Source organism: Hemitrygon akajei, chromosome 20, assembly GCF_048418815.1.
Source record: "Hemitrygon akajei chromosome 20, sHemAka1.3, whole genome shotgun sequence".
NCBI lineage: Eukaryota > Metazoa > Chordata > Chondrichthyes > Myliobatiformes > Dasyatidae > Hemitrygon > Hemitrygon akajei.
In genome coordinates this window covers 53,422,935-53,675,907 of record NC_133143.1, presented here as the reverse complement: position 1 = coordinate 53,675,907, position 252,973 = coordinate 53,422,935, and the positions used below count along the sequence as shown (strand labels likewise).

Here is a 252,973-nt window from a genome sequence, read left to right as displayed (position 1 = left end):
TGGAGAAGATGTTTCCTGTAGTAGGGGAGTCTAGAATCAGAGGGTGGTGAATCTGTGGAATTCATTGCCACAAATGGCAGTGGAAGCCAAGTTATTGAGTATATTAAAAACAGTTTGATAGGTTCTTGATTAGTAAGGGCTTGAAACTTTGCAGGAGAAATGGGTTGAGAGGGATGATAAATTGACCATGATGGAATGGCAGAGCAGACTCAATATGCTGAAGCACCTAATTTTGCTTCCATGTCTTACTGTCTTATGCTGCTAGAATCAAATGGGTGTCATTCTTTAAAGATGCTCTCCTCATGGCGGCTAAATATCAGCAACAAATATGATTGCCGTGGAAGATCTAGGAGGCTGCAGTGGTGACACAGAGAAGCAAGAATTACAGCAAAGGACATTAGAACTGGTAAATGGGGCGCGTGATTGATCCTGTATGCTGGGAGTACCGAGGAGCCTCAAAAGATGTGGCTATTCATGCAATGGAGCAATGATACAAGAAATTTGATGGCCTTTCAAGATGTCAAGGTGAGTCACAGTCCACTAAACTTCTTATTTACATACTACCACTTTTCTGTGTTCAGAAAGATTGATACCGACACCACAAATTCTCCCAAACCAAATCCAACTTTTAGTCCCAGCAGCCTCCTCCACAATTCAAACCTCCAAAATTTGGATATAAATGGGGATTCAGTACTTTTCCTTTCCATTTCGGGTAAAATGGCAAAGAGTGGGAAGGAGGTCACCAGAGCGGGAGGTGTCACTCTTGAGAACAATGCCTCACCAGAATGGTGGAGACAGTCCACCACTTTTCCTGGATGGAGGAGGCAGCGAGCAACAAACCTTCTTTGGAGTTGAGATGGTATCAAATCTTAGAACTGTGCTCTTTAAAAATGTATTTTTTAAAGCTTTTTCAAGAAATACCTTGTTATTTTCTAAAGTAAACCTTTGAGAAAGTGGTCTGTTTTGATATCCTATTTGGGCAATCTAATATTAGGTTGGCATGTAACAATATGTGCATTTCACTGAGGCTACTGCATATAGGTATAAAAAATAGTTGAGTCGCCTTTTTTCCCTTTGTATGGGTCACCTAAGTGTCCAGTGTTGTCAGCAAATGCTAACAAAGTGTATTTAACTCGTCTTTGTAATAACATTAATTGTTATGCTGTGGAGGATCACCCTGTTTCAGAATTGAATTGGTAAATCCTTCATGACTTTAAGTCACTGAGTGTGAACATAAATAAATGTTACTAGTAAAATTATTTGGTCACATGGTGACCAAATAATTATGGCAATTGGCTTTAGGCCCACTGAATCAAAGGTCTTGGCAGAGTCTGAAAAAACAACTACCTGATTGTTCTTCCTTTCAGGACCTTTAGTTATATCACTTAGTCAGGTCATGTTTTTAATACAACCCTTTGCCTTTGGTTCAAAATAATTGTTATAGATAATCTCCTTGGCAATAATTTTATTGTATATTTTCACAAAGATAAGCTAGCCATCTTATATTCCTCTGCACTGCACAATTTTGTCTGATAGCTCACTTTAATACTCTAAATTTCCAGACAGTAATAATGAGTTGGGGACAATGTTTGGGAATCATATTTACTAATATTTTATCTGGGAGTGAGAACATTTAAAAAAAAAATCCACCAAAGCCTTCCCTAATTCTGGCTATCAATAGTTTAAGCATCTCCTGATTGCTTACTTGCGAGCAGTTGCAAAGACCTGGGAGTGCACCTCTTGTACAAACTCGCACATCCCACACGATCAGGAACGCTCACCAATGCCTCTACTTTCTGAGAAAGTATACATCAATACTCACATCATTCTACAGATGCACAGGAGAGAACATTCTAACAAGCTGCACCACTGAAACTGCACTGCAGTGGACAGAGAATGCTCTGCAACGGGTAGTCAGAAGCAGCAAATGCTTCACTGGCACGATCAAGGGCTTGTATACAGAAAGGTGCTGGAAAAGGGCCAGTAACATCATGGATCCCACCAACCCTGCTCCTGGAGGCTGCATAGCATCGTCACAAGGACCACCAGACTCAAACAGTTACTTTCCCCAAGCAGTCAGGCCGATCAACCACTCACTAACCCACCCCTCCACACCCCCAACCAACACTACTTTTAACATTTCAGGTTCAGTCACCTCGTGTACAGGCACTCCTATTGCTTGTCTCACTTTATGGACATTAAATCAATATATATGTATAAGCTAAAGTATGTATTTACATTGTTTTTAAAAAGTTATCGTGTTTTTCTGTGCCACTTTGGATCCAGAGTAACAATTATTATTTCCTTTGCTCTTGTGTACTGGAAATGACATTAAATACTCTTGAACTGTAAATGAGAACTAAGTATATTAATACGCATTTGAATTATTATCACTTTATAATAGTGCTCAAGTTGTCAAATAGAGAATGGATGAACCAAGCTTTGCTTTCCTGCCCTCAACCGTTGATACTTTTATGAGATTTGCACTGCCCTTTATTGCCTTATTTTTGCGCAAGTACATTTAGGCCCTTGAATTAAAACTAATTCTGTACATTTTCTTGTTCTCTTTGTTTTAAATGGTTGAATATCCACCATTGGTGCTGAACAAGTTGAAGTTTACAAGCTTTTCATAAACATGAGAGATTCTGTAGCAGCTGGAAATCTTAGTTGCACCACAGAAATTGCATTTTCTGTGGTGACTGTAGAGCTTTAAGCCAAGTGGCTTTCATCAGCAAATACTGAGATGCTGAAATAACAGGAATGTGTTGTAAGTAATGCCACAACTGTACCACCTGTAGAGGCAACACCCGATAGAGCGCTCTCTCATCTGGGTGCCCTTGGCTAGATAAGAGGGCAGTAATGTGGAGTGGTTACCGGTAGTTTAAATTGTTCTGCAAGAAGGCAGTGATTGTGGAAAATGTTCAGAGATTCACATATCTCTAAGTAAATCCTCCTTCAGCCATCCGGGCATAGCCTCCTCATGCTCTCTTTGCATGAGATGATAAAACATTTGTTGTGCAAGGATATTCCTGTTGAGATGCCATCATAGAACAGCACAGTACAGGCGTTTCAGCCTGTGATGTTATTGTTAACATGTCAACCTAGTCTAAGATCAATCTGACCCTCCCTCCTACAGAGCCCTCCATCTTTCTATCATCCGTGTCCCCATCAAAGAGTTTCTTCAATGTCCTCAAGTGTATCTAGGTCTTTCAACATTCATTAGGTAGAACAAACAAAACAATCTTAGATAGAGTGAATATGGAGAGGATGTTTCGTATAGTGGGAGAGTCTAGGACCAGAGGGGCACAGCCTCTGAATTAAGGGGTGGCCATTTAGAACAGAGATGAGGAGAAAGTTCTTTAGCCAGAGGGTGGTGAATCTATGGAATTCATTGCCACAGACTAGTTTATTGGGTTGATAGGTTCCTGACTACTCAGGGCATCAAAGGTTACCAGGCGTAGGCAGGAGAATGGAGTTGAGAGAAATAATAAATCAGCCATGATGGAATGGCGGAGCAGGCACGATGGGCCGAATGGCCTAATTCTGATCCTATGTTATTTGATCTTGTATATCTGCCTCTACCACCACCCCGGGACAGTATTCCACACACTCACCACTCTGTTTTTAAAAAAAAACTTATCTTTGACATTCCCAGCCCACCCCACAGATTTATCCTTGTCCTTTGGCAGGCCTTCTGGTTTGTAGCCCTGATGATGCAGGTCAGCTAGCTTCTCTTTCCCATATGAGGACTGTTGTCTCCTGCTGAACACATTATGCAGCAGACTACAGTAGAATCTCCAGAGTAATTTGCATTCTGACCTGATGCAAACATTGAGTCTCGTTTTCAGAAGACAGATGGCATTTTCCTTTGTCATTTTTTTGTACTTGGACTTTAATTTGTTGGGGGACTTGGCTGGTGTTATGAGAATAGAAAGGATGTGGAATGTGTGTTCTTTCAGCAGTTCAGAACAATAATGAGCACCCCTGCCTTGTATGGGAAAGTGTTTCAAAAGACTGCAGTCAGACATGCAAGGTGCCTTTCGAACTGTGGTTAAAAACAAACATTGTACTGTTAGTTCTCCTGCCCACAGTTTTCTTTAAATGGTAGTTTTCTAGAGCTTTGAGCTCTTGTTTACCTCAGAGGATGGAAGTGTGAATGTATGATGATTGGTTTCATTAGGTGTGCAGCTGATGCTGATAGAAAGGCAAAGTCACTAATGTGGATCACAACTGGAAGCCCCTAGTCAATTTCCAAACCAATTAAGACCAGCTAAAAATCAATTTTGAATTACACGGAGCTGTGGGAGAAACAGATGATCCAATTTCTATTTGTTCCATTTCCTATAGTCGTTTAACATTTTAATGTGAAACACCCTGGTTTCCTTGGCTGTGTAAGTCTAGGGAAGACACTCTCAAGTCCCACCAAACTCGTGAGATTGAGTCAGCTTGTCCCACCTCAAACCCCGGTTTGTGTGGATGCTGTGTAATTTGCTACCCTGTTACACATTAGTGCTATGAAATAACAGACAGTACACTGCATACGATTAAAGGAATTATATTTGTTAATCTTAACTAAAGGGTTAGTACAGAATAGCAAAAAGAGCCCATTCTAATTAGAGTCAAATGTGCACAAATTGGAGCTCAACTTGAACTTCTCTGCCACTCATGCGCTGGGCCCTAAGTCAAGGTGAAAGCAGACACCACCTTCCGAATGTCTCTCACCATCCACCTCAAACAAACGGGTCTCCTACCGATCGTATGCTACGACCGGTTCTCCCCAGCATCTTCTCTCTCCATCTCTCGTTGAACACAAGCCCAAGACCAACCTTACTGACCTTCACCAAGAAAACCTCCCGCTAATTGGATGGCACACATTCCACATCGTCCCTTGTCTTCAACGGTAACCCAAACACGCTGAAAGCGGAACAGACAGGTCTCACAGAGCTGCTAAATGAAATACCTGCAGCATAACAGTAAAGGTATGAACCTGAGCATTACAAATGTTTACTTAGCTATTTTACTTGCACATCTCCATTGATCAGAATCAGATTCAGTATCACTGGCGTATGTCATGAAACTTGTTAACTTTATGGCAGCAGTACAATGAAATGCGTAAATAAACTGAGCTGCAATAAGTGTATATATTATGTAGAGAATATATATATGTCTATTAAATAGTTAAGTTAAAATAAGTAGTGCAAAAGAACAGAAATACAAAAAGTGGTGAGGTAGAGTTCATGGGTTCAATGTCCAATGGCAGAGGGAAAGAAGCTATTCCAGAATCACTGAGTGTGTGCCTTCAGTTTCTGCACCTCCTTCCCAATGGTAATAGTGTGAGGAAGGCATATCCTGGGTGGTGGGGTCCTTAGTGATGAATGCCACTTTCCCAAGGCACCACTCCTTGAAGATTCCTTGGATACTATGGAGAGTGGTACCCATGATTGAGTGGACTAACTTAACAAGTTTCTGCAACTTGGATCTTGTGCAGTGCCCCCCCCGCCCCCCCACACACACCAGATGGTGGTGAAGCCAGTCAGAATGCTCTCCAAGGTACACTTGTAGATCTTTTCAAGTGTTTAGTTAAATCTCCTCAAGCTCCTAATGAAACGTTGCCACTGTCTTACCTTCTTTAGAGCTGCATCAATATGTTGCGTCCAGGTCAGGTTCTCAGAAATATTGACATCCAAGAATTTGAATTTGCTCACTCTCTCCACTTCTGATCCCTCTATGAGGATTGGTTTCTGTTCCCTCAACTTACTCTTCCTGGTCCACAATCAGCTCTTTGGTCTTGCTGACGTTGAGTGCAAGGTTGCTGCTGCAACACCGCTCATCTAGCTGGTGTATCTCGCTACAGTATGTCCTTTCATCACCATCTGAAATTCTGCCAATGGTGGTTGCATCACCAGCAAATTTATAGAAGATGTTTGAATTATGCCTAGCCACACAGTCTCGGGTGTAGAGAGAGTAGAGCAGTGGGCTAAGCCCATGTCCCTATGGAGCGCCAAGGTTAATTGTCAGCGAGGTGGAAATGTTATTTCTAATCCACACAGATGGTGGTCTTCTGGTTAGGAGGTTGAGAACCCAGTTGCAGTGGGAGGTACAGAGGCCCAGGTTCTGTAACTTTTCAAAAAGGACTGTAGGAATGGTGTTAAATGTTGAGCGACATAGTCAATAAAACAGGATCCTGACTTAGGTATTTGCATTGTCCAGGTGACCCAAGGCTGCGTAGAGAGGCTTTGAGCTTACGTCGGCTCTAGATCTATTTTGATGATAAGCAAATTGCAGTGTGTCCAGGTTCTTCCTGAGACAGGCGTTGATTATAACAATGGTCAACCTCTCAAAGCATTTCATCAATGTAGATCTGAGTGCTACTGGACAATAGTTGTTGAGGCTGCTCGCGCTGCTCTTATTGGGCACTGGTATAATTGTTGCCCTTTTGAAGCAGGTGGGAACTTCCAACCATACAATGAGAGATTGAAAGCACCTTTGAATACTCCTGCCAGTTTTCAGAGCCTTACCAGGTACTCCATCGGGTCCTGCTGCCTTGTGAGGATTCACTGTCAAGAGACAGCCTGACGTCAGCCTCCGAGATGGAGGTCACAGGGTCACCGGGCGCAGCAGGAATCCTCTTAGCTGTGATTTTATTCAGCCTTTCAAAGCGAGCATAAAAGGCATTGCATTCCTCTGGTAGTGAAGCATCACTGCCACTCATGACATTGGGTTTTGCAATTGCATGCAAACTCTGACAGAGTCGACAGGGTTCAAGGTCATCTTTCTGTATTGGTTAGAAGCTTTTTGAAGAAATAGCTTGTTATTTTCTAAAGTAAACCTTTGAGAAAGCGGTCTGTTTTGATATCCTATTTGGGCAATCTAATATTATGTTGGCATGTACAATAGGTGAATTTTACTGAGAGGGTATTGCATATACTGTAGATGTCTTCCATAAACTTTAACATTTGTTTCTGCAGTTTTATTCGCTGAAGTTATTCAGGTTCCTAAGTTAATCCTTTGATCTTCAGAGATCTATGAAGGGTATTTAACAAAGTTAGACAATAAATTTAAAAGATTGTCTACAATCATGGCTGAAGGACTGAAAACAGTTTGTTGGGATATTGCTCATGAAGGGATGTACAGAATGGGGTGCTATAAGGGTATGATGCTGAGTACACAGTTGTCTATTGTGTCTGAGTAAGTCAGTCAAAACAAGAAGACGATTAGGGAAACAGAAATATGAATAACACAACATATTGCTCAAAGGACAATGTTTACCCTAAGAATGCATTAATAACCACAGTAAGTCTCGCTGGTAAACTTTACTTACATTTGAAAGGTAGTTATCTTTCAATAACAGGGGAAATATTAATTAGGAAAGGTTCAACTGGTAAATTTTCTACCCTTGAACATTAAAAATTTCCTATAGCTTCTCATAGACAATGTTAAATTTACTTATTTATACATTGCTGTGAATCTACTGGTTAAATTTAGATGCTCTTTAGTCATCAGGAAATGTAAAGGGGAGAAGAATAAATGGTGTGGTCAGTTTGTACAGACTGGAGAAAACATACAGATTGCATCTAAACTTAATTACTGCAATCTGTGTTTTAAATTGGAAGAGAAAAAAATTGTTTCCTTTCCAATAGAGAATGTGCCTCTTCCATTTACAAGTAGCTGATAATTCATGCATGTTGTTCTGGTTTAATTCATTACCTGTACTTCAGCTTTATCTGTTCTTTTGGTAAATGTATCATGTTAAGAGCAGTGATTGTCTCAGCAGCTGGATGTACTTTGGAATCACTGAACTTCGCTAAATGAGGCTGGGAAGTTTCTTGAAGTAGTTTCCTAATTTATGTCGTGATTTGCCTCTCACTGCTCCATTTTCCTTTGACTAGACTGCAAACCTGGTTTCAGGTTGAGCTGCATCACTTAAAGATTGGTACAATGTTCTATCATTAATACTGTCACTCTTTACACTGTCTGTTTACAAGATTAATAATCCCTACTTACTGTCGGGACCAATTCTTATGTTATATGTCAGTGATTTGGATGATGGAATTGATAGTTTTGTTGCAAAGTTTGCAGACAATATGAAGATCGGTGGAGGGACAGGTAGCTTTGAAGAAGTAGGACTTGGATTAGCAGAATGGGCAAAGAAGTGGCAGATGGAATATAGTGTCGAGAAGTGTATGGTTAGGTACTTCGATAGAGGAAATGAAAGAGTTGACTATTTTCTAAATGCAGGGAAAATACAAAAAATTGAGGCACGAAGAGACATGGCAGTCCTCGTGCAGGATTCCCTAAAGGTGGATTTGCAGGTCGAGTCTGTGGTGAGGAAGCCAAATGCAGTGTTCACTGGTGAGGCATCCACGTGGAGAATGGTGAGCAGTTTTGGGTCCCTTTTCTTAGAAAGGACATTCTGAAACTGGAGAGGGTTCAAAAGAAGTTCATGAAAATGTTTCCAAGATTGAATGATTTGTCATTATGAAGAACGTTTGATGGCTCTAGGCCTGTATTTATTAAAATGCAGAAGATTGATGGATGACCTCATTGAAACCTATCAAATACTGACAGGCCTCTATAGAGTAGATGCGGAGAGGATGTTTCCTTTGGTGTGAGAGTCTAAGACCAGAGGACACGGCCTCAGAATAGAGGGGTGTCCTTTTACAATGGAAATGAGGAACTTCTTTAGCCAGAGCGGGGTGGATCTGTTGAATTTGTTGCTACAGGCAGCTGTGGAGGCCAAGGTTGACAGATTCTTGATTGGGCAGGACATGAAGGGATAAATGGAGAAGTCAGCTGATTGGGGCTGACAGGAAAAATGGATCAGCCACGATGAAATGACCGAGTAGATGCGATGGGCCAAATGGCCTAATTCTGCTCTTAAATCTTATGGTCTTGTGGTTTTACTCATTTAAGATTAGCTTTATTTGTCACTTGTACATTGAAATATACAATAAAATGCATCACTTTGCATCAATGACCAATGTGAGGATTATACTGGGGACAGCCCAGTGTCACCATGCTTCCAGTGCCAACATGACATGTCCACAGCTCACTAACCCTAGCTTGTACATATTTGGATTTTGGGAGGAAACTGGAGCACCTGAAGGAAACACTTGCGGTCAAGGGAAGAACATACAGACGTCTTACAGACAGTGGTGGGAATCGAATTCCAATTGGTGAGTGCTGTAAAGCGATTGTGCTGCTACACGATTGCTTCACTCCTTTAATTTCAGAGTTGGCAGCTGCCTAATCAATTCCTCTAAGTACTAATCCAGGAAAGCATCTTGTATACACGTCAGGAAATTATCCTGCCCGTTGTTTTCAGTAATTTGATTTACTGATTCTACATGTAAACAATCTGTACAGTATTTCCATTTCTTTACACATTTCCTTATTTTACTGTGCCCTCCATTGTAACCACAATTTTGAAACTTACAAACAACTTCAACTCGTGTTTCCTGTCCTTTGCTGCTGAACCCCACCCAAACCAAAGCTAATTCTCTGCCAACCCAAGTGTTTTTTGTAATCTTGATGATACATGCAATAACATAGTTTAATTGAACTTCTTAGCCTCAGGCTTTTTAACTGTTTCAGTCCTCAAAGTTAGATGGAATATTTTTAATAATTTCACTGACCCGTGGGCAAAGTCGCAGCAATCAACGATTGGTGCAATCGCCTATTATTGTTACTAAACTTACGTTTTTTCTAACAGGAAAATTGTCCTTATTTTTTGAGAATTTAATTAATGTGATGATTATAATACAAAACTGTCCAACAACCAGGACTATTTTGGGCCATGACAGATGTTCCTCTGGTATTCAGCCATTGCCAGATATAAAGGGCCCTGGCCTGGACAGACCAGACTGCAGTATAGGACATGCTGAGTAATTTACATGTCGGCACATCTATCAGTCAACACTGTCACGGGATTTCTAAGTGGAATCCAGAATTGGAGTTTGGTTCTGTTAAGGTTACCCAGCAGAATGCTAAGGAAATAAGATCCAGCACTGTGTTCAGATAGATCAGTATAGGAGCAGAAACATTCATTTCAAAGGGGATACACATCTTTGCAGATTAGTTGAGATGATTAAACGTCTCTCCACAAAGCCTTCCAGTTTTGACTGGAGGCAAGACTCTGCCCACGGCCTTTGAGAGGTCATGTTTTTGGTACAGAACAACATTTGGTACACTGGTTGAGGCTTATTAGTCTCTTGGGTCCAGATGGTCAGCTTTCTCAATCCTCCCTGTTCAACCTAGCGGAACACAGGTGTGGACTACAACAGTGGGCGGAATTCAACTCAATTGGCCCCTTTTCTCCCCCAGTTGTTTAACTTCTACCCTTAAATCTCTCCTCTGATCCCTATTATAGGCATCTCATTAATGGTTTTCAACCTGAAACAGCAACTGTTTCTAATTCCACTGACGAAGCCTGACCTATTCAGTTCCCTGCATTTTCTGCTTCCATTTCTGATTTCAAGCATTTGCATTTTGTAATTGCTGCAATTTGTTTTAAATTGTCCACTGGAAAACTGCTGAAGAGTCCCAAGAGAGAAAGTAGGAATCCAGATAAGTCCTAATAGGTTGAGGGCAATGCTATTGTAATCATAATACAGAACAAGACAAAATGAATTGAAGCAACTGCCATTTTTTTTGCATCTGGTGCTCTGGTTTTGTAAATAATTGTATTTAATCGATATTATAGTTTTAATCATTTTAACCATCATTTATTTATTGAGATACAGCGTGCAGTAGACGCTTTGAGCCACGCTGCACAACAACCTAAATTTATCCCTAGCCTAATCACGGAACAATTTACAAGGACCAACCGGTAGGTCTTTGGACTGTGAGAAAAAAACTGGAGCACGCGGAGGAAATCCATGCAGTCATGGGGAGAACGTTCGAACTCTTTATAGGCAGTGTCGGGAATTGAACCTGAGTAAAGCATTGTGCCAACCACTCCACTACCGGGCCATTATAGTTGCACATGGAAAAAAGTGTTTGTTATAGGTGTTGCTTCTTGCCATTTATTTCTCAAACAATTATGTTATTGGTAAAATTGGCCAGGTTTTACCTTTAGGGATTTTGTTCTTGCTGTCTCATGTAGCATATTCTGATTTTGGAGGATGTGGAACTGAATTTTAAATCTTGGATATACCATTTTATAAATATCAAAGTGTTTCATACAGCACTATGAAAACAATGAACATGAGGAAAAAATTTAATTAAATAGCCAACAGAATACGCACCAAAATCATAACTCCAAAATAATGGATTCAAATCTAATTAATACCATGGAAAAATATACATACATTATATATAGAAAGAAAGAAAACATTCTATATTTGGTATATTAAAATTACACTGTTATATTAAATAGAGCATATGTGGCACTTTAAATTAATGGAAATTTAATTCTGATTAAACGTTTCACTGCTTAATGAAATTTAAAGCATATTACAGAACCAATTTGGCTATTAAAGAGAACAGGTTTTCACTCATTTACACATAACATTCATAACTTCTTTTTACACAAAATACTTCATCTAACAATTTAGCAACAGTAATGCTGAGAGTCATGTCAAAATAATTTCAAAGAACATGATTACCTGGGGTCATTTTTTCTTTAAGATTCAATAGAAGAGTATTGTGACCATGAGTGTTTCAAACTCTTAGTACATCATGGCCAGATGTTGCAGAAATTCAAGAATTTGGTTATATTTCCCTGGCCAAATCACTGCTCTCATTAAGGTGTTTTACACATTCGAATAATAGTTGAATCACTCAGCAGATATTTTGGGTAAAATGTAAATGTATCTACCCAAATTATGTCAACTTCTACTTTCAAGAGTTTATTACATGCACGCAAAGAAATGCATTGGTTTATGAAAGAATCATTGATATATCCCTTTTTCGCAAAGCTTTGCTCTTCAATAATCTGCTGAAATTTTGGATTTTTTTTTACAACCAATCATTGCTATATCATTGAACACTCAGTTCAAAATTATTCTGCACCAACAGTGCACTTTTTTCTTTACCTCAGCTCCAAAGGACTGCCATTGGGGTCCTCAAAGAAAGTTTCATTTCAAAGACAATTACTTGATGTGGCTTCAACAGGCCTTGCAACTGCTCAACTAATATTGAGAACTTCAAACAAATATCGATTATGTGTAGTAAATAACAGCCTATCAGGCTTGTTTACTGCTGAGCAGATTTAAAGCCAGGCTCCCACAGCTCCTAAAATAAATAGAGGAAAGAAACACCATTTAAACATTGAAGTAGTGTTTGTAGAGTTACAGACAACTCTGAGCTGGTGCCACACTTCCAAAGAAGCCACCACACATGACCCTGCAACATTACTTGCTATGCATGTTTGTAAGAAATAGCCATTCCTTGACATGTAAACCTTTGCTCTAACAAGCTGCAAAGAAAGAAATGTAAAATTAATTTGAATCATTTGATTCCCACTTTACGATATACAATGCACAGTTCACATATTGGGTGTGAGTACCAAACTTGTGTACTTAGTTGTTAAATTTCACACCCACTTTTAAAATATTTTTCAAGTATTGACCTTGTACCTTTTTAAACATTACTAGATTAGGAAATTCAAGTCAAGTCTGTTTTTAGTATTAATTTCTCTACTTTTTAGCATTTTACTTGCATCACCACCACACACGCACCATTATCCTCAAATACTGTTATCAAACACTTTTTGGTATTAAAAAAATAATCTTGATATGTTTTCAACCTTTTCACTAAGTTGTGTACTTTGTGGCTATGGTGCCTTGAACTCCACCTTGAGCAGCAACATTATGGCAGTAAAGCACACAGGCCACTAGAGAATCTAATTGCAAACAAACATTCGAAGAAAAGTAATACTTAATTAAATTAAAAAAATATATACACCCTGTTGTACATTTACATCTACAGTATACAAAGATACACCGTAGATGGAAAACAGGACAGCAGGAAAGCCAAGAAGAGGTGAGAGATGCTTTGGTTGTAGATGTGTTGTTAATACCAATGGGAAGAAGGATGTCAGCCAAGCCAAAGCTGGAAGACTTGATGGATGTTTTCTTTTGAAGTTGTTTTCCTCCACGTATTAGCAGAAATGGAACAGCACTATGCACAAGGAGATCCTTCTCTTGTCTCAAACTGTCTGATGGTGCACAGTTTAGAAGTTGTCTTTGGCAATAGACACTTCTAGGAAAAATAAAATGGAAGAGGGAGAAGAAATGGAGGGCCTAACGTTGTACCAGAGTGACTGCTACAGTACATAAATCTGGTTCACTCATCTTCATCCAATTCCACAACCTCGGACATCTCCTCAGTGACAGCTGTGTAATTCATTGCTGAGTCCTCCCCTTCAGCTGCTGTTGTATCCAGTGTTCTCTTCTTTTTCTGTAACAACAACACCATTTTAATGTTTTACAATCTTTTAAACAGTCCAACAAGATACTTAATTCTTTTAACTTCTGTGATTTCTTGGTGTCTCGTCTAATCCATTCCGTTCTATGATACAGGGTTGAGAAGTGGGCTTGGTAACCTGTTGGACAGAAATACTGAGGGTCAGAATAATCAAGATGGAGAAGACAATGGGCTTTTCTTGCTATCTGTCGAATGCACAGGGAACACAAGTTGCTTTGAGCTATGCTCCTTTTACTGAAGAGTGCATTGTATTTTTTTTCATCAGTCAGGACATTCCGTGATCCATTTGTCCAATCAGCTTAAGAGGTTTACACACAATTCTTTCCTGGGTGGTGGTGGTGGGGGGGGGGGGGGGTGGGTAGAGAGATGATTGTTGTGCAGTTTGAACCTGTCTTGCAATTGGATTGGGGTCAAAGCTCAGACACCAAAGGAGACTGGGGATATGAGAATCAGAACTGCACTTGGAGATTCAAGAGTTAGCTCACATCTGAGAGTGTGTCAAAAGTCGGTATTCTTTTGACTTTTAGTAACGGTTGGCAGTCCAACTTAAGGGTGCATTACTGCCACCAACTGGACTGGAGTGTGATGTAGAGTTGGGAAATAAAATCCCTACTAGTTCTTTATCAAATGAAAACTAACTTACCCCAAAAAGCCAAGATAATATTGTGATTTAAAATTACTTCCATAACTTAATAAAGTTTTAAAATGAAAAATGTCAACCCCCAAAGATAGTAGTAAAACCTGCATTTGCTTTCATTCAACCTTATATGCTTCACATTGTAAAATAATGTGTTCAACTGGTTCATAATGATGACAAAATTTACACACTCGAGTGATGTTTTTCAACAAGATAAAAGGAATAGTTAAATATAGTGTGCCCAATTTGAAGTCAAGTAAATATAATTCCTTCCCTTCCTGTTTTACCCTCTTCTCCCATCAATCCAACAGTTTCATGTAATCTGTAAAGGTATCTTCCCTTATGCCCATTATCCCACGTCTTGCCATAAGACCCTTATTCTTAGCCCCACCAACCCCTTAGTTTCTGATTTGCTAATCTATTTACAAAGATGAATTATTTTTTTTTACAGATTTTTGGCCAAACAATCAACCTGCTTGCTTATTCCCCTTAATACCTCTATGTGCAGGGACCCACAAGAACAGACAAGCAAACCAATTCTTTGAACATGAAATAAAGTTTGAAGAGCTTCCAGCAGCAAATCTGACCTACTGCTAGAATGGCCTGTTTTAAGACTAGTCAAAACCGAAAAGGAATCTGAACAAATTACAATTTTGCAAGGACAAATTTCTTCCACCCACTGTAAGCCAAAAATGATGGCAATCAATTCTGCTCTATATCCTGACAAATGGTTAGTAAGACATTTCTTTATTGTTACCTGTAACTGAGGCACAAACACAGCCACACCAACACTCCCAGTTAAAAATATCAAACACAAGGAAATCTGCAGATGCTGGAAATTCAAACAACACACACAAAATGCTGGTGGAACGCAGCAGGCCAGGCTGCATTTTGTGTGGTCAGTTAAAAATATCCTTTGATTCATCAGTAAAAGTGGTAAACATATCACAATCATTTTCCTTAACATATTGGTGAACCAACAAACTCTCAGGCATATCAGAATCCTTGGACTTCATTAAATCATCAACCTAAAATCAGCTAAATTCATTAGAAAAAAATCAAGGTGAAGTTACCGAAAAAGCTACAGTCTTCCAACACACTCTTAACAGGGTGATCATTTCTCGGCTCCTTCAAATTAATCCAGTACATTAACATCAACTTCAACTTCTTCAACTGTAAGGATAATTGTCCCATTTCAACCAGTAAAACCTAAACAGATGACCTTACTGCACCACAATACAATCTTAAAGCCTGTGCTTGTATCACATCCAAACCTTTTCATTTTTAAGAGGATATCCATGTACAGATCCAACTAAGCAAATCTAAATGGTCAGAGAGTTTACGTGTAGCACCGCAAGAATATCCGCACAGATACCCAAAGATATTTAATGCTCCTTTGCATTTATCACTGATAATGGTGCTTCCATGTCAGCTTATACTAGGTTCAAATGTGATCAGAATGGTCGGGACTGACAAGGGTATTCACTGAGCTGATGAATTGGACTCATGATCAGATTTAAATTTAAATTCAAGACACAGCACAGTAACAGACCCCTCCAGCCCAATGACGCCGGATTGCCCAATTACACCCATGTGACCTACTAACATGAATGTTTTTGGACTGTGAGAGGAAACCAGAGCACCCGGAGGGAACTATGCAGTCATGGGGAGAATGTACAAACTCCTTACACACAGTGGTGGGAATCGAACCCAGTTCGCTGGTGCTGTAAAGTGATGCACTAGCACAACTTACAATACCATGCCGCTCAAGATGAAAGGAGCATGGAGATGAGGTTGAGAGGACAATCTTGCAGATGGAAAAGCGTCACAACAGCTGGGCTAATGGTTTGAGAAGAGATTCAGGGGATTAGAGGGTGCTAGTGAGGGTTGGTCCCATGTCAGGCAGTGAAGTATCGTTCTCTACCAGGCAATCAAGCTCACTGGGTTGAATATTAGCTCTGAAGTTGTGTTGGAGCAAATGTTAAACTTGCATGCAGGTAACACACAGGCTTGTGACTAGGGGTAACAAGGATGGTCAATATCAGGTTGGAACTCAATTGGGTTGATGTAAGGTCATTGGACTCTCAAACTGGATAGGTTGACGATTTGCTGATTCCACCAGAGTTGCCATTGGTTTGGGGTGAAGGGCGAATGTGTTCAGCTTATGTTTGATTTTGGCAATACACTTGGGATTGAATTTCAAGAGATATTCTTGGATGGAGTGTGGGGGAAGGATAGGTGCTGGTCTCGTATTGTGTGTGGGCTGTTGTTGCAATGTGCCTTTGAGAGTGGGGTTGGGGTCTGAATTTGCAGTGTCAAATACCAAACTTGTACTTAAGTTGGAGATGAGCATCATGTGTGCCATTCAGGTGGTTGATGAGATTTACCCTCGAGAGGGGACAGTCAAAAGTCAGAATGATGACCAGATGATGAAGATTAACTCTATGTCAAGCTCATAATCTTGTTGGCCATGACTGTTGATCAATATTGAGAACAATAATCATATTCTAAGGGTCCATCTGTTAATAGGTATGGAAGAGGGAATGTTTTGGGTCAGGAATTAGTATCTGCATTCAAGATAGTGATCTTGGAAACTGGGTCAGGAGTTAAGGAACTTGTGATTGCTTTTGATGGTGACCAGGTAATTGGCCTGGGGCTGAGAAGGGTCATTTGGGGTGAGCGAGGCCTTGGGATATGAGTTGAGCATCAGGCTTTGTAAATGATGATAGATCAGGGGCATGGGAGCTGGGCATGCAGGCTGGTTGAGGGTTGAACCTGTTTAAGGAAGGGCCAATAATTGATTCTCAAATGGAGAAGTGAGAATCAGTTCTCCATAATGGCTTTTCAGTTATGATATCAGAGATGCGAGACTTCCACCTGAGGTCACTGCTAGTTAGTTTAGTGGAGGTACTCTGAAACTCCTTTCCAGAGAATGGCGAATCTCTGAAATTATCTACTCTGGAGTGTTGCAGAGGTGATTTCATTTTAAGTATTTAAGGTGGATGCAGAAAAATACTTGAAAGGTTATGGAATTGAGGGCTATGGGGGCCTGGGAAAGGAGAAGGAATAAACCAACCAGGTGAAATATTCCTGTTCCTAAAGTTCTTTTCTTTGAAGGTGAGGTCAACAGTTCCCTAATTTCAAGATCCATAGAGTAGTTGGGTAGGGTGAGCCTCTGCCTATTGGTTAGCTTGAGACCACTGTTGTAATGGCAATATTGAAGTAGCATGCTGTTGGTGGCATAGAGGGAGAACCACTTTGAAGAGTAAGGAAACATACAAGCTTATCGTAAAATGTTTCTGCCATGCCTCACCAACGATGTAATTAAATGCAGAGTAAAGGTTGTTCAAGCAAAATCAGTAAGTATTAACACAGTGTAAAATTGAAAAGCAAAGCATTATGGTCAATGAAATCATAAATAACTAAAGACTGTGCCAAAGCATAATTGCTTAGAGCTTAAAGACTCTGAACATTAGACATAAATCACAACTACAATAATCAAGAATAGAATAAGTACAGTAAATCTATCTGAAACTCGCTAACAAAATGGTAGGGCACAAGGTGTTTTAGGCACAGACACCAAGGAGAGGGTGAAACATCCAAACAATAGTTTCAATTAAACTAAAGATGCTTGTAATAGATTGTGAAGCAACATGAAGTCCTGGCCAGGAGTGAGCTTAAGAGTAACACGTACAAAATGCTGGAGGAACGGAGGAGTTGATTATTTCATGATGAAGGGCCTCCGCCCGAAAGATCAACTCTTCATTCATTTCCATAGACACTGGCTGACTTGCTGAGTTCCTCCAGCACTTTGTAAGTGTTAACTCTGGATTTCCAGCATCTTTAGAATCTCTTGTGTTTGTGAGCAAACACAGGTGAGGAAAAGCTCATCAAAGAAACACAACACACCCATTACCATGTAGAATTAAAGGGGAGAACATGCATAAAAGATTAATCTGAAACAGGAAATGCGTCCACAAGATCAGCATTCTGGATTCAGGGAAAAGAATGTGATTATCATCTTTGCTAATAAGTAATACTAAAAATTAAATATAATTTGATTAATCTGTTACTTTTATAACCAATAAACAAATAACTAAAGTGGTTTGTTTTAGTCTTGCCTTGGATTAAATTAAAAATCTTTAAAGTAAGAAAACCTAGACTCAATATTCGCTCTTTTTTTTACAGCTGCGTGAACTAACCATCAGTCTGAGCAGGAAAGTTTTACATGGCCTGAAAACTGTGTGGCACACTTTTTTTTTGTGACATGACATGCATACTATTGATATTGACTAGATAGTGCAGCATTCAGTGGGCCAACTGTTTAACAATGATCTACCAACTTAAATTCTCTGTTTATTATTCCAATTTGGAACAGTGTTGCAACTTGAAACACTGACTATATAAATACATTGAAGCTCTGAAATGCTTCAAAACTAAAGGTGGTGGGTGAGTCCTGACGAAGGGTCTCGGCCCGAAACGTCGACAGCGCTTCTCCCTATAGATGCTGCCTGGCCTGCTGTGTTCCACCAGCATTTTGTGTGGTGGTGGTGGTTTATTTATTACTTAGAAAATCTCTGGATTATATTAGCATAATTAATTACAAGGTATTTCACAATTATATTAACATGGATTTCAAAACTATATGAGCACAATTTCAAAATTATATTAACATTATATAAAAGAAAGTTCCAGCTGCTCAGCAGAAAGGCTATGTGTGCGAGAACACTTCAGTTGCTGTGCACACACATAGCATAGAGGGAACAGTGCCCACACTTAAACTTTACACAATAACCCATTCCGTTTTGATGTTATAAACACACTAAGTTTATTCTCCACTACAACCTCTGCCAATTAAGGCATATACAACCAATAGGTTAACATATTGATATCTTAGCGTTTCATACCAGTGCTTTGAATGTGTGCTCCAAATCCCATTCAGTTAGAAAGTGGGAATTACTTCTGGTTTATATTGGTTGAAGGACTAATATTTACCAACACGTGCAAAAAGGTTTTATTTCAGATTGTGCCATGCAATATTTAACACTTCCCTGCACAAGAGTCACAGAGGTGGCATAAATAAAATACATCATAAACCGTGAGCTTGGTTTGAGTGGAAAATCAATGTAGAGAAAGAAACAGCAACTAGTTGGGTGTTTGGGGGGAGGGGGGGGGTAAGGAAGTGACAACGTTACAGGTCCAAACCTTGTATCAGAACTTGATAGGCTGTGTCTTTGCTTCGGTATTTCTCGAGGTTCACAAAAGTTTGAAGTATTTAGAATTTCTTTTTGTACTAGAAACAGAATGCTGGGAATACTCGGGAGTGTTTTTATACTATATTAAACAAAACTTCTTAATTTAAAATGCAGAAAATAATACTGATGTGAAGTTATGTTCCAGATAATTTATCAGTGGGAAAGAAGTCTGTGAGTGGATGTTGAGACCCTCTCACTGATAAGGAAGGGTAAGGAGCATTTGGCCAGTTGTACTGGGACTGCTTCATCAGGGCCTATTCTGGTTTCAGTTGTGAGTACAGAATAAAAATCAAGCATCTATGAAATGTGTAGGGAAAAAAATGTACCTCTTGGCGATAAACATAACAAGATGCTATTGCTACCATGGCCGATTCTCCCAGGAAACCAGCAAGGAGTGAACCAACCCCTAAAGAAGCTCCGTGGACTCTGAGGAGAAACAGAAATACTTTTAAGTAAATAATGTTAGCAAAAAGGTGTTGAAACAGCTATGTCATTGCTGATTAAAGTGTAAAGTGTTTTATTACAGCTCGCTCGTTATATGCCGTTGTCGTGTGAAGTGGGTGATCATGGTCTTTCCATGACCATAATTGTTCTTGGCTAATTTTTCTATAGAAGTGGTTTGCCATTGCTGCCTTCTGGGCAGTGTCTTTGCAAGATGGGTGACCAGTTATTATCAATACGCTTCAGAGATAGTCTGCCCGGTGTAGATGGTCGCATAACCGAGATTTGTGATGTGCACCAGCTGCTCCCATGGCCCAAGCCTTCTCATGTCCCTTAACTTTTGTGAGGGAGGGGTGGTGGGCTCAGCAGGTGCTACACCTTGCCCAAGGGCGACCTGCAGGGTAGGAGCGACTTATCTCCACCTGCCACCCTTTTATTACAGCGTGTAGCTCAATTGGTGTAATGTTGTTTGTTACTGAAGGCTATAATTTTCAAAATTACGATTTTTTTCTTCTAAACTGTATGTTTAAAGAACTTAGGTAATTTTAAAATAATGTAGGCCTGCTACCTCTTGAACCTGGCCAGTGATTAGTTCGCAGAAAAGGATAACCTTTCCAAAAGCAGAAGTAATCTGACATTCCCTCACCTCGTGTATTTCTAGCATTTTTAGTTTCATTTCCATATTTGTAACAGCTAAGATTTTTATACCTTTGGACACATCATTATCACTTGAGTCAGTGACTTTCAGAATTTTGCTTTTGTATTATTTCATGGGTAAATGCATTAAACATCTCCCTGGCATTTTAAGAGAAGGTAAACTGCTTTGTTCCAAATGGATCTGAAAGGCATGAGAGAGGAGGTTGTAGAAAAGTTCAAGGCAGGTCTCACTTTGTTAATATAGGGGGGGATAAAGGTCGTCAAGAAAACCAGAGGGGCAAAGAAGCAAAATAAGAATAGAGAAGAAAATAACGAAGAGCTTTAGATTCCTTATGAAGTATATTAAAAAGAAGTTGCCATGAAGTACAGTGTGACTCAGAGTAAAAGAATCTGGAAATAACATCAAGAGCAAAAGCATGGCTGGGTTACAAACTAAATGTAGCAAGGGTTAACACAGATAAAACGAACCAGGGTATTTGCCAGGATACTGGATAAGAAGAATATATCAGCTCTAAATGTGCATCTCATCCTGCACCTACCAATAATGTAGGTTACTGGGGGATGGTAGCGGGCGATTTATTTGGCATTGTTAAAGTGCTGCATGATTTTAACATAATTGCATTCCTCGCTTCAGCAAAATGCAATTTCAACCCTCCTTCGGTATAGAGACAGAGACAGAATACTGAAAGATAGGTAAAACTTCATCCCTGCTAGAAGTAAAAGGATAGAAACATTCCTGTTATTTATGGTCCATTCAGTTTAATGCTGATTAAGGGATTTCTTTTTTAAAGAACATGGAATAGGATAGCACAGTACGGGCCAGTTTGGCCATGATGCTGTGCCAAACTTTTAACCTACTCTAAGATCAATTTAACCCTTCCCTCTGAGGGAGCCCTCAATTTTTCTATCACCCATGTGCCTATCGAAGAGTTTCTTAAATGCCCCTAATTTATATGCCTTTATCACCACCCACTGCTCTGCGTAAAAAAAAAACTTTCCTCTATTAAATCATATTCAAAAGGATTTTAATTCTCTTTTCTGTTCTTTCAGTTGGGGACATCAAATGATGTGCAACAGTAAAACAATTTAAGTAAATCCAGTAGGCATCCTCTCAATGGAGAAATGAACTTAAAAATTTAAGAATGATGCATAATATCAGGTTTGAAACTCATAGACTAAGTTGCCTTAGAGCAAAAAAAAATACAAGCAGCAAGCGATTTAAACAATTATGGTGAATTACTGTACTTTGGACTGAGAGTCCAGTTTCACAATCACATATTCATTACTTCGGCTGAAAGGCACAATTTAGGTTTTAAGCAGATGACCCAAAATTTAGAAGAATAGTAAATTGTAAAGCGGATGGAAAGTGAAGAATACACAGCAGTAGGAATTCAGACCACAAAATTGTGAGGTAGAATAACGAGACAACAAAGACTAAATAGTATACATTTTAAAGGGGATGCAAAAATATTTCTGAAAAAGTCTTATAAACACACATGACAAAACAGGAGCAGAAGACAGGCTTGAAGCTTGTCACACCTGCCCTGCCATTAATACAGGGGTTCCCAACCGGGGGTGCGAGATGGAATTTCAGGGGGTGCGACTAAGAGTGGCTTGTGTGCTTGAGTGACAAGTCACGAGTCATCACTCAGCCAGCTGCCAGTGCACCTTGAGAAGTGGTAGTAATGCTTGTCCCAAGCACACTCCAGTCTCCCACTGCCCGAGTTGAGAGAGGTAAACTCACTCCAGTCTCCTGCTGCCCGAGTCAGAGTTGAGGATTCTCATCAGTGTTACCTGGGAAGTTACACCTCAGAGTTGAGGAGTCTCATCAATTTACTGTTTACAATTTTTTCTGAATAAATTAGAATCTAATTGCTCAATTTATATTTGCATTTTATGCATTGAGTTAAAAGCTTATTTTTTTTGCTTCAATTTGTTCACCTGTATGTGGTTCAATAATTAGAAATTAGACTTCTTCATCTTCAAATGTGATATTACTTTTGTAGGAGGTGCGAACATTAATCATTTCCTAGGGGTGTGGGGCATAGAAAAGGTTGGGAACCACTGCATTAATGTAATCAAGGCTAATCTATGTTGGACTTGTGTCTTCTTCTGTGCCAGTTCCCCATGAATCTCAGTTCATCAGTCTTTGAAATATGTATCTATCCCCATCTAATGAGCTGCCCTCCACCCTCGGTGACAATTTCATAGGTTCACTGCCTTGAGGGAAGAAATGTCTACACACATCAGCTTCAACTAATCAGCCCTTATTTTGTAGCTACGCATCTTGCACTTGTAGCATTCATAGTCAACATTATAGTACAAAGGCAACAACAGAATACCAAGAAAGAGAGGTGATGGTTTTGCAACCAAAGTCACCATGAGAGGTTCACCTAAAAAGCTGCAGAGGGCAGAGCTTTAGCAGCTGCTTGGAAAGGTCTGCAGTTGTGTCAAGGGTAGAGAGAAAGGTAGAAGAAAGCAAAGGTATAAATTTTGAAATATGAAAGAAAATCCATGCATTAGATAGAGCTCTTATAGATAGCGGGGTCAAGAGATATGGGGAGAGGGCAGGAACGGGGTACTGATTGTGTATGATCAGCCATGATCACAGTGAATGGCAGTGCTGGCTAGAAGGGCCGAATAGCCTACTCCTGCACCTATATTCATGTTTGTGAAGGTCGAAGTATAATAATGGCGTTTAAGAGGCTGTTAGACAAATGACCATACAGGGAAGGAAGTACAAAGTACGTAAATGTCACCATATACTTCCCTGAAATTCATTTTCTTGTAGGTACTTACAGGTGGAAAAAGAAATACAATAGAACTTATGAAAAACTATACATAAACAGACAAAGACTGACACACCACCAATGTGAAAAAGACAAACTGCAAATAAGAAATCATACTGAGAACATGAGTTGTAATGAATCCTTTGGAGGCTGTAGGTTGTAGAATCATTTCAGAATTGTGGTTATCCACACTAGTTCAGTAGCCTGATTGTTGTAAGGTATTAACTGTTCCTAAACCTAGAGGTGTAGGACATAAACTTCTGCCTGATGGTAGTAGCAAGATGAGACCAGGGCCAGGATGTTGGGTGTCTCTCATGATGGATGCTGCTTTCTTGGGGCAGTGCTTATTGAAAGGGGGGAGGGGGAGGTCTTAGCCTGTGATGGTTGGGTCAATTGAATTCTGATTAATGCTGATGTTATTCAACATTAGATTGAAGCTACATAATCTTTGTGACTCAAGACCAGCATGTGTACACAAATATTTCCAATATCTCTAATAAAATACTGCAATATAACCATAAATGCCTTTTAGACCTAATTAAATATTGCCTTCAAAGACACTTCTGGGAAGTTGTCAAAAATGTATTGTTTGCTTAAAGTACTAAAAGATGTACAAGTTGGTGACAAGGTACCTTTGCTTCTTGATCAAAGATCTGTAAATCAAAACCAGTGAGTAATAGGTTATCCCAATCTAAATCTAAACTCTATCAAGTTCTAATTTGCTTTCCTTTGTCAATAAAGAAAAGCTACTAAACAAATTTAAGTTAATTTACAACAAAACATATCAATATCAGTCATTAAAAAAAGTTGCTGAGAACTGGTAACGCTTGTAGTAAGAAAAATTAATGTGAACCTTAAGCCCATCCTTCCCAACATAACATGCAGATGAGTTTTACCCTTTATTAAGTTACAAGTTGTGAATAACTGAGATGGGTTTGCCTGATGATTAATTTCAAGAATTGCACATTCTGATAATTATTTGCTTGCTTCACAATGTAACAAACAAACATACAGATTAAGAGCAGTCACAGGCTATTAGGGCACTCAGTCCAGCTCTGCCTTTCAATAAGATCACATCTCAACTCTACATTCAAAGGGCGGAGCTTAGGATGATAGTGCCAAACGGCGACTCCTTTGCTTGCTTCTTCAGAAACAGCTCTATTTCTATCTTTAACATCTCTATTTTTTCCTCTTCAGGGTTCTTTTGAAGACCCTGACCTGGAGTTACACGCTGACTTCGGTTCTTTGCAGGAATGGGACCTACTCTCAGGGCCTCACGACCGGCCGTTTCTTGATAAGTCAAGGACGCGACCTAGAAGACTAGCGCACCTTCAGGGTGCCAGATTATTGTGGATCTGGAGGCAGGCAGATTTGAGGTTGGTGCTGCCGTAGAAAACTGGTGTGTCGTGGCAGACAGAAGATCGTAAGCAGCGAGCTGGCTGTGTGCCCAGAGACCCGAGATCTTTGGGCACAGAGCTCGGAAAAAGCAATGCAACGGACTTCTGACACCATAAATCGGCCATTTGTTTAGTTACGTCTCCCCTCTCGCTGTGAAATGGGGAAACCTCTTTTTCCCTTATTAGGGAGAGAGAGTGCCTCTGCTATGTTGAATTATTGAGTGAACGAGTAGTCTTTGGGGTACTGCAAGTCTGTGTCTTTGAGTGCTCAGTGGAGGGAGCAGATGCTTTTTTGCTGGTGGGGAAGAGGAGGTTGTCACTTTGCTGCTGCTTATGCATGCGGGAGAGCTGGGGGGGCTTTGGGATTCTAACATTTAACTGTCATTCATTCTTTGGGGCGCTCCTCTGTTTTTGTGGATGTTTGCAAAGAAAAGGAATTTCAGAATGTATATTGTATACATTTCTCTGACATTAACTTGAACCTATTAACATTCCCTTCAACCCACGGTAATCTTTCACCCTTGTTAAAGTGTACAAACTTATACAGTGTGTAATTGCTCTGAGAGTTTTATAAATGACTTGGATGGAAAGTGTAAGGATGGGTTAGTAAGTTTGCAGATGACTCAAAGTTTGGTGGTGATGTGGATAGTGCAGGTTATCATAGGACATTGATAGGATGGCATGGCTAGGCCGAGAAGTGGCAGATGGAGTTCAATCCAGAAAAGTCTTAAGTGGTAAACTTTGCAGGATCAAACTTGAAGACAAAATAGAAGATTAATGGCAGCATTATCGGCAATGTGGAGGAACAGGGGGATCTCAGAGTCTAAGTCCACAGATCCCTCAAATTTGCCACAAAGGTCAGTAGGGTTGTTAAGAGGACATATGGTGTGCTGGCCTTCATTAGTTGGGGGACTGAATTCAAGAGCCGTGAAGCTGTGTTGCAGCTCTATAAAATTCAGGTAATACCCCACTTGGATTATTGTGTTCACTTCTGGATGCTTCATATAGGAAATATGTGAAAGGTTTAGAGAGGGTGCACAGATCTATCATGGTTAGGGAACATGTCTTATGAGGAAAAGTTGAGCAAGCCAGTGCTTTGTTCTTTGGAAAGGATGAGAGATGAGTTCATAAAGGTGCTTAAGATTGAGGTGCACAGACACAGTGGACAGCCTGCACCTGCTACCGAGAGTAGCAATAGCTAATGCCAGAAACATGTTTTAAAGATGAATGGAGGAAGTATGTTCGTTTTCTTTACATAAAGAGTGTTAGGTGTCTGGAATGCACCACCAAGGATGATAGTAGAGGCTGATACAAATCGGACATTCAGGATGCTCTACAATGAAGGGTTAATGAAGTCGCATGGTAGTGTAATGCTGAGCACAACACTTTACAGCACAGGCGACCTGAGTTCAATTCCCACCACTGTCTGTAAGGAGTTTGTACATTCTCCCCGTGTCGGCATGGGTGTCCTCCAGGCACTCTGGTTTCCTCTCACAGTCTACAAATATGAACAGGTTGGTAGGTTAAGTGGTTATTGTACATTGTGCCGTGATCAGACTAAGGTTAAATCAGGGGTAGCTAGAGAGCATGGCACAAAGGGCCAGAAGGCCTTATTCTGTGCTGTATCCCAATCAATCAATAAACAAACAAATAAGTAATGGCTGTATAAGAGTGGATCATGTACTAGAACACCCATACTCACATAATTTCTCACTATTTGGATACTTTTAAAAAATTCCTACCAAAATGGACAATTTCATATTTTACCATAAAACATAGAAACACAGAAAACCTGCAGCACGATACAGGCCCTACGGCCCACAATGCAGTGACGAACATGTACTTACTTTAGAAATTACCTAGGGTTACCAACAGCCCTCTATTTTTCTAAGCTCAATGTACCTACCCCTTAAAAGACCCTATCGTATCTGCCTCCACCACCGTCGCCGGCAGCCCATTACACGCACTCACCACTCTCTGCATAAAAAATTTACCCAACATCTCTTCTGTACCTACCTCCAGCCCCTTAAAACTGTGCCCTTTCGTGTTGGCCATTTCAGCACTGGGGAAAAGCCTCTGACTATCCACACAATCAATGCCTCTCATCATCTTATACACCTCTATCAGGCCCCCCCCACCATCCTCCATCGCTCCAAGGAGAAAAGGTTGAGTTCACTCAACCTATTCTCATAAGGCATGCTCCCCAATCCAGGCAACATCCTTGCAAATCTCCTCTGCACCCTTTCTATAGTTTCCACATAGGAGCAGAATTAGCCCATTTGGCCCATCAGGTCTGCTTTGCCATTCAATCAAAGGGATATGGATAGGTTGAATGAGTGGGCAATGATGTGACAAATGGAGTAGCCTAAGAACAAGAGATTTATTTATTGTCCTTCTCAACCTCATTCACCCATCTTCTCCCCATAACCTTTGATGCCCTTACTAATCAAAATCCTATTGACCTCCACCTTGAATATACCCAATGACTTGGCCTCCGCAGCCCTCTGTGGCAATGAATTCCACAGGGCCTTTAAAAAGAACCCTACATTTGATGAATTGTCAGTCAAACTTCTAAATTGGGATATTCACATTGGTTTATCTCAGCAGAAGTATTAAGAATCACTTCATGCCATGGTAGCGTAGCGGTTAGCATGATACTATTACAACGTAGAGCATCAGAATTTGGAGTTCAAGCCTCGCCCCTCCCCATCGGATGTGTGGGTTTTCTCTGGGTGCTCTGGTAACATACTGGCTAGTGAGTTAATTGGTCATCGTAAATTGTCCCTTGATTAAGTTAGCGTTAAATCGGGGTTGTCAGGAGTTGCTGGGCAGTGGGGTTTGAAGGGCCAGAAGGGAGAGAGGAGCTTGTCCAGGTGGATTAGAGGAGGATATTGGCGGGGATGACAGCAGAGCAGAGGTGGCTGAAGTTTCTGGGACTAGTTCACAAGGCTCAGGATAGATATATCCCAGAGGAAGTTGTTCTCAAATGACAGGGTTAGGCAACCATGGCTGACAAAGGAAGTTAAGGATTGCATAAAAGCCAAGGAAAGGGCATACAATGAAGCAAAAGTGAGTGGGAAGTTGGATGATTTGGGAAGCTTTTAAAATCCAAGAAAAGGCAACTAATAAAGCCATAAAGAAGGAAAAAGATAAAATATAAGGGCAAACTAGCCAATAATATAAAGCATGACACTGAAAGATTTTTCGGTTATAAAGAGTAAAAACGAGGCGAGAGTTTATATTGGACCACTGGAAAATGATGCTGATGAGGTAGTAATGGGGAACAAAGAAATGGCAGATGAACTGTGGAACACACTAGCAGTGTGCCAGAGATCTGTGAGTGTCAGGGAGCAGGAGTGCCATTGCTAAACAAAGGAGAAAGAGTGAGGCAAATTGAAAAGTCTTAAGGTGGACCAGATGGACTACGTCCCAGAGTCCAGAGAGGGGAGGTTGCTGAAGAGACAATAGATGCCTTGGTCATGATCTTTCAAGAATCACTTGATTCTGGCATGGTCCTGGTGGACTGGAAGATTGCAAATGTCACTCCACTCTTCAGGAAGGAAGGAAGGGAAGAGAAAGGGAATTATAGACTAGTTAGCTTAGTGGTTGGTTAAGTGTTGGAGTCTATTGTTAAAGATGAGGTTCCAGGGTACTTGAATACTAATGATAAAGTCAAAGTCAGCACGGTTTCTGTAAAGGGAAATCTTGCCTGACAAATCTGTTATAGTTCCTGGAGGAAGTAACAAGCAGGGTGGACAAAGGAAAGACAGCGGATGTCATTTACTAGGATCTTCAGAAAGTGTTTGATAATGTGCCACACACGAGGCTGCTTAACAAAATAAAATCCTATAATGTTACAGGAAAGATACTGGCGTGGATAGAGGAATGGCTGACAGGCAAAAGGAAATGCGTGGGAATAAAGGGGGCCTTTTCTGGTTGGCTGTCAGTGACTAGTGGTGTTCCTCAGGTTGGTAAAAGGGACCCCCTAATGCAAGTATAATTTCCCATCTTAAATAAAAATTCCTGAGGACCTCCATTCTACGATTCAGTGCATGAACCTCTCGTTTAAAAATGTAGTAACCCCTGCCAGAGAAAGGGGTAATGCTAGTGACCTTCAGTGAAAGAGATATATTTGTATCCAAAAACTCTTTGAAAATAACACAAAAAAGAACTATTCTACAAACCTCAACCAATGAATATGATGGTTAAGTAATGGCCAGGAAAACCAAATAACTCCTGTTAATTTAACCTAGCTGAGAAGCCAGCCTGGGCCTCAGTGTTTCATCTTGCCTTTGAGAGTACAGATTTGATTATGTGTACAGCTCTGATGTAGGGCCTGAAGGCACAACCCGACTCAGAGACAAGGGGGACACTACCATCTGGGACACAGATAATGCGCAATGAGCTAAAAAGTAGCTGATGTAATTCATGCAAGGTTATGCAATTTGGTAAATAAACAGCAACACATAATATAGACAGGTGTAGGCTTGACGCTGAAAAAGGGAGCTACCCGGGTGAGAGTGCAACAAAATAAGCCATGACCGAAATTAGACATAGCAAATTAAGTACAGAGGCAATTTCCTGTTCATCATTACATCAATATCCATCTACACAACTGATACTGACCCCATATAAGGCAGCACAATCAGACTTGTAATGAGAAGGACTATCCTTAGGACAGAACTGGGTGCCAGCACAAAAGTCTTCTTCAAGGTCATCAGCCAGCCAGTTAGGTGTGCTCGTATAGTTACTGTGTAAGAAAGAATGAGTGATTAATGAAGCAATGTGAAACACATAATTTTCTTTCCAAATTTATAATACAGAATTACCCTGTAGTTTCATGCAGTTGAAAATTAAATCTTTTTATGCACCACATTTAGAGGTTTAGATCAATGCACATGTATGCAAATCAAAATAAAGTGATGATTTCTGTTCTTCTTAGATGGGCTCTACTTAATGTAAGATTAAGGAACTGAAACACATTCGCAATGAATGGGCAGTGAGGCAGAAATCCCATTGTACACTGCTCTGATTCCACCCAGGGACCCCAAGGGAAACTGCAATTGGTAGAGCAGAGATGATGTAGAAAGACAAAGAGTGAACTTGCCGATGCTCTGGACCACAAAATTCATTAAGTAATCCTTTGTGGAATAATTTATTCCAATAAAATTCTGCTTCCAATAGTCACTGACAACCCTTAGTAAACAGTGTGGGACACACAAAATGCTGGAGGAACTCAGTAGGTCTATGGAGAGGAATGAACAGCAGGAGCCCTACTGATGGAGGGTCTTAGCCTGAAATATAGACTGTTTATTCCTCTCCTTAGATGCTGCGTGACATGCTCAGTTCTTCCAGGATTTTGTGTGTGTTGCTCAAGATTTCCAACACCTGCAGGATCTCTTGTGTAAATGATATGTGATTATTTTGGGTTGGGCTTCACACAGATTGCTGTATTATATTAGATGGTAACACAAAATTTTAAGTGTGACAGTATGATTTTCACAGAATATGTCACATGCAAACCCTGCAAATGAATAGGCTTCCACATTTGAGTCAAAGCAATTCAGCATAAAGCTGACTGCCTGGAAAGCCTCATGCACCTCTGCACCTCACGGATTCCTTTCTACAAACAATCTCTCACCTCCAAAGCAGAGCTTTGTTACAAAATATCTCAAACTCCGCCTAGCTAGCAAATGCTTTAGACACCCCAATGTAGTACGTAATACATCAATCAGGTGTTGATCCAAAATTGTGCTGAATTAGCTTACATACTTGTGATGTAACAACCCTCATCAGGAACATAACAATACATTTGGAAGGCAGGCAAGTTTTAATGGACTTACAAAATTAAATTAAAATTATTCTTGATTACCTCAAGTTAAACAAAAAAAAAAGCTATCTCAGGTAATTGGCAACAGACCTCCTCAGCAGAGAATTCCACACAGTTCATTTTGAAATAGCTCTCCAATCATATTCATGGGGAAAGACATCAGTGCTGCCCACTTTTGGCAAGTTTCCTTATTGTCGATGCATTCCTCCGCCTATAATTTATACAACTGCTGCCCCAGTTCCAGAATTAAAAGGGCGCTGTGGGCTTGGTGGAATTTTTATTCTCATCTCCAGATGATTGTTTGAAACAAAGTAACTGTCTATATTTTCATTTGAGTAACTGGAAGATTATGAGTGTTTGGGCAATTTCATCTATTCTAATGGATATGTTAATTCACTGAACATAGTTTGGTAAAGTCAAAATAAAAATAGGCAATCTTTAAAACTGTCTTCCTGAAACTCATTGAAATTTTCAGCCTTCTAACCGTCCCCACAAGCCTCAGCCCAGGTCTGTTGAGGCCTCTGTCACTGACCATCTAATTTGGCTGTTTGAAAGTAATGCTACTTGCTGGTGACGAGGAGCAACCCAGATCAGCCCAAATTTTCAGGGGAGGGTGAAAGACTGAATTGCCACCCACAACCCTCCCCCACTCTAGGTTTCTGCATCTTTGCAAGGAAAGTAACCTCATCCAAATTTAGAAGCTTCGTAGGTTTTTTCCGCTTCTTTTTCTGTTAACTACATTGAGGTTGTTTGTACGATTGCTCCTTGAAAGTGTTAGTCCAAATATGGATCATTAACCAAATCCTTTTTCCTTTCCTGTTCCATGAACAGTCCCGCATTATCTTTTTGCAGAGAACTATCTCAGATATATTTCAGAAATTTCTGCCTTTTAGATTAGAAAATCTGTGCATTTGAAAGTCTGAAAGTGGAACGGAATAAAATTCTGCTTTTATTTCTCTGCCACTTCAGAACTGCTAACAAGATCTCAGGCTCCTGCTAACTTTAAATAGCTTTCTACTGATGTAACTCTACCCATAAATTCTTCCCTACTGTTCTTTCCTCCCACCAAAGCCATACACATCAGATAAATAGTTTTCATCCTGAAATGTCAGAGCTATTCAACAGCACTTTTTGAGAGAACTCGTGTGTTCAGTTCTCAAGTCTTGATCTTGACAATTTTGTGTATAATGTATGCCCTGTCATTACCTCATAGCTAAATTTGTGTATGCAATGAATCCTCATGCTCCGTGTGTCTGTACAACTAACTCATAAACACAAGAGATTCTGCAGACGCTGCAAAGCCAGAGCAACATGCAAAATGCTGGAGGAACTCAGCAAGTCAGGCAGCATCTATGGAGAGGTATCAACATCAACTAGTTAATCTCCTCCATAGATGCTGCCTGACCCGCTCAGTTCCTCCTGCATTTTGTGTGTTGCGCTAAGCAACTCATATTTGGGTCACGTACTCTGACCTGCCCTTCTGTTCTGATGTTTTTCTCGTATTTTTCCACTCACGTCTTAATTAGTAATCTTCTCCGTGGATTGTCACCTTGTCGTGGTGGAGAAGCTTGTGTGGTCCTGAGATCCTGAGAGCGATGCTGTCTGGAGCTATGCTCCTGGTAGGGTTACCCATGGCGGTAAGGTCGAGGGTGAGGTCCCTGACAAAGAACAATCTAATCAAGACCTCAGCGGTGGAACAGGCGGATGAAGTTACTTCGAACTCAACGGCTGTGAAGGCTGCAACAAATCCATCAGCTCCAATCGTTGTGGTTTTCATGCCTTTGGAATCAGTTGGGTGATTTGTGAAGTATCGTATGCTTCTTGGAGTGCAGCATCAAGTACATGTTAAACAAATACACACTCAGGCGTCTTCGCTCTGTGACACATCGACGGAACGAAGACAATCACCCTCAACCTCGAGGGATAGCCACGACGAATTAGTAATATTTTTCCCTTTTCAATCAACACTACACTATCAGTCTACCCTCTTCGATTTGACGTTTTATTAATACCAATCTTTTCCCTTAGAAGCTATTGCCTCTCCAACTCAACATTTACTAACTTGAAGTTATTGTGACCATTCTCCTTTTAAACCATTTTGCTAGAAACACTGTCCCAGACTGGTTCTGATGGAGAGAGCCCAAAGACAGAATTCTTCCCGTCCCAGTGCTGCTGCCAGTATCTTATGAAGTGGCTCTCTGGATGATCTCCCTAATCTTTTCATCCCTATACTCATGTAAAAATCCAGAGGTTATGAATTCTACTTGCTAACTTTGCTCCTGGCATTTTCCTGGCCTTTTACATACACTAATATATTAAGTATCTCCTGTCCTTCATCAATGCTCTATCGTCAATTTAAGATAGCACTAGCCTTGTCACCAGAATCCTGGGACTCTCAGTCTTGTTTAAGAGGTTGCTATCACTCCCTCTAATTCTGGATCTATGATGCACCACTCATTCAGCGCTCTGCACAGACCCTCCCTCCCAGAAGCATTCTGGTTGTCCTTCCAACTGTTTTTATCCACATCTATACAGTGTGTGTGGATGGACATTTTCACTTTGTAAAATAATTGTATTTGTTTCTGTCTTGCCTTTTCTGGTTGTCATCACCAATCTCAGGTAGGCTTCCTTTATCATAGTCATTTACCATCTTATCACCCCACTTTTTAGTGACATTTGTTTAGGCTACTGACTTGCTCTTCACGCTCTTCAGGACCAATCCTTCCATTTATTTGAAAATAACCCTGTATTTTCAGAACTCTGTGATGCATTGCCAATCATTTTACTCTTCTGTTTATCTTTCCCTTGAGCAGTCATATCCTGCTGCCATGCATGAAGTTCTTCCACTGAGATGTTGGCTTCAGACTAACAGCTTGATAGATAGATAGATAGATAGATAGATACTTTATTCATCCCCATGGGGATGGCCTGACATAACAATCCAGAGGCATGAATTTGATTCCCACCATCACAACTGGACATTTTAAATATGCTAAATTACATAATCTGGAATAAGTGGAGTGTTGTTTACCTCATTTATCAATGAGGTATGGCAGAAAATCTTCAAATCTTACCTCAGCAGTCATTGAGGCTGTGTGTGAACCCTAGCCCACACCAACATGCTTAACAACCCTCTGAAATGGCATAAGATTTACAGTTCAATAGCATTTAATAATGTTTCATTGTTGTAATGGTGATTGGTACGTGACAATCATAAATCAAACTGTTTCGCATGCCATCCATGCAGATTATTCCAAACACAAGTACACTGAGGGAATACAAAGGGAGATCAAGTAATAATTCAGAATAAAATTCTATAATTGCAGAGAAAGTGCAGCACAGGTTGACAAATAAGGTACAGCAGCTACATCAAGGAAGATTAAGAGATCTAGAGTTAATTCTTATCGTACAAGGGGTTCACTCAAGTTTTATAATACTGGGTTAGAAATTGTCCTTGAGTCTGAGAATAGAATTTGACTGGGGAAGTTAAAACATAGAAGTTCATTAAATGTGTGTCAAATTGGAAAAAGATCAACACATTCAAAGACTATGGAGAGGAAAGAATTTGGAAATGATTCAATCTACCAGGTCTACAAGTTTAGGAGGAGGAAGATGTTTAATGACAAACTTGAAGGGAAGTGGAATTAGCAGACTGGTGAAAATGAATAACAACATCAGCTAAACTGGGAAACGAGAACCAACCTTGGACAATAAGCTTGAGAGAGTAAGAGATGGGGGAAAAAGAAGACTGGAGAGGGACTAAAGTCAGTTTGGAGATCAGGACTGGGACTTGAGTACTTTGGAAAGTTTGCTTAACCCAGCTACTGCAATCAATTCTCTTAACTTGAGAAAGGACAAGTATGAGTACGAGAAATACATCTCCAGTTGGTTGAAGGTATTTGGGCTGGTGAAAGATACCCCTTTAAGTAATGTAATGAGAAGCTTTTACCCCAGTTAATGGCCTGTGGCAGTATTCAAAATGTTGGTCATTATGAACCGACTTGTGAGATAAGATCTCACAAGTAATGTTAAAGATTGCATACAAATGAACATCACTGCACCTGGCTAACAGTTTCCTCATAATGCTTAATTATATGATTTGTAAAAAGTTTGCATGCCAGTATGCTCCTGGAAATAACTGCTTTTGACAAAGCGTATCTTTAGGTATCCAATCAGATTAGAATATTGAACAGCTGAAATAATACTCTACTATAAACATTTAAGTCCACACCCCTTGCATTTAAAATAGCAGAGATACAGGCTGGCATCTACATTTATATATCGTCTTTACATAAGTAATCAGAAAAAACTATATTTTAATATAACATTATATTTCCACAGCAGAATCAGCAAAACTTCAATCACTTCTCTAGTTTTATGACACTTAACACATAAGCTGCTTTTGTTCATCTTGGCAGCTAATACAGTATACAATTATACCGCAAGCCTGATTGTAAACTGGCAGTACTTTGGAATTATGAGGCAATGAGGTTTACAGATAGTTACTTAAAACCTACAGACACACCTGCTGTGTTCTCTTATCCAGCAACGATCTAAAACTAGAACGCATGCAGTGTACAATACAAGAATATCCACTGCACAAACTAGACTTTTAATGGAAAAAGGTGACAAGGTGTTCTAACAGCTGATAAGTATTGGTCAGCAGTCTTTTTCTTGACAAGCCTTTACCCAAATCAACTACGTTCATAAATCTCGCCCACCTCTATGAAAGGATGCAAATATCCAGCCTAAAAAGGTCTATTCGTATTTATATCATGGTGCAAATATTCAATGACTCATTTTGCAATGAATAAAATCTTACATTGAATTTTCCAACACATCAAAGTGACATAAAGCACAGTAAATGGCTGTCCTACCATCTTATTTACACCAGCTCCTTGTGTCTTAAATTCTCTCCACTTTCTCATCATCTCCCCCAAAATGCAATCCCTCACCAACACACAAGGGACAATTTACAGTGGTCAATTGAATTAGCAACCCGCACATTTTTGGGATGTGGGAGGAGACTGGAAAACCCAGAGAAATCTAATACGGTCACAAGGAGAACATGTAGCCCCCCCAGGGTTAGGTCACAAATAGTCATCTTTCAGACTGTTCCCTCCACTTTAAAAGTAGTAAAAAAAACTCAGAACTTTCAGTTCAGACAATTTAACCATCAGTGTTTTTTGGGGAGGTGGCTGGATCACCTCCAGCATGCAATCAAATTTTGACTCGTCAGAAGGATTTTTGAATGAAATTTTCAAGATCGAGGTGTCTTTCAAAATTTCTTCTCATTTCCATTTTAGCTTCCTCTTACAATTCCTGAGTACTCACATGGAAGGTTTATGTCAATAAGGAGGTCAAAAAAAGGGGTTATTTAGTGACTGTATTTTTCCCTGTTCTTCCCTTAAGGCACAAATTTGAACCAACAAATGTTTTGCAGGCATTCTTAAGAAATACACTGCTGGAGAGCATACCTTCCAGTCAATCAATAATATCTCTTCAACATTGAAGCATTACTTTTAAACAAAGCTTCATACCTGGGAAGGGGAAGAATGAAAAGATTCGTAGTGGAACCACGCAGAGCTGAGCAAAAGCAAAATTCACACCTATCAGATTAACCAGAATTTTCTCCGATAGGTGGGGAGTCCAGAATACTACAAAGCACAACTGGGAAAACAAGAGAAATTTGAGTTAGAAAACAGCACAGTGCAGCTAAACAATTATCTGAACACTAAAGCCCAACTACAAATACCCAATAAATTCAGAGCCTCAGTTTGAAGTGCTCGGTTAAGGTCAAACTTTTCTAAGTTTCCTTACATCATTGTGAAGATATTACAGATGTCAGAAAGTAGGACTGTTCTGACTGTCATATTCTGATGGGCTTCCAATAGTGCAAGGTCTTGGAAATTCTGAGAAATCGACTGTCATGACATCAGATCTAACCTGGTCCCAACATATTGATGTACCGTAGATGTCGGATTATAAGCCGCTACTTTTTTCCCACATTTTGAACAGCTTTGAACACTGCGGCCTTTACTGCGGTGCGGCTAATGCATGATTTTTTTTCATGCCGCCAAAAACATTTTGCCCCGTAACAGTAGACCAATAAAATTGATGAGTAGTTCACAGAGGTCCAATGGAATTGTACGATAAATCAAGCGCACTTTCACAATTAAATTATTGTAAATCAGTCATTTGTACTCACCCTCATCAACATGGAAAACACTCGAAGAAAAGCATTGTGCTGCCTTTATGGCAGTTATTTAGTTTATAATATTTTCGCTTAGTAATTCATTTGTTAGTAATTTCTAGTTAAAGTTAGAAGTGTTTTAACTATATTTGTTTTCTGTACTACATCCCGGGATGCTATGACGTCACACCCGGTTTCGCCGCGTCTTGTGGGAAATACCGGTTTGCGACAAACGGGAAGGTGGGGGCGAGCGGCATTAGATCTGAGCGAACGCTGCTTTTAAGTTAAAGGCGATCAATAACTTTTCCTGGTAGGCTGCAGTATATATATTTTTTACCAGTCGTTAGGAGATATTGGAATGTTGTTCAGTAAAAAAGTATACGCAACGTAATTTGTGTTACCGATACGTATGTATATTTAAAAGTAGCCGCGTTACAGGCACGGTTCAAAAAAAAGCATTTGCAATATGTATTTGTTTATGTTACCATATGGATTTAATTAAAAGTTAAAAAATCCTCACGTGTAATATCTTTCTGTGTAAATATCTCATATTACAACGTGGGATACCTGCGGCCGAAAATCCGGTGCGGCCTGTACAAGTACAAAATTGATCTTCTTTCTAAAATTAGAGCCAGCGGCTTTTAATCAGGTGCGCTCTGTAGTGCGAAATCTACGGTAGTTATAAAGAAGGCAAGACAGCAGCTATACTTTATTAGGAGTTTGAGGAGATTTAGCATGTCAACAAATACACTCAAAAATTTCTATAGCTGTACTGTGGAGAGCATGCTGACAGGCTGCATCAATCCCATCATTCCCACAATCCTGATTGAGAAGTTGCAAAACCTGGGCCTCTGTACCTCCCTATGTAACTGGATCCTTGACTTCCTAATCGGAAGACCACTGTCTGTACGGATTGATGATAACATATCCTCTTCACTGACGATCAACACTGGCGCAACTCGGGTGTGTGCTTAGCCCACTGCTCTACTCTCTGTATACACGACTGTGTGGCTAGGCATGGCTCAAACACCATCTACAAATTTGCTGACGATGCAACCATTGTTGGTAGAATCTCAGGTGGTGATGAGAGGGCATACCGGAGTGAGATATGTCAACTAGTGGAATGGTGCCGCAACAACAACCTAGCACTCAACGTCAGTAAGACAAAAGAGCTGATTGTGGACTTCAGGAAGGGTAAAACAAAGGAACACGTACCAATCCTCATAGAGGGATCAGAAGTGGAGAGAGTGAGCAGCTTCAAATTCCTGGGTGTCAAGATCTCTGAGGATCTAACCTGGTCCCAACATATTGATGTAGTCATAAAGAAGGCAAGATAGCGGTTATACTTTATTAGGAGTTTGAAGCGATTTGGCATGTCAACAAATACACTCAAAAACTTCTATAGTTGTACCGTGGAGAGCATTCTGACAGGCTGCATCCTAAATGGACTTTGAAGTTTTGGACACTACCTCACTTTTTTTAATATACAGTATTTCTGTTTTTGCACACATTTTAAATAACGTATTCAATACAGATTGGTTAAATTCATTTACCTGTTTATTTATTGTTTTACTTTATTTATTATTATTATTTTTTTTCTCTCTCTGCTAGATTATGTATTGCATTGAACTACTACTGCTAAGTTCACAAATTTCACGTCACATGCCGGTGATAATAAACCTGATTCTGATTCTGTCTGGTATAGAGAGGCTATTGCATGGGACCGAACAAAACTGCAGAAGGTTGTAAATCTAGTCAGCTCCATTTGGGTGCTAGCCTACAAAGTACCCAGGACATCTTCAGGGAGTGGTGTCTCAGAAAGACAGCATCCATTATTCAGGACCTCCAGCACCCAGGGCATGCCATCAGGTAGGAGGTACAGAAGCCTGAAGGCACACACTCAGCGATTCAGGAACAGCTTCTTCCCCTCTGCCATCCGATTCCTAAATGGACGTTGAATCTTTGGACACTACCTCACTTTTTAAAAAATATACAATATTTCTGTTTCTGCACATTTAAAAAAATCTATTCAATGTACATAATTGATTTACTTGTTCACATATTATTATTATTTTTTTCTCTCTGCTAGATTACGTATTGCATTGAACTGCTGCTGCTAAGTTAACAAATTTCACGCCACGAGCTGGTGATAATAAACCTGATTCAGATTTTTTTTTAAACCAACAGCAAATGTATACAACTTCATGTCACCAATGCTGTGAAGAAGAATTACAGGGATTATGTCACACAAAAATGCTGGGAAAATCCATCCTTACAACGATAAAAGGAGGTGATTGATTTACTTATTTTTCTTCTTCTATATTATGTTACACTGAACTGCTGGTGCTAAGTTAACAAATTTTACAACACCTGCCTGTGATAATAAACCTGATTCTGATTCAAAAGTGGTTTAGTAGTGATAATGAAAACATTTGTTGTATAGAAATTATAAATCAGGAAGAATTAGCATTAGATCTGTAGTCTTCTCTCAGGCCACTGGGCTTCTGAACTCGCTGCCACATCACATTCAAAGGGTCACCGGTTAATCTGTTCTGTGCCTAACAAAATTTAATTCATACACTTTACTTTGTTCTTTGTTTATTTATGCATAATTCATCTGTAGATTTCATCCTTGTTTTCCTAAATTATTGCATGTTATATGTGTACTGTTGTGCTTTACATTCTGGTTCGGAGAAATGTCTCATTTAATGGTATACATATATAGTTAAATGACAATAAACTTGACTTGACTTACTCTCTTCTCTAATAAGGTAATATATGCAGTGAATTGTTTTAGAGCTTGGATAAAACCATAGGTTAGGGTTGGATTTTTTTCATTGGAGAGATACAAAACTCCTATATCTTTTGGTTCAGATCATTTTTTTTCTACAGAAAGGTCTTTAGAACACATTCCAGAAATTCAGTTTCATTCAGATATGAACTAATCTGCTTATACCAGTCCACAAAAGACTTAAAATCCCTTACTGAAACTTCTAGCTACAACTTCTGCATTTAAAAATTCAGCCACTTCACAGCAAGTACTAGGAGCTCTACCCTTAATTTCTATTTAATTATTCCTTAGATATGTTCATGAAGTATTCTCTGTCTCACTATCTCCCTATAAATTACCTTAACATTGAAATGGTTTTGTCTGCCATTGACATGATTCTTCTCTTCAACCAGCTTTCCCCACCTTACCTGTACGCTTTCTAAAGTTTATATTTAACATTAAGTCTTACTTCAGGAATGAAGGCTGCATGATAGTAAAGTTGAACATATACCTGCAAGTCAAATTGTTTCTTTATTCTCCACAGTTTGGGAACGAGTCCCACAGTACAATATTACTGTGTCATTTAGGATGTGAATTTTGAGGTTTGTAAGTCACAAATCATGAAACACGTAAACTTTGCATTTTATGCAGCCCAAAGCACTTTCAATCAAGATAAAAGATTAGCTTTATTTGTCACAAGTACCATACGCTTAAGTATCAAAACATACAGTGAAATGTGTTGTTGGCGTCAAATCACAAGTAAGTGCTGTATATGATAATGCAAGCGAGATGCTTATTTATTGATCGCTTGATTGAGATATAGTACGGAATAGGCCCTTCCATCCCTTGGAACCACACCAACCAGCTAACGCAATTTATCCCTAGCTTAATCACGGGACAATTTACAATAACCAATTAACCTACCGACCAGTACGCATTTGGACTGTGGGGGGAAACCGCAGCTCCCAGAGGAAACCCAAGCAGTCAGTGGGAGAACGTACTTCAACTCTGGTCACTGGTATTGCAAAACGTTGCGCTAACCACTACACTACCATGCCGCCACATGGATCTCACATGGATAATGTCAATTGTACTCACTTGGCGCATCTCCAGCTGAATCTGGATTATAATTTTCTGGATTAAGGAAAACAATAGGACACTTATCAACATCTAGATTTTCCTAATGATCTTTCTTCTCTTCCTTAGTGGGATGTGATTGTGCATATCCGGGATTGCATTTGTCTGCGTGAGTTAGAGGATGCAGAACAGTAATCATGAAAACCAAATTAATTCCCATATTCATATGTTTTTCTTTACACACAGAGACTTGCAGGTGCCTGGAATGTATTGGCAGGGGTTGTAGTGGTGGCTCTTAGATAGGCATATAAATGTCTCGAGAATGGAGGGATACTGATGAATTATTTTCTGCCTACACTGCACGTTCTCTATATGTAATACTTAATTCTGCATTCTATTGTTTTTTTTCTTTTACCAGCTCAATGCTCAGTTGTAACAAAATTATCTGTATGGACAGCATGCAAAACAAGTTTTTCCACTGTAAATAAAGCAATTTACCAATTTATAGATATTGTGTCAACAGAAGGGGTTAGTTTTAGTTAAGCATTTAATTCTTGTTTGGTTAGTTCAGTACAACATTATGGACTGTGCTGCACTGTTGTCTGTATATACGTTCAAGGAGAGAACCCCACCCCCTTCCTCTGTTCCCCACTCTGACCTTTCACTTCTTCTCACCTGCCTCTTACTCCCCCCCCCCCCCCCCCGGGCCTCTCCTCCATCCCTTTCTCCTACTGTCCACTGTCCTCTCCTATCAGATTTGTTCTTCTCCAGCCTTTGACCTTTCCCACCCACCTGTCTTCATCTATCACCTGCCAGCTGGATTCTTTCCCCTCCACCACCTTCTTTATTCTGGCACTTTCCCCTTCCCTTCTCAGTCCTAAAGAGGGGTCTCAGCCCGAAACGACGACTGTTTACTCTTTTCCATAGATGCTGCCTGACCTGCTGAGTTTCTCCGGTATTGTGTATGTGCTGCTTTGGGCTTAAAGTGCCTGCTCCTCTCCTATTCCTCCTAAAGACAATCAACACTTCTAGTTTCTTACAAGGCTGACGAGAGCTGGACAATGCACATATATACTCATGCCTTTCTGCAGATGTGTATCAGAGAGCACCTTAGCTTGCTGCATCACTGTATGATATGGAAACCGCACTGTAGCAGAATCTATAACTTGTAATCAGAACTGCCCAACACGTGACCAGCACAAGCCTATGCACCATCAAGAATATCTACACAGAAAAGTGCCAGATAAAGGCCAGTAACATCATGAAGGATCCAAACCACTCTACTTGTTATGCTTTGTAATTTCAAAATGCTAAATAAATTTGAAGGAAGACACCGGAGTCTGAGAATGTGGGTCTAACTTCAAAATTAATTTAAGCGAAGTATCACATGGTAGTGTGATGATGTATGTACTTCACACATTTTTACATATAATCCATAATTAATCACTTAAGCAAGCAAGAATGTTTGTGTGTGTGTGTGTGTGTGTGTGTGTGTGTGTGTGTGTGTGTGTGTGTGTGTGTGTGTGTACACGTACATACACACTCCAACTCAGTGGACTGCATCTGAACTATGTACATTATACATTATTTAATACAACTATTATACTGTATACAGCATAGTGAATTTTAAATTGTCCCCTTCAGGAGTTGACTCAGAGACTGCAGGAAGTAATTCTGAAGGTGATAGCCAACTTTCTTCTCTGACAGTATACTCTGCTCTCCTCAACTGATCAATGTATTGTCTCCAGATGATATCAGACACACTGTGTAGGACAGTCACTCAGTTCTATCCTTAATCTTTCCACTTCTGTAGTTCCTCATTAGGACTGTTTGTCCAGGAGTGAAGCAACAAACCTCCTTGTTTGAGGAGCCTTCAATTTGACTCAGCTGTTTGTTCTGCATACTCCTTCTTAGATTGGGTTTCAGGACATCCAAGCGTAGAACAAGGGATGGGCAGGAACAGCGTAGCTGTTGAATTGCTGGTTGTGGAATGTGTAGTATTACAATATGCAAGGAGCAAATTCGTGAGCTTCTGGTTCAGTGCTAGTGTAGTGTTCTCTGCTGACATTGCTCACAGTGCATTCTTTAGACTCTGGACAAACTTCCCCACCGAGCAATTTGTAGCTGAGTGGCATGGTGCAGGGGCAATATGGCTTATTCATTTTTAGGAATGATCAAAACTGTTCGCCCCTAAACTATGATCCATTTTCACTGACTAAGTGTTCAGGAACACCAGTCCTTGTGAAGAGGTTTCTCAACATATATAAGCAGTGTGCCAGGCAGTAGTGGAGGCTAGGGGGAACTCTTCTGGCCACTTGGTAACTGCATCCTTTACTACCAAGAAATTTGTGCCCATGAATGGTCCAACAAAATCTACATGCATCCTCTGCCAGGCCAATGCAAGCCATTCCCGGGGATGAAGAGGTGCTGCTCTTGGTATTTTCTGGACGAGTTGGCATTACATACAGCACATCGCAAGCTACTCAATTTGCTAATCTATCCCAGGCCACCAGACAAATCTTTGAACCAACACTTTCATTTTAACCATGCCGACATTACTGGCATATATAGCTCCTCCAACACTTTAGCTTTCAGCTTGGATGGTACAACAACTCTCAATCTCCACACAAGCCAACCTCCGTCAAAGGCAAGTTCATCTCAACACTGGTAAAAATAGGGAAACTGGAGCCATTCTGATGGCCACATAGACCAGAGACAGTGTGGAGTCTTTTCTACTTTCCCATCGGATCATTTCTGTCATAATAGGGAGACTTTTGATTTGCATTGGGGAGAATATGTCAAGAGGAGTGTCTTTTTCAGTAATTTTTTTGGGTTCTTTATTTTCCAAGGATAAGCTGGACAATCCATCAGCACTTGCATGACTAGCTGTCCTCTTGAATTCAATCTTGTGATTGGGACCTCCAAGAAACAGAGCCCATCTCTGCATTTGTGCTGCTACTGTTAGTGGAACAGTTTTCTGTGCATTGAAAATGGACACTAGCAGTCAGTAACAAGCGCAAACTCCCTCCCATACAAGTACTAGTTGAAATGTTTTACATCCCAAACCAGACTCAAGGCCTCTCTATCAATCAATGAGTAATTTTTCTTTGCAGCAGTAAGGTAATGTGATGCAAAGGCTATGGGGTTTTATCACTCATAACATTAAACATGATTACACCCATATCGTAATGCGAGGCGTCAATTGTAAGCTTGACTGGACGATGTGGATCATAATGTGTCAGTGCAGTATCTGACATCACCACATCCTTTACCTTTTAGAAAGCCACCTCACACTACTTTGTCCATTTGTTATTTCTTTCCAATCTGCAGTAACAAGTCCAAGGGGTGAAGCACAATAGCCAGGTTTGGTAGGAACTTGTTACAGTAATTGACGCATCCCGAAAAGGACTGCAACTGTGATACATCCTTTAGCCTTGGGGCACCCACCACTGTTCGAATTTTCTCAGCAGACCTGTGTAATTATTGTGTGTCAATCTATGACCACAGTAAGTGATGCTTGATTTAAAGAATTCAGATTTGTCACAACATGATCTGAGCCCATAATCTTCTAACACTTGTCTTGAGATGTTCTTTCTCATCCTTACTGGTAACAAAGTCATTCAGGGAACACTGAGTGTCTGGGTAGTCTTGCAGAACCTGTTCCACACCTTTTTGCCAGAGTTCTGGAAGTTAGGTGGAGATGCTACTCCAAAAATAAGCCTATTCTATCAATGCAAACACAAGGAAATCTGCAGATGCTGGAAATTCAAGCAATAGACACACAAAATGCTGGTGGAAAGCAGCAGGCCAGGCAGCATCTATAGGAAATGTCGACTGTACTTCTTCCTATGGATGCTGCCTGGCCTGCTGCGTTCCACCAGCAGTTTGCATGTGTTGCTATTCTATCAATAAAGCCCCTTGTGAGTGTTTACGGTGAGAAACACTTAGGACTCTTCCATCTGTTTCTGCAGGTAGGCCTCAGCTAAGTCAACCGCCTAAGTGTTTTCCTTCAGAAAGCCTTGCAAAAATATCCTCTGTCCTGGACAGAGTATCGATCTACTTTCTGTACTAGGTTGATGGTAATCTTAAAATCACCACAGATCCTGACAGACCCTTTATCTTGGCTACTGGGACCAATGGGCTCCACTCATTCCCTGGAAAGAATTCTCTCAGCCTCCATGTGATCTACCTCATTGGCTTCTTAATCACTATACAAGGAACAGGACATAATTTGAAAAAACTTGGGTGCAGCATTTTCATATAACACTGTTTTAACCCCTGATATGTTTGAGTTTTCCAGCACCATTCCTTGAACAATGCTGTGAAATCTTCCAGTACATTTCTTAATTTTCTTTCATAGGACTTCATTGCAGGGGCTGTGGCATGCAAATGATGGGCGAATCTCCAGTCAAGCTGTAGTTGTCTCAGCCAGTCATGCCCCCACAATGCTGGTCCTTCCGTCTTTAACCTCATACAAACTTAATGTGGCTTGTTGGTTGTTGCATTTCACTGTTACAGATGTCACTCCCACAGGAGTTATCTTTTCTCCAGTGTAATTTCTCAGTTGAATATCTGCAGGCTTCAATTTGGTATCTTTGAAAAGCTGTTCAAACTCATTTTGTGGAATGACTGAAACAGCTGAGCCAGTGTCTAATTCCCTTTTAATTAATTTGCTGTTCACTTCTGGCATAAACCATATTGCTTGTCTAGTGTTAATTTTCACACTGTAAGCCACAAGGTTACCCAATCCTTGTCACTCTCATCATTATCAGATTTTTCATCAACAGCATCAAGATTGGTGCTCTTTTGAAAGTGCAATTTGTCTTTTGCAGTCCATTTATTTTTATCTGCCCAACATACTCTTTGTATGCATCCTAGTTTGTTGCATTTTCTACAAGTTTCACCCTTAAATTTGCTTTGATTTAGTGTATGTGAGCCCCTGCCACTATTGCAACATGATTTGGCAGCCAGGCTGGTTTCTGTTTAAATGCTACAATTTTGTTCCTATTCACTTTTATCCTTGACCGCAACTCAACTGTTCCTCTGTGGTTTCCACTGAAGCAATAAATGTAAGTTGTGCTTCCATTAGGAGCCAATTTTGAATGCTTTCTTTTAAGATTCACAAACTAAACTATCTTTCAGTTCATCATTAAACCCATGACCAAACTTACAATGTTCAGACAATCTCTTCAATTCAGCCACGTGCGCTGAAATTGACTTTTTGATTCCGCATATGGAACCTAAAGCATTCTGCGATTAAGAATGGCTTTGGTTCTGAATGTTCTTGTAGTGCTTTGACAATATCAGCAAAGCTCATTTTGACTGGTTTGGTTGGAGCAGTTAAACTTTGATGCAAACTGTATGCCTTTAAACCCAATGCCCTCAGAAAACTTGGTACTCATTTCCCATTGGCTAATTAATTTACTTCAAAATATTGCTGAATTAGCTTGGTATACATATTCCAGTTATCTTTTGTGTAATCAAACGTATCGATTTTCCTGACATGGCCAGATATTTCTGCACCCAGTACTCACACTTTATGAACATGTGAATCTTTTCTCTTTATGAACCCATGAATTATTTTGCTTACTGCCTTATTTTAAAAACTTCATTGTGTCTTCCTTTCCAAAGAACATGTCCTGTGCTGCATTTAAAAAAAATTCAACCATCTCTGTATGGGCTGGGCTGTGTTTTTTTTCACAGTGTCATTTTAAGTTTGAACAGCTCGCTGCGTATTAAGAGGTTGATAGCCATCTTGGATTCATTTTATATATACCTCATTGCCAATATTATGTTTTGTAACTTCAAAACATTAAGCTAATCCAAAGGAAGACATGAGAGTCCGAGAATGCGGGCCAAACTTTGTTTACTTTAAGCGAGGTGCGCTTGTATCATGTGGTAGTATGATGATGAATGCCATTCACATATTTTAACATATAACCTTAATTATTTTAATGAAACAAGAAAATACACACACACACACACACACACACAATTACTCAAATATTAAATACACAATGTTGCTCATGGACTGTTTGTCTTAGTCCGATCACGGAGGACACGACACAGCACACCACCAGGACCACCAAATTCAAAAATAGTTACTTCCCCCAAGTAGCAAGGTTGATAAGCACTTCCACCAACTAACCCACTACACCCTCCACCACCACTACTTCATTTCCTGTCAGTCACCTTGTGTACAAACACTCCTGTGCCTAACTTCATTTTATGCAAACACAATCACTGTATATAAGATATCTTATGTATTAATATCTATTATGTTTCTTTATTATTGTGGTCTTTATCTTATTGTGTTTCTTTTGAAGCTGCATTAGATCTGGAGTAACAATTATTTTGTTCTCCTTTACAATTGTGTACTAGAAATGACATTAAACATCTTGAATTGTATCTTGAATGTGAATCTATTCCTAGTGGAGCAGGAGTAAAGGTTACCAGGCCACAGGTTGAACAAGGAAAGGAGAATGAAAATGGCGTGTCTACTCTAACTGGGTTCGTACATAGTGATTTAGCTATTTAAGGAATCTATCCATCTGCTTAATACAGATGCAAGGAGTTTGTACAGGATATTAATGAATATACAACCATTAACAAGTTACTCAGATGGTTTCATTGCTTCATCTTATTTTCAGATTGTGGGAAGAAATGTATTATTTTAATGTTATTTAATGTTATTCAGCTTCGAGTGATGATGGAATTACTCATGCAAAATAAAATGTATGGTCCAAAATGTATGTGATATAAATGCCGGATGCTTTGAAAAGAAAGCAAGTTTTATGCAAGGCATATAGAACTTTGTGGTATAACAGCATTTTTCTATTATAGAATACTCTACCAGTTCATTCATTCTCATTTTGTGGGATGAAATACTGGCTAAATATGAAGCAGATAAAATGTGATGCCATAGCCGATGTAATTATCACTATGTCTGTTTCTGGCTGCTGTATTGGTCGCAGTCTGCCTTCTTAAACTTCTACAGTCTGTGTATGAAGCTGATTGCAACAATGCATTGTTTTTTGGGGGAGGGGTTGTGAGGAAGATTGTGATTTGTCAACATAATTGGTCAACGATGCTGTAATGGCCATTGATTTTAAAAAATGTGCCTGGTAGATTAAATTAAATATATAACAGATTACGGAAATCCTGGCAAAATGACACCACCATATCTCAGCTAAATGGACAAAGAATACAGAAATGTATCACAATCTATTTTATGGAATTTAAACAGAGTTGTGATAATAAAGTTACAAATAAAGAAATCAAATGATCCCACGCACTAGAATTTTCTGATTCAGTGATACACTCACAACATTATATCCAACTTTCAAGGGGAGGATGGGCATAATTGAAAATATCAAGTTTTAACTGGAATTAATGGAACACTACGCCCGTTTAGTGGGCTCCGTTACATACATCTCTTATTTGAGAAAATGTTATGTTAGAGTCGTAAGATTAGCCTTGGTTCCACAAAACACAGGATAGCATCTGGTTAAAAAGCCTCTTCAGATATAGTAGTAATCACACATTATTAAAAAGTACAGCGTCAGCAATCTCGGAATGTGCCAGATTCCAGTGGCAGCCTATGAAGAAAATAGTTGCAAGATCGTAAACTAGTCTTTGCCACAAATTGGAAAACAGACCATTCTGTCTCTCTTATATTTGATCTTTGCTCATAAACAAAAGCCAAACCCAGCTGTAAAGTGTGCACATATGTGTGCATTGGTGAAAACTCTATTGGACATGGCTTTATGATCAAATATCTGTTTTTGTCACACACGAACCAGCACTTTATCAAATAAGAAATTTACTCTGAAGTTGAAATAAGGTTAAAGTGAAGGATGCACTGGAAAAAAATAGCTATTTAATGTCAACCAGAAATAAAATTTGAAGCAATCATGGCATGGCAGATGAAATTTCAGTATAAATATTGACATTTTACCAATTGCATATCAAGGAATATTATATTTTCTGCAGTAGGAATTGTTTGAAAAGGACTAATTTAAAAGGATAATGAACATTTAATTTCCACAGGGGAATGAACTAAATAATTTTCCCACAGTAGAATTTTTGTGTTATTGGATTGGTAAGTACATTTCTCTTGCTGCTTTTTCAATATCCTATAAATGATAGCTTTCTAGAACAACAATGCAGTTAGAGAGAAACTAGCTTTTCTAGCTACTCATATTCTTCATCTCAACCCTTTGGTTACAGGTTAGAGTTAAAATATATATGGGTGTAAAATAATAATTTAAGCTGTATCATGTAATTTAGAGTCAACTTAGTTAAATCAATTGTAGCTGAAGGCCAAATGTGAACCAGTAACACAGAGGAGGAAGTTGCAGCTGTACATAATCTATAGACTGCAGAAATTGTATACCACAATGCACCATTTCATGCCATCTTTAACTTTAATGAGTTGCTGGGCTATGTTAACAAATTGAACATGTCTTATTGAAGATATAATATATAAATACAGTGGATTCCAGTTAACTGGACCATCAGATAAAAGGGGCAGCTGCTTATTTGTGTCAACTCGTAAAGAACAAAAACTAATTGAGAAAATAGCTGGGATTTCCTTCATTAGTTTGGGGCACTATGCTGCTTAACTGGGACAGGAGGACAGTTTCTAGCTAGATTCAGTCATGTGCATGTTGAGTATGTGACTTTTTTAAAAACAATTTTCATGAAACTTTGGCTAATTGGGACAACCGCTTAATTAGACCAAAATGTATTGGTCCTGATGTGTTTCAATTAACCAGAATACATTTTATAGAGATCAAAAAACATGCATCTGTACTTAAAACAGAATTTTAAATGGGAACTATTCTCCACTCCTACACCACTTCCCTAAAAATAGCCAGGAGTAAAAAAAATCATTCCTGTTCCTTTTAAACCTTCCCTAAAGCTCCTGAGCACAGCACAAGCACCAATCAAGCCCAAGACCATCTGCCCTCTATTGGAGTATAAAAGTTGCATTGTTTGCTGTGTAATCAAAACTATGTAGTCAGCTTTGAACTTGCTATTTGCTATGCATGCATCCTATTTAGTAGGAGAATGAATTCTTAAGAATGTAGAAGACAATGGTGTGTTAATGAGAGGCTAGCTAAGAGATGTAGATTATGTAGTCAGCTTTGAGTTTGTTATTTGCTATGCATGTATCCAATTTTGTACGAGAATGAAATCTTAAGAATGTAGAAGAATGTGTTAATGAGAGGTAGCTAAGTGATGTAGATTAGAACAGGATTAAGTCAATGGGTAGAAACAATAGTGGCGGATGTACTTGTGATACGCAACTGTAGACCGATTGGATATGCTAATGCAACTAAACCAGGAGATTGCTATAAAAAATGCTATGTACAGGGATCGGTGGGCAGTCAGCGACTAGCTCAATGACTGTCTCAGCTTTGATTTGCAAATTAAAATATAATACTTCTTGAAGAATCTTCTGCGTCTCCTGGTCGTTTGTGGGGCACGAAAAACCACGACACCTCCCAGTAACATTGCTCCACCCGGATTTGAAGATTACTCTAATTTTTGGATGGAGCATTTTTATTTCTTGCAAATGTGCACTGCTCATTCAGATGAAACTGAGGTCCAAGCCAACTAAAGTTTACATTGGGGGCCTGGCACTTAAACAATCCGTGCTGCCAAATTGCCATGTGCCTATTTGGATAACATCCTGTGAAGCATTCAAGAAGCGAGAAATGGGAGAAGGCTCATTGCTTTTCTAAATTCATTACCAATTCTGTCAAACCTGTGGTATTTTAATATCATTTTCTTTCCACCACCTTTCTCCTTCTACATGAATCCATGTGCTTACGTCATGTCTGAACCAAGTACAAAAAAGTGTTTTACTTTGGCCTTGATTAACACAAGTCGCAAATTATATGCTGAGACCCACAAGTATACGATTACGATCTTAACTGCACTTTAAAACCATCTTTTTTTCCACTGGCAAAAACCTGAAATACAGTTTGAATTTGGATTGCTTAAATCAGCACAATTCTCCACCCAGATCCTGTCATTCACTTCTGTCATTCCTGTCTTATGTTATTCCAGTAAAGTTCATCCTAACAACATTTCAACTTCCAACAGTGCACATTACAATCTACTGGTCTCAACAGAGGTCAAACATTGCAACTAATTATCCTTAATAGCACGTGCATATTCAATTCCTTTTCTTCTCCCAGTAATTTCAGGTAATTAATTAACCTTTTGAACTTATATCATCTCCCCGATTTCTGTTATTCATTATCCTATACTATCTTCTTTGGTGCTCCTCTACTATTCTTTTTGCCACTTCATCTCTCTCCCAGGAGATCGTGGGTCTTCCCACATACTCTTTTCACCTCTTTTCCCTTTCCTTGCTGCAATTTGTTTGATCTCCATTTTTCCTAGTTCTAGCAAAATATCATTGATCTGAAACTCTTTCTTTCTCCAGATATATTGCCCAAACTGCAGATCATTTCCACCATTTAGATTTTACTTCACATATTCGTACAAGGGCAGCAAATGTGCAAATTATATATCATTTGGTAATACAGACAATAGTATTTGTATCATATAAAATCTCTGTAGGAGTCATGTATGTATCTATTTTCTGTCTGTATTGTATTTTGTGCCGCCTGTTTTTATTATGGGTTCTGTGAGCATAGTCACATGTTCACCCTTTGTGCTGTTAGTTTAGTTAGTGAGAGACTTAGTAGGGATGGATACATTTTGTTGAACGCTTATTTTGCTAATTCTGTTATCGCTAATCTTGCTAATTTCACTATCACAATACTAGTTTTGTTAGTTTATTTTAAAAATCGCTATATAAGATTGCTGGTTTCACAATAAAGAATTAGATTTACTTTTCTGCCTTAGAACTCAGTTATTTGGAAGTGCGTCACATGGTGTTAATTCCCCCATTTGATCTCTCAGCAGTTTCGGTTTATTTTTCAAGTAGCCGCTACGATCTTTAAGCAACAGATAAAAATCTGTGTTCAAAGATTCCAGACAGGTAATTCTGATAGATATTAAGGCTGACAAATTTGTTTATATCTACGAATACATACGTACAGTTTGCTGGCAGTTTATTAATTCTGAAAAATGTCCCAGTAGCCTCATTCAGAAAAGATTGTAAAACTAGTCTTTCTTTGTCTTACTCCCAAATGTCCTGGTTCTTTGCTACAGCGTTCAAACCTCTGCAGGTAGATTAAACAGTTTCTCAGCATCTTATCAGTTATGGTACTTACTCTCAAAACCTGAAAATCTATTCAAATGAAATGTTTCTCTCTTCATTGATGATCTCTGAGGAATTTCCAGTGAGTATTTCCAGCGTTCTCTATTTATAATTTGGATATGTTATCTTCTTCTTCATCTTCTGAGTCAGGGGTTCCCAACCCTGGCTCCACAGACCCCTTGCTTAATGGCATTGGTCCATGGCATAAAAATGGCATGTAGAACTCCTGATCGAAGTCATTGGTATAAATTGGACATGGTTGAGATGCAATATTGATCCATAAGGAACCAAACCATTAACATTCTACTAATCTGGAAATAAATCTCTCTTTTTCTGTTGACTATTCAATCCTTAATCCTTGCTAATATGTTACTAACATCCTGTTATCCTTTATTCTACATACAAAATTCTGCATTTCATCGGAACGAAAGAAAACAAAATGTCATCACATTTTCCAGCACCCTAAGCAGATTTCAATTAAATCTCATCCTTGTCCATTCTTGACTTTGCCATACAGTGGAGGTAGACAGGGCAAGGAGTGGATAATGAAAAAGGAAGTCATAAGTCAGGGGTTGCCTAGTTTATCCTATGACTCGTTGAAAAGATACGTCAGCTCACAGCACAGAGATGAATCACGTCATATGAACATATCCCTCCTCGTTTGTCAGCTGATTTAGAGAATGGCCACTTCATACTATGATGTAGCCTGCCATGCCTGTGCTGACTGATAAAGCTGTACGATTATGTGAATAGAAGCATGCTATGGTTGCGGGGTCTCTCAAATCTGCTCCACCAATTCACTCTCAAATCTTATTCACTTTGCCATCTGATATCCATTTCCTTCAATTACCCTAGTGTTCAAATCTATTGAAAGTACTAACATTTGAGCATCCACAGGCTCTCTGTGCTGCAGAGTTTTCATTATGTACAATTGAGTAGACATTTTTCTTTATCCCACTCTTAAATATCCTGATCGTTCCCCCTTCTTCAAGCCTCCACAACAAGAAGAAACTTCCTCTCAGCATTGTGTTAGTTCCTCCCTCAGATTTTTAAAGGTTATTTCTTCAGCAGTTAGATTGGGGCACGACTGCATAAGTGCGTGGACGTCAGCCAGGTAGAACAGCAAGAAGAGTTTAAAAGGAGAATACTTTATAGAGCGGACGACGGAGTAGAGGGAGACAGAGTAGGAAGGTTTTGGTTCAACGGGGCTTCGATAATAACGGGTTGAGGCGAAGTAGGTTATCTGTGTAGAATACAGACAGGAAGTATGTGTGTGAGACCAGTGTTCTGTGCTCAGTGTCAGATGTGGGAAGTCCTGGGGACCCCCAGCCTCTTGGACGGCCACATCTGCGCCAGGGACGTTGAGCTGCTGCTCCTTAGGGACCATGTTGTACTCACTGTACACCCATGATTGTGTAGCCAAGTTTCCATCAAACTCAATATATAAGTTTGCTGATGACACCACAATTGTAGGCCGCATCTTGGGTAATGATGAGTCTGAGTAGAGAGAGGAAATTAAGAACCTAGTGGCATGCTGCGAAGACAATAACCTATCCCTCAACGTCAGCAAGATGAAGGAATTGGTTGGTGACTTCAGAAGGAGTAGCAGACCGCATGACCCCATCTACATCGGTGGTGCGCAGGTGGAACAGGTCAAAAGCTCTAAGTTCCTCGGGGTGAATATCACAAATGACCTGACTAGGTCTAACCAAGCAGAGTCCACTGCCAAGAAGGCCTGCCAGCGCCTTTACTTCCTGAGAAAGCTGAAGAAATTTGGCCTGTCCCCTAAAACCCTCACTAATTTTTAATAGGTGCACCGTAGAAAGCATTCTTCTAGGGTGGATCACAACCTGGTATGGAAGTTGTCCTGTCCAAGACCGGAAGAAGCTGCAGAAGATCGTGAACCTAGCCCAGCACATCACACAAACCAATCTTCCATCCTTGGACTCACTTTACACCACATGCTGTCGGAGCAGTGCTGCCAGGATAATCAAGGATAAGTCCTACCCAGCCAACACACTTTTTGTCCCACTTCCCTCCGGGAGAAGGTTCGGGAGCATGAAGATACGTACGGCCAGATATGGGAACAGCTTCTTTCGAACTGTGATAAGACTGCTGAACAGATCCTGACCTGGATCTGGGCCATACCTTCCAAATATCTGGACCTGACTTGCACTACCGAACTTTCCCTTTTCTATTTTCTAATTATGATTTATAATTTAAATTTTTATTACATTTACTTTGATTTGTACTTCAGGGAGCGCGAAGCACAGAAACAAATATCACTGTGATGATTGTACACTCTAGTATCAATTGTTTGGTGACAAAGTATTTGTATTTGTATGTTAGGGAACTGGAGATGCAGCTTGATGACCTTTGTCTGGTCAGGGAGAGTGAGGAGTTGATGGGAGCTATAGGCAAGTACCTTGGGAGACAGATAAGTGGGTAACAGTCAGGAGCGGGAAGGGCAAGAGTCAGATGCTACAGACTACCCCTGTGGCTGCCCCCCTTGACAATAAGTACTGTTTGAGTACTGTTAGGAGAGCTGGCCTACCTGGGGGAAGCAACAGTGGCCGTGCATCTGGCACAGAGTCCGGCCCTGTGGTTCAGAAAGGTAGGGAAAGGAAGAGGATGGCAGCAGTGATAGGGGACTCTATAGTTAGGGGGTCACACAGGCGATTCTGTGGACGCAGGAAAGAAACACGGATGGTAGCTTGTCCCTAGGTGCCAGGGTCTGGGATGTTTCTGACTATGACCACGATACCCTGAAGTGGGAAGGAGAACAGCCAGAAGTCGTGGTACATATTGGTACCAATGACATAGGTAGGAAAAGGGAGTAGGTCCTGAAAAGAGACTACAGGGAGTTAGGAAGGAAGTTGAGAAGAAGGACCTGAAAGGTAGTAATCTCAGGATTACTGCCTGTGCCACGTGACCGTGACTATAGGAATAGAATGAGGTGGAGGATGAATGCATGGCTGAGAGATTGGAGCAGAGGGCAGGCATTCAGATTTCTGGATCATTGGGATCTCTTTTGGAGCAAGCATGACCTGTACAAAAAGGATGGGTTGCACTTGAATCCCAAGGGGACCAATATCCTGGCAGGGAGGTTAGCAAAGGCTATTGGGGAGAGTTTAAACTAGAATTGCTGGGGGATGGGAACCAAACTGAAGAGACAGAGGATGAGGTGGTTGGCTCACAAATAGAGAAAGCTTGGAGACAATGCGAGAGGGAGGATAGACAGGTGATAGAGAAGGGATGCACTCAGACTGATGGTTTGAGATGTGTCTATTTTAGTGCAAGGAGTATTATGAACAAAGCAGATGAACTTAGAGTGTGCATCAGTACTTGGAGCTATGATGTTGTGGCTATTACAGAGACTTGGATGGCTCAGGGGCAGGAATGGTTACTTTGAATGGTTACCTCTTGCAGACTGCATCAGGTTTTCCTCCAGGATTTCCCTGTACTTTGCTGCATTCATTTTACCCTCTACCTTCACAAGCCTTCTAGGGCCTGCTGGCCTGAAGCATCCCCACAGTATAATGCAGCCACAACCATGCTTCACGGTAGGAATGGTGTGTTTTTGATGATGCGCAGTGTTTGGCTTACAACAAACATAGCCTTAGTCTGATGGTCAAAAAGCTCAATTTTGGTTTCATTAGACCATAGAACTTTCTTCCAGCTGACTTCAGAGGCTCCAACATGCCTTCTGGCAAACTCTAGCCAAGATTTCACATGAATTTTTTCAACAGCTTTCTCTTTGTATCCATCTCCTAACTTGTGCTTTTTAATAACCTTTTCACTAAAGTGCTTGAAATATTCTTTTGTCTTCGTGCTGTAGTTTTTGCTGGGATACTGACTCACCAGCAGTTGGACCTTCCAGATACAAGTGTATTTTTACTACAGTCAATTGAAACAACTTGACTGCACATCTCCAAAACAGATCACCATTTAACTAATTATGTGATTTCTAAAACCAGCTGGCTGCACCAGTGATGATTTGGTGTGTCATATTAAAGGCAGGTGAATACAGTACTTATGAAATCAATTTTTTCTGTGTTTTATATCTGTCATTAATTTAGATCAATTTGTAGAGATCTGTTTTCACTTTGACACAAAAAAACTGTCTTTTTCTGTTGATCAGTATCAAAAAAGCCTAAGTAAATCTACTGTGATTTTACACACACACACACACACATATATATAGTGCGTAAGACTTTTGCACAGTACTGTATATGGCATAGATTAGGAGGGTGGTTGGGAAATGGAATTAAGAGTACTTTGCTTTGAATCAGGTTAGTATTAAGTGTTATTTGGTAACTGTAAAAGCATAATATATAGAGCTGTGCAAAAGTCTTAGGCACCACTAGCTAGGAAAAAGACCGTTACCATTCACAATATCTAAGCCCCTCCTGTTTTTATAAAGTTCTAAAAGGAGAGCCAGGGATTAAAGACCCAAACTATCCAGCTTTTCCTTACAACTCAAAACCTTTCAGTTCTAGTACATCCTTGCAAATCTCTTCCCCATCCTTTCCAGTTTAGTAACATCTTTCCTTAATGTTGTGTGACCAGAATTGCACTCAATACTCATTAGTTTATGTAATAAACATTTGTCTGATAGCTTATCAAATTGGTTTTATTCACATTCTTTGCCTCTTTATCTAGTTCACTTTGAAATGTTACTATTGGATCAGTTTCCGTTTGCAGATGGTTCCTTTCAGACCAGAATATCTTGCTAAATAAAATTGTTTCATTTTTTTCTTTTGCCAATCATCTTAAATCTCCATCCTTTGATTACAAACCCTTCTCCAATGCAATGGAATTTTGTTAGTTATTCCATCAGGACCACAATTTCTACTAATTCTCCACTCACTCTTCTTTGCTCCAAGGAGAATGCCCAGCTATTCTGCAAAATCCACAGAAATGCTAGCCCATTTCTTCCAGTAAGTTTCTGCATCCTCCCTAAAACCTTGACTAAATACTCCAGAACATTCCAGCTGTCTAACTACTGTTTTAGATGTTTGAACATAACATCATTTCTTTTTGTTGTCTCATTTGTTAATAGATTTACAAATACTCATTCTCTTCATCATCTTCAAATATACCGCAGCTGCTCTTACGGGTCTTTTCAGATTGAGTCATTCAGTTCACATTGTCTTTGGTTCTACCTATCAACTAATCACATTTAGTTGAAATTAAAAATGTCACTTCCTGAGTAAATGTTGTCTTTTGATCAATACTATGCAGCTTATTTGATTACCACATTTCTAAGTTCTGTTCATCTGAAAGCCTAAAAGTTACATCTTGCATCTCCAAGTCCAGATCATTAATATATATCAAAAGCAGCAGTGGTCGTGGTGTTGACTTTTGAGGAAATCCATTATAAATCTCCCTCTAGTCAGAAAAAACAACTGTTCACCATTATTTTGGTATTTTATGTCTTAGCTAAACCTGTGGGCAAACTGCTGTATCCTATGAATTTTAATATTGTTAACATCCATTATGTGACAACATTGTCAAGGAATTATTGATCACAATTTACAAGCACATTAATCACACCATCCTTATCCGCCACCTCTGTTACTTCAGTCATATTAGTCAGACGATTTTTGCTTTTAAAAGGCTACAGACATCCACTTTCCTAATGCCCAGCTGAAATTGGTTTCTTATTGTCACATATACTGAGGTATAATGAAAAGCTTGCCCTGCATACTCTCAATGTATTAAACTGTAGACTCAAAGATCCCTTGTTCTATATTACTTTTATCTTTATCCAAGATTTTTATTAAGAACTGGATATCTCCAGTCAATTCATAAGACCATTAGATGTAGACAAATTAGGCCATTTGTCTCAACGAGTCTGCTCCACTGTTTGTTAATGGCTGAGTTGTAAACTCTCTCAACTCCATTCTCCTGCTTTCTCTCCATAACCTTTGACACCCTTACTATTCAAAAACCGATCAATCTCCACTTCTTCAAGTTTCCTTCTTTAAATAGCAGAGGATACAGGCATCTAGAGCAAGTAACATTTTAGGTTCCATCTCTTTATGAAAGAAAATCATAAGACATTTATAATAATACATGATATCTCTTTTCCATAGATGCTGCCTTGCCTGCTAAGTTCCTCCGGGATTTTTATTTGTGTTGACATTTATAAAGCACATTTCACCTCTTCCAAAGCTTCCCAAAGGGCTTTAAAACCAATTAATACTCTAACTTACAAAATTATAAAGCTGGAGATATGACAGCCAACTTGTACACAACAAACATCCACAAACGTGAATGCAAAATGAGCAGGTGTTTGACTGATGCTGATTTAATGATAATTACTGGACAAAATGTCTGTGATAATTCCTTTCCTCTATATGAAACAGAACTGCAGGAACTTTTACATCCAATTGAGAAGGCCATTGGCAGGCCATCTCCATCTCACTTCTGTAAGATCATCCAAAACTCTGAAGGCCAAAAGCTAGTATAGACCAAGTAATTTTCTGCCATTACGAGAGTGCTTACCGACCTACAAGACTCCCAGTTAAGCAATACTCCATCCCACCTGTGTAATTTCCTTCAGTCATATAACTCTCAAAGCAGGTTCTCACCCCCTCAGGTTGGGTGAGACTGGAAGTACAGGTTGCAGGTTTAGGGTAAAAGCCTAAATATTTAGGGGGAACCTGAAGTGTGGAATGAACTGCCAACTGAAGTGGCAGATGTGGATTCAACTGTAACACTTCAGAGAAGTTTGGATAGGTACACGGACAAGAGTGGTATGGATGGCTATGGTCCTGTTGCAGGTAGATGTGACTATGTAGAAAACCAGGCTGGCATGGACTAGATGGGCTGAAGGGCTTGTTTCTGCACTGTAGCACTCTATGGCTTCTCTGATTCCAGACAAAAGCAGATCTCTAATTTGCTCTATTACTGACAGCAAGGTTTTTAACTGTCAAGGGACAATGCTTTGGATGTTTTTCCTGAATCCTCTCTACTAAAAGTTTGCTCCTTAAAGATAGTCATTTAAGCCTACCACTTTGACCAAACCAACATCATTACTTCCTTAAATGATTTAACACAATTAGAGTTCATGTGAGGACTCTGGGGTATTTTGATATGTTGAAGATCTGGTACAGTATTTTTATATTCGGTAACATGAAAATAGTGTAGAAGCTTACTTCAATTTTGCACCACAGAGAAGGGCACAGGCCTATCACTGATGGCTTTAATTTACTAACAGTTTGCATAACAATACAAACTAAAGTTTGTGAGTAATATAAGCAGCTGTAAACTAAATGATTCCTTAAACCTGCTTCGCTATTTAATAAAATAATAGCTGCTCTGGGCCTCAGCTCTATAACCCTTATTCTTTTCTACATTCCCTATTCTAAAGATTTGAGAGCCTCAGAAGAAATTGCTTCTCATCTCCATCATAAACAGGAAGACTTCTTCCTTATGAAAAAAAAATGCACCCTAGTGTATTTCTGAATTTCCCACTGCAGGAAATATCTCAATATCTAAAACCCCCTCAGAATCTTGCATGTTTTAATGAGATCACCCATCACCCTTCTAAACACAAATGTATGTAATTCCAACTTGTTAAATCATTCCTACTAACAGAACCCCTGTCAACTTGAGAATTAATCTAGTGAAACTTCTTTTGAACAGCCTTCAGAACGAGCATATCCTCCTTAAATTAGCAGATCACAATGGCGCACAGTATTTCAGGTGTAATTTCACCAATGCTCTCAACGCATTTACAGTGGGACTTAAGTACTTTTATACTGAATCCCCTTTGCAATAAAGGCCAAGATTCCATTTGCCTTTCCGATTACTTGATAGATTTGTCTGGTATTCTTTCGTTTCTTGCTGATTTTGCATTGCAGCACATGACACAATTTACAACCACTTTTAAACTTCTAGCCTAACTTTTTAACAAATTAAGCATGTACGTTAGTATTTCCTGTAGAAAAAAATGGAATGAATTAAAGAGAATCAAATTAATTATCATAAACTATCAAAATAACTTTGGTCCAGAAGCTCTGTACTCACTGTGACAGAGATAGCCAAGCAGGTAAAAGTAAATCTCTTGATGTGTGATTTATTGATGATGTTTCCAAGTTTATTGCTGGGATTGTTCTGTAATAAATTAAAAATAATAGTTGCTGGTATCATAATAATAAAATATTATATATTTTTAAACTGTCATCCATTAGCTTCCAAATGATTCAATAGTTCGTAATGACAAACGATTTGAGCTGCCATTTTTTACAATGCCTAAAGTTTATATTACAAAATGCTGGCTGAATTAATCATTTTCATAATTACTTTCATAAATAAATGACGAATTGAAAATAACAATCCCAATAAAGATTGCAATTTTAACAACTGGTATAAGAATTTTGTTATCAATTTTTTCATGCAACCTGTATCATAATCAGAATCAATTATTATTTTTAGATAAAAATTCCATTACAGCGTTACTAAATAATTTTCAGTATTTATACAAGACAATTTAATGACCTTGATAGATGCAGAAACCTGTTTAGAGTGTTTCCAGCTTTTAACTCATCACAAAGATCAGCAATTCATCCTTTCCTGTACAGATGCACTCAAACCTTACTGCCCCTCTCCTTAAGGGACATTACAATCACAATCAGATTTATCATCACTGTCTTATAAGACCAGAAGATATAGGAGCAGAATTAGGCTATTTGGCCCATTGAGTTTGCTCTGCCATTTCATCATGGCTGTTCCCTCTCAGTCCCAATCTCCTGCCTTCTCCCCATATCCCTTCATGCCCTGAGCAATCAAGAATCTATCAACCTCTGCCTTAAATGTACCCAATGACTTGGCTTCCACAGCCACCTCTGGCAATGGATTCCACAGATTCACTACTCTCTGGCTAAAGACACTCCTCCTCATCTCCATGCTAAAAGGACACCCCTCAATTCTGAGGTCCACTGGTCTTAGATTCTTCCATCACAGGAAACATCCTCTCAACATCCACTCTATCAAGGTCATTCAACATTCGATAGATTTCAAAGAGGTCACCCCTCATTCTTCTGAATTCCAGTGTGTAAAAGCCCAGAGCCAACACACACTCCTCATATGACAAGCCTTTCAACCCCAGAATCATTTTTCTGAGCCCCCCTCAATGTCAGCACATCCTTTGTTATGTAAGAGGCCTAAAACTGCTCAGCATACTCCAAGTGAGACCTCACCAGTGCTTTATAAAGCCTCAACATTACATCCTTGATGTGCAGTTTGTGGTTTTGCAGGAGCATTACAGTGCCAGGGCATACAATTATTAAAAATTACAACATAAATAGTGCAGAGTAAAAGGAATAATGAGGTAGCACTCATAGACCATTCACGAGTCTCTTGGCAGAGGGGAAGAAACTATCGCTGAATCATTGCGTACGAGTCTTCAGGCTCCTGTTCCTCCTCGCTGTTGTTAACAATGAAAAGAGAGTGTGCCCCAGAAAGTGAGAGCCCTTAATGGTGAGGCACTGTTTCTTGAAGGTGTCCTTGATGGTGAGGAGGGTTGTGTCCATGATGGAGCTGGCCAAGTCTACAAACCTCTGTGGCTTCTTACTATCCTGTCCATCGGAGACGCTACTAAGCAGTTGAAACTTTTGTGAAGCTGTCTGTGTGTTATGATCACATAATGGTCCCCTCCCCCCCACCATCCCTAGTCAGCTCACTGGTAAAATAATTACTGCACCAATACTGCCAACCCATTCATACATTAATTGAACTCATCAGACTACATTGTCGTACACTGTACCACAGCAATACTGGCAGTGTACAACAATGTAGTCTGATGAGTTCAATACTACACTGTGTACAGTTCAAATGGCTACGGATAAAGGACAGGACATGATGGGTGCTCAGGGGAAGAAGCATGCGCTCTGTGCCATGGGTGCCTGAAGGCTTTAATCAGAAATGGACAAATAAAGGTGGGGAGAGTGGGCAGCTAATACTGATGACTGCAGTTTAATGCACATTGTATCAGTGTGGGAAGAAATATCACATTATTCACTTTCTCGAGTACTTCAAGCCTTATAATAAAATATAAAGATTAATTTGTCACATGTACATACAGTGAAATGTGCTGTTTGCAACAAATCAAATCAGTGAGGATTGTGCTGGGGGCATCTCACAAGTGTCACCGTGCTTCCAGCATCAACACAGCATGCCAACAACTCACTAACCCTAACCAAATGTCTTTGGAATGTGGGAGTTCCCAGAAGAAACCCATGTGGTCATGGGGAGACTTTGTGGTACAAACTCCTTAAAGACAGTGGCAGCAATTCAATCTTATAGCTGGTGCAGTAAAACATAGTGTTAACCTCTACACTACTGTACCGTGTAATTTTGAAATATACACAATCCACATCAGTAGCATCCTCGAGGACCAACCCATCCTGCTAAATCATAAATCGTCATGCTTGCAGCAGCATCTCATGGGCCTTCGAGTAATCAAGGAGCAAGTCTTAATTCTCTGACATCATTGTACATGCATATGTGCACCATAAGCAATTACTGAAGACTCGTGCGTGTTCATGACAATAACAGAATTTTCAACCAAGTCCTACTGCATGGTGCATAAAAGCTTCATGTTCAGTAACAGAATTTCCAAGCCACAATTCTTAAAATAAGACAACTCTGGAAATTTCAGATTTAAAGACAGGCAATTAATCAATCAATTAATTAATTAATCTATCTATCAATTTATTTATTTATTAATCAATTAATTAATCTGTTTGTTTATTTAAAACATTGCAGTATTATAATGAATAATAATTTATTTCTAAATCTCATGAAATGGAGTCAATGGACAAATTGAATTCTTTTATTAAATATGTTAAGATTGAATATGCATATAAGATTAACTGGCTGAAAAGTGCTAATGTCTAAAGAATCATCAACGCACATTGGGTACATACATCAGAACCAGATTTTTGTGAATCTAACAGTGATATGAGGTTTCTTCCTTGTCATCATCAATCAACTGTCCATGCATTTGCTGTGCTTAGCATTACCTTGTCAAAAGCAGGATAAACTGCTCGAAGCTCAGTCAACCAGCCATAAGGCATGTGACCAACTGGGTAAGTTGCTGTCAGAACTGCGACGGCCTTAAAATAAAAAAAACAGAATTAAATGTTAGTAAGCTCACAGGAATTTATTTGTATAACTTTCTCATACAGAATAATATTTGGTTTGATCATGAGCATTAAATTGATGATAGCAGATTAGGTGTTAACCACATTATCTAATTTTCTGCTGACTTGCTGGTTCCTAGATTGCATGTGGAAAGCAATAAAGGAATTTGCTTTGGAATAACGACCATTAGTTGCCAATTAATAATTGCGTTGATATTATCAGTATCAAGTAAGGTTGAAAGAATTGCAGGTCAAAATCTCATCAGCATTTTAGCAAGTTTCTCCAAAGGCAATTCCCTTACTTCAATGGAGGATGATTGCATTTCAATTTGCAGTACTATGTCAATCTGCCACTGCCCTCCTGCCAACTGCAAGAATGTTTTCTATGCTTTGGTCTCTTTCATAAGGAAATAACAAAGGATCATGACATTCCTCTTGGTAAACAATGTGCTTCTTCTTAAAACAGCAAGTGCAATTTTTTTGTGTTTGAGTACAGTCCATTTTGTATGCAATTGTAGCCACACAAAGCCATTAATACAAACCCTTCATGTGTAGTCTCCAATTATCAGTAAATCAGCTGTTTTAGGGCAAGTACCATGAATACCAAAATCAGGATCTATTTTTCCTTATTTCCTGCAGACTTCCCTTTTATTTAATGTTATCCTTTTTGAATTGATTATTCAATTATTTTTCCTCAAAGTACACTTACAAAAGAAAAATAAAAGTTGAGCTTAAATCTTCACTGGCCGCAAGTAACTTCCCAGGACATCCTATACGGTAGCTTTAGTCCAGAAGGACAATGGTGATAATCCAGTTCATCAGAGGCCAGTGAGTCTAATATCAATGGTGGGGAAGTTAGTAGAAAAAGTGCAGAGGGACAGGATTAATCTTCATTGCGAGGACAGGGGTCGATCAGTGGAAGATCAGAGACAGTCAGCACTTTGTTGATGAGTACTCCTGTTTGATTAATAGGAATGAGTTTTATGAAGAAGTAACAAAGCATATTGATGTAGGCCCCAAGTCAGCTTGGAGACAGGAAGTGACATTGGAGGATTCCTTTTGTGATAAGACAAGTGTTTGTACCATGCAGATGACTGCTGAAACACTTACTAATTGTCATACAAATTAGCAATTTAGGTACAAACATAGGAGGTACGAATATGAAGTTCGACATGAAAATTTGTGGCATTGATAGTGAATATTTTTGGATCATAAAATGATATTGATCAACTGCTCAGTTAGGCCGAGCAATAGACGCAATTTAATCTGTAGAGGTGTAAGGTGATGCATTTTGGGAGGCCCAATAAAGGTAGGACACATCACATAAATAGGATTTGGTGAATATCAATGAATAAAGGGACCTTGGTGTGACAGTTCATGAATCCCCAAAGGTAGCAACATAGGAAAATGGTGGAGAAAGCATACTGAATTCTGGCCTTCATTAGCCAGAGCAAAAGAATCGAGGAGCGTAGTAGTCACGATGCAACTTTGTAAAACATACAGTAGGTCTCAATTGAAGTATTATGTACAGCTTTGTTTGCCACATTATAAGGAAAACATGGTTGTACAGAAGAGGTTTCTGAAGAGATTTGCCAGGATATTGCCTGGGGAAGAAAATTTCAATTATGTGGGGAGACTGGATAGGCTGGGTTTGTTTTCTTTGGAGTGGTGGAGAAGACAGGAAGCTCAATTGCAGTATATAAAATTGTGAGGCACATAAAAACATGGATAGTAAGGAACCTTTCCTCATAAGGTATCTAAAACCAGAGGGCAACACACACACAAAATGCCGGAGGAACTCAGCTGGCCAGGCAGCATCTATGGAGAAAAAGTATAGTTGAACTTTCAGGCCAGGACCCTTAGACTCCAACAGTTCCAGAAACACATTTGAGATGGAATACAGAAGTGAAATAAATAGTTTCCTGGTCGATCCAGAAGATGTTGACTATGGGAGCGATGTACACAGTTGCCATCTTGACCATTAGAATGATGTCAATATATTGTGAACATGAAGCTCTTTCGGAGTTTGCTTTCTGTCACTTGGGACCATGCACAGGGAGGCTCCAAATTGGCACAGAGGGTCTCAGCCCGAAATGTCACCTATACTCTGGCCTGCTGAGTTCCTCCAGCATTTTGTGTGCATTGCTTGGATTTTCAGCATCTGCAGAATTTCTCTTGTTTGTGATAAAACCAGAGGGCATAGATTTAAGGGAAGTTATAAAAGGTTTGGAGCGAATTTGAGGGAAAGGGTGATCTGGAACAAATTGTCTGATAAAGTTCTGGAGGCAGAGACTCTTACATCAAAGAAATATATGGACAAACTCTTAAACTGCTAAGACATAGAAGGCTATTCACCAAGTACTCATAAAAGGGATTACGTGCATATCTAATCCCATTTATGAGTATTTAGTGGGTAGCTAAGACAGATGATAATCAGTATGAACATAGATTGCTGAAGGACCCATTTCTGAGCGGTATAAATTTAATTAACAATTGCAAGAGAGTAACAGCAAGATGTCTACTAAATACTAAAACAATTCAATTAACTGGCTTTTATTATAAGTGATCACTCTGTCATTTAAAATTTTAATCACATGTACGAATAGAACAATGACAATGTTAAGTCTGCTTACAGGGGATACATGTGTCATGAATGATTGAGTAATCTTTGTATAGAGAATAATGGATCGAAGAGCTGTTCATCATTTATGGCACAATGACAACATGTACAAGTGACATCACATTAAGAATTAAAGAATTTCACTTTGCTTACTCAAGTATAAAGTGATCTATTTACTGCTTTCTCTGCAAAGATGGTCATTATTCAAGTGAACATTCCTATGAAACATTTTGGTTGCAAATGAAAATCAAAGCTTCTTTTTATTAATGCTTTATTTAAAGTATTGAATTATTATTAATCAATAATTTATCAAATACCTTTTAAAAACAGAAATCAAAGTAACATAATTACAATAACGTAAAATGGATTGCGATTTCATTTAAGAGCAGCAGCACAAAATACAGGGCTCTATGGTGCACTTCCATATATCAAGGAACCACAGTGGTGGGAGTGGTAGAGGTGAAGATGAGGGGGTGCTTGGTATAAATGTATCCAATCTTTCATTTGGATATTGTCCCTGTAAATCTGATTTCTGAACTTACTTTGTATAAATTATTAGTCAGAGCATGAAGGGTTATGGTGAGAAGGCACGAGATTGGGGCTGAGGGGGAAATGGCTCAGCCATTAATGAAATGGCAGAGCAGACTCAATAGGCCAAAAGGCCTAATTCTGCTCCTATATCTTATAGTCCTAATGCACTAAAATAAACTCACCTCTGTGGCTGTTCGACTTCCTCCCAGATCACGAGACACAAACAAATTGACTATGGGTCTGCTGATTCGCTGAGTAGCTAGTATCAAGGCCAAAGGCCACCAAAAAGCCAGCATCTTCTTTATTGTAGCCTCACCCTACAGAAAGAAAAAGTTCAGATCTAATGCAGAAGGATATCAAACAGAAGTGACTCTATGTCCATTTTCTGCTACTCTGGACCCAAAACTATCCTTTTTAATCAATTATTTCTCATGATCCCTTCTGAGCCTTTCACATCCTCTCACATTATAATTCCATCTTTCATTTTTCTTTTAGTGCGTGCATTGTAATGCCTATATTTTGCTTCATAAAACACATTTGAAAATGTTTCTCTGAACAACATGCAATGGACTAATGAGAGTAAAGACTATCTCCAAAGTTTTGCAAACTGAGACAAGTTAATTGGTAATCATACACTGAAGAATTCTCTAGGACAGGCCAACCATAATACAATGAAATCGTAAAAGGAAGGCTGAGGTTTGAGAATGATATTCTCAGTTCCAGAAATTTATAAGCTTACAGCCTGATTACACAGTTTGGAGAAGATGACCAAGTTAGAAAATAAGATTAAAACAAATGATTGTATGTAATTAAAGAAATGTAACTATCCCATTATTTTCAAATATTAATTTCAATATGAAATAAAAAAAATACCTGCAAGGAATTTGTTCCTTTTCTGATTTACCAAAGAGATTTAGAATAGTGTTAGATGAAAAAATGGCAGCTAACTTTGAAAAGAATAACAAGAATGAAAGATTTTAGAAACCAAAAGACAGTCAAAAAGGGAAATAAGATTTTTGAAAGCACAGAGCAATAAATAGACCCACGACAACTCATTAAAAAATTAGACATCAGACTCTGAGAGATGGCAATAATTATAGTGAGGAATAAGAAAATGGCTGCAATGTTAAACAACCATTTTATACAGTATGTCTTCAAAGTAAACATTAGAAATATTAGGAAATACTAAGGAATCAATGATATAAAAGGAAGTGAAAAACTTAAAGCAATTAAAGCAGTCTTGACGAAGGGTCTCGGCCCGAAATGTTGACTGCTCATTTCAACGGATGCTGCCCGACCTGCTGAGTTCATCCAGCTTTTGTACGTGTTGATTTGACCACAGCATCTGCAGTGTACTTTGTGTTTAAAGCAATTACTGTTGGCATTTAAGAGCACTGTAGATATCGGTGCAATTAAAAGCAAATAAATGCTATAGATCTCCTGCTACTATAAGAGAAAGTAACAGAGATAATGGCAATTGTGGTAGTGATTTTGAACTTCTTTGTATATAGATCATTCTTATTTGAATGAGTAAAATGAGCAAAAGTGAGGGATGCATTGTCCACAATCTGATGTCCATAGTAATGTGCTGAAATGCATTATTCAAGAAATACTTACAGGACTCTTGAAAAGTTATGCATACAAAGGGGCTGAATCAACTTATTTTTATCAAAGGGAAACCCCATTGGGTAAATTTGATAGTTCTCAGAATGTGGATGAAGGGCAAATAGAAACATAACATCCTTGAATTTTTGAAAAAGGTCTTGATAGGTGACACATGAAATGTTGTTAAATCATGGAGGGGACTACTAGGGAAGTGGTAATAATTTAGTTTGAATAAAGGACTTGTTAATTATCAGACAGTAGGAGAATAATTAGGTCACCAGACTTGTTAAGTTGTTCATTACTAAATTGTTGGACTGAAGATGACAAAAGGGTTGAAATTCATTCTAGGTCTGGTGCCAAGTATATAATATGATGGCAGCTTTGTCTTGTAGTCCACTTATAAGGCAAGTAGGGAAGTGACTTGCTTCCCATAACTCTTGGTCTTAATGTCCAGATTTCACCCCTGTGGATCCATGAAACATCTTAGCATGATTTTAAGACACTGAATAAATACAAAGTATTACTTTAAAAACTAAGATATTTAACAGACCGAGTATTTTGCCCAGTCCTAAAATGGCCATGAGCCTTGAATAACTGTTGTGAACTGATATTCTCATACTTTTAGCAAGCCAATATAATGTTGGAGCTAGTCCCTAAGCACTCTGAATGCATCAACTGAGAAGCTACATACCCAGAATGAATTTGACCAAGTGTTTCACCAAGACTTGCTGACTTAAGCTGTGCTGCATAGATGAGGTAGTGTGTGTTGGCTTGACTCTAAGCCATGGGAACTGAGCCATGTCTGACAAAAACTAGCAGCTGATAATGCTGATGCACCTAATGAGCAAAACGGAGAAGTTATACCACATATTGTAAAACAAGTGAAAAATGGGTGTGTTAAAATATGAAAAAAATGGTCAAATTCCAATTGTGTGCATCCTTTAAGTCTAATTAGAGACCCAATGTTCTCATACTAGCTTTTTTAATACCTACTGCTACTTATCCTGTGACTCCTTTGACCTTAAACTGTTCAAAATCTTTCCCTTTTGCTAGCTCAGTGACCTTAATATTTACCCCCATTTCAGGTCCACTTCTTTCAGGAATGATATCATGCACATTCTTATAGTATCCAAGGCCCACCATGGTAAAACGAACCATCACTCCCATGTACAAGGCCAGAATTGGAATCAGGAGGGGCTCTGTACATTCCAAATGACTGTGAAGCAAAATGGATACAAATACAATCTGGAAAAAGAGGTAAATTTGATTAGCCACAACCTGTTTATAATTTGCTTATAATAAATCATTATACAGATTTCAGTTACTGGACCATCAAGTGAAACACAAAAAAGAAATTTAGAATTGTTTTTGTAAAAACAATTGTAAGAAATAGTTAAGATCCTCACCACCCAGGCCATGCTCCTATCTTACTGTTGTAATCAGGTAGAAGGTACAGGTGCCTCAGGACCTGCACCACAAGGTCCAAGAACAGTTACAACCCTCAACCATCAGGCTCTTGAACAAAAGGGGATAACTACACTCATTCTATTTCTGGTGATCCAACAACCGATGGTCTTACTTTAAGGACTCTTTATCTTGTTATTTCATGCTCTCGCTACTTATTGCTATTTATTTAAATTTGCACTCGCACAGTTTATTGTTCACTGATCCTGTTTACAGTTACTGTACCATAGATTTGCTAAGTATACCCGCAGGAAAAAGAATCTCAGGGTTGTATGTAGTGACATGTATGTACTCTGATAATAAATCTCCCTTTGAACTTTAAAAGGGCAGTTAAATTTGCAAAACAAAAAGCTGAGGAGATGTCTGGTATCAATACTACAATTCTATAAATGAAACTGGATGCCAAATATATTTGGTCAGTGATAAATATATTACTATCAAAAACTGCACAGAAACAATAAACATTAATAAGTAGGAAAATGAGGAAGACCAGAGTTACTGGTTATCTCATCATTTACTATGTTCAAGGTATCAACAGACTAGTAAAAAGAATGGAAGTGGTATCACCATCTTGACCACATAGAGCTTATATCAACACTTTGCAAGTTTGCACATTCAGAGGGCTACCAAGGTCACACCCAGAGAGCACTTCATTCACTTTGGTGACTTTTCGACAATGGAATGGACAAGGTTTAACTTGCACTACTAAAGGGAAAAGTAATGCAGAACAAATGAAGATTTCAGGGAAAATTTAATATCAGCTGAAGGATGCTTGAAAGTAAATCTGGACTGTTAGATGTGCTAAATCAGTGGGATGAGGGTACAGAGGGCCATTGGCTATAGATTTAATGCAGGTCAGGAAGTACTTGGTTGTAACAAGGATAATCATAGACTCATGCAGCTATCGGCAACGATGTTGGAGGTTACAACACTGGACTCGTGAAAAGGTACATTTTGTAATAGGAAGAGCATAAACTTGATCTTCTGGTGAGACAAAACAGATGGATTCTCCCCCAAATTGCTAGAAATGAATCAGATTCAGATAATTTTATATCTTAATAAACAGTGTTGGCAGCTCTTATCCAAATAATTTGTTACATCTGAATTTGACATTTTTAAAGAAATAGCTCAACAACCAATTGTGAGCAACACACACAATTTCACCAACTGCGAAATGCCTCTCTATACTAATTCCAAGTTCTCTATTTTTCTGCTACAGTATTTGTCATAGTATTTAAATAAAAACTATTAGTAAGTTTTTAAAGTCTGGATGATGAAGAGGTTCAGAAGCTTACATTAAAATATTTATCACGTAATAGCAATTATTTAGACCATAAGACAATAAGACAATAAGACATTAGGAGCAGAATTAAACCTTTCAGCCCACAGAGTCTGCTCCACCTTTTCAACATGACTGATTTATCATCCCTCTCAACCCCATTCATCTGTTTTCTCCTTGTCACCTCCCTGCCAACCCTTACTAATCAAGAACCTATCAACTTCCACTTAAAATATATCCAATGACTTTGCCTCCACAGCCATCTACGGCAATGAATTCCACAGATTCTCCATCCTATGGCTAAAGAAATTTCTCTTCACCTTTTCATCTAAACAGGTGCCCTTCTATTCTGTGGCTGGTCTAGACTCCCCCATAACAGGAAACATCCTCTCCACATCCATTCTATCTAGACTTTCCAATATTCAATAGGCAATTAATTGATCATAACATTGGCTAGACTCAAATATTGAAACAATAATCTGCAGGATGGATATCAGGTAAACTTTTCACATGAACGATCTCCTTAAAACCAACACTCCTGTATAACTGAGATATATTTCCATTCTATTGTTTCTGGTCATCTACAACTAGCGCACATCCTCTCCCACATTTCTGCTGTGCTGGTGTGGCATGGTGGTGTGGTGGTTAGCAGAATGCGTTACAGTCACAGTGACATCGTTTCAATTCCCACCTCTGTAAGGAGATTATACGTTCTCCCCATGACTGTGTGGGTTTCCACCAGGTGGCCAGTTTTCCTTCCCCAGACCAAAGATTTACCGGTTGGTAGGTTAATTGGTCATTCTGAATCATCCCGTGATTAGGTTAGGATTAAACTGGGGATTGCTGAGTGGCATGGCTGAAGGTGGGGGGGTGGGGGGGGGAGAAGGGTGGGTAGATGGATGAACAGATAAACTAATGTAACTGAATTCACAGAATAAATTTTTGGAGCACGATTTTTCAGGTTACTTTAATTCAGTAAAATATTGCTGAAACAATTGCATTTTTATTTAACTCAGGACCTTATAAAATAATCGTAAGAAAATATAATAACATATTGAATACTCAGCAGTAAATTTTACAGTTTAAAATTTTGTACCTTCTTCTGTTCCCCACCATTATCAAGGGTACAAACTAACTTACCTGAGCAATAACATCTGAGACAGAGGCACAGCCCACCAGTAAACTGTATTTGTGCTTCAACAGAATGCCAGCATGGGTCCATGCCTAAACAAAACAAAAACCATGAAACTGCATTCACTCATTTTGCTGTTCTCTTACTGCTCATGCACCTGTCATAGGAACTCAGTCTAACAGTGTTGGTGAGTCTCCCTGTGCGGACGCCAGTTCTAGTTCTTCTAAAGAGCAGCTCAACCACTTTCAACAGGCCTCTCATCATGCATTAATCAACCTTGAATTACACATTGGGATTAGGATCAATCCAGAGGTTACTGCCCTACGTTTTTCACTTTTAGATCAACTCCTCAAAATCTGGCCACAGAATTTTCTTGCTGAGGTTTGGATCAACACAGATCTGGACTTCTGGCTTTTCTCCTTTACTGTGTCATCCTGCTGAGTCTTGGTGTGTTCCTCCTCATTGCTGTGGGAAACTGTGTTGAATTGCTGTTCTGTGTCTCTTCCACGAAGGGGCTGTTCAAACTGAATTATCTTGTTAGTTGTGTACCCTGGGCTCGTAGTTTTCTAAATTATTGGCATTCTAGAGTCCGAGAATTCTTCATGCTTTAAGCATTCAAGTGGCTGTGACATCTACTGAACTTGATATCAAATACACACAGAGAGCTGTTGATGAACTGTCATTTACACTGGCCAGGGAATCTCAAAGCCACAGGCTTTCAGGGTGGGCTAACACGACCTCAATTATACCTCTCTACCTAGGTATGGAGCCAGTGTTCGAGGATCCTTAAGTGAATCGACAGACAGGGGTCAGGGAGAGTCCTCACTTTGTCACCGTTCGCTGATATGTTTCTCCGCTATCTTCCCTCCTGCACCTGCTGAAAGATTGCTGGTAGAAGCTGAGCCCTGAGTAGCGGGGTTCTGAAGCACAAGGAATTAGCTATAAAATCGGAATCACGGCAAAGATCAACCATCTGTGCCTGGGATGTTCTGGGCATCAGAACTATGCTGACCTTTACTTCTCCAGCAAACTCCCCCAGGGAAGGTGTTACAGAAGTGCCATCAGCAGATGGCAGATCTCTATCAACACTGACTGAAAATCTTAGCTTTTGAATAATTTATTGGAGGAAGATTTAAGCCTAGCACACTCCTCCTGGACAGGATGTGCAAACTTGACACCTTCCTCTCATTATCCCCACCCCTTCCCCTACACCAACCACTAACACAGAGCCCCCTCCCACTCCTTTCACGGTTTATGCCTGCACTACACACCTAACAGATCTACAGAGATACACTCACGATAAAAAACGATTAATAACTGGAGAAACAACATCTGCATTCGTTGGAAATCGTATCAGCTTCCAGGGAAGGCCTCTGAATGACTCCTCCACAAACTAGTCAATTATTTCTTCAAGCAATGCAAATGCTGTGAATGATGGTGTAGTTAAAAACATGTTCCTAGAAAAGGCTCACTTTGTTTCCCTAACCAAATATGATGCAAAGAGGGTGTGGGGTGATGAAGGGGCATCTTTCATAAGGAACTAACGTGGGTGATGATGTGCTTAGCAAATTACCACTATGAAAGCACTATGAATGCTGTTTAAAGCGTGTGTAGGGGCAACACAGTGCTGGGTTGGTTATTCACAGCTTCAGAGAGATAGTTTTGATAATGATCCCGGGTTCTGACTGTATATAGTCTGTACATTCTCCTGTGACCATAAAAGTTTCCTCTGGCTGTTTCAATTTCCTCCCACATTCCCTATGACCCTAAGTCATAGGAACAGAATTAGGCCATTTGGCCCATTGAGTCCGCTTCACCATTCTAACATAGCTGTTTGTTATCTCTCAACCTCATTTTCCTTTGACACTTTTGCTAATCAAGAACCTATGAACATCTGCCTCAAAAATACCCAATGATGTGGCTTCCACAGCCATTTGAGGCAATGAATTCCACAGATTCACCACCATCTAACTAAAGAAATTCCTCATCTCTGTTATAAAGGGATGTCCTTCTATTCTGACGCTCTGCCCCATGGTCCTAGACTCCCCCACTATCGGATACATCCTCTCCACATTCACTCAATCTAGGCCTTTCAATATTTAATAGGTTTCAATGAGATTCCCCCCCTTATTCTTCTAAACTCGAGTGAGTAGAGGCCCAGATTCATCAAAAGCTCCTCGTATGTTAACTTTTTCATTCCCAGGATCATTCTCGTGAACCTCCGTTGGACCCTCTCCAATGCCAGCACATCTTTTCACAGATAAGGGGCCTAGAACTGCTCACAATACTCCAAATGCACTCTGACCGATGCCTTATAAAGCCTTAGCATTACATCCTTGCTTTTATATTCTAGCTCTCGTGAAATAAATGATAACACTGCATTTACCTTCCTCACCACCGACACAACCTATAAGTTAGTCTTCAGGGAATCTCGCACAAGGACTGCCAAGGCCTTTGCACCTCAGATTTCTGAATTCCATCCATGTTCAGAAAATAGTAAATGCCTTTATTCCTTCTCCCAAAGTTCATGACCTTACACTTCCTTACATCACATTCTATCTGTCACTATTTAACTATTCTCCCAATCAGTCTAAGTCCTTCTACATTTCCCCTCTCTTTCTTCTAAACTCTAGCAAGAACAGGCCCGAAGCCATCAAATTATCCTTGATTGAGTGTTGTGTAATGAATCAGATTTAATTAGGGAGCCTCACATAAAGGAACCCTGAGGAGGCAATGATCACAATACGATAGAGTTCATCCTGCAGTTTGAGATGGAGAAGATAAAGTGGGGCAAAAAGAATTACAGAGGCATGAGAGAGAAGCTGGCTAAATTTGATTAGAAGGGGACACTATCAGGTAGGATGGCAGAACAGCAATGGTGTGAGTTTCTAGGGGCAATTCAGAAGGCACAGGACAGATACATCCCAAAGATAAAGAAATATTCTAAAGGGAAGATGAGACAACCACGGCTGACAAGGGAAGTCAAAGACAGCAGACAAGGAACAGAAGGAGCATATAATATAGCAAAAATGGCAGATGCAGTTAAGTATTTTCCTTCAGTCTTCAATGGCAGCATGCCAGAAATTTGAGTGTCGGGGCAGAAGTGAGCATAGCCACCATTACTAAAGTGAAGGTGCGTGGAAAGCAGAAAGGTCTGACGGTAGATAAATCACATGGACCAAACAGGTTAAACCCAGGGTTCTGGAGGAGGCAGCTGAAGAGATTGTGGAGGCATTAGTAACGATCTTTCAAGAATCACTAGATTCTGAAATGGTTCTGGAGGACTGGAAAATTACAAATGTCACTCCACTCTTTAAGAAGGGGTGGAGAAAGAAGAAAGGATATTTTAGACCAGTTCGCCTGATATCAGTGGCTGAGAAGATGTTGGAGCCCATTATTAAGGATGAGGTTTTGGGGTACTTGGAGACACATGATAAAGTCAGCTTGGTTTCCTTAAGGGGAAAACTTGCCTGAAAAATCTAAAGGAATTCTTTGAGGAAATAAGAAGCAGGGTCGACAAAGGATAGTCAGTGGATTTGTTTACTTGAATTTTCAGTAGGCCTTTGACAAGGTGCTGCATATGAGTCTACTTAACAAAATAAGGAAACATATCAGCATGGATAGGAGGATTTGCTGACTGGCAAGAGTCAAAAAGTGGGAATAAAGGGTGTCTGCATTGTTTGGCTGTCGGCTATTAGTGGTGTTCTTTAGGGGTCACTATTGGAACCGCTTCTTCTCACATTATATGGCGATGATTTGTATAATTGAGTTGATGGCTTTGTGACCAGGTTTGCAGATGACAAAGATAGGTGGAGGACAGGTAGCATTGTGCAAGCAGGGAGTCTACAGAAGGACTTAAGACAGTTTGGAAGAATGAACAAAGAAATGGCAGATGGAACATAGTGTAGGAAAGTGTATGGTCATGCACTTTGATAGAAGGAATAAAGGCGTAAAGGCTATTTTATAAACTGGGGGAAAATTCAAAATTCAGAGTTCTGAAAGGGCTTGGGAATCCTTGTACAGGATTCCCTAAATGTTACCTTCCAGGTTGAGAGAGTGGTAAGGAAGGTAAATGCAGTGTGAGCAATCATTTTGAGAGGACTAGAATATAAGCACAAGGACGTAATGCTGAGGATTTATTAGGCATTGGTCAGGCCACACTTGGAGTACTGTGAGTGGTTTTGATCCATTATCTAAGAAGAAATGTGCTAGCATTGGAGAGGGTCCAGAAAAGGTTCATGATAATGATTCCAGGAATTAAAAGGTTAATGAATGAGGAGCATTTGAGGGCTCTGGGCCTATATTCACTGGTTTAGAAGAATGAGATGGGAGCTCATTGAAACCTAGTGAATACTGAAAGGCCCAGTTAGAGTGAATATGGAGACTACGTTTCCTATAGTGGATGAATCTAGGGCCAGAGGACGCAGCCTCATAAAAGAGGGACACCTATTTAGAACAAAGATGAGGAGGTATTTCTTCAGCGAGGTGGTGGTGAATCTGGGGAATTTATTGCTACAGATAATTGTGGAGGCAAAGTGACTGAGTATACTTAAAGTGGAGGTTGATATGTTCTTGATTAGTCAGGGTGTCAGAGGCTAATGGGGAGCAGGCAGGAGAATGGGTTGCGATTGATATTAAATTAGCAAAGACAGAATGGTGGAGCAGACCCCTTGGGCCAAATAGCCTAACTTTGCAATGTCTTGTGGTCAAATGCTTTAAATAATATGACCATCTCTAACTCTGGTATTTAGGTTTAAACTCTCCTACAAATTTGTTCATGGCATTTAAATGAATATCACACATTCCTTCTCTGCTTTGAGCAAGCAATAGCAATATATTTCAAATGTCAAGCTAAAATGCAAATTTCACCAAGCACTGGATAAGGACAACTGCTCATTTATCTTCTCCGAGGTTTAATTAGAGGGGGATGGTTCCCCCAGTTATAATCTTTCCTTTGTACCTCTATCGTGATCTACTAGAACTAATGGAGCACGAGGCATTCTGTCCATCCAGGAACAAGTACACCCTGTTATTGCTGATAGCTTCAAATTGTATTTTAATGCACGTAAGCCAATACAAACTGAAGGAATTAATACCTTAGAAAGATGGACAGATATACAGATGAATAACTGCTTGGAATGCTACCAGAAGTATAAAAATGTGCATCTCCAACAATCAGTCTCAGGATGTTGCTGTAAAAATACAAGTGATGCATAACCCAAGCTTTCATTTTCAAAAGCAAAATAATAAACGCAGCAGAATCTTGGGATTGGAATATTAACAATTAAATCTAATCTGTCAGTGTGACGTCAAATATACCTCAATGAAATATTTAATACTGCGTGCAGTAGATGGTCACTGGAAGGAGCTGCATTAAAAATGATTAAGAGTCAAATGTCCTTACCACCGTTAGAAACCTGTCCAGCAGGCTAGCTGGGGACTTTGTATTGCAGCCAGTGTGAACCTACCTCTGAACTGGGGTCACTTTTACCAGTTAAACAGCACAATTTACACTCACTGTGCACAAGCATCTTATAGCACTTGGCAATAATATAATAAGCATGATTTTATTTTTACTTAGAGCCTTTCCTCCTTAGAGCAGACATTTTCTGAATTAATACTGCCATGGTGTTCTTAGTTACCTGTTATCAGCCAGTTAAATTAATAAGCTATCCTGCAAATGCAGCACTGTTCAAATATACTTTGAATAGATGAATCTATATTACCTTGACTCATGAAAATGTTCAAACACTTACTGGTTATTTGATATCAACAGATGGAGTTTATGACAAAGCTTCCTGAATAAACATAGCTAAAACATTATCAGTGGTGGGATAATGCAAACGTGCAGATTGCCTATTAATGAAAGTTTGAAGCAGTGTCAGGAGGAAATTTTTTGCAAATTGCAAAAATGGTGTTTTTCTTAAACCAGCTTGTATAATGAGGTTCCTTTAAAATGTCAAAACTGGCATTGAAAACAACTCTCTTTTAAGTCAAACCCAGATACTTTTGACTATGCATCTAACACAGTTAAGATAAAAACCAGTAGTGATGCAACGGAAGAACTCAATACGTTGAAGGGGATGAGCTGTGAACTTTCGTTTCAACGTTTCAGTGTTATTTAACTTTCCCTATTGTCACAAAAAACCCCACAAGATTCCCTTCAACTTAATGTTTGTTGACATTTGCAAAATAAAGATTGGAAAAATAAAAGAAAATTAATGAATAAGAGATGACCTCATGGCACAATCTAAATACCAAACTGACACAGAGAAAGAATCAAGCCTCTAGAAGTGGTATGTGGATGCACTAACTTGCATTTTAGACTGGCTACCTTGCCAACAGGGAGATTAAGAGATTTAGGGATACAGCATGTAACAGGACCTTCCAGCCCAAGCAGCCCACACCACTCATGTGACCAATTAACTTACTAACACTTACACCTCTGGAATGTGGGTAGAAACCAGAGCACCTGGAGGAAAACCAGTCACAGGGAGAATGTACTGATTTCTTACAGACAGTGATGTAATTGAACCCAGGTTGCTAGTTCTGTAATAGCATCATGGTCACCACCTCTGGCTGTTGTGATTTAAAGAACAGGAATGTGCCCTACTCTGGACCAGATGCTCCTCTTTGGAATGAGAGGAAACAACTTTATTTTTTCAAAACAAAAGTAACTTTCTTCAATCTGCTGATTAGGTCACAGGCATCTAAATGAGGCACATCCTGTGCAAGTTACACCTTGTGCTGTTGTTTATCTTGGGCGAGGGGTCCTTAAATGTTGGTTAGGTTCCTCATCAATACATGCAAGTTAATTAATATCACACACAACAACATATCGCCAATCATAAAGCAGCAGTGTGTTTGTTTTATAAAGTACCACAAAATCAGTCTTGTGTTTCCTCAATTTCTGTGTTAAAAAAGAACCACTCTGAACCATGTCCCATAGAAAGATACAGAAACAAAATGGGTGTCAGTTGAGAAAGTTGGAAATGGAAGAGAAAGAGAAGTGCACAAAAGGAAATAAAAACAAAAGCATTAACGAATACAAAAGAATTCGTACAAGCGAGCTGCAACATGTTAGAAGCCATGTCTAAAAATATTAATACACAGGAGTGATTTTCTTTTAGCTGTAATAAACCAACTTAACTTGAGAAAGTTTTCTGCTTTTTCCTAACAAGTCAATGCAACAAACCCTGGTCTTCACTATAATTCACTTGAGTAGTTTGATAGTCATAGTATTATAATAGTTGAGATCAAGAATAATTTAAGACTTCATTATTAAATGGGAAGCATATTTCATTAAATGAACAATAACTCAGTAATTGTACATTGTATTCCAGTGGAACATGTAATGTGTGTTTTAATAATTAGTGCCAACCTTACAGCACAAATAACTGACTAATGTCTTCAATGAACTAAAGAAACTGTGGGCCATTGCTAATGACCTTGTATTTTGTGACAAAGTTTTAAATAGAAAAAATTAGGATACTTAGAAATGAATAATAATGTAAACATTATCACTTCCCACTGCATAGAGGTTTTCTTTCATATTACGACCTATACCAAACCATAAATATTTATTATATGAATTTATGCCCAACATTTAGTTAAACAATGTTTTTAGACCTAGTCTGTAAAATGATACAGTATATTATCAAAGTGTAATTAGCAATGTTTTACAAGCACTGACAGACAAAATATATTTTATTACTTTTTTTTCCCTGGCAATCCAAAAAACAAGGAATCTACGACCTTTGAAGACCGCCATTTCTACAAAGGAAGCAGTGGACAATTTGATCCCTCAGAGCTGCTTCACCATTGACGATCAGAACTGATCACCTCCATAACACTTTCTTTCTCAAACTCCACATCCTTTGATTCCCTTAATATCTAAAATACATCTATCGGTTTCTTGCTTGAACCTCCAAAGCTCATTCCAAACATTTATTTACCCATTGGGTCAAGAAATTTCTCCACATCTCTATTCAGAATGGCCAATCCCCGATTTTAAAAATCACGGTCAGACAACTGCTGTAAAAATAGAAGTCAATGAAACACAGTTGTTTGTTTAAAAGTTAAATGTCTCATTACCAATGAATCCAGCATTGGGAAAGCAGCCAAGTAGAGGAAAGCCTTTCTTGTTTTACTTCCCACAGAATCATCCACGTGATGTAATTTGTTGATGATATAATATCCCAGATCGGTGTGTGCTAAAAATAGAACAGATGAAATAAAGGGCAAAATTATCACATGTAATTTACAAGTTCTGGGGTCATTCACTTTACTTCTCTTTTATAAGTATTTCGGCAGCAAAGTCTATCAATTAAATTAACTGCCTTAACATATATCAGCCTATTTTGGCCCTTTTTCATCGCTAAACTATCATGTGCATGTTGCTACCTAATATCCACCACCAAATAAAGCTAAAAACATTCAATTGAATCATAACACTATAAGACAAAAGGCCATTCAGCCCATCGAGTCTGCCTGCCATTTCATCATTGCTGATCCATTTTCCTCTCAACCCCATTCTCTTGCCTTCTCTCCATAACCCTTCATGCCCTGACTAATCAGCAGCCAGCCTACCAACCTCTGCCTTCAATGCACCCAATGACCTGCCCTCCACAGCTGCCTGTGGCATCAAATTCACCAGATTCATAGATTAATTGAATACTGAAGCAATCATCTTTGATCCAATCATAAAATTCTGTTCTGTATCAGTTCCATACTTATTTGAGACAAAGTCTTGAAATAACTTAGGTATTTTGCAGTTTTGTTTATATTTGACTTTGCAATGAGCTCCAGAACATATATTTAGGTATTTTGCATCTATGGTATTGGCCAATTCTTCCTTTGTCTTAATTTGTTTGCCAGTGGAACTCATGCCCGCCTTTGTGACTTCTATGCTTGAACATCTAGCACACTCCTTGGAAATTTCCTGTGTTCTCTACTCTGTAAAACCATTGTCCTAAATTCCATGGCTCTCTTCCGAAACTGCATTGCCCTATTTACCCTGTAGTTGATGGCTGAATACTGACATTTTAAGTTCTGGCTTAGTAAAAACTTAGTCTTAAAATTCATAGTCAAAAAGCACAGAAACAGGCCACTTAGCCCATTTATGTCCATACTGATCCATCTACAACAATCCTACACACCAGCATTGTGACCATTGTCTTCTGAACTGCACTGAAATATGCCTTTCGATTTTGTGTCCCTATGTTCTATGTTTTCACTCACTTTTTTTGTTGAAGTTTGCACGTTTTTTTTTGCCCGGAGGAGGGTTTTTTAATGATCCTGATAAAGGATCAGAGAATGGGAAGGAGTCAGGATGCCGAGGGAAAGAGAGGAAAAAGGAGCAAGGAACACAGACAATAACGACATTTTATTAACTAATTAGTGAAAATGCTTAAATTAGTTAAAAATTCATGTAGTAAAACAACAGATTGCAGATGTTTCACTATGAAGAAGGGGAAAAAATAACTCTTGATGAAATGGTTAAGTGCTAGTGGCAGTATAAAAATGTGGTAATGTCTTTCATTAAATAGAGGAAAGTCCTGTTTCCATGGTGTATTGCTCTGTGACTCTGAGTCATCTATGACTCTCTAGAAACTAAAGCTGTGCTGTACTCCAGGTTCAAGCATATCAGCATCTTTAAAGCCGCACCAAAATCTATTTGTTGGTATACTCCGCATACCATGCAGTAAAGGCCAACATTCCAGCAGTTCTACCAGTTACCTGCTGTACCTTTGTGCTAACTTATGGTGCTTCATGGTTTATAGTCATAATATTTTATAGTTTCACTCCACTTAAACAATAACTTACTGGATAACTTCCTATTTCCCCATAGTATTAGATAGATAGATAGATAGATAGATACTTTATTCATCCCCATGGGGAAATTCAACTTTTTTCCAATGTCCCATACACTTGTTGTAGCAAAACTAATTACATACAATACTTAACTCAGTAAAAAATATGATATGCATCTAAATCACTATCTCAAAAAGCATTAATAATAGCTTTTAAAAAGTTCTTAAGTCCTGGCGGTTGAATTGTAAAGCCTAATGGCATTGGGGAGTATTATTCATCTATCAAGTTTGCATCCACTTAAAGGATGGTCTCTATGTCCTCTTCACAACATACTGACCTACCTTTTAAGTACCATCAGCAAATCTGGCCATGGAGATTAGTCCCCTCATGAATGTCCTTGATATAGATTATAAATAGCTCAGACTTTAGCATTGATCCCTATGGCATTCTATTAGTTACCAACTCAAACATGCACCATTTATCCAGACTGTGTTTCCTCACGTATCACTCTAACTCCTCATATATCACCACAACTCCTTGTGCTCTTATGCAATTAGAAATGAAGTCAAGAATGCCAAAAGGTGAAGAAATACAAATGGCTGATCAAAGGTAAAGGGTGATAGCTATGCCTTGGGCTCAACTAGAAGGGGCCGTCTCTGAATAATTGAAAAGCAGGATATTCATTGTGCCTTGACTTAACCATTGCACTGTGAAATTACTCACAGTACTTATCTTTAATTTTTATTGCACCACAAGCAATTAACTCTTAGGTCAAAGTTGCTTTTTCCCTTCTTTACAGCGAAAGATCTGCACTTTGTTCTTTGTTATATGAATTTAAATAGTGGAATGTGAGAAAACTTGATTAGAAAATGTTTGTAATAAGTGAATGAGTTTTTCTAAAGAGCAAAGAATCAAGAAAGATACAAGAACGTGGCTTGGACATGTTCGAAGGGTGGAAATACCTACAATGCTTTTATTGACTCTGTGATTAGATGTGAAGAATAAGAAGCGAGGACCAAAATAGTTCAAGATAGACAACACCATGAGTGACTTTTAGTTTATTTACTTATTTTTGTTTTATTGAGACACAGTACGGACCAGGCCCTTCGAACCACTCGCTCCAGCAATCCCTCAGATTAATCTTAGCCAGGACCAACTAACTGACAAACCCATATGTCTTTGGACTGTGGGAGGAAACCAGAGCACCCAGAGGAAACCCATGTGGTGACAGGAAGAACATACAAACTCCTTACAGGACTATGGCGGGAATTGAACCCAGGTCACTGGTACTGTCGTGGTTAGCACGCAGCTACTGTCACAAACAGGGAGACAGGAACGAAAGCTGCAAACTGGTTCAAACCCAACAACAGTTTAGTGAAGTAACTTATTCCCGCTGTCCGGGGAGGTGAGAACAGGAGTTTAATGGTAAAAGCGGTGGTAACAGTGATGATTTTTCTTGCATGACTACACATGTCAGTTCTCCTAAAGAGTGGTGACATGCTTTTGAGTTTTGATATATGATCTAACTACTTGTACTGGATTAAACCAACAATCTATTTGGAGTAGTGGCAGGTCACAACATCATATGAACTCGTGTATAGAGCACAGCCCACAAAAGGTGTAAAGCAAACAATTGAACAATTATTTAAACTCAGGAAAAAATAACAATTTATGTCCTAATGTAATTTAGCAAGCCAATATGGGCACGGTGTAAATCTGAAAGAATAATAGTCTGTTATTTTGAGTTAGCAGTCAATATTTGCAGTCTTCTTTCAGCATTTCAACGTTAGACCCCAGACTTATGCAATGTGCAAGAGAAAAGATGTTGAGAGATGTACACAAAAAGAGCAAGAGAGAGGGAAAATTGATATCTAATGCAGCTGTTTACTGTTTAAACACGATGGCGTAGAATAAAACTATGTCTGTCATGACCCTCCAAGTGCACACCTCGAACTTCGGTGGACAGAAAAGCTCTACAATGCATAGTCAAAACACATTACGGGAACCAGCCTGTGTGCCATCAAGGAAAAACAAACAGAAAGGTGCCAGTAACGTCACGAAGGATCCCTGCTCACAGTCTGTTTGTCCCACTCCCATCAGGGAGGAGGCTACGCAGCGTCCACACCAGGACCACCAGCCTCAAAAACAGTTACTTACTCCAAGCAGTAAGGTTGATCGACACCTCCACCCACCAAACCACGCCACCACACCACCCAGCACCACCACATTATCCCTTCCTGTCAGAGTCACCTCAAGTACAGGCACTCCTGTGCCTAGCATCACTTTATGGGCATAAAATCAATCTATGTATACGAGTTCTCTTATGTATTTATTTTTACTGTTTTTTATTATTGTGTTCTTTATCTTGTGTTTTTTTTGGTGCTGCAATCGGCCTTGACCCGCCCTGTGAAGCTGGATCCTGGACTTTCTGTCAGATCGCCAGCAGGTTGTAGGAATGTACTCTCTCACCTCCAACCCTCTCACTGGCAATACAGGAGCCCTTCAGGGCTGTGTATCGAGTCCCCTCCTTTACTCTCTATATATCCATGACTGTATCACCACCCACAGCTCCAATCTGCTAATTAAATTTGCTGACGACACTACATTGATTGGTCTTATCTCAAAGAATAACGAGGTGGCCTACAGGGAAGAAGTCATCTCTCTGACACAGTGGTGTCAAGAAAACAACCTCTCCCTCAATGTCGCAGAAACAAAGGAGCTGGTTGTGGATTACAGGAGGAATGGAGACAGGCTAAACCTATTGACCTCAATGGATCTGGGGATGAGAGGGTAAACAGCTTCACGTTCCTCGACATCCACATCACCGAGGACCTTATGTGGTCTGTACACACCAGCTGTGTGGTGAAAAAGACAAACAGCACCTCTTTCACCTCAGACAGTTGAGGAAGTTTGGTATGGGCCTCCAAATCCTAAGAACTTGCTACAAAGGCACAACTGAGAGCATCCTGACCGGCTGCATCACTGCCTGGTATGGGAACTGTATCTCTCTTAATCGCAGGACTCTGCAGAGAGTGGTGCGGACAACCCAGCACATCTGTAGTTGTGAACTTCCCATGATTCAGGACATTTACAAGGACAGGTGTGTAAAAAGGGCCCGTAGGATCATTGGGGACCCAAGTCATCCCAACCACAATCTATTCCAGCTGCTACCATCCAGGAAGCAGTACCGCAGCATAAATGCCAGGACCAACAGTCTCCTGGACAGCTTCTTCCACCAGGCCATCACTCACGCTGACTTGAGTGTACTCTATATTACATTGACTGTTCTATTTATTATAAATGACTATGATTGCACATTCAAATGGAGGTGTAACATAAAGATTTTTACTCCTCATGTATGTGAAGGATGTAAGAAATAAAGTCAATTCAATTCAACCTGGAGCAACAATTATTTAATTCTCCTTTACACTTGTGTATTGGAAATGACATTAAGCAAACTTGAGTAATTCAACTGCACTATCTCCTCCTCTCTCCGTGCCTTCCCCCACCCCAAACCTTGACCAGCTCTACTAGCGCACTATATAATGAAATCTGATACTTCATTCTGTGATGTACTAATGAAGAATGCTAAATTTTGAAGGCACAAATCCCCTTCTCATTGGAAAAAGTCCTCAGTCCTGAAGTATGTTAATAGGGTTAGGAAATAGAAAGGAAGCTGAACTATAGAGGTGAAAAGTGCATCTCAATTTATCAAGTCACATTCCACTTTCAGGATAAACCAAAATCCCTGATAAATGTTTCTCCTCATTGCCTCGAGGAAGTTACAAGTAGAATGAATTTAACAGTAATAGTATTTACAGCAATAAACCTGCTACCCAAGGCTTAGACATCTCAATTTTACATTTTTCATGACAACAAACCTTTAATTACATTTTAATTTTTATATGCTCTGTTTACTCAGAATGAAGTTCTAGGAAATAACATTAGCATCATCTGTTTTAAAACACATTTCTATCCTTGGATCGAAAGATCAAAAGCTGAGAAATTTGCTACACAGTGGTGTACCAGTGCATTAAAGCTTAAACAACTGATAATTATCTGCCAAATGATTGGCTGACATGCACCTAATTCTTGCCACAGCAGTTAAGAGAAAGGATTACCTATTAGAATGTGAAAGATGGCGGCCACAGTACCAGCTATGACCATGCAGAGGACAGCCTTGATCCTATCCCGTCTACTGTGAACAAATACCAGGCCCACGTTCTTAAAGTCACTCATTGGTCCAGTGAAGAACTTCATCAGGGAGTAGGCTAGCCCATAGCTGGCAAGCATCTCGATGGCATCCTCCTTTACAGCTGCTATACCCCTATTTAATGCCTATTCAGAAATGACAGGAGATGGGAAAATAATCAATAGAAAGTTCGTAAAAGTGCATTTTAAAATATACATTCAGTGGATTGCAGCATTTTTAAAATGAACAATGGAGGAAATATAGCATTGACCTGCTGTGTTAGTGGATGAAATAGATCCACAGAATACATAGTAGGATAAAGACTTCAGTTAAGTTCATGTTTCCTTGTGAACCCAATACTTATATCCCAAACTGCACAAGAATCAGCTCTAAAATGTGCTTAAACTAACCGGGGTTTCAACAATGGAGAATTTGAATGACAACATAGAATTCTTATTGGCTTCCGAGAGTATTTGAGTTAGTATCTTCTGAAACCAAAGCATGCTTTGAGTGGCTGAGCTACACAGCCCACCAGAAAAAAAAGACAATTCCAAAGATTCATCAACATTTCAGTTAAGAAATTTATCCTCACTTGGTATACTTCATACTTTGAGATCCTTGGTTCTGGGCGTCACAACCAGGGAATCATCATTCCAGTATCCAGCCTAACAAACGAATTAAGGTTTCTTTAAAAAAATTTTATCACCTCTCATTCTTCCCGACTTTGTAGAACAGAGAATTACCCTACCCATTCTGTCACTGTATGACATATGATAAGCATAGATTCCTGGAAATGACTCTTCCAAGTAGATACTTAACAGCTATCTTTCAGTTTCCTTGTGTCAACTTCTATCTCCAAGGTCACTAACTTCCTCCACACTCCACCCATCTGTCTGGTAACCTGATCTGACAACTTTTTAACCACAAAAGCCCACTCCTGAATCAAAAGTCTATCACATTACATATCTGGAGAAGAAGGATGCTTATGCGAGAATACTGTTCTTGGACTACAGTTCAGCATTCAACACCATAGTTCCAACCAGGGTTGACAAGAAGCTCCGAGACCTCGTCCTTGATCCTGCCTTGTGCAGCTGGATCCTAGACTTCCTGTCAGATCATCAGCAGGTTGTAAGAGTGGGCTCTCTCACCTCCAAACCTCTGACTCTATACAGGAGCTCAGCAGGGCTGCATACTGAGACCCTCCTTTACTCCCTGTATACCCACGACTGTATCGCCACCCATAGCTCCAATCGGCTAATTAAATTTGCCGACGACACTACATTGATTGGCCTCATCTCAAACAATAACAAGGTGACCTACAGGGAAGAAGTCATCTCTCTGACACAATGGTGTCAAGAAAACAACCTCTCCTCGATATCGTAAAAACAAAGGAGCTGATTGTGGATTACAGGAGGAATGGATATGGGCTAACCCCTATTGACATCAATGGATCTGGAGTTGACAGGGTAAGCAGCTTCCTCTGCATCCACATCACCGATGACCTCACGTGGTCTGTACACACCAGTTGTGTGGTGAAAAAGGCACAGCAGCGCCTTTCACCTCAGACGGTTGAGAAGTTTGGTATGGGCCCCCAAATCCTAAGAACTTTCTATAAGGGCATAATTGAGAGCATCCTGACTGGCTGCATCACTGCCTGGTATGGGAACTGTACCTCCCTCAATCACAGGACTCGACAGAGAGTGGTGCAGACAGCCCAGCTCATCCATTGTTATGAGCTTCCAATGATTCAGGACATTTACAAGGACAGGTGTGTAAACAGGGCCCTGTCCCAACCACAATCTATTCCAGCTGCTACCATCCGGGAAGTGGTACCGCAGCATACATTTCAGGACCAACAGGCTCTGGGACAGCTTCTCCACCAGGCTGAAGGACTCACACTGGTATGAGTGTACTCAATATTACATTGACTGTTCTATTTATTATAAATGATCATAAATTACTATGATTGCATTTGGCACATTTAGATGGAGACGTACCATGAAGATTTTTATTCCTCATGTATGTGAAGGATGTAAGAAATAAAGTCAATTCAAGTTCAATTCATTCTTCAGAATATCAGTGGTGCCTTCCAAACTATTGATTGAATTCATTCCATCCCTCTTGCCCCCCCACCCCAAAACAACTACCCCAATTTGCACTATCCACTACCCCAATTTGCAACATCTGGGCGCCACCCTGATCCTTCCACCGATCGACTTATCCTGATCCTGATGGTTGAGGGTAAAAACTGTTCCTGAACTTGGTGGTGGGAGTACTGAGACTCGTGGATCTTCTTCCTGATAGCAGCAGCAAGAAAATGGCATGCCTTAGATTGTGGGGGTCCTTGTTGATGGATCCTGTTTTTCTGAGACAACATTCCACGTACATGTGCTCAATGGGGGGAGGAGGGTTTTACCCGTGATGGACTGGGCTCTATCCACTACAGTTTATAGGATTTTCCATTCAAGGACATTGGTGTTTCCATACGAGGCTGTCATACAACTAGTCATTAATCTATACAATTTAGTAAAAGTTTGTCCAGGTACAGAATATTAGCCTTTCTGGATATTATAAAGATATCTTCCTGTTATCTCTTCATCCCATTGTTTTCTCCACATTTTTAGATTTCATTTTTAATTTCTCCTTTACTGTAAGTTATTTGAATGTCCACCTCTGCTTATCTAGTTGCCGTCTCTGCTAATTTACCCACTTGCTCATTCCCTCTGATACCAACATGTGCCGGAATCCACATGAAACACAGACAGAATCCCATCATTTTAAGTCTAAATAAGGTTTGTATTATCTCACATATAATGTCTGGTCTTGCCTCTGAATTTAAATCTTTTAGTCTCCTGATTTTGAGCTTGCATTTTGTCTCCTTTCAAATAATTTAGGAACTAGCCCTGGTGCTTCACACAGCCTTGGAGGCACCCCATGGAAAGGCACTGTAGCACTCACTGCCCTATTACTATACGCTGTCCTTTCTGCTTTTCCTTCAAAGTTCATGCGTAACCTGTTTTTCTTTCTTTCCTTTTACCAGCATTTTTGGTGATATCATGTGCAATGATGTGCCAGTACATGATTGGACAGAGCACTGAGCATGCACAGGATTGCTAGCATGTTCCAGCACGTGGCTGGGTTAAGATATGTTTGTTTATTACTGTAAATAAAAGTTCTATAATTCTTCCAGAATATGATTCTTCACTGTTAACCCGCAGTATGTTTAAACAGAAGTAACATAGCAAGCATGGATCTCAAAGCTGTTTAGTGGGATGATCTTTTTGTAGGTTTGTCCAATATGCTAACGATAAAAATTGTTCTGCTCAGTTCCAGAGGTGTCTCTCTCAACTTCACCTGCATTTCTGCCACTGGGGTTGTCCTTATTGCCCCACTGATTATCCTTAATGCTTGACTTTGAATTATATCCAGTTTCCTGAGCATACTGTATATTGCTGATCTATATATCATACTTCCATAGTTCAGTTTTGATCTGATTAATCCTATATATATTGCTTTCAAGGATTTCCTATCGGCTCCCCGTTCCTTTCCTATTAAATCCCTCAGAACATTAGCACTTTCTTACTTTTGATTATTTCTTTAATATGTGCTGACCATGTGAGTCTTTTATCAAGCCAAATTCCCAAAAATTAGGTAAAATTTGGTTACCTAATTCTACACCGTAAACATTTAGTTTTAAGTGTTCTTCTATCCTCTTCCTAATGAAAAACGTTATTTTGGATTTCTTTGCTGAAAATCTGAATACCCTAATTTCCACCTTCTTGAAGTTTCTGTATTATAAATTCCACATTCCCACCTCTTTTCCACATAGCTCCATCATCTGCAAAAGTGATACTCTGATGCTATTTATATTAGAAAACATATAATTTTTCATTATAGCAAGTAACTCTGAGGGATTTCACTTCCCACAATTTGTTTACTTGACATAGATTTCCCTACTCGCATCATGATAGATCTACCAATTAAAAATTGTTTTATCCAGTTTAGCATTTGACCTCTAATTCTCAATTTATATAATTTGATGATCAAACCTTCCTTCCACGCCACATCTTATGTTTTTTTTCTACATCAGAAAAGACTGCTACTATGCTTTCTCTGTTCCCTTCTCCCCTCACGTTCTCGACATCAAGCACGATCCACGGTTCCTCTTCCCCTCCTAAATCCACTTTGATATTTAAAAATACCTCATCTTGTAATACATCAATCACTAATTAACCGTATTTTCCATGGCTTTACATGAATGCAATTGGTCCACAACTTGCTGGATTGTTAGGATCCAGCAGTCAATGGAGTGCAAATACTTGAATACTGGGACCAAACTGGGACACCTGGAAACCCTTGGCAGAGACAGGTGCCCAGCAATGACAAGTGGCTGCAGAGGTAAATCTGTCAATGAGCCAGAAGGGAAGCAGTGAGAAACGGTAGCACAGAACTCCCAACGCCAGGAGGAAAACCTTATCAGGGTAGGCACACTTTAAAGAGACTTCACAGCTCTAGAAATGGCATCTGCAGCATAGTGTAGAAAAACACATTCAGCTGCTAGGCTGTGATAAAGTAACACACCTTCTGTTTGAAGGCTCACCTCTAGAGTTTTGGTGTACAATATTTTCTCCTTGTGTGCTGTACCAACCTCTTAACAACATCCTCTCACTCAATGTCACCAAGACCAAGGAGCTAATTATTGACTTCAGGAGGAGGAAACTGGAGGCCCATGCGTTAGTCCTCAGAGGGCCAGTAACTCTAAATTCCTCAGAGAGTATATTGACTGGTTTCATCATGGCCTGATATGGAAACCCAATGCCCTTGAATGGAAAAGCCTATGAAAAGTAGTGGATACAGTCCAATCCCTCCCCACTACTAAGCACATCTACACAGAACTCTGTCACAGGAAATCAGCATTCATCATTCAGGACCCCCCACCACACAGGCCATGTGCTCTTCTCACTGCCGCTTTAAGGAAGAAGGTACTGCAGCCTCAATATCAACACCAGCAGGAACAATTATTACCACTCAACCATCAAGCTCTTGAACTAGTGGGGAATTTCACTGAACTTTACTTGCCCCATCACTGAACTGTTCCCACAACCTAAGGATGCACTTTCAGGACTCTTCATCTCATTTTCTCAATATTTATTGCTTGCTTGTTTGTTTGTTTGTTATAATTACTATTATTTCTTTTTTTCTTTTGTATTTACACACTTCGTTGTCACTTTCACATTGGGTGCTGGCCCATCTTGTTGGGTGCAGTATTTCATTGATCCTATTATGGTTATTATTCTATTATGGATTTATTGAATATGCCTACAAGAAAATGAATTGCAGGAGTATATGGTGACATATATGTACTCTGATAACAAATTTACTTTGCACTTTGAACTACTATGGGTTGGTATTCTGGTTAAGTCATTGGTCACTGTGGTGAGTGAGAAGGGCCCTCAATGGTCAAAGATCAATTGATCAGTTGGTAGAAGGATCATGTTAAGGCCCAGATGCTGAAAATTCCCTGGTTGTTTTGGGGTGGGGAGTGGGAGAAGAGGGATGGAAGGAATTCAATCAATAGCTTGGAAGGTACCACTGATATTCTGAAGAACGTGATAGACTTTTGATTCAGGTGTGGGCACTCGTGGTTAAAGAGTTGTCAGATTAGGTTGTCAGACAGATAGGTAGAGTGATAGCTTCTTAATTATCTACTTGGAAGAGTAATTTTCAAGGTAGGCTCCAATGATGGATAGGTGTTAGTTTGTAGGCACCTGATGCTGTAACTTCTGCAGAAAATGGAAGTATGCAATCCACACACAAAACTTAGTGGTATCCACTTATGCAAAGCATCCGGGTGCCTTAATGTTAGCATATCACACACACTTACAGTGGTTCATCAACTCACCACAAATTCCCCATTTCTGATGTTTCATTTTCCCACTGATAATGGATGCAAGGAGCATGAAAATGTAGCTCTACTCGTTTTTTTTCAAGGCAGTTATAGATTTAAACTAGTCACATTTTATCACTGAAAGATAGTTTTATTACTTCGGTTTGTTTTGCTTCATCAAACACAAGGGTTTAGAGAAGGTAGTTGTCTATTTTTTCTTGTGGACAGAGGTCCTTAAGTGGTTCAAAGTGATAGTGACAATTAATGTTCCCAGAGCATCACTCAGACATAAGGAAGTGTCGGTAAACCTCTAGTGCACTAGCAGCACACTGGGAGCAAAATGCTTGAATTGCTGTGCCTCAAACAAGCAAGGTCAGAGTGCAGGAGATTAATCAGTAGAAGAATCGGCTTCAGACACACAATCTCAAATAACATGCTTCTCTGGGGCCTGTCATCATTTAAAACAATTTTTCATCTCAACTTTCACCCCGCCCTTTTCCCACATCACAGCAAATGCTTGATCTTATGCTACACAAGTTCAGGTTTACTGTAAATGGAAATACAGCTCTGATCGAGCACCTTGAGACAACACAGAAGAAAGTGTTTTCAACCGGGGTGGCAGGAGATTTCAACTTTCACCCCATCCCCCAAACGCACAGAAATGAAGCAACTTTGGCCAGAGGTCTGGTCAGAGAGATTAACACCAGGAATAAGAGCCACCTTTATCCCCATTCCAGTGCAAAAGAAGAAAAAAAAATCCATGATGTGGTTAGTACTCAAAACCCACAAACACAGCATCAGCACTTATAATAACACACTCAGCAATACTACAACATTCACACAATGCACAGCTTAAAAGCTATTCCATTACGAAAGGCATCACGTGTCATTCTCACCCCTCCTTGAACAGAAACCTCTGTCGCAAAGTTCACACAACTCTATTCCATTCTCCTAGTTCCTATGTCTTCATCACATTTTCTTTGATGACAAGACATTCTCCACAGTGGCCTCTAAAACATCTCAGAGGTCAATGTTCATTGTGAATTTATTATCGAAGGACATACATGTCACCACGTTCACAGTAGAACAAAGAAATAATAGAAACAATGAAAGAAGACACACAAACAAAAACTGACAAACAACCAATGTGCAAAAGAAGACAAGCATTTTCCATCTTGCTTAACTGTGGCTTGACCTTCAACCATAATGGATAGAGCATTTGATAACTTCTCATCGGTTTCTCAACCTCTGCTTTTATCCCCTCTCCACTGAGAATTCTTGCTCTTCCCCACCCCTGGAGAGTATACAAATGATCATTTCCACCCCCACCAGTTTCTGCATTCAAAAAATCAACCATCACATCATCTGTCAGCAACCACAGCATGCTATTTGGTACTTTCCCACATGTTATCACAAGAGATACAAAGCCTATATCTTCACCCTTTCCCCTCCCACAATCCAGGAACCCAAGCAGCATTTCAGATTCAGTTTCATTTATCTATCACATATACATTGAAACATACAGTGAAATGTAGTAGACCAGGTAGCACCAATGGAAGAGTAAACAGTCAATGTTTTGGGCTGAGATGCTTCAAACAGGACTGGGAAAAAACATGAAAAGTTAGAGCAAGAAGGACTAGTGGACTTGCAGACACGGAGGTTTCCAACTTTCTCACAGGCTTCGGCCATCCAGCATTGACTTCCAGACTTCCAAGAGAAGCAGTTTTTTCATTTATACTTCTTCCAAATTAATGTATTGCATTTGGAGTTCACAACGTGGCCGTCCTTGCAGTGGTGAAGCAAAACACAGATTGGGTGATCAGATTTTAGAATGCTCACTTTCAGCCTGAGGAGTGACCCTGTTGAACTTCATGTTGCCTGACTCTTTAATGCCTCATCCTCCCCCACCCCCCCCCCCCCCCCCCCACTCTGACTTAACTGTCTGTGGCTCCCAGCACTGTTACAAAAAGCTTAATGAACAAAATCTGTTACGCTCTGGGCAAGTTGCAGTCTTAAAAGTTAATTATCTAACTCACTCTGCCTTTCTGTCTGTATTGGAGCTGGACATTTATGCCTGTTGTCCCCTGGTGATTTTGACTCAGTATTTCTCATTCTGTTAGTATAGTCGGGTCTGTTGGGCATGCCCCACTTCCGTGCCATTAGCAACTTACAACACAGAAAAAGAAGCCCGAATCTGATTCTGACTGGCACATCAACGCATTTTGTCTCAACCTCTCAGAAATATTCACTTTGTTTTACCCATCATTCTGCCCAGGTTAGTTTTTAGTAGGAGAGAAACACCCACTTCTTATTTTCTCTCTTCCTCAGTTCTGATAAAGGATCTTGAATCCAAAACATTAACTTTTGTTCTCTTTCTACAGATCCTGCCTAACCTGTTGAGTGTTTCTAGTTTTATTTCATATTTCAAGCTTCTGTGTTTTTTTAAATACTCATTGACATAGCTTATTGGTGATTTATACACACTGATTTTGCTATGCCACTCCTTGTACTGTGCTATGCTCAGTTACCCACTAATGCAGGCAAACTCAGGCTCTCTCTGTATTCTACCACAAAATCAAATCTAATAAACATGAGATGTTCACTAACATTTTTTCCTAGCAATCAGCAGTTAGAAATAAATCCTAGAGGTGGCCACTTTCATTCAAAGTGAAAGCGGATGCATCTGGAGGCATGTTCACTGCCACTGGGGAATCAGAAATCCACAGATGACACTAAGCACATTAACAACCTGCCCTTTCCACCATGACACATTTGTTGGATACTAATTGCAAAAATATATTGGTAAGTACCATGAAAATGTCCTCAATGTTGATTCATTTGGATAAGATTTTACTTATGACAGTTAAGGGAAAAGCCAATATAAACCTTTACAAAGTCATTGTAGATGGCAAGATGCAAATATGCGGCACAAAGATAAAAGAAAGTGTGCAACATGTAGAAAAAGTATTTTCAGAAACAAAACATCAAAGTTCAAAGCAAATTTATTATCCAAGTACATATATGTCACATATACAACCAGAGGTTAATTTTTTGCAGGCATACTCAATAAATCCATAATAGAATCAATGAAAGACCACACCAACTGGACGTTCAGCCAGTGGGCAAATGAAAACAAACTATACAAATACAAGAAAGAAATAATCATCTTAAATAAATAAGCAATAAATATCAAGGTCTTGAGATGAAGAGTCCTTGAAAGTGAGTCCATAGGTTGTGGGAACAGCTCGGTGATGGGTTACGTGAAGTTGAGGGAAGTTATCCCTTTTGGTTCAAGAAGCAGATGGGTGATGGGTAATAACAGTTCCTGAACCTGGTGGTGTCAGTCCTGAGACTCCTGTACCTTCTTCCTGATGGCAGCATCAAAAAGAAAACATGTTCTGGGTGGTTGGTGTCCCTAATGATGGATGCTCCTTTCCTGATACAATGCTCTATGTAGATGTGCTCAATGGTGGGGAGGGCTTCAGACATGATGAACTGGGCTGTATCCACTACTTTTTGTGAGATTTTCCATTCAAGAACATTGGTGTTTCCATACAAGGCTCTGCTATAGCCAGTCATTATACACCCTATCTACAGAAGTTTGTCAAAGCTTTAGATGTCATGCCAAATCTTCGCAAATTCCTAATGAAGTAGAGGCGCTGATGTGTATAAAAAGTCTAATTATCTTGGGTTTAATAAATAAAATGTTATAGTATGATGTTTAAAGGATAAGTAACTATTAGTTTAGGAGAAATAAGAAGACGTCTATTCACTAAAATAATTGTAAATGTTTGGAATCTGTACCTCAGGAGGCTGATAGGAACGTGTATATTCAAACCTGTGATATAGATCTTTGGACACAAAGTAAATTAAGGGATTTGGGGATTTTGCAGCAACAGAGATAATGGGAGTCTTTCTAAATGACACAGCAGGCTTAAAGACTTGTACTAATAACTTTATCATGCAAGTCTGAAAATTATTTCCAATACTTAAGGATCTTTCATAAAAATGGAAAGTCAGTAGCTCTGAGCACAATATAATCACCAACCAATCAGCCTTACTGGCAAGCATTTGGAATATGAATATTAGCAAAAGCTTCTGAAAAACAACTTAAAAGTAACAGGTAACCCTTCTATTGTTAGTTAAAATTATGAGACAATAACCTGTATTTCCACCTTCTACACAAAATTTACTTTAACTGCAACAGAATAACTCCATACATGCCTCCAATCTCAAAGACCAATCTATCTTCCAACTCCTCACATTTAATTACCATCTTCAATGTAGTTAAAAGTCTTTGGAACCTCAAAAATTAAAACTTGAGCTTTAGGAATGTAATGTAGTGTTATATCCCCTGAACTGTCTCCACACAGCTCACTGAAAGTGGTTGATATATGGTAAAACAGGCATAAAGCATACTTGCCTTCATCAGTTAAAGCAATGAGTTCAAGAATCAGGTTTTTAAATTAGTTAAGCTGCATCCGGAGTACTGCATTCAATTTTGCTTATGCCATTAGAGGTAGGATGAGGAGGCTTTAGAGAGGGTGCAGAAGAGATTTACCAGGATGCTGTCTGGATTTAGCAGGACGCATGCTGGAAGTTCATTGATGACACAACAGTGATTGGTCTCATTAGCAACAAAGATGAAACAGCATATAGGGAGGATGTAGAGCAGATTTTGGACTGGTGTAAACACAATAACCTGAATTTCAATGTTAACAAGAATAAAGAGATGGATTTCAGGAAGGTACAGGTTCACCACTCCTTACTGCACATCACCAGCTTCTCCCTGGAAAGAGTCAGGACATGCACATTCCCTCGCCTTCACCATCCATTCTCACCACATTCTACTGGAGCACACAGTGTCCCACCTAGCTTCATCACCACCTGGAATGGGAACTGTAATGCATCAGACTGCAAGACCACAGACAGTGAAGACTCCTGCACTTTTATTGCAGTTTTCTACATATATTTATAAAACTGCTTGTTTCATTATAATAGTGCCAGTAACATTGTACCATCTTTCATAAACATACACCTCATGCTTGATGTTAACCTGTCAATCTTCAGGCCATGCCACTCAAGGACTGATGATGTTTACGTGCTATTATATGTGGTGTGCGTGACTATACAATACGTACTGTGTTTTTCACCTTGACCCCAGAGGAACGATGTTTCATTTAGCTGTGTACATGCGTATAGTTGAATGACAGTAAGCCTGAACCTGAGAACTTGAAAAGGATGGACAAAGTTGGTTTGTTTTCCCTGGAGCAGCAGAGGCTAAGGTGGTAGTTTGTAAGATTATGAAAGGCATAGATAGAGTAGACAGTCCATTTCTATTCCCTCAGTACAGAAATACAGGATATTGATCCAAGGTGAGGGGAAAATTCAAAAGGACAAGTGTGTGTGTTTTTTTTTGACGGTGGAGACAGATATGATAAAGGCACTTAAAAGGGTCTTAGATGGGCACATGAATGTGCGGAGAATGGAGGGACATGAATACAAAATGCTGGAGGAACTCAGCAAGTCAGGAAGCATCTGTAGAGGAGAATAAACGGTGAACATTTTGGGCCAAGAGCCTTCAAAAGGACTGGAAAAGCAGGGGGCAGAAACCAGAACAAGAAAGAGGGTGATCTTGCCAGAAACACTGACTGTTTATTCTACATGCGCATTTTTCAGGATATGGGTGGCACTGTGTGCAACCTTCTTAAACCACTGCATTCCTTGTGCAAGTACTCTCACAATGCTTATGAGTAGGGAGTTCCAAAAGTATGACAATGTTATAATTCAGGAACAGTGAAATACTTCCTTTTCAAGCTATGCATGATTGCAAAGGTATTCCCTTGTAAACTGCTGTCCTTAAACTTGGTGGTAATCCTGGATTTAGGAAATATTGTTGGAATAGCATGGGTGCTGTAAAATTGAAAGATATGATATAAAGGTAGATGACTGAATGGTTGAAAGGTCTTCCTGGGAACAAATTATTATAATTCAAGTGAATCAGCCTCACAGAGACATCAGAGAAGCGATGGAATCTGTAGCTCAGAAATCAAGCTTGTAGTGGATCAGCTCAGCGCATCACAGGAACCAGCCTTCCCTCTATGACCTCCGACTATGCTTCTCACTACCTCCATATAGCAGTCAGAATAATCAAAGACCCCACCCCCCCCCACAGACATTCTCTCTCACCCCTTTCCCACTGGACAGAAGATACAAAAGCCTGAAAATACATACCACCAAGTTCAAGAACAGTTTCTGTCCCACTCTTATCAGACACTTGAAGAACCATCTTGTACAATAAGATGGATACTTGGCCTCATAACCTACCTTATTGTGATTTTGCACTTTATCGTTTACCTCCACTGCACTCTTTCAATAGCTTTTACACTTTATTTTTATTGTTTTACCTCATTCTATCTTAATACACTGTGTAATGGTTTGATCAGTTTAAGCAACACTTAAGACAAGGTTTTCCTACTGTATCTTGATTCACACAATAATAAACTGATGCTAATGGCTGGGTGGGGGAGAAGGGGTGGAAGGAAGAAAGAAGATTTCTGCTTATTGGAGATACAGTCAAGACAAATTAGGACAGTGGAAAGGTTGATAGCAATGGCAGGAGAACGAAGAACCATTTTAGCAATGCCGCAGAAGAATAAACCCAAGAGGAGCAATTCAAATCTGGATCTACAGAAAGTGTGCACAGACGTGGGAAATGAACTCATTAACACAGACTTCGAAAGAAGAAAAAGACATTAAAAATATTGCAGCCTTTGCAAGTACAATCCATTTTTTTGTGTATTTATTGAGTTTCAGTGTGGAACAGGCCCTTCTGGCCCTTTGAACCGCGCCGCCCGGCAACACCCAATTTCCTGATTTAACCCTAGCCTAATTAACAATGACCAATTAATCCACTACCTGATACACGTCTTTGGACTGTGGGAGGAAACACAAAAAGGTCACGGAAGGAACGTACAAACATCGTCATACAAATTTGCCTTCCATGGATTTCGTTAAGCAGTTATGTGAAATGCGCCAGGTATGGAAGCACCAATGCCCTTGAATGGAAAATCCGACAAAATGTTGTGGATATGGCACAATCCACCATAAGTAAAGCCCTCCCCACATCGCACATCTACATGGTGCATTATCGTAGGAACACAGCATCCATCATCAGGGACCCCCCACCACTCACGTCATGCTCTCTCTTCTCACTGCTGTCATCAGGAAGGCAGCAGAGGAATGTCAGAACTCACACCACCAGATTCTGCAACAGTTATTATGCCTCAACCATCAGGCTCTTGAACCAAAGGGGATAACTTCACTCGCCACATCACTGAGCTCTTCCGATAACCTGTGGACTCACTTTCAAGGACTCTTCATCTTATGTTCTTGATATTTATTGCTTATTTATGATTATTATTCCTTTGTTTTTCTTTTGTATGTGTATGGTTTGCCATCTTTTGCACACTGGCTGTCTGCCCTATTGGGTGCAGCCTTTTATTGATTTTATTATGGTTATTGGATTTATTAAGCATGCCTTCAAGAAAATAAATCTCGGGTTGTATACAGTGACATGTATGTACTTTGATAATAAACTTACTTTGAACTCTGAAGAGAAGAGAGTGAAATTGTTTTATTTCTGATTAGTGAGTGAGGGTTTGATAAAGTAGAACTACTGGAACCAATGGAAGGTTATAGGAAAAACAACTGAGCATTTGAATATAAATGAATGGAGGGCAAGATTTTCTCCAGGAAGAGACAGAAATAGAAATGAAGCCAGAGAAAGGGAAAATAATGGATTGAGTTTAAAGATTAGCTTTATTTTAAAGTTCAAAGTAAAATTTATTATCAGAGTACATACATGTCACCACATACAACCCTGAGATTCTCTTTCCTGTGGGCATACTCAGCAAATCTATAGAGCAGTAACTGCAAACAGGATCAATTGTCAACAAACTATGCAAATGCAGATATTAGTCACATGTACATCAAACATCAAAACATACAGGGAAATGCGCTGCTTGAATCAATGATCAGCACAGTCAGAGGATGTGCTGGGGATAGGCCACAAGTGTCGTCATTTCCCTGCCCCTGACATAGTATGCCCACAACCTCTAACCCGTAAGTTTTTGGAATGTGGGAGGAAACCAGAGCACCCAGAGGTTGCTGCACATGATCAAATAGGTTCTCAAAGTCCGATAACATTTAAGATTTCAATGGTATGATTGTTAATAATTTATCAAATGTGCAGGTGTGCGTGTTTCTTTCCTGGCTATAATTCAATATTGATTGATAATCTGAAGCCAAGATATATTAAATACTGAATAATTTACGTGGTTATCAGTTACAACAAAAGTGATGCTTAATAGCAGTGGAAAAACAAAATTGTGCTAAGCTTGCAATTCATTTCATTGTTTACCATCTTGGGTTTTTTTTTAAAATCGTACTCCAATTTTAAGTCATAGAAAATGGTTACCTAAAGTAAGTCAAAAGTTAAAGTCAAAAATTTAAGTAAATTTATTATCAAAGTATGAATATGTCATTATCTACTAACTTGAAACTCATTTTCTTACAAGTATTTACGGGAAAATAAAGTAGTATAGTAGAATTTATGAAAGACTATACATTAAAAAATGACTGGCAAACAACCAATGTGTAAAGGAAGACAAACTGTACAAATTAAACTTACAGATAATACTGAGAACGTGAGTTGTAGAGTCTTTGAAAGTGAGTCTATAGGTTGTGGAATCAGTTCAGAGTTGAGGTGAGTCAAATTAAACACACTGGTTCATGTTCCTGACAGTTGTAGGGGTAATAACATTAACTGTGGTCCTCTCATTTGCTCAAGCACAAAAATAAAGAGTTATTTATAATACCTGTAATGACAATAACATGGTTAGGTATTTTGGGCAATGAACTTACATAATAATACCCTAGCACAACAATAGGGCCACATTCAACAGTTGCCCCAACAACCATTTGGAAATTCAGTAGCATCTGAAGCCCAAGCTGTCAAGTGCAAATGAACTGATAAAATGAAGGTCGTTCTCCACAAACACTGCACATGAGCAACAAACAGTGGTGTCGAGAGATGAAGCCTGTGATCACCAGTCTTGGTCCTGAATGTACATAGTCTTTAGGCAAACAGGTGTTTGGTGGGTGGATGGACTGGGAATTATTGAGTAAGGGTTATGAACTTAGAGGAGATGAGTGAGTGAGTGGAGCAATGTGCTGGTGTGGGTGGGTGGAGACTGAAGTAGTGTGGGGACTCAATGGAAGGGGATACATAAATAAGATAAAGGAAATCCGCCTGAATCAGATGCTTCACGCTCAGTGGAAATATATTCTTGGCGCTTCAAGCGGTGCTCAAAGCTTCACTGACACGCACAATCCTGACCTCAATCCCGGCATGCATACAGGTTGGTATGTTACTCCACACACTGTAGGCAACTTACAATAGCCAGTAAGTGGTAGAATATCAAGGGAGGAGTGGGCAGGGAGGTGATACGTATTGTTGAGCAAGATGAGTGCAAGTAGGTGGCTTATGGTCAGAAGGCTCATAGGATGAAGTGTCCCTGTTTCTGTGCTGCATTTCTTTCTGACTAAATGTGTTCTTGGGGGGGAAAAAAACATGTCACTTATGTTTTTCGTAAGTGACATGGTTCTTCCCCCCCCCCCCCCCAAGAACACACTTACGACAAAAAAGTCACAGCTGAGTGAAAAATGACTATCGTGTTGCCAAACTTGAATGGTCAGGGTTGTGCCATTTGGTGCAAGAACTGACACGTGAAGGAAAAAAAATCAATGTTGGTATGATGATGATTATGGGGTCTGTAATTCAATAGTTAGGAATGCAAACCAAAATGTAGAAGAATGTAAGTAATTGAACAGCTAACAAGAGGATTTCCTAGAATTACATCATTACAGGTAAGGATAATCATTTTGGCATCTTTTGCCAAAATCTTAGGACGATTCATCCCAAGATCCCCAGCCTAGCTTTTCCAGTTCAAATATCAACATCGGCTCTTGCTTTTATTCTATTTAAAGTCTAATACAAACAGGCAACACCATGGCTTGAGGCTTGTTCTTCTGGAGGGCAGCACCAACTCCAGCATTTTCGCCACGCCACACCAACTCCAAAGCCTCCCTCCTGGTTGACTGCAAAGAGATGACAACTCGATTTCAGGCCTGGTTCTTGCTACAACCGAGGCCATGCACATTCCCCGCCAATAAACCAGTGAACCAGACTTGCTGCATTCCACATTACCAGTGTCCAACAGGGTCTTGCAATCCAATGAAATGCGACTAAGGCCATGCCCACACTAGACCGGATAAATCTGTAACCAAAGCTTTTTCTCTTCGTTTTGACTCTCCGTCCACATTGAAACACGTTTTCCTCCCCCAAAAACAGAGCTTTTTAAAAACGCTCTCCAGAGTGTGTAAATCTGAAAATACTGATTGAGCGGGGTAGTGTGTACGGGATAACCAGAGCTTTTTAAAAATGCCGTCATGATGTGCCAGAACAGATGGTGGCGGCAGTGCGGCATTTCATTGTTTTCTTGAATGCAACCTCCAACACCACAACAACAATGGCGGACGGCTTCAGGAGACTGTCCCTGAGCAGAATGTTACTGTAGCTTTGCAGTGTGACAGAGAACTTCAACACCGCCCCCCCCCCCACCCCACACAACCTAACAATTTCAGAACAGACGGCAACGAGACTGAAGCCAGAAGAGTTAGAAATGTACTCACCAAATACTTTGACCCATAACTTACTGAATAAATAAGTATACTCACTTTGCCCTGTTTTCTGTCCTTGCTTGTATGAAGGTGATTTACCTATTTATGCAAGCACTTCTCTGACAATAGATGTGTAACAGCCTAATGTAGCATTGTATAGAAATACAAGATAACACTGATGCAGACATGTTTTATACATTTAACAAGGTGCTTTATTAATGTATTGCTTGTGCAAACATTCAATAGATGCAATTGTCACTACTTCCAAAATGTCATTTTTAAGTTGTAGCTTATGTTTGGCATAGACGTGAAAATGTTAAGGTCAAAAAAGGAAAATAGTATGTTTCACTTTTTCTCAGGTAAAAATAAAATCATTTTTGCCCAGTAACTTATTTTATTGCACGTTAAATACAGCAAAATAATACAGAAAGACATGGCAAAAGGCAAACAAATGAGGTAACAGCAAATTTCACTTTTGCCTAGTAACAAGCCTTATTGCATTTAGTTGTAGCTGTTGTCTCTTTCATCAGTGAAGAGACTATGGCTGTAGGAAATATTTCCAGGGTGACCCCTCTGTGGGAGTGGGGAAGATTTTGGTGGGGCCACCTTGGGGTCTGTGTGTCTGTATGTGTAGCTATTGTAGTGGCTGTGAGGCTGGTATTGAGGCGGTGAAAAGTACTGGGGGGAGCATCATATTCCTCATCATTGCAAATCTCCCTGCAACAGGGTTAGTCAGTTCTTCAATGTTCGTCATCCGCTGGGTCATACTGTCTGTGAATTCCCTGTTGGTTGTCTCCATATGCTCCAGTATTTGTTTTTTCAGTTTTAAATCCTCCTGCGTGAGAGCCAACAGCTGTCCGTCTTTTGGCAATTTCCTTTTAAATTTTTCCAGTCTGTAACTGGACAAATGCACACCAAGTCTTTCATGGTGAGATTCAACACCAAACATGTCGCTCGTTTTCTGTAGATGTGTCCTGCACATGCCCAGTAGGAGGAGATTTGCCCAAATACCCGTTTTAATGTGGAAGGAGGTATTTTTAAAAACACCTGGTGTGAACGCCTATTGTTTTTACGCAAAAACAGCATTTTCAAAATTATCCGGTCCAGTGTGGACATAACCTAAGACAATCACTCGCTGTTAGACTGCACACCATCTTCACACACCGACGACTCTGACGCCTCTCTGTCACAGGCAGCAACGCAGTCTGCACCAAGTCCAGCTCCTTTAGCTTCTCCATCAACAAATAACTCGCTGATAGGGTAGACCTGCATTACTTTTAAGTTCTTGAAGTCCAGCAGGGCCTTGCATTATAAAAACTATGTCTAATAAACAACAGTTTTGGTTGGCCCTTCTGAAGCTGTTGCTTCCAAGCACACCGCCATCTTACCAGAAGCTTCTTGTCGAAGTTTTAGTGGAAGTTTGAAATCAGAGTTTTCCTTCTCCTTGAAGAGCAGCTAACCCCAGTTGATGAGCACCATCTGCCCGAAGTGACAGGCTTTAAGGTGCCAGAAACCCACCCTTGCCCTTTTCCTGTCAGTAGAAACAGATCCACAAAGCTTAGCAGCGAAGCCATATGTGATGTGAAGGCCAGGAGCTGGACTTGGTTGTCAGAGGCTATTTGAGATGCACACCAGTTAGCAGGTAGTGGAAGCTTATCCCCACTAACCCCCCCCCCCCCCCCCCCCGGCTATAACAACCTTAAGAGCAAGGTTCTTAAGGTCAGCACTAATCTTGAATGATCTTTCACTGGTTGAAAGAAAGCCAAAAATGAAACTATAGGCCAAGTAGCCTCACATCAGTGGTTGGGAAAACATTGGAATCCATTACGTGGGAGTGTGTCGATTGCCTATCCCTTGTTGTCCTTGGCAGCTTCATGTTGTATATTACTGTTGAGCAAACTGCTAATATTTGCTAGTGGATTCAGGACTGTACCTCAGAGATGAAGAAGATATAGAAACACTTCTAATTCAGAATGGTTTATGACTAGGACAAGGACTTTCAGAAGGTGGTTTTCTGATGTGTCTTATTTCTAAAGAGTAGAGACAGAGATTGGAAATTGCTCCCAAAGAGCAATTTGTTGTGCACATAAAGAGCACATTGTTGTGCATCTCAAAGGTGGTAGAAACCAAAGCAATGAAATCACTAAATATTTCCGGTGGCTGATGAAATAGATACCGTTCAAGAGGGCTGCTTTGTCCAGGGAGATCGTATACATCTAGTTAAGTATATTCAATCACACTCACTTTATGCCTGGCTCATGGTTGAAAGGCTTTGAAGAATCAGAAGGTGACTGTAGTGAAATCATAAAAATGTTCCACAAAGAAGGCGGCCTTATGGCTCGTGCAGACCAAAAATTGTTCAAGTAAATCCCATTTCTCAGTTCCTGGTTTATACCTCTGCAGTTATGGATGCCCATTCAAGGATATTTTAAATGTAATGAGTATTTCAAAACCTCCACCATGCATTCAATGAATTAATACTTTTCTCAATGTCTCTCTAATTCTTCTAAATTTCAACCCCTCTTCCTTCCCACTTTGAGCTACAACCTGCCTCAGTTAAATTTCTTTCATTTCTCCTTTGTTCCAAAGGAAAACATCCCAGCCTTGACTATCTCAATTCTTAATTTATATTTCAAAAAACAAGTGCTGGCCACATTTAGACAGGCACATGGATGGAAGAAAAATATAAGATTATCGGCCTTATAGAAGGGTAGGGTTATATTAATCACAGAGTTGGATACAACATCCTGGGCATAAGGGCCGTACAGTGCTATGCTGTTCCATTCTGACTGATTCAGATTCATTTACTTATCATTGCAATGCACCTTTTGCATTCACAACAAACACAACCCAAGGATGTGCTGGGGATGGCGCACAAGTGTTGCCATTCATTCCAGTGCATGCCCACCATATTCAGCAGAACATTAGCAACAGAACAACAGCAACAAATTAAGCCCTTTTCCTCCCTCTCATCCACCCACTCACACATACAAGCAGTTCTCCAACCCCAGGACAGGCCACCTCTGGGCCCCTAGTCTCCATTGGACTCACGAGCATCGAGCCTCTGATTTTCACGGTGGACTCAGACTTGCAGACCCAGGGGTTCATCCATTGTGTTTCAACTTTTGATCAACCATTGGACTTCCATTCTTTGGTATCATTTTCCAACTTCTGGGCTTTTGATTCTTCAGTAATGACGTCCATTTGGGCTTCAATTCTTCAGTGTCGATTTCCATCAGCTTCCGACCTTCAGCCACTGAATCTTCAGTATCAGTTACGTTCAGTGTTCATTCAGGAGATCAGGTAGCATCTGTGGAGGGAGATCAAGGTTAACATTTCAGGTCCAAGACAAATGGTCTCAGATCTAAACTGTTAACACTGTTTCTCTTTCCAATAATACTTTCTATTGGCATGGTCTGCTAATGTCAGGGTCCCCAGTATTTTCCAGGGACATGAATGATACACAGGAGGAGGACATTTAGTGTAAACTGTCATCAGGATCAGCACAGCATCATTGGCCAATTGCCTGACAAGTATGTTCTTCTATTCAATTTTAGATTTCCGGTATCTACAGTTTTATTGATTTTCACCTTATAAAATGTAATTCTGCAGTTCTGACAATATTGTTGTAAATCTGCAATACATTCTCTGGAGTCCTATCACATCCCTTCCCCAGTGGGGCAACCAGATCTGTATGTAGTACTCCAGCTGCGGGTTGACTAATGTTTCCAGAATGTTTTAACATGTTATATATCTCTCCTCTTGTATTCTATGATTTGTCAAACAAAAGTAAGAATCCTAGAGTTTCAGGGATATTTGGCATGCACTTCAGGATCCCTCTTCTAGGAGGTGTTGTTGATATTGAAATGGGTTACTGTGGATGCAAGGGGATTTTAATCAGTTAGAAAAGTGGTAAATGATTTTCAATACAGCTAAGTGTAAGGTGGTGCATTTTGTAAAGTCATAGCAGTATAACATTTATAATATAAATGTAATGGCATGAGAGAGTGCAATGGAACAGAATAACTGAGGAACTTAAGAACATGGTTCTTTGAAAGTGGCATCACAGGTAGACATGGTGGTGGAAAATGTATTTAGTATGCTGACCTTCAATCAAAGCAATTATAGGAGTGGACATGTCTGAAAGGCATGTAGCCAAGGGGCCTGTATTCATGCTGCATTGCTCTATGACTCCAGTTCTCTTCATTATTTAGTACATGACTTTTTTTAACATTCACATCCACGCTTTGTTCACCCTAATTCAATGCAGCACATAAGACCACAAGAGAAGAATTAGGCTACAGGCCTAGCTTACCCTCAGATTTCATCTTCTCTCCTTAATGTTTGTTTAGTTGTTTTTGGTTGGTTTGCTTTTATGCTGCCATTGACTTCCCTTGTCAGCCACAATTGCCTCATCCTCCCTTTAAAATACTGCTGCTTCTTTGGGATGAACCAATCCCGTGTCTTCTGAATTACCCTCTGAAATTCCAGCCATCATCCTTGGTAATGTCCCCCTTCCAATCAACTTTGGCAAGCTCCTCACTCATGCCTCTGTAGTTATTTTTACTCTACTGTAATATCGTTACAGCCAATTTTAGCCTCTCCATCTGCACGGTGAAGTCTATCATATTACCATCACTGTCTCCTAAGGGTTCCCTTCCTTAAGCTCCTGCAGATGCAAGAGGATCTTAATCAGTTAGGGAATTGGGCTAACAAGTGGCAAATGTTCTTCCAATCAAATCCAGTTCATTACACAATACCCAATACAGAAATGCCTTTTCCCGAGTGGCCTCGACCATAAGATGCTCTAAATAGCCATCTCGTATGCATTCCACTCTTTCACTCTCTTAGGATCCAACACCAACCCAATTTTCCCAGTCTGCCTGCATATTGATATACCTCCTCCCCCACCCCATCACCATTGTAACACTGTCCTTTTTACATACCTTTTTTTTTTGCTTTGTGTTGCATTGTGCACCGCGCATCTTGGCTACTGTTCAGCGGCCTGCACATAATTCCCATAAGAGTCATTTTACTCCCGCAGTTTCTTAACTCTGCTCAGACTTCTACATCTTCTGATCGTATGTCCCTTCATGCTGAGGATTTGATCTAATTTTTTACCCCCTCTGCTCACCGCCTCTCCTTTAGATTTGATGTGTATCATTGGATATTAAACTCCCAGCTGTGATCTTCTTTCTGGGATGCCCACACCATAACTGCCAATTGCTAACTGCACAGCAAGAAATCTACTTTAGCTCATATACTGCATGCATTCAGATATAACACCTTTAATTATCTACACAGCACCCTTCTTTTCAACTTTGTCTCCATAATGCCTTAAATTAAATTTTTATCCCTTTCTAAATTTTCTGATTTATTCTTTATATTCTGGAGAATTCAGTAACCTCTCTTGCACTCCCCTACCCTTTTCTTTCATCCACACTTCTACAAACTGTTGAAGCCAGACCCTTGCTATTTAGTTTGAAGTCCTATCCACAACCCTAGTTATGTAATTTGCCAGAACCTTGGTCCTGGCAAGGTTCAGGTGGAGCTCATCCCATTGGAAATGCTCTCTACTTCCCAACACTGGTGCCAATGTCTCATGAATTCAAATACCAACTGTACATTTACAACTTTTGGGCTTAACACTTGAGCAGTTAAATTACAAACCACACCAATGCTGAAGATCTATGATCCCAATCCTTTCAATTCCATACCTCATAATATCTGTGCTACGGTTGGCTTTGGAGTAAGAAACGATTGAGAGCTGTGCTGAGTTTGAGATGGAGGTGGTTTAAGACTGACGGAAAGGAGTGACTGATGCTAGTGTTTAGATCAAGAGGCTATCGTGAGTCTTGCAGGCCTGAGCACCTGTATTTATTAATTGTTGTATTATCTAGATTTGTTAAGGTCTTGTGCTTTCTATTGCATCTTGTCGAGTTCATTTTGACTGGCACAGGTTTTCTGCATTCTGTGATTATTTAAAGTGGACTTCCCATTAGCATTTATTGTGGGCTCCTTGTGTTTCAAGACTGATTCATCTCCAAGTGTTGCTCAGTCAAGCCACCAATGTTCAGCTGGAAATCCAATGAATAAACTAGTTTCTGTTTTACTAGCCCTGGGTTCAGTTTTCTGTCAGCGCACACGGTGACTGGGAGAGCGGTGGAAGGAATAACTGAGATGTTTGGGAGGTGGGCTAGTAAGCAATAGGGGTGGAAATATTTGAGAAAGAATGGCTTGGTAAGGGATGAGGTAGAAGAACAATGGAGGCCAATGATTAAATTGGAGAGGCTGTGAAATAGAGAGCAATCAAGATCTGCAATGTGGACTCCAATCTAGAGTTGTAATATGAAGATCCAGTTATCCCTGCCCAGTCTCTACCAAGGTAATAGCCCAGACTTGGTTGCTTTTAGATTCGTAGCTTGGGGTCCCTTCATCAGCAAGCCTCCCTCCTTGATGCTCTGAATAACAGTTATGCATGTTTTGAGGCACGCAAAACAACACTGGCCACGAAAGCTACCCCTCCCTCTGGTGAGCAGCTACTGTCTGTCAGACGTGATAAGGACTGCAGACTCAACAGCCGTCAGGTGACCAGGCCTTGCAGCATGCCCAGTCGAGTACTCAGGAAAATTGCACACCAGCTCACTGATGTCTTCACGGACATCTGCAACAATTCACTCATCCAGGCTGCTGTCCTCACGTGCTTCAAATCAGCCACTATCTTCCTTGTACCAAAGAACTCTGCACCTTCTGAGCTAAACAACTAGCACCCAGTGACACAGAAGCCAATCGTCATGAAGTGCTTTGAATGACTGGTAATGGCACCTATCAAAATGTCCATTCCTGCCACAGTTGACACTCACCAATATACATAATGATAGATCTACTCTCCAACAGATGCCATAATATTAGTCATGCACCTGGCCCTGACACACCTAGGAAACAAGGACAAATGTCAGAATGCTGTTCCTGAATTTCAGTTCAGTATTTAATATTATTATCCCACAGATTTTGGTGAACAAATCCCTACTCCTCAGTCTAAATATCCCAGTGAGCAACTGGATATTTGACTTCCTAACCAACAGCCATCAGATAATTAGGATGTGCAACTGCACCTTCCTCCCCATCATCCTCAACACAGATGCTCCACAGGGCTGTGCGCTGAGCTCTCTGCTCACACATGACCGCATGGCTAAACACTGGAGTAATCACATTGTTACGTTCGCCAACGACACAACAATGGTGGGGTTCATCACCAGCCACGATGAGACAGCTGACAGCGAGGAAGTGGAAGTACTCAAGGCCTGATGCCAGGCAAATAACTCCTCCCTCAAAGCCAAGAAGACAAAAGAGATGGTTATTGGCTTCAAAAGAACTTGCACTACTCACACCCCTCTTTGAACTGGTGGCACAGCAGCGGAAACTGCAAAGCAGTTTCAAATTCCTGGGAGTGCACGTCTTGCACAATCTCTCATGGTCTCAAACTACAACATGCACAAATGAAAGCTCACCACCAGTGTTTTTACATTTGCAGAGGCTGTAGCGAGCTAGACCAGGCATGTATACTCACATCATTCTACTGATGCGTAGTACAGAGCTTCCCAACAAGCTGTATCTCCTCATGGTACAGCAACTACATTGCGGTGGGCAGGAAGGCTCTACAACAGGTAATCAAAACCACCCAATGCATCACTGGCACAAGCCTACCCACCATCAAAAGACATATCTACAGGAAGGTGCAGGAAAAGGGCCAGTTACATAACGAAGGATTACAGACAGTCCTGTGCCTAGTATCACATTATGGATGTACAATCTATGTTTAAAACCTAACTTATGTACTTATATATAGGGTTCTTTTTTTTATTATCGTGTTCCTCAGGTTATTGTGTTCTTTTTTTCCTGTTGCGTCAAATCCAAAGTAATTATTTAATTCTCCTTTACACTTGTGGACTGCTGGTGATGTTAAACAATCATGAACCTTCAACTGTAGAGTCCTTGAAAGATATTCCGTAAGCTGTAGAATCTTTTCAGAGTTGAGGTTATTAGTGCTGGTTCAGCTTGATGGTTGAAGGCTAATAATTCTGCCGGAGATAGCATGTAGAAAATCATTCAGCAGAATTTCCAGTGACAGAAAAAGTCTATAAATGGCTGTTATCACATTTTATTCCAGAAAATAAACATGTTTTGGTTTAAGGTTGAAAGAAAGTCGTAGAACTTTACAGCACAGAAACAGGTCCTTCAGCTCATTTAGTCTGTGCCAAACTATAAATCTGCCTAGTCCCTGTGACCTGCACAGGGACTATAGCCCTCCCATCCACGTACCTATCCAAATTTCTCTTAGATGTTGAAATCAAACCAGCAACCACTACTTTCACTGGCAGCTCGTTCCACACTCTCACCACTCTCTAAGTGAAGAAGATCCTTCTTGTGTTCTCTTTAAATACATCACCGCTCACTTAAAGTCCTAACCTTTTCAACCTTTTCCTATAACTCACGTCTTTTAGGCCCGAAACGTCGACTGTACTCTTTTCCATAGATGCTGCCTGCCCTGCTGAGTTCCTCCAGCATTTTGTGTGCGTTGCCTGCACTCTTTCAATCTTATTTACATCTTTCCAATAGATAGGTGACCAAAACTGGACACCGCTCTCTAAATTAACCCTCATCACCATTTTGTACAACTCCTGTACTCAGTACTTTTATCTATGAAGGCCAATGTGCCAAAAGCTTTCTTTATAACCCTGTGACACCACTTTCAAGGAATTATGGACCTCTATTCCACCACATCCTCAGTGCCTTACCATTCATCATGCAAGCCCTACCCTGGTTGGTCATACCAAAGTGCAACTCCACACACTTGTCTGCATTAAATTCCAGCTGCCATTTTTCAGCCCATTTTTCCAGCTGATGCAGATCCCGCTGCAGGCTTGGATAGTGTTCCTGGCTGTCCACTAAACCCCCAATCTCGGAGTCATCTGCAAATTTGCTGATCTGGTTTACCACATCATCATCAGATCATTGAGCTCGATGACAAACAAGAACAGACCCAGCACCAATCTATACAGCACTCCACTAGTCACAGGTCTCCGGATAGAAAGGCAACCATCGAATACCATTCTCTGGGTTCTTCTGCAAAATGTATTTAAATTTGCATGTAAACAACACAGTAAATTCACTTGTGTTACTGACATAAACCTTGATTTACAGGGTCGCTTCTGATCCTAGAAATGCCAACCACTCCATGTTCGAACTTGACCTGTTCATATTTGGGCTGCCTTCCAATCAAGATTTCACTTGCAAAATAGTTAGTGTTACAGAGTTCAAAACCATAGCCTGCACTCTCTCCCAGTGACCAAGTAAACACAGAAGCCTTCTACAGTTTTAAGCAGTGATCAGCAAGTCCCATTTTCAGTCAGTGCTAAGTTATCTGTATTTGTCAGGTCAGCATTGTCATTGTTTGAATTAGCAGCTGATAAGCCAAGTCCCTAAACCCTGAAACAGTTTCCTCTGCTAATAGCAAACACGAGGAAATCTGCAGATGCTGGAAATTCAAACAACAACACACACAAAATGCTGGTGGAACACAGCAGGCCAGGCAGCATTTATAGGGAGAAGAGCTGTCGACGTTTCGGGCCGAGACCCTTCGTCAGGACTAACCGAAAGGAAAGATACTAAGAGATTTGAAAGTAGTGGGGGGAAGGGGGAAATGTGAAATGATAGGAGAAGACCGGAGGGGGTGGGATGAAGCTAAGAGCTGGAAAGGTGATTGGCGAAAGTGATACAGAGCTGGAGAAGGGAAAGGAAAGAGAGGGGGAGCACCAGAGGGAGATGGAGAACAGGCAAACAACTAAATATGTCAGAGATGGGGCAAGAAGGGGAGGAGGGGCATTAACAGAAGTTAGAGAAGTCAATGTTCATGCCATCAGTTTGGAGGCCTCCTCTATTGTCCAAATCCACATCCCATTCCCATTCTGATATGTCTATCCATGGCCTCCTCTATTGTCCAAATCCACATCCCATTCCCATTCTGATATGTCTATCCATGGCCTCCTCTATTGTCCAGATGAAAAAAGGTGAGGCGACACTTCACCTGTGAGTCGGCTGGTGTGGTATACTGCGTCCGGTGCTCCTGGTGTGGCCTTTTATATATTGGTGAGACCCGACGCAGACTGGGAGACCGCTTCACTGAACACCTACGCTCGGTCCGCCAGAAAAAGCAGTATCTCCCAGTGGCCACACATTTTAATTCCACGTCCCATTCCCATTCTGATATGTCTATCCATGGCCTCCTCTATTGTCCAAATGAATCCAAACTCAGGTTGGAGGAACGACAACTTATATACCGGCTGGATAGCCTCCAACCTGATCGCATGGACATTGACTTCTCTAACTTCCGTTAATGCCCCTCCTCCCCTTCTTAACCCATCCCTGACATATTTAGTTGTTTGCCTGTTCTCCATCTCCCTCTGGTGCTCCCCCCCCCCCCCCCACCTTTCTTTCTCCTGAGGCCTCCCGTCCCATGATCCTTTCCCTTCTCCAGCTCTGTATCACTTTCGCCAATCACCTTTCCGGCTCTTAGCTTCATCCCACCCCCTCCGGTCTTCTCCTATCATTTCGCATTTCCTCCTCCCCCCCACTACTTTCAAATCTCTTACTATCTTTCATTTCGGTTAGTCCTGACGAAGGGTCTCGGCCCGAAACGTCGACAGCGCTTCTCCCTAAAGATGCTGCCTGGCCTGCTGTGTTCCACCATCATTTTGTGTGTGTTGTTCTTCTGTTAATAAATGTGAACAGGTTCAAGATTGTGATCAACTACCTAGTCACGTTGAAGGTGAAGTCTGATAAGTGACTGGCTGTAGTGGAATAACACCACTCTAAACTAAAACTGAACGACAGGAATCTCGGAAGTGGGGTGGAAAGCAGGGGTTAAAATGCAGAATGGGAAGTCAACGGAAATTACTAAAGAGCAAAAGAAATTTGTTGCTGTGCCAGCAGAAAAGGAATTTGAAAGATATTATCTTTAACTCCTTCCAGTGGAAAGCATTCTGGCAACACTGTAGAAATCTGTTGTTTAAAAACTGTGCTGGTACAGTTTATGATACTAGACTGCTATATGATAGTCAACAACAACTTCTCTCACAAGTCCACTATTGCAAACTTTTGACAGTACCCATGACCCTATGCAGGTTTTTGCAATTTTTTTGTGAATGAAGAATACTTGTTAGGAAATCAGGGGAGGATGTAAGGATGGGATGCCAACCAACAAGCAAGAACAATAATCAAGATCTGGGCAATTGAGCAGCGTCAGACAGACAGACAGCAGGAAAGGCGAAAACCTGATGAGTTGTAGCATGTGAGCTTGGTACTGGAAGCATGGTGACTTTTGCAAGCTGCCTGCTCCAGCACATCACCAAAAAAGAAAAGCGATGTTGCGAAATCCGCATTTCCATGCACGTTTCAATGTATACTTGACAAATAAATCTAATCTTTTCTTTATCTTTTCTTTCATATGGGATTTAATTTAGATAATTTGCAGCCTGATACAATGTTGTAAGAACGTGGTTGTCCTAGGAGTGATCCATTATAAGGTTATTCATTACCTTGGCATTGATCATTCATATCAAAGGTACAGCATGTGCAAACTCAAGGCAAAGCCTAGATAAAGTTTTAGAGTGGTGCAAAATTACCTGGAAATACGTCAAAATAAACACGAGATTCTGAAGATGCTGGAAATCTTGAGCAACACACACAAATGCTAGAGGAAATCAGCAGGTCAGGACTGATGAAGGGTCTCAGACTGAAACATCAACTGTTATTTCCCTCCAAAGAAGCTGCCTGACATGCTGAATTCCTCTAGCATTTTGTGTGCATTACACCAAAGTAACTTGTACCAGGTAATCCAGTTCTTTGGCCTCATTTTCTGTGGGGATTGAACAAAGAAATCATACATTTATCATCAGGTCTATCCAAATAGTCATACAACAATCCACAATGGAGTCACAAGACAAGATACTGCAGATGTTGCAATCTGGAGCAACAAAGAATTTGCTAGAGAAACTCGGCAGGTCATGCAGTGACTGTGGGAAGAAGGAAATTATTAATGTTTCAGGTTGAAATGCTGCATCAGAATTTTCAACCCTCAAGATTGACAAGGCCTTTCCTCTCATAGCTGCTACATGGCTATTCAAGTTCCTCCAGCACCTTCTTTGTTGCTACCATTTCACAATGTTTTATTGCTCAGCATTTGCATTTCCATCCAGTGTACTCTACTATCAAAGTTCAAAGTAAATTTATTATCAAAGTACACATACAGTAGGTCACCATACATAACCTAGAGATTCACTTCTTGCAAGCATTTAAAAATATGAATTAACAATGCATATTACTTTTAAAAATTGTATTCCTGGGTATATGCAATTTATTTTCAGTGACCCTAGAGGTTGATGATGTCTCTTGCGTACACGATGGAAAACTTATTTCTAAGAATGAACTCGAGCACAACAGGAGTTGCTAGCGGGTTTGTGCTGAAACATGGTTCCAATGATAAAAGGAAATGTCACTATCAGGGTGAACACTGAGAAAATAACAACAAAGTAAACTGAAACAGGCTCATCTTCTTTTTCCAGAAAGCATGATTTATCTTGTCCAAAAATTACAGCAGTGGACTTGTATCACCCTAGCAGGCTAATCACATATCTTTTTTAAAATGTTGCAGCACAAATTCTAGCTTAAAAAAACCTCTTGGCTTTATTAGAAGTGGCAAAGAGTACAAAAGCAAGGAAATTATTCCAAAACCGCTGAAAGAAAACATTGGGCACGTCACACCTGAATAGTTTTCTTCAATTCCTGACACCAGACTTTCAGATGGGTGTTAAGCTTTAACGGAGAGGGTTTTGAACCAGGGATAGGAGACTTTATTTATGTAGAACAACTGGAAAAATTGGAATTGTTCCGTGAGAAAAGAAGCATACTACGTATTTTAAGTACTTGGTATAAAGTTTAGTTTGAGTAAATATGAGAAACTGTTTCCAGTCACAGGATGGTCAGTAACCATAAAACAGGCAAAGAAATGAACTGGGAGTGAAAAGACCAAAGGCTTTAGGACACAGGTGCAGAAGTAGGCCATTCAGCCCATTGCGTCTGCTCCACTACTCGATCATGGCTGATATATTTTCCCTTTCAATCCTATTCTCTTGGCTTCTCCCGGGGAGTAATGGAATGTATGTACTGAGCTATGTTCTGATATATACTTCTGTAAATGATGGAAAAACAAACGGTAATCTGATAAAAAAAAATCATTTTTAATTCATTCATGAGATATGGGTGTCTTTTGCAAGACTATAATTGCCTCTGTATTTTTGAATAAGCTTTTGTGCCTCTGCAATCCATGTTCTTCCTCTGTCCTGCAAAGCTTCAGTGTTCGTTCACAGCAACGAATAAAGTCGGAATGGTCTGCACCTTGGTCACGCAGGTGGCATCACTTCAATGTACCTGCTATCCTCATCGTTCTAGTCAGTAGACAGTGTGGGGACCTCAGAGGGACCACATTCACAGGATAATTAAACACTGACCTACTCCTGTAATCACAGTATTTATGCGGCTGGGCCAGCTGGATTTATGGATAATGGTGACTGCGGGGGGTCAGCACAAGTAACAGTAGTGAAAATTTGTGGTGTCCTTTGCCAAGCACTAGTGTAGCACAGATTTTACTTGCTGCTTACTAGCTCTTCAGTTTTAATCTTAGAGTAGGTTTGTGTGTTGGCGTGTGGCCAAGTGGTTAAGGCGTTGGTCTAGTGATCTGAAGGTTGCTAGTTCGAGCCTCAGCTAAGGCAACGTGTTGTGTCCTTGACCAAGGCACTTAACCACACATTGCTCTGCGACAACACCAGTGCCAAGATGTATCAGCCTTTGCCCTTCCCTTGGACAACATTGGTGGCATGGAGAGGGGAGACTTGGAGCATGGGCAACTGCCGGTCTCCCATACAACCCTGTCTAGGCCTAGGTCTCTAGAGACTAACGGATGCCTATTAGAGTAAGTTAAAAAGCTGGCACAACATCATGAACTGATTGTTCTATGAATTTAGCACATTCTATGCCAACCTTTCTTTCAGTGCTACTTCCAAGTGTTGCTTCAACATAGACACCAATTTGACTGCTAATCAACAGATGCTTTTCTTTATTTTTATTATCATAGCCATGAGAATGACAAGGAGCCCCAGGGACATTTGTTCCTGACCCTATACCATCCTCTAAATAACTTATCCTACCAGTGGGGCAAGATGCTTCACTGAAACACAGGTAGTCAAGCTCATTGGCAGGAAGATGGGTTTCACAGGAGGAAAATTGTATCAGACTTCTTAACTAATCCATGGGGCAGCTTTCAATACTGATAGACAGCACAGCCCAGATGTTCACAAGAAGTCCCTGCGAGCTTGAGGACACTTTTTGTGTCCCCAAATCCAACAAAAGCATCAGTGCCAGGGGAGTCTATCTAGTTCTCCGCAAATTATGTGTACACAAATAGTTTGATATTGCTGATGACTTGCAAGGCCTCTCAGGCCAAAGTTAACAATCAACAGCATTGTTACAGTATGGATTCAGAGTCACATAGATGGTAGCCAAGGTCAAGGACAATAACTTTATTTCATTGAATAGAAATAATAAACTAAATATTTATTTACAACAATCTGATAGTTTCATGGTATCAGCTATTTCAGATTATTCAAATAATTACATTTCAATTTCTGTCAGAGTGGTATTTGAAGTAACATCTCTGGAATGTTACTTTAGGCCTTGAAGTTTTCATCCAGTAACAACTGCTTGCCTCACTTTAAAGGCTCTTTACCTTGTTATTTCATGCTCTCATTATTTATTGCTATTTGTTTATATTTGCATTTGCACGGTTTGTAGTTCATTGATCCTGTTTACAGTTACTGTACCATAGATTTGCTAAGAATACCTGCAGGAAAAAGAATCTCAGGGTTGTATGTGGTGACATGTATGTACTCTGATAATAAACTTAACTTTGAAATAAAGCTCATCTTTAAACTCCATTCATTTTTATCCCTAGGTCTGCCTTCATTTCTATTTCTCTCTCATTCTGGAGAAAATCATTCCCTCCATTTACATTTACTAAGAAGTAAATTTCCAGGGGAAGAACAGAGGAGTGAGTCTAGTCCATTTATAGTGATTTTTGTTTTACTGCACATACAGACTATATTATAAACGATACACAAAGTGGCAACACAACTATCCACATCAAGAATGCACACGTGGAACACAAGAATCAAAAGGAATAATAGTGCAAACAATTAGAGAAACTGTATATACCAGTTCAACATTGGCACTTTTAACTATTACAGCAAGAATATGCCACCAGACCTATGTCCTATTCAAACTTATCTTTCAGGTCATCCCACATTTATTTATACCTCAACTACTTTGAGTTTTATTATATTAATATTGCAGTTCTTTATTTAAAAACACTACAACAGTTGTCACAGCCTACAGTGCATTCCTGTGATTGGATAGCATTCATAAATAAGTTAAACCATGAACCATATATTCACCATTCGCTCAAGCATCTTAACATTCCCAATTTCTGCACTAGCATGTTCCATGGTGACCCAAATGCTTTCATTAGCTGACAGTGAGTGAGAAACATGAACATTTCCAAGCTTCATTTCTGGACAAGACTTAATTAAGATGGTGCATGTTTACAGTGGGATAGACACAGCTTGACCTAATACTGCAGTATTGCTTCTTTGCAAGTTAACTTCTCCCATCCCACATTTGTCCTGAACTTAACATCAAATACTCCATAAAAGATTGGTAGGTGACTGTATGATCAATTTGTTGTAAAATATTCTATAAGGTAACAATTCATCAAGTTAACTATCTCGATTCATTTCCCAAAACAGAAGAAAATGTCAACAGAAAAATAATCAAATTGCTTGATCACCATAAAAGTATTATTAGCTTCTATGAAGTCTCCATAGACTTTTATGTTACAATGGAAATAGTCCAAATAACTCAATTGTCCCATACATACTTAGAATCTCTAAATTGGTATTCCCTGTGTGCATTCTAATTACAGCCTGATCAACAAAAATGTCATCAATATATCACACAGGGAACAATAGGAAAACATAACTAAATTTCTCTGTGTTGATATAAAGATGGAGCAATTAGTGCTGCCACTTCATAGCTCCAGATGTCAGGGTTTCCTCCTGGATCTCTGGTGCTGTCTGTATGCAGTCTCATCATACGAGTTTAACGCCTTTTGTACCAGTTTCCTTACACAACATAGATAATACTGCCATTTAATTGGCACAAGTTCTACCGGATATCATATATTTTATATGCTTGGATCTTCTTTTACATTGTAGGGAGGATTTAAGCATCATTAACATTTCTACCCACTGGCTTATCAAATTCAGTGATTGCTGGTTTCCATTTCTGAGCTGCCACCCGTCCTCTCTCAACCATCCACGGTTGGGAAAGGCCTCCACAGGCCACCCATAAGGAGTGGAACGGCAGTGACTTGATGAAACAGAAGCAGCTAACATCAATAGTGTCAGCTCTTAATGCATAAAACTGTTTATAGTCAGTCTTGCCTTCAAACACAATTGCCAAGACTGACTTCCTGTTGGTATCAGTGCTGGCTCAGTCAGTGGTGCTGACATCAAACCAGACCTGTTATTAGACACAGTTCTGTAACACAAGAGGAGCATTTTTTTTTCCATCTGTCGGTTGTACATTTCCCATCAGTTTGTCAACAATGATTCCAGCCATATACTGTACACTTCGCAAACAAAAACATTCATAAACCATTGTAACATCAGACTATAAGATATAGGAGCAGAATTAGGCCTTTTGGCCCACCGAGTCTGCTCTGCTATTTCATCATGGCTGATCCAATTTTCCTCTCAGAGCCAATCTCCTGCCTTCTCCCCATATCCCTTCATGCCCTGATCGATCAAGAATCTATCAATTTCTGCCTTAAGTATACATATAGACTTGGCCTCCACAGCTGCCTGTGGCAAAAAATTCCACAGATTCGCCATTCTCTGGCAAAAGAAATTCCTCCTCATGCCCGTTCTAAAAGAATGCCCCTCTATTCTGAGTCTGTGTTCTCTGGTCTTAGACTCTCCCACCACAGGAAACATCCTCTCCACATCTGCTCTTTCAAGGCTGTTCACCATTTGATAGGTTTCAATGAGGTCTGAATCCTAGTGAATACAGGAGCAGAGCCATCACTCTTCATATGACAAGCCATTCAATTCTGGAATCATTTTTGTGAACCTTCTCTGAGCTCCTTCAGCACATCCTTTCTAAGATAGGAGACCAAAACTGCACACAACGCTCCAAGTGAGGCCTCACCAGTGCTTTATAAACTCTCAACATTGTATCCTTGCTTTTATATTCTACTCCTCTTGAAATGAATGCTAACATTTCATTTTCCTTCCTCACCACAGACTCAACCTGCAAATTAACCTTTGGGGAATCCTGCACAAGGACTCCCGAGTCTCTTTGCGTCTGTTTTTTGTATCTTCTCTCCATTTAGTAAGTCAATCCTTTCATTTCTTCTACAAAAGTGCATGACCATACACTTCCCGACACTGAATTCCATCTGCCATTTCTTTGCCAATCCTCCTAACCCAAGTCCTTCTGCTTCCTAAGCCTCTTTACTTCCTCAAATCTACCTGCCCCTTCATTTGTCTTCATATCATCTGCAATCTTTGCAACAAAGCCATCAATTCCATCATTGACATATAATGTAAAAAGAATCGGTCCTAACACAGATCCCACTGGAACATCATTAGTCACTGGCAGTAAACCAGAAAAGGCCCCTTTTATTCTCACTCTTTGCCTCCTGACAGTCAGCCACTGTTTTAACCATGCCAGAATCTTTCCTGTAATACCATGGGCTCTTAGCTTGTTAACCAGCCTCATGTGTGACACCTTAACAAAAGGCCTTCTGAAAATCTTAAGTACACAACATCAACCGATTCTCCTTTGTCTACCCGGCTTGTTACTTCTTCAAAGAATTCCAGCAGATTTGTTAGACAACATTTCCCTTGAGGAAACCATGCTGATATGGTCTATTTTATCATGCGCCTCCAAGTCCCCCAAGACCCCATCCTTTGTAATCAACCTCGACATATTCCCAACCACTGAGATCAGACTAACTGGCTTATAGTCTCCTTTCTTCTTCTTCACTCCCTTCCTGTGGAGTGGAGTGACGTTTTCAATTTTCTAGTCTTCCAGAACCATTCCAGAATCTAGTGATTTTTGAAAGATCATTACTAATATCTCCTCAATCTCTTCAGCCACCTTGTTCAGAACTCTGGGGTACTCCATCTGGCCCAGGTGACCTATCTACCTTCAGACCTTCCCATTTCCCCAAGACCATTCTCTCTAGAAATGATAACTTCACACACCTCATCACCCCTTACATCTGGAACTTCCGCCTTACCATTAGTCTTCCACAGTGAAGACCAACACAAATTACATATTCAGTCTGTCCGCCATTTCATTCTCACCCATTACTACCTCTCCAATACAGTTTTCCAGCAGCCCAATATGCAGTCTCACCTTTATTTCACAATATTTATCTGAAGAAACTTTTGGTATCCTCTCTAATATTATTGGGTAGCTTAATTTTGTATTCCATCTTTATCTTCTTAATGACTTTTTTTTAGCTGCCTTCTGTTGGTTTTTAAAAGCTTCCCAATCCTCCAACTTCCAACTAATTTTTTGCTCTATTAAATGCCCTCTCTTTGGCTTTTATATTGGCTTTGACTTCTCAGGCTAGATTTTCCTGTTAGTAGAAAAATCAACTGTAATCACAAATTCCATTTTCTACATAAATGTTAACATTAATTTATTATAAATTTAGTATTAGAGGCAGTCAGGACACACTGTATGCCACAGTTCCCTTGGAGAGGTTGGATAGTGGAGTTGGAAAAAGATTTCAAAAGAAGTGAGGGGGCATTCTGGACATTCTGCACATCACATTTCCACTGAGCATAAATCGGCACTCGGCAAGGCCAATAAAAAGAAGTTAGGTTGAAGCAGAGTGGCCATTAAGTGAGTGGGTCAGTGTTGAATTGGGGTGTCCAGGCTTTGGCATAGAAGATTAGGAGAGAAGTGAAGGCTGTAGGTGGACTTCCATGTTTAATTTTTCTGTCTTTCCTCATTTCTTTTCTTATTGTACACTTAGAGCTGCAAGGATGCCAGGCAGGATTGTGAAATGCAGAATGTGAAGTCAGGGAGATCTCCAATGTTGCTGACAACTACACCTGCAAGAAGTGCATCCAGCAGCAGATTCTTTCAGACTGTGTTAAGGAATTAGAGCTGGACCTAGATGACCTCCAGATCATTTGGGAGGCTGGGGGATTGATCCACAGAATATACAGGGAGGTAGTTACACCCAAGGTTCAGGATACCGATAACTGGGTGAGTGTCAGGAGGGAGAAATGGGATAGGCAGACAATTCAGCATATCCCTGTGGCTGTTCTCCTCAATGACAGGTGTGCACCACTTTGGATACTGTTGGGGGGAGGGGGTTGACCTAGGAAAGGGAAGCCATAGTGATCATGTCTCTGTTGGTCAGAAGGGAAAGGTGGAGAAGTGGTGACGTGTAGGTTAAGGTGTTCATTGGTTAGGGGAAGAGACAAGAAATTCTGTGGACAAGAACTGGATTCCCAGATAATATGCTGCATCTGGGGTGCCACGGTCAGAAACATCTCTGTCAACTCCTCAGCACTCTTAAGTGGGAGGTTAAGCGGCCAGAGATTGTGGTGCTCAAATACAAAAAAACAACGACACGGGTAGGAAGGGTGACGAGATCCTGCAAAGTGAGTTCAGGGAGTTGGGCGCCAAGTTAAAGGACGGGACCTCCAGGGTTGTGACTCAGGATTGATACTTGTGCCATGTGCAAGTGAGGCCAGAATTAAGAATATCCTACAGTTTAACAAGTGGTAAATGAGATGGTGCGGGAGGGAATTTTAGATCATAGGGCTCTCTTCCAGGGACTGTGGGACCTGTACAGAATGGACAGTTTGCACCTGAACTAGAGGGGGATTAACAACCTTGTGGGAAGGTTTGCTAGTGCTGCAAGGGGTGGTTTGAACTCGAGTTTCAGAGGGATGGGAACCAGAGTGCCAGAGCAGAGAGTGGAATGGTTGTGGGAAAAGATGTTGTTAAGTCTACATACAAAGTTAGGAATCAAAAGATTGAGATTAATGCTCTGATTTATGTATACTTCAGTGCAAGGAGTATTGTATGAAAGGCAGATGAGCTCAGGGCATGGATCAGCACGTGGAACTTCGATATTGTAGCCATTAGTGAGACTTGATTGTAGAAGGGGTAAGACTGTCAGCTCAATGTACCAAGGTTCTGTTGTTTTAGACGTGACAGAGCAGGAGATATCAAAAGGGGAGGGTGGCATTACTAGTCAGGGAAAATGTCACAGCAGTGCTCAGACAGAGCAGACTGGACAGCTTACCTACTGAGGCAATATGGTGGAACTGAGGAATAAGGAAAAGATGACCATGTTAATACAATTTTATAGACCACTCAAAAGTCCATGGGAATCAGAGGAACAAATTTATAGAGATTGTAGACTGTTGCAAGAAACATAAGGTTGTAATAATAGGTGATTTTTAAACTTTCAACATATCGACTGGGATTCCCACACTGTAAAAGGCTGGATGGGATAAAATTTGTTAAGTGTGTTCAGAGAAGTTTTCTTAATTGAGGTCCCAATGAGAGAGTGCAATACTAGATCTCCAAAGAGTGAATGAGACAGGACAGATAACAAAAGTTTATGTAAGGGAACACTTTGCATCTAGTGATCATATGCCATTAGTTTCAAGACAATTATGGAGGAGGAGAGATCTTGCACAAGAGTTAATTTTCTAAATTGGTGAGAGGCTGATTTTGATAGTACCAGAAAGGATTTGGCAAGTGTGGATTAGGAGAAGCTGTTTTCTGGCAAAGGTACTTGATAAGTGGGAGGCATTCAAAAGTGAATGTTGAGAGTACTGTGTTTGCATGTTCCTGTCCACATTACTTAAGTGCTATAGAAAAGCACCTGAAAATCCAGCTGTCATATCTACACTGGTCCTTTGTAGGTGCAATCGTGCTTAATCATGTATCTTTCACAATACTCATCCAAACTCTTTCTACCATGAGTTATAAAATTATATTCACCACAATCTTTACAGGGTATATTCATCCACACCCCAAAAACTTATCTTTTGCTAATGATTTCGAATCTAGGACCTCTACTGGTTGACCCACTACCAGACAGAATAGATCTTCCTCTACAAAAACCTCTCATCTTGAAAATATTTATTAGTCATCTGGTTGGTTTTCAGGTGAACCTTAATTCATCCAATTTACCTTAAAAACCAAATTTTGTCTTCAATTCTATAATGTGTGGAATCTAGAATTGTCCATGAAACACTTTTTGCAGCCCCACTAGCAAAGTACACTCTGTAATATCTTTGTTCTGTAACCATATCAACCAAATTAATGTTTGAAGACTCCATTCTTCAATATGCTTGCTTTAACCACATCTCAACTTGCTACATTGTCAATAATTTTCGTGCAAGGACACCAGGTCTCTGTGCCCCTTCACTCTTTTCAAAATACTGCCATTTATGGTACACTATCTTTCAGAATCTGCAGACTGAAATCCATTAGCCACATTTCTGTCCCTTTTACTATCCTGCATTTATTTTGATTAAGGTGATACTTGCGCTTGTTATTATCAGTTGTGTTTGCAAGTTTATTTATCTGCTGACATTATAATGTACTTCCTCACCTAAGTTTATAATTAACAGACCCCTGCAAAACTAGGTCTTTGGAATTGCTACTGCAACCCACCTTCCAAGGCTAAAAAAAGATCTAATCATTAACATTTTCTTGAACCGCGATAATTATTTATCCTTGACCCAAATGCCCCTAAATCACACTAAGTGTCAAGACTCTGACTATGTAACAGAGCTGGTAAAAATTGTCTTGGGCATTCTTACCATTCAGATGAGACCTCGCACCATCAAGACAATGGTACCTAAAAGTTCAAAGTCAATTTATTATCAAAGTATGTAAATATCACCCATATGCTACCCTGAGATTCATAATTCCTATGGGCATTCACAGTAAGTGCAAAGAAACACAATAGAATCAATGAAACACTACACACAAAGACAGATAAACAACCAAGAGACAACAAACTGTGCAAATAGAAAAAGAATGAATGAATGAATGAATGAATGAATAAATAAATAAATAAATATTGGGAACAATTTCTAGAATCCTTGAAAGTGAATTCAGAGGTTGTGGAATCAGTTCAGTGTTGAGGTGAGTGAAGTTATCCATACTGGTTCAGAGGCCTGGTGGTTGAAGGGAAATAACTGTTCCTGCACCTGATGGTGTGAGGCCTAAGGCTCCTGTCCTGTACTTCCTTCCCGATAGCAGCTGCAAGAAGAGAGCATGGCCAAGATGGTGGGGGCCCTTGTTGATGGATGGTGCTTTCTTGTGGCATCACTCCCTGTTTTCAAAAGCTTACAAGAAGATTTGGATGCAGCCTATCCCATCCACAGAAAAAGGGAGGCCTTTTCCAATGATGGACTGGGCTGTCTCCATTACTTTCTGTAGGCCTTTCTGTTCCAGGGCACTGGTGTCTCCATACCAAGCCACGATGCGACCAGTCAGGATACTCTCCACTGTGCGTGTACAGAAGTTTGTCAAACTTTTAAATAACATGTCAAATCCACACAACCTTTCTAAGAAAGAAGTGGCACTGCCCTACCTTCTTTGTCATGGCACTTGCATGCTGGTCCAAGGGCAGACACTCAGTGATGACAATGCCAAGGAGGTACTGACCCTCTCCACCTCCGATCCTTAATGAGCACTGGCTCATGGCTTCCTCCCCCTGGAGTCATTAATTAGCTCTTTGCTTTTGCCGACATTGAATGAGGCATCGCTCAGCCAGATTTTCAACGTCTCTCTAAAGTTCAAAGTACATTTATTATCAATGTATGTATAAAATATACAACATTGAGATTTGCCTGCTTCCAAGCAGCCACAAAACAAGGAACCCAAAAGAACCAAATTTTAGAAGACCAACATCCAATGCACACAGAAAAAAATACACACAAATCTTACTAACAATAAAAGCAAGCAGAACAAAATGGAGTTCCTAGATATGAAGCCCAGAGCAGCCAGAGCAGGCCCATAGCACAGTGGGACAAATTGCTGCAAAGCTCGCTACACGGAGCTCGGAGCTGTCTCACAGCCTCAGCACCACAGAGAGAGGCGTAAATTTCATGGAAGAGCGAGCAGGATTGGCCCGACCCTTGCCTTCGATTCCAACAACCTGACCTTTCAGTCTATCTGGGTAGGCATTTAAATTGTTCTAAACACTGGATCATCACCAGCACTAGGACCTGAGGCCTGCTTCAGTGATATACTCTGGGCCTGGATCCCACTGCCACACTCTGGCCCACACTTGACCTTTCCAAATCAGCCCACCAATTAGATCGACCCAATTTCACTCCCGGTTTAGGTGGACAGGCTCTGAAATGACTCCAACATGCCAAATCGTCACCGCTTGGATTCAGCCAACCAGAGTGGTGTCATCAGCAAACTCAAATAAGGCACTGGAGCTTCACAGTCATAAGTGTAAAGCAAGTAGAGCAAGGATAAGCGCACAGCCTTGTGGTGCACCTAAGCTGATGGTAATTGTGGAGGAAATGTTGCCAACCCGAACTGACTGGGATCTGCAAGACAGAAAATCAAGGATCTGGTTGCACAAGGAGATAGCGAGGCCTGGATTAGCTTTGAGTGGACGATAGTATTTAATGCAAAGCTGTAGTCAATGAGGAACATCCTGATGTTTGCACCTTCACTGTTCAGCTGTTCCAGGGCTGAGTGAAGAGCCAATGAAATGGTCTCCCCTGGTGAGCTGGTGTGATGATAGGTAAATTGGAGTAGATTCAAGTAATTTCTCAGACAGGAGTTGATACGTTTCATGACCAACTTCTCAAAGCACTTTGTCACAGAGGATGTAAGTGCTACTGGATGACAGTCATTGATGCAGGTTACCATATTCTTCTTGAACACTAGTATAACTGAAGCCTGCTTGAAGCAGGCAGGTACCTCAGATTGCCAAGGCAAGAAGCTAAAGATGTCAGTAAACACTCCAGCTAGTTGACAAGCTGAGGTCTTCAGTAGTCGGCTAGGTACATACACTACCTGGGCCAAATGCTTTCTGTGGGTTCACCCTCCTGAAGGATGCTCTAACATCGGCCTCAGGGACTGAAATCACATGTCACTGGAGACTGGGAGTTCAGGAAGATGTGGATAAAGTAAGCATAAGAGAAATCGTGCAAATATTTGTACAAATGCGAGCAAAACCTTGTTATCAAGTATGTTGCTAGGCTTCATTTTGTAAGAGGTGATAGCATTCAAGCCATGCAACAGCTGTAGAGCAGCCTTCTGTGATTCAAGTCTGTGCCAGAAAAGCCACTTTGCATGTCAGATGGTTTTCAGAGGTCATACCTAGACCTCGTGTACTTTTATGGGTCGCCAGACCTAAATGCCAGCAATCTCGCCCATCAGGGGATTGTGGATCTCTTGGTTCATCAATGGCTTCTGGCTCGGGAAGACTCTGAATATCACACACATCCAAGAGTGTCTTTATAAAGTCCATGACAACAGTGGCCATCACATATTAAAAAAAATTATCCACACAGTCATCCGTCAGTATTCCAGGTAATGTGGAAATCATCCAGGCTGCTGCAGTTTGATTTAGTCTCCATTACATCTCTAACAGCACCTACACAAGTATCTGGAAAATTGCCAATTTAGGTATCTTTTTCATAAAATGCAGAAAAATTCTTTCCTAATAAGCAATAACTGCCACATCAAACACAAGAGATTCTGCAGATGCTGGAAATCCAGGGCAACACATGCAAAATACTGGGGGAACTCAGCAGGTCAGGCAACATCTTCTTGCCCTGACTACTAAGTTCCTCCAGCATTTTGCATGTGTTTATCTGCATCATAAATCTACTATTAAAATACAGTATAGAGAATGAATGTGTCATCGGCTGAGCTATCACCTGCCCACTGTACACTTTGTCATCTTTCCATCTGTCAACTCCATTAGGGTTCTGACCTTGCTAAGATCTTGGCCCAAGTATGACAGAAGAACTAAACTCCAAGGGTGAGAGTGAGTGCCCTCAGTAGCCAAATAGCATTTGATACCAAGGATTCCTAGTAATTCTGACGGCAATGGGAAATCAGGGGGGAAAGTCTCCATTCGGCATAAAAGAAAGGGATTGCGGATGTGGAGGCCAATGAGCACGGGTTGTCACTGGGTCATTTGCACATTGAAGTAAAAGGACAGGTCATTTTCATAGGCCAGCTGTTCTCTTCAGTTGACCACAGCAATTACTAACAATAGGCAAGAACTTTCCCTACTGTCGTTCTTAATATTTGCATTGTTACCGACTTAGTGCATTGCTAATCTGCTGTGCTCTGCAAACGATGGTTCAAGTCCAAACCTCGTTGCTAGGGCCGCATTGGTTGAGAGTAAATCAAGGAGCTTCAGGGACAGCATGATAGCTTGCACAATGCTATTACAGTACCAATGACCTAGATTCAATTCCACCATTGCCTGTAAGGAGCTTGTATGTTCTCTCCATGACGTGTGGGTTCCCTCCAGGTGCTCCGGTTTCCTTCTACATTCAGAAGACATGGAGGCTCTTGGGTTAATTAGCCATATGGGTGTAACTGAGCAATGCTGGCTTGTTGGGCCGAAGGAGTGTTACTGTGCTATATCTCTAAACAAAATCAATAAATAACATCTTCAGGTCATTGACATAGGAGTTCCTCAGGTCAGTAGCCTGGGTTCAAGCATTTTTAGCTACTTCATGAATGAGCCCTCCATTTTCAGTTCTGAAGTGCAGAGGTTTGCTGAAGATTGTGTAGTGTTCAGTTTCATTTATATTTCCTCAAATAGGAAATCATTCCACACTTACATGCAACATAATCTGAGGAATACTTAAGCTTGTGCAGATATGTGACAAATACTGAACACATTATACAAATGCCAGGTAATTGCATCTCCCAAAATTAACTGGCCCACATATTCCACTAGCAATGCTTTTTTTTTTGGTTTACTACTGATCACAAACTTAATCAGACAAGTCATCTCAATGCATTTCTAAAGGAGCAAGGCCACAGAGGTACTCTGGCAAGTGACACACTTTTTTAACCCAAAGCCTCTTCAATGTCTTCGAGTCAGCAGCACAATGAAGGACAATTGATTCTGACTTACTGATGTTCTGATGCAGGGTTTCAACCAAAACATCTTTATTCCTTTCCATAGCTGCTGCCTGACCTGCTGAGTTCCTCTGTATTATGCTGCATTTCTAGCAGCTGCAGAAAATCTTGTATTTAAAACTTAATCTATTTGCTTGGATGAGGGCAGTTCCGACAGTTACTCGTGATATTGAGTAACAGCAATACAAAAGCTTGTTTAATTTTGAACCCATCCACCAGAGTGTAGTAAGAGTAATATGACAGTCAGCAACTATAAATTCCTCAGTGTTAAAATTTCTGGATCTGAACTGTGTCCAGCACACAAGTGACATTACAAAGAGAGCACAGTAGTGCCTCCACTTTCTTAGATGTTTGCAAAGATTTGGCATGTCCTCTAAAACTTTTACAAACTTAAACAGATATGTGGTGGAGGGTACATTGACTGGTCACATCGCAGCCTGCTGTGGAACACCACCAAAATGTAGTGCATATGATCCAGTCTATCACAGGTAAAGCCCTCCCTACCATCGTGCTCCCACAGGAAAGTAGCATCCATCGTCAAGGATGCCCACCATCCAGGCCATGCTTTCTTCTGTTGCTGCCATCAGGAAGGTGGTGCAGAAGCCTCAGGACTCACACTACCAGGTTCAGGGACAGTTATAACCCCTCAACGATCAGGCTATTGAACCAGAGGGGATAACTTCACTTGCACCATCACTGAGCTGTCCCTCAACCTAGGCACTCATTTTCAAGGGCACTTCATCTCATGTTCTTCATATTTATTTCACAAGACCGTAAGACAAAAGTGCAGAATTAGGCCATCTGGCCCATTGAGTCTGCTCACCATTCAATCATGGCAGATCTTTTTGCTTTCCCTCCTCAGTCCCACTCCCGACCTTCTCCCGACGTGGCCAATCAAGAACTTATCAGGCTCTGCCTTAAATATACTCAATGACCTGGCCTCCACAGCCACCTGCAGCAACAAATTCCACAAATTCACCACCCTTTGACTAAAGAAATTTCTCTGCATCTCTGTTTTAAATGGGCACCCCTCTATCCTAAGGCTGTGCCCTCTTGCACTAGATTCTCTCACCATGGGAAACATCCTTTTCACATCTACCAAGTCTAGGCCTTTCAACATTCAAAAGGTTTCAATGAGATTCCCCCATATCCTTCCAAATTCGAGCAAGTACAAAACCAGAGCTATCAAACGTTCCTTGTATGATAACCCTATCATTCCTGGTATCATCCTTGTGAACCTCCTCTGAACCCTCTCCAATGTCAGCACATATTTTCTTAAAAGAGGAGCCCCAAACTGTACACAATACTCAAGGTGAGGCCTCACCAGTGCCTTAAAAAGCCTCAGCATCACATCCCTGCTCTTGTATTCTAGACTCTTGAAATGAATGCTAGCACTGCATTTGTCCTCCTCAACACTGACTCTTCCTGCAAGTTAACCTTTAGCATGTTCTGCAAAAAGACCCCCAAGTCCTTTGCATCTCAGATTTTTGGATTTCCTCCCTGTTTAGAAAATAATCTGTGTATTTATTTCTACTACCGAGGTGGATGACATTTTCCAACATTGTATTTCATTTGCCACTTTCTTGCTCATTCTCCTAATCTATCAAAGTCTTCCTGCAGCTTACTTGTTTCCTCAACACTACCTGCCCTCCAACAATCTTCGTATTATCTGAAAATCTGGCAACAAAGCTATCTATTCCATCATCTGAATCATTGATATACAGCAGAAAAAGCGGTCCCAACACCAACCCCTGCAGAACACCACTAGTCACTGGCAGCCAACCAGAAATGGATCCTTTTATTCCCACTCGCTGCCTCCTACCGATCAGCCAATGCCCTAACCACACCAGTAACTTTCCTGTAATGCCATGAGCTCTCAACTTGGTAAGCAGCCTCATGTGTGACAATGTGTCAGTTTTGAACAGATCATACCTCCGGCAGAAGTGATCCCAATGATCCAAGAGCCTGATGCCCTACCTCCTGCACCACTTTCTCAGACATGCATTTATCTGCCAAATCATCCTGTTTCTACACTCACTGGTGCGTGGCCCAGGCAGCAATCCATAAATTACTATCGTGGAGGTTCTACTTCTCAGTTTTCTGCCTAGCTCTCTAAATTCTCTTTTCAGGACCTCTATGCTTTTCCTTCTTTTGTCACTGGTACCAATACATCTGGCTGCTCTACCTCCCCCTCCAAAATGCTGTGGATGGAAGATGCCCCTGACCCTAGCACCTGGGAGGCAACATACCATTCGGGTGTCCCGTTTCCTGTCCACAGAATCTCCTGTCTGTTCCCCCAACCACCGAGTCCCCTATCACTTTCGCTCCCCTCTTCTCCCTCTTTCCCTTCTGCACCATGGACCCATGCTCGGTGCCAGTAACCTGGTCTCTGTGGCATTCCCCTGGGAGAGCATCCCCCACAACCGTATCCAATACAGTATATTTATTATTGATGAGAAGAGCCACAGGGGTGCTTTGCGCCAACTGCACACTCGCCTGTCCATTTCTTCTCTTGGCAGTCACCCAGCTTAGGGGCGACTACTTCCCTGTAACTCCGATCGAAGATTTCCTCACTCTCCTATACAAGCCGAAAGTTTCTTATTTATTATAAATTTCTTATTTATTACTATCTTTTATTTTCTGTATTTGTATAGTTTGTTGTCTGTCTGTGTTTGTCCATCCTGTTGGGGGGGGAGAAGGTCTTTCATTGATTCTATTGTTTCTTGTACACACTGTGAATGCCCACAAGAAAATTAATCTTAGGTTATATTTGGTGATACATACATATTTTGATTGTAAGTTTACTTTGAGCTTTGAATAGTAAGCATAGAAGCTCCACAATCTCTACTTCCTTTCCAAATAACTCAATTATCTTCAAACTCCTTAATTACGACTAGCTCAAATCCTGAAACTCATTATCCCACTACACTGTCAGGGTTTTTTCTAAAGCACTTTCATCACCAAGACTGCTGCAGTTCATGGCTGCAACACACCTTCTCAAGGGAAATTCATCAATATGTGCTGATTATGTTAGTTGTGCCCAAATGCCATGAGGAAAAAAAATGAAAGTATGGTTTGTAAAGCACCTGAAAGAATTCTTAAGCCAACTTTCTTCCTATGGATTAAAAAAAATTTAACTTTGATTAACTTTCACAACCTCACAAAAACATGTCTTGGGTCTGCAAAATGTTACTGACTAGCACCTTACAGTAAACAAACAACCAATTTATATTGTTTGTTTTAATAATCAATTCTCCAAGCATGATTACACTCTGTTAGCTGTGACATGAGCTGATTGTTTTTAATAATTTACATCCTATCCAAATGTTAATAACACATATGCCATGACTGGTAATTACACAATCGTTTAAAGTTCAGCAAAACACTGATTTTGTTCCACTTTCATTTAGACTCTGGAGGAATACTGTTGAGGTAACAAACACAAAATGCTGGAGAAACTCAGCAGGCCAGGCAGTATCTATGGAAAAAAAGTACAGTCGGCATTTCATGCCGATACCCTCCTGATGTGACATAGGTCCTGTTGAAGGGTCTCAGCCTGAAACGTCGACTGTACTTTTTTTTTCCTCACAGATGCTGCCTGGCCTGCTGAATTCCTCCAGCATTTTGTGTGTGTTGCTTGGATTTCCAGCATCTGCAGATTCTCTTGTTTTTGTCTGTTGTGAGGTCATACCTCATCATCCAGTGCAAGCTCTTGGTGTAGACCAGGGGTGTCAAACTCATTTTAGGTCACGGGCCGGATTGGGCAAAATGCAGCTTCATGCGGGCCGGATCAGCTGCACGCGTGCGAACGCAGCTTTCATTGCCTCCGTTTTTTCAGCCTGTTCTCATGTGTCTCAGACTCTGCTATAACTACAATGTGTTTCACTTCACAAATTCTGTTTCTTATGAAGAAGACTGCTGAGCAAGCATTATTTTTATGATTGGTATTAACTTACAATAATAGGCTTCATATCGCCGGGCCATTAATAATAAAAATAATAGATCTATATAATTGTACGCCGGGCCGGATATGGCCCGCAGGCCTTGAGTTTGACACCTATGGTGTAGACATTAAAATGAAGGTTTTAACAGAATTAGCATACAGACAAGGAACAGAAACTGATTCGCTGTGGATTTACCATTTTTATGCCTCAGTGCAAATTTACTAGATTTAAATTAAAGGATTGCAACATTCAGCCATGGGAATCACAATCAAAAGTCAAGTTTATTATCACTGTTTTATATAACACGAAATGTATTTTTCTGCTGCTGCAGTTCATTTCAAAGATATCTATTTACTATAAATTGCTAAATTTAAAAAAATTGGGAAATAAAAGGAATACCGAGGTAGTACTCATTGACCATTCAGAAATCTTATCAGTGGGGGAAGAGGCCATTTCTGAATTGTTGATTTTGGATCTTCAGGCTGCTGTATCACTTTCCCGATAGCAGTAACAAGAAGAGGACATGCCCTGGATGATGAGGGTTCCCTGATGATGGAAGTCGCCTTCCTAGCCATCGCCTCTTGAAGATGTCCTTGACGGCTTGCAATCCTATGCACTGAAGCCTCCATGCCAGGCCATGATGCAACCAGTCAGAATGCTCGCCGCTGTACATCTATAAAAATTTGCAAGGGTCTTTGGTGACATACCAAATTTCCACTTGCATGCCTTCTTCCTGATTGCATCAATGTGCTGGGCCTGGACGAAGTCCTCTGAGATGTTGACACCTGGGAACTTAAAACTGCTCACTCTTTCCACTGCTAACCCTTCATGTTCTCCCTTCCCCTTTCTGAAATCTAAAACTAATTCCATGGTGTTGCTGATCGAGTGCAACACTTATCAACAAGCCAATCTATCTCATTCCTGTATTCCTCCTCATTATCATCTGAGATTTTACCAACAGCAGTGGTGTCATCTGCGAACAATAAATAGCGTTTGAGCTGTGCTTACCAACACAGTCATGAGTGTAGAGAGAGAAGCACAGTGGGCTAAGCATGCATCTTTTAAATGCTCCTACATTGATCATCAGCAAGGAAATGTCACCACCGATCCACACTGATTGTGGTCTCCTGATAAGCAAGTCAAGGATTCATTTGCAGAGGGAGGTATAAAGACCCAGGTTTTTAATCTTGGTGACTAGTACTGAGAGGATGACGTCATTGAACATTGTGCTGTAATCAATAAACAGCAGCCTGATGTTATGTTTTGCTGTTGCACCCAGAGCTGAGTGGAGAGCCAATGAGAATGCAGCTGAGGCAGGAGTTCATTCTACCCATGACTAACCTCGTGACGCACTTTATTTACAGTGGATATGAGTGCTACTAGACAACGGTCATTGAGGCAGATTTATGATTGCTTCACATTTTGAAGCTGGTGAGAACCTCAGAACACAGCAGTGAGTGGTTGATGATGGCCTTGAATACTCCAGAAAGTTGGCTGGCAGAGCTTTTCAGTACCCTGCCTGGTACATCAGGGCCTGAGGCCTTGTGAAAGTTCACCCTCTTGAAGGATGCTGGGAACATTAACCTCTGAGACAGAAATCGCAGGTTTGCCAGATGCTGTGGGGATTCACACAGATGTGGTGTCATTTATTCTCCCTTATAAAGCATGCATAGAAGGGTCAGCTTGTAGGAGAGTGAAGTGCCACTGCTGTTGAAGTTGTTAGGCCCTGCTTTCTAAAAAGTCATGCCATGTAAACCCTGCCACAGCTATTGTGCATCAGATTGTGCATTTAGTTTCACACAGAATTGGCTTTTCACTCTCACAATTGCCTTCCCGAAGTTGTATCTGGACTTCCTGTAGGATTCGGGCCTTTAATACACAGATCTAGCTCCCAGCAGACTGAATCTCATGATTTATCCTGGGCTTCTGGTTTGGGAAGACTTTGTAATTTGGCAAACATTTGCTAAATGCACACAAATGGTGTCAAGCTTCCATATTGTTGTGAAAAAGGCATGAACCTCTCTCAAAACTACTAAGCAACTGCAAAGATTACAGTGAGTGATATTACCAGAATGTTTCACAGAAATGCAGTGGGTTTAAAACTATCGGATATAGGAGCAGAATAGGCCATTTGCCCATCAAGTTTGCTCTGCCATTTCATAATGGCTGATCCAATTTTCCTCTCAACCCCAATTTTTTGCCTTCTCCCTGTATCCCTTCATGCCCTACCTAATCAATAATCTATCAACCTCTGCCTTAAATATACCCAATGAGTTGACTTCCACAGCAGCTTGAGGCAATCAATTCTACAGATAAACCACTCTCTGGCTAAAGAAATTCCTCCTCATCTCCATTCTAAAAGGAAGGTCCTCTAATTTGAGGCTGTGTCCTCTGGTCTTAGCCTCACCCACCATAGGTAACAACTTCTCCACATCCACTCTATCAGGCCTTTCATAATTCAATAGGTTTCAATGAGGTCACCCCTTATTCTTCTGAATTCCAGTGAGTAGAGATTGAAAGCCATCAAATGCTCCTCACATGATAAGCCTTTCAATTCTGGAATCATTTCAGTGAAACTCCTTTGAACTCTAATGTCAGCACATCTGTCCTTGGAGAAGGAGCCCAAAACTGCTCACAATACTCCCAAGTGAGGCCTCACCTTGCCTTTATATTCTAGTCCTCTTGAAATGAGTGCTAACATTGCATTTGCTTTCCTCACCAAGGACTCAACCTGAAAATTAACCTTTATGGAATCCGCACAAGGACTCCCTAGTCCCTTTGCACCTCAGATTTTTGAATTCTCTCTCCATTTACAAAATAGTGTACCCTTTTATTTCTTCAACCAAAAAGCATGACCGTACACTTCCTGACACTGTATTCCATCTGCCATCATTTACCCATTCTCCTGATCAACCTAAGTTCTTTTGTAGCTTCTCTATTTCTTCAAAACTACTTGCCCCTCCACCTATATTCGTATTGTCCACAAACCTTGCCACAAAGCCATCAATGCCATCATCCAAGTCTTTAACATATAACGGAAAAAGAAGCGGTCCTAACACACACCCCTGTAGAATACCACTGGTCACCAGCAGTCAACTAGAAAAGGCTTCATTTATTCGCACACTTTGCTTCCTGCCAATCAGCCACTGCTTTACCAATGCAAAAATCTTTCCTGTAACACCATGGAAGCAGCCTCATGCATGGCACCTTGTCAAATGCCTTCTGAAAACCCAAGTACACAACTTTCAATGATCCTCCTTTGTCTACCCTACTTAGTATTTCTTCAAAGAATTCCAACAGATTTGTCAGGCAAGATTTTACCTTGAGAAAATCACGCTGACCACGGCCTATTTTATTGTATGCCTTCAAGTACCTAAAACCACATCCTTAACAATCGACTTCAACATCTTCCCACCCATCAACGTCTGACTAACTGGCTGCAACTTCCTTTCTTCTCCCTCTTGCTTCTTGAAGAGTAGAGTGACATTTGCAATTTCCCATCCACTGGAACCATGGCAATATCAATTGATTCTTGAAAGATCACTACCAATGCCTCCACAATCTATTCAGTCATCTCTTTCAGAACCCTGAGGTATATACCATCCAGTCTAGATGACTTATCTACCTTCATATCTTTGAGTTTCCTAAGGACCTTCTCCCTACTAATGGCAACTTCACCCACTTCTGCCTCCTAACACTTTCAAACTTCCAGCATACTGCCAGAAAAGACTGATGCAAATACTTCATCAGTTCATCTGCCATTTCCTTGTCACCCATTACAACCTCTCCAGCATCATTTTCCAGCGGTCCAATATCCCCTCTCAGCTCTCTTTTACACTTATCTGAAGACACTTTTGGTATCCTCTTTAATATTATTGGTATACTTACCTTCATATACCATCTTTTCCTTCTTAATGACTTTTTGGCTGCCTTCTGTTGTTTTTTAAAGGCTTCCCAATCCTCTAACTTCCCACTACCTTTTGCTCTATTAAATGCCCTCTCTTTGGTTTTTATGTCAGCTTTGACTTCTCTTGTCAGCCACGATTGTGTCATCTTACCTTTAGAATACTTCTTCCTCTTTGGGATGTATATATCCTGCATCTACTGAATTGCTTACAGAAATTCCAGCCATTGCTGCTCTGCCAGCACTCTTTTCCAATCAATTTTGACCAGCTCCTCTCTCATGCCTCTGTAATTCCCTTTACTCCACTGTAATACTGATACTTCTAACTTTAGCTTCTCCTTATCAAATTTCAGGGTGAATTTGATCAGATTATGATCACTTTCTCCTAAAGGTTCCTTTACCTTAAGCTCTCTAATCAATTCTGGTTCATTACATAACACCTAATCTAGAACAACTGATCCCACAGTGACTCAACCACGAGCTGCTCTGAAAAACCATTTTGTAGGCACTCTGGAAATTCCCCCCTTGGGATCCAGCACCAATCCGATTTTCCCAATCTACCTGCATATTGAAGTCCCCCATGGCTATTTTAACATTGCCCCTTTGGCATGCATTTCTATCTCCCACTGTAATTTGTAGACCACATCCTTACTGCTGATTGGGGATCTGTATACAACTCCGATCAGTCTTTTTCCTCCTGCAATTCCTTAGCTCTATCCATAATAATTCAACACCATCCAACCCTATGCCACATCTTTCTAATGATCTGATTTCATTCTTAACCAACAGAGCCATGCCAGCCCCTCCACCTGCCTGTCCTTTCAATACAATGTATATCCTTGGATGTTAAACTCACAGCTATAATCTTCTTTCAGCCAAAATTCTGTGTGTGTGTAAAGCTATCTGCTAACTTGTTTCCTGTGAGCTTCACAGAAACGTTGATCTCAAAATCTTAGAAAAATAACATAAAACAAATCAGATCACAATGCAATTAATCCCAATGAGTGACCATATGTGATCCTTTTACTTTAGCCAAAACCCACTACCTTACCCAGTTCTCATTGAAAAGCCTTGGATATGACTTCATGGCCCTCATCACCACTACTGTGGCTGGAGGTTCAGTCCAGATTAATCATTCTTTCATGAGGAAATAATTCTTCATAAATGTCATAGTTTTAATGATTCAAGTATCCATCATTCATGGCCCACCATCCAATCCATGCTCTCCTCTTACTGCTGCCATCAGGAAAGACATATAACTAGGTTCAAGAACAGTTAACACCTTTGAATCATTAGTCTCCTGAACCAGCTTGGATAACTTCACTCACCTTAACACTGAACTGATTCCATGATCTACAGATTCACTTTCAAGTATCTACAAATTGTGTTCCCAATATTATTTATTTATTATTATTACTTTTTTGCACCTGGCTCATTTTGTCTCCTTTTCCATATTTGTTATTTGTTCATGTTTATTTGTAAGCAGTTGGGATTGGGATCCTTGCACCTACTCTGAATGCCCCCAAAGAAATGAACCTCAGGATAGTATACGGTGACCTATATGTACTTTGAGAATAAATTTACTTTGAACTTTGATTTACTTCCCACATACATTAATCACTCTGTAGGCAAGGCGACAGAAAAAAATGTATTGCTTGCACTCAGGACTGAGCATTGTCTGTGTCACTGCTAGAAATAGATATGAATACTGCACATCACTTAGAGATCTGGCATAGCTAGTGATCTGCTGTATTTCAAATGCAAAGATTGGCACTTCAGTGACGCTGAGGACAGGCATTTGGAATATTCCCAGTCAACCATGAGATACATCTAACTGTGCAATTCTGATCTTGGTGAAAAATTCAAAAATATCAGAAATGTACTAGTGCAAATAAAAGAGAGATTACAACTATTAGAAAAATGTGTGCAGACTGGTGCTCCTTTGGAAAAGGATATTGTGATAGAAGAATTATGAATGTGTTTTCAGGAGAAGGGCTTGGGAAGTGTACTTACAAAAAAACTCAGAATTGGATACTATTAACACTAATAAACACAGTAAGGGCAACAGGAGTTACATTGTAAGCTGGATAATGGTTAGAACAATATGGAACTTGCTACCGCAAATAGCAGGGATGATTTATATTGATGCATATAAAGGGAATCTAAGAGGAGAAAAACAAACAAGAAAGGAAGACAGCAAGAGAAGCTCACGAAGAACATAAATAGTGGCAGATCTATCAGACTCAATGACCAATTTCTGTGCAGTACATTCTATATGAACTATTTTATTGTCAAGGAACTGAAACAGCCCTATAATTATTGTATTAGATAGACTGACTATGTGCCTGTCCTCCTGCCACAGCAATGTTAAACAGGCCAATATTTTAAATAAATGACATGTTGTGTGCATCATACAATAACATAAAGAATCCATTCAGTGATATAATAGATACCTATAGGTTAAAACAACAGATAATCTATTTGAAACCTTTTATATTGCTGAATATGGAAAATGTTTAAAAATTGCAATTAAAGTTCATTTCAAAACATCCTTGATGTCTGTGCATGAGTACCAAGGTTGCAATTTTTGCCGACATTTACCACAGTTGATTTTAAAAGAGGCACTATTGTCAATGTCTCCTGAATGACTCAGTGTTTCTCTGAACAGCAGCAGCGCAACCTCTGACTCTGGCGTAGCCAGAGTAGTTACATTATTAATGACCACATCAGAATAAACTAGGACATACTCTGATCAGGACAAAGGCAAACCTCAGTTCTCATCTATTTTAATTGAAATACATGCATCCCGATTCTTTGGCTGAGACTACTGGTTATTTCTACAAGTATACAATTGTCTCTGGCTAGCCAACTGGAGCAGATAATTTTAACTTAATTTCCAAAATTATATTCAGCATCTTGAATATAGCAAATCCATTGATACACCTCCAAAACCAGACATTAAAAAAAAACAGGTAACAACCAATAGTTAAGGGAAGTGTGATGAAAGAGGAGTATTTGAAGAAGGTAACAGAAAGATGGAAACATGGACATAGATATGGAGTTGACATAATCATAGAGGGTAGCGTGCAGCATGTTATTACAGTGCAAGTGACCTGGGTTTATTACCCACCACTGTAAGGAGTTTGCACGTATTCTCTGTGCCCTATGGGTTTCCTTTTAATGATCTGGTATCCTCCCACATTCCAAAGACGATCAGTTCAGATGCTACCTGGTTACACAGGTGTAATTGGACTCATTGTGCCAGAAGGGCTGGTTACCATGCTGCATCTCCAATTAAATTAATAATTTTAATAAGGGTATTTTGAGGGTACAGTTCCATATCTGAAAAAAAAACAGGCTTGTACAGTGATGTGAACTGCAAATATGTACGAATGGTAAAAGGCAAAGTAAACTTTAAATTAGAGCTGGTGAAGTGTGCGATATAAACTGCGTCAAGGATCTTCAAAGTTCAAAGTGCATCTATTATCAAAGTATGTATACCAAATACAACCTTGCGATTCATTTTCTTGCAGGCAGCCACAAAACAAAGAAACACAACAGAATTCACACAAAAAAGACACAGAAAAGCCAAAACGTCCAATTGGCATAAAAAGAACAAATCATGCAAAAAATAAAAAAAGAAAACAAATATTTCATAGAACATGAACTGCAGGGTCACCAAAAGGGAGTCCACAGCTATAGATCTACAGAACAATGATCTGTGGATAAAGTTTAGAAACATCAATTGTTCATGAAGATGGAGCTAACCTCACCAAGTGCTCATTTTTATGCATGTGTGCTTTTAAATTGATTACTGACAGATAATTAACCAGAATTATCACTGACTCGGATATCACAGAATATCATGTATTCACATGTCATCCACATGTACCTACTTTTCCAGCAAATGCCAACATGCAAAGCTGAGAATGGACATTCTCAAGATTCATCTATGACATGTACTGTATATTGAAACACAGTGAAATACATTGTTTCACACCAGCCCTATTGAGTGTGATCTTTCATTGACTCTCTTGTGTTTCTTGTATCTATTGTGATTGCCAGCAAGAAAAGGAATCTCATGGTTGTATAAGATAATAAAGTTACTTTGAACCAGAGGGTGAGTTAGCGGCAGCCTGCAAGTGTTGCCATACACAAAATGCTCGGAAGAGCAACACAGAACAGGCGGAGTTGTTAGATGCAGCAAAGACCTATTATAGGTACAAGTGTAGACAGCAAGAAACAACTATGACCTCAAAAATTACATGCTCATTTTCATTAGATGGAAATATCAACAAATTATCTTATTTTTAACAGAGACTGTCCTTACATGCAGCAAGGTACTTTTTTTTTCTTGACAAATTGTGCTGTGGATTTTGGTCAACATGGGCACCCCATTGCACTGTGCACATTCAGAACCACATCACTCTGTACTTCTGACATTCCTAGCATGAGAGACAATAATCAACCTTGAGATTAATGCTACCAAAGGAAAAATCTCTAGAAACCATCTGAACATTTCCTTTAATTACAGCTGTTAAATCAGCACTGAGCAACGATGGGAAGTTGACTAGTAAGCAATGGAATCCTGAGTAGGAGGACAACACGAATGAAAGGTCACACACCACCTTCTAGTCAGTTGAGGGAAACGAAGTGTAGGCCTGGGCACTGTGGGATGTGCCGTCCTCTATAACTGGCTCGTGGAAGGGAGGGCAGGCGATGCCACCTATCCCTCGCATCCACTCACCTTGATCAAGACTACCGCAACGAGCGCATTTGTGGTCCCTTCCCCCTCTCCCACCCAGTAAGACACGATTCCAGGATCCCTTTCATTACTGCAGACACGAAAGAGGAATCAGTGCTGCGGCTGTCGGCTGCCTCCGGTTGGCTTCAGCCGCGCACACACGGATGATGGCAATGCCCCACAGACCAGAGGGCCGGTGACAGCCAGCGAACAGCTGATCACGGTCACCATCCCATCTGCCACCGGACCCCCACCCCCGACACCACTCGACCTCCTCAAAAACGAACACAGATTTTAACCACCCCACTTTACACTAAACATCTCTCCTCCCTCAAATCAGCGGCATTAATTTTGCTGCGCATCTTAAAAGCGCACAGCAGAAGTATGAGAGAGAGAGAGAGAGGACAAAAATAAATTCACTGACCTGTTCGCCGAGGTCGACCGCGATGTTGGTGACGGCCAAGGGCACGAGGAAGCGCACCAGCGGCCAGTAGTGGGTGTGAAAGGCGGCGAGTTTAAGCATGGTACCCGCGGACCCGCTTCCTCGGTCCCCGGGGGATGGGTACGTGAGGCTGGGGGTGGAGCAGGGCAGTGGAGGAGGACGGGCAGCTCCGCGTAATTAAAACAACAAAAACAAAAAAAAAACAACAACCCACAAACCCGATCAGAAGAGCTGACGGTCCCCTTTCCCTCCGCACGACATTGAAAAAGGGGACCGACCAGAAGTTTCTGCCATTATGCAGCGCAGTAAACAAGGAGAGGGCGAAAACAAGGAGAGGGCGAAAACAAGCGAGGGGCAGCAACAATTGTAAATTCACGCACAGAAGCTTCTGCCTGCCGGTTTGCTGGCGGAATGCAGCAGCAACATGATGAGAGTCGGCGGCATGTCGGTGTGTGCATGAGGGGCGGAGGGAGGGAGGTCACACAACAGCCACTACAGATCTGACTGATCGGCCCCTCCTCAGCGCGTCAGCACCCGGCTGCCAGGGGCAAGGCGGCGTGTTCCCGGTTAATTGCTCGACGCCTTGGATCCCCTGGGATGGCTGGCGCCTTTCGCACCCCACTGGGACGTCGCAACTGTTGGAGGTTCTCCGGAGAGCTGAAGAAATGATTAGAGTGAAATTCATTATGTCAACTCCATATCTACGTCCATGTTTCCATCTTTCTATTACTGTACCTTCTTCAAATACTCCTCTTCCACCCCACCTCCCTTAAATATTGATTGTTACCTGTTTATAATGTCTACCTTGTTTTGGTGGTGTATCAATGCATTTGCTATATTCAAGATTGTACGATGACCAATTGCATAACTTCTGCTTCAAGTCTAGGAATGCTCCAACAACTGACTTTTAACGACTGGGGCTGACTCTAGTTTGTACCTTTTCTGGTGATTCTACATTTCTATAGCACCTACCATTTAAACCAGCAAAAGGAAAATATGAGGGATGGTTGATAAGTTTGTGGCCTAAGGTAGAAGGAGATGAGTTATTAACTTCAAACTTTCTGCATAATCACTCAAAGAGTTGAACTGCATGTACATGTAACGAGAGCTGTGTAACTCATCGACTTCTACCTTAGGCCACGAACTTATCAATCACCCATCTGCAGACACTTTCGGGAGGTCCAAGATCCGTATGCTCCATGACCGCTGGACTAGGTGTGTAAATGTAGGGGGGGGGGGGAATATGTTGAAAAATAAATGTGCTACGTTTTCTAAAATTGACTCCTTCTACCTTAGGCTCTGAATTTATCAATCACCCCACTTAATAATAAACCTAAGAATCTGCAGATGTTGGAAACCCAAAACAACGCACATAAAATGTTGGGGGGGGGGGCGGGGGGTGCGCAGCAGAGTTTCTCCAGCGTTTTGTGTGTATTGAAAAGGGAAAACAAATCTTACCGAGTAAGCTGCTGACAAGGCAAGTATATGCACGAGGGCAAAGTGCAGCCATAAAGGGGAAATACAAAGTGCGAAATGTAAACATGTTTTCTAGAGTTAACTTTTCTTTCTTGAGTATACTCAGATAAATTGGCTCCAGATTTTAAATCCCAATTTTACAGTGATTGTTATTGTAGTAACAAACATACTTAGATTAAAATATTTTAATTATATTCCAAAGCCATGCCTGTGATTTGAATCTCATCCAAGTTTCAGTCAATAGCCATACCTCTTCAGGAATCTTTTTTTTAAATTTAATTGATCTACCTATCCTTCAAATGTGAAACACAAGAAGTTAACGCATATTATGTGCAGTAGATTCAGGATAATTGGTACACATTGGGAACAATGGGTTTTGGCCAAATCAGATGCCCGTCCTGATTAGCTAAAGTTTCATGGAAATAGTTAAAAAGTTATAAAACCCTCTCCCACTGTGATCTCTGCTGCCCTCCAACTTCAAATGAACATCAATTTCTTGAACTTCTAGTAATTGCCCCCACCTCACTCCTTCACCATTCCCCATTCCCATTTCCATCCCTCAAATTTATCTCCTCACCTGCCCAACACCTCCCTCTGGTGCTCCTCCCCCTCCCCCTTCTCCCTTGGCACTCTGTCCTCTCCTATCAGATTTCCCCTTTTCCACCCCTTAATCTCTTTCACCAGTGGACTTCTGAGCTCTTTACTTCAGTCCTCCCCCTCTCCCGGTTTCACCTATCACCCCCTTGTACCTCTTCCTCTCCTCCCCCACCATTCTTACTTTGACTATCGATCTCTTTTTTCCTGATGAAGGGTCATAGCCTGAAATATTGACGGTACTCTTTTCCATAGATGCTGCCTGGCCTTCTGAGTTCCTCCGGTATTTTGTGTGTATTACTTTGATTTTCAGCATTTGTAGATTTTCTGATTTTTGTAAAAAAGACAAACTGCTGTTTAACTGAGTAACAAATTATGTATTTAAATGAAGTATAGAACAACGTAGAACACGATCAAAACTACTATTACACGGTGTATTAGTTCCTAATAGTTATCAATGGAGGAGATCATCCAATGTACACACTCTTTTGATTGTAAATGAACAAAATCAGTGCAGGAACCTAGTGTAGATCATGTACTGCTTTCATATAATGCTATCAATGATTGTATCCTCCAAATGTTCATTTTCATTGTAGATTTCAAGATGATTGCTGATACATTCAAATTCTTCATAGATCCTAACTTGTTGAAGTAGTAAAATTGTTTCATTTTCACTCCTGGCCATCTCTGGCATCTCCAAGCCTGAATGCTTGAAATTGCAGTGAGCAAAACAGTTCAGAATTGTCTTACTGCTTGTTTCTCACCAACTATTAGTGACAAAAATCACTTCTAAAAATAAAATGCAGGCACAAGCAACTGATGCTGTTTAAAAAAAAATGTTCATTCTAAACATGTTGTAGTGTTTAATGGCCACACAATTTTATGCATCTGATGCCAGTTAGAATCTGTTCAGCAAAAGCCTCCTATTCCAATTAAATGGTAGGGTGTCCTGAGTGAACAAAGGGATCCCAGCTATTTTTTCAATTAATTTTTGCTCTCTCAGAGTTGTCCTAAATAGCAGCTGCCCTGATTAACCAGAATCCTCTGTACATCTACGAGGAGTGATTGATAAGTTTGTGGCCTAAGGTAAAAGGAGTCAATTTTAGAAAACCAAGCACATTTAGTTTTCCTATATTTACACACTTAGTCCAGCGGTTGTGGAGCATACGGATCCCTTCTTTGTAGAAGTTGGCGTCTTGGACCTCCAGAAGTGGTCCACAGCATGGGTGATTGACTGCAAACTTTCTGCATTTTCACTCAAAGAGTTGAACTGCATGTGCATGTAACGAGAGCTGTATAACTCATCTCCTTCTACCTTAGGCCATGAATTTATCAATCAGCCCATGCTGTGGACCACCTGGAGGTCCAAGATGCTGTCGTTACATGCACGTGCAGTTCAACTCTTTGAGTGATAATGCAGAAAGTTTGATGTTAGCAACTCATCTCCTTCTACCTTGGGCCACAAACTTATCAATCACCCCTGCTGTGGACCACTTCTACAAAGAAGGGATCTGTATGCTCCACGACTGCTGAACTAAGTGTGTACATGTAGGAGGGGACCAAGTTGGAAAAGTAAATGTGCTAGGCTTTCTACAATTGACTCCTTCTACCTTAGACCATGAACTTATCAATCACCCCTCGTGTGTGTGTGTGTGTGTGTGTGTGTGTGTATATATTGGCTGACATGATAGTTGGAGATGCTGGGGATCTGGAGCAACACAAAAAGTGCTGAAGAAACTCAGCAGGTTACACAACATCTACGGAGGGAAATGGATAGTTGACATTTCACATTGAAACCCTTTACTATGACTGGAAAGGAAGGGAGATAGACAGCATCGGTATAAAAAGGTTAGGTTAAGTGGTGGACTGAGATCTGACATGTGATAGGTGGATCCAGTTAGTGGGGCAGTGACATGTGTATACACTCGTGCGGTCTTCTGTAGCCGTAGCTCATCCCCTTCAAGGTTTGACATGTACATTTAAAGGTGCTCTTCTGCACAACATTGTTTTTAAATGAGAATATTTGAGTTACTGTCACCTTCCTGTCATCTTGAAACAATCTGGGCATTCTCCTCCGACCTCTCATCAACAAGACATTTTCCCCTGCAGCACTATAACACACTGTACTTTTCTTTGTTTTTTACATGATTCTCAAAAACTCTAGAGACTGCTGTGCATGAAAACACCGGGAGATCAGCAGTTTCTGAGATACTTGAGCCACTCCATCTGGCACCAGCAATCATTGCAAAGTTCAAAGTTAATTTATTATCTAAGTACGTATATGTCACCATATAGAGACCTGAGATTGATTTTCTTGCAGGCATGCTCAATAAATCCATAATAGAATAAAACCATAATAGTATCAATTAAAGACCACACCAACTGAGCAAAATGTACAAAATACAGCAAAATGTGCGAATAGGCACAAAAATAAATAAATAAATAAATAAATAAATAATATAGAGAACATTAGATGAAGAGTCTTTAAAAGTGAGTCCATAGATTGTGGGAATATTTCAGTGGTGGGGCAGGTGAAGTAGAATGAAGTTATCCCTTTTGGTCAGGAGCCTGATGGTTGAGGGATAATAATTGTTCTTGAACTTGATGGGTGAGTCCAGAGGCTCCTGTACCTTCTTCCTGATGGCAGCAGTGAGAACAGTGTATGGCCAGGGTGGTGGTGTTCCTGATGATGAATACTGCTTTCCTGCAATAATGCTCTGTGGGCAGAATAGTGGGAGGGCTTTACCCATGGTGGACTAGGCCATATATACTACTTCATGTAGTATTTTCCTTCAAGGGCAATGGTGTTTCCATACCAGGCTGTGATGTAGCCAGTCAATATACTCTCCACCACACATCTATAGAAACATTTCAAAGTTTTAGATGTCATGTCAAATCTTTGTAAAGCTCCTGAGGAAGGAGAAGTACTGCTGTGTTTTCTTCATAATTGCCCTTATATGCTCAGCCCAGGAAAGGTTCGCTGAAATTATAACACCAAGGAATTTAAAGTTGCAAACTCTCCACCTTTCATCCCCCAATGAGGACTGGCTCATGGAACTCTGGTTTGCTCCTCCTGAGGTCAATAATCAGCTCCTTGGTCTCGATTACATTGAGTAAGAGGTCATTGTTGTGGCACCACTAAGCCAATCTCCCTCCTATATGCTGATTTGTTCTTTGATTCAGCCTACAACAGAGGTGTTGTCAGCAAATGTGAAAATGGCATTGGAGCTATGCTTAACCACACAGTCATAAGTGTAATATGAGTAGAGTGGGAGCTAAGCACACAGTCTTGTGGTGCATCAGTCCTGATAGAGATTGTGGAGGAGATGTTGTTGCCAATTCGAAATGACTAGGATCTGCAAGGGAGGAAATCAAGGATCCAGCTGCACAAGAAGGTATTGAGGCCAAGGGCCAGAAGCTTATCAATTAGTATTGAGGGGACGATGGTATTGAATGCCAAGATGTAGTTGATAAGGAGCATCCTGACGTAGGCATCTTTGCTGTCCAGATGTTCCAGGGTTGAGTGAAGAGCCAATGAGATGGAAAATGCTGTGGACCTGTTGCACCAGTTGGCAAATTGGAGTGGATTAAAGTCCCTCCTCAGGCAGGAGTTGATATATTTCATTACTAACCTCTCAAAAGACTTCATCACCATTGAAGTAAGCGCTACTGGATGATAGTCATTGAGGCAGATTACCACGTTCTTCTTGGGTTCCAATATAAGTGAAGCCTGCTTGAAGCAGTTGGGTATCTCAGACTACCGGTGAGAGATTAAAGACCTTATTGAACACTCCAGACAGATGATCAGCACAGGTCTTTAGTAGTTGGCCGGATACCTTTCATGGGTTAACCCTGCTGAAAGCTGTTCACATGGTAACCTCAGAGACTGAAATCACAGGATCATCGGGCGTTGGGGGAGTTCATGGTAATTCCTTTCTATTTTGGTGCGAGCATAGAAGGCATTGAGCTCATCTGAAGCAAAGTCACTTAGATCACGTTTCTTCACCTTTCTGATGTTTGATATGAATAACAACTTAACCTCTTTTATGCATTCAGTTGCTGCCACATGATTGTTTGATTAGGTATTTGCATTAACTGTCATGTGCACAGGTGTACCTGATAAAGTGATCCCTGAGTGAATACAAGAAGCATTTGGCAAAGTAAATGTTACGGTGTACATTGTTACAAAGGAATTGGAGAATAAGAAAAAGTAATTTTTTTTTTACAAAACTGTAAGGTTTTGGTGATTCCTTAAGGTTCTCGTCGCCAGGGTAGGTAGTGGAGATAAACTCCCTCTACCTATTAAGTGCTCCCAATGGCAGACCTCTCAAATAACCCCTGACAACTAATACCAGGCCTACATGTGTGGCTTAGCTACTAAGTCCAGTGGAACATTTTCTACAGACAGCAAAAGGGGCAAAAGCGGGTGACTGGTGCCTTAAAACCAGTTGCTTCATACAGATGGGGCTCCTCAGCCATGGTTGGCAGCTCATGAAAGAGAAGGAGAACTCTGATCTCAAACCTCCGCTACCCTGTGGCAAAATCCGCTCACGGGAAAGGCTTCGGGGTAAACCCCAAGGAAAAATCCAGAGTTGGAGTCGCTAAAGCGTATCATTGAGCTAAAGTCTTAGATACAAGTATATAGTATAGTACTTTTGCACTGTACTGTATTTTCAGAAGGCATTTGATAAGGTGCCACACATGAGGATGCTTAACAAGATAAAATCCTATGGCATTACATGAAAAAATATTGGCATGATAGAGGCAATGAGTGGGAATAAAGGGGGCCTTTTCTGGTTGGCTGCCAGTGACTGGTGGTGTTCATCAGGGGTCGGTATTGGAACCGTTACTTCTCTCATTGTTTGTCAATGATTTAGAGGATGGAATTGATGGCTTTGTGGCAAAGTTTGCGAATGATACTGTTACGTACCCCGTAACTGGGTCACTTACCAGCAAAGATAGAGAGGTCCGTTGAAGTCTGATGGTACTATTTTTAAAAGTCTTTATTTATAAAGGTGCACAAAAATAAGATTAATACAAACATTCAGATAATATACGTCATCAATACTCAATCTAAAAGCGCGGGTATAGTAATAATCATCAATAAGAAATAGCTCTATTGTTTGTCTAGGGGATAATATATTGTCCGATGGAAATATAAAAGTCACTCAGTTCCTGCAGGCTTCAGCCTTTGGGGACCGCTGGGTTTTCACTTGTTGGAGAGAGAGAGATTTGTGAGAAAAGAAACTTGCCCGGGTCTTTTGATGAGGCCAATCCGTTGAGTCGGGGGAGTTGGTTCCCCGTTGTTAGTTCAAGAAAATCGTTTCTGTGTACCCGCCACTGGCCTCCAGGCAAGGGAACCGAACACACGTGGCTTCCTTCAAATGGCTGCCCGCTATTACGGGATCGCTAGCGTGTCTTCTGGTGCGTCTGAGGGGCCGTCTCTACAGCCCCTCTTTTATCTTGACTCGCAGGGTAGTAGATGTCAATCAGGTTGGGGGTGATGCAATCTCTCTCTCAACCAGCCCACTTTGCCCGAGGGCTTGCACGTAGCCTAGTCCCCAATCCACAAATGTGTCTCCAAGAGACAATGGCCAATGTCGCGTTATTTTGCATCGCCGGGGAACGAGGCATCCGGCACGTCTCTCTCCCATTTCCTGGGTCCACTGACCCCCTCCCCCCAGTGCTCTTGCGATTCTCGCAAAGGAGGGGGCTGCGGGCATTACACCTCCCCTCTTAAAAGCGTTTTTTTACGGTCTTACAGGATTTTAGAATCTAACACAATGCAAAAGCTTTTCTTTTCACTACAGAGCAATACAGTTATACATTTAATTCAGCATCTAAACAGTTAACGATTACAGTGTCACTTCCTTTACTAGCTTAACATCTTGTACCTTAATAAAGTCTTGTAGCATCAGACTCCAATTTAATAACCACCTTTTTTTTTATTCCTTTTCTTCTGCAAACGAAAACTAAAGAGTTGTGATCTTAGCTTACGTGTATACTACAACAGGTCATGCAAATACCAATCGTTATGTTGCTTTCAACTTAACAGGCAGGCTTCCAAGGGGTTTGTCTTTATTATTTACATGCTTTGCTGAAATCCTGTCTAACCAGCTGGGCTATTTAAAAATGGCGCCCTTCATTAACCGTCATCTCTTTTCCGGTGAGTTCCCACGGGAGGAACTCGGGTAGTTTGGCGAGGTAAACTCCTGCCCGCCTCGTTCATAGGGGTTATTTTATCAACACCGTGTCCCAAACTTAGACCATTTCCACCCAATTCTTTAATTTTACACAGGTGGCTAGCCCTCTCGTCAGGACCCTTTAGGCTATTGGTTTTTAATTCGAACTCTTTGTTCAAGCAGCATTTCAGATTCTGCCTCGTCACACCCCATTCTGGAATAACAATAGGGTGGGGGGTCCCGGCATCTCCCGGCTTAATCTGTAAGCGATCTGCAGGGTTTAAAATTTCTTCATTCAATTTGGGAACTGCAGATTTCCCGTTTCCTTCACTAATACTATTTATCTCCCCAGTTTTGAGCTCCGCATTAGGTTTCACCACCCCTTCGAGCACAAACATCGGGGAACTCTTACTTCCCACGATTACCAGGGTTAACCCCTTTTCCACTGAACCAAGTCTATCTGACCCAAAAGCACGGCCGTCTCGTTTAGCTGAATCAAATACCTCAGACTTTTTCTGAGCTCCGTGACTAGGTTCAGGACCACGTGCATCCCCAACTTGGACATACTCAAACGGGACATTGGCCTCTTCCAGGCTTTCAATACCTGTACCTTTTTCAAATTCTAAATTCCCCTGATCCTCCCAGTTACTCTCTGGGCGACTCCTTTCCGGAGTAAACTCAACCCCACGGGCTGAAACAACCTCATCTGCCAACCGGTTCATTGCTCGACGCCTTGGATCACCTGGGATGGCTGGCGCCTTTCGCACCCCACTGGGACGTCGCAACTGTTGGAGGTTCTCCGGAGAGCTGAAGAAATGATTAGAGTGAAATTCATTATGTCAACTCCATATCTACGTCCATGTTTCCATCTTTCTATTACTGTACCTTCTTCAAATACTCCTCTTCCACCCCACCTCCCTTAAATATTGATTGTTACCTGTTTATAATGTCTACCTTGTTTTGGTGGTGTATCAATGCATTTGCTATATTCAAGATTGTACGATGACCAATTGCATAACTTCTGCTTCAAGTCTAGGAATGCTCCAACAACTGACTTTTAACGACTGGGGCTGACTCTAGTTTGTACCTTTTCTGGTGATTCTACATTTCTATAGCACCTACCATTTAAACCAGCAAAAGGAAAATATGAGGGATGGTTGATAAGTTTGTGGCCTAAGGTAGAAGGAGATGAGTTATTAACTTCAAACTTTCTGCATAATCACTCAAAGAGTTGAACTGCATGTACATGTAAGGAGAGCTGTGTAACTCATCGACTTCTACCTTAGGCCACGAACTTATCAATCACCCATCTGCAGACACTTTCGGGAGGTCCAAGATCCGTATGCTCCATGACCACTGGACTAGGTGTGTAAATGTAGGGGGGGGGGGGAATATGTTGAAAAATAAATGTGCTACGTTTTCTAAAATTGACTCCTTCTACCTTAGGCTCTGAATTTATCAATCACCCCACTTAATAATAAACCTAAGAATCTGCAGATGTTGGAAACCCAAAACAACGCACATAAAATGTTGGGGGGGGGGGGCGGGGGGTGCGCAGCAGAGTTTCTCCAGCGTTTTGTGTGTATTGAAAAGGGAAAACAAATCTTACCGAGTAAGCTGCTGACAAGGCAAGTATATGCACAAGGGCAAAGTGCAGCCATAAAGGGGAAATACAAAGTGCGAAATGTAAACATGTTTTCTAGATTTAATTTTTCTTTCTTGAGTGTACTCAGATAAATTGGCTCCAGATTTTAAATCCCAATTTTACAGTGATTGTGTTGTTGTAGTAACAAACATACTTACATTAAAATATTTTAATTATATTCCAAAGCCATGCCTGTGATTTGAATCTCATCCAAGTTTCAGTCAATAGCCATACCTCTTCAGGAATCTTTTTTTTTAAATTTAATTGATCTACCTATCCTTCAAATGTGAAACACAAGAAGTTAACGCATATTATGTGCAGTAGATTCAGGATAATTGGTACACATTGGGAACAATGGGTTTTGGCCAAATCAGGTGCCCGTCCTGATTAGCTAAAGTTTCATGGAAATAGTTAAAAAGTTATAAAACCCTCTCCCACTGTGATCTCTGCTGCCCTCCAACTTCAAATGAACATCAATTTCTTGAACTTCTAGTAACTGCCCCCACCTCACTCCTTCACCATTCCCCATTCCCATTTCCATCCCTCAAATTTATCTCCTCACCTGCCAAACACCTCCCTCTGGTGCTCCTCCCCCTCCCCCTTCTCCCTTGGCACTCTGTCCTCTCCTATCAGATTTCCCCTTTTCCACCCCTTAATCTCTTTCACCAGTGGACTTCTGAGCTCTTTACTTCAGTCCTCCCCCTCTCCCGGTTTCACCTATCACCCCCTTGTACCTCTTCCTCTCCTCCCCCACCATTCTTACTTTGACTATCGATCTCTTTTTTCCTGATGAAGGGTCATAGCCTGAAATATTGATGGTACTCTTTTCCATAGATGCTGCCTGGCCTTCTGAGTTCCTCCGGTATTTTGTGTGTATTACTTTGATTTTCAGCATTTGTAGATTTTCTGATTTTTGTAAAAAAGACAAACTGCTGTTTAACTGAGTAACAAATTATGTATTTAAATGAAGTATAGAACAACGTAGAACACGATCAAAACTACTATTACACAGTGTATTAGTTCCTAATAGTTATCAATGGAGGAGATCATCCAATGTACACACTCTTTTGATTGTAAATGAACAAAATCAGTGCAGGAACCTAGTGTAGATCATGTACTGCTTTCATATAATGCTATCAATGATTGTATCCTCCAAATGTTCATTTTCATTGTAGATTTCAAGATGATTGCTGATACATTCAAATTCTTCATAGATCCTAACTTGTTGAAGTAGTAAAATTGTTTCATTTTCATTCCTGGCCATCTCTGGCATCTCCAAGCCTGAATGCTTGAAATTGCAGTGAGCAAAACAGTTCAGAATTGTCTTACTGCTTGTTTCTCACCAACTATTAGTGACAAAAATCACTTCTAAAAATAAAATGCAGGCACAAGCAACTGATGCTGTTTAAAAAAAAATGTTCATTCTAAACATGTTGTAGTGTTTAATGGCCACACAATTTTATGCATCTGATGCCAGTTAGAATCTGTTCAGCAAAAGCCTCCTATTCCAATTAAATGGTAGGGTGTCCTGAGTAAACAAAGGGATCCCAGCTATTTTTTCAATTAATTTTTGCTCTCTCAGAGTTGTCCTAAATAGCAGCTGCCCTGATTAGCAGCTGGCCCAATTAACCAGAATCCTCTGTACATCTACGAGGAGTGATTGATAAGTTCGTGGCCTAAGGTAAAAGGAGTCAATTTTAGAAAACCAAGCACATTTAGTTTTCCTATATTTACACACTTAGTCCAGCGGTTGTGGAGCATACGGATCCCTTCTTTGTAGAAGTTGGCGTCTTGGACCTCCAGAAGTGGTCCACAGCATGGGTGATTGACTGCAAACTTTCTGCATTTTCACTCAAAGAGTTGAACTGCATGTGCATGTAACGAGAGCTGTATAACTCATCTCCTTCTACCTTAGGCCATGAATTTATCAATCAGCCCATGCTGTGGACCACCTGGAGGTCCAAGATGCTGTCGTTACATGCACGTGCAGTTCAACTCTTTGAGTGATAATGCAGAAAGTTTGATGTTAGCAACTCATCTCCTTCTACCTTGGGCCACAAACTTATCAATCACCCCTGCTGTGGACCACTTCTACAAAGAAGGGATCTGTATGCTCCACGACTGCTGAACTAAGTGTGTACATGTAGGAGGGGACCAAGTTGGAAAAGTAAATGTGCTAGGCTTTCTACAATTGACTCCTTCTACCTTAGACCATGAACTTATCAATCACCCCTCGTGTGTGTGTGTGTGTGTGTGTGTGTGTATATATTGGCTGACATGATAGTTGGAGATGCTGGGGATCTGGAGCAACACAAAAAGTGCTGAAGAAACTCAGCAGGTTACACAACATCTACGGAGGGAAATGGATAGTTGACATTTCACATTGAAACCCTTTACTATGACTGGAAAGGAAGGGAGATAGACAGCATCGGTATAAAAAGGTTAGGTTAAGTGGTGGACTGAGATCTGACATGTGATAGGTGGATCCAGTTAGTGGGGCAGTGACATGTGTATACACTCGTGCGGTCTTCTGTAGCCGTAGCTCATCCCCTTCAAGGTTTGACATGTACATTTAAAGGTGCTCTTCTGCACAACATTGTTTTTAAATGAGAATATTTGAGTTACTGTCACCTTCCTGTCATCTTGAAACAATCTGGGCATTCTCCTCCGACCTCTCATCAACAAGACATTTTCCCCTGCAGCACTATAACACACTGTACTTTTCTTTGTTTTTTACATGATTCTCAAAAACTCTAGAGACTGCTGTGCATGAAAACACCGGGAGATCAGCAGTTTCTGAGATACTTGAGCCACTCCATCTGGCACCAGCAATCATTGCAAAGTTCAAAGTTAATTTATTATCTAAGTACGTATATGTCACCATATAGAGACCTGAGATTGATTTTCTTGCAGGCATGCTCAATAAATCCATAATAGAATAAAACCATAATAGTATCAATTAAAGACCACACCAACTGAGCAAAATGTACAAAATACAGCAAAATGTGCGAATAGGCACAAAAATAAATAAATAAATAAATAAATAAATAATATAGAGAACATTAGATGAAGAGTCTTTAAAAGTGAGTCCATAGATTGTGGGAATATTTCAGTGGTGGGGCAGGTGAAGTAGAATGAAGTTATCCCTTTTGGTCAGGAGCCTGATGGTTGAGGGATAATAATTGTTCTTGAACTTGATGGGTGAGTCCAGAGGCTCCTGTACCTTCTTCCTGATGGCAGCAGTGAGAACAGTGTATGGCCAGGGTGGTGGTGTTCCTGATGATGAATACTGCTTTCCTGCAATAATGCTCTGTGGGCAGAATAGTGGGAGGGCTTTACCCATGGTGGACTAGGCCATATATACTACTTCATGTAGTATTTTCCTTCAAGGGCAATGGTGTTTCCATACCAGGCTGTGATGTAGCCAGTCAATATACTCTCCACCACACATCTATAGAAACATTTCAAAGTTTTAGATGTCATGTCAAATCTTTGTAAAGCTCCTGAGGAAGGAGAAGTACTGCTGTGTTTTCTTCATAATTGCCCTTATATGCTCAGCCCAGGAAAGGTTCGCTGAAATTATAACACCAAGGAATTTAAAGTTGCAAACTCTCCACCTTTCATCCCCCAATGAGGACTGGCTCATGGAACTCTGGTTTGCTCCTCCTGAGGTCAATAATCAGCTCCTTGGTCTCGATTACATTGAGTAAGAGGTCATTGTTGTGGCACCACTAAGCCAATCTCCCTCCTATATGCTGATTTGTTCTTTGATTCAGCCTACAACAGAGGTGTTGTCAGCAAATGTGAAAATGGCATTGGAGCTATGCTTAACCACACAGTCATAAGTGTAATGTGAGTAGAGTGGGAGCTAAGCACACAGTCTTGTGGTGCATCCGTCCTGATAGAGATTGTGGAGGAGATGTTGTTGCCAATTCGAAATGACTAGGATCTGCAAGGGAGGAAATCAAGGATCCAGCTGCACAAGAAGGTATTGAGGCCAAGGGCCAGAAGCTTATCAATTAGTATTGAGGGGACGATGGTATTGAATGCCAAGATGTAGTTGATAAGGAGCATCCTGACGTAGGCATCTTTGCTGTCCAGATGTTCCAGGGTTGAGTGAAGAGCCAATGAGATGGAACATGCTGTGGACCTGTTGCACCAGTTGGCAAATTGGAGTGGATTAAAGTCCCTCCTCAGGCAGGAGTTGATATATTTCATTACTAACCTCTCAAAAGACTTCATCACCATTGATGTAAGCGCTACTGGATGATAGTCATTGAGGCAGATTACCACGTTCTTCTTGGGTTCCAATATAAGTGAAGCCTGCTTGAAGCAGTTGGGTATCTCAGACTACCGGTGAGAGATTAAAGACCTTATTGAACACTCCAGACAGATGATCAGCACAGGTCTTTAGTAGTTGGCCGGATACCTTTCATGGGTTAACCCTGCTGAAAGCTGTTCACATGGTAACCTCAGAGACTGAAATCACAGGATCATCGGGCGTTGGGGGAGTTCATGGTAATTCCTTTATGTTTTGGTGCGAGCATAGAAGGCATTGAGCTCATCTGAAGCAAAGTCACTTAGATCACGTTTCTTCACCTTTCTGATGTTTGATATGAATAACAACTTAACCTCTTTTATGCATTCAGTTGCTGCCACATGATTATTTGATTAGGTATTTGCATTAACTGTCATGTGCACAGGTGTACCTGATAAAGTGATCCCTGAGTGAATACAAGAAGCATTTGGCAAAGTAAATGTTACGGCGTACATTGTTACAAAGGAATTGGAGAATAAGAAAAAGTAATTTTTTTTTTACAAAACTGTAAGGTTTTGGTGATTCCTTAAGGTTCTCGTCGCCAGGGTAGGTAGTGGGGATAAACTCCCTCTACCTATTAAGTGCTCCCAATGGCAGACCTCTCAAATAACCCCTGACAACCAATACCAGGCCTACATGTGTGGCTTAGCTACTAAGTCCAGTGGAACATTTTCTACAGACAGCAAAAGGGGCAAAAGCAGGTGACTGGTGCCTTAAAACCAGTTGCTTCATACAGATGGGGCTCCTCAGCCATGGTTGGCAGCTCATGAAAGAGAAGGAGAACTCTGATCTCAAACCTCCGCTACCCTGTGGCAAAATCCACTCACGGGAAAGGCTTCGGGGTAAACCCCAAGGAAAAATCCAGAGTTGGAGTCGCTAAAGCGTATCATTGAGCTAAAGTCTTAGATACAAGTATATAGTATAGTACTTTTGCACTGTACTGTATTTTCAGAAGGCATTTGATAAGGTGCCACACATGAGGATGCTTAACAAGATAAAATCCTATGGCATTACATGAAAAAATATTGGCATGATAGAGGCAATGAGTGGGAATAAAGGGGGCCTTTTCCGGTTGGCTGCCAGTGACTGGTGGTGTTCATCAGGGGTCGGTATTGGGACCGTTACTTCTCTCATTGTTTGTCAATGATTTAGAGGATGGAATTGATGGCTTTGTGGCAAAGTTTGCGAATGATACTGTTACGTACCCCGTAACTGGGTCACTTACCAGCAAAGATAGAGAGGTCCGTTGAAGTCTGATGGTACTATTTTTAAAAGTCTTTATTTATAAAGGTGCACAAAAATAAGATTAATACAAACATTCAGATAATATACGTCATCAATACTCAATCTAAAAGCGCGGGTATAGTAATAATCATCAATAAGAAATAGCTCTATTGTTTGTCTAGGGGATAATATATTGTCCGATGGAAATATAAAAGTCACTCAGTTCCTGCAGGCTTCAGCCTTTGGGGACCGCTGGGTTTTCACTTGTTGGAGAGAGAGAGATTTGTGAGAAAAGAAACTTGCCCGGGTCTTTTGATGAGGCCAATCCGTTGAGTCGGGGGAGTTGGTTCCCCGTTGTTAGTTCAAGAAAATCGTTTCTGTGTACCCGCCACTGGCCTCCAGGCAAGGGAACCGAACACACGTGGCTTCCTTCAAATGGCTGCCCGCTATTACGGGATCGCTAGCGTGTCTTCTGGTGCGTCTGAGGGGCCGTCTCTACAGCCCCTCTTTTATCTTGACTCGCAGGGTAGTAGATGTCAATCAGGTTGGGGGTGATGCAATCTCTCTCTCAACCAGCCCACTTTGCCCGAGGGCTTGCACGTAGCCTAGTCCCCAATCCACAAATGTGTCTCCAAGAGACAATGGCCAATGTCGCGTTATTTTGCATCGCCGGGGAACGAGGCATCCGGCACGTCTCTCTCCCATTTCCTGGGTCCACTGACCCCCTCCCCCCAGTGCTCTTGCGATTCTCGCAAAGGAGGGGGCTGCGGGCATTACACCTGCGATTCTCACAAAGGAGGGGGCTGCGGGCATAACACCTCCCCTCTTAAAAGCGTTTTTTTACGGTCTTACAGGATTTTAGAATCTAACACAATGCAAAAGCTTTTCTTTACACTACAGAGCAATACAGTTATACATTTAATTCAGCATCGAAACAGTTAACGATTACAGTGTCACTTCCTTTACTAGCTTAACATCTTGTACCTTAATAAAGTCTTGTAGCATCAGACTCCAATTTAATAACCACCTATTTTTTTTATTCCTTTTCTTCTGCAAACGAAAACTAAAGAGTTGTGATCTTAGCTTACGTGTATACTACAACAGGTCATGCAAATACCAATCGTTATGTTGCTTTCAACTTAACAGGCAGGCTTCCAAGGGGTTTGTCTTTATTATTTACATGCTTTGCTGAAATCCTGTCTAACCAGCTGAGCTATTTAAAAATGGCGCCCTTCATTAACCGTCATCTCTTTTCCGGTGAGTTCCCACGGGAGGAACTCGGGTAGTTTGGCGAGGTAAACTCCTGCCCGCCTCGTTCATAGGGGTTATTTTATCAACACCGTGTCCCAAACTTAGACCATTTCCACCCAATTCTTTAATTTTACACAGGTGGCTAGCCCTCTCGTCAGGACCCTTTAGGCTATTGGTTTTTAATTCGAACTCTTTGTTCAAGCAGCATTTCAGATTCTGCCTCGTCACACCCCATTCTGGAATAACAATAGGGTGGGGGGCCCCGGCATCTCCCGGCTTAATCTGTAAGCGATCTGCAGGGTTTAAAATTTCTTCATTCGATTTGGGAACTGCAGATTTCCCGTTTCCTTCACTAATACTATTTATCTCCCCAGTTTTGAGCTCCGCATTAGGTTTCACCACCCCTTCGAGCACAAACATCGGGGAACTCTCACTTCCCACGATTACCAGGGTTAACCCCTTTTCCACTGAACCAAGTCTATCTGACCCAAAAGCATGGCCGTCTCGTTCAGCTGAATCAAATACCTCAGACTTTTTCTGAGCTCCGTGACTAGGTTCAGGACCACATGCATCCCCATCTTGGACACACTCAAACAGGACATTGACCTCTTCCAGGCTTTCAATACCCGTACCTTTTTCAAATTCTAAATTCCCCTGATCCTCCCAGTTACTCTCTGGGCGACTCCCTTCCGGAGTAAACTCAACCCCACGGGCTGAAACAACCTCATCTGCCAACCCAGCAGACTTCTTCAAGGCAAGGGCACCCTTTTCATCTAGGACTGCCCTCATTTCATTGTCTGGAACACCTTTAGAATTTTCAACTTCGTCAAACAAGTCTGCCACACCAGACAGATCATCCATGTCCAACTCTGAACCTCTTAACCGCTCTAACGGTTCCTCATCTTTATTTTCTGCCTCTAGAACCTTGCCCCTCATTAAGGTCAGATCTACCTCCTCTCCCTTACCCTCTTTCACTTTACTACTCTTCGCTTTACCACCCTCTAAACCCTCGTGGCACAGGGTCGGTAAAAACGTCTCGGCCAAATCGAAACTGGCCCGATTTAAACTGCTCTCGTTCTCAGCTGCCGCTCTCGACAGGCTGCGAGTGACCGCGCATGCGGGGTAGCTCTTGGGAGCTAGGGGGCGGAGCCTCAACACTCACAGACGGTTTTATCAACGTCATGGCTGCCCAAACCTTACCCCCGGCTAAATCGTTACCAAGGAGGACGTCCACCTCAGTTCTCGGGAATTCTGATGGCACCCCTATTTCAACTGGTCCAGACACCAGCTCACAATCCATAATGACCTTGTGTAAGGACACCATTTCTATCCTTTTATTTATCCCCTTCACCGCTACCATGCCCGTTTTTCGACCAAACTCGAGTACCTTACTGCTGATCAACGACAGCTCAGCCCCCGTGTCTCTCCAGATTCGTACGGGAATTGGTGGGTCCCCCTTCCTCAAAGACACGGTCCCGTGTGACAGACAAGTCTCAGACCCTTCTCGTACTCTGTCTACCCGGGGCTCTCTTGTCGATTTACTGATTACCACGGCACATCCGATAGGGACTGCTGCTTTCCCTTTTCCCGTCTCCCTCCTCGGAGCAAAGCACCGAGACGCAACATGCCCGCTCTTCCCACAATTAAAACAGGTCAAGCCCGGAAACCTCTGGCCGTCTGGCCTTTCCCCCTCAACCTTACCACTAGCTCCCAGCGGGACCTCTGCCTCAGCTGGCGGACTTTCTCGATCGTTCTCACGGTCCCTCGGGGAACTTTTATTCGTGGAAAACTTTGCCTTGTGGGTTAGGGCATATTCATCTGCGAATCTAGCAAATTCTGATATGGACTTATTCGGCTTCTCATTCAAATACATCCGGATCTCCTCCGGAACACAACCTTTAAATTCCTCAATCAAAATTAACTCCCTGAGACGCCCATAATCCTCGCCCACTATTTCTGCGGTGTACCAACGGTCCAAGAGCACCTCCTTCTCATGGGCAAACTCGGTATACGTCTGATTCCACCCTTTCCGTAAATTTCTGAAGTTTTGTCTATATGCTTCAGGTACTAGCTCATAACCCCGGAGAATGGCCGCCTTTACTTGGTCATAATTCTCTTCCCCTTCCTCCTCCATGGACAACGCCGCATATGCCCGCTGTGCCTTCGCTCTTAACACACTTTGTAACAACGCCACCCACTGTGTTCTGGGCCACTTCTGATTCACTGCCACCTTTTCAAAAAGCAAGAAATAACTATCAACATCCGTTTCCTCGAACGGGGGTACCAACCTCAACGCCCGACTAACATCAAACCGCTCCTCTCGGTCCGACCCCTGACTTAGTTGCTCTTGCTTTAACTTTTCCATCTCCAAGGCATGTTTCCTCTGTCTCTCTGCCTCCCTCTCCTTCTCGGCCCTTTCCTTCTCCTTCTCAGCTGCTTCCAGCTCTTTTAACTGAAGTTCATGCTCTCTTTGCTTCTCAGCTCTTTCCTGCTCCCTTTTCACCTCTGTCTCTCTCTCGGCTGCTTTCAGCTGCTTTAACTTAATTTCATGTTCCCACCTTAATTTCTCCAACTCTAACTGAGCCGTCCCACTAGCTGGTACCTTTTCAGGGATATTTTCCAATACCTCAGCTGCAAACACATTCTTCTCAATGTAATACTGAGTTATGGCCCTTCGCACCTCCCGCTTTTTCATTGACGACCTCACCTCTGCAAGGCTTAACCCCTTCACCAAATTTACCAAGTCTGATTTGGTGGCCGCCTCTAGCACCCCCAGAATCGGGTTTCCTATAAATTCATCCACGTCCATCTTTGCTGGTTTCCCGTCTGGCTACCCACGTAACCAGATCCAAGTTTGGACTTACAAGCCCGATTCACTGGCCCTCAAATTTGGTATCAAATCCTGAGACGAGATCCCCAAGTTGTTACGTACCCCGTAACTGGGTCACTTACCAGCAAAGATAGAGAGGTCCGTTGAAGTCTGATGGTACTATTTTTAAAAGTCTTTATTTATAAAGGGGCACAAAAATAAGATTAATACAAACATTCAGATAATATATGTCGTCAATACTCAATCTAAAAGCGCGGGTATAGTAATAATCATCAATAAGAAATAGCTCTATCGTTTGTCTAGGGGATAATATGTTGTCCGATGGAAATATAAAAGTCACTCAGTTCCTGCAGGCTTCAGCCTTTGGGGACCGCTGGGTTTTCACTTGTTGGAGAGAGAGAGATTTGTGAGAAAAGAAACTTGCCCGGGTCTTTTGATGAGGCCAATCCGTTGAGTCGGGGGAGTTGGTTCCCCGTTGTTAGTTCAAGAAAATCGTTTCTGTGGTACCCGCCACCGGCCTCCAGGCAAGGGAACCGAACACACGTGGCTTCCTTCAAATGGCTGCCCGCTATTACGGGATCGCTAGCGTGTCTTCTGGTGCGTCTGAGGGGCCGTCTCTACAGCCCCTCTTTTATCTTGACTCGCAGGGTAGTAGATGTCAATCAGGTTGGGGGTGATGCAATCTCTCTCTCAACCAGCCCACTTTGCCCGAGGGCTTGCATGAAGCCTAGTCCCCAATCCACAAATGTGTCTCCAAGAGACAATGGCCAATGTCGCGTTATTTTGCATCGCCGGGGAACGAGGCATCCGGCACGTCTCTCTCCCATTTCCTGGGTCCACTGACCCCCCCCCCCCCAGTGCTCTTGTGATTCTCGCAAAGGAGGGGGCTGCGGGCATAACACCTCCCCTCTTAAAAGCGTTTTTTTACGGTCTTACAGGATTTTAGAATCTAACACAATGCAAAAGCTTTTCTTTTCACTACAGAGCAATACAGTTATACATTTAATTCAGCATCTAAACAGTTAACGATTACAGTGTCACTTCCTTTACTAGCTTAACATCTTGTACCTTAATAAAGTCTTGTAGCATCAGACTCCAATTTAATAACCACCTATTTTTTTTATTCCTTTTCTTCTGCAAACGAAAACTAAAGAGTTGTGATCTTAGCTTACGTGTATACTGCAACAGGTCATGCAAATACCAATCGTTATGTTGCTTTCAACTTAACAGGCAGGCTTCCAAGGGGTTTGTTTTTATTATTTACATGCTTTGCTGAAATCCTGTCTAACCGCCTGGGCTATTTAAAAATGGCGCCCTTCATTAACCGTCGTCTCTTTTCCGGTGAGTTCCCACGGGAGGAACTCGGGTAGTTTGGCGAGGTAAACTCCTGCCCGCCTCGTTCATAGGGGTTATTTTATCAACACCGTGTCTCAAACTTAGACCATTTCCACCCAATTCTTTAATTTTACACAGGTGGCTAGCCCTCTCGTCAGGACCCTTCAGGCTATTGGTTTTTAATTCGAACTCTTTGTTCAAGCAGCATTTCAGATTCTGCCTCGTCACACCCCATTCTGGAATAACAATAGGGTGGGGGGTCCCGGCATCTCCCGGCTTAATCTGTAAGCGATCTGCAGGGTTTAAAATTTCTTCATTCGATTTGGGAACTGCAGATTTCCCGTTTCCTTCACTAATACTATTTATCTCCCCAGTTTTGAGCTCCGCATTAGGTTTCACCACCCCTTCGAGAAAAAACCTCGGGGAACTCTCACTTCCCACGATTACCAGGGTTAACCCCTTTTCCACTGAACCAAGTCTATCTGACCCAAAAGCACGGCCGTCTCGTTCAGCTGAATCAAATACCTCAGACTTTTTCTGAGCTCCGTGACTAGGTTCAGGACCACGTGCATCCCCATCTTGGACACACTCAAACGGGACATTGACCTCTTCCAGGTCAATACCTGTACCTTTTTCAAATTCTAAATTCCCCTGATCCTCCCAGTTACTCTCTGGGCGACTCCTTTCCGGAGTAAACTCAACCCCACGGGCTGAAACAACCTCATCTGCCAACCCAGCAGACTTCTTCAAGGCAAGGGCACCCTTTTCATCTAGGACTGCCCTCATTTCATTGTCGGGAACACCTTTAGAATTTTCAACTTCGTCAAACAAGTCTGCCACACCAGACAGATCATCCATGTCCAACTCTGAACCTCTTAACCGCTCTAACGGTTCCTCATCTTTATTTTCTGCCTCTAGAACCTTGCCCCTCATTAAGGTCAGATCTACCTCCTCTCCCTTACCCTCTTTCACTTTACTACTCTTCACTTTACCACCCTCTAAACCCTCGTGGCACAGGGTCGGTAAAAACGTCTCGGCAAATCGAAACTGGCCAGATTTAAACTGCTCTCGTTCTCAGCTGCCGCTCTCGACAGGCTGTGAGTGACCGCGCATGCGGGATAGCTCTTGGAAGCTAGGGGCGGAGCCTCAACACGCACAGGCGGTTTTATCAACGTCATGGCTGCCCAAACCTTACCCCCGGCTAAATCGTTACCAAGGAGGACGTCCACCTCAGTTCTCGGGAATTCTGATGGCACCCCTATTTCAACTGGTCCAGACACCAGCTCACAATCCATAATGACCTTGTGTAAGGACACCATTTCTATCCTTTTATTTATTCCCTTCACCGCTACCATGCCCGTTTTTCGACCAAACTCGAGTACCTTACTGCTGATCAACGACAGCTCAGCCCCCGTGTCTCTCCAGATTCGTACGGGAATTGGTGGGTCCCCCTTCCTCAAAGACACGGTCCCGTGTGACAGACAAGTCTCAGACCCTTCTCGTACTCTGTCTACCCGGGGCTCTCTTGTCGATTTACTGATTACCACGGCACATCCGATAGGGACCGCTGCTTTCCCTTTTCCCGTCTCCCTCCTCGGAGCAAAGCACCGAGATGCAACATGCCCGCTCTTCCCACAATTAAAACAGGTCAAGCCCGGAAACCTCTGGCCGTCTGGCCTTTCCCCCTCAACCTTACCACTAGCTCCCAGCAGGACCTCTGCCTCAGCTGGCGGACTTTCTCGATCGTTCTCATGGTCCCTCGGGGAACTTTTATTCGAGGAAAACTTTGCCTTGTGGGTTAGGGCATATTCATCTGCGAATCTAGCAAATTCTGATATGGACTTATTCGGCTTCTCATTCAAATACATCCGGATCTCCTCCGGAACACAACCTTTAAATTCCTCAATCAAAATTAACTCCCTGAGACGCCCATAATCCTCGCCCACTATTTCTGCGGTGTACCAACGGTCCAAGAGCACCTCCTTCTCATGGGCAAACTCGGTATACGTCTGATTCCACCTTTTCCGTAAATTTCTGAAGTTTTGTCTATATGCTTCAGGTACTAGCTCGTAACCCCGGAGAATGGCCGCCTTTACTTGGTCATAATTCTCTTCCCCTTCCTCCTCCATGGACAACGCCGCATTTGCCCGCTGTGCCTTCGCTCTTAACACACTTTGTAACAACGCCACCCACTGTGTTCTGGGCCACTTCTGATTCACTGCCACCTTTTCAAAAAGCAAGAAATAACTATCAACATCCGTTTCCTCGAACGGGGGTACCAACCTCAACACCCGACTAACATCAAACCGCTCCTCTCGGTCCGACCCCTGACTTAGTTGCTCTTGCTTTAACTTCTCCATCTCCAAGGCATGTTTCCTCTGTCTCTCTGCCTCCCTCTCCTTCTCGGCCCTTTCCTTCTCCTTCTCAGCTGCTTCCAGCTCTTTTAACTGAAGTTCATGCTCTCTTTGCTTCTCAGCTCTTTCCTGCTCCCTTTTCACCTCTGTCTCTCTCTCGGATGCTTCCAGCTGCTTTAACTTAATTTCATGTTCCCACCTTAATTTCTCCAACTCTAACTGAGCCGTCCCACTAGCTGGTACCTTTTCAGGGATATTTTCCAATACCTCAGCTGCAAACACATTCTTCTCAATGTAATACTGAGTTATGGCCCTTCGCACCTCCCGCTTTTTCATTGACGACCTCACCTCTGCAAGGCTTAACCCCTTCGCCAAATTTACCAAGTCTGATTTGGTGGCCGCCTCTAGCACCCCCAGAATCGGGTTTCCTATAAATTCATCCACGTCCATCTTTGCTGGTTTCCTGTCTGGCTACCCACGTAACCAGATCCAAGTTTGGACTTACAAGCCCGATTCACTGGCCCTCAAATTTGGTATCAAATCCTGAGACGAGATCCCCAAGTTGTTACGTACCCCGTAACTGGGTCACTTACCAGCAAAGATAGAGAGGTCCGTTGAAGTCTGATGGTACTATTTTTAAAAGTCTTTATTTATAAAGGGGCACAAAAATAAGATTAATACAAACATTCAGATAATTTATGTCGTCAATACTCAATCTAAAAGCGCGGGTATAGTAATAATCATCAATAAGAAATAGCTCTATCGTTTGTCTAGGGGATAATATATTGTCCGATGGAAATATAAAAGTCACTCAGTTCCTGCAGGCTTCAGCCTTTGGGGACCGCTGGGTTTTCACTTGTTGGAGAGAGAGAGATTTGTGAGAAAAGAAACTTGCCTGGGTCTTTTGATGAGACCAATCCGTTGAGTCGGGGGAGTTGGTTCCCCGTTGTTAGTTCAAGAAAATCGTTTCTGTGGTACCCGCCACCGGCCTCCAGGCAAGGGAACCGAACGCACGTGGCTTCCTTCAAATGGCTGCCCACTATTACGGGATCGCTAGCGTGTCTTCTGGTGCGTCTGAGGGGCCGTCTCTACAGCCCCTCTTTTATCTTGACTCGCAGGGTAGTAGATGTCAATCAGGTTGGGGGTGATGCAATCTCTCTCTCAACCAGCCCACTTTGCCCGAGGGCTTGCACGTAGCCTAGTCCCCAATCCACAAATGTGTCTCCAAGAGACAATGGCCAATGTCGCGTTATTTTGCATCGCCGGGGAACGAGGCATCCGGCACGTCTCTCTCCCATTTCCTGGGTCCACTGACCCCCTCCCCCCCAGTGCTCTTGCGATTCTCGCAAAGGAGGGGGCTGCGGGCATAACACCTGCGATTCTCACAAAGGAGGGGGCTGTGGGCATAACAATACGAAGATAGCTGGAGGGGTAGGTAGTGCTGAGGAAGCAATGTGATTGCAGCAGGACTTAGACAAATTGGAAGAATAGGCAAAAAAGTGGCAGATGGAATTCAGTGTTGGGAAATGTATGATAATGTATTTTGGTAAATGGGAAAAATAATGCAGACTATTATCTAAATGGGAGAAAATTCAAATATCAGAGGTGCAAAGGGACTTAGGAGTCCTCATGCAGGACTCCCAGAAGGTTAATTTACAGGTTGAGTCTGTGTAAAGAAGACAAATACAATGTTGCCATTTATTTCAAGGGGAATAGAATATAAAAGCAAGGAGATAATGCTGAGGCTTTATAAGACACTGGTCAGGCCGCACTTGGAGTATTGTCAACAGTTTTGGGCCCCATATCTCAGAAAGGATGTGTTGTCATTGGAGAGAGTCCAGAGGAGGTTCACAAGGATGATTCTGGGAATAAAGGATGAAAGGGTTAACATATGAGAAGCGTTTGGCAGCTTTGGGCCTGCACACACTGGGATTTAGGAGTATGTGTGGGGATCTCATTGAAACCTAGAAAGGACTAGATAAGATGGATGTGGAGAAGATGTTTCCTCTGGTGGAGGTATCCAGAACTAGAGGACATTGCCTCAAAATTGAGGGGCAACATTTAGAATGGAGGAAAGGAGGAATTTTATTTTTAGTCAGAGAGTAGTGCATCTATGGAATGCTCTGCCACAGACTGAAGTGGAGGGCAAGTCTGTGGGTATATTTAAAGCAGACATTGATAATTTCCTGATCGGTCGGGGCATCAAAGGATAAGGTGAGAAGGCAGGTGTATGGAGTTGAGTGGGATCCGTGATAGAACAGACTCAATGGGCTGAATGGCCTACTTCTGCTCCTATGTCTTATGGTTTCTTTTGTCAACTTGGAGTGGAGAGCGAGATTGTAAATCTGGTGGGAGCAAAGGCGATCGGGAGTGGCAAGGATGGAGCACCGTCGGTGGGGTGTGGGATGGGTGGCAGAGAAAGAGTGCTGGGGTGGGGGTTGCATGAGTGCAGATACACCCAGCCTTGAGACACCAAGCAATGTCATTTGATTCCAAACAATTTGTTTATTGATCATTACAGAATGTCTTTCTAGTGTTTCCTGTTCCCTCCCTTCTCCCTTCCTCTTTTCACAACCATGATTTCCCTCTCCCTACCCCCTTCCCACTCTCAGTCCACAATAGAGATCCATATCAGAATCAGGTTAATCATCACTCATATATGTCAAGAAATTTGTGTTTTTTTTGCATCAGCACTACACTGTCATACATAAAATTACTACAGTGCTGTGTAAAAATCTTAGGCCCCCTAGCTATATATATGTGCCTAAGACTTTTGCAGAGTACTGCAACTAATGCAGCTTTGCTCTCTATACTGTAGGAGGTACAACAAGAGTTGTGTCAGGTAGAATGTTACTATGCTATAGAACTATACTCTAGACCAGAAAAAAGTGATAACTTACTTAATTGTTGTTATGTACCCTCCAAGATGAGAGTCATAGATGTTTGTACTTGAGGAGAATTAATGAATATGGAGACTGAATCGGCATCTCAACCTAAATTGAAGCCAATGTCCAAAGCATGAAATTGTAGTCAAGGCATCATTTACATTAGAATATAGGAACGTCTAAATGATAAATGATTGTGGAGCAGCTCAATGGGCTGAATGCCTTAATTCTGCTCCTACGTCTTATAAAAGCCTAAATTAAAATCCGGAGATGCACAGCTGTGGGAAGGTCCAACCTGTTCTGTTCAAGCAACCAGAGTCAGAATCATATACCAGCATATGTCATGACATTTGTTAGCTCTGCGGCAGCAGTGCTATGCAATACGTGATAATAGAGAGAAAAAACTGTGAATTACAGTAAATATATAAATAGTTAAATGAAGTATTTAGTGCAAAACATAGGAAATAAAAAAGTAGTGAGGTAGTGTTCATGGGTTCACTGTCCATTCAGAAATTGGATGGCAGAGGGAAAGTAGCTGTTCCTGAATTGTTGAGTGTGTACCTTTAGGCTTCTGTACCTCCTTCCAGGTGGTAGCAATGAGGTGCAATTAGTACATATAAATTTCTTTTAAAAGTGCCAGAAGAGTTATTAGAGGTTAATTCCTGGGATGTCTGGACTGTCTTACGCAGAGAGGTTAGAGAGACTGGGCTTGTACACGCTGGAATTAAGGAGATTGAGAGGGGATCTGATTGCAACATATAAGATTATTAAGGGATTGGACAAGATAGAGGCAGGAAATATGTTCCAGATGCTGGGAGAGTCCAGTACCAGAGGGCATGGTTTGAGAATAAGGGGTAGGTCATTTAGGACAGAGTAAAGGAAAAACTTCTTCTCCCAGAGAGTTGTGGGGGTCTGGAATGCACTGCCTCGGAAGGTAGTGGAGGCCAATTCTCTGGATGCTTTCAAGAAGGAGCTAGATAGGTATCTTATGGATAGGGGAATCAAGGGATATGGGGACAAGGCAGGAACCGGGTATTGATAGGAATTGATCAGCCATGATCTCAAAATGGCGGTGCAGGCTCGAAGGGCCGAATGGTCTACTTCTGCACCTATTGTCTATTGTCTAATTCCTACAAGCATCAGGCCGTAATGTAGGCTTTAGTGGCAGCCATTTTACACTTTCACAGTAGGTACAAAAGAGATCCATGCTCCTTGAGATAACACACAATTAATTCACTGGGCTTCTGATAAGAGTGTTATCAACTTCCAACTACTGATTTATTGGTTCTGGTTCTTACAAATTTTATGTTCCTCCTTAGCTCTGAGCCATGGTTTCCATATGCATTATTTCATTACACATCATTAGTGTAATTGTATGCAATATTGATTCATTAGCATTTTTATCAAATTCCTGTCTCATTTATTCTTCAAAAGGGTAAACTGTGCACTTTATTTTGGTGTAATCAGCAAATTCAGAAATTTGTACTCTGCCAGTGTATGCAGAAGTCTATAATGCACACTCTGCTTAGAATGAATCGTATGGCCCATATATATTCTCCTGCAACTAAAATCGTTGGTTTTTTTTTGGATGTAATACAAAAGTTCAAAGTAAGTGTATTAGTCAAACAAATATGTCACCATATACAACCCTGAGATTCATTTTCTTATGGACATACATAATAAATCCATAATAGAATAGTAACCATAATAGAATCAATGAAAGACTGCACCAATTTGGACATTAAACCAGTGTGCAAAAGACATCAAAGTGTGCAAATATATAAAGAAATAATAAATAAATGAATAAATATAAGTTGAGGAGTACTCGAAAGTGAGTCCATAGGTTGTGGGAACATTTCAATGATGGAGCAAGTGAAATTGCATGAAAATACCCCTTTTCAAATTCAGGGTTGAGGGGTAATAATTGTTCTTGAACCTGGTGGTGCGAGTCCTGTGCTCCGGTGTCTAAATTTAGATTATTTCTTTAAATTCCACTTGCAGCAGCAGTTCTAATGTTGTTTTTCCCCGCACATTCTGGTGCATCGGGAGGCAAATCGCTGTTTCCCTAGCATTTGCCTGTTTTTTTTACGAGGCTGAGTTGCTAACTTGACGTTCAACCCAGCACACATGGAAAGCGTGTAAGGAGCTGGCTGGATTCTAACCCAGGACCACTCACCTCAAAGTCCAGTGTGGAGGCTACTACACCACTGGCCGGTTAAAGTTCCAATATTTTATTTTGATTTAACTCCTATCAAAATGTTCAGTGTTACATCAGTGAAAGATATTTTAAAATATGTACAAAGTTTTATACTTAAGTGAAACTTCTGAGCTTTTACATTGAATGTTGGTTATATCTAATTGTTGATCAGATAATTAGCATCATGTTATTAGGAAGCTGCTAAACCTGTGGGCAGTGGCTGCCCTTATCCTTGGCCTCAGAATTGACTTACACTTGTCCGAGCAGCCATTACTTGCCATATTACAGAAGACTACCCACTTTAAATAGACAAATGTTGGATAAGTTTAAATTTAAATCTCAGGTGGCACAGTTGTGTAGTAATTGGAGAGAACATAAATATGAACTCAAAGGAGGTAATCCACAGCAGCCTTTGTTGATTTCCTTTGCTAATGGAATCTGCTTGGATCACTAAATAATCATCAAAATGAAGTCTCACATAAGGGCATAAAGCAGTCTTTTATTGTCATTAATAGTAAAACTATGGAAAGTAATAAAGAGTCAACAATTTGTCTCGGCCCAACTCTTTATTCCCATCCTCTGATGCTGCCTGACCTGCTGAGCTCCTCCAGTATTTTCTGCATGTTACTCTGGATTTCCAGCATCTGCAGAATTCCTTGTGTTTTTTATTATCATTTACCATAAACTCTAAAAACACCCCTGCCCAATTTTAGCAGAGGGATAGGGGTAGCAAGGGGATGCATGACTTTCATCCTCTATCTTAAAGGACTCAGAAAGATGCAGTTTCTGTCTACTAATATCCTTGACATAAAGATTAATGTTACACTTTGTTTTCAGGGTATTTCAAAGTGAGTTGCTAAGAGCATAATAACGGACAAAAGAGGAAGTAATGCATGCAGCTCCTCCCATTGTGTAATAAACATCCTTAAGCTGACATGTGAACTCTGTGAACTCCCCCAGTTTCCCCCAACCCCCAATCATGTTTGCTGTTGTGCGCTGGGGCAGCAGGCTGAGGGTAGCAGACACCAACAGAATCAACAAACTCATTCGTAAGGCCAGTGATGTTGTGGGGGTGGAACTGGACTCTCTGATGGTGGTGTCTGAAAAGAGGATGCTGTCCAAGTTGCATGCCATCTTGGACAATGACTCCCATCCACTCCATAATGTACTGGTTAGTGTGTATCTTCCCAGCCTGTTGGACAGTGTGCTGTCTAACAATGGATTAATCATCTTGGTCATTTTTCTTGTGATCGCAAGTCCCTGTTATAACCATATAACAATTACAGCACAGAAACAGGCCATCTCGGCCCTTCTAGTCCGTGCCAAACGCTTACTCTCACCTAGTCCCACTGACCCGCACTCAACCCATAACCCTCCATTCCTTTCCTGTCCATATACCTATCCAATTTTACTTTAAATGACAATACCGAACCTGCCTCTACTACTTCTACTGGAAGCTCGTTCCACACAGCTACCACCCTCTGAGAAAAGAAATTCCCCCTCGTGTTACCCTTAAACTTTTGCCCCCTAACTTTCAACTCATGTCCTCTTGTTTGAATCTCCCCTACTCTCAATGGAAAAAGCCTATCCACGTCAAATCTATCTATCCCCCTCATAATTTTAAATGCCTCTATCGAGGTCCCCCTCAACCTTCTACGCTCCAAAGAATAAAGACCTAACTTGTTCAATCTTTCCCTGTAACTTAGGCGCTGAAACCCAGGTAACATTCTAGTAAATCTTCTCTGTACTCTCTCTATTTTGTTGACATCTTTCCTATAATTCAGTGACCAGAACTGTACACAATACTCCAAATTCAGCCTTACCAATGCCTTGTACAATTTTAATATTACATCCCAACTCCTATACTCAATGCTCTGATTTATAAAGGCCAACATACCAAAAGCTTTCTTCACCACCCTATCCACATGAGATTCCACCTTCAGGGAACTATGCACCATTATTCCTAGATCACTCTGTTCTACTGCATTCTTCAATGCCCTACCATTTACCATGTATGTCCTATTTGGATTATTCCTACCAAAATGTAGCACTTCACACTTATCAGCATTAAACTCCATCTGCCATCGTTCAGCCCACTCTTCTAACTGGCCTAAATCTCTCTGCAAACTTTGAAAACCTACTTCATTATCCACAATGCTACCTACCTTAGTATCATCTGCATACTTACTAATCCAATTTGCCACCCCATCATCCAGATCATTAATGTATATGACAAACAACATTGGACCCAGTACAGATCCCTGAGGCACACCGCTAGTCACTGGCCTCCAACCTGACAAACAGTTATCCACCACTACTCTCTGGCATCTCCCATCCAGCCACTGTTGAATCCATTTTACTACTTCAATATTAATACCTAACGATTGAACCTTCCTAACTAACCTTCTGTGCAGAACCTTGTCAAAGGCCTTACTGAAGTCCATATAGACAACATCCACTGATTTACCCTCATCAACTTTCCTCGTAACCTCTTCAAAAAATTCAATAAGATTTGTCAAACATGACCTTCCACGCACAAATCCATGTTGACTGTTCTTAATCAGACCCTGTCTATCCAGATAATTATATATACCATCTCTAAGAATACTTTCCATTAATTTACCCACCACTGACGTCAAACTGACAGGCCTATAATTGCTAGGTTTACTCTTAGAACCCTTTTAAAACAATGGAACCACATGAGCAATACGCCAATCCTCCGGCACCATCCCTGTTTCTAATGACATTTGAAATATTTCTGTCAGAGCCCCTGCTATTTATACACTAACCTCCCTCAAGGTCCTAGGATCCTGTCAAGACCTGGTCCTGTCAAGACCCGGAGATTTATCCACTTTTATATTCCTTAAAAGCGCCAGTACTTCCTCCTCTTTAATCGTCATAGTTTCCATAACTTCCCTACTTGTTTCCCTTACCTTACACAATTCAATATCCTTCCTTCTTTCTTAATAAGGAAGGATAGGTTGGACCTTGTTAATGTGGAATGCTGTAACTCTGAATAACAGATTTATCGGTGGACGGCAGAGGTGGACCGAGGGGGAGCTGTGAGGCCTTGGTCAAGGCCTCAAGCCATGGCGTTGCCTGTTTATAGCCAGCCAGGAGAGAGGCATTGGAGTTGGTGTGCTCCACCAGAGGCGGTGTCATGTGACGTTCAAGCTGGCGTCAGTACTGCCGCCCAGGTGTTCACTCAGCGGAAGACAAGCCTTATTGTGTTTTGACTGCAGATTTCTGGAACATCCATGGGCTCAGGATCTTGGACAATTTTTTTTTGTGTGACTGTATTTTACTGATATCTTATATGTGCTATATGTGTCATGCATTGTGTGTGACTGCTGGTATTGTGTTTTGCAACTTTGCCCCGGAATAACACTGTTTTGTTTGGCTGTATTCATGTATGCTGAATGACAATTAAACTTGAACGTGATTATAAAGGATAAATTATACCAAATTTAATACCAAATGTAATGATTAAACACACTGATTGTAACACTATCTTACTATCCTCTTACTATCTTTCTTTTCAGTTGGTCCTGACGAAGGGTCTCGGCCCGAAACGTTTACAGTGCTTCTCCGTATAGATGCTGCCTGGCCTGCTGTGTTCCACCAGCATTTTGTGTGTGTTGATTGTAACACTATCATCACTGATTATAAGCCTATATTAAGCAAACTTCTCAAAGTTGTTAATAAGATCATAAGATCATAAGATTTAGGAACAGAATTAGGCCATTTGGCCCATTGAGTCTGCTCCGCCATTTCATCATGGCTGGTCCAATTTTCTTCTCAGTCCCAGTCTCCTGCCTTCTCCCCGTATCCCTCCATGCCCTGGCTAATCAAGAACCTATGGATTAAATTGGCTAATGTACATCCACTTGCTGAATGGAGTAGCAATTTTGGATCAAGGATATACCTGTGGATTTGAATTAAATCAACTTTATGCCAGATCTGAATTAGAATCAGAATCACTTTATTGCCAGTACGTGAAACATACCAGAATTGATTGTGGTTCAGTGAAAGCATAAAACACAGGACAATACATAAAAGGCAACATGATAGCAACCAGCAATTACTGGACAATAGTGCAACCAGCCACGAGCAATGAACAATTACCAGAAACGTCATTAGCGCAAATGTCAGTAATCAAGCTTAAATAAATGTGAACATTTGGACAGACTCAATAGTTATCTACAGAACGAGGAGAACAGGAAAGACCATTTAACAAATATTGTGCAGGGACAATTAGGGAATTACACCTGAGTGAGTTTTGTTGAGATTAGTATTAAGTTAATTATTGGTTATGTTACTCTACCTTCCTGCTTACAACCCTAATTAACTTTATTGCTGTGTGCTTCACCAAAAGACTGTGACTATTATTATTTTCATTAAACTCTTGTCGACAGCTGCAAATCAATATTTACAATACATATGTACTTCTTGGTACTGGAGCATAACTATCAAAAATCATTGGCTTACCTTGTCTGAAAGAATGTGGAACTGAGTTAGATCAGAACTTCCATTCTTCCTCACCCCTCCTTATGTCGTCACAGTCAGTCAGACCATGGCACATATAATCTCCTTTCCAAGCATTCTGACCAGAATTGAGACCATCTCCAGCAAAAGTTCTTTCTCCAACAACCGTCAATCACTGTGATTTTACTTATAGGTAAAATTGCTTCAAAGGTTTCAAAGTACATTTAATGTCAGAGTAAGTATACAGTATACAGCCTGAAATTTAACCTCTTCACAGAAGTCCATGAAACAAAGAAATCCCATAGAATGATAGAAACATTGAAGCCCTGAAGTCTCCCCCTTCGAACAAGCAGCACCAAGAGCATCGACCCACTCTCTGCCCCACCCTTGACAGTAGAAGCATGAGTCTCCCAATCCCCACCATGTCAACAGCAGCAGAAGCACCAAAAAGCCCATTGATCCAGAGTCCATCAAACTACAGTTTGCAAACCAGCACTTCGGTATTTCAGAAAGGCTCTCTCGCTCTCCATTGAAGGAGAGAGAGGTCGCTCCTGCAACAACAGGAGCAGAGACTAGCAACTCGCTATTCCGATGTTACAATCTTTCATGTCGCTTCTCCATGCCCTCCCAGTCTTGAGGACCAACAGGCTCTCTCTCTCTCTCCATCGCGATGAGAGACAGACGGATCACTCAAGTGGTCAGTCAGGTGTCTTCCTCTGCCAACAACTGGTGATGAGCAAGCACACTGCTAGTGTTCACACAAAGTACACTGCAGATGCTGTGGTCAAATCAACACATACAAATAAGCTGGATGAACTCAGAAGGTCGGGCAGCATCCGTTAGTGTGTTGTCAGAGCTAACCTTTGCAGGTTTTCACGATTTAATGTCAACATAATCTAGTAGCAGGGCGAAACAGAGCTGTAGGAGTAGCGTTATTCTGATCTAAGATATTTAGAATTCAAAACAAATACGCAGAGGCAGATTCAGGGGAAAAGTCTTAACATTCATTATCTCTTCTTCTCAGGGAGAGACCAAATAATTGTTGCAAAACATTAGCTGATTTTCATACTTTACTTTATTGTCACCAAACAATTGATACTAGAGCGTACAATCATCACAGTGATATTTGATTCTGCGCTTCGTGCTCCCTGGAGTCCAAATCGAAGTAAATATAATAAAAATTTAAATTATAAATCATAATTAGAAAATAGAAAAGGGAAGGGAAGGTAGTGCAAGTCAGGTCCGAGATTTTTTGAACGTACGGCCCAGATCCGGGTCAGGATCCATTTTCATATGGAAAGGATCAAGGATCCAGCATGTAATTGGGAACAACTGAGCCCAGAACATCTGAAGTTCACTTCTCCAGAAACAAGTTGAACAGTTACAAATGAGGATTCAATGCAATTCATAGTTTCTGTATCATGAGCAGGAAAGAAGGATTTTTTTAAACTCAAAACAATGTAGTCACCTTGGCTGTTTCAAGAATATCTAAGCTAAGGACCTTAAAACAGAGATGGACAATGTTTATTCAACACAACAAAATACAGCAAGTTCTCATATTTTAGTTTGTTGGAGCTTATAATGTACATATTTCCAACTCCACACAACAGTAGATGTATTTCAAGACTACTTTTGTGCTGTGAAGCTTCCCATAGTAGGTGTAACAGCATCAAGTGCAACCACTTTTATAACAATTACATTTTTATAACAATAGCATTTTAAAGCTAGTAAGATTAACCAAGTTGGAGAAAAACCAAAGTATAGACTTGTAATAGCTCAGAAATAATCTTATAACATGATTTACCAAGTGCATACAGACTGTGACAAAGAATATTTTATTTAGAATTGAGCAGCTGCTGGGGCAGTTTAACAAGTGCATGCAAAATTGTAATATCTATGAAAATTGCTTTAAAATGCTGAATTCAATTTTATCCAATGAATAGTAGAAGTGTGACAGGAACTTCCAGTCCTATAGCAGTAGTAAAGGCTATGGTTCTAAAGGAAAGGCTGAAGCACATGGTTAGGACTGGTGCAAATTACATTTAATCTTGCAATGAAAGCCAACCACTGCAGCTAATGAGAGGCACAGGAGGTTCAGTGGATGCTGGAAATCTTGAGAAACACACATGAAATGCTGGAGGAACACGGCAGGTCAGGCAGGTTCTGTGGAAAGGAATGAACAGTCAACATTTCGGGCTGAGACAATACGTTTGAGGAGCTCAGCAGGACAGGCAGCATCTATGGAGTAGAGTAACGGTCGATATTTCAGGCAAAGACTCCCTGAAAGGTTTTGGCGTAAGATATTGACTGTTTATTTCCCTCCATAGAGGCTACCTGACCTGCTGAGTTCCTCCAGTATTTTGTGTGCAATTGTTTAGTAAAAAGGACATAACTCCTCAACGTACATGCCTAAAGCCAAAAGTGGTGATCATTCCATACCTTATAGATAGTGACTAGAATGGAGAACACACTTAGTTTATATTTGCATCATCTTGGCAGTGCAGAAAAAACAAGACAAGAAGGAAAAGAAACAGGAAATGCTACATTCATAAACACGAGTGATCCTGCAGATGCTGGAAATCCAGAACAACACATACAATTGCTGAGGGAGCTCAGCAGGTCAGGCAGCAACTATAGAGGGGAAAAAAAAGAGTTGACTTTTTGGGCTGGGATATTTCATCAGAACTAGAAAGAATGGGGGAAGAAGGCAGAATATGGTGATGGGGAAGGCAGGTCATGTGCTAAGGAGTTGAGCAGCCCAGCTAACAAAAGTGTTATCAGACATTTTTAATATCTCTTTGCAATAGTCCATGGTCCCCGCAGGCTTCAAGGCAGCCACCATCATTCTGGTCCCCAAGACAGTGATGATAACTGGCCTAAATGATTACTGTCCAGTGGCACTGACCTCAACAATCAGGTAGAGCTTTGTTTGGCTGTTAATGGATCGTATAAGATCCTACCTTCTAACTACATTGGATGCTCTCCAGTCTGTCTACAGCTCAAACCAGTCCAATGATGATGCCCTTCTCTCCATCCTGCTCCACTGATAAAGCAATGGCTCACATGCCAAGATGTTGTTCATCAGCTTCAGCTCGGCATTTAACACGATCATCTCTCAGGGGCTGGTCGGTAAATTGTCCCCGTTGTGACTCAACACCCCTCTCTGTAACTGGATCTTGGACTTCTTGATGGAAAGACCATAGTCAGTCTGAGTTGGAGACAACATCTCAAGCTTCATCATGCTGAGCAATGGCACCTCCCAGGGCTGGACAAGACAAAAGAGATGACTGTGGACATCTGAAAGGTACAGGTCCACCACTCTCCATTGCACATTAATGACTTTGCCTTGGAAAAAGTGAAGAGCACCAAGTTCTTCGGTGTGCACATTATGGAGAATCTAACCTGGGCCCACACACCTCCTCATTGGTCAAGAATGCACAGCAGCATCAATACTTCCTGCGGTGTGTATGGCTCCACGCCCCATTCTAACAAATTTCTTAAGGAGCACCATCAAGAATGTGCTGTCTGGCTGCATCATTTTATGGTACAGAAGCAGCAAGGCATCGGACTGCAAGATCCTACAGAGGACAATAAAAACCACCGAGAGGATCACTGGACTCTCCCCCTCCCCGTTTGTGACATTTACCGGGAGTGTTGTAGATGAAGGGTCTGAAGCACTTTTGAAGATCCCACAATCTCCTTGACCCACTCCTGTCAGGAAGGAGCTAAAGGGGCATCAGGACTAGTCTGCCAGATTGGCTAATGACTTCTTCCCTCAGGTTGTGAGACTGATGAATAACCTGCCACCACTGAGATCTAGCCACTAGGAGAGTGAGTTGTTTAGTGTTTACTGTACTGATTACTGTTTACCTGTGCTGCGCACTACATGCACTTTGGATCATATTTCATTAACTTATTTGCGGTAATATTTTGTTTTATGTGCTGTATCTGATAGATGTTTGTGGGTGCACCACGTCCCAGAGGAATGTTGTTTCATTTGGTTGTACATATGTACAGTCAGATGGCAATAAACTGGTACAAATTAGCAAGTGACAGGTGAAGCTGGGTGAGGGAGAAAGTGGGTGTGTGGGGGAGGAGTGTTGAAGTAAGAAGTTGGGAGGTGGTAGGTTGAAGAGGTAAAGGGCTGAAGAAGAAGGAACCTGACAGGAGAGGAGAGTGGAACATGGGAGAGAGGGAAGGAGGACGGACACTTGAGGGAAGTGATGGGCAGGTGAGCAGAAGGGGAGGGGTGAGAAGAATGTCAGTTGGGGATTGGAAAAAGAGGGGGGGGGGAGAAATTACAAGAAGTTAGAATAATCAATATTCATGCCGTCGGGTTGAGGGCTCCCAAATGGAATTTGAGGTGTTGAGCCTTATTTTGAGGAGGTCCCATTGTACCCGTAGAGGAGGCCATGGACCAACATGTCGGAATGGACTAAAATGGATGTCCATCAGGATAAACTGCCTATTTTGCTCGATGGTTGGTATGTTGTCAACTTCGTAGGCATGAAGATCGAGAGAGGCACAAATTCACTGATGATGTCCCCTCTACATGATGATGAACCATTTGCAAATGGATTACCAAGATCAGAGAACAATTCAACCCAAGGATCCCTGAATCTTGCAACCAATCGAATCAATGTGTAATATTACTGATAAGAGTCGAGATCAGGCAACTCTAACTGGTGAATCCTGAAGTCTAAATCAGGAGACATTGTTTCACTGCAAGGATCACACAGAATATGAAAACCAGTGATTGTAAAACTGAATAATATGTTAAATCAGTTTTCTTTTATTAATATCTGTAGTTTGTGAACACTTTCTGACTTCACAATGGCCGGTCTTTTAAGGAGTTTTCTTGTGATAAAGTACTCCTTAGTCTGCAAAAATGCCTGTAAAAAGTTCAAGAGTCAGTCTGTGAAAAGCTCTTGAACAAAAGAATGCAATAGTTTTCATTAGAGGTTGGCCCTCACTGAACTTACATACTTGATACATCTCATTGATTTTCATTGTTTTCTAACGCCTTAAATGTTTCAACTTCTTCAACAATCTTAAAACATTTTAATAACATTTTTAATACTTTGACCTTGCAGACTACTGAATGTCTACGACTCCATGACGGGACCAGTGGAAACTTGATACTTGATAAGATCTACACGAAGTATTAAGGAACACTATTATTTTGAAAAGTTCTGTGCAATAATCCATTATTATGTACATGGGAAAGTCTGCAGATGTTGAAAATCCAAAGCAACTTACACAAAATGCTGGAGAAACTCAGCAGATCAGGCAACATCTATGAAAATGAATAAACGGTTGACATTTTGGGCCAAGTCCTTCTTCAGGACCCGTTCGTTATTATGTGCATTTTAGATTCTTTTATAAAAATCAATTAAAATGACCATACTTAGACCATAAGACATCAGAGCAGAACGAGGCTGTTTGGCTCATCAAGTCTTCTGCGCAATCTATCATGGCTGATTTATCGTCCCTCTCAAACCCATTCTCTTGCCTTCTCTCCATAACCTTTGATGCCCTGACTAATCAAGAACCTATCAACCTCCGCTCTAAATATACTCAATGACTTGGCTGCCACAGCTGTCTGAGGCAATGAATTCCACAGATTCACTACTCTCTAGCTAAAGAAATTCCTCCTCATCTCTGTTCTAAATGGACATTCCTCAACTCTGAGATTGTACCCTTTGGACCTAGACTCCCCCACAATTGGAAACATCATCTTCACATTCACTCTTCCAGGCCTTTCAGTATTTAATAGGTTTCAATGAGATCCTCCTCATTCTTCTAAACTCCCATGAGTACAAATAGCTATTATCTATCCCCAGCCTGCAGCACAACATTAAATTTATGTATCTTCCCAGCCTGTTGGATTTATGTATATCCCATCCTGAAGATGCAAGGAGTTCCTATTATTAACCTCTTGGTAAAGCATCTACTGATATAGCACACAATCCTAAACACAAGAGATTTACAGATGTTGGAAAGCCAGAATAACAAACGCACAATGCTGAAAGAACTCAATGGGTCAGACAGCATTTATGGAAAGGAATAAAGAGTCGACGTTTCAGGCTGAGAGCCTTCGACAAAACACTGACTCTTTATTCCTTTCTATAGATGCTGCCTGATCTGCTGGGTTCCTCCAGCATTTTGTCTAAGGCACAATACAATCAGCACGTTAGTGTGAATTTGTTTTTATCCTTTCTCTGTTAAACATTGATATGATGAGTGGAAAGTCACTTCTTCACCTTCCGCCTTCAGTAATTCCGTTCATTTGGGATGGAATGTGTGCCAGCTTGTCATCCCAATGTTTCAGATTGGCTACTGGGGTGGGCGAAACCTTTTTATGTTTTTATTTAGAGATATAGCACAGTAACAGGCCCTTCCAGCCCAACGAGCTCGTGCAACCCAGTTACACCCATTGACTAAGTTAATTGGTCACTTAGCTCAGTAACTTGTACGTAAGTAATTAGTTAACTTTGTAACCTGTACACCTTTGGAACGTGGGAGGAATCCAGAGCTCCCTACGCAGTCACCGGGAGAACTTACCTACAAACGCCTTAGAGAGCAGTGTGAATTGAACCTGGGTCATTGAAACTGTAATAGCATTAACGCTGCTGTGTCACCTCTTCACCCTTTGAGTGTCGTTTGGAAGATTTGGATTCTAATTATGATATGGTATTGTTTCAGTTAATGTTTGTGTGACAGGCCAAGGGGATTTTAACACATAGATTCAAAATGTACATGCCAATTTCTTTGTAGCATGCAACCTTTTGCAGCAGGCGACTTTATTTTTGTTATATCTTGGTCATATTCCTGTTGGGAGCAAATTGTCTAAATGCTGAGGTATTTTTTTATCCTCCTGCGCCTCACTGGGACATCGGGTGGCAACCTTGCCATTTCTTTTGCATTTGTCTGTTTTATGAGGCTGAGTTGCTAGTTCGATGCTCAGCCCAGCGTGGATGGAAAGTGTGCAAGGAGTTGGCTGTATGTGAGCCCAGGATTCGAAGTCTGATGCAGATGCCACTACACCTCCAGTAGGCAAACTGAGGAACTTACTGCAGTATTAAAGGAATAACACGTTTTAAAAACTGAATATTTATTCAGGCATTTGGTTAAATTTAATTAATTCTATCATGTTGGACAAAAATAGTGAAAAATGATCTGACTGATATGTAAACTGCCCCAATCTTGTCAGATCCTGTGCTGTTCAGGCCTGAAAGGCAAGATATGCAAAAACAGATCAAAGCTTATCATTGGGGAGCAATAGTAATGTGGTATGGGTTAGGCAAAAGGAGTTAATTATTTACTCTGCATTACAATGGGGATCTTAAACAGTTATCATGCAAATTTAGACCAGTGTAGCCATGCTTCAGAACACAGGGAATATTCCTAATTAGTTGTTCTATTTTGAACAGCTATCAGTAGGTTCTATATTTCCCATTACTTTCTCATGTTCAGCATTCGATACCACTGCACTATCATCTATGCAAATACTTTAAGAAACTATCAGCCTAGTAGAAAATTTGGAGTTTGAGATCATAGATACACTTTAATTTTCTGAGCGACAGGAAATCAACGTGAAATCACCAGCAATGGGAACTTCGAGCATTATATTCCGCAAAGACATTATCTTGATTGCAGCATTGATATCTCATTTTTGGGTTATTTATTCCTTTTCTAGAATGTACAAACTCCTTACAGGGAGCAATGGGAATTGAACCCTGGTTGCTGGGTACTGTAAAGCGTTGTGCTAACCTCTACGCTACCGTGCCGCCCCCAACCCGTTCAATGTACCAGCGGGACAGTTTGCTGAGGGGTGTCCCTTTTCCCATTTGGAACATGCACCATTTATCTAATGATAAAATCCAATCATTAAAGCCACTGCACTCAATAGATACTCCTGGAGGAAGTCTGTTCCAGAGGTACGTGAGAGTGATGTCTGCTGAGCCACGGAGCTCAACAGTGGTTGTCTACGAAAGGAAAGACTGGACAACTAAAAGACCCAAACACTGACCACAGCCAGCACTTAATCTTACCCACATTGCACCAATGTAGGTGGATCCTAGACCCCCCCCCCCACAATAGCCACCTGAGAACCCACCAATAGACAACCCCTTAGGAGAACATCACACTCGGCTCGAGTGATCATACTGCTACTACAGACTTACAATAACAAAGAACCTTGCACCTTCGTCTCACTGCCTGATGACCACGTTTACTTAGTCTCAGGGAAGGTCACTCAGCTGCTCGGACTTAAAACCAGAAGCTGGTGGAAATCCGAGTGCTTGGAGCTAGAACTTTTTCCCCGCAAGTTTGATCCCTTGTCAGTGAATCCCGCACATGACGCCACGCCAGCCCCAAGGGCTGAACTGTGCATCCAGGTTCATGGCTGTGACTGCAGGAAGAATTCTGAGGCTCGGATTTGCCAATAGTGATCAGAAAGAGCTGGCTGGTCACTAACACGTGTGAAGATGGAGTCAGTTGAGCAGCTACAGTGACGGACTGCTGCTCGGTGAATTAGAGGTTTGGCCTCTAGAACTGGCATGCATTCACCGTTAGAGTGCTGAGCTTTTGAGGAGAATAATAAGTGGCTAGAGCGGCAGCTTAGAGTGGCCTCGCTAAATAGGGTTTACACTTCAAAGGCATTTCGTGACTGTACAATACTTAAAATGTCACAAAGGTTAAGAGAGGCATTACATAAATATTCATTCTTTCTGTTGATTTGAGCAGAGGCGTATTGCCAAGTGAAGAGTTGGGAATAAACTCTTTCATGGATCTGTGGAGAAAGGATGTTGTTCATGTGTGGTCTTCCTGTGACTGGGTGCGTTTCCCCTCACGGTTTTCTTTCCTCCCTCTTTGCGAGAGCTGCTGGCTGCTGAGTTACTGTAAATTACCCGTTAGTGCAGGAGGATGGTAGGAGAATGAGGTGGGAGATAACGTAGGAGTGACAGGTTGGGAACGGGATATTGCTCTGAGAGCCAGCATGGACTTCAAATGAGTTGAATTCCTGGTAGAAGAATGGAAGCACCAAGAATCTGAAAGAGTCATGGAACACCACAGCACAGAAACAGGCTGTTCGGTCCATCTACTCTATGCCAAACTGTTAATCTGCCCAGTCCCATCGACATGAACCTGGACCATAGATCTCCATACCCTTCCCATCCGTGTACCTATCCAAATTTTTCTTAAGTGATGAAATTGAACCCACATCCACTACTTCCACTGGTAGCTTGTTCAACACTTATCACCCTCTGAGTGAAGAAGACCGCCCCACCATGTTCCCCTTAAACATTTCATCTTTCACCCTTATCCCATGTTCTAGTCTCACACAAACCCCTACGATACTCAGAGTCAGCTACAGCAACAGGGATCAAGGACAATCAACCTACTTCAACCAATGCTTCTTGACTGCATTTTAATTCTCAATATTACTGTCAGTTATTACAAAACTCTATGAATTAAGAATTTTTAAAACAACCTTAAAATTATAAGCACAAGATGTTTATGCTGGAGATGAAAATCTGCTGATGCTGTAAACCCCAGAGCAACAGACACAAAATGCTGGACAAACTTAGCAGAGGTCAGGCTTCATTTGGCCAGACAACCTTAAAATTATTCTGTTAAGTAGAATTCCATGTGCTTCCATTTACACAGGAAATAAATCTAAATCTTTAGCTGAAGATAATCCATAAGTGGAAGATTTTCTTTGGGGACAGATGGTGGAAGATTAGGCCTTGTCCTGTGATAACTTCCCATTGTCACTACTTAGAAGTGATTATAGGTTCCGACATATGTAGAAGATTAAATCTTTCCATGAATCACAGGTTACTAATAAGGTTAAAGAGTAGAGGGCTATTGATCCATAAGTGAATAACAGTGATTGGGTTGAGTTATTCTCCAATCTTGGCAATCCATTTGCAAACGTTTCATCACCATACAAGGAGCTATCTGTTCACTTACGGATTGCCAAGATCGGAGAACAACTCGACCCAACATCAACCACCCAAGCTACACATTTTCCAAGTTTTTCCATGCATGACTGTTGATGAAAATGTAAGAATATAATTATTTTAATTTTTATTTAGAGATACAGCACAGTAACAGGCCCTTCCAGCCAAATAAGCCCACATTGCCCAATTACACCCACGTGACTAATTAACCCATCAACCTGTACATCATTGGAATGTTGGAGGAAACTGGAGCACCCGGAAGAAACACACACGGTCATGGGGGAAAGTGCAAACTCCTTACAGACAGCAGCGTGATTGAATCCAGGTCGCTGATATTCGATTCGTGTTATGCTAATGGCTACGTGGCCCTGCCACCCAAACAGTACGATAACCTATGATAATAAGCTGTTATTAGATTATCAGGAACAAAGTGGCTAACAAGCAAATATCAATGGCTTAGTGAAATGGCCTTATTCTTGACTGCTTTCTGGAGCTGGTCATTACAGAGCCCAGGCCAGCCAAGGTTAGTATGGGATCCAGCCTGAAAAGATTTCTCTCCCTCCCCTTCGTCCTTCTCTACTGTATGTTGCCTGCTTTTATGGTTGACTTTAGGGGCAACAAAATCCCCATAATTAAATGGAGATTGCATATATTCCTCTTCCATCCCATCCAGTCATTAGGAGTAGGTTAAATGGACTTTGTCTGTTGAAAGCTCCCAGGAACATTCAACTTCTTGTTTGCTCTCTGACTAATTTCTGGAAGGCAATTTACGAAAGAAAATAACAATCCATTTTATCAATTCTGTCATTTTTCTATTGATAACCTCTGCAAAGAATCTGCACTGTACTTTCCAAGGCCAGGTTGATATCATTAAAATTGCTTGTCAGCATAGACAGATTGTAACCCCATGTGTTAAAAGGAACCGGTCTTCTCACAAACCAGGAGTGCTCAACAGGCCTCTATTTCTGCACGTTTAATGGATCCTTTATGTATTTATCCGTATTTGCTATAATCTTATTTCCTTGACATTCGGGACATTATTTATTTAGAAATCCCTCACAGTAACAGGCCACTCTGGCCCAATGAGTGCATGCTGCCCAATTACACCCATGTGACCCAGTGGTCAGTATTGGTGAGTTGCATCTAAAGCCAGAGAATAAGTGATATGTTCAGTTGAAAGGGTGGCTTGTGAAGCAATGTAAAGATGATTGACTACCTATAGGAAAGACAGGGGAGTGGGTTAAAGTGTGTAAGGCACAGCATATTAATAATTGCAACATTTTATGATATACTTTATGTAATTTAATGTAACATCACATTAATATCACTTATTGTGATTATATTCATTGTGTTTTATTCATATTGAAATAAATTGCTTAGATGAGTTGTGCATTGATTCTTACCTGATTCTCTCCAAACCCGCTGCAGAGTGGAGTCCAGGAACTGAGATCCCTGCTCCAGCTGCTGATGTCAGGAACCCCTCGACTGGTCCTGCACTCTGCTCATTGGCGACGACGATGCTTCTGTTTACTCTGGCAGTCACATGACGCCCATAGAATCATAGCATTGTACACCACAGAAGTGGACAGCTTCACATCACCTCAGCCACTCAAACCATCATGTCTACCTGCACTAATTCCGTTTGCCTGCATTCGACCTGTATCCAAAGTCAAAATAAATTCATTATTTAATCTACGCCTTTCCTCCCTCAGTATCTGTTCAAAAGCCTTTGAAACATTATTACTGTATTTGCCTGCACCATCTCCTCTGACAGTTCATGCCAGCTACTTAGCACACCAAGTGTGAAAAACGTACCCTTCAGAACTCCTTTAAATTTCTGCCTTTTTTGTCAGGCCCGCACCCTTCAGTTCTGGACCCCCCCCGCCCCCCCCCCCCCACCCCCCGGCTCTGGAGAAAAGATTCTGACTATCCATCCTGTCTGTGTTCTTCATAATTTTATGAACCTCAATAACTTTCCGATGAGAATAACCCTGGTTCATCCAATCTTTCTTTATAATTACAGGCAACATCCTTGCAAATTTTTTCTGCATTCTCTATTGCTCCCAGAACCTAGTGCGGCAATCAGACCTGTACCAAATTTGGGCTAATCAAGGTTTTGTACAGCTACGACTTGTCCAAACACTTAGCCGTACAGACCCAGCCTATGAAGGCAAGTTTACCAAATCCCTTCTTCACTACTTTGTACACCTGTGTTGTCACTTTGGACTTGCATCCTAAAATGTGCATCTGCATGTGAGGTTTCTGCCACTTACTTTATTTGCCCTCTCAGAATTTGTCTTCCCAAAGTGTATTACTTCACACTTGTCTGGATTAAATTCCAACTGCCACCATTCTGCCCAGCTTCCCACCTGGTCGAAATCCCATTGATCCATCGACCCCTTCATTAAGTAAAATTTCACCAATTTTGTTGGCAATTGTAAACCTCCTAATCAGCCTAATCAGACAAACTAAATTCTCGTCCAAGTCACTTATAAATATATTACAAACTCCAAAAGTTCAAGAATTGATCCCTGAGGTACACCACTTGTTACAGACTTTCAGTCAGAAAAACACCCACCTACCAATACCCTCTGGCTCCTGTCACCAAGCTAATTTGGGTCCAGTTTTCCAATGTGCCTCCCCTCTTTTTATTATTAAAATAATCTTTATTCATAAGGGAAAAGTATTTACAAAAAATAAACTGTGCAATGCCATTTCATTCTTACATTCACAGTTAATGCTTTCAGTAGTGTCCAATTACTTTAAAACCAGTAAGACTGTTGCCACTCATGTAGTCCCCTCCCTCTTGGGTGGAAAATGCTACAATAATTGAGGGGTTTCCTCAGCCCACCCAACCCCACACTCTCCAGTAGTAAAAGAACCCTATACAATGGTCTTTCCTACATGCCTGGGATTACTTGTGTTTTGTCCAGAGAGGCATTGGTGAATCTGAGTGTAGCCAGGACACATCCACTGACCATTTCCTCCTGCTTCTTCATTGAGATGTGGGAAGTTTTGGATTCCACCAAATGATACGATTGTAATGTATCTTTTAATATCCCACCTGAAATTTATGTGTGTGTGTGTGTGTGTGTGTGTGTGTGTGTGTGTGTGTGTGTGTGTGTGTGTGTGTGTGTGTGTGTGTGTGTGTGTGTGTGTGTGTGTGTGTGTGTGTGTGTGTGTGTGTGAGAGAGAGAGAGTCACACCCACTCTGCCTAAATGGTTGGGAAATATTGCACTAATATGCTAATCAGCAGCTGAGTTAAAAGCTGCGCTGGTGAATAATTGGATTTCCCATCTGCTGGAGAGCTCCCACACACCCGGCATGTCAAGAAGTTAAAATTCTCCCCAATGTTTTCCTTTAGAAGAGCTACTTAATTAGCCCAAACTCCCCACCTCTCTCTCCATGACTGCAATTTTCTGCTTTTGAAGTCCAGCATTTTAAATTTCCTCTAAACATGTGGGCAAAAGGTTACAGTCATCTCTTTCAAATCGTGATCACAACAGGTTTATTAAAAAGAAAACATTTATTGGGTAACGTTTGTGGATCCCTTTATTAAATACATGTCACTAAATAAATCTGAGTTGGCTGGGCATTTCCAATGGATGGAATGGATATCATTGCTAGGATAGAAAAAGGTTCTCTTTAGTAAACACCTGAAATAAGTTCAAAGTTCAGAGTAAATTAGTTATCAAAGTATGTATATGTTAGCATATACTACCTTGAGATTTTTGTTTTGTCATCGAGTCATAGAACACTACAGCACAGAAACCGGTCCTTCAGCCCATCTAGTTATGCTGCCTAGTCAGATTGGCCTGCACCCAGACCTTAGCCCTCCATGCCCCTCAAATCCATGTACCTATCTAAATTGCTCTTAAATGCCGAAATCGAACCCTTGTCTACCAGTTCCCCTGGCAGCTCGTTCCACATTCTCACACTCTGAGTGAAGACGTTCCCCCTCACATTCCCCATAAACATTTCATTCTTCACCCTTAACCCATGACCTCTAGTTCTAGTCTCATCCAACCTCAGTGGGAAAAAAACTTACATAAGAACAAAAGAATATAAGAAATAGGAGCAGGAGTAGGCCCTCTGGCCTGTTGAGCCTGCTCTGCCATTCTATAAGATCATGGCTGATCTGACAATGGACATCTCCACCTACCGGTACTTGTCTTTACCCCATAACCTTTAATTCCTCTCCTATGCAAAAATCTATCCAATCTTGTCTCGAATACAGTAGGCAGCCGTCGATCCCAAGGGATCACTGATTTGCGCCTCTGGTAGACTGTGTCCTCTCCAGGGGACACGCCTGGAGGGGATGATTTAAAGAACCGGCTGTTGCCCACGCAGCAGGTTCCCCCTCTCCACGTCACTGATGTAGTCCAAGGGAAGGGCAAGCACCGATACAGCTTGGCACCAGTGTCGTCGCAGAGGTTGCCGGAGTGAAGTTGTAAACAACGTCAAACTGCCTTAGGGACCCCGGTTCCGGATTTCTTCCTCGGGGTTCACTCCCGAAGCCTTTCCCATGGGTGGGTATGGCCGCAAGGCAGCAGAGATTTAACATCAGTTTTACTTTTCCTAGGCGGGCTGCCGAGCCCCACCTGCCCGAATCTATTTATTTGCATTTACCCTATCTATACCTCTCGTAATTTTGTATACCTCTATTGTGTCTTTTCATATCTTGCTTTGCTACAGGTATGAGTGGCACAGCTGTTAATTTATCGGTCTGAAAGGCATGGCGTGATGCTCTAAATTATATTCCATCATTTAGTTAATTAAATAAATTGAGAATAAACAGATAGACCAGTCTATTGAAAAAATCCACCTAGTTTATTTGTGCTCTTGAGGAAAGAAATCTGACATCCTCACTCAGTTTGAGCCATGTATTTGATTCAGAACCAAAGAAGCATGATTGATCGACTGCTCTCTGAAGTGGCATAGCCATTCAAGGGCAATTAGGGGCTGACAATAAATATTGAACCTTGCCTGCGACACCCACATGAGCAAAACATTTATAAGGGAGAAATGTTCATACAAGTGAATTATGATCGTGCTGCCATATTCTCGACTTGAGATGCGTAGGTGCTAGAGCTTATGAAGAAGCTGGCAGGCAGTTCAGTCACTCATTAAAGAGTCTGTAATCAGAAACTCTTCAATTTTCTCCCTTACAGATGGTGATGCACAAGCGTTTATTGCCCTCTAGTGGACAGTACACAACCACAGCTGAAAGCACAATGCTGTTCAATTGCTGCTGGGCCATAAAACTGACTCGGAATCAGGTCAATTACAGGTCTTACAAGACGTGAAATTTGTTGTTTGGTGGCAGCAGTCCATTGCAAGGACTTAAAATGACTCTAAATTGCAAAGGGTCCTTAGTAATGGTTGCTGCCTTCTTGAGACACTGCCTGAAAAATATGTCCTCCATGCAGGGGCGTGCTCTTCCCCTTGATGGAGCTGGTTAAGTTTAGAATCCCATGCAGCCTCTTACAATCCTGTGCATTGGAGGTTCCATATCAGGTTATGATTCAACCAGCCAGATGCTCTCCAGAGTACATCTGTGGAAATTTGCTGAAGCTTTCGGTGACGTACCCAGTCTCGTTAAACTCCTAAATGGGCTCCAGCATGTCTTTTGGCTGGAATTTAATGGGTGATGTTGCAGGCACACATCTGCAGTGCTCTTCACAGCCTTGATGTTCAGAAGAGCAGTGACATATGATGCTGTCACACACAGTGCATTTAGCTTGTAACACCAATCCCGGCTAATTTATTGCCTGCTCTGTTAAATTAGATCTCAATGATCCAGCTAACCCCTTTACGTTCAGCTCTCATGCTAAAGCCGTCAATTAGCAACAGGAAGAACCTCACCCCACCTCCACCAGCCACATGTACTACTACTACCTTGACTCAGGCCTAGCTTCAGGCTCATAAGGTATAGCCACATGTGCTTTAAAATAAATCATCAATTACTTGTTGTTTTGATGGAGGAGACTTGATGGTGGCACTGATTGCTATTTATAAAGACATTTAAGATTAGTTTTTCTTGTCACATCTGCATCAAAACATACAGTGTAATGTGTCAATTTGTATCAACAATCAAACCAGTTCAAGGCTGAGCTGGGGCCAGTCAGTAAGTGTCGACACGCTTCCGGCACCAACATAGCATGCCCAGCACTCACTAACCCTAACCCGTACGTCTTTGGAATGTGGGAGGAAACTGGAGCACCCAGGGGAAACCTGTACGGTCACAGGGAGAACATACAAACTTCTTACAGACAGCAGCAGGAATTGAACCCTGATTGTGATTGCTGGCCCTGTAAAGCATGGCAGTAACTTCCGTGCAACTGTGCCGCCCAGTTCGGATAATAATTGGGTTTCTGAGGGAGTGCATAGATTAGACCAGGGGTTACGGACCCCTTGCATAATGGTATTGGTCGATGGCATAGTAAAGGTTTGGAACCCCTGGATTAGACTAAGCTTTAAGTTTGCTTTGACAGCCAAATTATTTTTCTAAAGAAGTTTGCCTTGGTTTTCATCACAATGCCAGCAATACCGATGTTTCTGAATGACTCAATGGAAAATCTTTTGCTACATACCTATTAATTGCACAATTTAAATTTCACAAACAAATCATTCTGCTGGAGTACCTACACCTCCATGAGTTTCTCCAGTCCTCACAGTCTGTTTTCCTTCATTTCTGTCTTCCCGAACATCTTTGATTTCCGTTGGCAAGCCGATGGCCCACTTGCAAACAGACTGTTGGCATTCTTTCCAAAACTTACACACCAGCAATGCTGTTCCTTTTGGGATGAATCCTGCAAAAGGAATGGAGCAAGGAGTCCTGCGAAGTGATTTTGGGTTTGGCCAACTCACTCCACCCTGGATCTGGAAACTGGTAACTAAACTGGGATGAGATGAACCTGAAATTAGATTCCATGCAGATCAGAGTGTGTCAGTCAACACCAGGATCAGTTGTGGCAGAGCTGCAGACTCAGAGTGAAATAGGTGCCAGGCCATTTACGAAAGTTCTGTGAACTCGTGGCTGAAGAGCTAGTAGCAAATCAAACTAAAGACTGGTTCTTGCTCGAAGGAGTCAAGTCAGTGAGTCTGGTGCAGATTTTGGACCCTGAGAGCTAAAACCTTTGTTTTATTGTTCATCTCACTGAACGTCACTGAAGGTATACGTTCAGAGATTGAGGAATAGCTTCTTCCCCTCTGCCATCCAATTCTTAAATGGACATTGAACCCATGAACACTACCTCACTACTTTTTTATTTCTGTTTTTTTTGTTTGCATCACTTATTTTAACTTAACTATTTGATATACACATACTTACCATAATTTAGTATTTTTCTCTACATTTATTTATCATGTGTTTCATTGTACTGCGGCTGTAAAGTTAACAAATTTCACAACATACGTCAGTGACGTTAAATCTGAATCTGACTCTGATTTCTGGCAGAATCTTGGCATCGGAGTCAGTGTCTGACACACTATCTGTATTCATTGTTGCCGGAGTAGTGTTTGTCACAACCAACTGGATGGGGGTAAGTGACGGTGAAGTGGCCAGGGCAATAGTTGGGAGGCATTAAGAGAACTGTTATAGGATGCAAGTCTTCCTCTTTTAGCAGAACAAAAGGTTTTTCTATTTCTCAATTTTGATTTCTCTAGTGCCTTCAATACAATCCAGCCACTTCTTCTGAGTGAGAAGCTGAAAAGGATGGGCATAGTCAAATCCACTATCTCCTGGATTACTGACTATCTGACAGATAGACCCTTGTTTGTATGGCTGGGTAGTTCTCTGTCTGAGATGGAGGACAGTGGCACTGGAGCACCACAAGGGACTGTCCTGTCTCCGTTTCTGTTCACACTGTACACCTCAGACTTTCAATACCTATCTGAGTCTTGTCACTTGTAGAAGTTCTCTAATGACTCTGCAGTGGTTGGGTGCATCGGAGATGGGCAGGAGTCAGAATATAGAGGACAGGTGGATGAGTTTGTGGAATCACCTGCTCCTGAATGTGATTAAAACCAGGGAGATGGTGATTGATTTTAGGAGCAAGAGGTCTATGACGAGTCCTGTATACATTCTGGGAGAAGAGGTTGCAGTGGTAGAGGAGTACAAATACTTGGGCGTTCACCTCGGCAACAGACTTGACTGGAAAACCAACAGCAAGGCTGTTAAAATGAAGGGGACGAGCAGACTCTATTTTCTAAGGAAGCTGAGGTCCTTCAATGTGTGCAGCAAGATCTTGGAGATCCTTTACCATCCTGTTGTAGCGAGTGCAGTGTTTTTTTGCGGCTTTATGTTGTGGAGCGGCAACATAAGGTGCTGGTGATGCAAAAAGGCTAAATAAACTCATCACAAAGGCTGGATCTGTCCTTGGCTCCAACCTGGACTCTTTAGATTTATAGGTGGAGAGGAGGTCTTGTTATCCATTATGGACATCTGGCACATCCTCTCCATGACCTACTGAATAAGCAGCGGAGCACCTTTTCGAACAGACACATTCAGCTCCGCTGTCACAAGGATCGTTACAGAAAATCTTTCCTACCAAACGCAATAGGCATATACAACAGTTCATCTCTGTGCGACAAGAGAGCACATATCACAGTACAATAGTATGTTTTATTATTTTGTACATTATTGTTGCAGAGTATTGTATATTGGTACATTATTATATTATTATCCTGTGCTTTATTATTAGTCAAGTCCGCACACTGCGAAGTATGTTTTTAAATGTTGCTGCTGTAACGAAAGAATTTCCCACTTGGGATCAATAAAGTACTTTTATTATTATTATTATTATTATTATTATTATTATTATTGTTGTTGTTGTTGTTATTATTAAGATATGACATTGAAAAATAAATGTAGAAGAAAAAATCCTTAATAAAATTAGTAAAATCTTGCACTCTGGATAATATTGGAATCTAAAAGTTTTACTTGATTTGTAGAATATTTTGGAGGTTTATCTCCATTAAGTACTTTTAAAACTTAAAGTATTTCAACAGAAATAATTAACTGTGTCAATGTCTTTAATTAGGCTCCAGGGAGTTCTTGTGTAGCTGCACATAGCTACAGGATGCCCAGCAAGTTTCAACTTAGGACATAATTTTTACAGCTAGGAAGCTTAAAAAGAAATCAGAGATTTCTGCATAAAAGGTCTCTAACAACTTCTCAAATTTATGTTTGTTAGAAAAAATAATTCATAGCATGAGAAGGAGACAGACATCATAAAGCCAAGTTACCATTGCACTTTCCACACTTTAGATACAAGCATAAAATTAGTCTAATGGGAATCATTACATAATGGGTAAGTGAGAGAATAAGGAGGGAATCTGAGATGCAAAGGGACTTGGGAGATTCCCTAAAGGTCAATTTGCTGGTTGAGTCAGTGGTGAGGAAGGCAAATGCATAATTAGCATTCATTTTGAAATACAAAAGCAAGGAAGTAATATTGAAGCTTTATAAAGCACTGGTGGGGCCTCGCTTGGAGTATTGGGAGCAGTCTTGGGCCTATTATCTAAGAAAGAACTCGCTGACATTGGAGGAGGTTCAAAGGAGATTTCTGAAAATGATTCTGGGATTGAACGTCTTATTATATGAGGGGTGCACGCTGACTCTGGGCCTGTACTCACTGGAATCCAGAAGAATAAGGGGAGGATCTAATTGAAACCTATGGAATTTTGAAACGCCTCAATAGAGTGGATGTGGAGAGGATGTTTCCTGTGGTGTGGGAGTCTAAGGCATAGCCTCAAAATAGAGGGACGTCCATTTAAAATGGAGATGGGGAGGAATTTCTTTAGCCAGAGGATGGTGAACCTGTGGAATCTGTTGCCACTGATGACTGTGGAGGCCAAATCATTGAGTATATTTAAGGCAGAGGCCGATAGATTCTTGGTTGGTCAGGGCAGGAAGGGATACGAGGTGAAGGCAGACGATTGGAGCAAAGAGGGAAATGGATCAGCCATGATGAAATGGCAGAGCAGTCTCGATGACCCAGATGGCTGAGTCTGCTCCTATATCTAATAGTCTTATGGTAATATCCCCACTGAGTCAGAGTCTTGGTTTTTATTTTAGAAATGCTCGGAGGGCACATGTAGTAGTATATACTAGGTCAAAATATGTTTTGTACTGAACAAGAGACACCTCCAGGGCTTTCTGTGATGCTTTTATCATACCAGCGGGTTTACACTATCATAAAGACATATCCGATCTTAACCGTAGATTCATTTTTCCAACTAATAGGTAACAACTTTGTTTTAGTCATTTCCATCTCCTCTAAACTTTCCCCTGTTTTCTGTTCCAATGCTATCCTAATGTTTCCCCGCACCATCATTTGCTTTGTCACTGGATTTCTCCTGTCTACCATCCTAACCACAACTTGAAGGAGGAATTCTTTGTGCTGTGTACATTAGAAATTGGAAGGCATGCAGTAATGGAAAAATGTTGAAATCTGCTTCTGAAAAGGTTCCATCAAGGAATTTAAACAGAATCCAACAAATATATTTTTGCACCATATCGTTAACAGATGCTGCACAATAAAAGTTTCTACAGCCTTCGTTTTGTTGCTTCCTAACTCCCCTGCATTTTTCACTGGATCTGTGCTTGCTTTAAGTATTTTGCATCCAGTAACAGGTTGGAGCTTTGAAATATTAACTCTTTTTCTCTGCCCAGGATGCTGCCTGACTTGCCTGGCATTTTCAATACTGCCAGTGTTTTCCAGAATACTTCCCACTATATTACTAGTTTTTCCATTAATTTCCCTCAAATTTCCCCAAATTTTGCAATAAATATGTGTTTTCCACCAATTTTCCCCAAGGATTTCCAGCATTGCCGGTGGTTTCCCCAGATTTTTAGGAAAAATGTAAATGGTACAAGATATGACTTTCCAAAAAGATTGAATGTAAATGAAAAAAATCCATAATAAAAGTAGCAAAATCTTGAACTGTGGGAAATATTGGAATCTGATATCTTTTAGTTCATTTGCAGATTATTTGGAATGTTTTGTCTCTTTTAAGAACTTTTAAGACAAATAGAAATAATTAAATGTGTCAATATCCTTAATTAGGCTCCAGGAAGTTCATGTGTTCTTGCACAGAGCTACAGGATGCTCAGCAGGTTCCAACTTGTAACATATTTTTTACACAAGGGATTCCACAGATGCTGGAAATCTAGAGCAACACACACTAAATACTGGGGGAGCTCAGCAGGTCATGCAGCGTCTATGGAAATGAATAAACAATTGTCATTTTGGGCCAAGACCCTTCATCAGGAATGGAAAGGAAGGGGGACGATACAGTTATTTTTTTTTCCGGCTGGGAAGCTTAAAATCATACCAGTTACTTCTACATAAAACGTCTCTACCAACTTCTCAAGTTTATGTTTGTTTGAAAAATAATTGATAGCATGAGAAGGAGACAGACATCACAAAACCAAGTTACCATAGCACCTTCCACACTTGTAGATGCAAAAGCAGAAAACCAGCCTGGTGGGAATCAGTACATCATGGGTAAGTGATGGAATAAGGACCCAATGTCCTCACTGAGTCATAGACTTGGTTCTTATTCAACAAATGCATATGTAGTACATGTTAGGTCAAAATTATGTTTGTCTTGAACAAGAGACGCCTCCAGGGCTTCTCTTTGTATACCAACTGGTTTACACTATTGTGTAATTCAACATGTATATGATTGCATAATATATTTAATAGACACTGCACAGAAAGAATTTGTACAGTCTTCTCTGCATTTGCTTAAAATATATTGTATTCAATAACAGGACAGAGTTTTAAAATATTAAATATTTTTCTCTGTCCATCTCTTGCCAGGCGTTTCCAATATTGCCTGCATCATAGACAAATTTCCCACATTTCCAATACTGCTGATGTTTTCCACAAAATGTCCCCAAATTTCCACTAATTTTGCACAACATTGTCAACATTTCCCCCAAATTTTCGATACCTGCAATATTTAGCTTTCGAGAACAATGATACATAGAACAAAAATTGGGCCATTCACACCTTGTGTCTGCCATTGTTCCACAGCTATTATTGTTGCCTTAGCATCACTTTCCTTCCCTAATCCTGTATCCCCTGATCCCCTGTATATCCAAAGATCCATTTATTTTTGTCCTGAGTTTATCTCAATGACTGACCCTCACTTTTAGGTGGAGAATTCCAAATTTAACTACTTCATTGTTTGCTCTACCTAAACAATCATTTCAATAACTCATGTGCAAGGATATCAGAATCCCTCTGATCACCAACACATTTCAATTTCACATAACTTTAAAAACCTCCCCTTTTCCATTTTCCCAACCAAGGTGGTTGACCTCATATTTTCCACATTACAGTCCAGCTAACTGGTCCTGGCCTATTTACTCAGCTAACCTATATTGACTTTAAGCCTACACATACAAACAAGCTGGAGGAACTCAGCAGGTCAGGCAGCATCTGTGGAAACGAGCAGTCAACGTTTTGGGCCGAGACCCTTTGCCAGGACTGAAGAAGGAGGGGGCAGGGGCCCTATAAAGAAGGTGCCAGGTGAAAAACCAATCAGAGGAAAGATCAAGGGGTGGGGGAGGGGAAGCAGGGAGGGGATAGGCAGGAAAGGTGAAGAAGGAATGTAAGGGGAAAGCACTATGGGTGGTAGAAGAAGGCAGAATCATGAGATCACTATGGGTAGTAACATAACATAACATCTGCAGTGTACTTTGTGTTGGCTTTAAGCCTGTTACTCACAACCCAACTGCCACCTAATTTAGTATAATCAGCAAACTTTGATATATCACATGTGATTCCTTCATTCAATTCACTATGGCAGATATTCTGAGCAGCTCATCTACCTCTGCTGATTACTCTAGCACATTACATGCCACATCCTTCCAATTTGAGAATGGCTGTGTTAATACCCTTAATCTACACCACTATTTAGTCCCAATCCCACACATTCCAATTTTGTTTAATAATCACTTCCGGAACATTTTATCAAAGGGACTTGATAATCCAAATACACTATATTAACTAGTTTATCCTTATTTATTCTGCTAGTTTCAAATTCAAAAAAGTCCAACAGATTTGCCAAATGATTTCTTTTTCATAAATCCATTTCTTTTTCACTCCTCCCAATTCTATTATTATTTTAAAAGTATTATGCTACCGTTTCCTTCGTAATGGAAGCTGGTACTTTCTTTACCATCTCAAACAAGCCAACTTATCTGCAGTTCCCCATTTATCTCCTCATTTCCTTCCTTGAATAATGTTTCAATGTTATTGCCTTCCAGTCTCTCAGATACCATTCCAGAATCCATGATGTTTTTGAAGGTGAAAACTTATATATCCACCATACTGATTGTCACTTCCTTCAAAGCCCTGGAAAGATGGGTCAACAAGTCCTGTGGAGTTATTCACATTGTCCTCCAATAGATTTTTAAATAATATTAATTTCTCTCAATTTCTCCTTTATCATTGTTCTTCACAATTTGAGGGAGGTTTTCTTTGAGTTTTATTTGCAAACAGATGCAAAATACTCCAATTTTCTTTTGACTTCCTTCTTTGTCAACATTTGAATTAAATTTTTTTGCTTCCTACCCTTGAATTTAACTTTGTTTCCTACTGAGATTTTTAGTCTTTATTTCATGAAATCTGAAATCTTTTCAACAATGGCTTGTTGACAACTTTAGAATTTTTTGATGTAATAAGACAAAGGAGCAGAATTAGGTCATTAGGTACAGCAATTAATTATTATTAATATTACTTTCTTTCCTACTGTGTTTGGTTGTTTGTCCATCCTTTTGGTTGTGGTCTTCCATTGATTCTATTGTGTATAGTATATCTGCAAAATGAATCTCAGGATTGTATATGTATGTGTATATTGTATATGTATGGCGTGAAGCGACTGAGTGTACAAGACACCCCGCCCCCATCCCCCAGATAGGACACCAGTCTATCGCGAGGTTAACCACCAGCATTTTGCCGGTACCCATCTTCAGCTGGGTAGCTGGGTGGACTGGAGCAGTGTGTGGTTAAGTGCCTTGCTCAAGGATACAACATGCTGCCTTGGCTGGGGCTCGAACTCACAACTTTCAGATCGCTAGTCCAACGCCTTAACCACTTGGCCACACGCCACACATTCATTTGAACTTGGAACTTCAAAAACTCCTTTTCATACAACACAATATCAAGTATTGCTTTTAAACCTCTTTTATATGCATAGATTTAAGACCTTGATATCAGGTTAAATAAGTTACTCTAAATCCTTCTGATTATTTTCCCCTATAGGCACTTAACTGCCAGGTTATTAATCAATTTTGTCAGTGCATACTATTTCCCTAAAATGTCTTCCTGCAGTAAATCTTCAATAAATGATCTGGAAAGCAATCTCTTACAATTGCCATAATTTTACTACTAATTCATCCAATTTATACGTATATTAAAGGCCCCTGTATAGTATTGGTACATGTCCCTGTAGTTATTGAATGTATTTTCTGTCCTAGATTGCCGTAACTGTTTTCATATATCTTTTAAAATTTAAGATGCAGCACGGAACAGGCCCTTCAAGACCATTGAGCTTGCTGCCCAGCTACCTACCAATGTAACTCTAGCCTAATTACAGGACACTTTGCAATGACCAGTTAACCTACTAACTGGTACACCAGGCTCTGGACTGTATGAGGAAACCAGAGTGCCGGAGAAAACCCCGTGCACACGAGAGGAACGTACAAACTTCCTGACATCGAACGCCAGAACTGAACTCTGAAATCTGATGCCCTGAGGAACTCCTAAGAAGAGGGACGCCTCACGTCTTAATAAGCTGGTAAGGAAGGCGGGCTCTGTCGTGGGCAAAATACTGGAGAGTTTAACATCGGTAGCTGAGCGAAGGGCGCTGAGTAGGCTACGGTCAATTATGGATAACTCTGAACATCCTCTACATAGCACCATCCAGAGACAGAGAAGCAGTTTCAGCGACAGGTTACTATCGATGCAATGCTCCTCAGACAGGATGAAGAGGTCAATACTCCCCAATGCCATTAGGCTTTACAATTCAACCGCCAGGACTTAAGAACTTTTTAAAAGCTATTATTAATGCTTTTTGAGATAGTGATTTAGATGCATATCATATTTTTTACTGAGTTAAGTATTGTATGTAATTAGTTTTGCTACAACAAGTGTATGGGACATTGGAAAAAAGTTGAATTTCCCCATGGGGATGAATAAAGTATCTATCTATCTATCTATCTATCTATCAATATTTTTTGTCCCTTGATTTCAAGAAGGTTGTATTTTCACTAGGCCTTTCTCTTTACTGCCTTTATCCCATCCTTTATCAGGAGTATATCTTCACCTTTCCGTTTACTTTTCATCTAAAAGTGTCCATTTCTCAGCGCTGGTCACTTTTCAACCATGTCGCTGCAGTGACCGTTGATCACACCCACTAATTTCTATTTGTGACATTGTATTTAATCTACAACAATAGTGGTGATATGTTAGTGCAATGATTTTCAATATTTTGACATATTGTAACTGTTTAAAACCTCCAAAACACTGAGAATATTTAAGTGATTAATCTGAAGATGTCATCAGAAATTTCAATGCTGAACTTTAAGGAAATTGCTTATTGTATTGTCTTAAGCAAATAGTGAAATCACTTAAACATATAATGATTTTACAATGTTTCTGATGTGTCAGTGTTTTAATATCATTGCTGTAAATAAACTGCTGCAAAGACTTTTAAAACAAATGAAAAATGAATTACCACGGTGAATGTTTGAGAAGCAACACAAATCAAAAACAATGTTCACTGCAAAGAATGTGCTAAGAAAGAACTACAACAGAATTTGCAAGACAGTGAAGGTTGAAGACTGTGGAGATCTGTTGGTTGAAGACAAACAGGATGGGACAAAACAGATACATTAAGTCCACCAAGAACATGCCAACTACGCATGGAAGAGAGCAGAACACTGATTAAGAGACAACAAGACAGGCGTTGAAACACTCAAGGGATCTGGCAGCTAAAGCAAGCGACACTTGCAGCAGAATGTGAAACAAGGACTGTTTAAAACAAAAGGGGTTGCCCAGCCAAAACTGGGATAGGGCAAAATATTTTCTCTCAAAGGGTTGTTAGTCTTTGGAACCCTCTTCTGTACATATAAAAAATGTTTTCAAGGCAGAGTCAGATAGATCCTTGATAAGCAAAGGAATGAACAGGAATGCAGAGTTTAGCATAAATTCAGATCAGCTGTAATCTTATTAAATGGTGAAGCAGATTCAAGGGGCTGAGGAACCTATTTTTGCACCTAATTAGCAAGTTTATATATCTATAAGGAAGTAAACAAGGAAGCTAAGGAACAGTTCCATCTGCAAAAGAAGAAACATAATTAGTAAAGAATAAAAGATAAGGTGTGCACTCATTGGCTACCTTATTAGGTGCACCTGCTCATTAATGCAAATATCTAATCGGTCAATCATGCGGCAGCAACTCAATGCATAAAAGAATGCAGACATGGTCAGAAGGTTCAGTTGTTCAGACCAAACACCAAAATGGGGATCTAAGTGACTTTGACTATGGAATGTTTGTTGGTGCCATGCAGGATGGTTTGTGTATCTCAGAAACTGTTGATCTCCTGGGGGTTTTCACACACAACAGTCTCTAGAGTTTACAGGCAATAACAAAAACAAAACATGCACTGAGTGGCACTTCTGTGGGTGAAAACACCTTACTATTGAGAGAGTTCAGAGGAGAATGGTCAGACTAATTCAAGCTGATAGGAAACTGACAGAAACTCAAACAACCACACGTGTGCAGAAGAGCATCTCTGAATACATAAGTCATTGAACCTTGAAGTGGATGGACTACAGCAGCAGAAGACCACACTGGGTCTACTCCTGAGGCCACTCTATTAGGTATACCCCTGTACCTACTGAGTTTAAATGACTTTTCTTACTTTTGTTGTCCTGAATCGAAATTCCAGGAAATAGTCCATCTCTGAGACAAACAGGGTCTCCACTCGTGGAACAGGACATGAACTGACAGCATTTTCCTGAAGGAGCAATATTATATATAAATGCTTATCTTTTACACAATACTGTTTTGCTTTTTGGTAAGCAGATAATTAGCCGTGATGAATCACAACACAAAGTGAGCACAACAAAACAACGTAGTTTATTTTTTTAACAAAGCATTTTCCCATATAGCAAGGAAACAGATTGTGCAGCCTAATAACCATTTGATGTTTTGTACCCATTTATCAGGAAATAACTAAAATATCCAGGAAGGCATCATCACTGCAATGCCTTCAGATAAGGCATGAAATGACTCATATTAGTGCAGTTGAAGATGGAATTCCTCTCTGTTTCCAGGGTATTCAGTGGGTTAGACTATATAAAGCCTTTCTCTGTACGGAGTGGGAAGAAATGATGTCTGCCCAGATTGTTCTGAGTCTCCTCAGATTGTCTATCCTTTATCAGGTATCTGCTACATCATTTGAAACTGAACATCAGTGGCGAAGGATTCTTGAGTTTTCCTTAAACGAATCAACCGTTCCATCACTTCCTTTGCCTTTAACACCCCGGCAGGGTAGGTTCAAAGTAAATTTATTATCAAAGTAAATATACATCACCACCTTGAGATTCATTTTCTTGTGGGCAGACACAAAGAAACACAATAGAATCAATGAAAAACTACACAAAAATGGACAGATAAACTGTGAAAATATAAAAAGATAATTTAATAATAATAATGATAATGAAATAGATATATAAATACATCTGAAAATATGAGTTATGGAGTCTTTGCAAGTGAATCCATCAGTTGTGGAATCAGTTCAGAGTTGAGGTGAGTGAAGTTATCAACTCTGGTTCAGGAGCCTGATGGTTGAGGGGTAATAGCTGTTCCTGAACATGGTGGTGTGGGACCTAAGGCTCCGGTACCTCCTTCCTGATAGCAGCAGGGAGAAGGGTGCATGGACTTGATGGACATTGGCATGGCATTCACGGTTTGGACACAAACAAAAGCTGCACGTCCCTAAATGAGAAAACATTTTGAGATACAGGGTGAGTACCCCTTATCTAAAATGCTTGGGGCTGGAAGTGTTTTGGATTTCATATTTTTTCAGACATTGTTATATAATGGGATAAATTGGGATCACCATCATTTCTGAGGCTGAATCTATGTGCTACCAGTAAGCATTCTTTGTTTTAGAACATATAAAATCTACAGTACATTACAGGCCCTTCAGCTACAACGTTATGCTGACCATGTAACCTACAATTACACTTGTTCATCATACATATGTACTTAACAGTAAAAATTATTACAGACCATATATAATGAAAATCTAATGTGTTCAGGTTAACAAAATCAGCGCAGCAGCATCGGGGGAATACCTGAATCAGCTGTTGAACAACAATAAACAAGGCAAGGTTTCAGTCTCCAGCTTCGATGACGTGTTTTGAGTTAAAGAAAGCCCAATAGGTCAAAGACCCAAGTTGGTAAGTACGGAGATAGAGACTCAAGATTGAGTCTGCAAGTCCAGGCCAATGACTAGAGGTTGGAGGTATTACATAACTGTATAGCATAACATAACTGAAGAACAACAATGGAGCAGTAGGATTAAATGATTTTATTGAGTCATGTTAGCCAGTAGGTCCATGCTGGACAACTTACAATGAGGGAGCAATAACCAGACCACTGAGATGAAAACATGTGCGCTCAATAAGAGAGAGAGCCCTCCACTCATAGGAGGCCCGATTGATTCACTACGTGATCGACCAGTCACATGCGCACTTGCCCTATTCTCACGATTGATCCGATGCATTTCAGGAGGTCCGACGTCAGCGAGTCGGAGAGTGCGAAGTCAAGGACAAAAGCCCTGGAGGTGGCTTGTCCTGGGGTTGGAGGCCTGCCTTTGTTTGTGAGGGTGTGGCTGGGTGAGAGGGTGAGAAAAGTGCTTACTTTGCAGTTGTTGTTGCTGATTGTATTGATCTGCTGAACTTTGTAGGCGTGTTACGTTGTCACTGGAACATGTGGCAACGCTTGTTGGCTTCCGCCGGCACATGCTTAGTTTGTGTTGGTTGTTAACGCAAACTACGCATTTCACTGTATGTCTTGATGTACACGTGATGAATCAATAACTCTGAATCTAAATCTGTTTGGAATGATCTGTCTTGCAAAGCAAAGCTTTTCATCGTACCTTGGTGCATGTGAGGAGAATTACTCATTAACGATGACCAATTAAAGAGCGCGGAGCTCAGGGACAGACTAGTCATGACCTCATTGGAATGGTGATCAGTGCTTGAGGGGTGAAACAGCCATCTTCCATTCCTCCTTTCCCTTTGTGACTGCTGCCTTAAACTTTCAGATAATTGGGTTGTTTCCGATGAAGCCTCACAGCCCACAGTTACTCCTCAGGTCTCTCTGTTGCATGGTAATCCAGAGGGAGATCCGGGCCTCCGCTAATTTGCTGCATTCCTTTATATGGAGCGGAGTAGGAAAAACACACAGCAATCTGGAGTGACAGGAGCAGCAGATACAGGTTTGGACAACCCTCTGGGCCCAGCAACAACGGTCGCAGTAATCATGCGTCTTTGATGATGTTAATAGGAACATCTTTCTATCATCATTACTGGCAGAAAAAATGAAAATAGACTTCAAAAAATGAATTTACAGAACTATACGGAGCACATGTCAATTTCTACTCAGAGAAGAAGCACTTTGCTCCAATGATCTGGGAACTAGAAAACAATGCATTTCAGTGCTGAACACAAAAGCCTTCTATATTAGATTATTCAGCAACGATTTAGGATTTAGGCTTTTGAATAATACCATGGCGTGATCAGTCAGATAGTATTTCCTATCATTTTACTCTGTAATTGACACCAGCTTCTGGTGAGCTTCCAAATAATGTAAATCCAGGAATCCCAAATGTGCAGTCAATGGTAATTTGCGCTCAAGAAAAAAACAGGAACATAGACGGCCACTTAGACCCTCAAACTTGGACACAAAACATTCAGCCTCCTTCTCCAGGTCGCTAACACAAGTGATATACAGCTTACAGCCAAGAACTGATTCTGGGATAGCTAACTTGTTAAATCCTTCAATTCTGAAACAGACCCATTTATTGCAACTCTCTATGTTCTGTGTAATAACCAGTCTTTAACGCATCCTCTAATACCATGAGGCCTTGGTGCTCCTTCACAGAATTCGGTGTTTTTAGATTTTCTCCAGTGTAATGTTCCAAAAGCCCCATTCTCATTCTGTTTCCTTCCCATTCCCTCTCTTTATGTTCTGTCCATTTATCTTTCCCTCTTCTCTTCCTTTCTTCCACATTCCTTATGCCTCTTCTTTTTTCTCCCTCTGTCTGGTTTGGTCCATTTTCACTGAAATTTATTGGTCCCTAAATTGCATTGTTGCTGTTACACGACCCAATATCATTCACCAGTCCCATTTAACTTGGGGGAAGGAATTTTGCTTTCTGTGGTCCCACATTCTCCTGCAACGTTTAAAATACCGTTAAATAGTTCTGACCTGTGCTGAATAACGCATCTTGATACAGCATCTCGATCTGAAAAGTCAGCCATTGCACTGCCTCCTCAGATGCCGCCTGACATGCTGAGTTAGTCCAGATTAGAACATCTGCAGTGCCTTGAGTCAGAACTGCTGAATATTCATTTATTTATCATTTAATTTGACAGAAACACAAATGTCTCATAAAACAAATGGCAAATTCTCCTGAAATTATAGAGTAAACTCATTAGTCCTAACACTTAATTTAGGTGGTATGGCAGGTGTATAATTTTATGCAGCAAAGTGGCTAACTTTTCCAATGCTGCTGTTTAGGGGAAGTAAGAGTAACTATTATTAATGAGACATGTACAAGAAGTTATAATAGAACTGTCACGTATTGGATGCTGGAAAGGCGATTAAGCATCATCCCATTGTTACAGAAAGGCAAGAAAGACTGTTAAAGAGCAGCATATAATCACCTTTCTAACCTTGCAATACCACAGAAAATGCAGGGAATACATGAGAGTCCCAGTCAGCATTTGAATCAACTGGTCAAGTTAACTCTTCCTGTACTGAAAATTTGCAGGGCCGAGTGGTAAAGGCCCAGGTATTCTTTATTTCTTCCCAGCAGTCTGTTGTTTTTGTTACAGAATTCAACGTCTATGATCTCTTGTGTCTCTTTTATGTTTATCTCTACTTTAATAAATCTGAAGTCCCATTATGCTCTTGATTAAATGAGTCTATGGGAGAATGACAAATATCTCCCCACTTGCAAGAGAGAATCCCCACTGGGATTCTGCCCAGAGACTCTAGGACAAACTAAAGGATGCCATTGTCTTGAGAGAGCTACCAGGGGACTTCGAAGTCCTCATCAACCAGTACATCCATCTTGACAGTCATCTGCCAAGAAGGACTACATCATGAGGACAAAGAGGGCTGACCTCACCCCATCACGGTTCCACCTCCTGATCTTGGACCAGCCCATCTCCTGCTCAGGACTCTATTGAGCTCGTGCAGATCGGTTACACAAGTCTCTGCATCAGAATGAAGGCTACTGCTGTTACTGCAGAGAAGCAGGTCACCTGGGGGCCAAACATCTGTGGCTACAGCCTGGGGTAACTGCCAAGACCATCCAGTGTCAGGAGGACTGTGATAGTAGCAGCCGCCATTTCCAACTCCATGGATTTGGGCTTCGTGCTGAAGGTGGAGATCTTCGGGGGTAAAAACTGAAGAGAGGTGAAGGAATTTGTAGACTCTGGGGCAGCTGGTAATTTGGGGACCACCTGTTGGCTTAACATACCGCTGTGAGAGTTGAGCAGGTCCATGCTTGCAACTGTCTTGGACAGCCGTTCGCCAGGTTCCAGGCAAATTCAGCAACAGACGTTGGTCTTGCAGATGAGGATTGGGGAACACGTGGAGGACATTAGTTTCTACATCGTTGACTCACTACTCATACCCCTGATCCTCGGGTACCCCTGGCTGACCCAGCATAACCCATCTATGCACTGGAAGGAAGGGAGAATCATTGCTTGGTTCAGTTATTGTAGGAGGGTATGTTTGTGGCTTGGTATTCCAACCTTCAGACTCTCCTGAGATCAATGACCAGCAAGGGGACAGACTTCAGTGTGAGTTGACCGCTCACCCAGGGATTGACGGGGCCCTCGAGTTCATCAGGAGAAGGGGGTTGGTGGCTCAGACTGGCGAAAGGTGTTTGACAATACGTGAGCATGTGAGGTGTGCACCCGGAACAAGGAGCCCATATCCAATCTCAAGGGCTCCTCCATCCTCTACCTGTTCCAGACAGACCGTGGGTGCACATCTCCATGGACTTTGTCATGGGTCCTCTGCCTTCCAAGAAGAAGACCGTCTTTGTGGTAATTGTTGATGGGTTTTCAAAGGCCTTCTGATTCATTGTCTTAGATTAGCTACCAACTAAGGTGAAGATGGCTGAAATTGCCCTGGATTAGATCTTTAGAATTCATGGTTTTCCGGTGTACATAGTCACAGATCACAGTCCACAATTCACACCACATTTCGGAAGGGCATTCTATAAACTGATTGGGGCAGAAGCAAGTCTCTCCTCTGGGTTTCAACTGCAGGCCAACAGCCAGACGGAGTGGGTCAACCAAGATTTGGATGAACCCTAAGATGCCTGGCCTCAGAAAGACCTGACGAGTGAGGTGATTCTTTGATGTGGGCAGAAGCCACCCACAACACCTTACAGCACTTAGTGCACAGGATGTCCCCATTTGAGGGCCATTTTGGGTATTCTCCTCAATTCTTCACTGAGCAAGAAGCCAAGGTTGAGGTTCCTGCAGCCGAAGATCTCGTCCGATGCTGCAAGCAGAAATGGACTAGGGCAAGGCAGTTTTGCTGGCCTCTACCCTGAGGGCAGAAACCAAGGCTAATGGCAGGAGAATACTGGGACCCAGGTCTGGCTGTACACTCAGGATTTGCCTCTCCGAGTGAAGTCTAGAAAGTTAGCATCCAAGTTCATCAGATCCTTCAAGTTTGTCGAGAATGTAAATCCGGTGGCTTACAATTTGCAGCTCCCCAAGGCCCTGAAGATCAATCCCACCTTCCACATCTCTGAATTAAAGCTTGTCAGCAGCAGTCCCTCAGCCACACCATCACCCAGGTTTATCAATGGGGAACAGGTCTCCAAAGTGAGAAGAATTTTGGTCTCACAAACTTTTCGAGGTGTTCCCCAATAGCTCGTGGACTGGGAAAGATTCAGACCTGAGGAGAGGTGTTGGGTGCCTGAAAATGACACCTTGGATCCGGTTCTCATCCATGCCAGCATCACTGTCTCTCCAAGCAGCTGGGGTTGTCAGGAGCCAGCCATAGGGGAGGGGGTTTCCATTATGAGATGCACCCAACCACAGCAGCTTCCGCGGTTTAGATGCTCTAAATCTCCAGAGTATGGATAGCTGGTTTGGCCCCTTTAAGGGTTCAGAACTGTCCTTGTTCCAGTTTCGGACCATGTCTCAATCCTTGCTTCAGATACTCCAGCATTTGGGTCCTAACCATCCTTCGTCAAGGTCTCTCGTCGCATTTGTCTTTCTATATGTATACAAATCCTATCCCTGTGTGACATCTAAAAAGTGATTTGAAAGTTTGCTGGGATGTTTATAGAATCACATCCAATTGTCTAGAAAATCATCCATGTCTGGTACCGTCAGCCATGCGGGCACAAGATATTGAAGATTTACTGCATGTTGAGGACTCTTTCAGGTGAGTGGAAAAATCACACTGACACTATTTTGAAGAAGAACGAGAGAGTTATCAACCTTTCCGCATGGTGTTTGTGGTACCTTGTGTAAGTTGCCATCATTAGAACTGCAATAATTTGGACTGTAAGACAGGGGAGCAAAATTAGGCCATTTGGCTCATTGAGCCTGCTCTGCCATTCAAACATGGCTGATTTATTTTCCCTCTCAAATCCATTCTCCTGCCTTCTCCCTGTAACCTTTGACACCTTTACTAATCAAGAAGCTATCAACCTCTGCATTAAGTATATCCAGTAACTTGGCCTCCGCCTGTGGCAATGAATTTCACAGATACACCACTTTCTGGCTAAAGAAATTCCTCCTAATTTCTGTTCTAATTTAATGGCATTTCATTAGTTGCAAAGCCTTTGGTGAATGCTGGTGTTATGAAAAATTTTGTAGAGATATAAGACTTTGTTTTTATAATTAAAGAATGAGTTCTTGTAATACATTGTTTATTTTCAGTGCAATAAAACTACCAAAGGAAAAAGGTTGATAACTGATGTATAATACACTTAGAGGTTGCTTTGTTAACTAAAGGTGGTACCTAATAAAATGGGCACTGAGTACTGTGCAAGCTTCACGCAGATATATGTAGCTAGGGTGCCGAAGACTTTTGCACAATATTGTATTTGTCAATCTTGTGGGAGCAAAGGATGTTGGGAATAGTGAGGGCGGAACACTGCGGGAGGAGTGTGGAACAGGTGGCAGAGGAGGAGTTCCAGGGGCGGGAGGTGGCATGGGTGAGGACACACCCAGCCCTGAGACACCAGGCGTGATCATTTCATTCCAAACAATTGCTTTATTGATCATTACATCTCCCCTTCTGTGGTGAACTAGATATACCTGTCTGACTGCTCCTGTGGCTCCTCCCACAGACCCCTGTATAAAGGCGACTGTGGGCTGCTGCTCTCCCTCATTTTCCCCAGGATGTAGTGCTGTTTATTCTTCCAGTCAATAAAAGCCGATATCTCACTTCCTAAGTCTCAGCGTGAGTTATTGATAGTGCATCACCTTCCTCTTCCTTCCCCTTTTCCCAACAATGGTTCCCCTTTCCCTGCCTCTTCTCCTCTCAGTCCACAATAGAGACTCTTTTCAGAATCAAGTTTATCATCACTCACATATATCATAAAATTTGTTTTTTTTTATGACAGCAGTACAGTGCAAAACATAAGATTACTATAGTACTGTGCAAAAGTCTTAGGCACTCCAGCTATATACGTGAGCCTAAGACTTTTGCACAGTAATGTATGTCTGTTGCTGTACGCCGTCCACTTCAAAGTTTCACATTCAGAGATGCTGATCTTCTGGCCACTATTGTAACACATGGTTATTTGAGTTACTGCTGCCATTCTGTCAGCTTGAGCTAGTCTGGCCATTCTCCTCTGCCCTCTCTAATTGACATGGCATTTTCACCCACCGAACTGCTGCTCACCGCGTGCTTTTTGTTTTTCACACCATTCTCTGCAAATTCTAGAGACTGTTGGGTGTGAAAATCTCAGGCGATCAGCAGCTCCTGGCATACACAAACCACCCCTCCTGGCACCAGCAGTCACTTAGAACGTATTTCTTCCCCCTTCTGATGTTTGGTCTGAACAACACCTGAACCTCTTGACCATGTCAGCATCCTTTTAAGCGTTAAAATGTGACCACACAATTGGCTGATTATTTGCATAATCGAGCAGGTGTCCAGCTGTTCCCAATAAAGTGGCTACCGAGTGTATGTGAAGAAACACTGCTTTAAACCCAATAATGAACAATTAGGATTCTACATTATGGAATGCGATGGTGTTCAGTCCAATATTGTTCATGTCCTATCATATCCCATCATCAATCTCTGGAAGCTATGCAGCATACCAAAGAAATACCAGCAGAGTTTGCACTGGAAAGAACAGATGGGCCCCTAGTTAATCATCTCATATGAAAGACAATAAATTCAACAGTATTTTATAGAGTCATACAGTACAGAAACAGGTCCTTCAACCTACCTTCTCCATCCTGACCATCTGGTAGCCATCTATACAGATCACATTTATCAGAACTTGGTCTTCAGTCTTGGTGACTCAGGTCTAGATGCTTCCTAAATGTGGGATTCTGAGTCTCAATTACCCTCTTATCTAGTACGTTCCCAACTCCAACAACACTTGGCTGAAAAGAATTATTTGTCACGGTCCTGGCCATTAATTCCCCATGTTCTCCTAATTCCCTTTGGTTGTGGCATCTGATTCTCATCTAAACCTGCAGCATAAATTTCCTGGCTTTGCATCCACTCATCGCCAGATCGTTGTTTCAGCCAGTGTGGTAATTCACGTTCCCGGCTGCTTAGGATTGTGTATCCTAAGTTTTACTTCAGTACCGAGGTTTACCTGTGTAACTCTGTCTCTCTGTGTCAAGGTAAGTACTGCCTGCCATTTACCTTTCCTGTTTGCCGGTTAGCTCCAGCAACGTCCTGTGTCAAGTTAAGTTTTGCCTGCCTCCTGCTTTTCCGTTCACCCTCCTGTTCACCGTTCAGCTCCAGCCGTACTCATGCCCTCATCTGCATCATAACTCTATCTCCGTGCCAGTGTCCTGTGTTTGGGTTCGCCCTGTTCTGTGCAACAGGACGATCTGGCCACCATGAGCCCAGCGGACACAAACACCCTTCAACAAGTCCTCACCAGCCAGGGTACCCTACTGGGACAGCAAGCCCAGCTCCTCCGGGAGGTCATGGAGAACCTTCGTTCCCTGTCCGCTCATGTCACGCAGATCGGTGACCAGGTGGACCGTGTCTCCACTCATATCACTCAACCCACTCCTGGAAGCCAGCCTAGCCAGCCTAGGCAGCCTGCAGTGGCAACCCCCCACATAACACCCCCGCCCAGAGAGCCTCACGTACCAGAACCGAAGCACTACGCTAGAGATTTGGTGAAACGCTGGGGTTTCCTCCTTCAGTGCTCTCTGGTGTTTGAACAGCAGTCGTCGACTTACTCCACAGAGAAGTCAAAAATTGCTTATGTCATGGGGTTGTTGCGGGGAAGGGCATTAGCATGGGCCACAGCAGTTTGGGACAACCAACCGGATATCTGCTCTTCTTTCGCCATTTTTATCGCGGAGATGAGAAAGATCTTTGACCACTCCGTCCGTGGTAAAGACACCGCCAAGTGTCTATTCATTCTCCACCAGGGCTCCTGCAGTGTTGCCGAATATTCCATGGAGTTCCAGACTTTAGTGGCCGACTTGGGGTGGAATGATGAGTCACTCCAGGAGGTTTCTCGGAATGGATTCAGTGACCTGGTGAAGGACGAGTTGGCGGCGAGAGACGACACTGACAGCCTGGATTCCCTGATCTCCCCAGCCACCAGGTTGGACAATCGGCTCCGAGAGCGCCGTAGAGAGAGAACTGGTCGTCCACCACCTTTGGCCACTTCTTGGCGCTCTTTACTGCCTCCTGCCAGAACAAGCCTCTCTCCCTCTCCTGCACCCCGAGTAGCTCCCAGCCCTGCCCCTACGACCGCCCCAGGAGAGAAACCCATGCAACTGGGATGGAACTGTCTTTCTCCCATTGAACAACTCCGGAGATTGGGAGCGGGTGAGTGCTTATATTGCGGTCAGTCTGGCTACTTCCTTGTCACCTGTTCCCTTCGGCCAAAAAGGGGGGGGGGGCTCACCAGTAGCAGTGGGGACCCTGGAGAGCCAGACCACATTCCCCTTCGTCCCCCAACCCCAGATGCAGCTTCAAGCCACTCTGTGTTACAACCAACAGTCCTTGCCTTTGCGAGTGCTAGTGGACTCCGGCGCAGAGGGAAACTTCATGGACAAGAACTTAGCCCTCCTAGCCAGTATTTCTCGTGAGCCTCTGTGTACCCCCTGGGACGCCCGGGCACTAGACGGTAGACTCTTGGCTCGAGTCATGCACTACACGGAACGCCTGCTTCTCCTTCTCTCTGGAAACCATCGGGAACAGGTACGATTCAATTTAATTTCCTCTCCTCAAGCCCCCATAGTTCACGGCCAACCCAGTTAAGCCGTCATAACCCCACATCAACTGGCCCACCAGGAAGATAGCTGGCTGGAGTTCGTTCTGCCATTCCTCTTGCCAGCAATCAGCCCTTCCTCCAGTGGAGGTAACTGTAACCTCATCCACCTCAGAGCACCCTGACTTGTCCACGGTTCCCAGAAATTATCATGATCTGGGAGAAGTGGTTAGCAAGCAATGGGCCCTTTCTCTGCCTCCTCATCACCCTTACAACTGCGCAATTGACCTTCTCCCCGGAGCCTCATTACCCACCTGTACAGCCTGTCCCGCCCAGAAAAAGAAGCTATGGAGACGTACGTAAATGACTCCCTCGTGGCTGGCATCATCTGACCCTCATCTTCCCCTGTAGGCCCTGGTTTCTTCTTCTTTGTGGGGAAGCAAGACGGCTCACTACGCCCTTGCATCGACTACCATGGCTTGAACAATATTTCCATAAAGAATAAGTAACCCCTGCCCCTTATCAACTCTGCAATCGAGCCCCTTCACAGAGCCACAGTTTTCTTTAAATTGGACTTGCGGAATGCCTATCACCTGGTCAGGATATGGGAGGGAGATGAATGCAAGACAGCTTTTAATACCCCCCTCAGTCATTTTGAATATCTGGTGATGCCTTTCGGCCTGACCATTGCTCCTGCGGTGTTCCAGGCTCTGGTCAGCAACATTCTTAGGGACTTTATAAACCGTTTTGTTCTTGTTTATTTGGACAATATCCTAATCTTCTCCCGTAATCTCCAGGAGCGCACCCACCATGTCCGCCAGGTCCTTCAGAGGCTTTTGGAGTACAAGCTATTTGTTAAGGCTGAGAAGTGTGAGTTCCATGCCTGTTCCATCAGTCTCCTGGGGTACATCACCGAGAGCGGGCAGGTGAGGGCGGATTGTGAAAAGATCCGGGCGGTGACAGAGTGGCCCAAACCCACGACGCTTAAACAACTCCAGCGATTTCCGGGATTCGCCAATTTCTACCGTTGCTTCATTAGGGACTACAGCCGGGTGGCAGCGCCCCTTACTCAGCTCACCCCTCCTGCGACCCCCTTCCACCGGGCCCCCGAAGCGGACTCAGCCTTCTCCGCTCCCATCCTGGTCCAGTCTGACCCCTCTCACCAGTTCATTGTGGAAGTCAACGCCTCTGACTCTGGGGTGGGAGCAGTCCTGTCCCAACGCTCCGTCCCAGACCAAAAGCTCCATCCCTGCGCCTTCTTCTCTCGCCGTCTATCCCCCGCCGAATGGAACTACGACGTTGGAAACCGGGAGTTGCTGGCCATCAAACTCGCCTTGGAGGAGTGGAGGCACTGGCTGGAGGGAGCAGGACACCCATTCATCGTCTGGACAGACCATAAGAATCTGGCATACATCCAGACAGCTAAACGTCTTCACTCCCGCCAAGCCCATTGGGCACTGTTTTTTGGACGCTTCAATTTCACCCTCACCTTCCGTCCTGGTTCCAAGAATGTGAAGCCAGATGCTCTCTCTTGTCAGTATGTTTCCGAGGAGGACCCTTCCGATACTGATACCATCCTTCCACCATCCTGTGCTGTGGCTGCTCTCACCTGGGAGATCGAGTCCGTAGTTAAAGAGGCCCAATGGACTCAACCTGAGCCAGGCGATGGACTCCCCCCCCCCCCCGCCAATCGTCTCTTCATGCCTCACTCAGTCTGTTCTCAGGTTCTCCAGTGGAGGCATACTTCCCGGTTTGCCTGCCATCCTGGAATCGGTCGAACACTCTCCCTTTTGAAGCGACATTTCTGGTGGCCCACCATGGATGCTGACAATCGCTCCTTCGTCTCTTCCTGTTCTGTGTGTGCCCACGGAAAGACCACCCGTCGGCCACCTGCTGGGTTGCTTCATCCCCTACCTGTCCCTGGTCGCCCTTGGTCCCACATTGCTCTGGATTTCGTCACTGGGCTACCCCCTTCACATGGTAACACTGCTGTACTCACCGTGGTGGACCGTTTCTCCAAAGCCGTGCACTTCGTAGCCCTTCCCAAACTCCCTACAGCCCGTGATACAGCCGACCTCATTGTCCAACGCGTCTTCCGCCTTCATGGAATTCCCTCTGACATTGTTTCTGACCAGAGCCCCCAGTTCATCTCACAAGTCTGGAAAACCTTCTGTCGAGCCTTCGGAACTTCAATAAGTCTATCTTCCGGTTTCCATCCACAGACTAACGGTCAAACAGAGCAAGCAAATCAGGATTTGGAAGCAGCACTGAGCTGCGTTTCCGCCAGTAACCCGTCATCCCGGAGCACCCATTTCACTCGGGTTGAGTATGCCCACAGCTCCCTGGTCAGCGCCGCCACCGGAAGTTCTCCTTTTGAATGCTCTCGTGGCTATCAATCCCCTCTGTTTCCTGCCCTTCAATTCTGGCCCATCCCTGCTGGTGCCACAAGGTCTGGAAGGGTGCACGTACAGCCCTGCTCTGCTCCTCTGACCGCTACCGGAGTATCGCCGATCGCCAGCGGATTCCAGCGGATTCAGCCTGGTCAGAAGGTTTGGCTTTCTTCAAGAGACAGCCCACTCAAAACTGATTCCACGAAACTCACCCCTTGTTACATCAGACCATTCAAAATCGAGAGCATCATCAACCCCTCGGTGGTCAGACTCAAGTTACCCAGATCCATGCACATTCATCCCACGTTCCAGGTTTCCCAACTGAAACCTGTGTCGGTCAGGCCTTTGTGCCCTCCTGCTGAGCCTCCTCCACCCACCCGGGTCATTGACGACCACCCAGCGTACACTGTCTGGCGATTACTGGATGTGTGCCGCTGAGGCAGGGGTCTCCAGTACCTGGTCGATTGGGAGGGATACGGTCCTGAGGAGCGCACCTGGATCCCCTGCTCCTTCACCTTAGACCCTTCCCTCATCCGAGATTTCCATCGCGACAATCTGGGCAAGACTGGTGGTTTGCCTGGAGGCTCCCATTGTGGGGTGGTGGGTAGTGTCACAGTCCAGGCTGTTAATTCCCCATGTTCTCCTAATTCCCTTTGATTGTGGCACACTTGATTCTCATCTAAACCTGCAGCATAAATTTCCCGGCTTTGCATCCACTCATCGCCAGATCGTTGTTTCAGCCAGTGTGGTAATTCACGTTTCCGGCCGCTTAGGATTGTGTATCCTAAGTTTTACTTCAGTACCGAGGTTTACCTGTGTAACTCTGTCTCTCCGTGTCAAGGTAAGTACTGCCTGCCGTTTGCCTTTCCTGTTTGCCGGTTAGCTCCAGCAACACTCCGTGTCAATATAAGTGTTACCTGCTGCCTGCCTTTCCGTTTGCAGTTCAAATCCAGCAACGCCCTGTGTCAAGATGAGAATTGCCTGCCGCCTGTCTCCTGTTTGCTGTTCAGCTCCAGCAACGCCCTGTTTCAAGTTAAGTTTTGCCTGCCTCCTGCTTTTCCGATCACCCTCCTCTTTGTCGTTCAGCTCCAGCCGCACTCATGCCCTCGTCTGCATCCTAACTCTATCTCCATGCCAGAGTCCTGCGTTTGGGCTCGCCCGTCCCTTGCAACATCATTCCATATTTTCTCTCTAAATCCTCAGTCTTTAAACCTATTTCATTTGGTTACAGAATCCTCTGCAATGGAGAAAGGTCTGCTTCCGTCTACCTTCCCTATGTCTCGATTAACTTTGTAGTTTCACTTTCAGACTTCTCTGCTCCAAGGAGAAACAGCAGAGTCTGTCCAGTGTCTCCTCATCACTGAGACTCTGCATCCAAGGCAACATGTGGATGTATCTCCTCGGCACCCCCTCCAGATCATACACATAATTTCTATACTGAGGCAACCAAGGCTGCACACAGTATTCCAGACGTGGCCTCATCAATGCTTAATAACGCTGGAACATAACTTTTGGCTCTTGTGTTCTGTACCCCATGTGCCTGATCTTGCTGGAATTTAGAAGAATGAGTGGGATCTCATTGAAACCCATTGAATATTGAAAGGCCTAGATAGAATGGATGTTTCCTACAGTGGAGAGTCGACAGCCAGAGGGCACAGCTTCATAATACAAGGACAGCACTTCAGAACAGAGATGAGGGGGAATTTTTTTTTAGCCAGTGGATGCTGAACTTTACAATTCATTGCCATGGATGGTTCTGAAGGTCTATACTTAAAGCAGAGGTTGATAGGTTCCTGATTACTAAGGGCGTCAAAGGTTATGGGGAGAAGGCAGAAGAGTGAGGTTGAGGGAGATAATAAATCAGCCATGATAGAATGGTGGAGCAGACTCAATGGGCCAAATGGCTGACTTCTGCTTCTATGTTTTATGGTCTTCTTGTTAGGCATAACACGCACAAAATGATGGAGGAACTCAGCAAGTCGTACCCAGGCTGAGTACTGAGGGAGCTTGCATATCAGCTCCCTGATGCCTTTACAGATATCTTCAACGCTTCACTCAACCAGGCTGCTGTTCCTGCGTTCTTCAAGTCAACCACCATTATCTCTGTACCAAAAAACTCTACACCTTCAGAACTAAATGACTACCACCTGGTGTCACAGCTGCCAATCATCATGAAGCACTTTGAATGGCTGAGAATAGGACACATGGTATTAAAAACTCCATTCCTGCCGCATTGGACACTCACCAACATGACTGCCAACAGAACTGCTTCAACAGATGCAACGGCATCTGACATGCACCTGGCCCTGACACATCTAGAAAACAAGGAGACTTGTGCCAAAATTCTGTTTCTGGATTTCAAATTGTCATTCAACACTATTGTCAATCAGACCTTGGTGAACAAACTCCTACTCCTCAGTCTAAATACACCACTGTGCAACTGGGTGTTGGACTTCGTAAGGAAAAGACCTCAGATAGTCAGGATGTACAACCACTCCTCCCTTGCCACCATTCTTAACCATGGGTGCCCTCCAGGGCTAAATGCTGTGCTCATTGCTGTACACTCTGGTCACATGTGACTGCACGGCCAAACACCTGAGTAATCACATTGATGACACAACGGCGTCGGAGTTCATCACCAGCGATGGTGAGATGGCCTCCAGAGAGGAGGTGGAAGAGTTCAGGGCCTGATTCCAGGCTAATAACCTCTTCCTTAATGTGAACAAGACAAAGGAGGTGAGTATTGACTTCAGGAGAACACACACCACTGACGTCCTCTCCTTTACAGCGGCGGCACAGCAGTTTCAGACTTCTGTGAGTGCACATGTTGCACAAACTCACATGGTCACAGAACACCTCCTACACAGTCAGGAAAGCTCGCCAACACCTCTGCTCTCAGAGGAGTTTGAAGAGAGCTGGACTGTGCACATCAACACTCACATCATTCTACAAATGCACACTATAGAGCATCCCAGTGAGGTGGGTCATCGCTTGGTACAGAAACTGCACTGTGGCAGACAGGAAGGCCTTACAGGTAGTTGTAAAGTCACCAGCACCAGCCCGTCATCAAGTACATAGATACAGAAAGGTGCCAGAAAAAGGCCAGTAACAGCATAAAACATGCCACACACCCATGCACCCTGCTCATGGACTGTTTGTCCTACTTCCATTCAGGAAGAGGCAACGTAGCATCTGCACCAGGACCAGCAGACTCAAAAACAGTTACTTTCCCAAGCAGTAAGGCTGATCAACATCTCCACCCACTAACCCACCCCTCCACACCCCCAACCACCACTACTTTATCATTTCCTGTCACCTTATGTACAGACACTTCTGTGCCTAGCATCACTTTATGGACATACAGTCAATATATCTATATAAGCTGACATGTTTCATAATTATTGTGTTTTTTATTATTATTGTGTTCTTTATCTTTTGAGGTTTTTAAAATTTGTGCTTTATTGAATCCAGAGGGACAATTATTTTCTTCTTCTTTACAGTTGTGTATTGGAAATGACATTAAATAATCTTGATTCCGGCATCAGCTACGGAGGTCTTGACCAAAACACATCAACTGTGTATTCCCTTCTATAGATGCTGCCTCAGTTTCTGAGCTCCCCCAGCATTTTCTGTGTGTTGCTCAGGATTTCTAGCACCTGCAGAATACCTTGTGTTCTTGTTAAGCCTTTTCTTTAACAATGATCTTCCTGTCCTTGGTAGCTTCCTCCACTCAGCTTTTGAAATGTGGCATGATGGGAAGTTTAACGGGAGCTAGGAGCCTCCAGAAGATTCACTGAGATGAGTGATGAAGCAGCTACCATCCCATTTACTGAACCTTAACACTGAATATCTGACATATCAGGCAGGAGCTTGGAGCAGAGCAGAGGAGAGTGCGTGATTTCAGTTTATTAGTTACTGAGAAAGCCAGCCATTAATAATTGTCTCAAACAGTTCTTTGTTCCACTGTTCTGCTTACCACCTGCCTGGATAAGGTTTGTCTGCATAGAATCCAATATTACAGATATGCCAATCTGGTAAATTTACTCATTAATATAAGCTGATGCAGTAGATAATGGGTTCAGATCAGGAATGAATAGAAAAACAATGTACTTTTAAATAATGAGGAACATTGAATGTTGAACGATCTGAGTGTGCTGTTTCATTAAATCCAGAACTAAATGTACAGGCACAGCAAACAGTTTGAGAGAAAAACAGCAACTTAGGTTTTAATGCAAGGAGTCTGGAGTTTAATGTTCTGGGATTTAGACTTATCAGAAGTGACAAAGGGAAATGCAAAAGAAAAGGGGAATTTTCACTACTGATTGGGGAGAATATATTGGCTGTATTGGGAATATATTTGAGGGATTGTCCAATGAGGATTTATAGGCAAAACCCAGGAATCAGAGCAATGCACTGACTTTATGTGGAAATACTCCAGGCCTCCCAAAAGGAATTTGCTTACCGTATAAGCAAATTGGACAAAGCTGTATGAGTAGTGGGGTTTTTAAATTTTCCCAATATTGATTGGGATTGCTCAGTGCAAGAGCCTTAGGAATGGTAGAATTTGTTGTCTATCCAAGAATGTTTTTGAGATGATATGTAATGAGTCCTACCAGAGATGGGGCAGTACTCAATATTATCTTAGGAAACGAAACTAGACAGTTGTTGAAAGTGTCACTGGAGAAAGAGTTGCCATAATTCTGTAAATTTCAAGGCACTTGTGGTGAACTACATATACCTGCCTGGACACGCCCCCCCCCCCCCCCGCTGACTGCTCCTGTGGCTCCTCCCACAGACCGTGGCTCCTCCCACGGCCCCCGGTATAAAGGCGATTGGAGGCACAGCCCTGGCCTCAGTCTCCAGGATGTAGTGTGGTGGTCACTTGCTGCTTGTTCTTTCTTCCAGCTAATAAAAGCCTATATCTCGCCTCACATCTCCGAGAGTTATTGATGGTGCATCAGTACTCTAGTTATGAAAATGAATAAGGTTGGTCCTCAAGTCAAAGTCTTGTAGAGGGGGAAGACTAATTTCAATAACATAAGAGAGGACAAAAAAAAAAGACACAGATAGGACTGCTTTCCATAAGTTATGTAACAGTATGAAGGCAAGTAGAACCTTGCCTTTGTGATTAAACTCCTCTGAAATTCTACTGCCCCTTGTAATGCGGCCCCCATCTCCAGATATTCAAATTTCAGGTACATGGATGAGAAGTGCATGGTGGGATATGGTCCAGGTGCAGGTCAGTGGGACTAGGCAGAAAAATGGTTCGCACAGCCAAGAAAGGTTTCTGTTTCTGTTCCTGTTTCTGTGCTGTAATGTTCTATAGTTCTATGGTTCTATTTTAGGTGACCTGCTTGGCAGTCAGAACCATCACACACCAATCCTTAATCAGCAAGGCCATTCGTCCCCCATTTCTGAGGTGTCCGCTACTGACAATGCAGTACCGAAGCCAAGATCTATACATAGACCTCCAAGAGATAAAATGACTTTGGCGTCATGCCCCAGTCATCAGTACCCTCACAGGAACAGGTGGCCTCCAGACAATTTGAATCTCTAGATTAATGACTAACCTTCAGCACATGCAGCAGAACGAGACCCAGGGTTACGTCTGGGAATAGAGGCAGTCTACCCTCTTCCCTTAGTTTAGAAAAAAATGTTTCCTGTTGTTGGCTGAAGTTGAGGATTAATCCATTCACTGTTAATAGTTCAGCAGCTGGTCTGTGTGTGGAAACCTTTAAAATTAGTGGGGGGAGGATATATTATGTATTCATGTCTATTTTGGCCCTTACAAGTTGTGGTTGAGCCTCCCTGTGTGTTACATGCTGAATGTAATGTGAGAGGGCATTCTGCATAGATGACTTACAAGTAAAATAAACAGCAGCACATTTGATCCTCACCTCCCCATCTCTGGTGTGTGTTATTCATGACCAGTACCACAAATGTAACAGAGGGAATCTAGAGGAAGTTGCAAGTCTGGAGAAGCTTAGTTATGAGGAGAGACTGTCTTGCTGGAGCTGGATTTCTATATCTAGGATCAAAGACTTAGGCACAAATGTTTCTTGGAGAACATTTTCAGTGGAAGTACTTAAAATTATCTATCAATACTCCAAAGTTCATAAATAATGAAGATAGTAGAGAAGAAGTGATGTGGAAGAATTTATTGATGTATAATTATTTTACATTACTTCTCTGCACAAAATCACTGATTAATAGTTTCCTAAGAACTTCTGCAGATCATTTTGTAATATATGCTTGATGTCTACTTTTAAGAATTGGCAAGAAAGCATTTTAGAATAAGGTTAATTTACTCTGTAATTTGTTTTGAGAACCTTTGAGCTGAATGAAGTTATCACATTGGTCATAAGGCTCACGAGCCAGCGTGGATAACTCAAGTCTGAACTGATTGCACAACCTATGGATTTGCTTTCAAGGAATCTGCAACTCATGTTCTCGGCATTATTTATTTATTTAAGTTTACGCAGTTTGTCTTCTTTTGCACATCGGTGGTTTGTCAGCACACACAAAATGCTGGAGGAACTCAGCAAGCCAGGCAGCATCTGTGGAAAGGAATAAACAGTCGATGTTTTGGGCCGAGACCTTTCATCAGCAAAATCCTCCAGCGGTTTGTGTGTGTTGCCTTGGATTTCCAGCTTCTGCAGATTTTCTCATAATTATGGTTCTTTGTCAGTCTTGGTTTTTCATTAATTCTATTGTATTTCTCTGCTCTATTGTGAACGCCTGCAAGAAAATGAACTCAAGGTAGTGTATGGTGGCAAATGCAGTATGTACTTTGATAATAAATTTACTTTGTGCTTTACTGGTCTATTAGTTAATGGCTACTGTTTACCAAGGATTAGAAATGGTGTAAGTGAATCAAGCGAAAGAGCTGACAAAAAATGCTTCTTTGTACCGCAATAAGGTAATGAAACAATGTACTCTTCTGAGATTAGTCATTGGTGGCATAATATAACAGTAGTTTTATTCTTTCTAAAGTTTTACCTTAAGGAATGTGATCCAGTTTTGAAATTGTTTCCATGGCAACTGAAGCATAGCAAAGGGAAGAGTGCCCTTTCTTAGCTACTTTTAGTGGGTGCCTCTTGATAGGCTCATTGTGTTAAGATTTATTCAATTTATGAATTAATTGATTTCTTTCTTTTGTTTTCTTAATTGCAGTGCCAATTTGAGATTTGACATTTTTATCCTACTCTTTGAGGCCCGTTAATGGAATCTGAAAAACATCACTTAATTTAAGGTGGGAAGATAATAATCATAATTATGCCCAGACAATTATTTTCAGAATTATAGACTCCAAGGTTTGCCGTGGAACAGGGAGACTATTTTGCTCATCATTTTCCCTTAATTCTCATGTATCAAACAATTACTTTAAATTCATGCCCTATGTTCTCTGTGTTTTCTTCCACCTTTTCTTCCCTCCTCATTCTAAACTGTCATTTCCTGCCTACTCACCCCATCTAGCCCTCCAATTTTCTCTACCCCTCCCCCTCATTTCTCCTCCATCCCTATTCAGCTGCTGCTCCTCTTCTCTTACTCTTTTCCTATTCTTCCTCTACCCCTTCTTTTCCTTCCTGCTCCTTCCCTTCATCCCTCCTCCTACTCTTTGGCCTGCCTCATCCTCCTTCCTCCCCTCTTCTCCTTCCCCATTCTTCTCCTCTTCCTCTTACAACTCCTTCTCCTTCTGACCCTCAACACAGTTGCCCCTCAGGACTGTGTCCTAAGCCCCCTCCTATACTCTCTGTATACCCATGACTGTGTCACCACCCACAGCTCCAATCTGCTAATTAAATTTGCCAACAATACCATGTTGATTGGCCTAATCTCAAATAATAATAAGGCAGCCTGCAGAGACGAAGTCATCACCTTGACACAGTGGTGTCAAGAAAACAAACTTTCACTCAATGTCACAAAAACAAAGGAGTTGGTTGTGGGCTACAGGAGGAATGGAGACGGGCTAACCCCTATTGACATCAATGGATCTGGGGTTGAGAGGGTGAACAGCTTTAAGCTCCTTGGCATCCACATCACCGAGGATCTAACGTGATCTGTACATACTGGCTGTGTGGTGATAAAAGCACAACAGTGCCTCTCTCATCTCAGACGGTTGAAGAAGTTTGGTATGGGCCCCCAAATCCTAAGAACTTTCTTCAGGGGCACAATTGAGAGCATCCTGACTGGCTGCATCACTGCCTGGTATGGGAACTGTACCTCCCTCAATCGCAGGACTCTGCAGAGAGTGGTGCGGACAGCCCAGCGCATCTGTAGATGTGAATTTCCCACAATTCAGGATGTTTACAAAGACAGGTGTGTGAAAAGGGCCCGAAGGATCATTGGGGACCCAAGTCATCCCAACCACAATCTATTCCAGCTGCTACCATCCGGGAAATGGTACTGCAGCATAAAAGCCAGGACCAACAGGCTTCGGGACAGATTCTTCCACCAAGCCATCAGATTGATTAATTCATACTGATACAATTGTAGTTCTATGTTGTTATATTGACTGTCCTGTTGTACATAGTATTTATCATAAATTACTGTAAATTGCACATTTAGACAGAGATGTAATATAAAGATATTTACTCCTCATGTTTATGAAAGATGTAAGTAAGTTGTGCTGTGAGGATTACATTCCTTGACTTCTCTAGTGCCTTTAACACCATCCAGCCCAAGATCTTAAGGCACAAACTAACGGAGATGGGAGTAGACTCTCACATGGTGGATTGGATAGTGGACTACTTGACAGATAGACCTCAGTATGTGCGGTTGGGAGACTGTAGGTCTGACACGGTGGTCAGCAGCACAGGAGCGCCGCAGGGAACCATACTCTCTCCGGTCCTGTTCACCCTGTACACATCAGACTTCCAATATAACTCAGAGTCCTGCCATGTGCAGAAGTTCGCTGATGACACGGCCATAGTGGGGTGTGTCAGGAATGGACAGGAGGAGGAGTATAGGAAACTGATACAGGACTTTGTGATATGGTGCAACTCAAACTACCTGCGTCTCAATATCACCAAGACCAAGGAGATGGTGGTGGACTTTAGGAGATCTAGGCCTCATATGGAGCCAGTGATCATTAATGGAGAATGTGTGGAGCAGGTTAAGACCTACAAGTATCTGGGAGTACAGTTAGACGAGAAGCTAGACTGGACTGCCAACACAGATGCCTTGTGCAGGAAGGCACAGAGTCGACTGTACTTCCTAAGAAGGTTGGCGTCATTCAATGTCTGTAGTGAGATGCTGAAGATGTTCTATAGGTCAGTTGTGGAGAGCGCCCTCTTCTTTGTGGTGGCGTGTTGGGGAGGAAGCATTAAGAAGAGGGACGCCTCACGTCTTAATAAGCTGGTAAGGAAGGCGGGCTCTGTCGTGGGCAAAGTACTGGAGAGTTTAACATTGGTAGCTGAGCGAAGGGCGCTGAGTAGGCTACGGTCAATTATGGATAACTCTGAACATCCTCTACATAGCACCATCCAGAGACAGAGAAGCAGTTTCAGCGACAGGTTACTATCGATACAATGCTCCTCAGACAGGATGAAGAGGTCAATACTCCCCAATGCCATTAGGCTTTACAATTCTACCGCCAGGACTTAAGAACTTTTTAAAAGCTATTATTAATGCTTTTTGAGATAGTGATTTAGATGCATATCATATTTTTTACTGAGTTAAGTATTGTATGTAATTAGTTTTGCTACAACAAGTGTATGGGACATTGGAAAAAAAGTTGAATTTCCCCATGGGGATGAATAAAGTATCTATCTATCTATCTATCTATCTATCTAGAAAGTCAATTCAATTCATCTTACTTCCTCTCTTTTCCCATTTTCCTTCTTTCACTTCCTATCTGCTTCTCCCCCTCTTCCCTTCAATCCCCCTTCCCTCTCCTCCTCTGCTATCCCCTTCTCCCTTCCATTCCCTTCTACTTCTCCAATCCTCTATTCCTCCCCTCTGCTTCACTCCTCTTCCATCCTCCTTTCCCCCGCTCATGTCCTCTTTCCCTATCTGCCCTATTATCATGTTGCTTCCTTTTGTCTCCTCTTCCTTTTCTCTATTCCCCCTCATACTCTCCTTCTCCTTTTCCTTTCTGCTCTCCATGTCTTCCCATAGACCACCACCTCCACTCTCCCCTTCATTCCCCTCTCTTTCCCTCTCCAACACTTTCCCTCGGCCCTCCCTCTCTCCTTTCACCATCCTCCTCTATCCTACCTCTCTCCTCTTTTCCCTTTCCCTCTTCTCTACCCTCTGTCCTCCTTTCTTTTTTCATCCCTGCTCCCTTCCCTTTCTCCCTCCTTCAACTTTTCCTCTTTCCCCTTGCATCCTTCCCTTCTTGCTTCACCTGTTCTCCCTCCTCCCCGTTGTTTAAAAATAAAACACTTCGATTCATCAAGGATAAATCACTTGCTTAGTGATTGAGAAACCTGGGCTCAAATCCTCCCATGGCAGACGTGGAATTAAACTAAGTAAAAGGTACAGCATCTAGAAAAGAAACTGCACCAACTCTCAGGAACAATAACCACAAAAAATGGGATTTTTGCAGAAGTCCATATAATGCACCAATGCCTTTCATGTGTGTGATCAGGCCTACACATGACTTCAGACCCACCCAATATAGTTGATACTAAAATGGTCTAGCAATGCATCCATTTCAAGGCTATTATAGATGGACAATAAATTCTGGTGTTATCGTCAAGGTCCTGATCCTGAAAAATAAATTAAAATTTAAATATATTGCCCGTCACAATTTTTTTGAGAGATGCTTAAAAGTTGGCAGCTGATGAAGTTCAAGTGAAGTCAAAATCATTGTGGAGTAAGAAGCAAAGAAGACTCTACTGACATTATTGTTCAGATGATCTATATTGATAAAAATTGACCTAAGGTGCAAGAGATAATTCCCTGCTCCCTTTGTAAAGGTGGTATAGGATTTTTTTTCCCCTACCTAAGGAAGAGACCAGAACACCAATCATCGCAGATGAGGGATGCATCTTCCACAGTCCTGAAGAATAATTCAAGCCAAGAGTTTTTCAGATTGTGATCTGAAGTAGGACTTCAGCCCACAACCTTTCTGACTTGGAAAAGAGTGTTCAAAAACCACAAGCCTCCGAAGAGATAAAGGTCTTTCAAAGTCCAAGTACATTTATTATCAAAATATATATACATTATGCAGCCTTGAGATTAGTCTCCTAACAGGCAGTCACATAACAAAAAAAACCCAAAAAGAACCCATTAAAACAAAGAACACTGCCAAACACCCAACGTGCAGAGAAAATAAATAAATCATGCATACAATAAATGCAAGCAACTAGCGTTCTAAACTGAAGCCCATAAACAGAGTCTGTCCACAGACCCTTCGTCTGGTGCAGAGTGGAGCAGTGAGCTGGACTCGCCCTTTCATCTTGTCATAATTTTATGCTGAGCCTCTGGCCTCCTCTGGTCCAAATGGGGCCTCCGTTGATTGAGGTCGACCATTGATGTTGCATCCTAGCTGTCTATGTAATATACAATTCAGTATTACACAAGCCAGAGCAGTACAACATGGAGAGTAGGCTCCCTTTTTCCACACAGCGGATAGATCCAAAGGAATGGCACTGTCTGATACAGTTTGGCACCAGCAGCATCTCAGAAGTTGCCAATCAGTGTTGAAATCAACGTAAGAATGCCTTAGAGACCTCAGCTCTGGATTTGTCCTTGGGGATTATACCTGGTCTTCCCTGTCAGTGGGTATTTTGCAAGACAGCGGGAGGTTTGAGATCAGAGTTTTCCTTCTCCGAGGTGAGTTGCCAAGTATGCCCGAGGAACCCAATCTGCCGAAGCACCCGGTTTTAAGGCACCAGTAACCCGCTTTTGCTCCTTCTCCTGTCAGTAGAAATAGTTCTGCAGGGCTTAGTAACTAAGCCACAGGTGAAGGCCAGGAGCTGGACCTGGTTGTCAGAGGCCATTTGAGACACATGCCATTGGGAGCATCTAGCAGGTACTGGAAGCTCATCCCCATACACCACTCATCGCACCCCCTGGCAATGATAACCTTCAGGTTCACAATAAAACCATTGTAATCTGGTCAATATTCACCTCTTCTTAAAAACTCAGTCATAATATGTAAGCACTCAATATCTATCTAGTTAAGGACTGAGTGACTTAGGATATAAAACACTACAGCACACAGAACAGGTCCTTTGGCCCACAATGTTGTGCTGACTTTATACCTACTCTAAAATCTAACCTTTTCCTCCTACAAGGTCCTCCATTTTTCAATCATCCATGTGGCTATTTACATGTAAATGTTCCTGTTCTACCTGCCTCTACCACCACCCCTAACAGGACATTCCACACACTCACCAATCTCTGTGCAAAAAAGCCATCCTATTCCCACAATCACCTTAAAACCATGTCCCCTTTCTACCCTGGGAAAAAGTCTCTGCCTATCCATTTGATTTATGCCTCTTATCATCTTTTACACCTCTATCAAGTCACTTCTCACCCTCCTTCACTCCAAGGAGAAAAGCCTATCCTCATAAGACATACTTTCAAATCCAGGCAACATCCTGGTAAATCTCCTCCTTTCAAATCTGGCGAAAGATGTTACTTGTTTGGCTTATTTGGTTATTTGAGAGATGGCTAACTGCCAACCATACTGTTGGTGATCTTGAGTGAGACAGGCCAAAAGAGGTAGGGGCAGCACACTTCCTTCCCACAAATGCATATAAATCAGCCAGACGGCATAGTGCAACATCTTTTAGTTTCATCATCACTGGGAAGACTAGATTGCCATGGTGGAATTTGAAAACAAAGCTTTAACCCAAACATTATGATAACTATGTCTATAATTTTACCTGATGTGATACAGTGTTTATACTATTCTACTGCAGTTCGGCACAATTTTGTTCCTAACAGACACAAACAAGAAGATAATGCTCCAGAGGAGATTCATACGGTTTTGCTAAATGTTTTTCCATTTGTACAATGGTCCTTTAAATAACCTGCAGCTATGTGTGGTTAATATACACACCCTGCTTTCATGTCAATGGAATTTTTTGTGAATATTTACAATCCCAAGAGACTATATTTATAATGGATCTAGAGCAACAAAACCATGCCATGTAAATGGTTTTTCCATTCTAAAGTTTACAGTCGATGATATCATATTGTTAAGTGTTGGTTTTGAGATTTGGAAGCTGTATTGATTCAATATGTTTCCCCTATTTTTTTGATTACAGATCCGAGGTATAGACTGTTCGCTTTAAATATCTATCCTATTCCCAACCTGACCTTGCTTTTTTCGGTCTTTTATTCTTATATGGCAATACTCAATGTAGATTTAGAAATAGCAGCTCATTTTGTTACAAGTCACAAGGCAGCCTTGCAGCCCATAACACAGAGCTCAACAATTTAATATATTTTTGTCCACCCTGTTTATGCCTCCTCTAGAATCATATTTTGTTTCTTTACTTCCCTTCACCAATCTCTTTTGACTTTGATGCACCATCAATAACTCTTGGAGACGTGAGGTGAGATATAGGCTTTTATTGGCTGGAAGAAAGAACAAGCAGCAAATGACCATCACACTACATCCTGGAGACTGAGGCCGGGGCTGTGTCTCCAATCGCCTTTATACCGGGGTCCGTGGGAGGAGCCACAGGAGCAGTCAGCGGGGGAGGGGGGGGTTGGGGGCTTGTCCAGACAGGTATATATAGTTCACCACAGACTTGCACCATCATCTCATCAGTCATTTCAGCCACAGTGGCTGGCCGTTTAGAACAGAGAGCCGGAGGAATCTTTTTAGCCAGATGATGGTGAATCTGTGGAATTGACTGCCACAGCCGGCTACGGAGGCCAAGTCATTGGGTATATTTAAAGCAAAGGTTGCTAGGTTCTTGATTAGTAATGGTGTCAAAGGTTATGGGGAGAAGTCAGAAGAATGGGGTTGAAAGGAAAAAGTTAATCAGCCCTGATCAAATGGCAGAGCAGACACAATGAGCTGAATGACATTATTCTACTCCTTTATCTTATGGTCTTATGATTTTATTTAATCACTCCTGTCTTCCACCATTAACCAAACTTTCCCTTGCATCTTTCCCTCCTGCTCTCTGCTTCCACAAAAATTTGTTATATTCTTAACTTTTTCCTTTTTCTAGTGGAGGTTATTTCTTAAGTGATATCTTCATTTCTCTCTCCGTGGATGCTGTTAGGTGCTCCCAGAATGTTCCATTTTCCCTTCAGATTTAGAGAATCCATGGTATTATGCTACTATCTCATGTATGGATCTGTAAGCTTATGGGGGTGAGACTGAACATGCAAAACTTTGTGGTTGGTTAGGAGCAAGATGGTGCTAGTGGACAATGTAGCCAATGGTGATGACCTGCAGACAGTTCTCAAAACTGCCTCTTTTACATCTTCTTTCAAATACAATTCTTCTACTAAGCTGTGAGTGATTAGGACACACGAGTTCCATTTTGATGGTATGTTCTAGGGCCAATTGAGTGATCTGGTGCTTTGTTGTCTCAAGGGAGTTCAGTGAGGTTTGGAGCGGGGTGGGCAGCCCGGAGGCCAAAAAGCCTGGACACTCCATGGGTGAGGCCACGATCGACCCCATTGTTTTCTCCGACTGAGGCATCGAGTAAGTTTGAAGTCGGCGAGGGAATGAAAGCGAAGGGCAGGCAGGCGTTTGGTGCCATCTGCCTGTGCTCGACCGGTCTTCCTCGCCCTCTTGCTAGCTGCTGTCAGAGGAAAGTGCAGGAGCCCTGGGTTTTACGTTGCAAGGATTCGTCGGTGAGGCTGTGGACTCGTTTGGGGGGCTTTGAGGATTTGTATTTCTGGATTCTGGTTACTGTTTTCTGCTGTGTTTCTGTGGTTTGGTGGGGCGATCCACGATCCATATGGACTGGGGCACTTCAGTGAAGAATGTTTTGCCCTGAGGTCTGCAGTGGGCTAACAGCATGACTCTGAACTAAACTAAACTGAATAGTACTGGTGTGATGTTCAATATTCTATGTGGACCTTGCTCACTTTTTGCCGTTTGTCTAATTAGTTTCTATTTTTCACATGTTGGGTTATTGATGTTTTCTTGAAAGGGTTCCATGGTGTTTCTTTGTTTCGTGGCTGTCGGTGGGAGGACAAATCTCAGCGCTGTACTCAGTATACATACTTTGATAATAAATTCACTTTGAATCTCTTAGTCTTGGACTGGTGAGTAACTGAAGGAGTGGCTTCCAATCCACCAAGTGGTAAGATGATGGAGCAGGATTTGCCCTACCCTTTTCAGAGAAGGGAACCATCTGCTACTCTGACATTGGCTGCATTCAGGGCTACAGGTAGGACGGGGGAGGAGAGGATGGCTGTTCCTGGAGGGTCTCGGTGGGGGAAGGACACGGGATAGAAGAACAGGTCACTCATGCTCCACTCTTCTCAGGACTTCTACACATCCCAGTCCTCTTTTGTTCTTCTCAGCCTGATGGAAAACTGACTTCTGTTTCTCCAACCCAGTCTTGCCTGAGAATCTGTTGGAAGGTGTTTGATATCATTCCATCTCAATCTGATGTAGGCCAGTAAGCAGATGCCATTGGGGCTTCACAGCCCTCATGCCCTAAAAGCAGTGTCAAATTGCACATGCCAAATAAAGAAGGTATTTTGGCTCTCTACCTCTCCAGAAGAAATCTCATTATCCATCTATCTATCTATCCTTACCCCCACCCCACCTCTCTTCTATGCTCCGTTCCGGTCTCTTACCTCTCCTCCTCACCTGCCTATCACCTCCCCCCCAGTGCCCCACCTCTCCCCTTTCTCCCATTTTCCCTTCTCCTCTCCTATCTGATTCTTTATTCTCCCGTCCTTTCCTTTCCCACCCACCTGGCTTCACCTATCACCTTCTAGCTAGCCCTCCTCCCCGGCGACTTCCCCTTTTCTTTCCAGTCCTGAAGAAGGGTCTCGGCCTGAAATGTTGACTGTTCATTCGTTTCCATAGATGCTGCCTGAAGTGCTGAGTTCCTACAGCACTTTGCGCATGTTGCTGTGGATTTTCCAGCACCTGCAGAATCTCCTGTATCTATCTCTTACTTACTTACCTATTAATCTATCCATCTACTTGTTTATTACAATTGTCATTTATTTATATGTACTTATCTAGCTAGTAATTGTCTGTCTGTTTGTTTGTTTGTTTATTTATTTATTTAGCATGTTAAAAATACTTTCTTGCTCGCATTCCAAGTTGAGTTAAGTGATTTTAGATGTTCTTTAAGAATTTAGACTTGACTGGCAAAGGTGGAGGTAAATAAATCAGGGTTACTCAAATGAATGTCATTTAATGTGATTCTCATACTGCTCTGCAAGAGAATCCTACAGTGAGAAGCAATCAAGAAACATCATTATCCCACCTTTGAAATGCATGTCAGGTAACCAGGGGAGATAACTACTATCTTTATCAGAATAATTCAATAAAATTGCAACACATGCAGAATGTACTGAAATCTTATTGTAACTATGCACAACTCCCATTTTAAAAAAAACACTCAGTTTAAAGGTCTGAATTTACCACAAATTGCATTGATATTTCAGCTGCTGCTTCACAAATGACCAGTATCTGCAGATTCGGTGCCCAGTCTAACAATTTCACTTGCCTAATTAAAATAAGGAAGCAGACAGTAGTGTGTTTGGAATTCTCTTTTTGCAGCCAACAAATAATGCAGAGTCAGTTTATAGTTTTAAAATCTGAGATTGACACAGTCTTGTTCATCAAGGGTCACAGTTTAATCATGATCTCACAGAAAGGTGGAACAGACTCAAGTACTAAACGGTGTCCTCCTGCCCCTATGTTTCCATGTATTTACTTTATTCCTGTACTGATAGCTAGTTCAAGTGCCACATTGTAATCCTCTGATACATGAAGTCTTTCCCCTTGTACTGTGTATTAATTATGTTAACCTTCTGTGTGTTTTTTATGGGCAGCAGAAAAATATCCAGGTATAATCCATTTCCTGCAGTATCTACATTCCGTCAAGCTTCAATCCAGCAAAAGGTGACAACCGGCAGTTAATTTTATGAGCAACTGTCACATAGTCTTGTCTCTGAATCACTTAACTATCTTTTGTGCAGGAGAGAATGAGGTAACAGGCTGCTGATCATTCCAAACATGGAATGGTTCTGTGGAAACAAATTGAGTAAGGTGCTCTTTGCGTATACTGTAGGTCCAATCTGATACAGATAAAATCTTGCATTGTTGATGTGTATTTCCTTCAGATGCAATAAGACCACGAGGTCAGAAGACCTGGGAGCAGAATTAGGCCATTTTGGCCCATCAGGTTTACTCCGCCATTTCATCGTGGCTGATTTATTATCCCTCTCAACCTCATTCTTCCACCTTCTCCCCATAACTTTTGACACCCTCACTGATCAAGAACCTATCAACCTCCATTTTAATGACTTGGCATCCACAGCCATCTGTGGCAATGAATTCCACAGATTCACCTCCCTCTGGCTAATGAAATTCCTCCTCATCTCTGTTCTAAAGGGACATCCTTGTATTTTGAGGCTGTATCCTCCGGTCCCAGACTCCTCCACTATAGAAAACATTCTCTCCATGTCCACTCTATCTAGGCCTTTCAATATTCGGTAGGTTAATATTAAACTGAGGGTGTCTAATCTTGTAGTTGGACATAAAATGATTAAGGTATATTTTAAAGAAGAACAAAGGAACTATCCTTAGGTTTTTGGATGATATTTACAGTGGTGATAGAAAATTTGTGAACCCTATAGAACCTGCTCTTTTTCTGCATAAGTATAGCTTAAAATATGACCAGATCTTCACATAAACCTTAAAACTAGATAAAGATAAACCAATAACATAAATAACACAAAAACATTATATTTGTTCATTTACTTATTGAGAAATACGATCCAATATTATAGGTATTTGTTGGTAAAAGTATGCAAACCTCTGGGGTAATGCCTTCTGCAAAAGCAATTTGGAGTCAGGTTTTCCAATCAATGAGAGGAGATTGAACATGTGTGTTGTAGCGGTGTCCTGCCCTTTAAAAAGACACACAAAGTCAGGCTACTGACAGAGCCTGCGCTTCTCAAGAAAGATCTGTTTATGTGCACCAAGCCTCAATCAAAACAACTTTCAGAGGACCTTAGAAGAAGAATTGTTGAGATGCATGAAGCAGGAAAAGGCCTGAGTGTTCATCAGTCCACAGTAAGAGAAATTGTCTACAAATAGAGGAACTTCACCCTAGATCACAATGTGCAATGCTGAAGGGGGTGAAAAAGAACCCAAGTGTGACAGCAAAATACCCGCAGTTATCTCTAGAACTTGCTAAATCTCTGTTCATGTGTCCACCATAAGACAAACATTGAACAAGAATGGTGTTCATGGAAGGACACCACTGCACTCCTAAAAAACATTGCTGTATGTCTCAAGTTTGCAAAAGACCACCTGGGTGTTCTACAACACTTCTGGGACAATGTTCTGTGGACAGATGAGACAAAAGTTGAACTTTTTGGCAGAAACGCACATTGCTATGTTTGGAGGAAAAAAAGCACTGCACACCAACACCAAAACCTCTTCCCATCTGTGAAGCATGGTGCATCATGGTTTGGGCCTGCTTTGCTGGCTCAAGGCCTGGACAGCTTGAGGAAACAGTTAATTCAAAATTGCATCAAGGCGTTTTACAGGAGAATGTCAGGGTAGCAGTCCTTCAGCTGAAGCTTAATAGAAGTTGGATAGTGCAACATGACAATGATCCAAAGGACAAGAGTAAAACAACAGAATGGTTTTAAAAGAAAATTCGTGTTTTGGAATGGCCAAGTCAAAGTCCTGACCTTAATTCTATAGAAATATTGTGGAAGGACCTGAAGCAAGCAGTTCATGCAAGGAAATCCACAACCATCCAGAGCTGAGGCAGTTTTGTAAAGAGGAATGGCTTAAAATTCCTCCAAGCCAATGTGCAAGATTGATCAACAGTTACCGGAAAAGTTTGGTTGAAGTTATTGCTGTGCAAGAGGTTCACACTAGTTACTGAAAGCAAAGGTTCACATACTTTTTCCAACAAATACATGTCATAGTGAAATATTTTTCTCAATAAATAAATGAACATGTATAATGTTTTTGTGTTTTTTAAACTGGGTTCTCTTTATCTAGTTTTAGGACTTACACGAAGATCTCATGTCATTTTAGATCATATTTATGCAGAAATAGAGAGAATTCTACAGGGTTCACAAACTTTTCAGCACCACTGTATCTCTCATCCAGCATCATTGGCACACATTTGACATTGGTATTTGTGTGAGCTTGTTGAATATAAATTAGGTGCCCACTTCCTACATTAAAGCTGACCACAATTTGGAAGTATATTGCCGATTGGAAAGGCACTTAGTAATACCAGGAGCCACAGAAGTGAAATATTTCTTTATTTATTAAGAGAACGTTAAGTATGCTTCCCATATAATAGATCAGATGCTTACAGTGTTTAATACATCTTCTCAAGATAATGAAATAAATTGTGATCCCTTTCACTGTCATGCATTGCAATCTGTGGCTGCTGGTCGATTGTAATTCCACAGATACTTGTCAAGTGTTTTTTAATCATGTCTCAGCCTTGGTGAAAAGAATAAGGAACAAATATAAAGTTTTAGCCAGGAAACATGCCTCATTAGTCCATTGACCTTTTACCCTCCCAGCAAGATAATAATTCCAATTACATATAGTCTGGCTTCCCTTGAGTCACAGATCCAAACCTCTTAGGTCTGCTGAAAACATACCTTATTCAAATGTAGAATGTGCTTGTCAGCTTCAGTAATAGTGGACTTTAAATAGTCTGGTGAGCCTTGTGGGAACTGAAGGACTGCTTGTCAGATGTACGTCCTCCCCACCATTGAGCACATCTAACAGATACAGGAAAGCAGCATCCATCATCACGGACACCACCACCAAAGCTCACTGCTGCCATTTGGAAGAAGGTACAGGAGCCTCAGGACTTACTCCACCAGGTTAGGAACAGTTATTAACCTTCATCCATCAGGCTCTTGAACCAAAAGGGATAACTTCACTCATCTTCACTTGCCCCATCATTGAAATGTCCCCACAACCTATGGACTCACTTTCAAGGACTCGTCATCTCATGGTCTCAATATTTATTGCTCACTTATTTACTATTATTATTTCTTTCTTGTTGTTTTTGCACAGTTTGTTCTCTTTTGCACAATGGTTGAACACCAGAGTGGTCTTTTATTGGTTCTGTTATGGGTAATATTCTATTATGGATTTATTGAGTATGCCCACAAGAAAATGAATCTCAGGGTTGTATTTGGTGACATATATGTACTTTCATAATAAATTTACTTTGATCTTTGAACTTCAAACTTTGACTACTTTTCTGCTCAACTGTGCCACCTTCATTAACTAGTGACATCACATGCAGCACTTAAGTACAGGAAAAATTTTTAAAAATGCATATGTTGTAAATGTGATTAAAAATAGAAAACACTGGAAGCACTCAGCGGGTCAGGAAGTGACCACAATAAAAGAAACTGGGTCAATGTTTCAGAACAAAGTCCTTTGTCAGAACTGGGAAAGAAACAAAAAAATTGTTCCCAGCATTTTCTGTCTATATTTATCTGTAAATACATCAGCTCCTTTGTAATTGGAAATTGAGCAAAAATGGAACTCCCCACTTAATTCTGGGAGTACCCTTCTTAGATGAACCAATGGCTCAAGCAGCAGATGATGGCACTTTCGCAGGGTTCAAAGTTGGAATTAAATTTATTATCGAAGTACATATATGTCACCATATACAACCTTGAGATTCATTTCCTTGTGGGCATACTCAATAAATCTATAGAATAATGACCATAACAGAATCAATGAAAGACCACCCAAATTGGGCATTCAGCCAGAATGCAGAAGACAACAAACTACGCAAACACAAAAATAAATAAATAAGCAATAAGTATTGAGAACAAGAGACAAAGAATCCTTGAAATTAGAAACAAACTATAAATGTCAGTCATGCTCACAGTCCATGTAAGAATAAAGGAGAAACAAAATTGCTGGTATCTGGAAATATCAGTGCGAAACAGAAGGAGTTAAAATATGTTTCTTTAATTAGCACAATGAAGATTAAGGGAAATATTATAGTTCTGATGTTGATAGATTCTCCTTCAACCATTACTCCTTAATTAAATGTATAACCTCACGCTCTCCATATAAAGAAACATCACTACTCAATTTCTCGTGTTTAACTCTGCTCCAGAGTGGTCTGCACTGACCACATCTCAAGTCATTTCCTGTCCTGGGAGCTAAGTGCAGGTGTTAGGCTCCAGCTCTCACCAATAAAAGCCTATTTTAGGTGGCTGCATGTGACTCCTTAAAAATACTTACAAGATAGATAATATTTCCTCTGTTATATGTAGTGTTCATGTAATGGTGTAAAAGAACACAATGGCTCCAATTTTAGAAGAGTCATTGGAAGAAGCACATGGAACACTAAGTTGACTGATCAGCATACACAGCGTAAGCCAAAATTTCATCAGTGTATCTTTTGGATAGTTTTGGAGTGTGGGATATTCATCCCCAAAATTCATGCTGTTTTTCACTTCCCCAGTTGCTAACCCTCTAAACTTTCCCTTCCAGCTCATTCTAAGTATTGGCTGCACCTCTGTTGGTAGTGTACTTTACCTCTGCTACCTCTCGCTATGTCTGGAGTGATACCTCTCTCTCTCTCTCCCTCTCTCAAGAGAGAGAGAGAGAGAGAAACAGGGAGAGAGAGAAACAGGGAGAGAGAGAGAGACATTGTGGCATGTTGAACTGTCGGGTGAACAATAATTTTTGATGGACTGCAGATCATGGTCTCTTTGGGGGCTTTGTTATTGCATGCGTGGTGAGTGATGGGGAAGCTAATGTTCTTTGCTGGAATAAGTGGGGGGGGGGAGGCTTAATTCCACTCGATGCTGCCTGTGTGTGGGTTCTAATATTTTTCCTGTCATTCATTCAATGGGGTTTTTCTTCTGTTTCGTGGTTGTCTGTGGAGAGTAAGAATTTCAGGGGGTATATCATATACATTCTCTGATATTACTGAAACGATTGGATTAAGTCCCAATGCAGTGTCTTGACTATCATCCTGACTGAGGCTCCAGAATAGCACTGAAAGAGTGCTCTATTTACAAGGTGAGATGTTACATTAGGAACTTTATTTGGGATAAAGGCATAAGGGGCCAGAGTGAAAGCTAAATGAGCATAAGCATCACACAGCAGTTCCTAGTGATAGTGAAGATATCCCCAATATCCCTCGACCAATGCTAATAAACCATATTTAGGATTATGGCACATGGTGGCTGTTATTTGCTACGAGACTGACAATCCAATCAACAGGACTGAAATTCTAGGCATATGAGTTCAAACTCCTATCACAGCAATCAGAGAATTGTTTTGTCAAATAAATTTGGAACAAAATGCTTCAGTAATCAAAGCCGGGCCCAAAGGCGCAAAATTCTTTGAGTCATGAGTATTTCTCAGGGAGAATGCCCCAGTGGCAGTCAGTTCTCCTCCCAGTGCAACCTGCTGCAACTGGTGTTGCTAGGAAGCCAGTCTTCAAGCAACCAGGCCTCAGTCTGCTTAGCTTCCAGATCAGACTTGCTCAAACACTTTCAGGCAGATACCAATTAAAAACATCGGTAAAGTGACCAAACTGATGTTGGATTGGTGTAAAAATCCATGTTACCTCCAGAGAGGAATTTTATCTTTATTCAGCCTGATCTACATGTGACTCCAAGGTCACAGCAAGGTGAGGGCTTCTAAACTATCGGCCAGAGATTTCCAGAGTGAAAAGGTTTGTACTTTAACATTTGATATCTCCGCTTCTGTACCTAAAGTAATCACATGAATGAGAGAGGGTTTCATTGAAACCTGCTGGTTATTTTTATAGCAAAACATGGTCAGCACAACATTGTGGGCCGAAGGGCCTGTAATGTGCTGTAGATTTCTATATTCTATGTTCCATTTAGGTGTCACATGTTCCATAGTCAAATTGGGATGGTAAATAAATAGTTGCCCTTGCCAGTAATATCTGAGGAAAGAATTTGAAGAAAGTAAACAAGTGATCTATATATTGCAAGCATGAGAAAGCTTACCGTACTACATGCAGATTGAATGCTATATTTCTACATTAACCACTATGACCTAACTCGACTGGCTGAAGAGAATTTAGGACTCCCAGAGGTTGCAAGTCTTTCTTTCAGTGGTCTGACATATCATGGATTAACTCTGCCTTCCTCCTTGGCCTTGCACTAAATAAAGGTCCACACTCTATTTTTAATACCGCAGCAATCTTTTTTCCCAAATTGGGATTATGAAATGTTCCTGTTAGGGAACACTGTTTTCCTCTCCCTTATTTCAATTAACTTGTCAAAAATTGGTAAAATAGGTTTATGATTGTCACATGTACAGAGGTACATTACAACCTTTGTTTTGCATGTCTTACATACAGATCATTTCATGACAACAGTCCACTGAGGTAGTACAAAGAAAATTAATGACCAAACGCAGGATAAAGTGTTACGGTTACAGAGAAAGTGCAGCACAGGTAGACAATATGTTGCAAGGTTATAATGAGGTAGCTGGTGAGGTCAAGGTGCCATTTTATGTTCTAAGGCACTATTTAATTCTTATAACAATGGGACAGAAGTTCTCCTACAGCCTGGTAACATGTGCTTTCAGGCTTTTGTACCTTCTGTCCAAAGACATGGAGAGAAGAGACAAAGACTGGGGAGTACGGGTTGTTTGGTTGTCAGCTGCTTTACTGAGGCAGTGTGAAGGGTACACAGAGTCCCTGGAGGAGAAACTGGTTTCCATTATGTGTTGAGCTGTGTTCACAACTTTCTGCAGTTCCTTGTGATCATGGGCAGAGCATTTGCCTTGATGCATGGAGACAGGATGTTTTCTAAGGTGCATGGACAGAAATTGGTGAGGGTCAAATGGGACATACTGAATTTATTTTAGTCTTTTGAGGAAGTAGAGGCACTGGTGAGATTTCTTGGTCATGACGTCAAGGTAGCTGGACCAGGACTGGTTACTGGTGATATTCACTCCTATGAGCTTTGAGTTCTCAACACTCTCAACCCCAATGTCACTGAAGATAACAGGAGCATCCCCCACCCGGTCCTTCCTGAAGTCAGTGACCAGCTCTTTTGTTTTGCTGACTTTGAGGGAAAGATTGTTATTATGAATCATGCTGTTAGGCTCTTTTCTGTACTCCAACTCATCACTGATTAAGATGCATCCCATTACAGTGGTGTTTCCAGATAATTGGAAACGTAGCTAGAGTTAGGGCAGACTGTGGCCATTCATTTGTGTACTGTATAATGAGTAATGTAGGAGGCTGAGATTGCAGCCTTCTGGGTCACCAGTATTGAAGGTAGTTGTGGTGGAGGTGTTGCTGATTGCGGTTTGATGGTCTCCAAGTCAAGGGTCCAGTTGCGAAGGGAGGGGCTGAGTCCCAGGTAAAGGAGCTTGGAAATGAGTTTGCTTGGAAATATAGTATTGAATGCAGAGCTGAGATCAATAAATAATAGTTTAAAGAAGGAATCTTTACTGTCTATGTACTCCAGAGACCAATGTAGGGCCAGGTAGACCTGTTTGGGTGGTGGGCAAATAACAGTGGGTCGAGGTTGTCTGGGTGGCTGAAATTAATGCATGCCATGACCAACCTCTAGAAGCACTTCATGATGTTGGATGTCAGAGCCACTGAGTAACAGTCAATGCTCCATTAGTGATATGTTGAGATATTAAAATAATGTTAAACTTTATTTCATCTGCTGCTCCAATCCTGCTTTATAGTCTAAACATTTGGCTTAATTACTGTCAGTGACTGCAGCAGAGGCAATTAGCACCTTGTCTATTCTGCTTCATATTCACAACCAGATTTGTCACTGAGGTGTCAGTCCTCTGAAGCTGCAATATGTGAGAGCAACTCTTGCATTAACCCTCATGTTACTGTGGTGGTGTTATCCACTATGTTCTAATCACAAGCATTTAAAATATTCAATTTGTATTTAATAATTCCACATCCAGTTAGACTCCCAATTACACTTGCTGTTCTTTGTGATAGTTGTGCATCCATGAGGTGCACAAACTCTGTTCCTCGGCTACTGACTTTGTCCTTTGCCCTAGCATGCCTGAATCTGAATGGACTGTCTGCAATCTTCATATCATCACCAAGGGTACATACTTTCACCTCTACTGTGGGTCCTGAATCTACCCCTGCTCAACTGCTGTTGAAATCCTTGTGAGTGCCTCTATTACCTCCAGACATGACTACTCTAGTTATCTCCATTCTACTCTCTATCAATATGAAGTCATCCAAGTTTCTCTGTTGGCAGGCAGCATCTATGGAGTGAAATAAATAGTTGACGTTTTGGGCCTAGACCCTTCATTAGAACTTTGATGAGGTTTGAGTCCAAAACATGGACTGTTTATTCCTCTCCGTAGATGCTGACTGATCTACTGAGATTCTTCAGCATTTTGTGTGTGTTGCTCCAGATTTCCAGCACCTGCAGAACTCTTAAGTTCATTACTGTTTGCTCACCTACACTGATCTTGCTTAAGCAACACATCCATGTTAATTTTGCTTACACTTGTTTTCAAAGTCTTCCAAGTGTGGTGTCACACCTTGCTATCTCTGTTATCTCCTCCAACTCTGGTAGTTCTTTGACATATCCTAATATTCTTCTAGTTTTTGGGTCTTCCTCATTTCTGAATGTAACTGCCTCGATACAAGGAATCCCTTTACCTCTCTGACTTGCTTACCTTATGTAAGACTCTCCTTAAAAACTCCATATTTAACCAAACATTTTGTCACCTGCCCGAAGGTCTAGAGGAAGTTCATGAGAATGATCTTGGGAGTGTTTGATGGCTCCGGACCTGTGCTCACTGGAGTTTAGAAGAATGAGGGGGATCTTATTGAAACCTAACGAATATTGAAAGGCCTAGATAGAATGGATGTGGAAAGGATGGTTCCAATAGTAGGGGAGGCTAGGACCAGAGGGCAGAGCTTCAGATTAGAAGGACGTCCCTTTGGAGTAGATATGAGGAAGAATTTCTTTAGCCAGAAGGTGGTGAATCTGTGGAATTTATTGCCTCAGACAACTGCGGACGGCAAGACATTGGGTATATTTAAAGTGGAAGTTGATAGGTTCTTGATTAGTAAAGGTGTTAAAGGTTATGGGGCAGGAGAATGGGGTTGAGGGAGATAATAAGTCAGCCATGATGGAATGGCAGAGCATACTCGATGGATTGAGAGGCCTAATTCTGCTCCTATGTCTGATAGTCTTTATTTGGTTTGGCAAGTTGTGTTTGCTATATTAAGAGCACTATATAAATGTAAGTTATTCCATTTCTACTCATGATTGCATCAACATTATTCGTTGCCAATATGTTGCTGGCATTGAATCAAAGAACATTCCAATGTTGCAGGCACTGTTTATATCATTCCCATCTGGAATATGTCCCTAAACCAAGCCCAAAACAAATTGTGCATAACCTTCTATTTAAAAGAAAATGGTTAATAACAAAAATAATGTGAATTTTATCGTCCTTAAATAAAAATAGTTAGTTTCTCTCTAAAAATTGTTGTCCAAAATAAAAAATTACTGCAATAATACCTGAATATTAAAATTTCTAGTTTTCATTATTTCTGTTAAAAACCCTTCTTCATTGTTCTCTTTTATTAAAATGTTCAGTTCTTCACAGAATCTCAAATGAAATCTCTTTCTCATCACACACAAAGTGCTGGAGGAACTCAGCAGGCCAGGCAGCATTTATGGAAAAGAGTACAGCCGACGTTTCGGGCTGAGACCCTTCTGCAAGACTCTGTACTCTTTCCCATAGATGCTGCCTGGTCTGCTGAGTTCCTCCAGCGTTTTGTGTGTGTTACTTGGATTTCCAGCACCTGTAGATTTTTTCGTTTGTGAAATCTTCTGTCTACAGCTTTTACATTCTTGAAATCCGAATCACAGACCACATACACATTAAAGGTAATGATTTAATGAACTGGAAACCATTGCAAATTCATGTCATTAAGTTAACTACTGTACTGTTAAGAACTAGGTAATATAGTATGTTAAGGATGAAAATTTGACAAAACTGTAAAGATATAATTGTTACTTTACAGCAAAGATATAAATATAACTGGCCTGTAAATGTAGAGATTTTGCCACACAGTTGGAATGTAGACTTTATTATTTGGTAATATTATATGTAATACAATGAATTTTGAGATCTCCACTTTAATAAAGACGTAAATTTGATTTGTGTAATTCTGAGATGACAGATAATGAAGACATTATTCACTGTGCTGGAAAGGTACAGTACAACTTGGGGATTATGATAGTGTGACTATAGAGCTGGATTACAGGATAATGTTATCACTCATCATCCAAAATACCCAAATTGTTATTGTAATGGTAGCAACACACATCACCTCCAGCCCAGTCCCAGACAACCTCAACACAGTGCAATTCACCTACCACTCAAACAGATCCAGGGCAAACACCATTTCCCTGGCCATAGACTGATCCCCGGAGTATCTGGACAGTAAATCATCAAAATGACTATGGGAACACACACACAAAATGCTAGAGGGACTCAGCAGATCAGGCAGCATCTATGGAAATTAATATGTAACGACCTGGGAAAGGTTTCACTGCTAATGTAATGGTTTCTCTCTAGTGTCATGTTGGCCAGAAGAAACTTCAGTCTGATCAAGGACAGGGGAAGCAGACAAGCCATTTGTCTTAGTTTCCCCCATTTTGTGGACTCTGAACATTTTTTTGCTCTTGGATAATCTAATCAGAGCAACTGAATGTGGCAGGAGGTTTCAGGTAATGATCTGCTAAACCTGAGACCATTCTCAAACAAGTAGCCATTTGTTATGTAAAGGGCGTAGGATCTGAACTGATTCCTGCTCTGAGACAATCTAATCAGAGCAATAAACCTCCTCTGAGACCCTTCTCAGAGGAGTAGCTACTTGTTATGTAAAATGCCAGACCTGCAAACAGTAATCTTATTAGACTCTGTCTCATTTAACTGGTTTGGACCAGTCAGAGTGTAAAGATACAAATACACAAGGCTGGGGCGGGCAGAGCCATGAAACAATGTTGGCTGTAGCCCCGTACAATGACCAGTAAGAAGGTGAATCAGGTAGGTCAGGTGACCTTGAGCCAATGGGATGGAGATCCAATGGTTCAGTTGATGAGGAACAGTATAAGACTCAGGAGCTCCAGATACGCAGGGTGATAACTCTCCAGCAGTCGGAGACCAGACATCGTGAATAAGGAGGACCCCACAGACACGTGGAGATCGGGACCAGGAGGAACGCCTGGCCAGCATAGACTTCTTATCCGGGTAATACCTTTTCTTTTCATTGACTGTTCATGGACTGTCAGGGAATTCTAGTAGAGGTCACAGGGAGACAGCTTGTGAACCCATGTGCTTTTATAATAAAGGTTACTTGTCAATAAATACAGATTCTCAGTGCCTTACTGATCATTATTACAAAGGGAGATTCTTGTAACACCAGTGTTTGGGTTATGACTAGAGATAATGGGGGCTGTGGAATGTGCACTGGCCAATGAGGGGAGGTATCTTTCTTTCTTGTGTGTCCAAGAGGAGGTTTCACGGTCTTTTGTTTGGTGGAGGATGGAGAGAGAAGACGCCAGAACAGGAAGTCATAGACTGCAGGACAGAGTGGACTTGGAATGGGGTCAGGAGTTGGCAACGCCCAGGGGAAGTCGATGGAGAATGAACAGATGGGAAAACAGTGAGCTACAATGTTGCGCATTAGACTGTTTCATGAGAATGGGCCCTTTTTCATTTTTTGTTTCTTCACTATCCCAAGAGTCAAATTAAGAATTATAAAGCTCAATCGTTTAATTGCATACTTTAATCTTGTGCAGTAGCCCCATCCCCCCCAAAACCAGACAGTGATGCAGCCAATTAGAATGCTCTCCACAGTACATCTGCAAAAATTTGCAAGCGCTTTTGGTGACATATCAAATCTCCTCAAACACCTAATGCAATATAGCTGCTATCTTGCCTTCTTTATAGCTGCATGAATATATTGGGTCCAGGTTAGTTCCCAGGAACTTCAGATTGCTCACTCTCCACTTCTGATCTCTCTATGAGGACTGATGTGTATTCCCTCGTTTTACCCTTTCTGGAGTCCGCAATCAGTTCTTTGGTCTTACTGACGTTGAGTGCAAGGCTGTTGCTGCGACACCACTCAACTAGCTGGTATATCTCACTCCTGTACGCCCTGTCATCTCCATCTATGATTCTGCTAACAATGGTTGTATCATTCGCAAATTTATAGATGGCATTTGAACTGTGCCAATCTACATTTTGTCGAGAGGGTTGAGAACTTTGAGTTCCTAATAGTGAACATCATCAAACTCTGAGCTGGTTCAACCACGTTGATGCTACAGCCAAGCAAGCTCACCAGGCCATTATTTTCCTCAGGAGGATGAAAAAATTTGACATGTCCCCTTCGATCCTCACTAATTTTTATTGATGCACCATAGAAAGCATCGTATCCAGTTGCATGATAGCTTAATATAGTAACTGATCTGCCCATGATTGCAGGACACTGCAGAGAGTAATGGACATGGCTCAGTACATCATGGAAACCATCTGCCCCTCTATGGACTTTGTCTACTCTTCCTGATGCCTTGGTAAAGCAGCCAGTATAATCAAAGACCCCATTCATCCTGGAATTTCTCTTTTACCCTTCCATAATGCAAATGATAAATAAAGCCTGAAAGCAAGTACTAACAGACTCAGGAACAGCTTCTACTTCGCCGTTATAAGACTATTGAATGGTTCTCTTGTAGGATGGGATGGATTCTTGACTTCACAATCTACCTCGTTCTAGCATTGTACCTTATTGTTTACCTGCACTACACTTTCTCTGTAACTGAGACACTATCCTGTGTTCTGTTATTGTTTTCACTCAACGCACTGTCATAATGAAATTATCTATTGGATGGCACGCAAAATAAAGGTACTCACTGCAGCTTGGTACATCTGGCATTAATGAACAAATATACCAATTCACATTTTCACCAGTAGATAAAAGTTGCATTGAGATTTGTCCCCTTAATCTTTGGTAAAAGAAGCAATATGCATCATTTCCATTTGAAATACTTAAGTGCACTTTATTTTCTCTTGCCTGGTTTTGAAAGGATGTAATTTAATTCTGATGTTTGCTCTTATTCAATAAAAAAGGGGAAATGAATATTGAGTATCATCTTTACGATACCCATCAGCTTTCATACACAAGAAGGACTGCACATTCAAGGTTTCTTGCCAATACACTACTTCAATCATTATCTTTCTTTCAAAGAAATCCTGTTTTTGTATGGACTTATCACATCCCTTTCAGGATATGTCAAAAAATGTTATGCTTACTGCAATATTTTTGAAGGCCAGTTATTAGCTGAATGTAGAAAAGCGGCAGCTAATTGCACATAAGCAATAGGTAATATAAGCTGGCCGGTGACGCAGTGGCATCCACACTGGACTTTGAGGTGAGTGGTTGCAGGTTCGAATCTGGCCAGCTCCTTGCACACTGTCCATCTGTGCTGGGTTGAGTGTTGCCCAGCAACTGGTCTTGTTAAAAAAAACAGGCATATGCTAAAGAAACAGCAAGGTGTTGCCGATGCACGGCAAGAACTCAACATCAGATAATATATGTTAATTTTTAATGGTTAAGTAAGAGTTACATATTGGCCTGGACATCACACCACATGAATTTAATAAATTGGTTGCTGCATGTATGTTTGTAGTCTTCTGCTGCTGTAGCCCATCCACTTCAAGGTTCTTTCCCATTCTGATGTTTGGTCTGAACAACAAATGAACCTCTTGACCATGTCTGTATGCTTTCACGGAATGTTTCCAGATAATTGCTGATTAGATATTTGCATTAATGAGCAGGTGTTCATGTGTAATGCTAATAAAGTGACTGCTGAGTGTAGAATCATTAAGAAGTTCCACAAGATCCATCATATCTACACAATCGGGAGAAAGGGTAGGAGGGGCCTTGGTTTAGCATAGCATTTAAAAGACAGCACCTCTGAGAGTACAGAATTCCCTCATTAGTGCGTCTTGAGATCCTGTACAGGAGTCTTTATGTCAGAGATAGGAGCACCACCAAATGAGCAACAGAATGTTTGTGTATAACTAATGCCCAAAGTGCTTCAAAGAACTCACACCACAAAGTTCGAGAACAGTTACTAACCCTCAACCATTAGGCTCTTGAACAAAAGGGGATAAATACACTCATTCTTTTTCTGGTGTTTCCGCAACCGATGGTCTCACTTTAAGGGCTCTTTATCTTATTTCATACTCACTATTTATTGCTATTTATTTATATTTGCATTTGCATAGTCTGTTGTCCACTGATCCTGTTTAACAGTTACTGCTCTGTAGCTTTGCTGAGTATGCCCGCAGGAAAAAGAATCTCAGGCATGTATGTGGTGACATGTATGTACTCTGATAATAAATTTTACTTTGAAGTTTGGTAGGTTCTTGATTAATAAGGGCATCAAAGGTTATGGGGAGAAGGCAGGGCAATGGGTTGAGAGGGGTAATATAAAAGCCATGATGGAATAGCAAAGTGGACTTGAAAGCTGATTGGTCTAATTATTCTGCTATGTCTTAACCCATTCAGGCCGTCCATTGGTCGGGGTCAACTATGGCTATTGTATTCTAGCTGTCGACGTGATACGCAAGCCAGGACAGTACGATATGGAGAGCAAACTATTGCCCACGCAGCGGGCTCCCCCTCTCCACGCAGCTGATGAACCCAAAGGCATGGCAGAGACCGGTACAGTTTGGTACCAGCGGCATCGCAGGAGCTGCCAGTCAGTGTTGAACTCAATGTTAGACTACCTTAGGTACCCCAGCTCCGGATATTACCTCGTGGTTTACTCCCGACGTCTCCCCCATGAGTGGGTGTAGCTGAAAGGCAACTGAAGTCTGAGGTTGCAGTTTCCCTTCTCCTAGATGAGCTGCCACCCATGGTTGACGAGCCCCATCTGCTTGAAGCGACTGGTTTTAAGGCACCAGTAACCTGCCTTTGCTCCTTCTGCAGTCAGTAGAAGTGGTTCCTCCAGGCTTTGTAGCAAAGCCACAAGTGAAAGCCAGGAGCTGGACAGTTATCAGAGGCTATTTGAAACATATGCCATTGGGAGCCTTTAATAGGCAGTGGGAGCTTATCCCCAGTACCTCACTCAGCCATAACAACCTTAAGGAACCTATGATAGGGTGAATCTGCACAGTCTGTTTCCCAGGGTTGGAGAATAAAGAATTAGAGGATAGAGGTTTAAGGTGAGAGGAGAAACTTAGTTGTAACCCAAAGGATTGGTAACACTGAAGGAAGTGGTTGAGGCAGGAACATTGACAACATTTAAAAGGTACTTGGACACATATAGGGATAGGAAAGATTTGGATGGCTATGGGCCAAAAGTGGGCGAATAGGGTTCACTGAGATGGGATTCTTGTCAGCATGGATTAGATGGGCTGAAGGTCCTGCTTGTGTGCTGTCTCAATCTACGAATACAAATTCAGGCTGTAGATAATGATAAGCATCAATTTGTGCCATAATGTTCTCAGCGGAGATTGTTTGATACCTACATTGCAATAGAAGTACAATAAGAACATTTCTCCGACCTGTAATGTGACTAAGGACATCTTTTTAACATTAAGTACTCTGTAGTAAAGTAAATAGTTATTCTAAAGCAGAGCCTCCCAACCCTTTTATGCCATGGACCAATACCATTAAGGAAAGGGTCTGTGGACCCCAGGTTCAGAACACCTGCTCTAGAGGGAGATTAAGCCTGCTGCTTGGGTAATACTGAACATCTTTTCTGGTATTCCGGCTGAAACAAGTTCGGCAACCAGCACCAGAGGTAAATCACATGAGTTGACAATCCATTCTTGCCCTGTGGCTTCCAGAGGGATTGTTTCCATTTGAACTGTTTTTTTTTAGTGAACTCTCTCACACAATCCCAATGTTATTTTCACAAATGCAAACAGAATATTAGATACATCAGGCAGCATCTGTGGAAAAGGAAACAAGGTTCAGGTTGAAGACCCTCCCTCAGAACTTGTCCTTCCTGGTCCCTTGTGCCTGTCTTGCTTATGAAGCTGGTTAGTGAATGCAACGCACATGCCCAACGCAGTTCTCCTGAAATTGTGGCTCGTGTCCTATATACACATTAGAATCTCAGTTTGCATCTTGTGTCTGAACAGCACAGATTTTTCAGATCTCGTGATAAAATCATTTTGAAAAGAATGTATGAATTGGTCAATTTAACTGTGTTAACATTCCGTCCTTAATAACATGGGCGTGATAACGTCAGCCTCAAAGTATATGAAAAGCTGCTATTCTCTCTTAGCACACTCCATAGTTTTAAGGATATTTAATGTCAGTTAATTTTTGCTGATTAATTTCTGTTTTAGTGTTTGCTTCAGTAACTGCTCTACGTTCCTGTACAGTGGATCAACTTTCTCAATTCTATTTGCAATATGTTCAAAGCAAGTCTTGGCAGGATATTTTCTTCTGACTTCCAAAACTTTGCTTGTAAGCCATCCAGAGACCTAATTACTATAATGCTTGAGCTTCTGCTTCTCTGTCCACCTGGAAAAGCTGCACTGACTTGTAAAGGTTCAAGCCTTCAGATTATTAACCCTACAACAGAACCATTCTGTCTCCTGATGTCTTAGACTTGCCAATAGCCAAACAGCTGGTTCCAATGGTAACACCAGCCTCAGTGTCTACGCTGGCTGGCCTTTATCCCAATAAAGGAACAGCAGCTGAGGAATAAATTCAGATTCAGATTCATGTATTTTTTCCGCATACATCAAAAAATACGGTGAAATGTGTCGTCTGAGTTAACAAAAAACACAACCTAACCATGTGCTGGAGGCAGCCCGCAAGTGGCACCACGCAGCAGAACAGCACCAGTGACACAAGCCCCTTTTCTTCCTTCCAGCCACCCACTCACACTCACACACACACACAGACAGGCCTCCAACCCAGGACAGGCCTCCAGCAGACATCAGGCCTCTGTCTTCTAAACGTGCTGACTCGGGGATTTTGACCATCCAGGCCTCAACATCCAGGGACTTGCTAACTTCAGTCTTTGACCTTTGGGCTTCACTTCACTTATCAACCCCAGACTCACCAAAGATCTTCAGGCCTTGAACTCTGGACTCAGACCCCATTGACCATAGGGATTGTTGATCTTTGCCGACAGCACCTGCCAACCTGACATCTGTAGTAGTAGTAATAAACCACTACTATCTGATGGCCTTCAGCATCAATGACTCATTTCACCTCGGTGGTGAAAGAAAAGAAGCATCCCACTAGCTTTAAGGTGGAAGAGGGGTCAACATCAAGAGGAGTACCAATTTTCTTTGGGAACATCTGGACAACGTATGAAACAGGAAATTAGGTCAGGTTACATCAGAAATGAGACACTACAATCTATAATTCAGCAGTGTCAGTCAAAGCACATGGATGAGATCAGAATGTTCAATAGCACTGGGTGAAACTCTTCATTAAGGGTGAGATGATGGACAATGGCACTGGAGTGTTGCAGTCCTTTAGAAGAGGGAATGGGCCCTACTTTTGTCAAGGCCCATCAGTCCCAGACCAATGAGTGCCAGACTGAAGGAGAAATAGAGCAACATCTCCTGGTTTCACTGAAGTGACAAACTCTACCTCACACTGCAGCTAGAGTTAGAGAGAGTGAGCCAGGCCTTGACCTGACAATTGCATGAAGAGACCTGAATGCTGAGAGCTGTAAGGGCAGCACAAATAACGGAGGAGGGTGTGGGTGTGACACTATGAATTAAAATGCGAAAGGTTTGTTAGCCTCTGCGACCAGTTTACTCACCAGTGAAACATTATTCTAACATCCTGAAATTCACAAGCTGGCATGGTGTTCTCCAAATGGAATCAAGTTGTCCTCAGAGCGACCGATACCAAATTGTGATGCTCACTCACGGGTGTAAAAGTAAAAAAAGGGGGCAGATATTAGCAGCAGCCATCACTTGTGATAGTCTCGTTCGTGCCAAACCTGGGAGGTATGGTTCCACTATCGGACATGAGTGTTGTGATAAGTTGGAATCCCCTGAAATAAAGGAAGTGTTTTGTTCTGCATAAGTGTAGGGCACTTACAGGCCCTGATGAATTGGAGATAAAGATACAATAAAGATGAGCTTCATTTGATGTATGTGTATTGGAACATCAAAACATACATTGTTTGCATCAGCAGCCAGCACAGTCTCAAGTGTGTGTGTGGGGGGGGGGGGGGGCAGCCCGCAAATGTCAGCATGATTCCTTTACCAACATATCATTCCCACAACTCATTAATCCACAAGCATACTTCTTCGGAATGTGGAAGAAAAGCAGAGCACCCAGAGGAAACCCATATGGTCATGGGGAGAACGTACGAACTCCTTACAGCCAGTGGGGGGAATTGAACCCTGATTGCTGGTGCTGTAAAGCATTGTGCTAACCACTACACTACAGGGAAAGCAGATTCAGAGAACAACAAGTGGCAACTCTCTTTAAACTGAGCAATAAAGGCTGTTTAGGCAGAGGAAAGAAAGGATTACACCAAGTACATGTAATGCCACAGAAACAAGACAAATGTTCCAGGTACAAACTCCTAGACATGAAGGATGAATACCATGAACAGCACAACAAGGTATACAGGAAGGCAAATCTCTTAAGAACAACAGCATGCTGATAACCTGGCAATTGTTATTGAGAATGCAAGTACTTATGGCAAAGAAAGGAAACAAAAAAGCAGACACCAACATACACTCAATCGCCTCTTTATAATTTACGGAGTGGAACCCCGTAGGACCTTCTGCTGCTGTCGCCCATCCACTTCACGGTTTGATGTGTTGTGCATTCAGAGATGCTCTTCTGCACACCACCGTTGTCATGCCTGGTTACTTAAGGTATTGTTGCCTACTTGTCAGCTTGAGCCCGTCTGACCATTCTCCTCTGACTTCTTTCATTAATAAGGCATTTTTGTTCCACAGACCTGCTACTTACTGGATGTTGTTGTTTTTTTTTTGCTTTTCACACCATTATCTACAAACTGTACAGACTGTTGTTCATGAAAATCCCAGGAGATCAGCAGTTTCTGAAGTACTCAAACCACCCTATCTGGCACCAACAATCATTCCACAGTCAAGGTCACTTAGATCACATTTCTTCCCCATTCTGATGTTTGGTCTGGCAAACAGCTGAACCTCTTGATCATCTCTGCATGCTTTTATGCACAGGGTTGCTTCCAGATGGTTGGCTAATTAGATATTTGCATTAATGAGCAGGAGTACAGGTATACCTAATAAAGTGATCACTGCATGCACTGTATATACCCATCAAAGCTAAATCACAGAGCAAGTAATACATTGGACTGAGCACTTTGAATAATATCTGAACAGGGACACATCTAAAGAGGAAGCAAAAATATGATATTGATATTCACATCGATAGTCCAAGAAAACGGAAATCAAATGAACCATTAAATCCTTCAAAAATGGCAATACTGGCAAGGACATCCTGAATAGAGATTTGTTCAAGATAAATCTTGAGTTGGCAACATCGAACTGGAAAAGGGGAAAGAACACTAGATGAGCGAACCCAGACAGTTATAGTGAAGGTACCTAAGAAAAGGGGTGTTCAAGCAATTGTAATATCTGGAATTTATATTATATTTTTATTCATATCAAGCAAAGATAATGTTGTTGAATGAGTATCTTAGGCAGTTGACAGTGCTCTCACAGAAGTGTAAGCTGGTTTTTAATTCATCCTTTTGCTACACAAACTAGATCTTTATGTCACATAATTGGATAATGTTTGAAATAACAACGGCAATCCCATATAGACTTTCAGAGTGCTGTTGATCGCATTCACTGGTTCAGCTTTTTGACACGTTCTGCAGACAAACAGAATCCCTCTCTTTAGAATCATTGTCAGTAAAAGCACCTTGTCCAAATTCACATGTAATGATGATCACCCTGAGCTGAAAGTTGAAGAGAAACAGAAGTGAATCAACGGTGTGTTATGCTTGTAGTTCTTTTCAATATTTCCATAGCGTGAGGAATGTATTGCACAATAGAAGTCATGTCAAAAGGTATCAGAGGAACAAGTTTCTTATTGTCTGAAGACCTGGATTTACTAGATAATCTCACATTCCTATTGTCTAGTAATATCTCATGGAACAAACAGCAATTTGATGCAGCAAATCAGTCTTCATAACTAGCTATTCTGCTCTTCTGCCTCCATCAACTGCTCTCCTTCATAGAGCACTTCCCATGCAACCACAGAAGATGCAACACCCATCCATTTATTTTTACCATTTCCACCATCCATGGGCCAAATCAATGTTTCAAGGTGAAGAAACAATTTACTGTATGGTTCACAGTGTGGTCTTGTGTATAATGGAGAGACCAAATTCAGAGTGAATAACAGCTTGGTGGAGGATCTTAGTTCAAATCGGTAAGGGTACACTTGAACTTCTAACTCTCATGCTGACCTATATTGTCTGTGATTTCCCATATAAGAACTTGAGAAATAGGAACAGAGGTAGGCCATTGAGTCTGCTCCACCATTCAATAAAGATCACGGCTGCTCTGGCCATGGATTCAGGTCCACTTACCTTCTCCCATAATCCTTAATTCCCCTGCTCTGCAAAGATCTAAATTTGTCTCAAATATATTTAATAAGGTAGCCTCTCCTGCTTCCCTGGATGGAGTAGTCCACTATTTTCTGGGAAAAGTTTCTCCTTATTTCTGTGGTAAACCTATTCTGCTGAATCATGAAGCTTGTTCTACTTCCCAGATGAAGCAACTTTCCTGCCTCTATATTATCTATCCCTTTACATGTCTCTGTAAGATCCCCTCTCATTCTTCTGGATTCCAGTGCATGTATTTTATATTTATTTTACATAGAGATACAGCACAGTAATCAGCCCATCCAGCCTAATGAACCCACGCCACCCAATTACGCCCATGTGGCCAATTAACCTACTAATCGGTACATCATTGGAATGGGGGAGGAAATTAGAGCACCTGAGGAAAGCCACATGATCTTGGGAAGAATGTACAAACTTCTCGTTGACAGTGACAGAGTTGAACCCCAGTCGTTGGCGCTGTAAAAAAGTTAAGCTAACTGCTACTCTACTGTGCCACCTGGGTGGCTCATAGACTAACCCCCACGTCTCTGGAAACAACCTGGTGAGCCTCCTCTGCAAGTAAGGGGGCAAAAACAGCACACTGTTCTCCAGATGTAGCCTCTTCCTTTCTCCCATGGTCCACTCTGCTGTCCTACTGGATTCCTTCTTCTCCAGCCCTTTGCCTCAAGCTTCTTACTTCACTCCTCTTCCCCCAGCCACCAGGCTTCACCTATCACCTTCTAGCTTGTACTCCTTCCCCTCCCCTCACCTTCTTATTCTGACATCCTTCCTCTTCCTTTCCTGTCCTAATGAAGGGTCTCGGCCCAAAACGTCG

The 252,973-nt window shown here is 41.4% G+C and overlaps 1 protein-coding gene across 1 annotated transcript; it reads right to left on the bottom strand.

Annotated features, from left to right (window-relative positions):
• Window positions 1-11,204: 11,204 nt before the first annotated feature.
• Window positions 11,205-142,030, bottom strand: ankhb (ANKH inorganic pyrophosphate transport regulator b). The gene is made up of 12 exons (XM_073024329.1): window positions 141,513-142,030; window positions 85,435-85,651; window positions 79,595-79,713; window positions 71,509-71,592; window positions 68,700-68,870; window positions 66,203-66,337; window positions 62,750-62,842; window positions 59,754-59,840; window positions 35,975-36,104; window positions 29,231-29,354; window positions 19,647-19,746; window positions 11,205-13,401 (listed from the first exon to the last, which is right to left on the bottom strand). The coding sequence occupies exons 1-12, from the start codon at window positions 141,609-141,611 to the stop codon at window positions 13,288-13,290; spliced, it is 1,473 nt and encodes a 490-aa protein (XP_072880430.1). The 5' UTR covers window positions 141,612-142,030; the 3' UTR covers window positions 11,205-13,287.
• Window positions 142,031-252,973: the final 110,943 nt, after the last annotated feature.

Excerpts from the sequence above, each read along its gene's own strand:
- ankhb (XM_073024329.1), bottom strand. The coding sequence starts at position 141,611 with ATGCTTAAACTCGCCGCCTTTCACACCCACTACTGGCCGCTGGTGCGC. Across the intron at positions 71,593-79,594 it reads TCCCAATGCTGGATTCATTG|GCATGGACCCATGCTGGCAT; the intron begins GTAATGAGACAT and ends TGTTTTGTTTAG. Across the intron at positions 62,843-66,202 it reads GAAGTCGAACAGCCACAGAG|GCCGTCGCAGTTCTGACAGC; the intron begins GTGAGTTTATTT and ends TTTTATTTTAAG.